Source organism: Hermetia illucens, chromosome 5, assembly GCF_905115235.1.
Source record: "Hermetia illucens chromosome 5, iHerIll2.2.curated.20191125, whole genome shotgun sequence".
Lineage (NCBI taxonomy): Eukaryota > Metazoa > Arthropoda > Insecta > Diptera > Stratiomyidae > Hermetia > Hermetia illucens.
Window position 1 is genome coordinate 45,379,365 of NC_051853.1, and position 288,358 is coordinate 45,667,722.

The window sequence follows — 288,358 nt, forward strand, 5'->3', positions numbered from 1 at the left end:
GTTTTTCGGTGGCTCCGTTCTTGATGCTCTTTAGTGTTGAGGATCTTTCTCAGGAAGATTTGTTCTCATTTTCTCGTGCAGACAGCAATTTTCATTTACGATAAGGAGCTTCTTCTGAGACTGTCCTGAAAGTATTGCACATCCTTAGCGTCACTAAGCGATAGATTATGTTTATCTTAAGAAAAAGTTGACTGACGGTTTCGTCCAGTGCAGAGACAACTCATCACACGCTGCCTCACCTCTGCCCTGGGAGTCCCGAGCCCGCACCCCCATGATGAAGGACCGGACCACTTGGAGAGCCACTTACTTCCTCTCTTATAAGTTTTCCAAAAAAGTTGACTGACAGTGAGGCAGCGCCTGATGAGTGTATATCAAAAGGCGAATCACTTCAACCATAAATAATCAGAGGCTGTATCCCGGAGCTTCAATGGCCCCCAGAAATTTACGGTCCCGGAGGAACCTGTCTTGAGTTCTACCCGGTACAGTGCAAGTATCTGTGTGAGTCAACAGACATTTCTGTGTCCTCATGATTGACAAATGTTAACTTCAGTGTCTCAAAAGTAATTTTATTACATACTAATAGCGAACCCATTAAAAAGTAAATAACTTTTCAAAAGATATTGTCAATTAAAAATTTCCAGTTAGTGTCATCCCCTCTCTGTGTGATATATGAGAAGAATTTTCAACTTAGGAGTAGTACTTTGTACTTCCACTAACACAGAAAGTGTAATTTCGCATAAAATCAAAACGCCAAATATTAACCGACAAAACAAAGAAATGCTACTGATACGAACCGCATTTGGATTATCGTAGAGTTTGTTAAAATATCATAAATTTAGGTGGTGACTTCAGTATTAACAGAATATATCACTTACTTACGTATCTGTAGACATAAAAAGCATATTTTCGAGTCGGTTTTGTCATGGAAAAATATTAGACGTAGTTCGCTCCGAACAATGGAAATCTTTCTATATTACAGGTAATACTTTCATAGCACAGAAATAGATACATGATGCTGGCGCCACTCTTTGATTTATATTTTTGCAAAAGATACTTTTAAGATGAACTCGGGGGGTTTCTGTACATTTTCAAAATGCATTTTCGAGAATCGGGATGGGTATATTCTGAGGACTAGATGTCATATAGAGGTATGGTCATTACTTTTTTTCAAGCTTTTGTAGTTGGATGGAATCTAAAAGCGAGTCCTTGATTTAAATGTGCAATCCAACCCCCCTTTTTTTACAACAACTAGTACTAATGGAAATCTCTCATTTGTTAATTGTATTATAATTATGCATACAGTGAGCCCTCTTACGATAAAATCATATCATCAATAAAAAATCTATATAAACGTATTATGCCGCAATAAACAAACCATGCTCTAAAAAATTGCTAGCAGATGTGACATAGCTCTTCGACCTACTATCTCCAATATCCGTTCATAGTTCAGGTGAAAGTGAACGCTGGAGGCATCTCCTAACTGGTCTCCTACATAATATTTCTCTGTATTCTGCTACACGAGCTACCTCCTACTTTAACCCCGCTCTCCCGACGTCAGTGTAGAGAACAGGTACTCATACTTTGGTCATTTCCTTATTTGTGGTGATCCTTGAAACCATTTAATCCTGACTATCTCCAGAAGGCTAGAGAAAGAGACACCCTTGACAGTACTCCTGGTTGAAAATTGAGGCCCCCTATATCGATCCCTAGAAGGTTTCTCTCCATGCAAAACCTGAAAAAATGAATGGCCCCTATAAATATTGTTTCGATACCCCATCACTTTAGGTTCCGAAGTCGAAAACCATGTTAGTAGTAACACTATCCCAGAATTCGCAAACGGAGCATAACCTTTTAATTCTGAAAACCATCATTTTGCTCGGAATTAATGGCAACCTTCCCATCATAGCCTCTACGCTAACGACCATCCTCAATTTCCTATCGTTCCAATCCCAATAGAAAATTCAGCAATATATACCACCCAACAAGGGAATCTCAAGGCTCCTCCAAGTTTGCCACGATGTTTGCACTATTCACACCAATCTTCCCTAATATATATTTTCGCAATCAAAATCTTGCAGTGCTACATCGATCTCATCACGTGCAATTCCACGACGTATTCTTCCATCAAGTGGAAATTTATTCTTAAGTCAACCAAAAATTCAAAACTTTGATCGTGACGATCCCGCCCTAAGTAATGTGGCATCCCTAAGATCATCGATGGAAAACCTGATTGAAAGATTGTCCACATATTCGATTGTGGACCAATCCAACCGGGACTCAATCCTTAATAAACCAGCTGCAGCAGACCCTTCCTATCAATACTCCAAACAGTAGTCTAGGATGTGTGGTGGAGTTTGACTTGTTCGATAGAACTAAAAGAAGCAATGAACATATAAAAATTGTATTCATTTTTAAGGTTTTGTGTAAACACAAAACCTTATTAAAATCGGTTTACTGTCTGTCTGTCCGTCTGTCTGTCTGTCTGTCTGTCTGTCCGTCACACGCATTTTTCTCGGAGACGGTTGTAGCGATTGACACCCAATTTGGTAGAAAGGTGGGAACTGTGAACGCTCACGCATACAGTGAATTACATCCTTTTACGTCGAATTTAAGGGGGGGTCCCCATGCATGCAAAAGGGGGGTGTAAAATTTTTTTTCATCAAATATAGTCATGTGGGGTATCAAATTAAAGGTCACGATTAGTACTTTCCGAAACCGATCTTAGTTTTGACATTCGTTGGAAGGGTGGGGAGCGCGGGGGGTTGAAAGTGATCACTTCTTTAAGGGGGCCATTCTCAGAAACTACCAAACCGAAAAATCTGAAAAAAATCAGAAGGCTGCCACTATATGGTGCCTGGGGCTCCGAAATACCTTCCATGCCGATATCTGTTTAAATAAAGTAAATAATAGTATATTACTACAATTTTTTGTAATTGGTTAGAAACCCCCCTTAAGTTCATCCTAGTCCCATGAAATTTTGCATTGATATAGGCTATAATATAGAGCATGATCTTACCAAGTTTGGTGGAAATCGCACTATTACTAACAAACTTATAATACCTCAAATTTGTTGCTTCTTTGAAAATTGAAGACTATGAATGTCAATATCACCCGAGTGGATACTCTCACATAATATATGGATATATTACGTGCTATGTACTAAGAAATACACAAAACCTTTCGTACCTGAAGCGTCCAGCTTCCGGTTTCCCGATTTGTTACATAACAACAAGGAAATTAAACTGAAGTATTCATTGTACAACATGTCCGCTCGCGCCAAGCGTTGATCCCTACATTACTCCCCCTTGAATCACGTTGTCACGTGAAAGTGGAGGTATGTTCGTCGAATTCGTGCTGGTGGTGGATTGAGTGGGTTCCAACTAATTCTGGTGCTGGGTCCGGACGACAATGGAGGCGTCGGTATTCGATGAACTGGCTCAGTGGGTGACGCTGGCTGAGCTGTCGATTTGCTAAACGGCTCAGTTATATTGTTTGATGTGGTTGTAACATTGGCGAGACACGTCGGTGGTATCTCGTTCTCGCTAATGGTGCCCCGCTCATCAGGAACTTGAGACTGGAACGAAGGAATATCGCTGCAACTAAATTCAGGCTTGAGCCTCTCTGTTGACGTCAATCGTGTAGAGCACACTAGATATGCGGCGGATTACACTGTAGGGTCCGGTGTATGGTTGCGAAAGTGATTTCTTTACTGAGGGCACTCGCATGAAAACAGGAGCGCACGCTTTGCGATGAACCACGGGCGTTGGTCGAATTTCTCACATTTGTTGACGAAATTGGTCGATAAACAACTTGGGACCGTTGTCGGTGTTATCGTTGACGAACAATTCTCCGGGAAGTCGCAGAATGGTTCCAAAAAGGAGTTCAGCGAAGCTGGCGCCTAAGTCCTCCTTGAACGAATTTCACAGACCCAAAAGGACACTGGGCAAAATTCCAACCCAATTGGCGTTGTCCTCGTGGCATATAACAGCTGCCTTTAAGGACCTATGGAAACGTTCGACTAATCCCTTGGATGCCAGATGGTATGGAGAGATACGCGCACGTACGTTTGCATCCCAGGAGTTTCGTAAGCAACGTGAAGAACGCGGATTCAAATTGAGTTCCCTGGTCGGACGTGACGATGCTAGGAGCTCCATAGCGGGAAATCCATGTAGCATATAAGGCGTCGGCGATGGACTCAGCATTTTGATCTGGCAAAGGCACTGCTTCGGGCCAGCGTGAAAATCTGTCCACCATTGTTAAGCAATAACGATAACCAGGTGAAGGCATCAGTGATCCGACGATATCGATGTGGGCCTGTTGAAACGGTTTATCGGGCGTTCGAAATGGTTGGAATTCGTTCTTTTTGGCAGGGAAGGCACGTTCGAGCGAAACAATGCATGTATTTCCGCATGCTTGGCCAACCAAACATTTTTGTTGCTAATGGCTCGAAGCGTAGCGCGTTCGCTGGGATGGTGCATGTCGATGATTCGCTTACGTAGTGTCGCTAGTTCGAAAGACCTGTTGTGACTCGTAGAAGTGTCGCAATATAGCTTGCTGCTGTTACCGATACTGAACGGCTGCAACCGAAGGGAACTAGAGTTGTCTTCCAACAGCGTACGAGCTCTATGTCGGCTTGTTGTTCGCTGGCTAACTCGTCGGTGCTAATTAGCGCTGTCAGATTAATAGCTTCAACCCGAAAAAGTGAAGCGGCAACAATGTTGCCTTCGCCTTTAATATAACGAATATCCGTAGGAAATTGCGAAATATAGTGTAGGTGCCTGAGCTGACGTGGCGATGCCTTGTCCACCTTCTGTGAAATGGCGAAGGTAATCGGCTTGTGGTCCGTTCTGATTACAAGCTGGGAACCATCTAGCAGATGTCTAAAATGACGAACGCTGCTGAGGATTGCAAGCAATTCGCGATCGTAGGCACTCTATTTTGCTAGGTGAAGGTGAGTTTCCTCTGGTAAAAAGCGATAACTAGCCATTGGTGATCACTCTGCAATTGCTTGAGCACTGCGACTACTGCAACAACGGTTGCGTCGGTGATCAGAGCCATGCTGCTCGTATTAGTGTCGCCTTCAGGTAGGAGGTACAAAATGAGGTGCCAGTTCTGCATTGTACGCTCTGTGTCGTGTCTGTTGCGCAGTAACGGTTCCCAGATGCGTGATGTCGATGAGTTCGAAACAACGCTATGGCGGCCATGCGATGCGGTGAGCGTGCTGTTGCACGTCAAAGGGTCGCCGTATGTGGGAAAAACGTCGCGGTCGCTAATATGTAGAAGCCAAGTGGTGCAGCGAGCGTGTTATTGTACGTCGGAAGGTGGCCAATATGTAAGATGTGGAGGTTGACTTGATCGATAGAAATAAAAGAAGCAATCTACACTGAACATATAAAAACTTTATTTATTTTTAAAGAATAACAAGGAAATTAAACTGAAGTATTCATTGTACAACACGTCCGCTCGCGCCAAGCGTTGATGGTCATGTGAGTAGTGTGACGCATCAATGGGGGGAAGTTGACCACGCATCTCTATAATTACATGCAGTTGGTAGTGGATTCCTACAGTAGGTTCCAATCAGATCCATCTGCTGAGACCAAATTCTTACCTTACCTACGTAAAGTATTTATCCGCGGATAAAAAACCGACGAAACAACGCCTCCGGGCAAAGTATATTTGTGCGAACCCCCTCCGGGCAAATCACATCTCGAGGGTTGTAGTAAGTCAATGCCGTAAAATTTTACACGTTGCCGACGATAGTATACCCGCCCCTTAACGATTTGTGGGACATTGTGCGACAAATCCTGTACAAGGAGCTACCTCGTCCAACAAGTGCTTTTTCTGTCTTCCAGGTGAGGATTGAAAAGGCGGTGAGGTTCTGGAACAACTTGGTGTTTAGAACAATCTCAACTCCACGGAATCCTCATCTAATAATCAGTCGTGGAATCAATTATTGCACGACATTTATATACCTCATATACGAACCATAGGTAACGTCTTATGTAGTGTATCTTATGTGCACCAGTCAAATTAACCATTAAAAGTAAACAAGAAGATAATGGGATTCTTTCGTACTCCGGGAAGTCCCCGGTGGAGCAATTGTAAGAGATAAAATGAGGGTAACAGGAGGTTGCGATGTTAAGTTCAACAATGTTTGTTGGGAAAGTTCTAATATCATCACAAGGGAATCGAGACTATTAGAATATCTAGTACGAACCCAACTGTACGTCCTTGACTTGAATAATGAAACCACTTTCTTCAATATGGTTAGACCAGATATCATAGACATCACCGTGGCATCGCATCCCTTAGCATGGCAGTTCTCATCAGGGACTGGTAGGTTCAAGACATAATCACACTCCCAGATTATATGTACATTGACTCCGTAATAGAAATGGGAAAGTGATGTATATAAAATCACCTTAAAATATAATATCACATCACCGCGATCCAAACATTACAATATCGCCAAACATTATAACATTACCTAACATCACTTCATCACTAAAGGCAATGTTTTGTATTGTGAGATCACATTACAAGCGGTAGTGGCAGCTGTCGAGTACGGGTGTCGACTATGGATTGCGATTATGTTGGTGCTATGACTCCCTGATCTCTTGGCTCGCTTTTCCGTGGCAAAAGGATTTCGAGTTTGTGCCCGATCGATGATGAAACTTTTAACTACGGGCAATCAACGTCGAGCAATGCAGTCGAAAATCGATGTATATGTACTTCTTAGTGAAATAACAATTGTTCGTAAAAATCATGATTCCCTGTTCTTTGCTTGGAAATATCTTACTATAGTATAATGTATGGGAGTTTTTGCTTTTTCATGTTTTGTGTAAAACAAAACATTTCTAAACTCGGTGTACGGTCTGTCTGTTACACGCACTTTTCTCAGAAACGGCTACACCTATTGATACATAAAGGAATCCCTTTGCATGCAGTGAGTAACATAGTTTCACTTTGAGCTTAATGGGGGGAGGGTGTCCATATACGTGTAACAGAGGGATGTCATTTTTTTCACCGAATATGCATAGCTAAATGGAGAATCAAATCAAAGGTCGCGATTAGTACTTTCCAAAGTTGGTCTTGCTTTTGACATTTCATGCAGAAGGGGGAGTGGGGGAAAATCGTTTTGAGTCGATTGAAGAGATCCAACGTGAATTGACGGGCACTCTGGAGGCTATAGGTGGAAGCAGTTATCTGGCATGCATCGAAGACTAGAAAAACCGCTGGCATAAGTGTGAATTATCTGGAGGCGAATACTTTGAAGGGGACGAAATCGATTTGGAGGGAAAATGAGAAAAATTTAAGTTGGTTTTACTTTTTGGACATAATAGTATGTTACGAGCTAGGTACAGTAGAGAAGGAGTGCAGGCATCTCGGGAAATCGTGAGGGGGGCTCAAGCACATTTCAGGTAACCGCGAACAATGGCGTGTAGGTGTGATTGACGCCCTATAAACCACCAAATGGCAACCCCATATATATATATATATATATATGTATATAGATGGGACAAATGTTCATTCAAATATATTAGAAATATACAAAACATTTCATACCTAAAGCGACGGGCTTCTGATTTTCGACTTGTTTTTTGTTCTCTTGCATGGGTTCATTCTTCATTCATACCTACTTGGTGCTGCCGTATATTTTATGCTATAAATGTAATAAACCAAGGCAAATATCACTCTAGTGATAAGCAATATTTGGAAATATCAACTGCCGAGTGTTAATATTTGATGTTGATAATATAACATCATACTTACGGTGAGGGCAATATAAGGTGATGTTTGTCGGCAATTACCTATTATGGTGATGTTTCGCTCAGCATGGAACCATCTTTAGTCACTTTATTTCGGAATCCGCGGGCGACAGTAGGCATGATAGATGGGATGATTTCAATTGAAGGATAACGTCTTTGTAGCTAAGCGTATGCTTCGGAAAATTTTGATTACGCCGATGGCGGTTTGCACGGCGAAAAGCTATCGCTACAAGGCAGGAAAGGTAGATTGAACCAGAAAAGGGCCACTAGACTCATAGATAATTTGAGATGAAATGAATGGTGCCTTGGTAAAGTAAGTGTCGATCTAACGCAGTTTTTAGCAAAATGAGCCAATCGACCATAACTCTACCGATTTGGACATTACAAATCACCATATTTCTCAACGTGCCCCATATTGCAGACGATACAGAACGCGTTTTATATCAATGCTTGAGGTTAGCAGTACAATGGGTCGAATTGGAAGTTACGAGGAGCAGCTAAGAACCGAAGTACACACCATATATTGAACTCGGACTGAATTCGAAAAGGAGAAAGGAGAAGAACAACCTCCATAAGAAGCTTAGGCAGGAAGAAACCAGTGTGTTAAGTCAGATGGGGGAGTGGAAGGAGAAAGAGATGATTTTAGTGGGTAAACGTCCCACATGGCTTATCTGGTAGGAGTTAACATTTTGCTTTACATATAACTTTAACACGTATGTCAGCTCTTCATTTTGCGGCTTCACTCCCTATGAGAGGCAAAATCTAAAAAAAATCTGACTTACCTTTCCGAGGTTCCAAGAAGAAATATCAATAGATATGACATCCTGCAGTTTAAACACCCGGCAGGAATTCTGATGCCATGCCCCGAAGTATCAAAACCGGCATAAACACATAAGCTGTAGGTATATAAGCTTGAAGAGTTTTTTCAATCCCCTCTGGCAGCTTTGCACTCTGGTAATAGCCTACGTTTCCAGTGAATGAAGAAGTAAAAAAGTATTGGGTTCATGCGTTTTTAAGTTATTTATTATAAACACAAAATTATTTGTTTTGTGAAAACATTTATAATCTCGTATTGCTAATGCACATGATAGACCTAATCATAAAGTTACGTAGAAACAAGTACACTGGGAACAACGGCGTGAAGTATATTGAATCCTTGATGCAACACACATACTCTGCTTACACCACAATCGATAAGAAATTTGGAGAACTGTAATGAAAAAAAAACAACAATCTTAATATCGAAGAAAAATGACTTCTTTTCATAGCACTTACTAGAACTGCATTTTCGTGAACCACACTCACGATAACTACAATTTTATCTGCCAATATACTCTCTAAGTTCGGAACGCCAAGAGATTCTAACCTTGTATCGCCTAACAATACAGTTGTGAAAGGGATATTGATGCTACCCGCTACACGCATTCGACTAAACTCCAAACTCCCACGAAGATCCAATATAACAACCGCGTCCTTTCCATTGAATATCAGATCTATTAAGTCATTTGCACTTATTCGCGGACTGACTTCTCCTTGCAACTCAGATAATGAAATATCGGAAATATCCTGTGAAAGAAACAAACTTATAATTTCGACAAGTTAATCAATGTTAATCAATGTTAATATATTACAAATTCGCCAGGATCCACTTCATGCAAAACATTCTTTCGATAGCAAATGCTTTTCGGTGTAACTGAGTACATTTTTTGAGATTCAACCACACAAGTTTCCATGACGATGTCCGGAAGGTCCGAAAACAACAAGATGCATTCATTAAATCCAGACGACATCAAAGTTGATTTAAGTTGCTTCAGTACAGAAATTCCAATAAACAAGGGATAGGAGTTATCGCCAAGCATTAATTTATCCCACAGATGAATGATTTTGTGAAGCGGGAAAACATCTGTTGTGCAAAGTGTTCAATTATGTTTAGGCTCAGATACATATATCAAGTTATTACTTACGTGAAAACATTGTTAGAAACCAAGGAATCGCGAAGAGTTCGGGGATAAAACTGATGCTGTTCAAATGTTTAGCGAGTACCGGCTCATGATAGGCTGTTAGTTGGGAGAATTTACACAAGTATTCCTTTATCACAGCTGAGTTGTCCTTCAGGAAAAACCAATGTAAATATTTTGGAATGAATTTGTAGAGGCTGAGAAATGCGCGCTCTGCAAAAAAAAAACGGTTTGAATTACATTTACATTGTTGAATTTCCTAGATACTGTGTAGAGTCTTCATAATCCGAGTTCACGATAATTGGAGTCTTCTAAGAAACCAGATGTCCCACACATTCCATTAAATGAAAACTGCATTTTCCCCATTTTTAAGAAGGCGGCATATGGACAATCGGTTTCCAGTCTGGAAACAACTTTCTTCAAACTTAGCGTAACCAGAATCACCCATAATACCCTTACCTCCCAAGCCATCGACGTCAGAAGTCCCTCAAATAACAAAGATAGACAAGAATGTTAGCTACCGGTATCCAGCAAAGAAGCGGAAGTCTGCTAGAATCCTGCTCTTGTTACCTCATAAAGAGGCTGGTACTGCCGACAATCGGGATGAAAACCACTTTTTCCACACCTAGAAAACCAGCAGAAGGCGAAACCTATCATTTTTATGCGCAATCGATTTCAGGATGGAGTCAAGCAAGAAAACATGAGAAGCAAAGCGCACAAGCGTTCGAATGCCAATCAACCTTTACGAACAGTGAGACAACAATGCCGGGCCGACGAAGCACGCACTGCTAGACCCTCTAGCAGCGTGGCCAAAAGTCACTTACGAGTGCCGTCGGCGGATGATAATTTCACACCGGAGCTATGGACCAGCGTTGAAGCCAGTCTGTCGGAGATGATCATCTCCTGGACGGCAGGCCATCTAAGCCCTGCTTAGAGTCTTCCCTGGTGGTGCGTGAGACTTTCTTGGTTCGTGAGTCGCTAAGATCAGCGACGCCTGAAAAGGTGTGAAGTTCAAAAATGTCCATTAAATGAGATTCCAACTCTTCCAATCCTTGTTTCTTCAAAACCTCTGAATCCCGATGGACGGCGCCCAGTCTCTTCTACTACTAATACTTGAAGAGTGCCTGGAAGCAAAAAATGAATTACAAAGTGCACTTCGAGGTCAGAAGCTCAAAGGTGAAAGTATTAGTTCGGAGGAGGCTGAACCGTCAAAGGGCTCCAAAGTAAATTTTAGAATTTACTCCATAGCATTGTGGGGAGGGCACTAATCAGAACAGACCTAGGATATGTTTTGTTTCCATGCCAGAAAGAACCTGTATGTTTTTCTGTGTGGGGAACTAAAGAGTGTCTGATCAAAAATTCTCCTCTGATCATAACTGGATTATTTCGGACTAAATCTCGCCCTTTCGGAGACTACAACTGGAGGAAGTTTGGTGAAGTTATCAGGAACAAACTTAAGTTGGTAACAATCGTGGCATTGGAAAAGGAATTTGAAAACGCTTTTAAAGTCTCGTCTCACAAAATGCAGTAAAAAGTATCGTCACAATGATGGAATGAAGATCTGACCAATTTCATGAAACGTCAGAACGCTCCTGGACCGAGCGTTTCGTGAAATCCTAGAGCTACTAGTCTCTACGCACTTCCCCAATAGCGAAGAGGACTTTTAGTCAGAACCCCGCTTGAGAATATGCAACAGTATCAAATCGGTAATTACCGAGAAAAAAATCAGCTTGGTCACAAACAGCATCTCTGCATATAAATTTCGGGGCCCAGACCCCACAATGTCAGTAATGCTCCAAAAACTGCTGCTGGATGCTGCTGTGGCCTGCAGAGATTTACCGGAGCTGTATTCCATACGTGTTTTTCAGGCATCATGACTTAACTTCCTTTCTAGAATAGGATAATCCAATCTGACCTGGGAGGTAACCACTTGACCACAGCTGTAAGCAGCATCCCGTGCTCTAGTTGATAGTGATGAATAAAATTCTAAAGTGGTGGCGTATACCGGAAACTTGGTGATATTGGTATCAGGGATGTTTCCTTTCGTTATGAGTGAAATTATGAACAGCGCGGTGGGAGAGGTGTGTGACAGTGGGCTGCAAGATTCAGACCCGACATGAGTCTAATCAAAATAGAACTGATGCTTTTAACTATCAAAGCATAAGTTCGGATTTCAACTCAAGCAGCTAAATTGGCGCTTTCCTCCAATGTAAAGTATTTGGGTGTGATCCTGGATTCAACGTTAAGTTGGAGTCTAAACACAGTGCTGAGAGTTAATAAGGCCTGTAAAGCCTCACACGCGTGCAAGAGGACTTTTCTAAAGAAATGAGGGCGAGCACAATTTTCTGGATGTACCCAGCCGTAGTTCATACCATCCTAAATTACGATTCTATTACGTGATGGCCGGGGTTGAGCAAAAAATACAATGGAAGCAAGATTTAAAGGACGACGTACGACCCGGCAGATACCCTCGTTCTACTCCTGAGCCTCCTACCTCTGGACCCCCACATTAAATATTATGCAACGTGCAGTTCTGTCAGGCTGCGTAACCCTGGATGTTGGGCAGTAAAGTCCTATGGTCATAGTAACATCCTAGACGAAGTATCTTGAGAACTCTGGGCATTCCCAATAAATCACACCACATGCAAGCCCAGCTTCAAGGGAAATTTTGCTGTGGGCTTTCCAAACACACCAGAGTGAAAAACCGGCGACGTATTGAAAGGTTATGACACAGTATTCTTCACTGGCGGGGTCGAAGGTCTATGGAGTCGGTGTGGGAGTTTGCTTGAATAGTGTAGCCGAGTCGTACCGTCTTCCGGAATTCACCAAGTAGAGCAACTGCCAATGCTAGAAGTCTATCGATGGTTGAGCATAATCCAAGTCCCAACATAGTCATTCTGATCGACAGCACGTCGGCCATGAAGTTTTTGTATTCAACGGGGAGATTCTCTAGGTTGGGGCAGTCCAGTGACGCGCTGAACAATCTGGCCGCCAGCTTAAAGCAATCTTCTGCTAACTGGGCTCGTAGGAACTGCCACTGATACCTTTCTACCTACGCTGATTTTTTTATAATTCCAATAATACGAGTTTTTCATAATCCGAGATGGTTTCGGTTCCATCTAACTCAGTTTATCGAGACTCTATTGTAAACTGAAGGATTGAAAGCTTTATCCTGCTGTCTTTAATCTTATCTAGATTAAGAATATATAGGGTACTTCCAGATTTTCATAAGTTTTGGAAATACCAGACCATTAACTGCTTCCGTATATTTTTCATTTTATACAAACCAGAAAGCCGTCTTTCAACAAATAGTCTACATTTTATTATTATATGTATATCAAACAGCGCTGTCGTGTAATTCTACTGCACTGTAATTATCAGCTAATTTATTAATTGACGGTGTTGAAAGAAAAGATAGATACACATATGACTGGAGTTATCTTGGTCACAAATACCAAATAAACTCAACTTTCAGAATGTTTGTAATAACGTGAATAGATAGCTTTCGGCTAAGTTCGTAGTCACCAGATTTATCACTAGAATAGCAAATATTAAATGTATATATACAGTAGTTCAGCAGTATGCGAATACAATATAGAATGGATGGCTTACAATGGTTAAATTCTTAGTTATTACTTTCCTTACCTTCATTGTTGAAATTCAAATATAAGAATGGAGCTGTAAGAGAATCCAGTCCTTGCCAGTAGACATACTGCGGATGAGACGCTACCCATGCTTTCAGTAGTCGCTTCAGCTTCCGGTGTCCCTCAGGCGACGAAAGCAACTCATCGTATTGATGACATCTTGGGATATCAACTTCAATCTAAATAGGACACAAAGATAAAAAAATAATCCCCCCCAATCAACTATGCCCAAATTACCTGCCTATCAGTCGAAGTAGGAGTAACTTTATCGATCCTCTCATAACTTCCATCCTCAATTACATCCAGCAAGCATGCCCAGACTGCACCACGAAGCAAAGGAGGAATGTCAATCTGGGCCTCTTTTATAATCATATCTCTCGTGAATGGATATCCTTTCAGCATTCTCGAAAATAACATAACTCTATAAAATTGATATTCAGTATCACGTTCTCGTATCACCAGCGGGAGTTGCTCCATTCCCGCTCCATAATGCACAGCGAATTTTGGTGAATGAATCAGCGGAAAATATGCCATGCTAGGTACTTTCCTCAATCGTTCAACCAAATTATTCAAGCGAAGTATAACTATTCGGTTGTCAGCTAAGTGACTTTGACTCCTTTTCGATCCGCCGATCTTTCCATTCAAACAGACAATTTTCGGCATAGATAAAATTGGAGCTTCACTACGAATGAGCCCCTCTTTTTTCAGTTCGGTTTGAACATCTCCACCCGCCAGTTGCCATAAATAGTAAACTTGTTTCAAAGGACAGCGGAGCAACAACTGTTCTGGTTTTGGTGGAGCCTTATATGCATAGGTTTCAATGTTTTCTTGAAACAATTTGTTGTTGATTATATCATTGGGCATAGGACGCGATGAAATACTTGTCGACAAACATCGTTCAATTAGCTCACGTACGTCACTGTTTAAATTGTCGTATTTTTCGAAGCAGTTGTGCTCACGAGCAATCTTTTCAAAAACTTTAGATACATTCGATAGAGATAGGATCTTTCGAATGATATTTGAGATCTTTAAAGATGACCAGAACTGACATTCAAGAAAGAGTTCTGCGATTATCATTCCAAGGCTCCAAACATCACTTTTGATGTTATTCTGTGAACCTAGCAATCTTTCTGGTGGTAAATACCGGATGTTTCTATTAAAAGATTGAACAGCAAATAGATCAGCAAATTTAACTAAAATTCATTCAATCATACCCGATAGGAAACGATACATATTCGCCTTGCTTGGTCATATAGAAAAGACCATAATTAAAAAGTTTCACGTTATTCTGACTGTCCAGGAGAATATTGCTCGGCTCTAAGTTGTGGCAAGCAAATCCATGATCATTTATTTCATTTAACCCCTCGGCGACTTGGTAGAATATTCTCAAAATCGTCTTGACGTCATTGCATATTTTGATCTTTTCATCCAGTGGTGCTCCAGCATATTCCGAAACGATAATGGTTCGTTCTGGAAATTTTAAGTGGATGTCTTCATTGTAGATATTTTATTGCCATTTTAAATGCTTGTCAAAATAGATTTATATCTTCAAGATCTATTTCAATCTGTTTTGTCGGACTTTAATTCAAACAAATGATATAATGAAGACTAAGAAAGTGGAAATAAAATAATAATTTCATTATATTGTTAAGGAAATATCATATATACCTAAATTGTACGTATTTATCGTCAATGTCTTATTTTTTTTTTTTATTCATTTCACTAGATTATTTAACTTCTTCAAACTTTTATTTACAATTCTTTTCATTAATATATATAATTTTAATTTACAAGATCCTATATTACGACAAGTCTCATTTGAGTATCTCAGAAGGACAGAAATAAAGCGTTACTTATTTGTAATGCAATTTACATCTATATTAACCAGCCTACATTTACCACGAAGTCCTACATTATTCCTCGATGTCTCTGTATTTTGCTTTTGAGGACCATCTGCACCTAACAATTGCTACAAAACCGCCATAACTGATGTGTAATTATTTCTTTCTTCAATTATCTCCATCCCTTGTCACGCCTTCCAACGATTTGGAGTAGGAATGTTTTTGTATCAGGGTTCAAAAATGCTAAACGACGTCGTGTGGATAACAGACTCTTTCTTGATTCTTTTTAAGATTTTGTATAAGAACATGTCCCTCTGAATAAACAAACAGTGAAAACAAATGCACAAAAGCGAGGGAATATAATATCGTCGTGTACTCTTCGAGACAGATCTTAGCGCATCAACCACATCCGTGTCAATACCTGACAATGCCCTTCGGCATCTCTCATTCTCCCTCAGCTGTTCTACGCCATATAGGTCTAGAGCGTCCCACTTATTGGTCACCCTTTGATTGTGGATTCCTTTCCTTAGAAGGATGGGTAGATTAGATGGATGGATAGAAATCTGTGTGCTAGCAATATGCAAATTTCGAAGCTATACTGCAACCGAAACATCAACAATGCCTCGGATAGGGGCTGACCTCACGCCGAAGAGCTATCGAAAACGGAATATGACTGGTTTCTCGAATATGCACATCCTCCTCGACAACGGTAGCGAGGGTCCTCAGAATGCTCACTCGCCCTCGCAGCACTGTTCTTTTGAACTCTGAGAAACTAAGTGCTAGCAGACGCGAATACGGTGTCGGATTGTTACTGACGACTACCGTAAGGCACACTCTCTTGACTTGGAAGCCGGTTTCTGACAAGTTTTGATTGCAAGATGCCGGTCCAGGTTAAGGAGCATCACAATTGGGCAATGCTATTCACCAACGGAGATATAGCGAAGAAGGATGTTTTCTATAAGCAATTACACGCAGTTCAAAAGAGGCTTGTGACAACAGTTTGCTTGAACATCTGATGGAAAAGTCACAGTCTCAGTGAATGTAGTGGGAGGTTTGTCGATTTCTGCAGCTTCTACCGCCTCATCTTGGTGGCACATTACCGACCAAGTAGTTGCGCCGGGTCAAGGGGTCGTAGATTGTGAGGATACGTGGTGTTGCATTTCAGGTAGCAGTCGCCAGAACCCCCGGCAAGTCTAGTTTTTCGGCACCCGTACGGCCACGGTGGTTACCGAGGGACTTGTCTCTATTCCGGTGGAAATTGTAAGGGGAAGCGAATAACACACAAGAGAAAATACACGCAAGTGGAAAATACACGCAAGTCAAGAAACGAGCCGAAAGAAAGAGCGAAGAAGAAAATTGTCCTGCACCGCCTCTTGCGACGTTCTTCTCTTTTTTTTATGTTTTTGCTAATGAGAAACATGTAGCGTCGACTCTTACGGCCTGACAAGTTTTAGTTTGATCTAATTAATAAGCAACTTTTAATTACAATAATTAATTAAACAACTTTAAAATATGCTTAAATTAATTCTTGATCCGGACAATTTTCCGTGGAATGTTGGCTAGCCTACGAAAACCACGGTGATGTCAACGTTACTGATGGATGCTGCTTTTCTGGCTTATTGCTCTTTGAGTAGTTTAGCGACATCCTTTGCCGAGCTGCCTTCATTTTGCTTTTCTGAAACTTCAATCTATGACTGAATCTCTGATATTCTTTCACTAGCAAAATCACCCACATCGTCTGGTTAATTCCAACTGATTTTGGAAACGTGGTCCCGCGATATACCGCTCTTTTTCGCTGACGACGTCGACAAGTTATGTAATGGCGATCAGAGAGGACGAAAACGAAATGAGCCTATCAAATAGATAGGCAATTCATTATACGTTTACGGAATTTTATTATTTTGCTTCTTTTGCGAGGTCACCATTTTAGTTACTCAGCACTTTATTTCATATTTTGTAGCAGGACAACTTTCTGCTCTGCCATGACTCCTTTCTCACACTGACTCCAAAAAACAATCTTCACTGGCAAAAATTGTTTTTCGATGTCATGGCTACCACGAATCACACTTGCGTGCGTACGATATGCAAGACGCTCGCTCCGCCGCACATTTCCCCCTGAAACTAGGTATTTTGATTTGACTTGGCTCAGACGGATCTAAACATAATTCCCTAAATTTGTCATTGAAAACACTATAATACTCTAACAAGTCGGGAAACCGGAAGCTGAACGCTTTAGGTACGAAAGGTTTTGTGTATTTCTTAGTACGTAGCACGTAAATATATGCATATATATTGTGAAAGTATCCATTTTTGGGTGATATTGACATTTATAGTCTTGAATTTTCAAAGAAACAACAACTTTGACGTATTATAACTTTGTTAGTAATAGTACAATTTCAACCAAACTTGGTAAGATCGTGCTCTATATTACAGTCTACATTTCTGCAATTTCGTGGTGCTAGGGTGAATCTAAGGGGGTTTTGCAGCCAATTACTAAAAATTATGGCAATATACTATTATTAACTTTATTTGAAGGGATATCGGTATTGAAGGTATTTCGGAGCTCTGATTTTTTTCATATTTTTCGGTTGGGTAGTTTTTGAGAATGGCCCCCTTAAACAAATGATCAGTTTAAAACCCCCGCACTTCCCACCCTTTCTGAAAAAAATCACAAAACTAAGACCGGCTTGGAAAGTACTTATCGAGACCTTTCATTCAATACCCCATATTGATGGAACAAAATTTACACCGCTCTTTTGCATGTATGGGGACCTCCCCTTAAATTCGACGTAAAAGGATGTTACTCACTGTATGCGTGAGCATTCATAGTTTCCACCTTTCTACAAAATTTGGTTTCAATCGCTGTAACCGTCTTCGGAAAAAATGCGTGTGGCGGACAGACAGACAGTAAACCGATTTTAATAAGGTTTTGTTTTACACAAAACCTTAAAAAGGGCTGCGAAGAAGTAGATTCTTTATTAATGAAATTTTAATATTTCACTCGAATGTCAATTATTCTCGTTAATTATGACATCAGCATCTTATTTCTATGGCATAGGATGCGGTAAATTAGCACAAAATTGATAAGTTTAAACTGCTATAACTTTGACACCAATAGCCGGATTTTCATGAAACTTAGCATGCGTATGCACAATACTATCCTCTATGCCGATACGCTAGCACTCCTGGGATAAACTTCAGGGGGTTTTCCAGTCAATTTCTAAAAGTCGGTAATATACTGTTAGTAAGTTTATTTTTCTGCAGATATCGGAATGGGCCATATTTTGAGGCCTAGATTTCATCTAAGCGCACATTCCTGATTTTTTCGGATTTTTAAGTGAGTACATTTTGACTCCTTACATGTATGGGAAGCCCCCCTCTAAGGTACACTATCATTAAATATATATATTATTATTAAATTTATGTCACTCACTGTATGCATGGGATCTCATAGTTCCCATGTGTCCACCAAATTTCGTTCGGATCGGTTCAGCCGTTTTGGAGTAAAGTACGTGTGACAGACAGATAGACAGGCAGACAATGAATCAATTTTTATACAAAACCTTAAACATTAGGTCGCTAAAAGCAGTTGGTCACTTAAACCGAGGTCGTACAATGCGGATATGTTTTCATAATACGTTTATTTGAAGCCTAACTTGAGTTTGCATTTATGTCGCAAAAAGCGGTTGGCTGTTGCATGCGTAATAAACGGATTCTACTATATTTGCGTAATTGATTAAATGACTAACTGAACCTAGCAGCCGACCTACAACATATATACAGCGCCCGACAAAAAAATGTTCGCACTGCGAGTATGAAAGAAAATCTAAGTTCAAAAGGGGTTTTTCAGGTTTATCATGGAGCTGGAGAATAAAGTTGTGCTTCATGTGATTGTATGTGAAGTTCTTATTATTTACACCAGCAGTTCTATTCAAAGAATATGGTGGAAAGGAAAGTTGAAGTTTTGAGGGTAAAGGTACGTTCGTCGAAGATTTTTGTGTCAATAGTAGAGTACAAAAAAACGTCGAAAATAAACACATACACAAACAATTTGTAAGACGATTTTTTTTTAATGAAAGTAGATAAATGAAGGTATCTATCATATAAATGTCAAATTAAAAGAAATTAATTTCCGCTTTTTTTTTATTTTCGGTCTTTAGTATTTCATGTGGCCACGTTTCACCCTAATCACCGCTACAACTCGTGCGGATATTATAAAATTTCTATAAATTTATCCGAAATTACATTAAACCATATCTTTTCAAATTGTTTTCTACATTTGTCTTGTTCCCAATCAATCTTTGTTGCAGTCACCACTTCATGAACGCCAATAAGTTCTCTATGGGATTCAAATCTGGAATGATTCCTGCCCATGGCAACGACTGTATGCCAAGCTCATCTTTCTAAGATGTTAATTGTGAATAAGAACCGTAGGAACCGTGAGGATAAAACAGATAAAAAATTTGACGCGGGAAAAATTTCGTTTACTTACAGTACGAGCTCTATGACACGGAGCCGAATCGTCCTGAAACATTACTTCATCAAAGTGCTCATAAAGTACATCTACCGTCTGAACAACGCAATCTTCGATAACTTTTTTATACTTTTCTGCGATGACCGCGCCGCCCCACATTATTACTGAGGGAGAATGGCGTGCACTTCGTACAACAATGGGGGTCAAATCTCTCACCTTTTCCTTCTTCGCACTAGGGATGGACTGTCGAATCTCAGCAAATTGAATTTTGACTCACCAGAGAACGCAACTCGCCTCCAATCGTCCACAGTCCAGTCACGTCGTTCCAATGTCCAATTGAGCCTCTTTTCGAGCGTAGCCTTGGTTAAAATTGGCTTTTTTGCTGGTTTCGAGTTCTGAGTCCTAATTTATTCAACCGTCGCTGCACCGTTCTCACACTGACACATTTTCCTCTTCTAGCAATTCAGTACGTGATTGAGGAGCAATTGCAAATCTATCTCGCAAGAATGCTTGCTCTAATGACCGCTTGGCTCGGGGAGTAATCACCTGCTTCCTCCAGCTCCTTGTTTTCGTCCCAGAATGCCATCTCTGGCATACTTTTTTAAAAAAAATTCTAATACTTGCCTGAGAACAATGGATTTTTCTGCCTAGTTCCCTATTACTATCGCCCCGTTCCCGCAAAAGCAGAATGCGGGCCTTTTCCTCAACACTTACCTTTTTCCTTCCTAAGACATTTTAGGGGTTTCACTCTTTCTCCTTCCTCCAAGCAAACTGATACCGAACTAAATTTAAATATGACAATCCTTTTATAACACCAATATTTAACTTTAAATCCCAAAACAGACATCATCAGGGGGACTAAATGTTGTCTAGGCATAATTAAAAGGGTGGAATCATAAAAGTGTTGAGTGCGAACATTTTTTTGTCGGGAACTGTATATTACATTTTGAAAATTTACTGGGAACTACCCTTAAGTTCATCCTAGGTTCGAAATTGTAGTAACGTAGGCTTTAATATGAAGCATCATACTGGAAAATTTGGTGGAAATCCTGCCATTATTAACAAAGTTATTATAGATGAAATCGCCTCTTTCGTGTCAAATTACTACTCCCTAACAGATAAAAGTCAGTTCCACATTGAATTGATTATCGATATATTCAACGTGTGTACGCTACGTCTTATACATAAATGGAACCATCGTTAACCCAAATATTCCTACGAAAGATCAACAAAACTTTTGAAACTTGAGATTCCGGTTTCCAACATGTTATGGTTTGGGGATACCAAGGAAGGGTGGAAACACCAAAGACCGTTTTGATACAGGTTCTGCTGCGATTCCACGCACCGATTTAAGGGCGAGAGAAATTTTGTCAATGAGGAGCTTGGCTGGTATAGTGGTGTGCACTCGCGTGTTAACCGGACACTTCAATGAAGCTTCAGCATTTGCTTGCTTTGGGATAGCTCTGCCCCTCGAATTCGGCCAATCCTGATGATTCCTCGCCATTGCTCAATCTTATAAATCATTACATATAATCGCTGTCTATCGTCAAATTAATACACCCATCACTACGGGAAACTCAATTTAGACCCTCCTGGTACCTCTTGAACACAATCCTTTATCTAGACGCAGTAAGCCAACTCCAAATTACAACAAGAAAATGCGAAATCCAAACTTCCCTAAATACTGAACATTTTATAGAACATCTGCAATATACATTCTAACTACATACCATGCTTCCCTCGTATAATATCCAAATATTCACACAAATTCGGATGTTCTATCGTTTTCAAGTATTGCGCTCGCCCCAAAATCGCAATGGAATTAGGAGTAAGCGGAAGCCCATTGCTGCCGCAAACATCACCAGCGTGAGTTTTAGCGAAAAAAGTGACGGCCGCCAAGTTTGAGTTCACTTTCGTAACGCACGGTGACATTCTCCTTGCCAATTATATTCACAAAAATAGCATATTTTACAAATTCAGTGAATTGTTTACGTCCCCACTTGTGGGCGTAATGACAGTTTATGATAACAGCTGCTATCTGACAGGGATTCCTTTGCAGAATTTCATCAAAACATACGTGCAGACGTGCAGATGTGCATCAATCTATGGTGAGGTTGCACTTGGGGGTTTCTTTTTTGCATTTTGGTAATATATTACTGCAACGTCTTTTCATTTCCGATTTGTCCTAATTAACTTCTAATGTTCAAACTACATTGCATTTAAAGTAAAACCAATAACCTTTAAACATTTCCCCAAAAATTGAATTATCACGAAGAACCTATTAATGCTCGTTTCCAATTCGAAGACCATCCACTGAACTGACTTAAAGCATTGAAGAAGCTGCGCGAAAATCGAAATGTCTTGAAAATTTGCGTTTCTCGGCCATTCGGTTTTTACTGTTCACCGAGTTAAGTTGATTTGACTACAGGTGAGTGATATCATTGACGTTTGTTCCTGATTTTTATTGCTGGTGTTGGATACAAGTGGCTAGTGAATAATAAATACTTAAAAGGGGTCAACATGTCAAGAATTGCCGCGAAAAAATGTTTTCTTGGCAGCAAACAGAACACGTGTCCTGACCCCTGTTTTCGCTTTGGTTGTTTTCCAATGATGAAGAACGTACTTCTCCCTTTTGCGGTTTCCACCAGAAGGACTTGTCCTAAGGATGGCATGGACGTCTGAGTAGAACAACCAAAGTAATAAAGGAATCTTTTCTAAGCCACGTGTATCGCAACCTGCAAACGTCTGAATTTAGGTTATGACACGCAATACTGACTGAATAATTATTACAGAATGGCGGACGCAGCTCCAGCCCGTGGTGGTTTCCGTGGAGGATTTGGTTCTCGAGGAGGTAGAGGTGGTCGCGGACGTGGCCGAGGTCGTGGACGCGGTCGCGGCCGTGGCGGCAAGGAGGACCAAAAGGAATGGGTGCCAGTGACGAAACTCGGACGATTGGTCCGTGACGGAAAAATTCGCAGCTTGGAGGAGATCTACTTGTACTCATTGCCCATCAAAGAGTTCGAGATCATCGATTTCTTCTTGGGATCGGCTCTCCGTGATGAGGTGTTGAAGATCATGCCTGTCCAGAAACAGACACGTGCCGGTCAACGTACGCGTTTCAAGGCTTTCGTCGCCATCGGCGATAGCAATGGACACATTGGATTGGGAGTTAAGTGCAGCAAGGAAGTAGCAACCGCTATTCGTGGCGCTATCATCCTGGCTAAGTTGTCAGTTGTTCCAGTCCGCCGAGGCTACTGGGGTAACAAGATCGGCAAGCCCCACACCGTACCTTGCAAGGTAAGTCTCGAACAATCACGCACTCTATTTCCGTCTTCATAATTCAAATGATGAAGGACTTTTTCCCTTTTGCGGTTTCCACCAGAAGCTCGCTTATGATGGTGCAGAAGAGTCTGATTAATTCAACAAGTCGAATTTCGAGAAGGTTCTTTGCGCATTTCTCACGTTACTTTTTCTTCTACTTCACAGGTTACCGGCAAGTGCGGTTCCGTAACTGTACGATTGATCCCAGCTCCCCGTGGTACTGGTATTGTATCGGCTCCAGTCCCCAAGAAGCTTCTCATGATGGCTGGTATCGAGGATTGCTACACTTCAGCTCGTGGCTCAACTGGAACCTTGGGAAATTTCGCCAAGGCAACATACGCTGCCATCGCCAAGACCTACGCATACCTTACCCCAGATTTGTGGAAGGAGATGCCTCTTGGCAAGACCCCATACCAAGAGTATGCTCAGTTCTTGTCTGAGAATCACAAACCAGGCGGTACTCGCTTAGTTGAAAGCTAAAGTGGGAAATTTTTCCAAATAAACGGACTTGATTAAAACTAAAAATTTGGTCATTTTATTTCAAATGAGATGAGTAATATCTTGATTGAGGTATTTGGTTGGTTGTTTTAGCTGAAATAATAAAAAACTTGTTTCTTTTTCGTTGGTGTGGATATTTATTCTTGCAAATACCGATATTTCGGGAACCACTTGTTCCCTTCATCAGTGCTAAAGTTGATGAAGGGAACAAGTGGTTCCCGAGATATCGGTATTTGCGAGAATAAATGTCCACACCAACGAGAAAGAACAAGTTTTTTATTATTTCAGATAATTAATCGTTGGAAACACCGCATAATTACACTTAGGTGGTTATTTTAGATTTTTCCTGGATGTCAAGAAATCCTGCCAGGCCAGCATAGCGCGGTCAGATTTATGTGATTTAACTTGAAGCTATATATAGGGGGAGTTGATTTTATTTGAACGCTTTGATGTAAATATATCATGACGAGTCAGTTTGTCTTTCGACAAAAGATGAGGCCAAAGCACTTCGTCAATATGCAATCATCATCAACGGCGCAACAACCGGTATCCTGTCTAGGCCTGCCTTAATAAGGAACTCCGGACATCTTGGTTTTGCTCCGATTTCCACCAATTCGATATCCCTAAAAGCTCTCTGGCATCCTGACCTACGCCATCGCTCCATCTTAGGTAGGGTTTGCCTCATCTTCTTTTTCTACCATAGATGTTGCCCTTATAGACTTTCCGGGCTGGATCATCCTCATCACAATATGCAATAGCCTTGTAAAGTAAAAAAAAAAATCAGTATTGTGGGGAATGTCGCAGTACGTATAAGAAAAACAACGAAATATGTGGTTTTATTCCTTTTTATTTTAACAACTTTTTACGCTATAAATACACTAATGCTTCGTTTGGAAGAGCAGATGATACTTTTGTAGCGGGCTTCCGATGTTTTTTCGTGTTTTGTGGTCATTTATATTTCTGGAGCGAGCTTGGGCTTCATCCAAGTTCCTCTGTTCAACTGTGGAAGATTCCTAGAAATATAATATGACGAAATCAGAATGTACGAGACAGGAGAGCCTATTACATTTGGGTCGACAGAGTGGAGTAAATGCAACATAGGGGGCCCAAAGTTCTTCGAAAGATTCTTCTCTAGAACGCGACTATGAGTTTGCAAATTTTCTTGCTAAGAACACAAGCTTCCGAGGAGTAAATGAAGCCTGACAAGATTTTTGGTTTGCACGGTAAAAACTTTGATCCTATGGTGAGATGTTCCAAGCGGAACAGTTCTTGTAAACTGAAATAGGCTCTATTCGCTATCAACAAACTATGCGCCGTCATAGCTGTTATCGGTTATGATTTTCGACCCTAGATAAGGAGAAATTATCAACGGTTTCAAAGTTGTTTTTGTCTATCTTTTTTGTTCTCAGTTGGCCAATGATATTTGCTGTTGTTTCTTTGTTTGTTGTTTCTTTTCATTGCCACCATGTACAGTGGTTCAAACGAATATTTTTTGTACTAAATTATCAATCTTTTTTTTCAAAATTTATATGCAACTTTTAGGCGATGAACAGACCTTTCAACAGCATATAACTTAATAGATTTTTATTAAATATCCCTATAAAAAAAACCTGATAACAAAACAAGCAAAAATTCAAGTTAAACAAATAATCGGACGAACACTTCGAAAACAAGATTTCAGTATTTTGAAGCATTTTCGCCTCCGAGATTTGCGCAAAATCCTAGGAAAATATTATCCTCCTCCTGCTTAATAGTCTCTTTGAACTACTCTACATTTTTAAATCTAAATTTCTTTGATTTTCGTGTCAATTCTTCCCAAAAGTGTTCAATAAGGTTCAGATCTGGTGACTGCGAATCTGTTTTCAGAAATTTCGGTTAAGCCACATTTCAGCAACATATGAAATGTGCTTGGGATCATCGTCTTGATAGAAGGAAAATTCATTCTATATATTCAGCTCAACACTACCTCACATTTTGCTTTAAGATATGCAAATATTGGAATCTATCCATTTTACCGTTTATAAAATAAATATTCCATATTACTCATCATCATCATCAACGGCGCAACAACCGGTATCCGGTCTAGCCCTGCCTTAATAAGGAAGTCCAGACATCCCGATTTTGTAAAGAGGTCCACCAATTCGATATTCCTAAAAGCTGTCTGGCGTCTTGACCTACGCCATCGCTCCATCTTAGGCAGGGTCTGCCTCGTCTTCTTTTTCTACCATAGATATTGCCCTTATAGACTTTCCGGGCTGGATCATCCTCATCCATTCGGATTAAACGACCCGCCCACCGTAACCTATTCAGCCAGATTTTATCCGCAACTTGTCGGTCATGGTATCGCTCATAGATTTCGTCGTTATGTAGGCTACAGAATCGTCCATCCTCATGTAGGGGACCAAAAATTCTGCGGAGGATTCTTCCCTCGAACGCGACCAAGAATTGGCAATTTTTCTTGCAAGAACCCAAGTCTCCAAGGAATGCATAAGGACTGGCAAGATCGTTGTCTTGTACAGTAAAAGCTTTGATGATGATACGTTTCGAGCGGAACAGTTTTTGTAGCTCAAATAGGCTCTGTTGGCTGCCAACAATCATGCGCGGATTTCATCATCGTAGCTGTTATCGACCCTAGATAGGAGAAATTATCAACGGTCTCAAAGTTGTATTCTCCTATCCTTATTCTTCCTGTTTGACCAGTGCGGTTTGATGTTGTTGGTTGGTTGGTTTTCGGTGCTGACATTGCCACGATATATTTTGTCTTGCCTTCATTGATGTGCAGCCCAAGATCTCGCGCCGATTACCGCCTGCTCGATCTGGATGAAGGCAGTTTGTACGTCTCGGGTCGTCCTTCCCATGATGTCGATATCGTCAGCATAGACCAGTAGTTGGGTGGACTTAAAGAGGATCGTACCTCTTGCATTTACCTCATCATCACGGATCACTTTCTCGAAGGCCAGGTTAAAGAGGACGCATGATAGGACATCCCCTTTTCGTAGACCGCTGTTGATGTCAAATGGTCTCGAGAGTGATTCTGCTGCTTTTATCCGGCCTCGCACATTGGTCAGGATCAGACTAGTCAGTCTTATCAATTCCGTCCTGTTCATCATCATAGCTGTTATCGGTTCTGATTTTCGATCCTAGATAGGAGAAATTTTCAACGGTCTCAAAGTTGTAGTCTCCTATCTTCATTGTTTTCGTTTGACCATTGTGATTTGATGTTGTTCGTTCTTCCGGTTTTGGCGCTGACGTTGCCACCATATACTTCGTCTTGCCTTCATTAATGTGCAGCCCGAGATCTCGCGCCACCTGCTCGATCTGGATGAAGGTAGACTGAACATCTCGGGTTGTCCTTCCCATAATGTCAATATCGTCAGCGTAGGCCAGTAGGTGGGTGGGCTGGATGAAAATGGTGCCTCTCGCATTTACATTTGTATCGCGAAACACTTTCTCTAGGGTCAGATTGAAGAGGACGCATGAAAGGGCATCCCCTTTTCTTAGACCGTTGTTGATGTTGAATGGTTTCGAAATTGATCCTGCTGTTTTTATCTGGTCTCGGACATTGGTTGGAATCAGCCCAGTCAGTCTTATTAATTTCGTCGGTATACCGAATTCTCTAATGGCCGTGTACAGTTTTACCCTAGCTATACTGTCATAGGCGGCTTTAAAGTCGATGAAAAGATGGTGCAACTGATGTCTATATTCCAACTGCTACTGATTTGCCTGGAATGAAGCCTCTTTGGTATGGGCCAATGATGTTCTGGGCGTATGGGGCTATCCGGTCAAGCAAGATAGAGGAGAATATCTTATAGATGGTACTCAGCAACGTGATACCTCTATAATTGCTGCACTGCGTGATATCCCCCTTTTGCCAGTCGTCAGGCATTGTTTCGCTGACCGATACTTTAAGCATCAGTTGATGAACCACTTGGTGTAATTGGTCGGCTCCATATTTAACCAATTCGATCTCGAGCTCTTTGCCTAATGGTATTGCAAACGCGAAACTTGGTCGGCGCGTTGTGTCTGGAAGGCGAAAGCGGAAGTGGATAGGTCACACATTAACGAGGAGTAACAATTGTACTGGCTACACCATGCAATGGAACCCACTCTCCCAAGATGGCCGACGAGTGGATCACCCTAAGAGCACTTGGCACAGAACAGAAGTGGAGGAGTATGGGAATCTCGGGAAGTCCTGTGGGTTTTGAGGTTTTAAGGTTTTGTTGCCTGTCCGTCGGTCTGTCTGTCATACCTTTTCCCTCAGAAACGTTGCAGCAATTATCGCGACGATAGAAAATGTTGGAGGCGAACAACTCGAGCTAGAATTTAGTAATCAACTAGAAAGCTTTGTTCGGGATACCGTCCAATCTTGACGCCTTGCTACCCCTAATACGTTTGCACATTTGCCGTAATTTTTTTCTCGGTAACTTAAGGAATCGAGAAGACATCATATTGAACCGTTAACTGACCTCCAGCTTTTTTCCACTGCTTAGAAAGTAGAACTTTTCAGCTACGTTCCATTGGTTCGTATAAGTCTCAATGCACAGCAATTTGGTTTGCTTTTTCATATGGTTTCTTATGACTACTTAAAAGATACCCGTATTCTTCTTCGAGCCCCTGGAATTCCAGGTTTTCTTGCTGATCTCAAAGTAGTAGTTTAGTTTCCTGATGTAGTGCAAACGCCGTCGGGGCCGTTGTAATGTAATGTTACACTCTGATGCAGCTCACTTATCTTTCCCAATGCCATTTTCTTTGGGTCATGATCTCCTTTCTAGAGCCGCCAAAAATGTTTCCTCTTCAACGACCCCAATGAACCTGCCTATCATTCCAGTTTTTTTAAATTCAGGAATATCTTCGATTGTCGATTTCTCCGTTTCTAATATTGAGGAAGGTGGCCTGATGGTGGCTGTGGATGTGGTGCTCACTCACCCGCCAGACTATCACCCTCATCAACGAGGAGCTGAAATATGCCAGGTCGATAATCAAACCTAATATTCCACTTCGTAAGGTGGGCACGCATTCTACGTTGCTCAGTACGATTTCCAGCATCGCAAAAGTTACGAGTAGGTTTTGGACTGAATTGTTCTTTTAGTGCAACAAAGATAATCCTCCGTGAAGTAAACTCGCGTAGGTTTTCGCATTTGATTTTTACTTCTTGCGTTCGAGCTCTACCCCCAGCTATTTTCCTTAATGTTTTTTTCACTTTCCTGCGAAAATTGTGCACCGACATTTCACAAATGAAATGACAAATGAAATATATTCATCATTTTGGCATCAGATCCCCTTTCTGTATTTCCGTGATACCTCCCTTATTATCGCCAAGTTCGTAAATTTCGGGTTCGGTATTGCCTTTTGAAGGATTTTGGTGCGTCCACGACCAGAGGAACCGAGCACAGTTAATGAAGTACCGAGTTCAAGGAATTTTCTCCAGAAATCGAGCAATATTACTGAGGAATGGGAAAACATGAAATTGCAAAACCGCAACTGTGTTGTGCCCGCAAATTATGTCCGCTCTTACGTATCCAGAGTCTAAATTATTCCATCTTATCATGCAACATTTGTTGTTAATGTATTTGAGCCTGGGCAGAATATCGAATAAAGTGATGACCCCACATGCTTGCAGTTGATCTAACTGTTAGAATTTGAGGAATATAAACACGATATTGGCATATTTCATCTTTTTATTTCAATAATATTTGTATGTTGGAATCTTACAACGTATAAATATAAGAAACAACAAATACGAGGACAGTACATAATAATATCTATTACTTTCAAAACCGAAGTGCTACCTAAAAAAATCTAAACATTTTCCACTATTCCACTTACAATGACAATGAGACAAACGACTAAATGGGGAGAGTATCTTTTACAAATATGATCGATCGTTGTATGCTTTATATCTTTAAAAATATATTACGTTTATATGCGATAGGATATGAGGTTTGCTAATGCAGATATTTTCTTTGAATTTGTGGGTTCTCGCTTGTGGGTAAAATTTACATGACGGGATTCATGTTCAATGTACATTTTCGATTTGGTGCTGTACAATATTGCGTTGCTGAAATCACTACTAACAAATTAAACGACAGAAACAAATGAAACAATTTCAGATAATTTAAATAAACAGTTTTAATTACATAATCATTCGAGTCAAATATATAATATACATGAAATTAAAATATACAGCGGCTGCTCAACCCAAAATAAGTAATAATCATAAAATATAGACAAATAAAAATAATAATTACCGTTAAGGTGTGAATTTTAAAAAAGTGTGATCAATCATAATAAAAAATCCTTAATTTATCAGAAGCTATTGCATAAGCATTCTCGTCATTCATACATTCCGATTGCTCTGTAATCTCTTACATTCCGGACTCTGCGATTCCTTCGTCGTCTAAAAAAGAGATGGAGATGGTTAATTTGCTAAAATTAGATGCTGTTTTTTGGTGATGCACAGGAAAAAAATGAAATGTCGATAGTACCACAATACTTCTATCTGTTCTAATAGAAAAGTAAGAAACACTAAACATGGAGTGATCAAAATTCAAGGCGCATGGAGATGATTATTCGAGAAAGATTGCAGTAATCATCCCAGACCTAAACATGTCAGAGCCAATATAAGGCTCCTATATTTTAACCACTCCATGTGATGTGGGGAAAATTTTCAATCATTGATTATAATTTAATTTAGGAAAACAAGAAAGTGTCAGCTTATTAACTACATGTAGATCGTTTTGAATATTCAGAGCTACTGTAAGAGAACAAAATCGTAAGCTTTGAAAGTTAATATCTAAATAATCTAGTTTGCACAAGCTAGCAAGCAAGCCCATTAAGAGGGGTCCAATACTCGCCGGTTATGCCTAAATAGGCCCTAGGTGAACTTAAACCAGACGTGAAAATGGCTGACATTCAGCAGAAAACGAGGAGAACATCGAACAAAATGATGTTATATGTAATATTAACCTGGACGTCGACGAAACGGGATGCGATCGAATATCAAAGTCCAGAAGTTAGAAATGTGATCACGGTAAAGTAGGCAATAAAGGCGAATAAATTGGGGCTAGTTTATGATTCTAGTATAGCTGGGTAACTTTTTTATCGAATGACCGCCCTATTTAATCCTCTAACAGTATTTGAAGTGGTTAAGGCGTTTCCCGACTTTCTTGCGTCGGGTAAGTGTCTGAAAGTAATTATCGCCACAATTTATTTTTTTATTTCTTGGGAAGGAAGAGGTTAATGATCATCAAGTTGTGGAATCAATTGGAGCCTCAAGTCTGGACGCATTCTCGATTTTGAATCTAAAGATCATGAGGCTTATAGAGCATGGCATTTTTTCCCGGGCCGAATAAAAGTGTCCTTTAAAACAAATAATGAAACGAAATAATGGGCTTTTCAGACTTTTTCAAAAAGTTGTTTTGAATTTGAAATAAAAAATTGGTTTGGAAAATTTGATTTGCAAAATATGCATATGTAGGGGTCATAAGAAATCGTGTTTAAAGAAGTGACAATAAATTGTACGAAGGGAACAATATATTTCGCCCGAAGCTTCAACCTTTCGCGATTATCTGCCCAGACAGACTGAGGATGATATGTTTATTGTGTACTCTGGAAAGCCAAGTGATAGCAGATGTGAATGCGCCAGATGCACCCCCACGACGGAGAACACGAATCTGACTGAGATTTCGGTCCAGACTAAAGAACATCACCATTTTGTTAAATTTCTGATAAAGAGTTTAAAGGAGGCTTCTTAAAGGTGACATTGTGATTGTAATGAGTGATCTGGATACCAAAGCCGACTCTGATGACACCTTGCTCAGGCATGTGATGGAGGAAGCATGGTCTTGGTAACCGTAAGAACAACGGTAAAAGGTTTGTGAATTCTAGAACTGTGACCATCTGATCATCGGGGCCACACTGTTCACACTTTTCGTTACTGCGTCTGCTCACATGGGAACAAAGCGCCGCCCCTCAAATTCAACTCATGGACTTACGAGACTGAGAGTTTTGTCGATCGTTGCGACTGAACGCGACGTTTTAGAGTTCCGTCATTGTAAAGAGCGCCGTGGAGTAAGTCATGATAAAAGAAATTTTACCATTGCATTAGTAAAAGAGGACGAACTTGCCGTTTACAGTAACGTACGAGGGGCGGTTGATAAGTTTGCGGCCTAAGGTAATTAGCGATGACTCATCATCTCGTTACTGATAATACTAATTACATGACTCATTATTAGTATAAATACCACTCTTTTTCCTTTATTTGGTTCATTTGTAAGTATTCCTGGTACAAGCAAACTCACGATGTCAACGGAAACTCTGAATTCTCGCAAATTGGAGCATCGCATTTTTACCAAATCCCTTGTTAAGATAGAAAATATGCCGAAACAAATTTTGCTTTTGCTCCGTCGCATATAATGGCAGGCTCGACTATTTCAACAAGGAAAGAAGTCCTATGAAGACAACTCCCATCTGGGTCGTGCAGTGACAGTAGTCACCGAAAACAATGTTAAAAAGTCGAACAATTAGTACTGGCCGATTGAAGAATTAAATTGTAGCAGATAATGGAAGATCTGCAGATTAGCAAGGAACGAGTTGGAAAAATTTTGCATGAAAATTGGCACATGAAAAAAATTAGTGCACGTTGGGTACCGCGAATGCTCACATCATTCGACAAGCAACGACGACTGGAGAGATGTAAAGATTTTCTGGAATTGTGTCAGAGTAATTTGGACAAAATTTACAACTGTGTGACTGGTGTATTTCCTTTATAAAGAGATTTGAGTGTGCATTTGCCCCATTAGTATGTAGCACGTAATATATGCATACATTATGTGAAAATATCCACTTTCACGTAATATTGACATTCAAAGTCTTGAATTTGCAAAGAAGCGACAACTTTAACATATTATAACTTTGTTAGTAATCATCATGCTCTATTCTCTAGCCTACGATGCTGCAAAATTTCGTGATTCTAGAATGAACTTAGGTGGGTTTTTCTGCCAATTACAAAAAATAATAGTAATGTACTATTATTAACTTTATTTGAACAGATATCAGTATGAAGGGTATTTCGGGGCCTAGGCAACACCTAGTGGCAGCCTCTTGATTTTTTTCAGATTTTTCGATTGGGTAGTTTATGACAATCGGTCCGTTAAAGAATAGATCACTTTCAACACTCGGTACTTCCCACCTTTCCGACAAATGTCAAAACTAAGACCGACCTCGGAAATTACTAACCCAAGACCTTTCACTTGATACCCCACATCAAGTCATTTGATGAAAAAAAAATTACACCCCCTTTTGCATGTATGCCCACCCCCCCTTAAATTTGACGTAAAAGGATGTATCACACTTCACTCCGAGAAAAATGCATGTGACGGACAGACAAACAGTAAATCGATTTTAATAAGGTTTCGTTTTACACAAAACCTTAAAAAGGGAGAAAGCCCACCAAAGAAATTCAAAATGGAAAACTCGGCGTCGAAGCTTATGGCTACCATTTTCTGGGACAACGAGGGAATTTTACTAATTGATTACTTGTCTAAAGGAACTACAATGAACGGCAAGTACTACGCTAATTTACTCGGTAGGGCACGTGAGAAGAAAGAAGAGACGTGGCAAGTTGGCGCGGGGAGTGTTTTTTTCTGCAAGACAACGCGCCCGTTCACACCGTTCAGGTTGCGAGGGCTACTCTAAAAGCTACGGGATTCACTGAACTCGACCACCCATCCTAGCGACTTTTCCCTTTTTTCCAATTCAAAGGATCTACGAGGACGAACAATTTTCCAACGACAGTGCCATAAAGTCATTATATTCACGATGTGAAAAGTGTATTTCACTTGACGGGGATTACATTCAAAAATAAAAAGTATAACACCATCCTCTTCTTTCATTAAGTCCTTAGGCCGCAAACTTATCAGCCGGCCCTCGCAGTTACTGTATGCGTACTTTAAGGTGATAAGCCTTTCGATGATCCCGTGGGGGATGTTAAGAGTAGGCTTCTCATTCACAATGATGAGTAGCAGAAGAGATGGAAGGACCATTTTACCACGATTCTTAATTATATAACATTCGGTGAAGTTCCACCTCTTATCGCAGGTCATTTTAACATACGCATACGGACTGACACCGAATCTACTTCCGCTTCGTTAATGCTGAGTGTCTGAGATCCTGCTTCAGTGCGAAAATTGCAGGGGTTTCTGCATGCTTCATGTCGTCGCAGAAATTAGAGATAAAATAATCGTGGAACGCACTAAAAAAACACTTTTAGAGCCTAGAGCCTAATAGACAGAGATCAGGCTGGCTTCCGTTCTGGATCCTCCTTTACCAGTATCCGGAATTTAGATCTTCGCTTCACTTGGTCTTAATCCCCCGCACTCCCCACCTTTCCAACAAATGTCAAAACTAATACCCGAAGAGTACTAACCGAGACCTTTAATTCGATACCGCACATGACTATATTTGATGAAAAAAAAAATGTACACCTCCCTTTTGCATGTATGGAGACCCCCCTTAATTTCGACGTAAGAAGATGTAACTCATTGTATGCGCGAACGTTCACAGATTTCACCTTTCTACCAAATTTGATGTCAATCGCTATAACCATCACCGAGGAAAATGCGTGTGAGGGACAGACAAACTGTGTGAGAAAGCTGACACGAACACCTGGGGCGGCGCTTATAAAACAGTAATATAGAAAGTCAAAGGCAAACGCTCCTCTCCGATTTGTTGCCCTACTCTGCTTAATGAAATAGTAACGGATCTTTTTCCACGCTAACCTTCCCACTGTCGAGATAGACGAGAATTGCCGAAAAGGATGGCGGTCTCTCCGAAAATCAGTTCGGTTTTCAAAAGAGTAGGTCTACAACGGATGCACTTGTCCTAGTAGCTAACACAGCTAAGACCGTACTTGACGAGGGCAAATGTTGCAAATGCCTTCAATTCCGCGAGATGGAGCAAGATACTTGAGTTCCTAATCAACTTAGGCGTGGCGAAGTACCTGGTGTGCATCGTTGCCGACTTTCTAATCGATAGGATTCTGTGCTGCGAATCAGATAAAGGAATGAAATCATACCAAACGACATGCGGAGTTCCACAAGGGTCTGTCCTGGGGCCACTCTTGTGGATTATTATGTATAACGATGTATAAAGAAGTCGAGCTTTATGCAAATGAAGCAGTCTATGAGTTTAAATCCTGGTTAGAGAATGTTGGTCTACAGCTCGCAAAGCATAACACGGAAGTAGCACTTATTACCAAGCGGAGAAAATGAACTTCCATGAAGATCAAAGTTGGAACGCAAACAATTCATTCCAAGCCTGCAACTTAAGTACTTAGGTGGAATGATTGACCAGAGGTTAAATTTCAGGTTGCATGTGGAGGGTGCAGCAACCAAGGCATATAACATCGGAGCGCTGGTTGCGAGAATGCTACCAAATATAGGTGCCCAAAGCCGAGCCGTCGACTCCTTATTTCGAAGGTGGTCAGTTCGATCCTACTGTATACAGCTCCAGTACGAGCAGATGCACTGAAAAATATAGTAAATAAGAAAATCGCATAAGTGTATTCCGAACATGTTGCGCTTACAGAACAATATTCAATGAAGCAGCTCGCGTGATAGCAGGAATTGTCCCGATTGAGATTCTGGCGAAAGAAATACAACGATTTTACGATCGAACGTATCTCACCGCAGAATCTCCTGCCCGTCGGCGACAGTTCGCACGAGCTGAAACTGTCGCGGAATGGCAAGAGAAGTGGGACGAGTCAGAAAAAGGCCGCTGGACTCACAAAATTATATGGGATATCCGGAAACGGATCGAGTGACCCCATGGCGAAGTAGGTTTTGACCTAACTCAATTCTTGAGCGGCGTGATGATTCGCCATATTGCCCAAATATTGCAGAGGACGCAGAACACGTCTTTTTTCCTTGCCCCAGATTCGAAGCCCAAAGGGGTACATTCTTATGTAGCTACAGCCGGGGAGCACTTTACACCCGAAAATATAATGGAAGTTATGATGAAAGCAAAGGGGATATGGACCGAAGTCGAAAAGGTGAGTGCAGCCGTCGGAAACAAGCTTAGGAAGGAAGAAGTCATCCGGAAGAATGAATGCGAGAGAAAGATGAATATTAACATGAGCGTAGAATAAATTCTGATCCATCCCACGATGTAATACCAAATGGGAGTCTCGTGGGGAGAGTGGAAGGAGAAGGAGGTGGTTTTAGTGGGTAAGAGTCACACATAACCGTGTGGCAGGAGCCTGCGGTAGCTTTTGAAGCTTGCCACTTTCCATCGGCAAAAAAACAGACAGTTTTGTGTTTACACAAAACTTTAAAAAGGAGTTAAAGTTAAAAACAGAAACTTTTTAGAGGTGAGAACAAAATGATTCGCCCATCACACAATTATTTTAATTGCATGTTAATAACAACTAAAGAAGGATAGCTGGCCTTTACTATTGCCGACAGTTCACAATTTTGTAGTGAATTGCCATTTTTGTCTGAGTTTAGTATTTAGTTTATCCTTCAAATCTCTGTTGCTAGTAACAAAATGTTAATAAAATAGAAGAGATATTTAAGCTCTTGATGATATTTTCGATACACCTTTAACCAACAAATATATAGGTACATATAAGACCCTAATATTTGGTAGGCGTTTATTTAGATCATAAATAATAGCGCCCATTGTTTCTACCCTGGAGCTGACACTTTTTTTTAAAAATTGAACGTAATTCATTCAAACCGTAAATAAATAAAATGAAAACAACTTTAGTCATAAAATATATAAATGTTAGGATTGAATCTACATAACTACTAGAATAAAATATACATATCTACCAACCAACAAAGGGATTAGTGTAGATCCCGTCACCATTGTTAATTTTGAAAAGATCATCGGCAATTACAATTATTCCTTCATCCGCATGACGGTTATTGATCATCACTTGGTCGTAACAACTAACATCTGTACTAATTACGTCGATTTCGTCTTCTTCATCGTCATAGTCGTCTTTTTCCAAGCTATTCCTTTGGCTACCTTGCATTGGATTCGAGTCCTCATAGCTTCCACCACCACTATCATCAGCATTTATAGCCTCCAAATTTGAGTTTGTGTCGAAGTCATCGTCGTAGTTCACATCGTTATTATCGATGATAACGACACCGTTGTGGTCATCACAGGCATTATTACTACTATCGTAATTAAAGCTAGTGGAGTATACTAAATCACGACTACAACTATTTCTCATATCACATTTAGAAGAACTATGACTAATATTATTTGGCTGTTGATCTTCGTTCTCTGATAGTTGTTGTTCGTCAAATATTTGTTGCGATTGCTGTAGCGTTTGTGATTCATTTTGGCAGTGATCATGTTGAGGATTATTCGTATTTTCCTGAGATTCATCTAGTTCTTGCTCTTCTCCCCCTGAACTCTTGTTGCATTCTTGCTTATCGCCAACGAGAACAATAACGATGTTGTTGTTATCGATCTCGTTGAGTTCGGGTCATCTTTCATCCCTCCACTGATTTAATTGATCTTCATCAATAATCGGCTGATATTCATCGTCTACACCAATCACATCACCATTCATTGTGATTGATTGTCTCTCTGTTAATCATTTGGATAAGGAAACCATCACCAGAAAGTTGTATTAGTTGTGCAATTGCGGCAATAGTTAATTAATTCAAGTTGGTCAGAACAGAGACATTATATTGTATAAATTTCGTGGATGTTTTTCATTTTGTAAGCGCCGTATTTTCCATCGAAAATGTTAGCAAGTGATTTATATGTGTGTGCACAAAATGAAAGAGAAAATATATTTTTGATTATTAGAGAAATTTCAAAAGATTGGAATGTCGAAATCGCACTAGATCTAACCCATTTCTGGACGTGAGGATCGGTTGAACTTTAATGACGGTTCTCTGTAAAAAATATCGCTTTATTGTTATTAATAAATATTTCGCATTTCAATGATTTCACTTCCAGAAAAGGCCAAAGCTATTACTTTTAGAAAGCAACCGAAGCCGTGAAAATTAGTTTTAGATAACCCAAGCAATATCTAAGTTTCATTGTTAGAATTTTCTGTTATTTGTTAGCAACTAGAATAGGGAACAATCAAACATATTAGATACGCCCAAACAGCGACCTTTTTTGGGATTAGTCTAAGTCAAAACCATACGATCAACGACTACTAAGCCTTCGATTACAAGCCGTAATGATTATTCTTGGGAAGGAAAATTTAATCGTTTCAGAAAATTTTGCATTCTAAATGACATCGATTATTCTCTATCCTAGCAATCATTTCACCGAACTATCATGTCCAGCTATCTCATTGGTTAACTACTGATTGTAATAAAACAGTTATCAACATGTTGAATTCAAGACTGGATACCCACCTTCATATCCTTGGTTATCGTGAATTTCCCTCGGAGGACCGACTACATTCTCCTTTCCTTCCAGGACGGCTAATAAGCATTGATGTATGCAAATATATTGTTGTTCTGTTTGCACCATCCAAACACGTTCTGCGAAGCAAGATCCAAGTTATAAACTGATGAAATTTTCAATACTCAACCCTTACCTTTCCTCATAGCCCAAACAATACCAAATATGTCGACGTAATCGGCTACTTGTATCTGTTGCAGAATTCTGTCTAATGTGATGAATGTGCCAGAACGTCCTACTCCAGCGCTACAATGAACCACTATTGGCCGTTGATCAGGCCCCACTCGCTCCCTGAAGGCACGTACGAAACGTGCTAATGTTTGTGGAGGGTTTGGCACACCGAAATCCGGCCATGTTGTGAAGTGGAAGTGTCGAATGACACGTTGTTCGTTACCCTGAAAAAAAAAAAACAGAAATGGCAGATCCCCGATTGAAAAAATCTTTGTGAATCACTTACTCTGCACATCATGAATTCAGTTATCACCCAATCCGGATAATGACTATCATTGAGTATTTGAACTTTAATATCACCATAAAATACGGGCACTGTATCGTGCGGCCAATAGTGATCGCACTTTTCTCGTCCCTTTTCAAAGCATCTTGTTAGCATGACAATAGCTCGCGAATTACTTTCCCAACACATCCGCCAGAAATCATCGCGGGTTGAATGTAAAGGACCCTGAGTAACGATGAATTCTCGCGGAGAATTGTGTCCGGGAACGTAATTGGCATTTATATAATCTGATCCTTCGTCGTCATCCACAGGTTGTAGCTTAAACCTCGAATGATCGTACGGTAGAATGTTGGTGAAACGATTTTTCGGTCGATTACATGGTAAATCAGCAAATGTACATGGTTGATCTCGGCCGACATGTTTCAACTCTTCGAATTCTTCACTGAATCTAAAGTCGGAATCGGCCGACATCATCCTGTAATGATCCGCGAAAAGTTTGATTTGTATCGGCCGATTCGTCTCGATCACACTATCCGGCAGTGACATGTTATCATTCGTTCGAGATTCTTTTGCAGTTTTTCGGCCACTATTTCGCCGTCGTCTTAGTAGTATTATTGTCACAAATAGAACAAGTATGAGCAGCAGCGGGACCGTGATGGCCACTATCAATGATGTATTGTCTTGATCTGGAAATGAAATTCATTTAGCGGCATGGATTAGATTTAGTCAATAGAAAATGTATTCGTGGGCAGCTATGAAAAGGCACTGGTACTCACCAACCGAAAGCAGACCAACTATTGCAAGACATAAATTTTAAGAAAACATGCTTATAATAAACTTACATTCAAGTGGATTAATGCTTTGTTCCTATTGAATTGAATAATGAGCAAAATCACTGAGCTTGGAGGAAATTTGAAACGCTGCAAACCGTAGAAAATTATCAGCCCTCAAGGACCATTCTGAATATGTACATGCAATCAATCGGAATTTGGCTAGAAACTTGGGATGCCAGGAAAATTTAAGTGTTCTGAATACTCCGTGTTAATGAATGATGTGGTGCATGCTGCCGTAATCGCCAATTCTTTCTCTTTTTCACAATGTACATGATGTTGTTTTGTCGTGTCTAGGGGTTATATTTTTCGGATTATGACTGAACACAAAAGAAACAAAATACATATTCAACCTCCATCATCATTTTTAACTACTACATGCTTGTATTAATATTTTTCTGAACTGTAGTATAGGTTCATGCGGGAACTATTCATTGGTGGGTGAAACATGTCCACTCTGCCTTATCAATAAATAATGATTAAGGGAAGCGGCGCTGCTTCCTAGAAGACCTATTGTGCCCCGTAATGGTTACAGTGTTATACATATTTATAGCTTGTCCAAGTCGTAATTTAGCTTACAATGACCAACTAGTACTCTCACTATGATTTTAAGGCTCTTCTTGATTAGGTTTAAAAAAACTACGGTAGTCCGTCGGACTGAGAACCCTGATTTTGTTGATGTTTATCTTCAGTTCAGACTCTCCTTCTTTCCCAACTTCCTCAGAGACTTTACTTTAATGTAACACATGACATTTTGTGTCGTCATTTGTTGGTCTGATTATAGCTATTAATTTCTCTGGAGTGTCCCTTCTACTTAGCAAACGGCAGGGAAACCGATCAGCCCAACGGCCTTACTCCAGTTGGGTCCATTGATTGCCAAGATGATTTCACTTTTGTCTGGAGGAGAGACGTTGTATCCGCATATTCCAGTGACTAGCCATTTCATCCTTTATAGGTGGAACTTCAACAGATGTTATACGGTTGAGAACGGGGTGAAATATTCTCCATCTCTTAAGTCGCTTGGCATAGTAGAGGAGGAGTCGTCCGTTAACATCCTCTATAGGACCATCGAAAGATTTCCGACCACCTAACAAATATGGTAGCGAAATCATTACCGTTCATGGCAGATTATGCCTCCTTGCCCAACATAAAAACAAGTTGTATTTTGTTACTGTGCATACTGCGTTAAACTTCCCAAGATTTACCCCGGTGCCAGAGCTCAAGTGCATCACGTTCGTCCCTACTTGCAGCGGCAGTAAGGACCTTTAGTACTCTGCGCTCCTCTATCTGCTCCCAAGTTTCCGCAGTCAACCACGTTCCGTAGGGGCGCTGAACAACCAGATACAGACGCAATACGCAAGCGAAGGCAGGCGACCATCTGATCTTGCTCGAGGCTGATGTCAGCATCTTTCTTGCAGTAGTCTCTTAATCAGAAGATGAACTAAAGCGCAAAAGACCAACAAACTGCTCCTTCGGCACCTCACCTCCAAAAACACATTTACTTCAGACATTCAACATGCGTCCGGTAAAAGCAATTTGGTTGCCGACACTTTGTCTCTGATTTCAGAGATCAGCATCCCAGCTTCAATCAATTTTTTGACAATCGCTGTGGGACAGAAGGGTAGAGAGCCAACAGTCGGACTCCAAATACACGTTCAAGTAGTTTTCTATCTTCTTTTCATCTTCCTCTATTTGCTGCGCGATCTCCGAAAAGGGATCTAGGCCATATATTACGGTCGCTTTTCGTATGGGAGTATTTTGCTCACTACCTTGCACACCCTCGTATTCGGACAACGAACCGTCTAGTCGCTTACAGATTTTGCTAGCCATCCATAAACAAGGACTTTAATTTTTGGGCTAGAGTCTTAATCGCATGCTAGAAGTTTAAAGTCACTAATCATGTAAAGAAGGAAGTAGGTGCATTTCATAGGTTAACAAAGCGCTTCAACACTATTCATTTCGACATTGTGGGCCCTCTGCGAGACTCCTACGTCTGCCTCACGATCATTGATTTGTCTACGCGATAGTTTGAGGCAATACGTCTGAAGGACATAACAATACAGTCAGGTGCTGGTGCCTTCTGCCGAGAATGGATTACGCGCTTTGGTGTCATGCAATTCGAATCTACTCTCTTCTCGGAGCTCGGAAAGCTGCTCGGTTCCAAACGCAACAACCGCATGCCATCCGCAGTCCAATGGAATGCTTGAGCGTGATTATTGAACGTTGAAGGCCGATAATATGGCTCGTGACGATCAGTCCTAATCGCAGGTCTTGCCTTTGGTTTTGCTTGGCCTCCCTACTGCCAACGGAGAGGAGTTTGCTGCCAGCTCTGCTGATCTGGTGTACAAGAAGAAAATACAACTCAATCGCGATCTGATCCTTGACAAGAGGAGTTTATAATTTTGTTATTCGCACTTTTTAAGGTTTTAAGGTTTTGTTGAAAACTGTCCGTCTGTCTGTCACACGCACTTTTCTCAGAAACGACTGTACCGGTTCACACGGAATTCAACAGGAAGTTGGGAACTGTAGAGAGGTGCTAAATTTTCTTTCACCGAATATAGCCAAATTTATCAAGCCTTCTCATTGCTTTCAATCCTTATTTCAAATTTCCTCTTGAGTTCAGTGGAGCAAGATAATATGCATAATGGAATTGTAATCTTTTAGATGTTTAATGAACGAACGACCCATGGTCGTTCTAGTTTTCTACTAAAAAGCTACATAATTTCCTTAGTGTAAATAGAGATTTAGAGTCGAAAAATTCACTTACCGGTTTGAATTGGAAAACTATATGCAGTGTCAGTAAATTTATCTGGTGCTGTAAACGCTCGCACTTTCACTCTATATGTGGTTCCAGATTTCAGCGCCCCGTTGCAATATCCAGTTTGCCGTGTATCACAATTTTCCGCTCCGATCGTGAAGTCCTCAACTGAACTGTTCTTGAATGGATAGTACGGCTCAATAACTTGATACGGAGGCCATACACTATATGCTTGAACATCGCGCCAACTAGGCATTTCCAATCCAGATGCATTCTTCGTGTCGTCTTCGGCAACAATGATAGTATACATAATGACCTGCAAAAATATAGAAAGAAGATAAGTGTTAGATTCGCATACATAAATGGTAACTTTTAGATAAAGATGGACATTGATTATATGGTCTGAGTGCTCAGAGGCCATGTCTCTCCCCCACCTCAAATACACAAGATGAACCAAAAAACTTACCGCTCCATTTTGATCTGTGAAATAATTCTTCCGGAATCGAATTTGAATTGTTGACGAGCTTCGGTAAACTTCTGTTGGCACTACTTGGGTGGCTGGTTTTGGTGGGGCTAAAATTGGCATCTTTTGTTTCCATATTGTTTCAGGACCAAAACCAATCACTGTCTTTGCTTGTATTCGGAAAATGTAAGTTTTTCCTGGTAATAAGTTTTTAATAATGCCGCGGGATTCACTGGCCTTGAAATCTCTAACTTGTGTATGAGATGATCCTTCTAATCCATAAGTAATCGAGAACTGACGGATAATTCCATTTTGTTCGCTTGGTGGGAGCGCCCATTCGAATGTAATTTCGCTAGGCTGAATATCGACGGGTTCGAAACGATCAACACGACCGGGAACTGATTCTTTGGTAGTGAAACTAGCAGACACAGGTGAACTACTTCGGAGTACGCTCGATTCTGTTCCGGAACGAACGACCACAGTGAATGTATAATTTCTATGTGGTTTTAAATCTGTGATTGTTATGTTATCGTAAACTGTTAGGTTTTGAACGTAATATGAGTCAGTTTTTAGGTACTGCACTTCAAAAGCATTATATTCTCCTTTGGGTATATCCCATTTTAAAGTGATTTCTTCATCGGTGATTCGGGTTGCATTGAGTTGAGTAATTGGTTCTGGATACAATCTGTCTTGCCTTTGTATAGGAAGGCTGGCCACACCACCACTCACTGTCCATACTGTAATGTTGTATAGTCGTCCGGGAATTAGTCCTGTGAAGGTTACTTTTCTATCGGTATCGTTGGCGAATTTTTCTTTATCTGGAATGTCTGGATCTCCCAGAGAGAACCTGTAGATGTCAAATTTCGAAACTGTTTGAGGAGTTGGTGTATAGCTCAATGTGACGGTGTCACGTTCATGGAGACTATTCACCACAAGGACTTCTGATTGTATCAAGGGCATTGTTCTGGTTGATAAATGTGTTGTATCACTAGCCAGTCCATATGATATTGTGTGAATATCGAATTTATACTGAACGCCCGGCATGAGTTCTCCGATTAGTACCCTCACTGTCTGAGGCTCATCACCTGTTTTACTGTTTCCATCTGAAGATATGATAGGCGGTATGTGTAGCTCTGATACGTTCTTCATATGTATCTTTGAAGGGTTATCGGTCGGCCACCATCTAAGCACATAAGTTTCAACACGACCTTCTGGTCGAGGCCATTCCAGAGTAATATTCGTCGAATCAACAAGTAAAAATATATTTGAAACTGGATTTGGACGGACGGTTTGATTCACTTGCTGGGGAGTAACACTTTCAACTCCATAACTGACTGTATTGACTTGAATCGTGTATTTCTCTCCGGGAGTCATATCGGTAACATCGGCTTCGTTCGAACGAACAGATGGAAGACGAATCCACTGATTTTCACTTTCAGTTCGATACCGAATTGAATATTCAGAGAATTCGCTACGATGTGGAGGCATCCAATGAACTGTTACTGAATTACTGGTAACTTTTTCAATAGTCATACCACGTGGCGGATTGGGAACTGAAATTATAGGAGGTTTTTTATTACAACTGTGAGTTTAAAAGAATCAAAATTGAGCACTTACAAACTGCTTGGAAATATGCATGTGGTTCACTTCTTAGCCCATGACTTACAGCAAACACTTTTACTTCATAGCCAGCTCCGGGAAATAGATTTTTCAAAACCAGTCTGGATTCCGTTGTTAAAATTGTCTTGACTTCATCTGTACCGTTTCTCGAGTACAAGATCTCATATTTTTCCTGCCTGGAGTTAACATCACTTTTCCAGCTAATATTCAACCCTTCTTTGATTGACTTCAGGTCTTCAATGATAGGAGACGAAGGGCGAGTAACGACAGAGATAGTCGTTTCATTTGATTCCATCGTTTTGGAAATTGCCTGAACAGTCAAAGAATAATTCCGACCAGGTAATAAGCTCTCCATGATATAACGTGTAAATTCGGTGTTCATCGTACTTGAGTCTCCATTATATGTTTCCACCTCATGATAGCTGATTTTGTATTCCTCTTGGGTGCTGGCCGGATCCGGTTCCCAACTAATTGTCATAATACCAGATTTATCGTCCGTCGTTGATCGAAGATTTATGACCGGCAATGGCTTTAATGTGACATCACCAGTTGCTGGCCAAGATGTTACCTTCCCGGAAACTGTTTTAACAACTACTTGATATGTTTTTCCCGGCTCTAAGCCTTCTTTGAATTCGAGCCATTCTATGGGTTCACCCGTCCTCTGAACAGTCTGTTGCCGGCGAGACGTCGACAAGGATATTTGATATTTATCAAATTCACTTATTCCTTTAGGTGCTTCCCACATGACTTTAAATGAATTTGATGTTATAGAATCCTTGTCGAAAGTAACATTCATAGGACGTAGAGGGACCGTTCGATATGTTGCTGTCGTTGGTAAGGATATTTCATCCTCCGACATTGTTTGTACTGATATGTTGTACGCTCGACCGGGGACCAACCCTTTAAATGCTGCTTGTGCTGGACCAGGCGGCTCACCCTCTTTCTCAACGTAAAGGACACTTTCTAAAGCATCGGGTGGTTCAATAGATACTTTGTAATGAGTGTATATCCCAGCCGGATATGGCGGTTGCCATAATACGAGCAATGTTGTCTCGTTTCGGAACCATACGATGAATTTTCCGGGGGTATTAGGCTCTGTGAAATGCAGGTGAAGACAAATAAGTGACAAATATTGAATGATAAAATTTGCTTTTAGTGTTATTAAGGTGCACTATGAAATTTTATAAACAATATATGATTATTATAGATACTCTCAAATTATATTGAGATGTTTGATGATAAGATGAAAAATGTACGAAGCAATACGTTTGAACGGAAGTACATGCACAAAAAGGAAACAATATTGTTAGCTGTCTACGAAACACAAACCGCATTACTGTCGACACATGCATAACAAGAAAATATCGTAAAATTTATTTTTTTCAACCTAATTTTTTTTAGGAAACGAGGATCAACAGATGATTTGCTTTTTATCTCGCTGTATATAATATGAAAGCCTCGTGCAAATTGGTTGATTTTTATGAGAGGTTTTTATGTCAGTTTTTATAGAATATCTAGATTTAAGAGTGAGCCTGTGTAGTATCCTTTTCCATTTAGGGTGTTGTTCATTTTCAGATGGATAGACGACTGAATCTACTTAATGCTTGCCTTTTCCAGTCATCCACATTATTTAGTTTCGACACTTACTCACAGACCTGTTTAGTAGTCTCATGAATTCGCTGGACACAAACTGCTGAGATGGAAAATTTTTCTCTTTTTGAATTAAATAGTGCTGTTATCTAGGCTTGAAGGACATGAAAGTATGAATGGGAGATCTCAACATTAAAGAATCCTGCTTACTCGAGTGCACTGGACCACCTCAGAGGCTTTGCATCTCCCCCACCTGAAACACACATCCTATTTATTATTATTTCCCCCCTTTCGAAAGTTTCGGTTTCATTATCATAACAGCAGCGGGACAACACAAAAATGAATACAGACATACGTTAATTCCAACCCAGAGAATGTAGAATGAAATGGTAATTCGGCCACTTTGAATGTATGGAAAAATAGTGGAAGTTAGCAAGGATCCTGTCTACAACTGATCACTCATCAAGCCAGTACGCTGCAATCTTAGTTTTCACAAGTTGAGTTTTTCAATGAATCGAATGAATTCAGTGAATTGTAAATTGAATCCTCTAGCAAAACATCACGATTGATTCACCAACCGTGTGAAGACTAAAATGAATGAATAAATAGACGAGGTAATGTTTATAGACATGATGATGGACGAAACCTTAATTTTTACGGCCTTGACGATAGGTCCAGATTCGCGAGCTATTACGAACATAACGACAGATTCGCACTGGACTATATGTAGGATTCTGACGAATCGGACGATGACTGCTTAATACATACCATGTCAGCGGATCATGTCTATACAATTATGGCATCCTGGGAGCTGGTATTTAAAAGCATAACAACATCTTTGTCCATCAATCAACAAACTGCGGAATAAGAGCATGAAGGCCTTGACACATTCAACCCTACATGGAGATTTCGGTCTGCTGTGTACTTACATGTGACTAGTCCTAAGATCATGAACGCTATGGAAAGAGCAAGCGACGCAGAATACAGCCGCTAGTATTTACAAAGTATACCAGCTCCCTTACCCTGCACGCATGGACCACTTTGATTTCCCCAAAGAAGCGTTTCGATAATGAAAATATTATGGTATGCTGGGTCTACCGTGCAAACCGCTGTCATCTCGTACGCATTTCCATCCATCTGACTCAACAGCTCATGCGATCAGTTCTTGTTACAGAAGAGCCAAATTCTCCTCGACTTGGCGCAGGTGGTGAGTCTGCGCCATCTGAAATCAACGGCTATTAAGTAGTACAAGTAGATTCCCTCTACACAGTTATCGAGAGGCTGTCAATCAGAAAGCCTTACCTGGCCAGCCACGGAGAAAAGTTACTGCACAGCTCCATCAGCCTGGAGGATGTTGCCATTGAGTCCAAACCTTAAATGGCTACCAGGCTGCCGGAGAGGAAGACTCATCATGCAGAAGATACACGAAGCCTTTATTAATTAATTACTCTTTCAACTGTATGTATATCTAGGAAGCGTCGTTTCTGCCGGCGGTGTCATCGAATTTGATATCGCTTGACGCGCTAGATCCGCCCTCCCTGCCTTGTCTAAAATATGGAAATGCAGTTATCTCAACACCAAGATCAAGTTAAGACTGTTCACCGATAATGTCAGACAAGTCTGTTGAACGAATTGAGTGGACTTCTTTTCGTGAGTCTTTTTGCCAGCCGTTAAGGACTCACTACAGGACAATATCCTTCAACTGAAACGAGTCCGCTCGCAAGATCCATCGAAAGATTTTGAGAGGTACTATAAATCTGTGCCTTCGCTAGCCGATAGGTCAAAAAATTTCTTAATGGAAGATAAATTGGTAGGGTGCTACGTCGTGGGCTGAGACCCGATGTTTAGAGGTAACTTCTCTATTTTCCGGTTGGCACGGTTCGCGAGCTGCATTAATTAGTACAGCACAGTTAAGCTTTCAAGCAGGTTCTCAAGCCAATTGCATAGCATAGAATCTGGAGAGGAGGTGATCATGAAGCGCATCTCAGGAAATCCTCAGTCTAAGAACCAAGTTTTGGATTTAGATTTGGTCTGCTGGAATTGTCGGCAGATTGGACATATGTTTAAACACTGCTAAAAGCATCCCAAAGCTTTGCTGTGGTTGTGGGCTCCCGAATAGGTGAGGAATCGAAGTGCTCAAAGGACCCCCTACATTTCCAGAGACATGCAAGCACGGACTTCACGGCCAATTTCACCATCTTTTTATATTTCCGGGATAACTTTTCTCTTTTAGTCGTCTTCGACCACTCTGGATGCTCCTTATAACCTCATCTCCTTCTTCATTAGAAAGTAAGATATGAATCGATAAAAGACACGTTACTCAATGCGGTGAAAAACCTGTTGCTAGGTATTTCGGTGAAGCATTGTTGTTGGGTTTCAAATCACCGACGACTTACGAGGAATCAGACCGACCACTACACGATCAGCAGTAGATGTAAGAGTTATCGTCTTGATGTGCGTAACAAAAGAAGCACTGACATCGGCCTCGAAAGGGTCCACCATCTGATGGTCACTTACGTTCGTTTGCGTGTTGCATCCGCCACTTCTCGCCCTAGCTGTCGCTCGACAATGGGAGAGCTATATTGTTGATCGAACGGCAGATCTACTGAGAAGCGCGCTTGAGAATATCGATGAGCATTGGGCCACCATCAAAAATGCTCTTTTCTCGGGTGCTGCACAGGTCGTCGGCCACCTCCCGAAAGGGCATCATAATATCTGGATGACTGCAGAGTCGTGAAATCGGATCGATGAACGGAAGGGATTGAAGGCTCTACTGACCGCAGTGAGTGATGGCGGGGGTGACGTGCTCGAACTACGATACCGAGCGAAATCCCGAGAAGTTCAGTGTAGCGTACGCCGTGCTATTGCGCTGGTCATGGAAGTGGAAGATGTCGCAGGTCGCAATGATTTCAGAGCTCGCAAATAATTCAATGACCCTATCAAGGACGTTAACGGTCGATTTCTCATCCACGATAATGAACAACTGAAGAGGTGGAAAGAAAACTTCACCACAGTCCTTAACCGTATCACATTCGGTGATGTTCCTCCTCTGGTGGATGAAATGGCTAGTCACCGTAATATGCGGATACGAACTGTTCCTCTAAGCAGAGGAAAAATCATTTCGGCCATCAATGCACTCAACCGAAGCAAAGCCGTTGGGCTTGACGGTCTTCCCGCAGAATTATTTATCGTTTCACCTGCAGTTACTGCAGATCTGGACGATGACATCTCCTCAAACACCTCGAATACGTTGATGACATCTGTTTCCTCCCTCACTGGGTGATGGACCTTGACCAAATGGCTTTCGATTTCCAAAGAGAAGCAAGTTGAGTCGGACTGAAGATAAACGCCAACAAAACTAAGGTTCTCAGTCTGATCACCCTCTCTGTATTAATGGGCAGAGTATCGAAAGCGACGATCAATTTGTATATCTAGGAAGGGTGGTTTCTGCCGACGGCAGCACCGAAGTAGATATTGCACGACGCATAAGCAGTGCTAGATTGACTTTCGCTGCACTACCTAAAATCTGGAAATGCGTACAGACTTGGCACTCGTATGCGATGTGATAGGAAAATGGAAATGGCAGTGGATACGCCCCACATTAAGGAGGGGCGACAATTGAATTGCGGCTATGCTACGCAGTGGAATTCACTCTTCCAACATGTCCGACGAGTGGGCACTTGGCGCAGAACAATAGAGGGGTAAATACCATATATTGTTGACTTCACCCACGAAAGTCACACAATGACTGTAGCCCTTTTGGCCTCATGAAATGACTTATTTGATGTCAGGAAGCAAGAATCTTTTGATCATCATGATCACAGTTCCTATCAGTGAAGAATGCAAATGTCCTAGAATCTGGGACAGGGGTTAATATTTTGCGGGCCCACCCCTCATTCTTTTATTTCAATGAAATCTTTATAACATGCTGCAGAAAATTCCGGACCAGGGAGTGAGTTTTATATAAAAATAAAACTAGGTAGCTTTCTCCTACTACAATATATTTTAATAGTTAGTAAATACGTATTACGAGAGCTACTTACTCTTTTCCTCAGTACTTAAGCTAGCTGAGGAAGAGAGTAAGTAGTTCTCGAAATACGTATTTACTAACTATAAAATATATTGTAGTAGGAGAAAGCCACCTAGTTCTATTTTTATTTAGAAGAACTACAAGCATCGGAACGATAACTATGATATTTTAAGATAGTTTTATGTTTTTTGTGGGATGAGCTTGGATTTCTAAAAAAATAAAGTTTGAAATAGAGAAGGGCTCTGTTAGAAGACATTTCGAAAAGTGAGCCTTCAACTGGACTCTGGTGATACTGAAGCACATCCTGAACCGAAGTAACGCACCAATTTTTCTACGGTCTGGGTACGAGGTAACTGTTTTTAATCTAATCTTTATACCAAAGATTTTATTCACAGACACGTGACGGCATATTTTTTACCAGAATAGCTAGTAACTGTCATATATATACTACTTTCCTGAGCAAATAAAAACTATTTCCAGCACTCAAATGTAAGGAGTGTATCTGAAAAATGGGAAAGGTTCGTCGGGGTATGTTTTAAAACCCGGACGCAGAGCTGTTGTTAAAGGAGGAATTACATCCAGCCCCAGATTTTCTCACGAGGCTTGGGGGTAGAAATAAAGTATAATAAAATTTGGCTGAATTTCCACCCCGTTCCACCCTAGATTATGACTAACTTCGTTATGCACCAATTCCCAAAATAAATAAAATTGAGTTAGATGAATATGGAGATCTATACCGCGTAATCGATTAATACAAAGAACTGTGTTGGCATAAGCTAATTGTTATACCAATAAGACTCCATAGATACTCAAAAATAAACTGTTCACCCAGACGCTTCAATGGAAGGAATAATAACAGAGGGGATAATCGAACACTTCCCCCGCTCACTGGGCTTCCGAGCCCGGGGGAATCGCCCTCTTTTTCTCCCTCCCTCGTAAGGTCTGGTTGCAATCATCCGACTAGACCATTCTTGTGCTAGATCGGTAGAGTCGTTACACCCACAAATCAATAAAAAGTGGATCGCTTCTATTATCATTATTACGATTACCTTTTACCTCAACTTGAACTCCAAGTATTCGCTCCTGAACCATCGGTTTTTAGTATTGAACTGTTAGAAGGGAAATTTAAGTGTGTCGCCAGGAAGGCCTTTATAATAACACGTAAGCAGGCACATATAGAACAGCTGTTGTTGAACCAGCAGCAGACTTCTGACTTTTTTCATTGTAATTGCTGATTTTCATCACCAGCGCTCAACTGTAAAGTATCACTTTTTTCTGGGAGAAATTAAATTGGCCCCGAAGTTCTTGAAATGACGTTCTACGCTCTGTAAGATGCTAGAAGGACAATGAGACTACTGACAAGACTCAAAAGTTTCCGTAGTTATCCCGTTTCAAAATAATGAAATGTTAATGATAAAGCTCACTCTGAGGGTTCTTGAATAGCCCGAACCAATAAGCATACCGAAAAAATTCGTCAAATTATTCTAAAAGGTTAATGAGTGGACATTGATGACCTGCATACAGCATTACGCAGTTGTTTGAAGTGTCCTAGAGTTCAGTTCACCGAATTTTAATGGAAGAATTGGTGTGGACAAGAGTGACTGACAAATTCGTGCCTTATCTGCTGTAAAGCGGAAGGAATACAACCTGCAACAAATTCAAACGTGCAATCTTGATTTAATTCTTCTCATATGGGAGGAGTAAGAGAAGAATTGACATCTTCGAGTCAGACAGCTAACCAGGCGTTCTATCTAAAAGTTACGAAAGAATTGCGCAAGATACTTTTCGACAAAATGTATAGTTTGAGCTCCACGTGCCAGAGTTCGTAGAATGCCCTCTTTTAGAAATAGAATGCTTCGAAAATGGGCAACGCAAGTTAAATCAAGAAGGACGCCTGCGGCAGAGACGGGGAAAGAGGATGATTTCCCCCGGGCCACGAAGTTTGTTCAGGGGTAGGAAATATTGACTTTTGTCTTCCAAAATCAACGGATGTATGGCATTTATTTCAATATTGCTCACAACCGGATGATCATCTTTTATCTCCAGCTACACATTTTTTTGTCTGGAAGACAGCTCAGATTTCTTAAAAATACAAGTGGATTAGGGGCTCACTATTGCTGTTTCCACATCCATTTCTTGTAGAAGCAGGCCTAATAGGAGGGCACAGAAAGTTCTTGGGGATCTGGAATATAGAGAATTTAACAATTAATGTTTACCCCGGGCCTGCACGTTGGTTCTTGGTGGTCAATGTCTTGATTACACTATGACTGAATTTTGGATCCTACTGTCTTTATTTGTGCTAACAAGGCCAAGTAAACCTTAGAATTGAACCTACTAAATTCTCTCAGAATATTTGCAATGGCTTTACTCTGATGTGGCCCATCACAGACAAAGGGAATGTTTTACTGACCGTAACAGTGACTCAAGCTTTACTATCGGAACCATATTAGATGAAGATCCTTTATGTTTATTGACCGCTTTATCGCTCTAATCTTCCTTTGTCAGAGTTATCTTTTCTCTCTTATCCTAGATCCAGTCTCACAGAGCCACTGCGCTCTGACTACCCGGGATGAAGGGATAATAGAATGTATGCATCACACAGCAGATACAGATACTCCTAATAAATATAAACTTCATTCTTTACTGAAAGTAACCTTTAAGGGCATCGCCAGTTGCTGCCAAAGTTTTTCGGCAAATTTGACAGAAAGACCATTTGTGGTAATGGTACATGAGAAACTATGTGAGAGTTTAGAAAAGTTTCCCTCATGGTATTCAAACCAATGACTAGGTTTAACCTGCCTTTTCACATAGGTTTGTTGTTGATATCTTTCTTGAAACTTTTTGTCCCCTAATCGGATAATATTGGCTCAATTGACCTGGAGAGGCAATTTTACTTCAGTAAATTTCTCTCAAGCTATCGTCTACTTGAAACAATTAAGAATTTGACTTCTCTTTGTGGTTATACAAACTAGACGCGGTTAGTATGAGAAGACCTCAGCATCTTTGTGAAACGAAACCTCGAAGTTGGACTTTTAACAACAAAGGTAATATGGCCAGGCCCATTAGTCTATTAGTAGTCCCTTGAAACAACCATTCCGAGGTGGACCAACATATCAAATTATTTATTCACGTTTAGACAGGTGGTGTGATTCAATGTTTGGTACCTGATCAGAGTCTCGATCTGACAGCACGTCAAATGACAATTTAGTGTTGACCTCTTTGCAAAGGTTTTATCCTGATTATGTTTCACATCCCAAATCGCCGCAAAGAGCTTTTCGAGTTTGACGTCGCATTATGTTTTCTTCGAATCAAGCGCAATTAATGAAAGAAGGCACAGGTTTTAGGAAGGAATGACATCGACTGGCAAGAATATCAAGTTGGTTCGAAGCATAGATCGAGGGCGCTCTTTTTTCGCCTCTTTCGTGGGCAGTGAAAAAAGACTGTTGACATTGATTAGAGCGTGGTTCTAGTTTTTGTTGTTGAGAGCAAGCATTCATATAAGCAAAGAATGACAGAGAAGTGCAAAGAAATCCGCATTGAAGAGTTCAGGAAGGTGGACGAGGTTCTTCAAATTTTTGCGCCTCACTTTCTAAATTGAGCCTCAACATCATTCAAATTTGGTAGTTTTTTCGATACACATGATTGCCCTAATGCGACACCCACCTGTATTACTATGGAAAATTGTCATAATGTTAACGTGCCGTAACATGAATGTTCTTCTGGCCCTATAGTTGGGCTCCTGAATGCAAAAGTTTGGATGTTGAGACTTGCATGTGTTGTACCTCCGGAAAATTCGGTAAAATACCGCGTGTTTATTCAAGTCGTCTTCATGCCACACCCACTCTGTTGACAATTCCAGCTAGTCAAATCAGACTTAAAAATTCCATCTAAAATATGCGGTCATCGCATGTCTTTTGCCGTTATCGAGCAACAGACGTGTACTGAAGCTACCACGAATTCGTCGGATGAATCCAATAGTTTCATTAGGGGAGACTCTTCATGATGGCTGATTATTTGTAAGCGCGTAGGTTACTCAGCCAGGTTTCCATCTATTAAAGGGTTATACAAAAGAATCCAATTTAAAAGAAAAACTATGTTCTGATCGAATTGGAAATACAACAAAAAAACTATGTTCTGATCGATTGAGAAATACAATTAAAGTGAGAGATACCGAGATTATTGTGGTATAACCACTGGTCCGTTTAACACTATCTACACAATTGAAATGTTTCTATTATTCTGTGGAGAAATGCCCCTGCTTACTTTTATCTGGATTTATGTTAACGACACTATCCCCAACCTTTCTTCTGGTTATCTTAGACATTTGAAAAAAAAACTTTGTTTCTATGATATTATCTGAAATTATAGTCCTTTTGCCCTGGTATCAACTAGATAATGAAAGGACGTTTGATGCAATCTATAAATCTTCAAGATCGCGGCAAAATAGAAAACTTTTCTAGTGTGGAATGACAAATGTGTCAAACTTTGTGATGGAATTAAAAATTACTTCTTGAATAACCACACAACAAAAGGTAGAAACTTCATAATACAAGTGCCAAAAACGAAGCGGACGATTCCAATCGTGAATAATTTTCAAACCAACGTGATACTAGCGTGAAGCAGGAATTGAAAACGAACAATTTTTATGTAAGCGATAGATATTTATATATTGAAATAAAAATAAGACCAATTTGGACATAGACCGTGAAGTGTGTTAGACCACTTCAATTCTAGATTGCAACGGTGAACTACGAGGTAATGTGCTCGGTACTGCACTTGTCCGCCATTATTATCTGGTTTCGAATCAGGTCCTCACATTCATGACTAACTCAACTGATGCCCGGCATATAGTCCACGATGAACATGCCTCTATCATTAGCGAGATTTGAACCGTGGGCGTCCATTGCCAGAGCCTAGTATTCTAAGTTCTAAGCCATATGAACATTATATTTATATTAAAATGTCAGCAAAAAGCACTAAAAACTGTAATTTTCAATTAAATCAAATCATTGTCACTAAAAATACAAAAAACTACATCAAAAAAAAATCCATGCCAAACTCAATTCACCTTAGTATTTCTAACGTTAAAAACCATTTACCTCTGAGAATTTTAATGTCCAATAAATCCTTGTGACGTGCCCTTTTCACTAATTCACGTGATAACAAGGAAGGTTAGAAAAAATTATATAAATTATGTTAAATTTAATGACTTTTATGAACCGATAGAGGAAAGTAAATGATGCTAAGATATTTATAGATTCCCATCACCTTTTACTAAACAAAATTATATAATTTCCACTTACTTGTTGTAAAGTTTCGACTAGTGTAAGCCACAGATTCTTTGCCATCGTAAACTGTGTAAGCTTGGACCTGATATGTAGCTCCTGGCGTTAATTCACGCACATGATATTGTAATGAGTTATCCTCGATAGTGATTGTCCTGTTTGTTTCATAGGCATCTGAGAGTCCAAGAATTTTTATTTTGAAGGATGTATAATTTCCTTGAGTCGGTGAGCTCCATCCTATCACAGCTGTTTTGCCGCTACGTACTGCTACGGAGAGGTTTGATGGAGGATCAGGAGCTGGAAGTAGTGCAAAAAAAAAAAAGAATTTAGTTACAAATATACATAATATTTGTTAAAATAATTGCAATGGATTAGAAGGCTTTTTTTGACATGCACAATAAAGTCAGTGAACGTATAAAGACAATTGTCCTGACATTTTGAGTAGAGGACACGAACAGTTGGAACGGCCGGGTTTGTATCAAAGTTTTCAATTATTTCGTCTATAAAAAAATTGAGCTAGTGGAAAATTATGGGAAAACCCCTATTTCGACTTGGTTTTTTGGATAATGATTTTGATCGAACACTTGTTAACTTCAGCCTTTGTCAGTACCAGTGCGGGAATCTGTTTCAAATGTATGGTTGCCCACAGTCTAGTTTTGACCACAGATGTTTGCTTTTAGCTCTTACTTGTACCGCTTTAGTAGGTTTACCTATTGTACAGTATTAAGTATAATACAATAGTAAGATAGGCAGGCAATAGACCGGTGAAAAATATAGTGTAGAAGATTTACCAGGATTACGCCAATCTTAGTTTAGAAGACAGGATACGCAAGGAGTAGACGGAAATTTTTAGATCACTTCACATATCCCAATAGGGCACTCTCTTCTCAGAAGAAAAGAGTCGATCAACCATAAACAACTCGGACGACATACTAGATAACTAAACGTTGAAGGTGACCCTTTGGAAATCTGCAATAAAAAGTCTTCCAGAAGGAGAGAGGAGCGAAGCGCAATAATGAATTGACTTTTAGCTAATGGTCCGTTTGGTTTGTAAAGTGCCCAGGCTTTCATCAACCTGAAGTATATATATGCTGTAGAAATTTCCCCACGTGCCTTCATTTAGAAGAACTTTGGCTGTTTCTTTTCGGGCTGATGAAACTGGTAAGTAAGACAACGTTCAAAGGTCCGTTTATGCCGGGATGCCCTAGAGGCTAGTGAGTTGCTTTCTCTTGGAGCTCTGTGAATTTTCTACTAGGAAATATTCTACAAGTGTGACTTTTAACATGAGGTTGTCGGTATAACAGCAGATCCAACCTAGACAAAACAAAGGAGTTTTGACTAATAACAGAGTGACGCCTGTGTATCTGTTTAAGTTGGGGGAGAAGCATAGCCTCTGAGAACACATACCGTGGTGGCCCATTGTACTCGACTCCCATGCCTATGGGAATATTCCGGATTCGTTTCATTGTTGTAGGATTTCCGTTAGTGGATGTGATGCAGTCCGTTACAACTGGAGTCCATCAGCACCAAATGTCTGATGCACCACATAATCGAAGAGAATGATCCGTGAATTCCGCTTCCCCATTAATATACACGAGGGCCACGTACTATTTTGCACAATTCCTATTCTGAACATATGTCCAGTTAGTGAATTGTGGCCAGAATGCCCACAATACCTTCGCAAGTCTTCCTGCTTTTCAACAAGATAAACTATGCAATGCGTGCTAGGTTCCGACAGGAAAAGTTTGGTGTGTTTAGCAGCATTTAAACTCTTCCACTTGTCATTTTGGGAAGTTTTTGAAGACAGCCTTAACTAATGCTCGGCTGTTTTCGATCCCGGCATGAGAGAGATTGAACTCTCTAGTGCTAAGACATCTAATATTTCATTTCCCTTTATACCCACAGTGACCAGGTACACAAAGTATTTTCGCTGTATTGAATCTAGAAATAGAGTTCCATTGGTTTCTACATTCGTGGACGATTTTCCAACTGATCAAAGGGCTACTCAACGCTCTCGCTGCAGATTGCAATGCGCCTGCCCTTCAACCGCATGCCAATCACCTAGGTTGTGACGTTTCATATGTAATTGATGTAACCCATAAATTGAGACTACTTTGATATTTAATGTTCTTCAAGAAAGTAAAATGTTACGAGGCTTATTTATGCTAAACAGGAACTGAACCTGGGAAACGCCTGCTGATTCAAAATTAATAGCTCCACTACCAACTCCTATCTCCACCTATACCTGGTGATCGCTGGGATCGCTTTCTTAATGAAAAACTGTGGATGGAGAAGGATCAAAACGAGTCTACCCCGCCTAAAATCAGGATCAATTGTACCACCTGGTCCTCCAGGTTAGCGATGGGATAGAGTTGACAACTTTAGACGGAAAACTACATATTACAGCCTCGGGCTGGGTGGATTTCATAACGACGGACACGACGAAAAAAATGGACGAACGGGCGAACGATTGGCGCATTTCCTCATGGAGCGTGCGTTTACTGTGCAGAACAGGAACTGCTAAGTAGCTAGCTAAAACTTTGCCCCTATATAAGACCGATGCCCCAGCATTAAACAAGTCGGAATACCGGAAGCTCGTGCTTCGGGTATAAAGGTTTTGTGTTCATCTTATCTAAGAAATTTCAACGCACATTTTTCTCCCCGTATACAGCTACAAAACTACGAGACATACGTACATATTACAGCCGTAGATGTTACGCTCACCCTTAACCAGCAAACTACCTATTTTCGAATACTGTACACATATAGGCACGTATATAAATTGATCGTAGCCATATTTCCGATTTACTTCTTATATTTATCTGAAATAAGCTCTACCCCCAAAGTTCATTAGCACGCATATACTATATACCTACATATACACATGTCTCGTTGGAATAATTGATATTCATATACAAATGATTAAAGAACTAAAACAAAATAATTCTTTTCCACCCAATTCATACGAACTTACTTCGTTGTGGTATTGACGAATTGATATGTGATGATGACATCATCAGGTTGTAGAGTGCACGAAATTCACAAAAAATTGTAAAGTTTGACCTCCTATAACTTTGTTAATAATAGTTGGATTTTCCTCAAACTTGACCAAATTATGCATTATATTCTTCATTATACTCATGCCAAATTTTGTACTTCTGGGACGAACATAAGGGGGGTGCCGGGTAAATTTCTAAAATATGGAAATATACTATTATTAACTTTATTTGTGCAGATATCGGAACCGGATATATTTTGAGGCCTAGATTTCATAGAGATGCACTATTGAGATTTTTTTCAGATTTTTCGGTTGGATAGGTTCTGAGAACGAGACCTGTTACACTTTTTGGGGGTCATATTTTGAGCCCTCACTCCCCTATGTTTCACCCAATATCTAATATTGAACCAGTTTCAAAAAGTACTAATTGAGACCTTTCATTTGATACCCCACATGGCCACATTTTATGAAAAAAAAATTTGCACCCTCCTTTCACATGTATGGGGAGCCCCCCTTAAACTTAACACAAAATGGCGGCAGTTGCTGCATGTAAAGGGAACAGCAGATCACATACTTCCACCAATTTTCGTGACAATCGGTTCTGCCGTTTCCGAATAAATCGGCTGTGACAGACAGACAGACAGACAGACAGACAGACAGACAGACGGACAGACAGACAGACAGACAGACAGACAGACAGACAGACAGACAGACAGACAGACAGACAGACAGACAGACAGACAGACAGACAGACAGACGGACAGACAGACATCGAATCGATTCTAATAAGGTTTTGTTTCACACAAAACCTTAAAAAGGCGCCTTGGACAGAGACTAGTTTTCTGGAGAAGAGCCACTACAGCATATATTATAGCGGTCATCCAGTAAACCATGTGCCACGAATAGGATTCCTAGCTTGCCAAAAACCGGAACTTATGGATATCGAGTTCAAAAACATAAGTGAATAGCTATTCACTCTGCGCTTGCGAGGCAAATTCCGAAACATAAGCCTGATTTACGTTCACGTCCCTACTTAGGATATTGCAGAATCAGATAAGGTTATCTTTTACGTGGAAAAACTCTGGAAGCCTCACCTAGGTATGATATCAAAATCAGTCGAATAAGGACGGCGATACGATATGTCGGTCCTATAGCCTATAGCACAAAATTACAGTTGACAACAGACCTTAGCCCCGATAAAGAAGAAGGGTTTGAAGTAACCTACTTGGTACTATCCTCAGCGAAACAAAAATATTTGGAGTTACTTCGCTATGTTAAATCCTACCTGATCCCTTCTGGTGACAGGTCCCGCGACAGGCTAACCAAGAAAATGTATTCAATGTCGTTGAAAACAAAAATGATCTTGCTAAATTTAAAATCTCGAAGAAATGTTGAAATGTGTTCACTGGAAACACGGACGAAGTCGTAAGAACCCTTCGGAAAAAGTGCATGGATATTTGCGCTCTACAAAAAACTCGATGGTGTGATGTCAAAAGCTGCGACTTCAGTCATTAAAGAAGTCGAGCAATTGGACGACTATTATATCAGCTGATTGCACGATTCACGTCTTTACCGCATAAGCACCACAGACAGGTCAACCTGATGCCGAGAAAGATGCCTTTTGGCAACTTCCCAACACAAAGGCCTGTAACGTGTCTGCTCATGACTTTATCGTAATTGCGAGCAATTTTAATTGTCATGTGGGTAAAAAGGTAGACGGTAACATATTTCATGGGGAAAAGAATTTGTAGCACGCAGTGAGGGTGGCAAACATATTGTCAATTACTACTACTTATTAAAACATGGCTAATCAGACGATTGTTCCACTTTCTAAATTTTATAGTGGGAACAATAAAATATAAATCTTCATAAGATGTCAACATTTTATCACCGTCACCAACTGTAAAGCCGTTCGTATGATGGCATCGCACTTCAACATCGGCTATTGATGGAGGAACGCATTGGTGGCGATTTCATGAGAAAAAAGAATGTCAAAGAATCATGGAATTACGTTAAAAACACGGCATTTATAAGAATGCCAATCGGGAAGCTTAGAAAGCGATCGCTACTACACGATCGGCCCATTACAAAAATAAACTCGACCCTCGTTACGACGAGAGAGATTTGTATCGACTTATCAAAAGCCGATACCATGAACAACCTATTCAAAAATGGACTGATCCCCTCATGCAACACGGTCTCAGACTGAATCTAAATAAAACAGAATTTTTGCCGACCGACCCCAACGAAGCAGGCACCATCACTGCTAGTGGCAGTGACCTGTTCAGAACTGAGGGATTTAAATATCCTGGATCAATGCTGCAGCCAATGGTGAAATGCGTTATGACATTCTTCCCCACATCAGGGCAACTTGGATAAAGTTGCATTCCGCAACGTTCTTTGTGATCGTTGTATCAACGAACGTCTTAAATCGAAAATTTACTGCAGTGTCGTCCGCCCTGTCGTCCTCTAGGACTCTAAGTGTTGGGCGAATCTAAAAGAAAATGAATGGCGGGTCGCGGTAATGGAGACGAAGATGTTGCATTGGACTATTGTTGTAACACACCATGATCATTCGAAGTGAAGATATCCGCGATCGATATTAGTTCGAGAATTCACTTGCTAAGATTGATCTGAACATCGAAATCCATGGGAAGCGACCAAAGACCTGTCGAAGTAACGTTGGCTTGGTACGCTGGATGGTAATTTGAGAGCTTCACGACTCCATTCAGATCAGGCCTTTAACCGAGAAAACACTCCGCTTCTCAAAGTGACAAAGGCGGAAGAAGAAGAAAGGAAGCATAGAATAGGATCCCCACCTACATCCATAACAAAGTCGTTCGTAACTCCTATAAGGAGCAAATGGATGCTGCAATAATAATAATAATCGTTGGCGCGACAATCCAATTGGATCAGGACCTTGAAGTGTGTTAGAGCACTTCATTCAAGACAGAAATGGTATACTATAGTATTACAGTACCCTATAGGAGGCAATGTGGCCAGCATTGTGCTCGCCCGAGATTATTACTCTGATTTGACTCAGGTACTTATTCACAGCTGAGCCGACCGGTATCCGACCTCAAATTACGATACAAATTCCACTACAATAACCGCAGCTAATACAGGTTATGGAGATGGAGCATAGATAAATAAGACGACGGACAAATGCTACCATTACCAACCATGGAGGAGAGGATTCGATATCCCGACGAAGCGAATACGGGTAATCCTGACCAAAGTGTGAGCTCAGATAAAAGTAGCAGAATCACTCTCGAGACTTTTCATCATTAAAAACGAGTTAACACAAAGGGATGTTCTATTGTGCACAAGAGATCCGTGACACTGATGTAAATGCCTGATGAAACTATCCTCTTCAAGTCCATCATTCAGATGCTGGTCAATCCTAAGGATATGGACATAATGCGAATAGTACTGGTCAACTGAGAACAATAAAGATAGGAGAATACTACTTTGAAGCTGCTAATAATTTCCCCTATTTAGGGTCGAAAATCACAATCGTAGCCTATATAATGATGAAATTTATGAGCAATGCCACCACCGTCTTACTCCGCATGGGTGAGGATGGTTTAATCGGAAAGTCTATAATTGCAATATCTATGATAGGAAAAGAAAACGTGGTAGACCCTCTCTCAGATAGAGTGATGGCGTAAGCTGGGACAATAGACGATTTTTGGCGATATTGAATTGGTGGAGCTGGGGATGTTTGATGTTCACTAAGGCAAGCCCATATAAGATATTGTTGCGCCGTTGATAATGATGAGAAACAGAAGATTCAAATGTTCCAAATCCTTGTTTAGTAGTATACCACATAGCTTCATAAGTACCTGGAGTTTTAATCAAAATATGATTTTTTTGGAAAAACAAGATTCCTTGACGCTGATTCTACAGGGATATGACCTTTTAGTTTTGGTACGACTTTATATAAACATACATATTTTACAGAACGAGTATGTTGAAACTTTAGTAATTCATTTTAAAATAAACGTAGAAATCATAGCTTAAATAATTTTATTGATATAAAGGAAAGGTATAATTGGCGAGACTTTCTCAGTAGAAAAATTTCACAACTTCAATAATCAGTTTAGCTTATTTGGAATTTTTGTGTTAACTCATTTTTTAACTTTCAATTATTTTTTTTACATTTTATTTTAAAGCCTACTGCGCCACGGAGAACACCGGTGGTGGCATCTATCATTCGAATTAACATTCGAAATAAATTTCGAATGCTGTTAACCTTGCTGCGCCACATCACTCCGCCCCAGGTGAAACCTAGGGGTTCCAGCGACTGAACCCGGAAGTGCGTTCTCCATTATTCTTGCGAAGCGAACGCGACGTTGATTTGGGGCGTACACGGGCTTTAACCTGGATAAGGAAACAGCCTTTTTATGTCCCCGATCTAGAGCTGGAAGAAATGCTCTTCTCGCTCGTATACTAGCTCCGCGGGGCTGGCAGCAAATTCCTCTCGGCGGGTTGTTTGGAGGCCAAGTAGGACGAGAGGCAAGACCTGAGTCTAGGACGGATGCCGAACGAGCCATAATGGCGGCTTTCAGCGTCCGGTGCCAACCCTGTAGCATCCCATTGGATTGCGGCTGATATGTAGTCCGCTGGCGTTTGAATCCCAGGAGTTTGCCTAACTCCGAGAAAATAGTGGACTCAAATTGCATTCCCTGGTCAGTGATGATCATTGCAGGGACACCAAAGCGCGGGATCCACTCTCGACAGAGGGCTTCGGCACAAGATTGCGCCGTAATGTCCTTCAGAGGTATTGCCTCAGGCCACTGCGTAAACCTGTTGATGATTGTGAGGCAATACCTGAAACCGTGCGAGTCTCGCACGGGTTACAATGTCAAGGTGTAAGGTATGGAACCATTTGGTAGTGCGGGGAAATGAGCCCACTTCTTTTCTTACATGCCACTTCCTTGCGAAAGGTGGACGGGGCCCCTTTTCTGAGTATTCGCAGTAGAGAGAGAGGTTCGAGCTGAAGATGGGCAACTCCCGAAATTTGTATTTGGGGTTGGATTTGAGGCTCTGAAATACTGCGTCGTCTTGCTGTGCCTTGGCGATAGCCGAGAAGTCGAGTGAGGCGGGGATGTTAATCTCGGAGACATGTGACAAAGCGCCAGCAACTATATTGTCCTTGCCGGGCACGTGCTGTATGTCGGACGTGAACTGGCTTATAAAACTCAGGTGTCAAAGCTGACGAGGGGACGCTTTATCAGGCTTTTGTTTCAAAGCATACGTAAGAGGCTTATGGTCCGTGAACACTGTGAACGGCCTGTCTTCTAGGGAGAAACGGAAATACTTACTGCTCAAGTATGCGCTGCGTTCTGGGTGGCCGTCGCCAGGATCCCCCGCGGACCTAGTTTTTTGAGGTTTGATATCTTTCAAATAATGCTCTCAGGAATTCGCCCAAAATAGACATTGGTATCAAGGCAAAAGACATCTTTGCCTGCCTTTACGGGATTGTAATTATTCAATTGGCTTGGTGGATAGCAGGGGATTGACAATTCATCCAGTATTTGAAATCAATACAAAAGCTCCATTCTGTAGGTAGACATTTTCAATTATGGGCTTATTTTGAGCAAGTACTTTACTTAATGCAGGCAACATTTTTTTGTAGAAAAGTGATTTCGAGTTTTTTCGCATATCTTTATGGTTTTAGTCCACTCCTCTCGGATTTTTTCGGGCAATCATTTCATTAATTATCTCAAACGGTTAGCGGCTTCTATGCTTTCCGGGCACATTTGAAATCCGCAAACAAACGAAAAATTGTTGTTCTAGGAAGTAATTTGAACCGTCCTTTCGGCACAATATTAACCACACAACACCCCATTCATCTCGACGTGTAGAGTGTATATCCTGCAGAAAATCTAATTTTATCCAGAGAATTATCATCCGCTCCAGTAAGGCGTCAAGTTGAATTGTTATGCCTACAATTTAAAGCATCTGCTACCAAATTCCCAGTGTAAGATTGTAATTTCGATAAGAAATAATAAACACATGTTGCCTACTGTTACCATTGTGATAACGAGGATTCTGAATGTACGTGAAATATGCTCCTTATCAGAATTTCTGGTCGAGATACATGGAAGAGACCAAAAGGTGCCGTGACGAGTTGTAGAAACGAAAATTACATTAACTGCCAATTGTGTGTTGCTTATTATGAACAAAATTATCTCAAAAGTTCGATATGAAGGAAAATATGTGAGAAGATCCTAATTTTGAGGAAAATTTAATTATTCCTCCTTTTTGAGCCCGAAAACTTTTAAAGATGTTGGACCGGTCCCAATATTTGAAGTTGAAATTCAAGCTCAAGTAGATTGCTCACAATAACAGCTTTTCGTCCCTCCTCCTTGAGTATATGTATTGTAGCCAAGACTTGCATATACCCGTATATATGTATATGGGTAGAACAAAATAGACATCGTTTCCAGGGTAGCACTTCCGACAAGAATTCGCCTAGAGACTATTTTTCTCATCCTATTTTCTATTACCTTCAGGGAAAAAAGATTTTTATATGGTGACTATCTTACCTGTTGTTATCGTAACAGTCCACGTCAACCAATCTTGATGTGTTGCATTTGTATAGTATAGCCAAAAGTTGTATGTTGTTCCAGGAAGGCCATTTGAAAATTGGATTTCATCCCCGACATCTCGTGATGCTAATGTTTTGTTGGGCGGAGGATCTCCATATGGTGGACTGTAGTCTAATCGATAATAGGAATCTTCTTGTCCAAGATTCCCGGGAATTTCTATAACTAAATCAGCGCTGAAAGCAATCTGAAAATACGAAAATAGAAAAGATTTTTTTAGTATTGGAAATTTGTGTACGATTTGAATGAAGATTAATGCTATAAGAGAAAAATGCAGCCAATTGGAAAAATAGAGTAAAGGCTGTCAATGGGCAGAGAATGTCAAAAACGATTGGAAGAATCAGGACTTTTACAGACCGATGGCATTTGAAGAATATTTTTTCGGGATATTATTTTAATGGATGTCAAGGCTGACTTTTTTTTTTTGAAGACTGACCATAAGGGACACATGAGTTACGAATTATAGTAACAATCGGACAGGCTCATTTACTAAAAGGAAAAGGTTCTAGATTTTTGTTTGTAGCCAAGATGCACATCAATATTTTGTATAATACTAATGGAAGCCGAAAGTATGAAACTACGATTACCCAGTACCTGCCCCATAAACGGCTGAAAAAATAAAACCGATCTAAACACGGAAGATCTTAAACATCAAGCAGAGCACGTTCATATAGATACAGAGAATTTTTCAACATAATCTGTACTTTGTACCCCTGAGCGTTCATAAATATAAATATTATAAATACATGGGTATCCCAGTATCTCCGTTTTTTTAAGTATGTGCATAACGCTCTTACAATCACTTAACTCTAATGGAATGTCTTAATAGAAAATGTAAATAAAATAGCTTACAGCATATTATTACGAGCAAATTTACAAAGAGCCAGATACAACCACAAGATACATGACGTTCATAACATTTTGTCACGAATTCATCTAACTTTTCATTAGAGGATATTTTGCAGATGATGACAGAGCAGATTATCCTTTTTAATGGTACAGACAACGATGCCGATGACGATAATTCCTTGAAATGCAAACCATTTGAGTTTATGGTAATTTCGTATCAAGAGGAATGTTGGCAAAGCATAAATATTATGTTTGCTGAAATGCTTTCTGAGCATTTTAATGGCAACTAAGGGAGTTTTCCATAAGAGGAAGTTGTAATGGAAAGGATTGTAATTGTTTTCGCATCAGATCTTTGTTGAGCATGGAATTGATAAATATTGATTTGGGTTCAGGGACTGGCTTTTGAGATTTATTGAATAGTCTGGATTGAGACGGGTTACTAGTTAGTCACTGTGGCACTAAATTTAGGCAATTGTGTACACATTTATCTTTTTAAGGTTTTGTTTGCAAAACAAAACCTTATTAAAATCGATTCAATGTCTGTCTGTTTGTCTTTTTTTTCAGGAAGTGGAAATCTTCAAAAGACACTGGATACACCAGCGTGTGGGATTTTTACCCACTAAAGCCACCCCCGACTCCCTCCCTGCCCCGCGGAACCACCATAAGGTATTACATCACGGAGTGGAGTCAGCTCACTCTAGCTTAATTCCATTTCTTCTGAACGTGGCGCATGTGACCGCGCTTTTCTCTTTTCCTCTGCCTTTCGCAGTTTATCTTGAATGAGTTGACCGCATCCCAATCCTCTTGATGTGCTAGCATTTTCGGCAGCAGATTTTCTGGTACCAGCACCTCTCCTAGAGTCTCCTCTAGATTCTCCTACTAGATAGAAGAATACATGCTCTGGGTCCTCTGGGACTCCATCACAATTTGGGCAGTCGGGTGAGGTCTCCAGTTTAAACCTGTGAAGATATTGGAGATATCCTCCATGTCCCGTGAGAAACTGGGTGAGATTATAGTTAATCTCACCGTGTCGTCTCTCTAACCACTCCTTGATTGCAGGAATGAGCCTGTGAGTCCACCGACCCTTTCCCGAGCGTTCCCACCGCTCTTGCCATCTATTTATGGATCTCTCCCTCTCAGCGTTCTTCGCCTGCAATAAGGGAGAGATTGACTTCGCATGGTATATATTCGCCATCTCATCTGCCAAGATGTCAATCGGCGTCATTCCAGAGATGACGAATGCTGCATCATCTCAGACAGTCTTGAAGGCATAGCATACCCTCACAGCTGTCCTCCTGTAGACTGCATTCAGTTTGCTAGTATTAACTGACATTCGCAACGCCTCGCTCCAAACTGGGGTCGCATAGAGCATGATTGAGGTCACCATCCTGGCTATAGGCAACCTAGAGGTATGCCGTGGCGCTCCCACGTTCGGCACCATCCTCGCCAGGGCCATACTATCAGTGGATGATTTATCACAAACATACTGTATGTGTTGCTTATAGCTGAGCTTCCTGTCTATCACCACCCCCAAGTATTTGATGGCTTGGAAGTGATGATATGATTCCCGATTCTAACACAGGCGTAATTTCTCTTCCGGCGCTTCGTGATGAGGACCGCTGGCCGAATTGAATGCATTTTTCATGTCCAGGGTTACTACCACGCAATATTTGTTGGTGCTACCCTTTCCGTGGATTGCATCTTCGGCCAAGCCAGTAACCAATTTGATGACATCAATGATTGATCTGGCTTTTCGGAACCCATACTGCCGATTTGAAAGGCCGCCTTGGCTCTCAACAACCGGAAGTAATCTATTATAGATTATCCGCTCTAAAATGTTCCCCACCGTGTCCAAAAGACATATGGGTCGGTATGACGATGGTTCACCTGGAGGTTTACCAGGCTTAGGCAGAAGAACCAACTTCTGTTGCTTCCATGCTGCTGGAAATATTCCCTCGGACATGCACGCTTCGAACAACTCGGCGAACATGTCCGGCCTGGATTTCACGGCAAGCTTAAGGGCCTTATTCGGTACTGCCTTCAGGCCCGGCGCTTTATTGTCTCCTATTCTACCGCAGATTTCCAGCAGTGACTCTGGTGACTGGCAAGATTATCGTCGCATTCAGAGGTGGTTGGAATGTGTCTGTCTGTCTGCCGCAGCCACTTTTCTCAGAAACAGCTATACCGATTGGCACCAAACTTGGTGAGAAGGTCGGACCTGTAGACCCCCAGACATGCAGTGAGTGATTTCCTTCGACGTTGACATTTAGGGGGGGTTCACATACATGTAAAAGGGGGGTGTAAACATTTTTTCCACCAAATATAGTCATGTGGGATATCAAATGAAACGTCTTAATTAGTACTTTTCGAAGCCGCCTTAGTTTTGAGATTTGTTAAAAAGGCGGGGAGTGGGAGGGGTGGAAAGTGATGATTTCTTTAACGGACCCATTCTCAGAAACTACCCAACCGAAAAATCTGAAAAAAATCGTGAAGCTGCCTCTATATGGTGCCCAGGCCTCAAAATACTCTCCATATCGATATCTGTTTAAATTAAGTTAATAATAGTATATTACCGTATTTTAGGGAAAATTGAGTAAAACCCCCCTCAAGTTTATCTCAGAGTTATAAAAGTTGGTTGTATTAAAAAATAGAATATGGAGCATATTATCTCCAAGTTTGATCAAAATCATACTATTAATAACAAAGTTACACTAGCTCAAAGTTGTCTTTACCGTGCAAATTTACAACCCGAAGTACTAAATCTGACATGCTAAATGCACATTCTTAACGGGCTACGTACAAATGGGATAGTTCTACACTCAAATATATACACACACGAAGCAAACAAAACCTTTCATACCTGAAGCGCCCAGCTTCCGGTTTCCCGACTTGTTTTAGAATAAATCTAAACGCAAGAATTCTGAATTCCAAATACTTGACTAACATTTAAGGACCTTTCAAAATTGTTGCAATGATAATGTCTTGAAGCTGGCAGTGAAGACTAACCCTTGTGGTCAACACTCTCGAGGTGTGCCCAGTGGAATAAGTAAAAATTGATTTTGGTTTCCAAATCCAACACGCCACCCTGAGAAGATGAGAGCACCAAAGAGTACGTTGCCGCAGCGGGGATACCACAGGGCTCAATACTGGGTCTCTTGCTGTGGAATGTTATGTACCCTATGATCAAAAAGTACCCGGATCGACATCATTTTCGGGCCAATTATTTGATCTCCATCAAAACAACATCCATCTGAAGCAGCACACGTGAGCCAGCGTTTCACGCAGTTATCCATGCGCCGCTGGTAGGCCACCAAAGGGGTAGCCTTCATCTCTCTCGCTGCATTCTATTGTTTCGGCTTCGGCTCGTTTTCGAAACTGGTAGATCCACGTCTTATCATCACTGATTACGTGTTTCATGAAGGTCAGGTCATTATTCGTTCGATCGGCTTCAGCAATCGTTTTTCGATATTGTTTTTGCACCAAATTCAGGTCTGCTAGGACAAGTTAGGACGACACATTTCTTACACAAAATGTCCAGCATAATATGCTAAACGGTCCGGTATGCAATTTCACAAGCAATCTCTCTTAGATTGGTATATTGATTTTTGAGCACTATTTTTTTTGCTTTTTAAGGTTTTGTGTGAAGAAAAAAACTTAATAAGGATTCAACGTCTGTCTGTCTGCCTGTGACACCCGATTTACTCGGAATCGGCTGAACCAATTGTCATGAAATTTAGTGAGAGGGTGTGGTTTGTGAATCCCTTTCCATGCAGTAAATGGCGCCATTTTGTGTTCAGTTTGGAGGGGGGGGGAGGGAGGAGGGAGCTCCCCATACATGCATGCATGGTCAACTGAGAACAATAAAGATAGGAGAGTATAACTTTGAAACTGTTGGTAATTTCTCCTATTGCGGTCCTAGCCTATATAATGATGAAATTTATGAGCGATGCCATGATAGTCTGTTTGCGATGGGTGGTTTACTTACTCCGCATGAGTGAGGATGGTCTAGCCCGGAAAGTATAAGTGCAATATCTATGATAGAGAAAGAAAACGTGGTAGACACTCTCTCAGATAGAACGATGGCGTAGGTCAGGACATCAGACCGTTTTTAGGGATATTGAACTAGTGGATCTTGGAGCAAAACCGGGATGTCTGCAGTTCCTCACTAAGGCAAGCCTAGATCAGATACCTGCTGTTACGCCGCGGAAAATGATGAGAAATAGAAGATGCAAATGTTGTAAATTCTTGTATAGCAGTGAACCACATAACAAGTTCCCGGACTTTTATTTCAAATATGATTTTTTGGAGAAACAAGATTTCTCGGACACTGATTCCTTCTAGAGGGATATGATCTTCTTTCTTGTTAGCACTGATGAAGGGAACAAGTGGTTTCCGAGAAATCGATATTTGCAAGACAAATAAATCAACACTAGCGAATAGGAAAAACAAGTTTTTATAATTTCAAGTGATCTCTTAATCAATCTTTTAACAACGGCTTTGAGAATTTGCAGTGTCTTCAAGATGAGGTAGTATAGGTGGTGACAAGCATGATGCAGTCGAAATCCTGGCGAATGAATAGAGTGTGCTTTTACCATGCAAGACACTGGAGGGGCACACGGAACGTTATGTTAGAATGCGGCAAAGTCAGAGTCGCATAATCTCTAAAAAAACATTGTCCTAACATACATGCAAAGGCAAATCGAAGGATGCAAAGCATGTGATTTTCATTGCACAAGGTACATGATAGCGAAAAGGAAACTGCATCAAATGCTGCTGGGAAGGAGAACTGGGTTACGTTTTCCTCCGCAATAGTAAAAATACAGAAACTGGTGAAGGAAGTAAAGCCCGAAGGACGAGAAGCACGAATACCTAAAGGCAAACCTACCCCATAAAAGGTGGTCTCGCAGGGCCGGAGCTGGAGAGACTGGTTTTTAATGGGTGCGAATCCTACACGCGCCTGATCTAACTCAGATACTAGGGCGGACTGGCTTTCTGCTGTGCAAGCGCACAAAAAAAATCCTTGAATAATTTTCAAACTTATGCCTGAAGATTTTGAGAGCTCAATCAACAGTCTTGCTTCTTCCTAAAAGTTCCCATCGGCAACCGAAAACAACAAAGTCCTGTGAAGAAAACTGTGTAGAAGTGTCTTTTCAAGATACTCTTAACTATGTCTGGTAAATTTTAACGAGATTTGGGGTTCAGTGTGTGTGCTTGTATAAGATGGGGAAAGGCTCCGCAGTTAAACACTTAGACCTTAGTGGTCCATTGTACTCGGTTCCGACATCTAATGGAATATCAAGGATTCGTTTAGGTATCGCAGAATTACCGTTAGCGGATGTGATGTAATTTTTTGCAACTGAAGTACATCAGCACCAAAAATGTGGAGTTTGGTGCGCCACATAGGAAATGTTACTTTGCTGTACAGATCAGATACTTGTTGAAGAATTGATGTGGAAGTCAGAAAGTTAGTAGTTTCTATTTCCTGGAATTTTATGCGATTCTGGTAAGTATGTTGACGTTTGCCAGGACAAAAGCACCCCGAAAACATACCAGCCACCCAATTCTCAACCGGGGTTCGCTTGCTCCAACCCCAGCGAGAATTTTAGTGGGACATTCTGGGGTTAAGCGATGTGAAACTGTGAACAGCACTGCATTCCTTTTTGTGGCGTTGTGCTTTTGTTTTTGTTTGCTTTGGCGAGGTTGCCCAAGGTAAGCGTGAATCCAATGTATGAATAATGGTTACCGCATCCACATAATGCGCTCTCATATCGTGGGTACCGGAATATGAGAGATATCTAAATAGAATCGTGTTACGCATCAACGGAGATACCGAGATTCTGATGAAGAGAGGAAAGGGGCTTTCTATCCCGAGCTTAACGCAATCCAGGAGCGAAATGGTAACGAAACGGTAACGGTGATCTGACTACCAAAGTGGGCTTTGAACATGATCGAATATGTAAAGGGGAAACACAGTCTTGGGAATCGTAATGACAATGATGAGAGGTTTGTGGTTTTCTGCAGGTTTTAACTGAGCGGCAACGTATATATAATCAGATAAACTATATGGCGATTATCAGTAAATTTAGGAGTTGCCTTTTGGATGTATGAAACAGGCGTCGACGTCGGCCTCAAGCGAAATCATTACTTGAAATCAGGTTGCCTTCACTAGTATATTTCATCTACATTCACTCGCAGGAGTGGGAAGCCTCGAGTTCCTAAGTTTATAAGCCGGGATCCGGATGCCATTCGGCAGTTCTGGTTGATCCATGAAACTTGGAAGGAGATCCATCGGGTTCGGGAAGCATAGCGTAGCATGGGAGTTGACAAAAGGGAATACATTATTGAGCTGATCAGAAAGGCAGAAAATGCTGCAAATAATAATATTTCGCTACCGTATACAGCATCTCAAATGAACTTGCAAATCAACTCCATGAAGAGGAGCAGCTTGAGTGATGGAGGGAGCATTTCACTACGATTTGATTCGTCTACTCATCCGTGAATTCATAAATAGAAAGATGATCGTCAAGATTCTAGAGAAAGGAACTCCTCTTGAGTGTGACAATGAAAAGGGTATTTGCGTGCTTCTTATACTCCCATTATTCTGGAACATATTAAACAGTATCTCGAAGGATTAATCGACGGAGAGTAGGTTGATTCCTGTTTTGGATTCTGCTGCACAGACCACATCAACACTCTGTGGATAATTTTGGAACAATGTGGGAAGTTCAGATTTCCGCTTCACCTGTCCTTGATCGATTTCGAGAAGACTTTTGACAGCAGTGAAGGAGTGGATCTGGAATGCTTTACCCTTAGGGTTATTCCGGAGAAAGTAATAGTTATCATAAGAGCAACATCTGATGGCGTAAAATGACTACGCTCACGATCTATGTTTGCTCTTTCACCGAGTCATGGACCGTGATCAAATGGCTCTGGATTCGGCAGACAAGTAGAGTGGCACTCAAGGTAAGCATCAATAAAACCACTGACTGATTATCACACTTTTCAATTTGCATCAATTTTTCTAGCGTTGTTTCTGAGGACGGTCGCACAGGGCATGGTATCATTCGATGCATTGACATTGCTAGAGCCGTCTTTGCTGTTTTTCCTAAAATTTGGAAATTTAGATACCTCAACATCAATATAAAGGCAACACTTTTAGCATCAATGTTTTTTTTGAGGGGGAAGCACATGGAAAGTGACTACCACTGTTACTCAAAAGTTCCAATTCTTCGTTAATACCTGTTTTCGACGTGTAATTATTTTACACTGGCCTAAGGAAATCTCGAAGGATGACCTGAGACAATGTACGGGCCAGCTACCGGTAGATGTGTTGATTAGAGAGCGAAAATGGTAGTGGATAGGTCAAACTTTAAGAAAGGGCGACAAATGAATTGATAGCTATGCCATGCTATGGAACCTACTGGGTTTGAACTCCCGGTTAATATCGGTGAAAGCAATTATGTGGGTATCAAGACTGTGCTACAGGCAGTATCTACGTTTTGTGGCCGGTCCTGTACATTTTTTCGTTGTGCTTCAGTGAGAATTTTCAGGATCAGTAGTCTCGACTTTTATAGTGACATAAATTGATCTATTTATAAACGCTCACAATTCAATTTTTCAATCAATGTTTTATTAACAATCATTTAAACAGTAACATTACGATGCTACGCTGATTTCTGCATAGTTGAGAATTTACAAGTCTGAAACCACCATTGAATAGGTGCCTTACTTAATGAAATTTTCAGATATTATTCCCACTATTCGCGTTTAGTGAATTGCTAACTCTTCAAGAGTGCCTTTCGTGTTCCGATGTGTAAATTGATTTTTTCATGGTTTTGCAATTTAATCACCGCCACTTTTCCATGCGCCTAGGTAACGTTTTTCTATTTGATCTGCTTTTCGACAAACAAATACCTGGAATCTTTCCAACTGTTAAAGTTGGACTAGTTTCTAGTTTCTGTGAAATCCAGTTTTATTATATTTTAATGTACATAAAAATTGCGGTTGTGATGAACAAACAGAAAGGCAATATCAAAATTAGTTTTGCCTTTCAATTTGTGTTTCCATTTATTTTGTGCATGCAAGCCTCTATCACCAGTAATAAAGTCATCAAGACGTTGTGATGGAACTTATGTCTACAGCATTCGCGGTAACTGAATAAGATATACCAATTTTCCTATAGTTTATCTATCAGGTGAACTCAACCTGACAATACTTTTCGATCGAATGCTATCAGAAATCTGCTTTTAGAGACGTGAGATTATCAATTACTTGTGCATCTGTGTAGATGAAACTTTCATTTTTTAACCACCACATCTTTGATGTGGAGACTTCTAAAGGTTCAAGGTTTTAATGATGATTCACCTACCAACAAGAAAAACATTAATAAAACAAGATATGGGAAATGCCAGATTGGCTCGTGAATCAATTCCAGGAATTAGCGTATGGAAATATTTTTGTGGTCATGTAAGCCTGTTTTATGGGGATGCCCCTTGGCACTCACAAAGTTCTCAATCATCTCAATCTCATAATCATTCCTAATTGTTCATATCCAACTTTTCTAAATCTTTACATTCTTTTTAACTTTTCTCCATCTTCTAGTAAAAATTTAGAGCAAACACCCCATACTATTTATTACGAATATTCAGGCAAACAGTTTAGATTAGCAAGGATGGAGATCTTGTAAGGATAATTAGACGAAAAGTATCTATCAACCGAATTCCAAGAATAAAGAATGATACACGGATTAGATTAGGACTTCAATTAGCAAAGTGAAAGCTGCACCTCACATTTTGTTTCTCAAGTAAACAAAAACCTGGGCAACCTTATTCCTTGCATCGCTAATCTGTAATCTCTGAATCTATTCTGCTATCTTCTATGTAGTGTGGATTTCTTGTGGTTTCTAAGACATATTCTTATCATCTTATATTGGAATATGGCCATAACCGGGTCTGGAAAAGGTGATCTATGATTGCTGACGTAAATGTGAGAGTCATTATCCTTTCCAAGTCCATCCAACTGTTGGCAAATGCTGACATATTAGGAAGAACCATCCGAAGTGTACAAAACAGGTGACAATAAGCGCGTGAACTGGGGCTGCACATTAACGAAGAGGGGGCGGACTAGAATACGATCGACGTTCTCTTCAAGAAATGAGCGATCAGATAGTCGCACGCCGCGGTTCGCATTGAATTCCGGTGTGTGCTGCTACTATCACCGGTTCGCAGATCCGGCTACTAGAAGTATCGGCCCATGCACCCCAAAAGTGAGTTCGCTGGGAGACGCGACGACATCTACCCAAAGCAACAGCAACACGTAGTCCAACAGTGTGCGACCCTCTTAGCAGGTGCAATTTTCTGGTGAACATAGGCACAGAAGTCTTGGTCTTCCCCGTCCCCAGACTAAACGGCTACAGGCAAGTAGACGCGAGTCTTGGCTTGCGTCGGACTTTTCGGTGGCGCTTCATTTTGGCTGACATCAGTGTCCCCATATTAAAAACAGACTTCCACTGTCACTATGGGCTCCTGGTGGATATGCTGCATAGGGCCTTAATAGACTCTACAACTTCTCTGGTCGTTAGAAAAAACTTCGACCTGCGCAAACAACAACACTATTTTCATCATTTTGGAGTGCACGCATTCCTCCAAAGTATATCCCAAACCGGAGAGACCGAATTGTTATGCCTGCTACGTGAGGCCGTAACCACCTCCGCCATCTCGTCACGGATAGCCAGCGGTCTACACTGCAAGGGAATTTAAAGTCTGCACCCATGTCCTGGTGAGGGCTGATATCATCCGGGAGGTGCTGCATCCACCATACCAGGGTCCCTATAAGGACCTCGAAGGTGAAGAGCACCTTGGACAGGCTGAATTTTTCTTTTCCAGGAGGCAGACGGCAGTGGAAAGAAGCGTGAGCACTGCGTTCGCTTTCAGTTAGCTGCGGCCACGACTTTTCTCGCCAAAACCGCTCGGTTTTAGCGGAGCTATACTTACCACCCGCTTTACAGCACTGTCCATAACGAGCGATGAGCGTGCTCGCCGGCGTCCTCGTCGGACGCGGTTTTCATTCTCGTCATTTTCTATCTGTATAGTTTAGACAACGTGATGCATTAATTAAAAGCGTCTGGTAGAAATTCTCTCCCAAAAATTATTCTACACACCAAAAGCGTTTTGTTTGAAGTTTCATTATTTGCTTTATGCAAAATTTTCAAGTTCGAGTAAAAAAAGTGAGTTCCACACCGGATACCAGTTAATACCCCGGAAGAAGAGGGCAAGCATTTCGGAAAGTTCGGGCGGAGGAGGGAAAAGGGGAAATCGAAGCACATTGCAAGGAACCGCAAACAATGCCGCGTAGGTGTGGTTGACGCCCAACAAAATCAAGAGTTTCGAAGGAGATTCATTCGATGTTTGTACTAGATGTCGTTAATTTGGTCAATGCTTTTCTTTTGAAGGTAATCAGTTCCACAGTACTCGACTAGACTTCGACTAGAGCCAAAATGCCCCTCAGTTCGAAAACGAAGAAAAATTATCGATGTCTCCAAAGGCGCGGCGAAAAAGAAGGACACAAGAGCAAGTGGTGCAGCAAAGTAGGAACATTTTGCTTATGTGAGAATGTTAAGGGTCAGACCACGGAGCACGTGCTAAGGTCCTACACGTGCGTTGTCAACGAGTAGAGGTAAAAATCGATGAAAGTTCCCTCAGTGCATTTAACAGAATTGAAGATGCGTTAATTGAGTAGCTTGCTGCAGGAAGAAAGTACAGGGTATACCAACTACAATGGGAGCAATTTCAAGCGACCACCATTTTGAAATCCATTGGACAATAACGCAAAATTTTTGACAGATGATAGAAACTTCCATTGAAAGTGGAACGCTTGTTTTTTGACAATCGATGTATGCATCGAGAGGTTATTGATTTTAGAACGACATTACGATGTGCGACTGTCATTTCACTTTATCAAAGTAGAAAAAATCGATTCCAAATCTTCAAGAGATGAACCTTCTGGTTGCGGCAGTTGATTTATCATACTTGTTGCAGAGAAAAGGATAGAAAAAACAAGAGAAAAATTAGATCAAAAACACTTGTTTGTACGTCAGAGAACGTCAAAAAGTTGAAGCAAACGCTGCTGCGAAATCCTTGTAAAAATCGATAGATCTTTCACAGATATAAGCCTGTTAAGGATTTTCAAAAATACAAAAACTGCCAGATGTAAAGGCTCGGAAAAAAGTTAGGCTTAAAAAAGCGGAAGGCTCGGCGCACACGTTCTAAAATGTTGTTCAATTTGTAATTGTACGAGGAAGTTTTTATCATACAGCAAGCTTTGAAGAAGTAAAACGATCAGGTTTATCTCTCTGATCGAAAAAACCTCTTAAAGAAGCATTTGTTTCCATGCGTGAAGCAAAGACCGTATTCAGGGATGCTTTGAGCAAATGGATGTTGCCCACTCTTTTGCGTGCCTGAGGAATGCAAAGTGAACGCCGCGATTCATCGAAAAACGATTCTCGAGGGCGCTTTAGTATCGTGGACATACAATAAAATCGGGGCGATATCCTCCAGCAGCAATCTGCGCCAGTTCAGAAGGCGAAAGGTGGCTTTAAAGTCAAATAAAGGCTCTAAAGTCAAGTAAAAAAATCAAACCGAACTTCATTTCATCAAAAATATGGTCACTGTTCGCTGACTGCGCGGTTTTGGAGGAGACAGTGAAAGGATTGAAGAAGGCTATTTTTTGACAATGACAAGAAATTTCATTAATTGTTCTGAGTTCTGCGAACGAACAAAAAATGTTAAAAAGTACTTCAATTTACTCATTTCCCACTTTCCTACTCTGCAGATGTAGTAATAATCAGCGAATAATAAAGTACTAAGGCTAGTGGAACTTGGCTGGAGAGCTGGACCGACACCGCAACCTGAAATTGCCACCCAGTGATACCATTGAATAATGCCGAAGAAAACTTGGTTTCATCGAAGACGAAGCAATAAAATCCATCTACACTTCGTCTCTACCAATCGTTGTAACCACGAAGCAAAAAGACGGGTCAAAATAAAATGGAACTCTTTAGAGCTGAAACTCCCAGCAACAGATAGAAACCAACGTTCATTTGAAGTAGGACGTTAGGGCTTTGGCCAGTGGGATTGCTCAAAATGGCGTTGAAGTGTAGGATTATTTACCTTTAGGGTGGTTTAGAGGCGCAATAGCTCATATTTTATAAGCCAAGAAGAACTTTTAGTTCGTTATACTCATAACTAAAAACTCGAAAAACTTCACAATGATGTAAGCAGCAGTCCTTGAGGATGAGGCAACAAGATCGCAATACAGAAGCTAGAAAACGAATCTGCTGACATACTGATGATGGTAAAACTTCGATACATATTATTTTGTTGTTTTCTTACGCAGATAATAAAAATTCTAGCAACTGAATGTCTACGGATATTTGATATCTATAACGCCTGTTTATTCGATAAAATATTTCCCAGAAATATAGAAAAGGCAACAGTTGGTCCTATTTAGTAAAAGCAAAGAGAACCCTATTCCGTAATCTGATCAGACCTCTTGACTGACTGACTGACAAATAGCTAGAAAAACTTTCAAAGCTGCAAGTGGCAAAAATTGTTCGAAATTAAGTTGGATTCTTCAAGAGCAAGATTGTTCAGACCCGGTAGATCAATTCTGGAAGCAATTGAAAATATAGTGGCCGGCCGAGAATGTGGAAACCACACGATAGTCCTATTTGCAACACTGCACATCCCTAACGCTTGCAACAGCTTATAATGAAGTGATATCACAGAGGTGGTAAGACACATGTTTGAAGTTCCCAGGATATTTGTTGAAAGCGTGAGCTAATATTTTAGATAAGTGATTATAGGCAAAGGAAACAAAGAGCGTCTGGTGCAACTTAGTAGTCCATTGGATCAATCCGGATCGCCAGAACATAAAGACTCGTGGAAATGCCGGGTGATATTCATTTTGGATGGTATACCGATGACATTTCATCGGTAATATCTGTGGGCAGTGTGAAAGGCGACTCGCGATTGCAATCTTGCCATAGGAAAAAACTACCTAGCGGTTGACTAAACGACACATACAGCTCAAAGTAGACATGTAGATCCTTGATAGCATCTTGTTAACAAAATAGGAATTGAAACATTTAGCAAATCATTAAAAAATGAACACGAAAAAGTGGTGCAATGACGAGCAGGCTGGTAACAGGTATCGGAGCTCCCAAGCAAAGCGAAAGGTAAACTTCCAATTTGGTACAGTTTTTGGCAATGAAATATGGAACTAATCATTCCAGGCGCAAAGTGAACGGGGAAACCTTACTGTCTGTGCATGCATACTTATAGTAGCTCCAGGATATCCTACATTATCCGAGTCAACAGTTTGGTTATCAGCGCCGTCATTCCCATTTATTTGCTTGTCCAAAAGAGAAGATTTGGTCTAGGATCACAAAAGAACCTCTAAGAATTGGGGGAACTGAGGCAAGAAGTAGGGTTTTCTTGAGGTAATACGCGGATAGTACTCATAAAAGCAGATGAGATGATGGGTCGGGAGAAAGTTTGGCAAGGTAAACTACTATTTATTGCAATCTTTTTCCGGACGTGGATATTTCTGAAGTACTTTCATCGCATGCACCAAACAAAACGTTCGAGCTGTATTTTTGGTGATGCAGAAGTAGACGTTGCTGAACAGGGGAGAATAGCACTTGAGAAAACTATTGGCGAGTTAAATGTTAATAACAGACGAACCACGGACGACTGCTGGGTTTTTTTTGTGGCCGCGGATTATATGCAAGTGAAAACTGTTGAACAAAGGGACATAAACTTGACCAAAGTGAATTTTTGTTAAGGAATTGAGGGAGTCCTGAGCCTGTGTCCACTTGATGATAAGCCACAATTTTTTTTTAATAAAAAAAAGATATCCCAATGAAAATTTATGAAGACTAAGCCAACTAAGTCAGAAGCAGTGAAGCCCTAAAAGCAAAGACGTTAAGTGAAGGTCCAGACATGAGTTAGACTAAAACGCAAAGGCACGATTGGCCACCCTCAAGTAATGGGAATGTGAATTCCAAGTAAAGAGTCCAGATTATGTTTTATCATAGTTGGCAACCGGGGTGATGGCAATGATCCAACCGTTCCGAACTTTTTACAACCGAGATTTCCACCCCAACAAAACGTTTCATATTTCTTCTGGGTCTAATACATAATATGGCAGAATAACATATCGTGAGTCTTTATACATTTATTGACGATGATTCGCCAGGCTATAGTAAGGATTAAAGGAAAATCTACTGAAACTTCTATGGACTATGAATGTGAAAGAATCAGCCGACTTAAGGACTTGAACCTGAACATTTAGTTTTTAAAATAAAAGAGGGATTTTTTTTTGATAATAAAACATCAGGCTGTGATCTAACTTATCTTCTTTTTGAAAAGAATTTGATCAATGCAGCACTCAAATAAGAAATAAAAGGTTGAATTCATAATCTTCGACATACATACATATATTCAAAAGCGACCAAACAAAACTCTCCAAATGTGCCCTTAGACTAGTCTAATACTTAAACTACGCCTCTTCAGACTTTTATCTTCTTCATTTAACCTTTCTGTCCGTTTAGTCCGTGGATTGTATGTAAGTGTACCTTAAGTAGCAAAATGCTTACATCATTACCCTAAGAGGATTATTGCATGCTCTGGGTGTGAGCTTTCGACTAGAATGCGAATAATCCCAATTGACATGTATGTGCTCGTACTTCAGGCCCAAGAACATTCTAAGCAGCTTATTATTCATCGCTACGGTAAAAGTGTTCATTGTTTGAGCCGTACTTAGTCGTAGTATCTGCGAAAAAATTAATTGTTCGCCCTTTAGGTAGATTCCCGCCAGGGTGATTGAATGGATTTGGTGCGAAAAAATTATTGCCGGGAAAACGTTTTCCAAGCTTGCAGTTTTTGTTCGAGAAAAATAATTTGGCTTCACTTAATGTTCGGAAAGTTGAGTGTTTTCAGAAAGAAGTCTATCTATTGTAGGAACCATAATTATCGAGCAGCATGGATGACAGATAATTATTCGATAGAGCCAAATGGCGAAGCCGATCACGACGAGCCGACCCCGCTTGTGAACGGGACAAAGGCTGAAGAAAAAGAAGATGGATGACAGATAATTATCAGCCCAGGTCTTCCCTCATTACAGTCTGTTCCAACGCGTAATAGCGGTGGTACAGGTTCTTAAAATCAAGACTTTCAAACATGAAAATGTTTCCCGCTGAACCTCCACGCAACGCCATTGTTTCCGCATGCATGACCTCTTTGTCGATAGCAGTATATTTTCGTTTTTTTATTAAATACCCATCTCAAGCCATAACACCACCACCCTATTTGTGAAATATGGACAATTTCCCTGTTTTATGGACTTACGTACCATGTCCTCAAGTCCTTCATAAGTACGTATCTACTATTTTCAAAAACATACAATTTCTCACCTGGCATCAAGAGCCTCAACAAATATTCCTCTCGCTTTATGGTACAATAATCGATAGAAGGCAAACTCCACATCAAATGACAATAACTTGGCGCAGATCCAAATCTTAAAGGAGCTACTTCTCAGCCGATGCGAAAAAGAGGATATCGTCTCGATGGTATTAGCTCCAGAGGAGGCACTTCGCTACGAGTGTGTATAAATCAAGGAATTGAAAGTTCTCGTTTAATCTCTTTTTGATAATGTGCTGACGATGGTTTTAGGTCGGGTTGAATATTTCAGATTGGAGAGAAATCTGGAGGAATTTCCGATAAACAGCTCAGTTGCCATTAATTTTAGGAGTGACTTTAGCAGGGCACTTATCCCGATCAAGATAAACATTGTATCAACATTTTCTGGGGGAGGATTTATAGCTGTCATTATTGATTCAGAACAGTGAAGAGGAGTTAGTTATTGAAATTGGACATTTTAATTTCATACGATTCAGTTGATGGGAGGACATTTGAGAAATCGATTATTGCATCTTATTGGATGTTTTTGAAATATTCGATTGTTATAGTTGTGCTATGTTGGCTTTTTCACTATCGATGGGCAAGTCTGCTTAGAATTACAATTTCGAACTTTTCGAACAGGTATTAGTTTTGACATTGGCCGCAAAAGGGAGGAGTGAGGGGATCCGAAAGGGATAATTATTTCAAGGGTCTATCCTGAGAAAATTAAAATGGTCCGTGCATATGGAATCTAGGTCTCAAAATACTCCCAGTAATAGTACATAATTATATTTTTAAAATTTACTGAGAACCCCCCTTAGACTTTATAACGAAGCATTATTCTGAAAAGTTTAGTGGAAACCCTACTAGTTATGAAAGCTCAAACTTGCTCCTTTTGCTGCAAATTATTACTCCCGACGAGATAAAATGTCAGCACCACGTCGAATTGAATATCGAATTGAATATCGGATGCCGTCAGGAGAGAAGTTACTTCATCTCTGTTCCATGAAATAGCGTCACCGAAAGTAGCTACAGGTGATGTTGACTCCTCTAACATTATAAGCAGGTGGGTAGTTGTCCTTAAAAAAAGTGCAGGCAGGCAGGAGAAAGGCAGCAATTGGTTCCCGAAATGATTTTTCATTTTTAACATTTTTTACACTGACTTTTCTTTGTATTTGAATCTATTGCCAAGGTTTCCACCAACCCTTATATGAGGTATAGTACGTCAAGTATAGCTAGTTGTTGCTGGTTCTTGGCAATGCGTTTCGCCCCACTTCCAATATCACTTTCCGAGAAGCTTGCATTCTTCTTTCACTGTTCTGCGTTGATTAGCTCTAGAATGACTCAATAGTTGGTTTAATTACATAGCAATGCAGTTGTCGTCCTTTCATAATATGTGGTCTACCCACTGTCGCTTCCACTACTCCATATAGAAAAGAAACATTGAATTTACTAATGTAGCTTATTGATTTACCAGTATTTTTTGGCATTGGTTCACCCAAACCAACGCATACCTTCTTTTCCGTCTGTTCCCACAGCATACTTGTAATGGAAGTTCTTGTATACCGTTATATTCGGACTTTCCGGACAGAGACTTCATGGGAGCTAGGCCCGATTGACGGTGGTAGAAGGAGACTGCGAATACCATATAGGCCGAGAGTGAATATATAGTGACGACAGAGTGAATTGTTTCCAGTGAAATTGGAATATTTCCACCATCCCGAGATTAGGGACACGCCTGGTCTCAAAAAGACGATAAATGAAAGCCATTTAATTTATGGCATTTTTCATCTAATTCAGGCAGGACCAGACCGAACACTGGTTGTTGCGCCACTAATGGTGGAGTGATTCGATTTTAGGATGAATTTAAAAGGTCCCCCGTAAACATACGAAAAAAAATTAACATTTATTCTTAGAATTTGTACTCGTGCGGATCTGTAGAAGGCATAGTTTCCGACTATGTGAAAAGCTTGCATTTAGTGCCCATGGTGAAGTTAGTCAGAAAGGAAAGTACGGTAACTGTCAACTTGGGAAAAATTGGAAATCCGACTACGACAAGAGTAGAGCGGAGAGAACTCAGAGAGAGGATTGAGTCTCTGGCGGTACGGTGTGGGGGGAAACCCCGTCACATGCGGACTGCGGCATACAGTTCTAACTGTTTTCCATAACACATTAGACTAGGTTTATGCCGAAAAACACAAAGATTTGTCAAATCAACCTGCAGTATGCCAAAGCCTCCTCCTATTTGTTGGCAGCGAGACTGACAAAGCTGCAGGACTTCCCTTACACTTTTCTGGTGCAAGAGCCGTGGGTTCGATTTAACAGAATCTGTGGCATTGGATCAGTAAAGGGATCTTCTACATTGAAAGATCCATAAGACCGAGAGCTTGCGCCCTGATGTCAAGACGGTTAGAGGCAACCATGCTGAGACAGTTCTGTTTCAAGGACTTAGTTACGGTTATCTAACAATATCAGATAAATGGCGAGAGGAAATAGTTGCCTCCGCTTATTTACGATATGATTCTTTGTTTCCTCCACCGACGCAAGAGCTTAGGGATCTGGTGGCGTATGCAGAATCAAGTGGTCTCGAACTCTTAATAGGTTGCGATGCGAATGCTCAACATGTTTGCTGGGGCAGTAGCAAATGCAATCCAAGAGGAGAGAAACTATTTGATTTCATCACTTCAGCTGGTCTTATGACTGCAAACGTAGGGTGCGCCCCTACGTTCGTCAGACCGAGAAGAAGCGAAGTAATTGATTTAACAATCTGTACCTCAAAAGTGTTAGAATTGATTACATACTGGCGAGTGCTAGACGAGGTCTCACTGTCAGATCACCGATACCTAGAATTCAATCTGACTATTGCGGCGAAAAGTCTGCAGTATACAGACGGAACCCTAGAAAAACGGATTGGGAAAAGTTCCAATGAACTTCTAGGCAATAAAGTACAGTTCCCTAGGCAACTGGCGCTGGAAGATGGATTGAAAACTATGAACTGCACACCTTTAGAGTGCTGTATAGGTGAACGGTTCCTTGGTGGAACTAGGAAGTGCAAAAACTCTGGAATTTAACCAGGCGACTTCTGAACATTGCTTGCAAAAGTAATAAGAACGAAAACTGGTTAAATTTCAGGAACTCACAGCGTGAATATAAGAGCCTCCTTAGGTGTTCGAAACGAGACTCCTTTAGAACACACTGTGAGGAACTGGAAGGCGAAAGAGAGACTTCAAGGCTGTGCAGAATCATGATAGCTACCCGTAATTAGGTTCCCTTCAGCTGGAACTAAGAACAGATTTTGCAAGGGTGGTCTAAAAATGTGATATGCCCTATAGGCTAAAAAGGTGACAATTGCAAAAGTAAAATCGTCACAAAAAATATAGATAAGACGATTGGTGCTAAAAAAATTCTGGGCATTCAAAACCGACGTCTATTAAATATTCGTGGAATTCAAGCAGCCATATGACAATATAAAGTAATGTTTGACTTGGGAATTCCACCGAAATTGGTACGCCTGAATAACAGATGCGTTTGATACAAATACCAATTAGTGCAAGAAGATGGGCTGGCACCTCTACTGTTTATATTGGCACTGGAACAGAGAAAGTCATTGAAAAGACAGCCATAACGACACCATTTGGCCTGTTCGAGTCACCGTTCATGAGTTCCAGATTGCGCAATCCAGGGTAGACATAACACCTGGTTGACGAGGTTAACTGGGGACTCGATTTTTGCCATCCATATATGGACAACATCCTCGTCTCATCCATAGATGAAGAGGAGCATCTGAAGCACATATGCATCCTGTTTCACACCTCAATGAAAACGGGATCGAAATATATTTTCGGCGTGCCAGATATTCGCCTACCACCCGAGAAGGTCGAAGTCGTTCGCAACTATCCGAAACTGAATACCAACAAGGAATTACGTCAGCTCCTTGGCGTCATTAACTTTGACAGGAGCTGCATGACGAACTGTGTTGAAGCACAAGCACCATTCAACAGTCTTCTCGTTGGTAACAACAAAGGGAAGCCGGAACTTCATTCTAAGACGGCTGGATATGTCGTTATGGAACGCCTCTTCGAGTGACAACTGATCAGAAAAGCCAGTTCGAATCGCAGTTGTTCAAATCACTCAATCAATTGACAGGTACGACTTATCTCCGTATAATGCCATATCACGCTCAAGCCAACGGGCTTGTAGAACGTTTACATCGGCAGCTTAAAGCTTCTATCCGATGCCACGAGAATGCGCAATGGACGCGGGTATTACCAACGGTTCTTCTCGGTGTGACGCGAGCATTTAGAAGCCACTGCCGCTGAGCTTGCTTCCTGGCGAATCAAATCTGAACAACCAGGATTTGGCTTTGTTTATCAATGAGCTACGTCAATATTTCTAGCAGCTCAGGCCGACGACATGGTGAACACAAAACGTTAATCTTCAAGGATCTTGCTCCTACGAAGCATATCTTTGTAAAACACGACGCCGTCAAAGGAACAATGCAAATGCCATACGATGGTCCTTTCCCGATCATCCGCCGCTCAGAGAAGACTTTCATTGTCAACATTCACGGCAGGCAGGCAAATATCTCTATCGATCGTTTGAAGCCTGCCTACATGCTTAGGGAGAAAGCAGATGATGAACGACGAGCCATTCCCACCGATGACACACGAATATCCGACGACACATCCGAGAAGATCATGTCTTGCAGATCCGATTCCGCGCCACACTTCGAAGCCTCGGAACACTTCTCTCCGCCAGCGGTTTTTTCATCACCATCGGGCAACCCTCGACGCGTCCTCCGAGTGGAGTGTGGCCCACCCGTCCTTCCTTCTTCTTGGACGTACAACGAACGAGCACGGCCATTGACAACGACCTTTATGTGCAAATCACAGGAGAACCGCCCAGAATATCGACGCTCTGGTGCTGGGATCAGCGACATATCTTCAGACGGAGCGCACGGACATGGTCACCGAGAATCGCTCCGAACATTAACTAGTTAGTAAGTCCCTTTTCCTAAATATCAGAAATACACCCATGTTATATTAAAAGTTGAACGCGACGTTTGTATTGCCCGTGCGTTCGTGGGGAAGCGAACTTAATCCCTAGACAACCGTGAGTTGCATCAAATATTTGACGCCCTAGAGTCTTCAAAATAACCAGACCATGTTCAAGGTATGAACTAGACTGGAATACGGCAAAAGAGTATTCGAAGAGAGATCAGAAGGACAAAGCCCGAAGGGAAAACTCTCTCTGCTGAAAACAGCTACCATTCCATAAAATTTTATTTTATCCACATCTTTTCATCTGATCATGAGTTGCTGCTTTTATGATTGCTATTTGTCATCCTCACAGGTAGTATAATTATCCTTATTCCCTCCCAAGAGCAGGCAAATTACCATATGTTTACAAAAGGACATCTAATATCTCCAATTTTCCTCTAATAAAAAAATTGAACGAAAACCTGTCAAGATTATAGCTCCTCCGGGTACCAATAAAATGTCTCCTCCGCTTATTTAAATGTTTCCTTTTCCGTGTCCCATTTTCACACCGCCTCCACCCACTTGCTTCCTTCACATACAATTCCATCTTGGGATAAATTTTCTCCGCGAATCATTACGTTTGTTCCTGTTCCTGTCGTCCTCATATTAAAATAATACCCATGAGCTAAATTCAAGTTGTTTTGGAGTTCCATCTAATTTGACTTTATGAAACCATGAATATGAGAGCACCTTCTTGCTTTCCCAGTTGAAATTGGTTTCGAATATTATTTAGTGTCAACTTTTCGCTTAGGTCTTTCAGTGAGTATTCTCCTCACGTCGGTCCCGAGTGTTTTTGGGAGAGCATGCGTTCTATCAGGGATGCTGTGGATAGTTGTGGGCTTGATATCATAGAAGTCGCTTTAGATTGTCCCATTAATGCTCACTACTGCGCTCTAGATTTTCCGGGTTTTGTTCCTTTTATTTGTTTAAATTTTTCTTTTTCTGCTTTTTCATATTCAAGCACTAAATTTCGCTATTGTTCCCGTGTTCTATGTCTATCTCCATTTATTTATGGTTGGCACTCAGCCCAATTTATTTAGAAAATTGAGATCCAGTTGGAAGCGACCCAAGAGGACCACGTCATTGGTATAAGCATAAATGAAATGAAAGTAAAATTTCAGCCAAATTTTTGATTTATTTCCGGTTGGTAAATAAGAAAGTGATAATTTAGAAATGGACGTGGGAAACTATTTTACACTTGGACGCTATGATAGACACTTTTTGTAGTAAACATTCAAACGTATGCCTTGTGTTTTATAGTTTTATCAGTAGTTTGTAGTACTGTATCTGAAATTAATTGTAAAGCTATTTTCGTCTAAGTGGAAATCTTACATTTGTAACTTGAACTTAGACACATTGTCCTCAAATTAGATTCCCCTTTACGGATTTTTTCTAATCCCCAAACATTATAGCTGGGAGGTATGAAACTGCTGTTAGTAAACACATATCTCAACACAAAAACGTTCCTTAATTTACTTTCAAACTACGCTTTTATGTAAATGCAATTATGACTAAGATTTCAGTCTCTCATTTGCAGTAATTAGAAGCTATTTTTATTAATAACTGGATTGTTCGTACTATGATTATATTTCTCATCAGCGGATATTTTTTCAGAATAATTTCATAATAATGGGGTGAATTTTTCAATGTATTATCCTCAATTAGTTTTGAATATCATTTCAGGTGCAATTATAGTTTCAACTCAACGTGAACCCACACCACTCGAATTGAAATGCCATGCAATTAATATTCTAAATTGTTCTGTACACAGTTTCCGTTTTAAACGATCAGAATTTCAAATTAAGATTGGATTACTCGGGATTATTGCGTATCTGTTATTGGAAGAAGGTGAGTTGCATCTATTATAACATGGATTTATTGGGTGTACAAATAAGTTATGGAAGAGGTTAGAGTTATCAAGTGGCAACAAGCATATATGTTATGAAGGAAAATAATTGTCAGATATTTCCATGAAAAGATTTTTCGGATTTCAAAGAGTAAATTTCTCTTATTTAAAAAAGTAAGATTTTTAGTTGTTTTTTTTTCCATCTCATTATTCCATGTTCAATTCCCTGTATCACATCCTGACTCCACATTCAACGAAAAGTTAACATTATTTAAATATCAACTTCAAATGACCAAATTGATTTCACTTTGAAAATTTTATCGAAAATCCCATAATTCCGACAACCTGTAAGATCACATTAAAAAAATTGCAAGCTAAGATGATCATTCACCTTGTATTTTTCCCCTGATTGCATGCCATCGGATGCATTTTGCCTAACGAAAATAGAGAAATTTTTGACAACCAAGTTAGAAGGTCACTTGACCTATATTGGGGGAAAAAAGTTTTGTGGGGTTAAGTTTGTTTACGTTGCAACCATCGGAGTGTAATTTGAGGAGTTTTTGAAATTTGAGGGTTCTGGATTACGAAGGATACATCGAAGTTTTCTGTAAGGAAGTGTCGCCTAAATTCGGGCTTTTTTTTCTCGACGTACGTTTAGTGGGTTTTTCGAAACTGGAGTATTCGAAATCGAAGGAAGTGTCTTAGAAAGTTTATAATTGCAGCTCCATTTTTGGTTCAGAAATGGGTGAAGAAGACGAAGTTACCGATATTTGGGCTCAAAATTTGCACGCCGTTTCAGACGAATTTTCGTGTTTTTTCCGAAATTTTAGTGTTTTTAGAACTTTAGACCAAAATGAATAAACAGAAGTAAATTTTGTGATACTGATCGCAGCTTGGTGCGAAGACAGCGGGGAGCTGAATAATGGGGAACACGTTGTCATCAAATCGAATATGTTAATGTAAAACTTTTACATATAACAGTTATATAAGTTTTATATATAACATATTCGATTTGATGACAACGTATTTCCCATTATTCATTCATCACACCGAGCTGCGGTCAGTGTGACAAAATTTCGTAGTTTGGCTGCGCCTATTTAAATTCTGGGAGGAGAGACATCGATTGAGGTTGCTCTCGATTTCGCGGTTAACCAGATAGCTTGTTTATTTTACATTTTCAGGTTCGCACCCGTTTCCGCTTCAATTTTACAGGTTATTCTTATTTTGTATTTGAAATCTGGCCTGGTTCCACAAATCGGCTAAAGGACAGATGGCCAAATTTGCTAATGATCCTACTAATCCTCCTCCCTCTGCACATTCTTGGCTGGCCCAGAGGCAAGAAAACGCATATCATAAGGCTGGTTGACGGGAGAGAGGTCCAATTTGAAAACGCTATTTTTGAACAAAATTGTTCTGCAGGCAGTCATCATTCCTAATCCCTAGTGTTCCGTGTTACCTATGTGCGAAGAAGATTTAAACTATCGAAAATCGGCAAGACTCTCAAAGTTTGGTTCTAATCCATTACTTGCACCATATGATTGAACATAAATGGGAAAACGGGGGCTAAGATAACAGTAAACAGTGGATTGGGTAAAAAAAAATTTCGCGAATAATAATAAATGAAGGAGTTAGAGTCCATAATTTTTCAGATCGGTGACATTTTATTTCTTCAAATCTCTCTTTAAAAGAAGAGAATTGAAATAAAGCAAATTTCTCGGGTACCAAACGGGATCATCCAATAGTCCCACGATCTGAGGCGACTCTTCTAAAACAGTCAATAATGCTAAGACCAAAAACGGGTGGGCACAAAGTGGTCACTACCTTATGGGCTGATAATATTTGTTTGAACTTTCGGGGATTTAGGGAATTCGAATTTCGCTATTAATGAAAGTTTTCTCTAGTTACCGATGTTTCGTAGTGCGCCCAAATTTCGCTACCAGTAACAATTGATTCGGAAAATTGTTAACTCTGTTTTGTGTAGCACTTAAGGCATTCGTGGGCCGTTTCAACACCGGTCATTATGGGCTTTGGTAGAATTTTGGGGACACTTCGCAAACATTTTGTTGAAATTTTGTCAGTTACATTAGAGATTTATTTCATTAGCTTCATCACATGCTGATACTCAAGTATTTCTTTTACAACTGTTTCATCCGAAATGGAAGGCTGTGTGAAACGCTATGGAGTCTACATCTACTCTTAAATTCTCGTCCGATTTTGACGCCAAAAAATTGCGGTTCATAAGCTTCACATAACTTCCATTTGGTCCGATCCGGCATTAAGTTGATGCGGACTTAGGACCCCACAATTCTCAAAAAATATTTACATAACTGTCAATGAATGTGAGTGGAGGTAGAGTGCCCTTCACAAAAAAGAATCACTACCTATAATTCACATCTCGCAAGTGAAGCAAGCGGAAGCTTTATCGTGACCGATTGCTCAGCAAGGGACTCATCGGAAGTGGCTCTTTCCACGAAGCCTTATCAGAGAATATTTAGTACCATGGTAATCGGAATGCTCTTTTGAGAGCATATTCTTCAGGAGAATCGTTGGAGGACGTGTTTTCGGCCTGATTATTTGCAGCTGGCCCATTTGTGGAAGTTTGATGGTGGTTGTGTCCATATCGCGGATAAGCATTCAGTCGCACTGAACAACCTGGGCATCGTGCCTCTTAATTGCAGTAGAGGTGTTATGTCTCGCAACCACTAAAAATAATGCTGAGCCTGCATTAAGTGTAAACCATTACCGTGGTACTAGTCACGACAGGGGTCCGATTGTGGTCTCCAAACCAATCTGTATTGCAAAAGCACCATGGAGTTATGCCTACATAGCAGGCACTCACGTTAAACCGTCATTACCATATAATCAATTACTAAAAATTATAGTAATATACTGCTGTTAATCTTATTTGAATAGATATTGACATGGAGGATATTTCGGAGCCCAGGCACCATATAGTTGCAACTTCATGGTTTTTTTCAGATTTTTCGGCTGGGTGGGTCCTGAGAATGGGTCTGTGAAAGTGACTATGCCACTAGCATAACAATTCTCCTGCCTAAAAAAGTGATTACACCCTGCTTTATTGTTATCAAATCTCGAGTTATTAGTGTTCAATTTTCAACAGAATGACAGAATAGTACAATGAATGTCAACTTGCCTGGGTATCTATGAGTCAGGAGACCATAGAATCATACAAAAGAGCGATAGTGGGATTTGCCTATCATTACTATGCATCCTTAACTATGTCTTTTATAGATAAGAGCTCATTCAATTTTTATTCTGCAATCTTGATTACTTGGCTCATCCTAAGTCCAATTCGTTAAATTATAATATAAACAAAGAGATCTTTGGAGTAATGTAAGTGAACTTCATTGGTATAAGTGAGTCTACTAGGAGCGGGTAGTCACCACTGTTATTTTGGCAAAACACTCCCTGGTTGAAATTTATTTAACTCATTGTCGCAAAATAAATACATTTTTTCGCTAACAATCTTTCAGAACTTATTTGTACACCCAGCGGTTCACTTCACTTATTATTTCATAGCTAAGGGTATGGTGGTAGGTGTCATGACTATAACATTCGAATTCATGAATTTTAATGACCCGAACCTATCAGAAATGCAGCTGATTGAACGTCTCTAATAGAACAATTGATAATGCGGCCCGCTTTTATCTACCATTTTATTCACTGGAGATACTTCTAGCTTCCAGTCAACTAATACATTTTTAAACTCATTTATACCATTCGTTCAGAATTGGCGCGAACACCCAATATCCCTTGATTAAAATAGATATTGCTGGCCGAATCCCGTTCAGGAAAAAATGCTATCTCCATTTCAGATTGCTTTGGTTTGATAGAATAGAGAGCGGAAGTGTTTTGAAACCTAGAATACTGATACTGAATAATCCGTTAAGAATATCTTTACCAAGCGGCCACAATCGATTTACCTCTCCACATACAACTAACAAACGACAAAATTATCGGTACCATGAAATTATCATTGCACATTATTACCACAACGGCAAAAAGCAAATATCATCGATTTGAAATGGCATTCCGCGCTGATTGAAGTGAAAGTGTTTATTGAATTGAATATAATTTGTAACACGTCCTCATTTTACTGATTTAATTAACACATTAAGTGTTAAGACTATGTCAACGAAAAACGTGATTGGCTGTTGTTATTAGTTTGAGTGCCACTTCCTGATATGATTTCATGTGGTTACGAGGTCTGATAAAATAGACGGATCAATAGACGATTTAAGGCCTATTCAGTGTGTAATGGGAGAATCTTTCCTCTACCATTTGAAAGGGATGCTTGTAACGAAAAGGGAAAACTAGCAAGCAGGTGGCGATACATCATATTATCGTCAAGATATGGTGAAAAAAATCAACCGCAACCGCTTACAAAATTCACAGTTCCCACCTTTTCACCAAATTTCGTATCAACCGTTTCTGAGAAAAGTGCGTGTGACAGACAGACAGATTGTAAACCGATTTTATTCAGATTTTATTTAACACAAAACCTTGAAAAGTCAAGTCTTTTTCTACCGAAGACTTGAACAGAATTATTAAAGGGAGGGTCGTAGTTACATTGAAGAGAAGCAGAGTTTGTAAAGAACGACAAAGGTAAAAACTTAAAATATAAATAAAATCTTAAAAAAGTTCCAAACAGGAACATCGGCGCTTCAGGTATTATGGGTCATTTGTATTTCTTAGGTAAAAATTATTGGATGAACGACTACTAGGGAAATATCAGCTTAGTAGGTAATATTATCACATAAGACTTTTTGAAAAAATGGTATTACAAAGTATAATCCTAAATCCCACCTTTCATTACGCTAACGGCACATATATTCCTTCTTTTTTCCCCCACCATTTTCGGTGAGATTGAACTTTAGTTTTATTACCATCACGCGTAATGCAGTGCAAGTGATAAGCTCACAGCAGCGAAGCAAATACAAGACGAATATAAACATCCATGGAGACTGGGATTCAAAACTAAAGCAACAAAATTGAAAGCTTAAGACTTTACTTTCTCAATCATTGCATTCGTCGCATCACATGAGGAATAAAAATTCCCATATACCGTTGTAAGATATTTTCACAGGCAAAAAACAGGGAATCATGATCCTTACGAACGAGCAGTTGCCTGAATTTGTGATATTAAAAAACATTACTTATCACAATGGTAATATATCCAACACTTCCTTACTGGATGGTGATGCGGAGATGTCGTGATATATGTTTAAAGTGACTTTGCGATGTTGGGTGATATTTGAATTGCACTGGGTGATAATAATACACTTTATGATGATATCACTTTTGTGATAATACATACCTCACCTACCTCTCTCTACTTTTTGCATATAATGTCGCAGCCTCTGGAGGAGAGGTATTGGGTTTAGCTGAAATATGGTAAGAATACAGCGAAGAGTGATCCTGACGATCATCGTCGATGATCATTAGAAAGAAAAAGAATAAACAGAGAATTGACACAAGTAAGGTTCCTCTATTGGCTCCTATTCCCCGCAGCATGTTCCTGAATTCATTGGGATGTAATTATTGTTGTAGGAGGAGAACATTAGAAACAATGACTCTTTCTGGGCAGATTATCTTATAGGTTTCACTTTTTCCTTTTTTCTCTAAGGGCGTTTTATGGTTGTATTTGTGTCCTTATTAGGTATTGCTAATTCCAATACTCGTTTCCTTAATTTCAAAAATGTTGAACGAGATGCCCCTAAGAAAGTACAACAATCTTCTGAAGTATGGGAGTCCCATATTAGTTTGGATATTAGATTTCTGAAATGATGCATCAAGTTGAAAGTGGCTCCGAGGAGCCACACAATAAATATGCAATAAATTGGCTTTCTTGCCGAGCATAGTGCAAAGGAATTTCATCAACGGCCCCTTGACCGATTTTGTAGATGCATAAGTAGTGACAAACGGTAGATACATTCGCGTTACCCTGTTTTGCCAAAGTAGCCTTAAGAGTATGAAACGACTAAAAGCCGTCGAAATCAGTTACAGCAGTGACCCAAGGACAAATGTAACTGCTGGTAAGGCTTAAATCATATACGGGAGTGTACGGAAGACTTTGGCTGATAAACTTCATGATCGGATTTATGGAATCGGACTTACGTATTGAACAGCGGGTGGATACACTTCTACTCGTTTAGGAGTAAATGACAGTTGAAAACTATAAGGTTCGCTCTAGTCGACACTCAGATATTATCTTTACTTAAGGAGTAATTTTGAGGAAACCGGGAATGGTATAGAATTCTTGATGTAGGATTAGCTTCTTGCGATTTGTTCTTTGATGAGTTCAAGGATCACTTTAGCAACTATTTTTCGAATTTTAACGATCATATCGTTTTTCCACTCACTCAAAAATTATATATTGCAGGATTTCGCATATGTGGAAGTAGTAACTCCACAGAAATTGTTAGGGTTGTGATGAACATTTCCCCGGCGAGAATGTCAAGCCCAGCAGCTTTATCGCCTTGAGCGCATCGATGGCTGGGATTCATTATCTGTTGAAAGACTTGCGATAATCTTCTTGGTGCGGTAGGTTCTGCATCTCTGACCGGAGTAATAATAAATTCCCTTTTTTTGTGGCCCACGCTACGCTAGAATCTCGAGGACGTGACTTTCACCCGACTCACTGTACCAATAAATGCCTTCAGTTCCCTACCACCAGATCGGAGAACTGTGACGGTTGGCAGGAGAGATACAGAACTGCAGAGTGTCTTTCTCAGTTCACAGTTGGATTCTTTTCAGTTTACATCTCGCAGTAGAAATCTCCAACCCTTTCAGATAACTCAGGGGGATCTACTGAAGGAGCTTTAGTTAAGTTATCAAGAGCAAATTGTCCGATGCGCAAATTGGCAACATGGGCACGGCAGACGAAGTAGAATCGAAGATCGGGGCTCTGGAAAAGGCCTTCGAAACCGAATTCACAGTCCCATGCCTTGCAAAATGCAATAAGAAAATATTGCCACCGTGGTAGAATGGCCAAGGGACACATGAGCCCATCCTTTATTAAGTTGGAAGATTTCTGGACGGAATCTTCTGGTGAGACCGTGAAGCTTCTAGTCGCCAGCTAGGAGAGCTGTGAGTCAGAGCGGAATGGTCACGGCACATGTTGATGACTTGGTGATATTGGTGTCAAGGATGTTTCCCTGCGGTATAAGAGAAATCATGGAGGATGCGTTGGGAAAGATGCGAGTGTGGACTGAAAGGCATAAATCTAACCAAAACGGAGCTGAAGCTGCACCAAGCCAAATGTAGCCGGATTCTACCTTCTGTGGCTAAATGAACCAAGATTCATCCTTTCCTCCAAGGTAAAGCATCTGACTGTTATCCTCGATCCTAAGTTAAATTGGAGAATGAACATGAAACTGAGGGTTAAGGAGGTCTGTATATCCTGTTTTGCCTGCAAGATAACGTTTGTAAGAAAATGCGGTCTTGGACCGGATCTCTGAGTGTACACAGCCATTGTTTGCCTCATCCAAACAAACAGACTATGTGAGTCCAGATGTTGGTTAGCGCCCATAGTAACATCCTAAACGAAGTACCTTGGGGTATTGCAAGGTTATGACACGAGAGTCCAGGCTTTATACTCAGTGACAACCTTCTCCAAATTGGTGAAGCAGCGCAGGGACGCGTTCAAATGTCTGGACGGCATGCTAGAAGTCATCTTCCTCTAGGTTCCCGGTCTTAGGCGCAAAGATGGAATCAGCGGACAGACGGACTGGCCAGACGGGGCTCTGCTCGATGGGCACATTCTGTGTCTCGACGGATACTCTCAGGCAGGGAATATATTGGTATTTCTTAACAGCCGTTGGTTTCAGGTGGCGAAAAGTAAAGGAAGATTCGGCGCTCCTATTACAAGATACCATGGCAAGGGCTTTTTGCCGAAACGCAGACAAGATTACGGTACCCTGCACGGGGGACCATGACACCAGGCACATATCATACAATTCGTATTGCCGAAGCCGTGGAGAGGAAGTAGAAACTTTAAGGTAGTTCCTTTGCGATTATGCAGCTCTAGTTAGAGCTCAGCTGCGGACACTAGATAAACGATGCTTTGAGAGTTTCAAAGGGTTCACTAATGGCAGAGTGGGTATTTCGTCAATGATACAGACTGACCCTGAAGATCTTAGCAGGCTGGACTCTATAACCCCTTGTTTTTATCACAGCAGTCATGATCTCATTAGTTTGTGGCATCATAACGGCGCAACATTGCGCTCCTCGGAGCGACAGCAGATACTTGCCTTCCTCTTTAGACTCACGGAGCTCTTTGGGTAAGTGGTCATCTACTTGACTTGCGTCAGAGGAGAAAACAATTTTGATGGCGACCTAGTGCTTATCAATATTCTCAGGCGAAATCATCAAGATGTTTGTCGTTTGGTCAGAAAGGCTCTTTTCATATTGGCGGGCGACAATTAGATGACGAAAATGCTTGGTCTGACCTCTCCGCTGCAAGTAAATGCGGTTGCATTACGGACGCAAAGACAAGCATGATGACCTCAATGGAGGCCAACGTCGGGGCGTTTATTGTTGCGCATATCCAGAAGACAGCTTCTAACTTTACTGCGACTTGGACTGCGATGTAGTCGATCTGATTAGATGTACGTTGCCGGTCAGTTGAAACCCAACTGACTCTCGAATAATATGCCGCAAATGATGAGGTAGTGGAAGTCATAAATCTCTCACCATTGTTATCACGATCTCCAAGATTATTTTTCCTCATCACTTGCGAGAACAAGATCTTGTCATTTGGGTCACATATAAAGGCCGCAATGTCATCTTTAGAAATCCTCTCTGGAACTGCATTCAGTTGCTCAGTGCAGTGACGCTGTGCTCTTTCCTGGATGCCTTGTTCATGTTCATGGAATCATGTATATATTTGATGGGCCGCTATTTTTTTCGTTTCGGCTACACAGTTTTACCTACAAGCATAACTGAAATTAGAGTAGAATGGCTGAAGTGGATCAAGACACCTCCCACTACCAATTTGAACATCATGTTGACCACTCTTATTTTTATAAATCTTTACCAAGGAAAAGTTTGCATCTTTTTAAGGTTTTGTGTGAAACAAAACCTTATTAGAATCGATTCGATGTCTGTCTGTCCGTCTGTCTGTCTGTCTGTCTGTCTGTCACAGCCGATTTATTCGGAAACGGCTGAACCGATTGTCATGAAAATTGGTAGGAGTATGTGATCTGCCGTTCCCTTTACATGCAGCAACTGACGCCATTTTGTGTTAAGTTTAAGGGGGGCTCCCCATACATGTGAAAGGAGGGTGCAAAATTTTTTTTATAAAATGTGGCCATGTGGGGTATCAAATGAAAGGTCTCAATTAGTACTTTTCGAAACTGGTTCAATATTTGATATTGGGTGAAACATAGGGGAGTGAGGGCTCAAAATATGACCCACAAAAAGTGTAACAGGTCTCGTTCTCAGAACCTATCCAACCGAAAAATCTGAAAAAAATCTCAATAGTGCATCTCTACGAAATCTAGGCCTCAAAATATATCCGGTTCCGATATCTGCACAAATAAAGTTAATAATAGTATATTTCCACATTTTAGAAATTTACCTGGCACCCCCCTTATGTTCATCCCAGAAGTACAAAATTTGGCATGTGTATAACGAAGAACATAATGCACAGTTTGGTCAAGTTTGAAGAAAATCCTACTATTATTAACAAAGTTATATGGGGTAAAACTTTACAATTTTTTGTGAATTTCGTGCACTCTACAACCTGCATGACGTCATCATCACATATCAATTCCTCAATACCACAACGAAGTAAGTTCGTATGAATTGAGTGGAAAGAATTATTTTGTTTTAGTTCTTTAATCATTTGTATATGAATATCAATTATTCCAACGAGACATGTGTGTATGTAGGTATATAGTATATGCGTGCTAATTAACTATGCGGGTAGAGCCTAATTTAAATAGATATAAGAAGTAAATCGGAAATATGTACAGTATTCGAAAATAGGCGGTTTGTTTGTTTAGGGTGAGCGTAACATCTACGGCTGTAATATGTACGTATGTCTCGTAGTTTTGTAGCTGTATACGGGTAGAAAAATGTGCGTTGAAATTTCTTAGATAAGATGAACACAAAACCTTTATACCCGAAGCACGAGCTTCCGGTATTCCGACTTGTTTGTTTTAATTTGTTTACCTCAGGAATGTTCCATTTTTCCTGCTCTTGCCTCCTTTTTATCCAGTGGACTTTACACTTCCGTGCAAATTTCATTTTATCCTAAAAAAACAAAGGAAGTCGATGGGTAGTTCATATTCTCCCATTTCCACGCTAACTGAACTTTCACCAGAAGATTTCGTGGTTCTTATGTTTAGGTACAGTAGAAAGGTGGGCAGTTTTTATTCCCATTTTCGTGCGAACTTAAAACAGATGGATACTTTGTAAACTAGGAATAGATCTATATTTGGCGTTTACAGTATTTCGTCCTCATATGCACTACCATAAGATTTGGACGTTCTGTAGATACAAGGCTAGGCCTATGGTAATAATAAAGTCAAAGTTGCTACTTTTCTGTGAATATTCCTTTAGCTGGAGACGTCTGCAATAAACTGACCATTATGATAATACTCAACTAAACGCGCTACCCCTACATGGACGACGATGGGACATAAATGCCACCAATGGTGGGTTGCAAGAATGCCAACAAATCACCTATCCATAAAGGACGAACCTCATCCTATTTCTGAAGAACTTCTTAGGAAGAAAGTCCCATGTGAACGCCAGCTGCATCACTTCCGTCCATCACTTCGAATAACTGTGTGCAAACACAACAAACAACCCCCAACAAAAAGTGAAAAGAAAACATTGAAAGGAAGGAAGAAAGTACAGACAGTATTCGATTCATCCGGCCTTTATAAAGGTCAACCACCCTCGATGCTTTAGGCAAAAAAAGTAAAATCCTTTAAAGTTTGATTTTCTCTTCTAAACACGCTTTCAACAACAGTAAAAGGACATAGCGCACGTTCAATGAATGGGATATGGGAGAGAGATAGAAATACACTGAAATGAATTCAACTTTCCTAAGCTTTAGGATATATTTAGAAGGATCTTTGTAAATGTTACAGAATACAACAAACTTCTGCTTGGGCGTCCGCCAAGATATTACCATGGTTCTGTCAATGTATCCGCATTCTGTGCAGTTAACCGCGTATTTTTGTATATGAAAATTTTCTTTCTTCTTGTGTGAGAGTCTAAAGCCCCATAGGGAAGAGGAAATAGCGAGTTTTGGTATTAGAATTTACTCTTATATGTCCGCATATATGATGGAAGTAAAGTCTAAAACTAGGAGTGAAATGAGTGGATAGGATCCGGATAAACTTTTGTTTGTTTAATGATCTTGAAGGAGCAGAAGCAATGTATGATATTCCGCTTCATTCCTAACAGCATAGCGTAAGCTCATTCGACATTCCTTTCTATCATGTACGCTGGCTTCCCTTCGCTTTGTAACTACTAAACTCTTGCTGTTACTAAGGATTATGCCTCCCTGGAATACAAGTGTGGTTGAAATAGCTCCTACGGAGTTCAAAGCCACCGACGGTGGTGCTGAAGTGGAAGTGAAAGGAGTCTCATTCCTCAGTCAAGGTTTAAGTAAACATTTGAACCTCGTAGAACTGTTTATTTCCCGTCGGTTTTGTTTCTCAGCAAGCAATTTCGGAGTTGAAAGAGGGAGGAAGTAAGTATTCATTCTATCTCTGATTGTTCAAATGATTTCGCTATTACCATTAATAATTCAAAGCGTCGTGATTATGTACAGTAATAAAAGCGGGAATTTCAATGAATTTCAAAGGAAATTTAATAAAAGGCTTAATTTTAAACCTACAGCTTGTCCTGGCGATAAGTTTGATGCTAAAATAGAAACTTTTTCAAAAGGGATTGAAGGAAAATTGGGAGGCGCTGGTGTTTTGCTCATCACATAAAAAACTGTCGAAAATGTTATTACTCAATTCTCATTTTATTTAGCATTCGCCGATTCATTGAAAACTTGAGAAGACTATCTGGTATCCCACGGTATCCTATATCTACCAGTTAGGGAGTGCTCAGACCCGAGTTTGCAGCTGAAGTGGCTTTTGGCACAAAGTCTCACCGGAGGCTATCTGGTACCACGGAGACCAGGATGGCCTTTTGCGGGCATATGCCTCAGGAGAATTCCTTGAATATGTGCTCTCGCCCTTGTGATTTGCGGTTCGTCCCCATTGCCCATAATGAGGTGATAGGTCTCGCATCCTCTGGTATGAATGAATCAATCGGTGTTCGAAAAGGACCGTGGGATTATGCCTACATGGCAGGTACTCCATGTTAGAAATTGGCCTAAAGAGTACAAGTACCGCATCTGCTACCATTGAATCTAAGAAGATCCTCTTGCGTATCTGCACCTAAGTGAAGGTGCTCAAAGGTGGCGGTGAGGAAGACGGGGCGGCAACCCTGTCGGCCAAACCAAAACCTTGCTTGTCTCAGCGGCGCTCTGATTGTGGTCACAAAATCAATCCATGTCTTAAGAAGACCGTGGGATTAAGTCGTCCAGACAGGTGCTCACGTTAAACCCTCAAGGACTTAACTGCACCTAAGAGAAATTCCAAAGAAATCACCATGATATAAATGTAAAAATGGAAATGTTACCTATCCACCGGCGAGGTAAGTGAACTTCATCGCCTTTTGTGGATCCAAATTCAACAGAGTTTTTTTTGTTTTCTTCGCGTTTTCTACAAATTTGGATGATCCGTTTTGGGGCAAGCGAGTAAAGGAAGGATATTTCCTTTGGATTGCAGGCTACAACAGAGAACAAACTACTGATTGGGCTTGACTGAGAGTGCGAGTGTTTGAGGTGGGGAAGAGGCAAAGCCTCTGAGTGCGCAGAAGCAAGGGGTCTATTGTATTCGATTCCTCTGTCTAACAGAATATCCCGTATTCGTTTATGTATCGTAGAATTTTCGGTAGTAGATGTGATGCTACCCGTTGCAGTTGGAGCACATGAACACTAAAAATCTGAAAAAGAAAATGTTCCGTGCATTCCGCTTCCTCTTCGCAGGATGAACACGTATCATCTTGTGCAATTCCTATTCTGAACATACGAAGTTAGACAATTAAGTAGTGAGACTGACTTTATTTCCGCGTTTATGGTAAACCTGCAACCTTCAAATTCCCTTCCCCTTCCCCGGCATCCTTTCCCTCTCCAGTGATATATTCATCATTGCTCTACCTTTTTTAGTTCGCCTGTTGTGTCGTCTTGAGTAGACATGTGTTGGTGGTGCTCGTCACGAAAATGGAGAAACGGAATCTAGAGCAAAGCATCGCGATAAAATTTTGCGCCAGATTGGGCGAAACAGCTTCGGAAACGTACGCTAAAATTATAAAAGTCCATGGTGATAGTACTCTGAGTCGTGCCCAGGTGTTTCGATGGCATAAAGAGTTTAAGGAGGGGCGTGAAAGCGTGGAAGACCAGTCGAGGTGGGGATTGACGCGAATGCGCGCCCTAATCCGTGAAGATCAGCGCTGTTAGCTGTTCGAATGTTGGCCTCAGAACTGGGTATGAACCGTGAAACAGTCACACAAATTTTAACAGGCGGTTTCGGAATGAAGAAGTTGTGCGCGAAGATGGTTCCAAAGAACCTTTCTGAACAGCAAAAGCAGCATCGAATGACCGTCATAGAAGTCTGTTTGGAACAAATGGAAAACGATCCCACGCTGCTTGATCGAGTTATTACAGGCGATGGGAGCTGGTTTTTCCAATACGACCCGGAAACCAAACGCCAAAGCTCATAACGGTTGTCTTCGCACGCCCCCCGCATGAGCAAGTCGAAGGTGCAAACGAAGATTATTACCTTTTCTAACAACCATCGAATCGTCCATAAAGAATTTGTTCCACCAAAGCAAACCGTAAATCAAGTCTACTATCGCCAAGTACTCGAAAAATTGCGAAAACCAGTTAACAGGATGCGCCCAGACATAGCTCGTAACAGGATCCTTCATTACGACAACGCGCCGTAGCACATCGTCCTTAGCATGTCCCAGTATTTAGCCTCTAAAGGGATCGTCGTGTTGCAACAGCCGCCTTATTCGCCCGATATGTCACCCTGTGACTTTTGTTTTTGCTCCCTAGAACAAAATCGGTGGTCAAAGGAACCAATTTTGAGTCAATTACGGACATCCAAGCCGCCGTGTCGAGGGTACTCGCGGACATCCCAGTGGAAACGTTCCAGAAATGTTACGAAGAGTGAAAAACACGCTGAATAACTGCCCAAGGGGACTTTTTAAATATACGGTTTTTATGGAATCAGTCTCATTATTTAATTGTCTAACCTCGTATACCCAGCTATTGAATTATGGGCTGTCAGAATGCCCACAATACTTCTACAAATTTTCCTGCTTTTCGACAGGATAAACCTTCCGAAACAAAAATTTGTTTAGTTCTGACAGGCAACGTTTGGTGTGTTTAGCAGCATTAAAGCTCAGCTACTTGTCATTATGGGAAGTTTGTTCCCAGTTTTTAATAGCAGCATTTTCCAATTACTGGTTCCAGTCCCGGATTCGAGATTTCATTTCCCTCTACCCCACAATGACCGGGTACCCAGAGTAGTTCCACCGTATTTAATCTAGAAACAGAATTCAATTGATTTCTACATTCCTAAACGATTTTTGAAGTGATGAATGCCTAACGCCTTCAACACAGCTTGACTATCGCTGCCATATTATGATGCGCTTGCCCTTCAGGCCTTAGGATCGCATTCACTTCAGCCTGAAAGACCGCTGCACTTCTCGTTTTTATTCAATAGGTGGACTTCTGCTTCAAAACCTTGTACTGTTTCTGAGCCATCGGTGTAGAAGACGTTAGTATATTCTGACACGTATTTTTCTGGTTCGTCTCAGTTTTCTTCTCGTTTCAAGACAACTTCATGTCGTCTGTCAAATCGAAATCTGAGAATCAGAAGGTATTGTGAAAACTAGATTCACTTCTCCCAATGACTTTTCCAGTGCTCCCCATGTCCATTGGTTCCGCATATATCTAATGGAATTAGTCTATGAGCTGCTGTCATTGTAGTGCACTGGATAAGCAAATTCAAGGGCTACAAATCGAGTAATGTATTTGGAGCTGCGCCGGATGTCGTGCACATGGCACCGGCAATACCCAGCCACACAGTTCTTTACAGGGTGGATAGTTTACAGCGAAAACTCTTTTGTTTCACCTTAATCCACCACAGCATGGATGCATAAGCGAACATTAGCCTAATGATGGCAACATATATCCACATTACTACCTAAGGCCTAAGTCTTCATGTCGAGGCAAAGTCAGCCCATAGAGCTCATAAGCTGTGAGAGTTCATTTCATCTTTACCGCTACATGTTTGTTCCAAAAAGTTACTTGTTTGAAATAACTCTCAGATATTTCACTTCTTCGGAGAGTTGAAGGGTTGTACTCCTCATGTCTGGAAGGGAAAAACCATTCCGTTGTGTATTTCTGCAAATCATTCCAAGATCTCGACTAACAACTAGTACAGCCACGTCATGTGCATGTATTGACAGCTTTTGTAGTAGTAGTGGGTCGATCAACATACTTCACAGAAATGGCGATGGCACACCTCCCTGAGGGCAGTCTTTCAGCGCTTCGATTGTTAGGTAGCGATCAACACCAACACAGCAATCTCTGCGTTAGCATAGATCGACTTAATTAAAGTTTCATCAACACCATGCTCTCTGGCGGCGTCACACAGCATTTTGAAGCACAGTCAAACCCACCTTCAATGCCCGCGAACACATGCACTGCGTACTCACCTTTCAGAGTTGTGTCCTCTATCTTTGAGCCAAAGAGTGAAGAGTAACTGGTTGGACTTAAAAAAACTCAAGGTTCTACAATTCCAAATTAATCATAAACAAAATGTTGGGTTGTTTCAGGGTAAATTGGGAAGCGTTTTTATGACCCAAATTGGGTCCATTGTCGCATGCTGTGATACTCATTATGCTCTAGTGCTGATCCTTATCACAAGATCTTAACTGAGTTTATCCGATTTTGTCAAGACAGCAATTCTAGTAGTCTTTTCATGCTGAGACCTACTTACTACCTACTCCTTACAAGCAGGGCTGCAGAAAGAACACTCGGACCCGAGGTGAAAATTATGAGGGCCCACCTTATCTCTATTCCGGATTCTCGAGAAAATTCCGTACCAAGAAGGAACCACTTCTTTTCCTCTCCCTTTTCATCAAACCTACTTTTGTAAGGAAGCACTTTAGAAATGAAAATTGCCTTATAAATTGCGCGCAAGTCCGCTCAGGAGCCTGAACCAGATAGCGAACGATACAGAAAGGGAAAGAATGTGGTATGAATCATTGTTAAAAATGAACGGTGTCAATCTGGACAGCAGTAAGGTGCATTCAAGGAAATGAATATAATACCAGCCGACAAATTCATCAGAGAGTGCATTAAGTTCATGTCTACAATTGCTAGCGCCAACCAAATGTGACAAGCGTGGAGGGCGAAGAATCCTCCAATGTCATCTAAGGAGATTTCCTGGTCAACTGAGTATGAAGGGAAAATGTTAGATAGGAAGGGCTTAATATTGCTGCGAGTTTTTCATAGTTCGATACTATGCTTGCTGTCATGGAGAGTACCAATCAATGCATATAAATGCAATGAGCTGTGGGTCATGAGCATATAGGAGACTGAATTTTCAGCGGGATAAATGCAGAGTTGCATGAATTGTCAAGTAGATCCTCTACACTTAGGATAGATAGGAGCTCCGAGTCGTGGTAACTGCAATTGCTTTCCCAGAGGACGATGGCCCAGTGTTGTGGTTTCCAATAGGATAACTAGTATATGTGTTGAGGTTTAGGTAGGATAAAAAAAGAAAAATTTGGCGGCCCACAGCCGTCATAGACTGTCTATTTAGCAGTTCTTTGTTGGGCTCAGCTTTCATCCGAATAAGTCGGGAAACCGGAAGCTGGACGCTTAAGGTGTGATAGGTTTTGTGTATTTCTTTTATAAAAACAGTTGAGTGGACATTTGTCTCATTAGAACCTTGCAGGTAATGTATGCATATATTATGTGAGAATATCTACTTCCGTGCGATACTGACATTCAAAGTCTTGAATGTGGACAGAATCGACAACTTTGACCTATTTTAACTTTGTTAGCAACTTGATAGGATGATGATCTATGCTATAGCCTATATTATTGCATTTTCGTAGTTTTAGGATGAATTTAAGGGGGTTTTGCAGTCAATTACTAAGAAATATTGTAATATATGATGCTATTAACTTTGTTTGAACTGATATCGATATGGAGGGTATTTCAGAGCCTCAGCACCATATTTTCGGTTGGGTAGTTTCTGCGAATGGGTCCATGAAGAAAATTATTACTTTCAAGCCTCTGTACTCCCCACCTTTTCAACAAGTGTCAAAACTAAGACCGACTTCGGAAAGTACTAACCGAGACCTTTCATTTGATACACATTTACACCTTCTTTTGCGTGTATGGAGACCCCCCTTAAAGTAAAGTAGAATGAGAACTTACTGTATGCGTGAGCGTTCACAATTTCCACCTTTTCATCATTATTAGGTGTCAATCGTTAAAACTGTTTCCGAAAAAATGTGTGTGACAGACAGACAGTAAACCGATTTTAATAAGGTTTTGCTTTACACAACCCTTTAAAAATGACTACGCTCTAGGGTTATAAAGGGCGATTGGAAAATTCGGTGGGAGAGCCTAATAAAAATCCTGGTGCATGAGTATCTTGGAGACGAAGAGTGGATTTGGCCTATTGTTGCATTGAAGCAGAGAGTGCTGACAATGACTGTCACTTGACAGGGAACCTGTTACACTTCCGATAAGCTACCGAGTTATCCGCTTCTTTTTATGCAGTGTCGGTAAGGACCGTGTTTACTAAAGAAGCAAAAGAGATGTCATAGTATGACGTTTACAGAATGGTCATAGGTCAGGCAAAGAATCTAGAGGCTCCAGGAATCGAAAGAATTCTGAACGAGAAAACTTAAATTGGATCAGAGATTATGGATAATAATGAAACCTTTGAAAAACTCCGCAGGACTCTAATCTCATTCAAGTATCATGTGATTTCATTGTGACTGGCGTCAAACGGATAAAAAATAATTTACCATTTGTATAATCCCCACATGCTTTGCAATGTGATGTAGCTGAGCTGCTTTTGTAAGTTCGCACACCCTTTTCCGAAACAGGTCCTTGAAAACCATTTCTATTAAATAAAGGCTCTGATTGCCAAGTGCAATTTCACTACCACGACTCTCTCAGCCGGCATAGAGATCTAAAAATTTTTCTTTGTGGAAATGCTACAATTTCCACTCATGGAGGGTGGTTATAGTGAAATTGCTCTTAACCTTCCGTGCCCTTGACGCTTTCAGTCTCACTCGGGGAGTTTTCTATTTAGTGTAAAACACTAAAAAGTGAAATGCATCTGATTGAAACGATGCGGGAATGTCATTCTATCTTAGTTTGTCGCATTTCAAATTAATATTACGATGTATGAAATGAGAAAGCATGTGAAATTTGCAGACACAAAAAAAGGCTGTATGACTTGAGGGTTTTTGTACTTGACATATAGCTTTTGGGCGAAGGATGCCGGATACAGTATGCAGATGCGCTTTGAATAAAGTATAGGAATTTGTCGGGTATTTTTCCGTGGAGGATTTCAACAGGAGTACGGATTAGATTTTTTTTATGAAAGGCAATTTTCTGGGTTTCACTACAATTTTAATGTTGGAATATGAATACATTTCTGCCGGAATAATGAGAGTTGTATACAGAAAAGCACGTATTTTTCTGCTCTCCTAGTTTTAATAAGTGAGGGTTTCCAGCACCTGGCCTGATATTTTTAATCTGCCATTCTTCCACTAGATGCAAAATTACAAAACTGAAACCCCCTTAAGTACAGCCATAATCTCCATGACTACATCATTCGAAATTTTTGTCGCGCAATAGAGGACGTATGCAAGTCTGCACATTTGGATTAAAGCATTGGATAATTAAAAAGATAATGATGTCGTTCATTATTTCTTCTCTGCATACAATGTAGTGGATACAATTCAGCACCGCATAGTTCAAGGAACTTTATGCTTAGTGAAAAGAATTGCGTTAATGTAGCTCGTGTATTGAATAATTTGAGGGAAAAGACGCAAAGCTCAGAGGGCCTCTGAAACCCACCCCCACTCCGGCATTTTTTAAAAGTTTACCCATACTCAGGGCTTGCAACTTCAGGAAAAATGTCAGCTACATCAATTGATCTCAGAAGTGAAGAAATTGAATGGGAAAACTTCAGATAAGTTTCTATGACAGATTAAAAGGCTGCCGAGTTTGGGGTTCAAACTGTAGTCTTAAAAGGATTGTCTGTATTAGTGCTTCTAATGGCACTGGAAGTCTTGGTTTTTGATGTACTATCCGAGATGGTCTCAAGCATTCTTTTTTTGGAAACTTATAACCGGAGATGGTCTCCAGCTTCACTAAGTATCATAGAACGTCAAATTCATCGAACAATTTGTCTGTTTAAGTAAGAAAGAAGAATAATAAGTGACGTTATTCAAATGTCAACCCAACACATTTGTATTAAGGGCAGCATATTGAAACATCGGCTATCAGGTAGTAGATCCTTACTTATTATACAGACATGGCTGACCTTCTCAAGGCTTGGGAGCGGGATTATTGGTAAATTTCTATTGGGAAGCACAAACAACAAACATCAGCCTACCGGCCGGGAACACAGTCGATGAAAACCTAACAGGAAAGATGGAAATAGCCAGAATTCAGGAGATTTATAAATATAAATGGCAGATGAGGTTAGGACAATTTAACTTCCAATCTACCACTAGATTCGCATACTATGGAAAGACTAAAGAGGATCTACCCAATTGAGAATTAAGGGGTCACTGAGAATTTGCTGTTTCTGGGAATTTGATGGAATTGTTTGAAATTATTTTCCAAGAGGAATCTTGGGCATTACACGGTAAACAATCCCAGTAAGTGCAATCTTGTGGTTTTTCTAGCGATTACTTGTTTTTGCTTTTACGTTAGTGTTATTTATTTTATTTGCAAATACCGATACTTCGGGAACCACTTGTTCTTTTCATCAGTGCTACACGTCTACTAGACAGACGGCAACAAGTGGTTCTCGAAATATCGGTATATGCAATTAAAACAAATAACGCTAGCAAAATATGAAAAACAGTACTATTTCAAAAAACTCTAGTAAATATACTGTTACAGACAGGAGTCGAATTGCACAGCACTGAAATCACTGATGTGGAAAGTGGTGTAAAATAGATCCAGTTACTGAACCGTTGTAGACGTTCACATAGATGACCATGTGCAACGTCTGTATGACATCCAGAGTCCTATAAGGGTGAAAGTAGACGTTTCAATAAGGGACGAAGTCAAATTCAGTACATTGTTCCGCGAACCGATAAACTACAAAGTGCAGCCCAGAAATCGATACAATTGGAAGAACATTATGGTGATATCGATGGTCCGCAGATGTAGGTTTTTTGCTAAGGGTCCATATACTTTTAATTCAAATCGATAGTACGATTACGTCCCCCAAACGAATGACAAGAGACCGGAGCAAATTGACGTAAATATTCATTCCAATGCCAGAGAGATGAAATGTGTTCGATGGCACTGATCAAAGTAACCCGCCATAGAACGGGATAAATGACCGAAGAAGAAAAAGGATGAGAAAGAATAAATATATATATATAAATAAAATTTAGTTACCTTAAACTTGGGAAAAAATACCACAGAATAATTCAAAGCAAGGGGAATCTGTTGAACAACTTATTCTCGAAATATCGGTCAACAACGGTGAAAAAAATGAAAACGAGGTAAAAGTATGAGAAAAGTAGGTTGAATATGGCAAACTTTTTGGTAACATACTAAAGAAACATGTTGTTAATGAGGTTTTCCATTCGACGGGTAATATCGACGGTACAACACAACAAAGTACCGTTGCGTGAAATGATTAATGCAGTTTATGTGAGATTGTTACCCAAGTGGCCGCGTAAAATAACAAAAGGTGAAAGATGTCGCTAGATCCCGTGATACTATTATACATTTGAAAAGCGCCAGTTGGTGATTTTTAATTCGGAAAAAGGTTTATCGAGTTTCAAAATTGCAGAATTATTGCATATGAGACCACGCAATACTCCGGGCTTACAAAAACGAGGATAGGATTGCCAATAAACGGTGCTCTGGTCGTCCTGAAAAACTGTCATTGTAAAACAAGCGAGTTATCCTTCGAAAAGTTCAGTATAACCCTAAAGTAAGTACTGAACAGGTTAGCCGAGAGTTCACCGGAATGTATTGTAAATAAATTTCGGGTCAAGTAATTAGAAACTCCAGGATTCCCAGCATCTTCAACAAAAATTGGAAACCTGTTGAAAAGTATCGGTTCTCGCTCGCAATAAACCGTACAACTCTTTAGTGAATAAGAAAAGGCGCCTCCAGTTTGCAGAAAAGCATATCTCGAAGGATGAAACTTTTTGAAGAACGGTTATCTTCTGTGACGAGTCCAAATTCAATTTGTTCGGTAACGGCTTGAAGGTAAAAGTCTGGCGAAAATCAAACACTGAATTTAGTGAGAAAAATGTGAATGTGAACTTTAAACATGATGGCGGAAATGTCATGGTTTGGGTTGTTTTGCGGCGTCAGGGGTAGGCGCACTGCAGTTTATTGAAGGAATAAATTTTAAAAGAAAATCTGCGAAACTAAGCATCTTAGACTCGTTCCAGCTTTACCAGGAAAACCATCCGAAACATAAAGCGTATGCAACCCGGGCATGACTCTTTTACAACTGTCCTAAAGTATTAGGTACGCCTCCCCCATCACCGAATCTCTGAAAACCTATGGGACCAATTGTATGACAATATTTGTCAGTGTCTACCCGTCACAAATAAATAAAGCAGAAATAAGAACACGACTCCTTGAAGAATGGTATAATCTTCCCACATATTACCTTCGAACCCTGGTGGAATCGATGCCTTGTCGGTTGTTAGCCGTAATTATAGCCAACGGTGGATACACGAAGTATTAAAAACTGTTTTCATTCTGTTTTTTGAGCGCAATTGATCTCATTATTTGTAGTGTTGACATACTTTTTCTGACTGTGAAGTTGGATTTTCTTAATTTTCCTATGGCTGTGCTAATTTGATTGATTTTTCTCCATTTTTTTTTCGTACATGCGTATTGAATAATGTTTCTTTTGATGTTACAACCCAGTCTATTATGGCAGACGAATTGGTTTCCTACATTTCCCTTTAATTATTGTTGACAAACTTTTTTGAAATTCTGCCCAACCAAGCTCTGAAATTTGACAAATTGATTCATGAATTCCGATCAATATCTTCAAAGAAGCAGACGCCGCTTGCCATTTACTGCGTATAATTCTCCCAGAATACGGCACGTCCTTATTGGTCTTTAAACTCTGTCGATAAATGATCTAACGAAACTAGGAGGAAGAACGGTGGAACGAGGGAAAGCAACAAGGCGGAGACGGGGCTATCATCAATGACGACGTTTTCAGCAGTATGCAGGATGTGGTTCACCACGGAATAAGCTAATCCCTTTTCACTTTACCTATCATCCTTGCGTCGAACATAATTGCAAAGAATACAAAAAGCAAGGCAGCCTATCAACAGGCTTTGTTTCGCAGTTAAAATAGAAGAATATTATGGAGATGTTACTTATAAATAGCCAAGAGAGGTGATTTGAAAGTCCTGAGCAAAATCAAGGGAAAGGTAATCATTTTACGAGCTCAGAATGTGTTTTCTGTGCTAGGACTAGAGTACAATGTTCTTTCAGAAGGAAGACAGGAAACAAGAGGGTTCGATATTATCTGCAAGGCTAAAAAAGCAGACATACGTAAATATGGTAAAACTGTAGTTATAACATCTCGAAGTGACTCTAAATTCTACTTCTTGAATTTTAAAAGTCCAGACTTACTTGGCTGCACAGGATATCGACATGAAAGCGTATAGACGCTTCAAAGAATGAAGCTAGAAATGGCAAAACTGACCACGAAATACTGCATCATGTGTATTGAGGGTATACCGGCCTACAGAAATGCGACTGATCCAACTGGTTCAGAGTAACTTGTTTGGTCCGATTACACTGGCGTTATATCATGGAAGGAAATACGTTCTTCACTGAAGCTTAAACAAGAAGTTTTCTATTTTTCCAAAGTCCCCAAGACAATGACAAACACTCAATTTTATGTGGAATTGAGCCATATCAACCGCAGAGAATATATTTTTTGGAAATACTCAAATCATTTTGGAAATAAAAAGGAATTCAATTCGAATCTTCCATTAAATATACGTTCCAGCAGCATTGCAGGAGACAGAAGAAAACAGAGGAACTCATCTAAAAGATGCACTCCAGTGAAACCTTGGAAAAGCAGAAGGCTGAGAAGATTACCGAGTAACTGGAGAATTATGCTACTAGTACTAGTACACAGTGCAGAAATATTGGTAGAGAAGAACGCGGAAGTCTGCAATTAAAGAGGAGATATGTCAGATCCTTGGACTAAGAGCGGGATGTCGGAATGAATGTATTTAACATTATCCTTATAATTGAAGTTCACGGAAACATTGAGTTCGAGGGCTGGCCGAGAAAAGCATCTAATGGAAATTCCTCCAGAACTTAATATATGTAATGAGGAGAGACCAATCGAAGCGTCCAAACTGATGTGAATGAAGAGGTTTTATGATGCGATTCAAGGTTCCATGTTTTAAGCCATCGTGTTTGATGACAACCATTTCTGTATTCGCTTATTGAATAGATTGAAACACATTGACATCAAATACAACTTCGCGGGTGGTCAAAGGGTAGTATAGGCTCCAGGGCGAAACGTGGATTGGTATGATGGTGGATGGAGCATAAAATCTGGGAAACGCCTGCTGAACCAACACCAACAGCTCTACTACCAAACCCTATCTCTACCTTCGTGGTGATCGCTGGAAGTTATTTTTTAAAGAAAAGCTGCAGACGGAGAAGTAGGAAGGCGCCTAAAACGCCTAAAAACGGGACAAATTGTGCCAACTTGTCCTCCAGGTTGCGAGTTCTTACTTGTTACGAAGCCAGAAAAGGAGCCTACGATTCCATTGACAACACAACGACGAAACCGGCAACGACAACGGAATAAGGATTTGCGCATTTTTTCATGGAACGTGCGCTCTCTGTACAGGGCAGAACCTGCCAAGTAGATAGCCGATAGCCTGTCCCAATATAGGGGTGATGTACCAGCGTTGGAGGAGATGCGTTTGACAGGGACCGGCTTTCTGGAAAAGATCTATTACACCATATATTATAGTGGCCATCCAGTAAATCATGTGTTCGGAGCAGGTTTCATAGTCAGCCAAAAAATGAAACCTGCTGTTATCGGCTTTGAAAACATAAGTGAACTCTGCACTTGCGAGGCAAATTTAGAAATATACCCCTCATTAACGTTCATGTTCCTATAGAGGAGACTGCAGAGTCGGAGAAGGATATCTTCTACGAGGCGGTAGAATGAACGCTCGAAGCCTGTCCCAGGGATCATATCAAAATCATATTTGGGGATTTTAACAGCAAGTAGGGACGGAGCCCGTATTCAGGCGATACGTTGGCTCCCGTGGCTTCCATAAGGATACCAACGATAACGAACTGCGGATTAATCAAGTAGCAGTGTTACATGAAATGGTTGTTGCAAGTACCTGGTTTGCGCGGAAAGCCGTTTACAAACAAACGTGGGTCTTTCCAGACGGGGCTACTTTCATCCAAATTGACCACGTGTTGGTTGAACGCCGCCACCTTTCAGCCTTGATGAATGTCAGAAAATATAGGGGGGCCAATATAGACTCCGATCACTGTCTCGTTGACATGGCGCTCCAGGCTCGAATAACAACACCACCTAGAATCCCCTTTGACAATCAGCTGAGGGTTAACACTGAACCCATCCACAGCACAGTCGTCCGTAACACCTATAAGGCGGAAATGGATGCCGCAATAACCGCAACTAACAGATGTCCTGGAGATGAAGCATCAACAAATGATCTTCACAATCACCTGAAGAACGTTATCATTGATATGGTCATAAACATACTTGGCCCCAGTCGGAAAGAAAGTCGGAACGGTTGGTTCGACGATGAATGTAAGCTAGCAACGCAACGAAAGAATGCTGCATATCAAGAATGAAAGAAGACTTATCACGAAAATGTTGGGCGGGTAATTTACATACAATAAATTACTCCTGAACATCGAAAGCCAGGGAGGCCTTTCACATCGACAGTATGGGTTCTGTAAAGCCAGATCAACCATTGATGCCATCAAAATGCTTACTGGCTTGGCCGAAAATGCAATTCACGGCAAGGACAGTACAGTGAACAATGCATTTAATTCGGCCAACTGGAACCGTATGAAAAAGTATCTAGCCACGATTGGTGTTCCCACCTATCTCGCTATTATTGTCGATAGCTACCTGCGAGAACGCGAGACGCCCTGGTATGACACCGACGATGAACCCAAGGAGTACGTTGTTTCCGCGGGTATCCCACAGGGCTACGTAATGGGCCCACTGCTGTGGAACATTATGTATTATGATGTATTTAACATTGCGGTTCTAGAGGAGGCCATGGTGGCGGGTTATGCCGATAATGTTGCATCGGTTGTAGTGCCCAAACAAGATGCTGAGCTATATTTTTGCGGCGGACACACAGGTTGATCTCTACCATCAAGGAGTGGCTGGGAAAACAACATGCGAAGATTAATTATAATCTCACCTAGTTTCTGACGGGGCCCGGGGGATATCACCAGTACCTCTACAGGTTAAAATTGCAAAATTCGCTCAATCGTCCAAACTGTGAGGGTGTTCCCGAGGGCCCAGAGCACATATTCTTCCACTGTCCGAGATTCGGGGACGAAAGGAGAAACTAGAGGAAAATTTAGCACTGATACCGGACAATATGGTGAGGAGAATGCTAACATCGCAGGAGGATTGGGGTACGATCAATACAATGATCGCATCAATCCAGGGCAAACTGCGAAAAGCGGAAAAGGTGAGGAAGGCGCGGTTATGAACGTCACTCATAGAAAAATGGAGAAAGAATTAAAGTAAGCTAAGTCCGCCCCGTGATGTAATATCTTATGGTGGTTCCACGGGGCACACAAAACCTTAAAAACGTGAGGAATATCGACGGGGAATTTATATGTAGATAAGCTTATCAACAGTTAATCTTTCTTTGATTATACATTTTGTACTTACAACTTACATATATGGTGAAAACAATCAGTAATGTCGTATGTATATATAAGCGGCATAGAGCTCCTTACCTGAAATGACAATAAGATTAGGTTGAATTTCGTTGCTCCAAGTGTATAATGATTTATCAAAATATAACGAAATATAAATTTGAAAACCCATTATAGTCTAAGATATATCTCAATCTTAAAAGCAATGTGCGATGCAGGTCATAAAAGAATATCATTACTTTGCTCTACTTACTTAAAAGTATCATCTACTTTCTTTCTATCTTTTCGGAAGTTCCATCTAAAGTACGTAAACTGTCGACTAGCCATGTGTTTCCGTCATTTTTGCTGAGATGTGACATCGACGACGTTGCTACTTATAAATGATTCGCCACGAGGCCTCTCTTGTGCCTCGTGAATGCATGACAAAAAAACTTATGCTCAAAAACTTAACAACAAGGAAAAAGTGGGCTAATGGATTTCGTCTAGTCTTCTTTTTTAATTTCGCTAGTCATTCCATGCAAACGGAAACATAATACCTCCAGTAAACAGTTTCGAGAGACATCTTAGTAGCCATTGTTCATATAACGAATAGTGCAGTGCACTTGATAGTGCAATAAAAATTGTGACTGAAAAAATCTCTCCGTAATTTGAAATTATGAAAAAAATGAGGACGAGAATGTAGTAGCAGTTCAGAATGGAAGCAGTCATTTGCCAGTACAAAAACGGAAAAGGCAGGCAAGAGGACAAGGACCTCGGCTGGATTGATGTGATTTTTACATTATACGAAATATTTCATATTAACTTTGTAACTGGGAGTCGGAGCCGTCTGTGAACGAGGACTTCTGGGACGGAGAGGACATGAACAATCATTAACCATAACACAAGCAGGATGGCCTATGGCATTGCAGGGGCATGCTATGTTGACATGTTCTACTATTGAGAGTTCATTTCCTCCATTTTTTGTCGTACAATGTGCTCAAGTGTTCTGTATGGAGATTCAGGTCAAAAATATGCAGTCGTCATGATTCCTGTTCTGAACTGTTTGGCAGATGAGGGAAGAACTGCACAGGATCAAAGTAAAGCCCAGTTCAAATTGCTAGCAGTGAAGGAGCACATGGATCCGTACGGGCCTCTTAGGCTTTTTGAGTATGTACAATATAACATCAGTCGAACCCATTGCAGCGATAATTGTTTTACCGGGACGCAAAATTGTTCATTGTTGCGATATAGTGCTATTGCTTCCAGGAACATGAGCTGGGAAGTTCCTGATTTGATATCAGAAGGCATAAAGCGTGTCTTTCATTACCAGTTTATGGTTTACAGGTATACATTTCTATAATATTTTTCTTGTCAGGGAAATGTGCGATTTTTCATGACATCATTCAAAATAAAAGATAATTGCCTGCAATCGATCTGACTAATATGGCAAATGCTAAACAACTTCGCACCAAGAACCGGAAACGTATATCCAGGCGCGTTATTTTTATGCATTGCATTATAAATTACACAAATAGAGAAAAGGGATTCAGCGATGTTACAATCTATGATCCTAATTCCAGCATTCAAGTAGGCATCATGGACTCAGACCGGGGCGCCCTGGTGACTGGTTAAAGAAGAGCATCAAAGTCCAGCTTATAAATGATTCTCCCCGAAAGTTTAAGGTAATGCCAAGATAACGCAATAAGTTGACTTCAGTTGTAGACTCTAGGTTTCAATGAGAATTCAATTGCAGGGCATCCATGGTAAAAGTCTAAACAAATCAACCACAACCTTCCGTAATTACGGATAAGGATGTTATTGGTAGCAAAAATAGTGCTTGACGAGAAAGAAGTCAAATATGACAGATACGTACATCGTTCCCTGTATCGATTTGAAATCTCAAATCAGTTGACTGTCTTTGATGATGATATATGTAGATCTCGCTAAGATCCTCTTCTGTGTTGTTGTTGTTGACTTGGGAAACATTTCGATTTTTCCGAAATCTTAGATCAACGGACTCGGGCAACACTAGACCAACATATCCATGTTAAGAAGGACAATATCCAGCCCAGTCCAATTTCAAATCAAGTGGATTCACATTTCCTAGTCTCGGTAGTCTCGGGTAGCAACCAGCTAACCTTGTGACGAACTAACGTGAGCAGCATACAGGCAGCATAAAATCTTATGAAAATGACACTCAGCCAAATTTTCTGCGTAGCGAAATTACCCTTGAAAATATGTCCATAGGGATGACAGTATTAAGTTGGTGGCGCAGTTTCAGTTTAGGCGGGTTCACGACTAGCACCTGGTTTTGGTTCTAAACACAATCTTCATAAGGATTTGCTACAACCTATGCATGACGTCCCTGCTTGCATAGATAATCACGAGGATCATCTAAGGCGACTCTACCTTGTAGCGGAAATAGCGGGTCGCAGCTGGGACCTATAAAACAATGTTGACAGCTACCGCAACAATATCTACATCAGAAGCAACAATTACAACGACATAACCGCTACTAGTGACATTTTTACGAAAAGCGGCAATATACATATACCGCGCTCACCGCTTCTCATTATTCCATTTGCAAGAATAAGTCACCTACCCGGGCCTGTTCTGGAAAGGCGGCGAGACTTATTGTCCTAGTGGAGAAGGGAGCAGAAAATAATCGAACTAGTAGTGAAAGAGAGAATGAAAGAAGGGGATGATCGTTAAGATTCCAAGGAAGCGCACCCGTTTTTAATGTGCAAATTGGAGGGGTTTCTGCTGCTCTCTTCCATCGCTAGATAATGGTTAAAATAATTGTGGAACGCATCAACGAACATCCCGAAAACCCGATTGACAGAAAGCGTTCCGGTTCCTTCTGCATTGATCACACTCAGCACCCATCGTCTTAGAGCAATGCTCGGGGTTTAGATCTTCGCTCCACTTACTCTTCATCGATTTCGAGAAAGCTTTCGTCAGCATGAACAGGGAGTGTATCAGGTGTGTTTTACGCAGAAGGGGCATTCCGGAGAAACTAGTAGCTATTATCAGTGCGACATTTGATGGCGCAAAATGTCACGTGCTGTATCCTGATAAAATCTCCAAGCAATTTGAGGTCCAAAGCAGAGTTCATCAGAGTTGCATGTTGCCACCAATATTATTTCTTCTTGTTATCGGTGGTATTTTTCATGCGTGGAGGAGTTAAATGGGCTTGGACATCTTTCCCCAAATACAATGGCTACGCTGATGACATTGGTTTGCACTCCCACCAAGTCATGGATTTTGGCCAAATGGCTTTGGATTTGGAAAGTGTGGCCAGTAGGTTCGGACTGAAGATAAACACCAACAAAACCAAGGTTGTCAGTCTGACGGGTCATTGCAGAGCATCGAAGGCGTCGACCAATTTGTATATCTTGGGAGTATGGTATCTCCCGATCGAGTGGATATCACCCGACGCATTAACAGCGCTAGATCCGCTGTCACTACCTTGCCTAAAATCTGGAAACTCAGGTATTCAGATCAAGTTGAAACCATTCTGCGCTGGTGCTCTTTCTGTATGGGAGTAGCTCATGGAAAGTGACCACCATTTTCACTCGAAGGCTCCAAGACTTCATAAACGGCTCTCCGCGACGTACCGTCGGAGTACGCTGGCCTAATACTATTTCAAAGGAAGAACTTTGGCTATGTGATCGAGTAGCAGAAGTGGCAGTGAATAGGTCACTTAATAAGGAAGGGCGACAATTGCATTGCGGGCTACGCCAAGCAGTGGAGCCCACTCTCCTAAGATTGTCCAGCCATAAGCGCTTGGCGCAGAACAGTAGACGAGTGCCAATATCCCCGACGAAATTGAAGCGCAGTTTACCGAACAGCGAACGATGGTGCTTAGGTGCCATTGGCGTGCTATTCCCCACAAAGCGCGAATAGGAACCATATATAGTAGTGAGGGAGTTCCGCGGAAGGTACTAGTTTACCAAGGTTTCAAGGTTGAAAAGTTATTTCACCGAAGATGATGGATTTCATTCGGAAGACATGGGCAAAGGAAGGTGCTAAAAAATACGGAGTCAATTCAATAGAAAATGAAGGCTACTCCCACTTTCCAGTAAAATATCTTCATAGACATTAAAATAGGGATGTGGAAACTCTAGCCTGAAGAAATACAATAGTGAGCTACTAGCGCAACCCCCAGCTCCGTAAAAAGCTTGCATTGAGCCCACCGGGAAGGGACAGGTAAACTCATAAGAAGAGATGAGAAGAAAATGATGGAACTTCTCCTCCAGTAATTGCAGCAAGAGGCATTTCGCGCGAAAATAGATGAAAATACAGCAACAGTAGTGGAATTTATCATTATTTTTATCTTTGAAGCTCATACAAAAAAAGAAAAAGTGAATGACGAGAGGCTTGCAGAAGTCCTTGGAGAAATCGAGAAAAGCGGTATGGTAGTAAACGTTGCAGTAGATGTCAAATCTATACGGCGGTATGATTTTCAAACTTGGGTCGAAGGATTAGCAGAAGGGAATACGTTCTGAGCACGAGAGCAATTGTTTCTCGCTTCGAATCAAGGAACATCTGTGGAATAAGGGAGTGCTTCGCAGATAAGAAAGAAGGAAAGAAACTATTTAAACGGGATTCTCCACATCAATCTCAAGCTCGGCGTCAGATTTGTAAACCCAACAGGGCTGTATTCTGTTTACCGAAAAGACAGTGAATCAATTTTTTGATGACTGTAAAGTGCAGATTGGTTGTGCTATCTGCAGAAGACGAAGTGGAGTAATTTTCATCTGGTGTTTCAAGTAAAGGAGCACACCCCAGGGTAGAAAGACTAGGAGAGCAGCACTTTCTGTCACAAGTAAGGCGAGCCTGGACATAAAACCAAAACTTCCATGTGTGAAATATTTTTTTCTGAAACGATCACAACATGGGTAAGAGGACACAGACCACTTCTTCGGTTCGGAGTGAAATTTAGTGAGGTAGTGGTTAACTTCCGTGGTATTCCTTTACATTTGGGACTGCTGCTATCTGGGTTTGAAATTTCTTAACTTATGGGTGCAGGGTCATCAATGGGGATGCCTGGTACCGGAATAACATTTTTCAGCATTTGCTTATGCTTGCTTTTCTGGATAAGTTTAACGTCTCTGAAGATGTAATCCGAAATATGGAAAAGAGAGAACTTTAAGTCTAGAGCTCTCCAGTGGAGCAAGGCTCGATCTAACTTTCATCTTTCCACTCCTTTCAATATTTTAACGTTCGACGCATACCTGACAAGTAGAACTGTGGGAAATTCGTTTTCTGAATCACTAGTGGACTCAACGATGGATTTTATCACAGAAGCGTCTGATAGCCTAGCATGCAAATGGTCAACCCCTCAGTGGAAGTCACCAAAAACTAGGAGCTCCGTGAAGTCCCAGGGAAGCAGTTAAGATGGAAAGATCATGCAGACATTTTTTCTTATCCATCCTATCTGAGCCATTCGTTAATGCGCAACAGCAAGAGGGGCCCTGAGTTGTGTCAGCGCATGGAGAAGCTTATTATATGATTAGTACGATGTGTGGGGGTGTAGGGCGATTTACAATTCATGCGATCAGCTTTTATTTGATTGAGATTTGATATCGACAAGGAGAGACATTTTATGACAGCACTTCATACTAGCTAGTTTTACGCGGGTACCTGTCGGACAGGTCAGCTTTTCAAGTTAAAAAAAAAGAATTCAGTGATCTGGTTGTTATCCAGCAACAGGGCAATAATCTTGCTTTGTGGATGATAGAAGACTTCAACATCCAATCAGCGAATAACGAAGAAAAACTTCAAATGCAACCAAAAAGGGAGTTTTATCTGTTATATGGGCAAAATTACCGAAAACATTCTGAAGCCTAGATGACTGGGAGAGCCTAATTCATTTTGTCTCATTTGTCACAAAATGGGGAACTTGAACGACAATGACATTCTCGTCAACGAGTTCAACATATTCTACAAATGAGTTTGTTGCATACAGAAATTACGTATTCTCTTAGAAATTACAGCCGTTAACAGTCCTCTGTTCTCTTTTCTCTCTTTACTGCAGCAGTAATTTTAGTGTACCAAATGAGAGAAATTCAAACCAATAAAACGACGAGAGCAAACGTTTGAACTGGGTTACTTTGATGCGTCTTGGCTTTAAAGGAAGCTGGCTACAATTAAAATATTTTATTTTTGCCAACTTGTATGCCTTATCCCTTTCTTTATCGAGTTACGAAAGGAGCGACGGGAATCGCAATATTGGACAATTTTAAAGATGAAGGTGTTCCTTCATTATTGAAATGAACCAAAAGGTTCAGCGCGTTTGGATACACATCTTCTTTTCCTTTAGCATTTGTCCCGTTCACAAGCTCGTCGTGATCGGTTGCGCCATTTTATTTGATTAAAGACCTGATCTGGATGCCGTCGCGAGGATTTCAAACCGCCATCCAGCGCATCAAGTCACCGTTGTTTCTGGCGGCCTTTTCGCCGCTTACGCTCCTCGTCTGCATTACCGCAAGATAACGTTCATTGTTTTTTATAGTCGGCCAACACTCAAAACCATAGAGGGCGACAGGTCGGTCGACATTGTGGCAAATATTAGATTTGAGTCGTTTGTTGATACGTCTATCACAAAAAGCACCAGTTTTGGAACGCTGCTTCATCCAGGTTGCGCTAATGCGTGAGGCAATTTTATAACGCACTTCTCCACTGGCTGATAGCATTGACTCGTGGCATTTAAATCGCTCAGTTCTGGGCAGTCCATTGCCAATGACAGTGATATTGTCTGTTTCATGGGAATCGCTCCCCAAAAATTCAGTTATATTCAGATTCGATCTGAGACCGTGTTGCACGAGGCGATCGAGATAATTTTTGATATTAGACGCTAGAAAAACATCATTTGCATAAAGTAGTGTATAGGGCGCTAGACGTTGGATGTTCCGTGTGACAGTGTCCCTGATGAAGACCGATAGAGACACGAATCGGTTTCAATACATCCACCATACTTCGAAATTTACTTTTCAGATCGTGGTAGAGCAATTTAAAGCAACACATGAGTTCTTCTGGCACTACGTGTTGTCGTAGAGCATACCAGGTGAGTTTGTGTAGCAATCGGTCAAACGTCTTCTCTAGATCCAGAAATGCAATGTAAAGAGGGGATGCTTTCACGGTGTTTCTTCATGAGTAAGTCATATTGCTGCATACTATAGTTAATGTTAGTTATGGAATAGTAGTATTGCTTGGGTTCACATCCTATACAGAATCAGAACGACCGAGTAGATCATCCAAGAGCGAAAATGACAACTCATCAAAAGAGTGAACTTATGATCTTGATTGGTAAATAGGGTTGGTTTGTTTCAGTGGTAGCAGAAAGTACATAAGCAATCCCATGCCAATCTGCATGAACTACTGCTATCTCTCCGATAAATAGAAGATTCTCAGCGACGATGACTCCCCACTCGACCCTAACACTTGATGTCATATTATCATACAAAATATTTTCTCGGTTATCTAGTGGCTCTCAAGGGACAATAGTGAGTAAATACAAACAAGTAACGTAATAACTATCCCCACAAAGCTCTCGGATACTTTGCAATAATCAGCGTACTTAAAATTTTGCATAATGTACATATGCAAAACAAAGCCCATTTGCATAAAAAGGGGCTTTACAGAATGACAAGGACAATAAAGTGCCGCAAGAGCTCAAACATCTACCACCGAATACGTCCTACGTAAGAGCGTTTTCTGGTAGTTCACAAGAATGCACATCTTCAAGATGGAATTTGTTGCAAGCAAGTTGGTGCCATTGAAGCAAAGACAATTCAATGCCAACTCTGAATAGAGAGCACAGTGAAGAGCAGACTTATCTCGTGGATAAGACTTGAATTTCGCCCCTAGAAACACATTGTTGAAGTGTACCTTGAAGTGGTTTTCTACTTTGAGCAACATATTCCGTCTGTCTGGAAGATGTGCCTGCTGGGATAAGCAATAAAGTCTGACTACATTACAAGTTCAGAAAATGAGGAAAAAAGATATTCTGCATGAGACAAAATAATATATTCAAATTTACAGGAGCTACGTGTTTTATGTGGAGGAGCCAGGTTAGGGAAGATTGAGTGTTAAAGACAAAGTGTCAGTTGAGAGATTTTTTGGGGAGGTATGTCTGCAGCGTTTTTCGGATTATGATTTTCGCATTCATAGTTTGATGGATGTTGTAACAAAACAGTTATGGGAAATGTCATTTTCGAATATAGCTTTCCGTCAGTTTTGTGTTTCACATGTGTAGGATTCAGCATAAAAAAAACGAAAAGAAGAAAAATGACTCGAACTTTGACGGTAGTTTGCTAAGAGGAAAACTGAGTAGTACATAGATCTGGATGGGTGATGGGAAACCTTGAGATTTTGATGTAGTTTGTCTTGATTATGATATTGATAATAATAACCATTGGCGCAACAATCCATATTGGATCAGGGCCTTGAAGTGTGTTAGAGCACTCCATTCAAGACCGTAACAGTACATTACAGTATACTCTAGGAGACAATGTGGTCAGCATTGCGCTCGCCCAAGATTACTAAACATGATTCAGGTACTCATTCGCAGCTGGGTCGACTGGTATCCGACATCCAGTCATGATAACAAATCCCTCTGCCACCGCGACTTTCCGCTACGACAGCTTAGCGCTCTTGCTACTTGAGCCAGCCAGACACACATCGGATTATGATATTGATACGTGGAATAAAGAGCACTTTTAAAACAACTGTTTAATGAAATTGACCTGCATCATCTTTTCCCTGGAATATTTTCTACATTTGGACACACATTAACCAGGTGTATTTTTTTCGATAACCAATTGGTGGACCTCGGCACAAAACCGGGGTGTCCGGAGTTCCGTATTAAGGCAGGCCTAGACCGGATACCGATTGTTGCGCCGTTGATCATGAAGGTAATTTTTTCCTAGTGACTGGCTCCAATGACAGAAGTGTATTTTAGTCCAATAAAAATAAAATCCTCGTCGACGAAACATGGATATTTGTGGCTCTCTCATGAAATTAAGGACCACCGAAAATTCTTAGGGAGTAGATAATGAATATACAGAAAATTTTAAAGGTAGCTCCAATCATCCATCAGTTGTTAGGTGAAGACGGAAAACCAAGAGTTCAGAAGTTTAAAACTTAATCCTAGATTTTTCTATTGGTAATTGGTAGGGCTAATTTGATTTAATGAAGTTCAGCTTTGTAAACCTTTAGGGCATACCTAACTTTCACACTAGAAATTGGCAAAGAGTGGGGATATAGGTTTGTTCCCTCTTAAATATATCTATGAAGAAACGTCCGTCGGCAACTGTATGCATTTTATCCTACTACCAAGTTCGAGAATGTGGATGATCTTTTTAATTCTTCTGTTTCTGACCTTGTTTTTTTTTTAAATTCGCGAATTTTAACACCTAAGATACGCGATACGAGTCTTCTTTAACTTCAAAACTATCGAAATTTCGATTATGATCTTGGTGTGTGATTCCATAAATAACAAAATTAATCTGGAAACGAGGACGTCGTTACCGATACCTGCAGACATTGACGAAAAATCGCACTCTTCTTTGTTTCACCTTTAGCCTGGGATGCAATAAGGCGCAACTTCGTGGTGCTCTCTCATTTGCGCATTCGTCTACTTGCCTCTTTGAGACGCCATCTTTCCAAAATGGCATGTAGGAAAGTAACGCTCCCTTTCTAGAAAACGTTGCAACGAAATTTTGTGTACATATGCAAACAGTGAAATATAATGCTATGGTATGCTATGGTAAATGGTATGATTTTGGCAGCATTTAAGGAGGAATTCACCATGAATGTAAAGGGGGTACAACTTCTTCTTTCAAAATAGTATTGGTTGAGGTATGAAATGAAAGATTTTGGTTAGGCTTAGTTTTGACATTTGTCACAAAATAGGCAAAAAAAATACAAACTTACCGGAGACTAAATTCATTTTCTCTCTTATTTTTGGTGAACGAAAATTCTGACAAAATAGTTATGACCAAACATCCGGCAGGATTTGAACCCGGAGCAACGCGATCGAGAGGCCGATGCTTAGCCAGTTCAGCCATCGCACCGAAATATCGAAATTAGTGCTGAGCTGATTAGTAAAACTCTTTTGGGGAACCTAGAAGTTTGTACACATAACCAGCCGAATAACTGTGCCTGAGTTAAGTAATATGTAGTGTCCGCGTCTGTGCGGCAGGGGCAGTTTTTTCTCCACCTTCTTCAGAGACAGTCAAAAAGGGAATGAATCCATAAACAGGCAATATTCTTCCTTTTTCTCCCACTTTTAATACCCTTTACCTTTCCAATATGCTTCTCTCAATGTCCTTTTTCAAATCCCCAACATTCATTTACATAAAACATTTTAAATTTTAAAAAAGTAATCATTTCATTTCAATTATCTATAAAACCTACCACTTGTTACCTCTGACTTGGGGTCAAGCAGTGTACTGCAGGATAGACTGATGCGGAACATAGCTCCCTGAGGCCAACCTATCTTTGTCTAAGGATGAGTTGTCTCTCCTCTGGGACGGTGTGTGCCTTTTCAGGGGCCAAGCCTCTCGTCTACCAAGACCGTTAGTGAGTGGTGATAGCCACACCCTGTACGAGGTGACCCTACTATTAACAAAACGCTACGGATCTAGACTGGGGAGTCGAAAAACACCTCCCCCAATCCAGGGTGTCATGCGAACCGTGCCCATTGGATAGTTTGCAGTCGGGGGTAACTGACTGTATTCGAACGGAGCCTCACTGATACCTGGTCGCCTCAGTGAGTAAGTTAGATCTTACCGTGCTACGGGGGGCTATGGCACGGCGGACCTCTTAACCCCCATACTCGTGGGAATCAAATGAGTACTAAATTGGAAAAAAAAAAACAAAAACCAAAAAAGCGGGGCCCCGTACCGCACCAAAACTGGTTAATCAGGTGGAGGCACGTCTCCGAATTACTGAAAGCCAGGTGACTACACCCAAGAAGGGAGAAGTTGGGACGTCAAGCAGTGGATCCAAGGTGAGCATTGGTATACTGCATGGACTACAGCCAACGAACACCACTGCTCAAAGAGCAGGGACCAGCAAAGGCACGTCTGAGATAAACATAACAGACGTCAGGAAGGAGACAGGTCTCAGTGGCGCCGGGGTTAAATGGTACCTGCGCTATCTGAAGGAAGGCCTGAAACCAGAAGAGGCCCTTAAGAAGGCTCAGGACAGACCTAAGCCATCTCTACCGGAGCCGAGAAAGCGGGGAGCAGCAGAGATCAGCCCGCATGAAGGGAATGCCCCCAAAAAACCCAGACCTGAACCCACGGGAGGAGAAAACCCGGGCAGGTCAGGAGTGAAGGCAGGACCCAGGAAGCCCGGCATTAGCTATGCTAGTGCGGTCAAGGGCATTCGGCTGGCCATACTGCCAAAAAGGTTTCCCGAGCAAATACTCACTCGGGAGGAACAGGAAACCATTGAAGAACTGGTCGTCAAGCAGATGATCAAGGGATGGACGTCGAAACTGGTGTTCACCGGGATACGCTTTCGACCAGGCCTTATACTGGTGGACTGCGCGACGGAAGGTACCGCAGAATGGGTCAGAACCATAATTCCTAGATTGCCAGGCTGGGAAGGGGTGGAACTGTCAACATGTGCTGGAGATGATATACCAGGAGCCCACATGGTGACAGTTTTTCTCCCAAAGGCCGCGGCAATAGTAACAGAAGACCTCATGAGACTCCTAATTGCTCAGAACGAAGATCTCCATACTCGACTATGGAGAGTCTTCAGAAGCAAGGTGGAGGGAAAGGGTAAACTCCTCACGATCGGGGTAGATGACCGATCCCTAGAGGCAATTAAACGTCGGAGTTGTCATATCAACTACCGATTTGGCAACATACCCGTGCATGTGCACAAGGAAAAGCCAAGGAAAGAAACCTCGGAGGAGGCATCGGGTGGAAAACTTACCGAGGTCCCTGAAGAAGTCGCGGAAGCCATAGAGGCGGAAAGAACGGGATCAACCAGGGAAATAGACCTGCTGCCCAGTGAAGAGCAGAAGCTGGACGACCTAGACCTAGGACTGCTAGGGCTCGGGGTGGACAGCGACGCGCAGGAAAGCGCCATGTCGGAGGAGGAGGGTGACACTCCGACAGTGGAGAAGAGCTCCAAACAATAACGGAGCCAATGGCCAGCACTAGGATAGCCCAGATAAACCTCCACCATGCGAGAGCTGCATCTGCAGTGATTGCAAGGGCAAATTCCAAGGAGAACATTGGAATAGTGCTGGCTCAGGAGCCCTGGGTGTACCGGGGGCAGATTCGCGGTCTGCAAGGAGGAGACATGCAGGTAATTTGGGACTCGTCTTGTGAAAAACCAAGAGCTTGCATAATTCTCAAACGTAATCTAAAATACATATGTCTTTCAGAGTTCTTAACCGGGGACCTTGTGGCTATCCAAGTCTCATTGGAAGCCGGGAGGAGCACTCGAAAGGTAGTGGTAGCATCGGGATACTTCCCAGGAGACGAGAGCCGGGCTCCACCGGAACAAGTCGCAAAGCTGACGGAGTATTGCGAGGAGAGGGCGTTACCACTTCTTCTCGGCTGCGATGCCAACGCCCACCACGTAGTGTGGGGAAGCAGTGACACTAATCGTAGAGGTGAGTACCTTCTCGAATTTATTCTTAGTAATAAGTTAGAAATATACAACGTAGGGAACACTCCAACATTTGTGACCAGCACCAGACAAGAGGTACTAGATATAACTCTAGGAAATACCCTAATGAACGGGATGGTCAGGAATTGGAGGGTGTCGGATGAACCCTCAATGTCTGATCACAGGATAATCAGATTCGACATTGAGGGTAACTCCGAAATAAAAAGAATAATAAGGAATCCCAAGAGAACGGATTGGGAATCCTACACAATGCACCTGAGCAACAACATTGCCCACCTTCAAGGGAGCGGTGACATCAGGAGTGAATTAGAATTAGAAACGGTGGTGGAAGACCTCAACACAATCGTCATTGACGCATATGAGGCCAGCTGTCCGGCCAAGACAGTCAAGTCATCAAGGGATGTACCATGGTGGAACAGAAACTTAGCCAGAATGAGAACGGAGGTACGAAAGCTCTTTAACCGGGCAAAACGAACCGGGGACTGGCGGAGGTATAAAAATGCACTGACTGCGTATAGCAACGCCATCAGGGAAGCGAAACGGAACAGCTTTAGGGAATTCTGTGAAGGGATTGAACAGATCACAGAAGCAACTAGGCTGTACAAGGCTGTAGCCAAAGACGGGAGAATATCCTCTGTCTGCTTGAAAAAGGAAGATGGGACATTCACCGAGAATGAGGAGGACAGGGTACACCTGCTTCTCAGAACTCATTTCCCGGGGTCCTACCCCTCGGCGGCAGGCGACAATAATCTGCCTGACACCCCAACAACGAATAAAAGGGGAAGGAAAGAGAGCTGGAAACTAGCAAAAGAGGTATGCTCAGAAGCTAGGCTAAGATGGGCAGTGGGAACCTTTCAACCAATGAAATCTCCCGGAGCAGATGGCATTTTCCCTGCACTTATCCAGAGGGGCCTAGGAATTATCCTAGAGTCTCTTCTGAGGGTGGTAAGGGGGAGCATAGCACTGGGTTACATACCAAGGGCATGGAGACGGGCAAAAGTGGTCTTTATTCCGAAGGCGGGTAAAAAGGATCCTTTTCACCCTAAATCTTTCAGACCAATCTGCCTAACATCGTTCGTACTCAAAACGGTGGAGAAGGTCATAGACAACTATATTAGAACTAATGTTCTAAAGCGTAATCCCTTACATCACTGTCAACACGCTTACCGGGCAGGAAGGTCAACTGAAACTGCTCTGTATCAGTTGACAGAGGTACTACGGGACGCCATTGAAACAAAAGAAATTGCACTGTGCGCGTTTTTGGATATCGAAGGAGCATTCGACAACACATCGCACACAGAGATACAGGATGCCCTGAGCCGCAAAGGAGTGGGAAACACCCTGGCACTCTGGATGGGCAAAATGCTAGAAAGCAGACAAATAGAGGTACAAACAGGTACAAATTCTATTATCATGAACACCACTCAAGGCTGTCCACAGGGCGGAGTACTATCGCCGCTGATGTGGAGTATGGTAGTGGATGAACTCCTGGACGTGTTAACTAATACTGGATTACAAGTCCAGGGCTACGCGGACGACATTGTTCTAATCTGTAGGGGCAAATATGAAGATACCCTATGTGATAGAATCCAAACTGGATTAAGGGTTACTAGTGCCTGGTGCAGGAAGGTGGGACTGCGGATCAACCCAACCAAAACCACCATAGTACCATTCACTAGGAGGCGTAAGCTGGATCACCTGAAAGCCATAACATTACATGATATGGAGGTGAAACGAGAAACAGAGGTCAAATACTTGGGAATCACGCTAGACCAAAAATTACTCTGGAAGACACATGTCGGAAACACTTGTCGGAAAGCCACGAGGGCTCTGATGACTTGCAGATCCATAGCAGGAAAAAAATGGGGTTGTAGCCCGAAGATACTACTTTGGATATATACTGCAATAGTAAGACCAATGATTACCTATGGAGCGGTAATCTGGGCAGAAAGAACCCAACTCAGCACACAAGCCAGGGAATTACATAAGCTCCAAAGGCTGGCTTGCGTGTGTATCAGTGGGGCAATGAGGACATGCCCAACGGCATCCCTGGAGGTCCTTCTGGGATTAACCCCTCTCCATCTGCACATACAGATGCAGGCAAGGAGATCAATATTCAGGATGGCCGGTAGCATGAGTGAGGCGGGGAGCTGCCTAAATCGAAGGAAGATTGATATCCTTTCTAGGCGGTATCCCGAATTACTGATACCGAGGGACAACATGACAACGAGGTTTCACTTCGATAAGAAGTTTGAAACACGTTGGAGTAACAAGACAAACTGGGAAAGCGTGGCTGTTACATACGGCTTAAACCAGCAACTGATTACTTGGTACACTGACGGATCCCTCACAGCAGAGGGAGCGGGTGCCGGTGTCATTGGTCCAAGGAAAATGTACTTTGAGCCAATGGGCAGGTACACTAGCATATTCCAGGCGGAAATTTACGCCATAGACAAATGTGCCTCCTTTAATCTGCAAAGGAACTATAGGGGGCAGAACATAGCTATTCTCACCGATAGCCAAGCAGCGATCAAGGCACTTAGGTCCAACCAGGTGAACTCTAAACTGGTATGGGAATGCCTTGAGAGACTGAATACACTCGGCTCGTCCAACAAGGTCTGGATACTTTGGGTTCCAGGCCATGCTGGGCTGGAAGGCAATGAGGCAGCGGATGAACTAGCCAAGAAGGGAGCTGGGATGCCTTTATACGGGCCAGAACCCTTCTGTGGAATCGGAAACGGTTTCATGGCTATGAATCTAAGAAACGAAGAAAAACGGTTGAGGGAACTATATTGGGCGGGCCTACCAGGGATGGAGCAGTCCAGGGTGCTTATTGGGGGATACGAACCCATGCGCACAAAGGATTGCTTAAACCTCACCAAAAAGAACCTCCGAATCATAGTGGGAATTCTCACTGGTCATTGTCGGCTGAACTACCACCTAGGGAAGCTAGGGATATCTACGGACACTGCCTGCAGGTTCTGTGAGGAGGAGGACGAAACCTCTATGCACGTCCTGGGACAGTGTCCAGCACTTGTGCAAAGTAGGTCGATACATCTGGGAGAACACTTAATACCAGATGCAAAGCTGAAACTTCTGGAAGTGGGGAACATACTAAAGTTCCTAACGGTTACTGGCCTGCTTGAGATACTATGATCAACAGGTACACTATAACCAGTAAAAGGGGCACAATAGTTCTTCAAGGACGCGGTGCGACTTTCCCTTAACAAAATAATACCTCTGACTTTGTTCTTACTTTTCCTGTTGGTGGAAGGAGCTCCCCCATGCAGCGGTGTTACTACCGGGGTTGCTTCGCGTCCACAAAAATTCGAGATTCAAGTGGTAGAATTAATTAAGGGTTTGTATGGTAGTTTATTGTAATGAACAAGAAAGGTGAAGATAATCCCCCGAAAAGTCGGTAGAGCATTGGGGGCTCCAGCCTTTCCGGGGGCTCAGTGCTTGGTCTTGGATCAGGCAACATAAAACGCCTTATCTGGGTCTAAATTTTAGCCATTTTTCGTATTTGCGATTTGGTTATTAAAATCGGTTCAATGTCTGTCTGTCTGTCCGTCTGTTTGTCTGTCTGTCTGTCACAGGCACTTTTCTCAAAAACGGCTATACCGATTGACACGAAATTAGGTGAGAAGGTGGGAACTGTGGACCCCCAGATATGCAGTGAGTAGTATCCTCCTACGTTGAGATTTAGGGGGGGTCCCCATACATATAAAAGGGGGGTGTAAAATTTTTTTTCACCAAATATAGTCATGTGGGGTATCAAATGAAAGGTCTCGATTAGTGCTTTTCGAAGCCGGTATTAGTTTTGAGATTTGTAAAAAAGGCGGAAGGGTCGAAAGCGCTGATTTCTTTAACGGAGCCATTCTCAGAAACTACCAAACCGAAAATTTTGAAAAAAATCATGAAGCTGCCTCTATACGGTACCCTGGCCTCAAAATACTCTCCATATCGATATCTGTTCAAATTAAGTTAATAATAGTATATTACCATATTTTTGGGAAAATTGAGTAAAGCCCCCCTTAAGTTTATGTCAGAGGTATAAAAATTGGTAGTAGTATAAAATATAATATGATGCATATTATCTCAGTTTGATCAAAATGATACTATTAGTAACAAAGTTACAATAGCTCAAAGTTGCCTTACCGTGTAAATTTACAACCCGAAGTACTAAATCTGATATGCTAAATGCATATTCTTAACGGGCTACGTACAAATGGGGTAGTTCTACACTCAAATATACTCACACAAGAAACAAACAAAACCTTTCATACCTGAAGCGCCCAGCTTCCGTTTTCCCGACTTGTTTTATATCAAATTGTATGAACTCTTAAAAACGTCCTGATTGTTTGCGTCTTGATCGTTCTGAAGATATGAATATCTTAACGATAAATTGATCAACAAAACTAGCACCGCATCGATCTAAACCGTGATTCAAGTATGTTTTTAGCGAAGGATTCTTAGAATAAATTCATATCATTGACAAGAGTAATGTACACAGATTTGCAATAGAGCTTAGCAAACTGTTGGAAAGTCGGATAATTAGAATATCACCTGGATGATTGGTTAATAATCAATTGAGGATGCTTGATGATGTAAAAAAAATTGTAATCCCCAGAACTCTGGGGGAAATAATATTTTTACTTGTTTATATTTTTTTTCTTACTACTGTCTATTTTCTTTCTTCATTTTTCATCAGCATGGTTTGTTTTACTTTCTATAAAATTCGATTGTATTTATTTATGCGTTTAGTTTTCTTTTCTACTTTTATTTATTAAAAAAATGTGCATGTTTGTTCATTGGTTTGAAGATATATCATAAAAGCAGTTTCGACTTACATAGAACAGTCAGCATGACAGTTGGTCTGTAGGTACCAACCACGTCTTAGTATGGGAAGCACAATTTTCCTGGCATCTTCTCAGCTTATGCGCCCCTAAGATCAGCAACGTTTGAAAAAGCGTAAACCGCAAATCATCCTATATGCGGGGATTTTGGATTTTGCCCGGATACGGAGGTCGAATAGTATACGGATTAATAAGACCGTTAAAAGGATAGTCTGTCTTTTTGACTATTTATTAAGGGGACAATCCGGTACATTTTTAAAAAATGTTAAGAATTTCTTTTCCCTAGAAACGGGAATATACTAAAAATATTTGTTGGCCCCGATATGACAACCCAAAAAATTACTTTTTCGAGTGGTTAACGCAATATGACAGTTCTCGAATCTCTGAAAAAAGAAAACAAACAAATGCTCCTGCCAAAATTGAAAGTTTTGAGTGGAAACTTAAAAAAATAAACGACTTTGAGATCCAGTGCTAATTAATCTGCAAAACTGAAGTTTTCCAAAAGAAGACATCGATGTCCCTTTAATGCTGGAGTTTTGTACTGGAGTTGATATGACAAAAAAAAAGCTCTATAACAAACGATAACTTATATGTATCCTGATCTAGCTCTAGCAATTTGGCCGCGGTTAAATTAGAATCAGGGCGACAGAGGATTCTTTTCTCGGCTTACATTGTTCATTACCAATCAGCATTACCAGAGGAAGTTTTAACTTATCAAATCGAAGCAAGGCAAGCAGTTAACAGACTTTGATGCTAACACAATGAGAATATTTTGGTATCACTGGGAAATTGACGAACGAGATGAATCCCTTTTTGTTTTCATCATTAGTAATAAAATGCAGGGGCAGTATACTAACGCACTGCTTCGCCTTTTTCGGCACAAAACTAACCGTCGTGGTGGAATGGAAATTTGTATATTCTCTAACTAGCGATGTGTTCAATATTTACTGTAAGCATAAATACTGCTAACCATGCAAGCACTTCTGAACTTGTATGGGAGTGCAATCAGGAACGCTTAGAGAGATTCCTGGCTCCATTAGGGTAAAAACAAAATTTAGGACATAAATCATAGGAACCCATTCTTTTTTAAAAAATCAGACAGTTTCTAGGCTGAATCTTTTAGCTAGACTTCGGAGCTACTAGTCGAGACGCCTTTTTCCGCAAATGAGAACGACTATGGGCCAAATCCCTGTTTTGAGATTATACAGTTTTAGTTGCCAGAAAACATCTGATTGATTCTCTTCAAGGAAGGAATCAGCTGGATTATAAACAGGCTCTCAGTATATATGTACATCTCTTTTGCCAGGTGAGATAATACGTTATGCTGCAGAAGCAATAGGATAAAATTTTCCCATGCTTGGTGATACCAACACTGCGTTCTCCTAAGGTACGTTTCATATTGAAGACGGGCAAAGACAACTATGAATTTGCGAATGTTGTTAGGCCTCCTTTGAGTTGAAAACCTTAGAGTAGGTCCTAAGCCTCCACTTATTATTATGGAAAGATTGCCCCTTTCCAACTCACAACAAGCCAAAACCAAAAGCACATCTAAGGAGATGATTAGAATGGTTCCAAAGAACCATAAGTGCGGGTATTACTAAGGCTTTGGGTATTCTACAGCACACGCATCTTCCTCCACTCCATCTCCGTATCAAATACATTGCATTATGCAGTCCTACAAAGCTTCGGGAATCTGGATACAGCACAGCGAGGTCCTACAGTAGTTACAAGTTGAAACTGCATTGAATTTAAGTTTAATTTTTTTTTCCAAGTTTTCTATTTTTCCTTGCAGAAAACAAATAAGTTTATTAAAGTTAAAAAACTGAAATATTCGAATTTTAAGTTCATTTTTACTACTTTACTGAAATTCTCGTTATAGGTTTTGTTGAAAGAATGATTACATATAAGACTATTTCTGAGGGTTTTCCGAACACAGAAATATAGAGAGGAAGAGCGGACCGGGCCGAAAAACTGACTAGAAAGGACTCTCTCTTAGCTACCTCCGGGGAACGAAATCTACATCTCCCTTGTTGCGATTGGTGTACGCTCGCCACTTATGCTAAATCGAGGAAGAGTCGGTTCTTCTGTACAAAATCCAAATGCACGAATTTAAGAGCCAAGCATGTTTGAATGTTTGTAGCGATCAACATCCCCAATACCGGACCATGCCGCTAGATGCGGCATACCGACTGAAGTTGCGGTGATGAAGGCGTAACCTTTACGTATTTACTTGCGGTTGTCCAGCACTAGTCAGGCAAGGGATACTAGACGAAAAATTGTTTGGCGACTTGGAAAGCAGCTCTAAATTCATGATATATGAGATGATATCTTCCGTGAGTTCCACGACCATGTTCATGGGTTTCAGGGGATGGCATTGTAACGACAGATTACAGCACTAATTGTGCTCCATTCCGCATAGTATGGCAACCTAGGTTTCATTAGATGAGGTCAACGTTTGCAGGTGAATTTATCAATTTAGGAACCAGTTAGGTCATTAATAAGTTTTTTCGCATACGAAGTTGCATATTAGTAGTTTCCTTGGTGAATGTTGTATTTTCTAGTAGTTTTCCAGCAGTGGTCAATGGCAACCATATGTATAATAATATTGATGATTTTAGTTCGTTATTGTGAGATGAGACACGATTTGCATTATTCAATGTCGAATAGTTATAAACTATCTGAGGGTGGGTGAATGTTATTTACTACTTTTAGCTCCGAACGCTTAAAGTGCTTTTATATGCTACAATTCGGAAGAGTCATTTCCCTTCAAAATGCAGGCTCTAGGCAATAACAATAGAATACTTCGATAATTTTTAGAATTTCCTTCCATTATCTAAAAGGATTTATGAATAATATGTTATTGCACCAAAGTGAAAGTAAACATGAATGGAAGCTAACACGATAATGCACCTATCTCCCCTACTTGGCATAGAGCATTTAATTATACTAAGGTATTGCATTGTTGGAGCCCATTGAAGACAACTGAAAGAATTTACTTCATATATGCGTCGCCATTGAGGAGGATGATGCAAATTTCAGTTCTTTATGGTTGTTACGTTGTTAGTAACTGGTGGTTGCCCTGCTGCACAGAATAAAAGGTGAATGTACGCGTAGTTTAGCACTGCTCAGAACAAAAGAAACATTTATTCACTACCCAATACCATTTGCGTGAATATAATCAATATAAATGTTTCAGATTGATTAGTTTTATTTCAAGGGGGAGATAGTTATAAGAATGTTGAATATGAGATACATTTTTGTTAGGCTAGACGATTTCCCGTTGATAAGGGGAGAGTGCATTACTGGGCTGTTTGTGTTTCTCATATTTATGCAAATGAGAGTGTATCCTTGCTGTAAAAACAATGGGGAGAATAAAATATCTTATTCTTGATTTATTATATTTATGGGACCTTTTGATAAGTCAACGGATTCAATACATTACTATTAGAAAAAGGAAAGAAAAGTCACAATTAATAGGGAGCGGAAAATATAACAAGCTTTCCCCGGGAATGAAGTATCAAGATATGTTTCACTAGCAAACGAATCGAACTGAAAATGAGACTGAAATAATGTGCGAAATGTGCGAACCGAAGCAAATTGGAAGAAACGCTGTTATCAAGAACATAACAAATAGGGAAAAGGCTACAGGCGGCGACACACATTGAACATTTCAGGATCATACGTTCATACGCTTCAGAACATCACAGGCAAGGCCTGATTTGTTTCAAATTTCGAAACAACTCAAGAGAATAAGTGAACAACTGCTTCCCGAAATACAATACTTACGAATATATTCAATCTTGAAGCAATATTGTTATCAGTGCCCATAGGCTCTCTGCTAGCACCATCCGCACCTGGAAAAGACAACAGATCTTGCCTTGGAAGGAACATATATAAAATAGTGGAAGAGACCCTGCTTGTGAATGGGGCAAAGGCTGAAGAAAAAAAGAAAGGATGTTATTGAAGGAAACTCATTTAAGATAACATCCATAATCTAAAGGTAAAACGTTAGAAAATAATAAGATATAATACAGAGAATCCAATAGTAATTGAAATAATTTAGTAAACATATATATATATTGAATTGTGCAACCTAGTCATATTTTAAGGCCTTTTACTCTTCATATCGATAAACTCGGGTTGACCAGTAAGACTCAAGTGGCAACCTCAACATCAAAATTAATACAAACTTATACAAGCGAAACATTGCCTAAAATGCATTTCTGAAACCAAAAATACATCAAGCGAGCTTTTGAAAAGAAATCGGGAAAATCATCGTCATCAACGGCGCAACAACCAGTATCCAGTCTAGGCCTGCCTTAATAAAGAACTCCAGACATCCGGTTTTGCACCGAGGTCCACCAATTCGATATCCCTAAAAGCTGTCTGGCGTCCTGACCTACGCCATCGCTTCATCTTAAGCAGGGTCTGCTTCGTCTTCTTTTTCTGCCATAAATATTGCCCTTATAGACTTTCCGGGCTGGATCATTCAAGGATTTCATCGTCATAGCTGTTATCGGTTGTGATTTTCGACCCTAGATAGGAGAAATTTTCAACGGTCTCAAAGTTGTAGTCTCCTATCTTCATTGTTTTCGTTTGACGAGTGCGATTCGATGTTGTTCGTTCTTTTGGTTTTGGCGCTGACGTTGCCACCATGTACTTCATCTTGCTTCATTAATGTGCAATCCAAGGTCTCACGCACCTGCTCGATATGGATGAAGGCAGACTAGACATCTCGGGTTGTTCTTCCCATGATGTCGATATCGTCAGCGTAGACCAGTAGTTGGGTGAACTTGAAGAAGAGGTGCCCGTTACATTTACATCGGCATCGCGAATCACTTTCTCGAGGGCCAGGTTAAAAAGGACGCATGACAGAGCATCCCCTTGTCGTAGACAGTTGATGTTGAATGGTCTCGAGAGTGATCCTGCTGCTTTTATCTGGCCTCGCTCATTGGTCAGGGTCAGCCTAGTCAGTCTTATCAATTTCGTTGGGATACCGAATTTCTTCATGACCGTGTACACTTTTATCCTGGCTATGCTGTAATAGGCGGCTTTAAAGCCGATGCAAAGATGGTGCAATTGATGTCCATATTCCAACAGTTTTCCCATCCCTTGCCGAAGAGAAAAAAATCTGACCTGCAACTGTATATAGCCCCTCAATAATAGTAGGATTTTCATCAAACTTTCCAGTATAATCTACACATTAAAATCTATATTACCGCAAGAACAAATTAAACGATGTTGCCAATAAATTTTCGAAATATAATAATATAATTTATTTTATTTTATGAATTTGAGCAGGTATTGTAGCGGAGAGTATTTTGAGACCTATGCAGATACCACCCCCATCACCATCATCTTTTTCAGATTTATCGATTGAGTAGTTCCTGAGAATGGATCCTTAAAGCAACTGACACTTTTGGTCCGCTCACTGCTTCACATACATACAGTTCCAATCTTTCTACCGAATTTCATGCCAATAGGTGTAACCGCTTCGGAGAAAATTGCGCGTGACAGACAGGCAGACAAATAGTGAACCGATTTTAATAAGATGTTATTGGAAACCGCAAAAAGCGGGCTAGCATGGAACAAGTCGAAAACCGCAAGCTTTTTTATGTAATAATATCCGAGTACACGATGGTTCCATTTATGTATAACCCGTAGTGTATATAGGTTCAATATAAATTCCTGAGGATAGTACCTGGAAGTAATTGACATTTTTCACGCACCAGCACTCCTCCCATTTGCAACGAATGCTTCGGAAAGTTATAGTCGAGATTTTTCATGTGTGTAAGTTCAACTTGCAGCAATGTAATTCACGAACGCGGGGGTTCACAGTTCCAAAATTTCTACCGAATTGCGTGTCAATATTTGTAACCGTTTCTGGAAAAAGTGCATACATGCGAGTACCGCTACTCTTCCCACTGTCTAAATAGACATCGTCAAAGTTCTCTTGGCAAGTGAGGAAGAGGTCCTAGACAAATTTTTGGGTGAAACTTCGTCCTACAAGCCGAAATGCCTTCTATGCTAAGTAATACTGGTAAACTATTCGAACGATTAATACCAACTGCCCAAAAGGAAGGCGGTCTCTCTGAGAATCAGTTCGGTTTTCAAAAGGTGAGATTTATCATTGATGCAATTAGCCTGGTGGCTAACACAGCTAAGGCCACGGTTGACGAGGATAAATTATGTGCAGTGATCATACTTGATGTTAAAAATGTGTGAGTGCCTGGTTTGTACCGTTGTCAAGTTCTTATGTCATAAGCTTTTGCGCTGAGAATCAGATGAAGGAATGACATCATATCGAAGGACACGCGGGGTCCCACAAAGGTCCGTGCTAGGCCCACTGTTGTGAATTATTATGTATAATGTAGCCTCGATCCGAACTACATTGAAGTGACAGTTGTGGCACGCCTCCTAGAAGAAGTCGAACTTTATGCGAATGAAGCTATTTATAACATTAAGTTCTGATTGGAGAATGCTGGTCTATCGCTCATAGAACATAAAACGGAGGTAGTATTTATTACCAAGCGAAGAAAGTACACGTTCATGAACATCAAAATTAGAACATACACAATACATTCTAAGCTTACACTTGATTGACCAGAGGCTGAATTTCAAATCACATGTGGAGTGTGCAGGAACTAAGGCATATAACAGTTCCCTCCTATTATATGCAGCCCCCGGTGTAGGCAGATGTACTAAAAAGTACAACAAATAATAGAAATGTGGGAGCTGCGTATCGCATCAGTGCACTTCGAACATGTGGCGCTTACAGAACAACATCCGATGAAGTAGCCTACATGATAGCAGAAATGATCGCGATTGATATTCTGGCGATGAAAGGACGTCTTTACGATCAATGGTTTCTCATCGGAGAATCAGCTGGCCGTCGGTGGCAGTTCGCATCAACTGACAATATCGACAACGGCAGGAGAAGTGGAACGATTCACAAAAAGGCGGCTAGATCCACAGAATCATATTGTATATTCGGAGATGGATCGAGGGACCACCGGCCAAGTAGGTTTCGACCTAACAGAGCTTTTGAGCGGATACTCGCATTTGGGCGTGACGATTCGCCATATTGTCCGAATATAGCAGAGAATGCAGAACACATTTTATTCCATGTCCTAGATTCGCAACTCAGAGAGCTGCATTGAAAACTACAACCGGGGCGCACTTAAAAGCCGAAAACATCATGCACTATATGTTGAAGTCGAAGATGACATGAACTGAAGTCGAATGCGATTAGACTAAACTCGAAAAGGTGATAGCAGCCATCCATGAGAAACGTAGACAGAAAGAAGTTAGCCGGAGGAATGACCGAGATCCAGCCGTGCGAGAGAATGGAAAGAGAAAGAGGTGGTTTCACTGAGTAAGAGTCTGACATAACCGTCTAGCAGGAGTTAGCGATAACTTTTGTTCCATCAACAAAACAAGACAAACAGACAGACAGACAGTAAACCGATCTTTGTTTATTTTCAACAAAATCTTAAAAATACCGCTCCATCGCGGGGAAAGCCCGAACACTTGCTCCCCGAAAGTCTCGACCAAGAGATAGAGATTTTGGACAAACCATATCCTCACCTAATGCTTGAAATAGTTTCAGATAGTGATAGTAGTGAAGTCTAATCTATCTATTTATTTATTCCTTCTTTTTCCGGCATCTCAGAATGAAGTTTATGCAGCCTGGACTTTCGAGTGAAATGCTAGATGTATGACTATATACAGACCTCTTTGAATCATTTCCGGAACCCAGGAGTGAAAAACTACAACTTACTAACTACATAGTGTCAGCTAATCAATGAGTAGATTTGATATTTTAGGATAGCAATGAAAATTGGAAAGTGAAGCCATTTTTGTGATTAAATATGAACTTAGAAGTTCTTTAATCTACATCTTTCGAGCTCTTTTAAATGAGGCCAAAGCACAATCGATGCGTTTCCTATGGAGACGAGAAACTATCTGAGGTTTTTTTCATACCATTCATTCTTTTTCTCCATTTTTTCCCAAAATAGTCTGGCTATACATACACGAAATATTTGCTTGCCGATACACAATGTCATTTCATGAAGATTGAAGATGAGATAGCTCTTGGATATGAACGCGAAAGGTTCCTTTGACGTCTAACTTCCATTATTAAAAGGTCACCATTAGTGCTCAAATTTCCTGCTCCACCAATATCCGTTCTATATATATTGCTCGTCCTCCACTCGATGTGTTTGACAAGCCCATCTGCTTATTCACACTACTTTGATTCGTTCACACCTAAATCTATGTTCTATTCATTTTTAACTAAAAGCCAAAATAAATATTTGAAACTCATTTGCACTCCCTCTGCCTAATCCCAGTCCCGAAATAGACATAAAGTGAACGTTAGAAGCCAGAAACAGGAACTGGTTAATCTCCTGGCCACAAAGTGCTGTAGACTGACATTCGATGATGATGCTATGGCCGAAAGCACCCAAGGGTCTTTGTTGACTCTGTTGTCTTTTTCCATGTGAACTGACACCCACCAGCAAGTTTCTGGCCCGGCACCCTTGATTACAGGCTGAAGATAAGCATCAAAAATTGTGTTCACCACGCTTGATATGGTGTATCCTTGTGCGATGTGTACATATGCATATGTAGCTATTTTCGCTCTGGAAATTAGTTGTTCATGTCCCAAGGGTATGTTGAAAGGGACAATAGGTGTTTGTAAATTAACTGGAGTGCTAATTTACAGGATGAGCTCTTGACTTGACCTTATTTTAGGGAGTAGTTGAATGTAGTGAGGATGCAATCAGGAGAATTTTCCTCGAAGCCGAAAGTTTCTAGTGGATAATATTCCTAAGCTGAGAGTGCAATTATGCGTATGGCTTGTAAAATTTGAGTAGTTCAGAAGATGGAAGGGAAAACCATGAACAAAATTTTTTTTTCCAATCAGAAAGGCAACTGTGAAATAGAGTTGAAGGAGCTGGGACAGGGTTTATTAGAAACGAAATTTCGAATGACCTCATCCTTTAACAAAAGGGACGTCGATTTGAAGAAGTTGTATTTTTCATACTGAAACTACTGGAGTGACAATTGACATACATTGGATTGTTAGGATCCACCCTGGGTGGGGTAAATTTTCTTCTCCTGTTTCTATAACGCTGCAATCCAAAGTCGGTACTTGTCCTTCCGAAGTCTAAGTTCCGATAGGTCGAGCGACCTCTAATTTTGGAAGCATGTAACTTACATTATTTACAGGGTCCTGCTATCTGTTTCCGGGTTTTCCAAGTGGCCATTTAGCTTCCACCTTGCCTTTGAGTAGTCGCCTGGGAATTATTTGCAGTGCATCTGTCCTATAAAACCTGCCTATTGGAGTTTTTGAATCTTAATATGGATGGTAGTTTCAGATTCGTGGTATAATAGGTGCAGTTTACTGTTGTATCTCATTCGCTATCCGGCGTACACCCTCATTGAAATTCTCTTTAGGGCTCGACGTTCAGAAGGATTTATTTTCTGCTCTTTGTTTGGTTTATTGTCCATGTTTCGTTGCTGCCACACAAGACCGGCCAAATCAAAGTTTTATACATTATTATTATTTTTTTGGGAATTGACAGCGCTAGGTAGATTGCTTTCTTGGCAAATATGAGCCGCCTGTTGATTTAATCTATTTCGTTGCTGTCCTTTGTGAGAGTTGCGCCTAAGTACATGAAAAATATCGACTTCTGATTGACCTTTTTTATTTAGTTTATAGTATGGTTTAGGTCTTCTCTTCCGTTATTTTTAGGGTAACTTCCTTCGCTACTTCACCGAGCTTCATCAAGGTTTTCTTCGAACGTTCCAGAATGTTTACATCACCCGCGAGCCCATCGCCTTGTTTTAATACCGAGTCGGCTTCAGAGCATTTTATTAGCTGATTTGTAGCTTTATTTGAGCGCTGGACAGTGAGTCATGTCATTGTGATGAACAAAAATTTGATTGACATCAACTGGTACTCGTCAACAATATTTTTTGAGAAGGGTTCGAGCTTTTTTCGATTATTTTGACAGCACTTTATAATATGTACACAATAGCGATATCTTTCTACAGTTCTCATAACAGAGTTTATTACTTTTTTCATAAATGGGGCAAATGGCACTTTTGCGTCAATCTTTCGGCATAGTTTCGACAGACCAAGTAGTGCTTAAGAGCTCATAAAGCTTCGTCAAAATCCCAATACTGTTTTTAATAACTCCATCCACAACCTAAGTCGACTCCTCCTCACATCAATGCTATCGGCTTTATTGTGTCGATTCGACATTTGCAGGATTCTTTTCTTCTAACGTTTCGACGTATTTCGATAAGCTGATAACCGGTATGGGCCTATCACACCTATTATTTGCTATCTGATATCGATGTCCAAGTCTGACGAGAAACTGATCACTGTTGCAATTTGCCGCGTGATATGAACGCAGGTCACGGATGGTATATCCAGCTCATTGCTTACTGAGGACGTGATTAATCTGGTTGGATATTGTCCTATCTGGTGAGGTCTATGTTTTCTTGTGAAACCTGTGGTGAGGGAGACTGCTTCCGTTCTCGATAGTTATATCGTGGAGGTCATGGCAGTCAGCAGTTCCACAGTTGACCAGCTCTTTTTCGATACTTCCCACTTCGTTTAAGGACAATGAATCAAATACTGATTCGAGATGATTAAAGAGTTCGTCTTTTACTGAGTCGTCCTTTGTCTTCCGTTGAACGTTTTGTGGAAATCCGACTGTTAATAACAAGGTTTTAGTATGTTAGTAGTATCTCTTTCGCATAAATTAACTGAATCTTGACGAAGCAGTATCAGAAAGTAAATATACTGGAGCTAATAAGGCCGCGGTGAATGATTTTTGACATGTTAGCGATACTGTCGCGTAGCCTTAACTCTTTCGTTCAAAATGAGATTAGTTCGTTAATTCGTTGTGGAAAAACTTCAATTAAGATTCAAACTGAGGTTAAAATTGTTTCTGAGATTTGCCAACTACACTCCTGAAACCAACAGGTCTCAACATTAGCATCAAACTTTTTCAGCTTCCATGAAAACCATTATACCAGCCATATTTGATTGGATATCTGGCTCAAGGGAGACCATCAACGCGGTAACATACTGTCAGACCGTAAAAAAATTGAAAAAGGCAAGGCAAAAAACACAACAATTCCAGACCTCATATGGTCAACGCCACGAAACATCTCCTGGATAAAATTTTGATGCAGCGTTTTAAACCATCCCCGTATTCCGCTGACTTGGCACCTTCAGGTTACCATCTGTTCACTTCCCTGTAGGTATATATAGGAAGAACGAAGAAGCGAAGGAGGAGGCTGGAGACTTTTTCGAGCAGGTATCAAAAAATTGATCACCAACCTCACCAATTACATCGACATGATGGCGATTATCTTGAAAAATAACTAATATATTCACAAATGCAAACATTTTATGTCCTTTTTGAGGTTTTGTTTGTAAAATCTAATTAAAATTGGTTTAATGTCTGTCTGTCACACGCACTTTTCTCAGAAACGGCAACGCTGATTGACACGAAATTCGGTGAGAAGTTGAGAACTGTGAACGCCCACACATGCAGTAAGTATATTCTTTCTACATTGAGTTGAAGGGAGGGGCGCTGTTCTGCGAGAGGTCGAAAATGGTGATTTCTTTAACGAACCCATTCTCAGAAACTACAAAACTGAAAAATCTGAAAAAATGATGGAGCTGCCGCTATACAGTGCCCAGGCCTCAAAATACTCTCCATATTATATAATTAATAATAGCATATTACCATGTTTTTGGGGAAATGGACTAGAAACCTCCCTTAAGTTATCCTAGAGTTGCAGTAATATAAACTGTGGTATGGAGCACGATATCCCCAAGTTTGATCAAAATCGAACTATTACTCATAAAGTTACAGTAGCTTAAAGTTGTCTTTTCGGTGTAAATTTGCTGCAACCCAAAATACTAAATATCAATAGCACACTAAAATGGGTAGTGTGACATGTTAAATATACACATACATTACGGGCTACGTAAAAACGGGATATTTCCGCATCCAAATGTACCTACAAAGGAAAAAATCAAAACCTTCCATACCTGAAGCGTATAGCTTGAGTCTTGGACATTAGCCAAATGGTTGTAAATTTGGAGAAGGGCAAAGAGAGTGGAATTGAAGAATAACAAAACCACAAAATCAAGCTTGTTAATTTGACCGGTTTTCGCAATCTTCTCATCTGAATTGGTAGACACAATATTGAAGCAATTTGTCTATCTCGATAGTGTTGTTGATACTCGGTGTTACTCAATGCATTAATAGCGGTAGATCTACTCTCGCTGTTCTGTCCAGAATCTGAAAATGCACCTATCCTAGCACCTACATTAAATTGAGGCTGTTTTGTGCCTTTCGTGTTCCCTCAGTGGGTAGTTCACGGAAAGTGGCCACCACTGTTTCTTAAAAGCTCCAAGTATTCACTAACACCTGTCTCCAACATTGGAGTAGACTAGAGTGGTGCCTCCTCGAAATATAATACTTAGTCTTGAGTAATAGAGAAGAAGTGTAGGCTTCTCGGGGGGTCCTGAAGGGAGCTGAACTACATATTCGGAACTGAAGTACATCTTCGGAACTGATAGCGACAGGTGGACTTGATGTCCTATGACATCAAAGATTTCTAGTGAAGGCCGTTTTGGGAAGCTATACTACCTCAGAACCAAGTGTTTATTTGTAGCACACAATTTAAGGACGGTCGAGAAAGTAGGGGAAAATGAAACTCATCATAGTCGGCCAAGGTCAAGACTCACTGTTGACTACATCTGTATCATTCTTGAGCTTATTGCAGTTGATCGCCCAATAACTTTTGACAAAATTGCGTCATAAGCGCATATCAGGATCGGAAATGTTCACACCGGGTGAAGTGAGCATCTTGGCTTTCGGAAAGGTCTATGGGTTGCGAGGCTGTTAATAGAAAATCAAACAGATCTATGAGGGAATTCAGAATTGATTCCAACAAAAACGGGTTCATAGATTTTTTTTCATGTTCAACATACGGTGAATGTGACTTATTACTGCCAGACGATAGAGACAATGAAAGACCTCGTGATGTTATTCTTTTTCATGATAGCGCTAGACTACATACTGTCAATTTAGTAAAGGATCGACGCAAACTCTCATCGAATTTGACCTCATAGAAGAGTCACTTTAAATAGAAGCAATAATGCAGTGTTCGGATAGCTCAGTGGTTAGAGCACTAGGCTGTCAAACGGAAGGTCGCGGTGCAAATCTCATTGGTGGCAGTGGAATTTGCATCATGATTTGACGGCGGATACCAGTCGACTCAGCTGTGAATGAGTACCTAAGTCAAATCAGGGTAATAATCTCGGGCGAGCGCAATGCTGACCACATTGCCTCCTAGTGTACCGTTACGGTCTTGAATGAAGTGCTCTAACACACTTCAAGGCCCTGATCCAATATGGATTGTTGCGCCAACGATTATTATTATTATTAATAATGCAGTCGAGGAGCGTGTAGGCAACCGATTGAGGACGCTTTCTTCGATTTTCTTTTAAACTAGAGACTGTGTTTTTTGGCGATACTATGCTGATTGTTGCTTTTAAACCTTCCAAACAAGCTTGAGTGCTACCGTTGATAGGAGTTCCCACTATATGTTGCCGTCAATTATCATGTGTGTGCAGTTGGTCGGTTTTTAAACAACAAGGTATTAAATCGACCATTGCCCTAACATCAGCATATTATTCTGGATGACCTTTACATTTTGCTTTCCAAGAAAATCCCCAAAACCGTTCGAAGGAATTTAGCGCAAAGGTAGCACTTTCAGGTTGGCCTAAGTGGGTACCCTAAATGTTGAAGAAAGTTTATCAGCGAGAATTAGTTGATTTTTCCCGCAAGCTTTTCCATAACTATCCATACAAACAGGATAACTTTTTCTTCCCGATTAGTACTAATTGACAAAATCTGAACGTTTTAATTTACTCTCGTAGCCAAACAACAATCACGTCTCTGTCGGTAAATTCGAGGCGAAGGAGCTAGGCTCCAGGTAATGTGAAATCTTTTCAATAATTACAACCAGGGAAGAAGAATGTTGTGGCGCTTAGGCGTAAGTATTCCCTTCGAAAAAGGTTGTCCACAAGTCTTTCTTCGAAGTATCGCTCTTCTGTGGGGGTTTGAATGGAATATTATCACATACTCCTTCTACAGTTCGACAATCGCAACTATTTGTTTCCCAAGTTAAAAGAATACAGTGTTTCGTCTGTATTTGGCTTTCCGACCACGAAATGAAAGACGTCTGGTATGGCTTGGACATTTAAAGGTTGTCACAGCGCCTACAATCCATGCATTTACTGAAATGTCGTTTCAGTAGAAAAATAGATCAAATCTGAGAAAAAAAAGTTTTTTTGTATTGTTTTTAAATAGAAGCCCTTATTTTTGGTATCACCCTCGTATCAAAAAAGAAGTATATAATTTTTTAAAAAAAGTACGAAGAAGACTACAGTTTCGTAAGAGGACAGAGACAACTCATCAGACGCTACCTCACCTCTGCCCTGGGAGCCGCGTGACCGAAGCGCGCTCGCAGGTGTTATACACTCCCTTTTATAATTCGCAAAACACGACAAGGGTGAAAATGACATACAACATAAATGTGCCAACACTTCGGACCAAAATTTAGCTGGCGCTCGACAATTTTTCCAGGGGTTGAGGGGTCCCTAAGTCCACATCTACTTGATGCCGGACCGGACCAAATGGAGAGTAACTTGCTCCCAATCAGGTCAGGCAGCGTCTGATGAGTTGCCTCTGCCCTCTGCCTTATTAATTTTTGAAGTTTGGGTGATAAACCCAGAAGGAGGAGTCCGTGGACCATAAAGAGTGGGAGCAAGTTGCTCTCCATTTGGTCTGGTCCGAAATCAAGTAGATGCGAAACTCAACCCTTAAACAGAAATTGTCAATTATTTAATAATTCTTTGAGCGTGAACAGTTAGAACCTATATTTAGTTTTAGGTTCAAGATTAATTAGATCAGACAAAGGGATATCTAGTGTCATTTTCTGTTATCCCTTTTTTTGGATAAACAAATGAGGACTTATTATTCCTTTAATATATTGGTTCACCCGCCAAATAATGGTATAAAGTAAGAACCACGTGCTCGACATCTATTTCACTGTTGCATATAAGGGGGCTATTTTATACACTTCTAAGGTGGTAATGCCGAATGGAAATTATAGATTTACATATTCAATTTATAGATTTATACCTTCGTTACTCACATGCGCCGATGTAAAATTGTTTCCTACCGTCGTACAAATCTGCCATAAAGGAAAGCATTGTAAAGGGGAACCTTTTTGTAATGGGTCATAAAAAGCAATACTGCACTTCCTCGGATTCACACTTCGCAAAATTTCCGGTATTTACTTACCTATTGAATTTCCAATACGCATTTGGGAATTCATAGAATAATTAACTACTCAACCCGCTGTTAAATTCAATTTGCTACGTAACAATTCACTTCTTTCACCTTATCCTAAACGAAGGGCTGAAATCTCTTTTAGACTCTCCATTGAGCATCATTCACCTCCTGTCACTTCCTCAAAAGTTCCTTTTGAAGGTACACTGAACCAAGGGAAATTAGTCTCAATTCCACACCCTACCTTCCGTTTCCCAGACAATGCCATTTCATCGATATTACTTAGTGGCACCCTCGTGAATATTTTCTTCGCATTTCTTTTTGAATATCCTACACCCCGTCTTATTTCCCTTTGCAACGTAGGATTTCATTATACCTGAACTGGATTCATAAACTATTAATAAATCCCTCGAATTCGTTTGGGGCGTTTTCCCTGGACTGAAGGGGATTCAAAAGCCCCAGTCATTTTACTCGCTATAGATGCAACTTTGTGTAATCTTCTGTAGACTTGTTGGCCATTGTGTTGTTGTGAAAAGACCCACCGTTTGTCGATAGCAGGCCGGCCCAAGGATTATTTCCTTTGGGGAAGCGAGCTGCGAAAACTTACAATTGAAAAACAGTCCCAGACAGGAATAACACATCGCCGTTGTATTAACAAGTGGGTTGCATTGCAGCCGGGGGCAGTCAGACGTTCGCGTAGGAATCCCCTAGATTTTTATCAGAAAGCATATACAGTAGGCGTGTGTGTTTGATGTTTATATCTGTTCACACTGAGATTGGTAAATGTTTGAACAGTTTTCAGGGAATATGTGGATAGCTAGCATTACAAACTATATATATTTCTCTTTCCTATAACTATTTTACGTTGCTTCAAAGGACTTATCAACTATAATTGTTTTGCCTTTGTTAGTACTCAACGTTAAGACCACAAATGAAGCAATTTTTACGGCTAGTCAAATACATATAGCAAATGAAAGTTATAATAGATCATTACCTCTACTTATGATTGAGGTAGACAACTTAATTTTATTTGATTCGTCCAGCCTTTTGAAAAGCAGACAATTTCCACTCAGAGTGAAGTTGATGCACTTGGTATGCATCTCTTCTGGTGAAATTTGCATTAACGTTTTATCATTTTAGATATTGACGGACTGGCGGATGTAAGCTTCACAATATAAACTCTATTCCTCTCCTATATCTGGTTCGGTCGGTATCATTAGCCGTATCGTGGGCAGAGGTTTGTTTTTCTTATATGAGCAACTTTGGCAGTAGTACCGAATCCGCGATTAGCTCGTGAGTCTTGTGGAATTACTGGATGAAGCCGACACTTAGTCAAAGCATCCTAAGCCAGCCACAGTGGCAGTGGGGCAATCCGACGAATACACTCAGAATCAAATAGAATAAAACCGGACTTATTAATTCCGCCACCATTTTTCTACACATACCTCACTGCCTATTTGTGGTTTGTTGATGGGAATCTTGGTTTTCCCTCAGCCATCGACCTGGCTTTCTTTTGTTCCCGGTGTTGAAAAAAAAAAAACATGAAAGGATACGGTTTTTCCCTCATTGAGGAGATAAAAACAGAATTGCTAAAATGAATGACTGTAACACCTAAAAGCTCCACAAGTGTCCAGAGGACTGGAAAAATTCAATTTTGAAAGGGACTAACTTGATGTTAATTAATAAGTAAAGATTCTTTAAAAAAACGTGAAAAATCGGTTTTTGTTACGGCATTTCGTATATGTATAAATTCTTCGATTGAATTATTTGGAATAATCAACAGGAAATGTCATAAGGGCGAAGACTTCTCTAGCAAAATTCGAAAACGAGAGAAAATTGGAAGAATTTGCAGCCATTATAACATCAAATCGAATTCAAATAAATTCCGAAGAGAGAAAGGATCATGAAAGTTATTGAGCGCGGAGACGAAACCAGCACAGTGTATAGTCTGCTGACATATTGGTTCAATACGCATTATACTATCCCAACTGCTTCTTCTTCTTTTTCTTCGGTCTTTGCCCCGTTCACAAGCGGGGTCGGCCTTTTGGTTGTTTACCATCGACTTCGATGTTCAGACCAATCTTGGCAAGTGAATTCTCGTTAGCACGAATTGCGTGGCCATACCATCGAAGACGCCTCTCGCGCAACTTTTCCACGATCGGTGCAACCTCATAACGATCGCGGATATCCTCATTTCGGATGTGATCTAAACGTGTGACGCCACTAGTCCAACGTAACATCTTAGCCTCCATTACCGCAAGACGCCGTTCATTGTCTTTTATATTCGGCCAACACTCAGAACCATAGAGAGCGACAGAACGGACGACATTGCGGTAGATTTTAGATTTCGTTGATACGTCGATCAAAAAGACTGCAACTTCCTCCAGGTTGCGTTAATGCGTGAAGAAATTTCATAACGCAGTTCTCCATTGGCTGATAGCGTTGATCCGAGGTATTTAAGTCGCTCAGTTCTGGGCAGATCACTGCCGCTGACAGTGATTGTGCCTGTTTCATGGGATCGGTCGTCAAAAATTCAGTTTTGTTTAAATTCAATCTGAGACCGTGTTGCATGAGACGATCATTCCATTTTTGGACAAGTTGCTCGAGATCATTTTTGCTATCAAATGCTAGGGAAAGATCATCTGCATAAAGCAGTGTGTAGGGCGTTGGACGTTGGATATCCCGTGTGATGGTGTCCATAACAAGAACAAAGAGAAGTGGTGAGAGGGCGCTTCCTTGATGAACACCAACAGAGACACGAAGCGGTTTTGATACACCCACCATACTTCGAACTTTACTTTTCGGATCGTGGTAGAGTAATTGAACCCAGCGCACGAGTTCTTCTGGCACTAAGTGTTGTCGTAAAGCATATCAGATGAGTTCGTGTGGTACACGGTCAAACGCTTTCTCTAGATCCAGAAATGCAATGTAAAGAGGGCGATGCTTCTCACGGTGTTTCTCCATGAGTGACCGCGCAGCGTGTATTGCGTCAGTAGTTCCGCAGTTCTTGACAAATCCGGCTTGATTTACGGTTATTTCAACGATTTCGCGAATATGGTTGTGAAGAAAATCAATCAATCAATCAAACTACAAAATATACGTACATATTACAGATGTAGATATTATGCTCACGATAAGCAAACAAACAAGGCCTATTACCGAATATTATACTTATACCTGCACGTATGTAAATTGATCATACACATATTTTCGATTTAGTTCGTGCATAAAAGCGTACATATGAACATATACAGTACGTATATTGAATACCGCTGGTTTAATGTACGGCCCCCCATTCATATGAGCTCACTTTGTTGTGGTATCGAAGAATTGAAATGTTATACACATTTTAGAATGCACAAAAATTCACATGAAATGTAATTTTCACTTTCTATGACTTTGTTAATAATAGCAGGATAGTAGTCCTTCAAACATTCAAAAGTTATACCTTGTATTATGCCTTATGCTCATGCCAAATTTTGCACTTCTAGCGTGCACTTAAGGGGGGTTTCCGGCCAAATTTCTAAAATATGCTAATACGGGGTTAGACAATTAAGTGATGAAACTGATTTTATTGCCGTGCTTGTGGTAAACCTGCAACCTTCAAATTCCGGCGTCCTTCCCCTCTCCATTGATATATTCACCAGCGCTCTAGCTTGTTTAGTTCGCCTGCTGTGTTGTGTTGGTGGTGCTCGTCACGAAAATGGAAAAACGAAATCTAGAGCAATGCGTCGTGATAAAATTTTGCGCCAGATTTGGCGAAACAGCTTCGGAAGCGTACGTTAAAACTAAGTCCATGGTGATAGTGCTCTTAGTCGGGCCCAGGTGTTTCCATGACATAAAGAGTTCAAGGAGGCGTGGAGTGCGCGCCCTAATCCGTGAAGATCAGCCTTTAGCAGTTCAAATGTTGGCCTCGGAACTGGGTATGAATCGTGAAACAGTCAGACAAATTTTAACAGGCGATTTCGGGATGAAAAAGTTGTGTGCGCAGATAGTTCCAAATAACCTTTCTGAGCAGCAAAAGTAGCATCGAATGACCGTCGCAGAATACTGTTTGGAACAAGTGAAAACGATCCCGCACTGCTTGATCGAGTTGTTACAGGCGATGAGAGCTGATTTTTCCAATACGACCCGGAAATCAAACGCTAAAGCTCACAATGGTTGTCTCCGCACGCCCTCGCTCGAAAAAAGCTCGCATGAGCAAGTCGAAGGTGGAAACGATGATTATTACCTTTTTTGATAGCCGTGGAATTGTCCACAAAGAATTTGTTTCACCGCGGCAAACCGTAAATCAAGTCTATTATCGCCAAGTACTCGAAAGATTGCGAAAACGAGTCAACAGGGGGCGTCCGGACATCTCTCGTAACTGGAACCTTCATCACGACAACGCGCCGTGCCACACCGCCTTCAGCGTGTCTCAGTATTTAGCCTCTAAAGGGATCGTCGTGTTGCAACAGCCGCCTTATTCGCCCGATATGTCATCTTAAGACTTTTTTTTTGTTTTTTAGAACAAAATTGGTAGTCAAAGGAACCCATTTTGAGTCCATTACGGACATCCAAGCGGCTGTGACGAGGGTACTCGAGGAGATCCCAGTCGAAGCGTTCCAGAAATGTTACGAAATGTGAAAACGCGCTTGAATCGCTGTATAGCTGCCCACTACTTTGAAGGAGATGGCAAAGTTGTAGAATAATTTTTAAATATACGGTTTTTATGGAATCAGTCTAAATACTTAATTATCTAACCTCGTACACTATTATTGACTTTATTTGTACAGATATCGGTACGGAGTGTATGGTTTTTCTCAGATTTTCCGGTTGGATAGGTTCTGAGAATGAGATCTGTTACACTTTTTGAGGGTCATATTTTGAGCCTCACTTCCCACGATTTCACACCATATCAAATATGGGACCAGTTTCGAAAGTATTAATTGAGTCCTTTCATTTGATACTCCAGATAGCCGAATTCTCTGAAAAAAAAATTTGCACCTCCCTTGTGAATGGATGGCAAGTCGTACCCCTTAGTTGCGGTACAGGTGTTAGGTAAGCGGCCTCGTCTGCACTCAGTGGAAACCAATACCGTGGTGCTAGTCGTGGCGGGGCTTTGATTGTGGGCACCAAAACAATCACAGTATACTTCTGAGTAAAAATCCATTCTCCTCTTGAACGCGGCTAGGAATTCTAAAATTTTCTTGCTAAGATACCAAGTCTTCTACATGAAGACAGACGGTTTGGTTTTTTGGTGAGAGGTTTCGAGCGATACCGTTTTTGTAGACAGAGCCTCATGTTGGCTACTAACAACCGTGAGTGAATTTTGTCGTCAAAACTGCTATCCGTTGCGATTTTTGACCCTAGATAGAATACTTACTGTGCTAATACATCTTCGAATGATGTTTGTAATGAAACACTTGGCTCACCTGGAAATGAAAATGGAAATATTTTGTAGTATCAAAAAAAAATCTATTAAAATCATTTTAATTAAATCAAAAGTTCATGTTTAATCAGTGATTCTTGATGTCGGATACCAGGCGACTCAGCTGTGAATGAGCACCTGAGTCAAATCAGGGGAACAATCACGGACGAACGCAATGCTGACCACATTTGCGTACCATCATTGGTGGTTCTTAGGTAAGTGCTTTAATTTTTGTTAAAATTTTGGAAGAAACTGATACTTAACTACTGAGTTTCAAATAATCTTAAGAGCCACCTGTCGGTTGAACTGATTTATTTAAATCCATTCGCACCCAAGAGTAACTCCATTAAACTGTCTTCTGAAACACGCCAGTACACTACTTTGTTGGTCAGTTCAAAAAGTGGACGAGTACTTTGGTATTCGTCAATGCAGGGATTCAATGTCCCCTGATTATCTATGCTGCTGGCAGTTGCTTAACAACAATAATAAGCGAAATGAAGTGTAAAGATTTGTTAGAGTAAGGTGAGGATTAATGTGTCTAGACAATATTCCAGTTTTCTAATTATTAATTAGATTTCTTAAAATATACTTTTAAACAGAAACATCCCAACGTTATTTTTTGTTCATGACGAAAGAGCGGAGGTTCTGTTTAGGGAGTAAACCAAATGGATTCGTTAGTAGAGGTGCGCAAAGCATTGCCTTATTAGGTAATGTGATATCATATCACTTTTTGAAAAAGGTGATATTTCAAAGTAATATCATAACATCTTTCATTGCCTTAACTGTACATATGGCATAATTAAACTTCCCCTGTCACACACAAAATCAAAATCAGCTTTTCACATCAAAGTTGACCGAGGAAACAGAGAACAATTGATAGTCGATATCAATACTTGATAGTCGCCTCGGCCGCTTGTACTAGGAAATATTAAGTAGACCACCGCATACAGTAGCCGACATTTATTCTAAATCGTAATATTACATTCTATAACTTAAAAGTAAAAAATCTGCATTCCCATATGCACATGCACTCGAAATCATTCCTTAACTCAAAGCCAGCCTAAGGCTAGTCCAAAAGCCGGGCCGAAGTCAACCTCAAACAAGCCCAACGCCAACCCGAAAACAGTCCGAAAACCAGCCGAAGCCAGTCCGAAAGTTCAAAAATCAGCTCGAAGCCAACCTAAACCAAACCCAAAACCAGCCCGAAATTAGTCCAAAAGCCAGCCTGAAGCCAACCTAAAACGGCATCGACAACTGCCCTGCGACTTGTATTACGAAGAGCGCTAATGTTAGGTGAGGCTACATTACAACATCACTTTTGTAATACGATGATGTTTGGTAATGGAATGATGCTAGATAATAGAATGATGCTTGATAATGGGATGGTGCTAGGTAATGCGATGATGCTTGGTAATGCGGTGATACCTGGTGATGCGCTGGGCGATGGTAATGTAATATCATATTTTAAGGTGATATCACTTTTGTGGCGCGAGATCTTGGGCTGCATATCAATGAAGGCAAGACAAAATATATGGTGGCAACGTCAGCACCGAAGACGAATCAACCAACAACAACATCAAATCGCACTGGTTAAACAGGAAGAATAAGGATAGGAGAATTTCTAGGTCACTTAATCCGTATGGATTAGGATGATCCCACCCGGAAAGTCTATAAGGGCAATATCTATGGTAGAAAGAGAAGACGAGGCAGACCCTGCCTAAGATGGAGCGATGGCGTAGGTCAGGACGCCAGACAGCTTTTAGGGATATCGAATTGGTGGACCTCGGCACAAAACCGGAGTGTCTGGAGTTCCTTATTAAGGTAGGCCTAGACCGGATACCGGTTGTTGCGCCGTTGATGATGATGATGATCACTTTTGTAATATTATATACAACACCTACACATCTCTATTCTGTTGTTGGGAGTGAATTTCATGAGAGGATAAGAGATGCAGTTCTAAGATTCTGAAAATAAAAAAAAGTCGAAAGAAGTTCTACTAATATTTATATAACGTTTTGTACATTGCATTATGGATATGATTGAAAAATTGCGTAATTATCTTTAGGAATTGCCTACTTTAGACTTGCCCAATAATCAGAACAGATGTAAACTTTTATCTACGAAATTTTCTGGTGTTTTTATTTTGTTTTAGTGGAATTCCAGCGAAAAACAGGCAAAACAAAATGAAAATTAAATAGAAGTCGAACAAGTACAATCCAATTAACAAATGTTACTACATACAGTGACTCACAAAATTGATCACGCTCGGATTAGTTATGCTTTTTACTTAATGTACAAATCTACAAATAACATTTCACATTTTTGTTGATTAGTGTTCCATTATCAACAAATTCCTGAGTTAAGCTAGGACCAATGGTATATTAATTTGGGATTGTGTGACAAATTATCGCGTGATCATAGGCGTGTGATTAACTACTGTGTTCGCTTTGTAAAAAATGCCAAATTAAAAATATTAAACAAATATAAAGGTAAGACGTACAAATAAATCCAAAATGAACTGAGGATATGCTGGATAGTGGAGTGATATGGTAGGCCAGATTCAACAAAAAATGTCTGATTAGCCTGTCAAAAATTAGGCAAATCACAAGCGGATTCATAGCCAAATGCTAGAGCAGGAGCTTGTAAGGGGTCTAAGAAGCCATAAATACCGAAATTCTGTAGAAATACGCCACAGCCTCCAACACAGTCAAATGCCAACTGCTGAAAATATTCTCAGAAAATGTTTAACGAACATTCAGAAATGCTGGTCTTAGAGGGCGGGGAAAACTTAAGAAATCCTTGCTAACAGAAGAGACACCATTATAGGTTTGGGGGCGACTTTTCCCGATCTATACTGGGCTTCGTCTCATGGCCGCACTCGCTGGTCAGTGAACTGGCTGGAGTTTTGATTATGTGTTTTGATGAGAGGTTGCTGTGTAAGCAAAGGGTTATTGATATGGGAGGCTAGGAGCTTTTTTGAGCAAAATACCATTTTTGGGATATGGTGTATGGGGTTTTATCTATTCTATATATTGTTTGGAGTATGGGCAAGTTAGAGGTTAGATGAGAAGAATATGTGTATTCAAGTCATGAGTGTCGATGGCAGGGGATAGAAGAGGGTGATCATGACTTGTGCATGGTTGCTCTGGTGTTTGGAGTAATCAGGAAACAATAATTTGCAATGTTTGGCCGTGTAGGCTATTTTTGGGATAGGCTGGATAAGGTTTTAAACCTTAATGTACCAGTACAGCGTTCCTTTCCTAGCGGAATACTGTATACGCTTAACTAGTCCTTCAAGGACCTCATCAAGCGCCCCTAAAGAGGGTGTGTGTCGCAATTTGCTGAAAAATTGTAGATAGAGCAATAATGAAAGGAGGAAAGGCATCGAGTATGTGCCTTTGTTTAGTTTTTAGGGTAGTTTGCTATCTTATCAGGTTTTTGTAAAAGATGGAAAACATATTCAAAAATGAATAAACTTTTGGCTGAGACTCATTTACTCTGTTGTTCTTCCGGTTTGTTGAAGGACAGGGAGAGGATGTGAGTTCATCACAGAATATTTTGGGTTTTTGGGTTGTCCAATTGTTGGGTATTAAACGTTATACACCAAATTATAGGAGCATACCTACACTGTATCTGATGATAATAGCAGGAACCCACATGTAGAGATTAATTAAGGAAAAAATGTATGTGCAAATTGCAAGTTCTTGGGTGAGCAACAATTGTTGGGTAAATTTGGGGTTGTTTTTAGAAGACATTGAGATATGCAGATTTTTGGTAGAAGATATATTTGTTGCTTCATGATTATACGTTCAGTATTATGGGGTGAACGTTTGTCCAAGTTTTATTAATGGTACTGGTTTTTCCAGAGTATGTCTGGTGTGCTTTTGTTTATTTATTCACTGGATAATGGGTTTTTTGATCAGGGTAGGTGGCAGTTTTTTGCTTGCGTAGTGATTCGCGGTATCTGTTTTGGAATTTGAAGAGATCCAGAAGTTGCGATTGACGTTTGCAGAAAAATATAAAATCTGGGTGGAAAATGACTGGGCGAAAGCTATATGATCAAATTGGACCAAAATAAAGTGTTTTGGACTGGCCGGAACTCAGTGTAGAGGATCTATGTATGGGACTGTAAGAAAAGAAAAGGAACTGTGATATTGGAGAATATGGAAGGAAGAATGGCAGGGGACCCTTATATTAAGGTTCTCTGGAATCATTTGTTTGACGCCACGGACGATTTGAGGGTTAATGCTTCGGACATTGTCTGCCAACAGGACAATAATCCGCAGAACACATTAAAATCGGCCACTGAATGGTTCCAGGGGTGCGGGACAAAACCGTTAGACTGGTCTCACCAATATCCAGACCTATCTCCATCGAACATCTCTAAACTGTTTTAAAACAGGGGCTAAATGTGCAGGATGCATCGAACGCAATACTATAGGAAATTTGTCAAAACCTAGTTTGTAGTATGACTATGAAAAACCAGAACGTACCAGACGTCAGCGGAGTGTTTACTGAAAATTAGCTTTAATTTTTCTACATGTCTACATGTTAGATAATTATTCGTTTTTTTATTGTATTGATGAAATTTATTTAAATTACTTTCTTGCTTTTGTTCCTTTCCTATTTATAGTTTGAAAAAAATAAATATTTTAGGAAAATATAAGGACATTTTTGAATTCTTCCCATTTGTGCATTGCCCTGCAATGAGGGCACCTCATAAACTAATTTGTTTAGATCTACGTGAGCGGTATTGGTACTGAATCGAGCTCTGTTTGGTAGGGGATGTAAAGCTAATGCTACGCTGGGACCGGCCAACAAATGGGTGAGAGGGTTCAGGGTACATTGATGGATCAAAGGTAGACTAAAAAACGGTCTTGCATAAATTTTGATACGCAAGAAAATTGCACAATGATTACTAAATGAATTCACGAGAATGGGGATGCCTAGCGAGCATTCAATTATCAACAGAAGGGAACTAATAAAAAAAAGGACAAGTCGCAAATGATCGAAAACCAAGAACTATTTGCTTATTTCGACGTAAAGACTACCCCACGTTCTAAGCAACAGCAAGACTAATGCTGGTTGCGAAAATATCTAGTTCAGCTCTTCATTTGATAAAATAACTGACCTGGTCCCAGATTATGAAAACAGCTTCAATATTTTATCACTCTCAAACCTTCTGCTTCTACCAAATTTATTGATAATAGATATACCAGCAATTTATGTGTGACAGATAGACAGTCATACAACGAAACGATTTTGATGAGAGTCATTTTCATCCAAACTCCCAAAATTAAAACGCACTTGATCAACAAATTTCGAAAGATACTGTGCATGTCATTCAAAGTTTACAGCAGAAATGCATAAAATGTGATTGGAACACGTCCGTTGCATACATGCCCTTTGCTATTTTGTCAACAAAGAGAGGAATTCCATCTGGGGAAGTATTTGATTACTTTCATTTTGTCGAGTGCAACTTTATCTGCTCACATTGAAGCGTAAGGTGACGTGTTGGATGTGCAAAATGTCACGTTAATTTGCAATAAAATGCAAAATGTGTGGAAAAATGGCAACAAAGAGACTGAAATGGAATGTGAATGAATACGACAGCCGAAAAGTGTAACATTCTGTGTTTCCAAAAAACTGAATTTCCATTTGAGGAAGAAGCGACTACCGAGTTTTTTCCACCAAATTGAGAGGGCGGACTGTGGGTGGATGGATGATGTGTGAACTCGGATGTGTTGCATAAATTGATACCTAAAGAGGTAGTTCTTTGGTGTTCCGAAAAAAGTATTTACCAGATGGAGAGGGTGAACTGTGGCCCATGGATGGTTAGTATTGCAGGCATTCACTTTTGCAGGACCGTCGAAAATATTTATCTATCGAAAAAGCGTAAAAGATGGGCAAAGCATTCCACAGACTCGATACATTCGTTCAAAAATCTTTCCTCTATCGAAAGTCCCGATGCGAAAGCGCCGTGATGTATCTTTTTCATGGTTCGCTCCTTTATGGTGGTTTCACTTTGCCGTAACAAACTTTCCATCCCATTACAAACTTAAAGGCAAAGAGAACTATTATTTGGTAGTTTGTTGTTTGGGGCAGATAAGCAAATGCTTTGTAGTAACCCCTTTGAATGTTTTCGACATGATGGCTGGGAAAGTTTGGGCAGAGGTTCTTTGAAAAATCGAAAAGAGTTAGATTAAGTGCAAAGCAGGGAAAGGAATTTTCTATTGATGAACAAATAAGTAACTTCCTATGAGAATTGTGAATTTTGTTGATAATACAATTAGGTCGCATTGCGTCAATATGTACAGTTGAATTAGGTCAGACCCATAATAATGAAGGGCTTTAACGCATTTCATATTGTAGGCTCAAATGGGATTGTTCCGCGAGTGATTATAATAATTACTAGAAATTGGCAGTTTTCAGTCATTTTCTTTGTTTTTATTTAGAAAAGGTCCCTTCGCCGACTGGGAACAAAGAGACTACATACAGGAGGAGCAAATCGAGTTTCTAGGCAGCACGAAATGCCATTGCAAATACGCAGGTTAGATAACAGGTAGCCAATGCGTATGTCGATGACGCCTACCTAGTTTTCTTGTGTTCTTCATCACATCACATATGTTATACGGCACTAACACCGGGCGAAATTTTTCACGAGCAAGTGACTCAATAACGTCGGACGTATGCAATGCTTTTCTTCCACCATACAAATTTAAACTTCTATCTTTTGTATGTAGTCTTTTTAGCTGGGGATAATGACGAGACCTACCCGGTAAGATACGAATATGACAAGTTAATCTAGTAAATATCTAGCCGCGGCCAAGCAAAATGTTTCTTTGAGTTAGCTTTTCACTGTTAAAAGAGTAAATCTCCATAAAAAGTCTGTAACCTTGGGTAAAGGAATGGACGCGCTTATCAGAGGAACTGCAACGCCGTTACACTGTATATTAGTAGCTTCCCTGCATTGCTCTTGAGCAAGGCTGTTTTTCCATTGTTCGTGGCAAGCAGATTGTGGAAGTTATCAATGGAACCCCAGAGACAAAAAGGTTGTACCCGACCCGGTTGAAAGTCGCTCAGCAACATTAGGACGATTCTTTGCCTTAGATAATTTGGTGGTGATGCTAGTTGGGTTGAACATCCAAAGATCACCACGTTCGCCCATTAACGTCCTACACAGAAGTCAAACAAAAAATCGATGTCCTGATTAAAGTTGATCGAAAAATGGTAGTTGAGGTGAATGAAATAACACTCCCATATTGGGTACCGAGAATGTTAACCAACGGATATTGTATGTCTCCTGTTCACTCCGTTGCAGAATATAGGGAATGCATACAGATTCAGTTTCTTTCTGTTGTGTCCCCCAGTTCCTTTTTAATAAAACTATATTTCAATTTCATTATTGTCATCCCTAATGCCGTGCAAGTGGTCGGCCTATAGTACAAAAACGAAGACAAACATCCATGACGGACAGGGTTCGTCGGTGCAATGAGATCAAGAGCCTGGCGCTCAATGATTAAACTTATTGAACTTCTCCGCGGATCGACTTATCGTGTACAAATATGGTCATTTTTGAAACAACAAAAATTTTATTTTTCCTCCCGTGACATATATCGATTGAAGGGTACAGCCTGGTACTACCAGAAAATCAAGAGGCAACGAAGACGGCTTATGGTTTCGTAAAGCTCGCCATTCACGTTTAGTTCGGCCCATAAGTTACGTGTGAAGAGTCCGCATTTGACTCGCGGCCGTAACGTGGATGGGATGCATTTGGTCTGTCAGTTTTGACTGATCAGCCGATCGAATAACAATTTATTCGGCCAACTGGCCAGACATGTTTGTTTAAGATGTGAGCCAGGATTTCATGTTTGTTTAGGCTGTAAGCGGGCATCTTTGCCACCAATGAACATTTTTAATAAATGCTCACACACAAAAATATCCTAAATTATCATCTCGAGGTCTTCCGCGTCTAGAGTTGAGCTAATGATGTTGCGGGTGGTGGCCGTGTACATTGCGGGCTCTTCCGGCGTAATTGACAGATCGAACTGAACGTAGCTGGCGAGCTTAATATCTGGAGAATAACAAACTCTTATCCTCGCTTGACTAACGGCACTTGATTGTATATTTCCTGAGCCTAGCAAATAAGGCGCTATCCATCGTTAAATAGGTGATGCGATAATGAAAAATATATAAATTCTTCTTCTGTTTTTTCTTCAGCCTCTGTCCCGTTCACAAGAGGAGTCAGCTCGTCGTGATCGATTTCGCCATTTGGTTTTATCAAATGCCTGCTCTAGGTGCAATTGCGAGGCTTTTAAATCTTCATCTAGTGTATCAAGCCACCGTTTTTTCGGCTGGCTTTTTGGTCGTTTCCCATCGATTTCGATGTTCAGACAAATCTTGACAAGTAGGTTCTCGTTAGCGCGAATTACGTGGTCATACCATGGAAGGCGCTTCTCTCGCAATGTTTTTCAAAGATCGGTGCAACCCCATATCGATAGCGGATATCCTCATTTCGGATATGATAAAATGTGTCACGACACTAGTCCAACGTATAGAGTGCGGCAGGACGGACGACATTACGGTAAATTTTAGATACGTCGATCGTAAAGAAGACCAGTTGTGAAACGCCACTTCACCCACGTTGCGTTAATGCGGTCATATTCTGTATCTCGAATTTGCGTTAGCGATAAGATTGTCCTCGGAGTCAAGGTTAATAAGGAGATTTAATGTCACGACATTCTCAAACCGTCACACTTCCAAAGTCACAATAACCCTTAGGCTATGCCAATTGGACATTTGAAAAGGAACTCGCGGTGGCCAATAGAGCGAAAATTACTCGAGTTTTGCTGTAGTCTCGCGAGCGATTTGCGAATTTGAATGTGCTGGTGGTGATGGCTCCAGCTTCCGTACTGTATCCTTGAACAGACACAACAACCTAGGAGTATCAACGCGGTTTCAGTTTCCGCTAGTAGACTGGGACTTCCCAGTCCTCTTTGTTCCAGGGTAAGTTCACATCTTCTACTAAATAGAGTTATGGGAAGCTTAGAATCAGAAGGCATTGTAAGAACTATATTCAGTTCTGCCAGTAACTCTTCCAATGCGCTGATCCCTAAAGGGAAAGACGATCCAGAACTGCCGTCTTCATACCGCCCACTATGTATGCTTGATACTGCTGGGAAATTGCTCGAAAAGCTCATCAGAAATAGACTCGCTGAAGTGATACGCGCTGCCGGAGATTTATCTCCCCGGCAGTTTGGTTTTAGGGCAGGGAGATCGAGAATTGATGCTGTCATGCAGGTCGTGGACGCCGTTCGACGAGCAGAGGCACATAGCCGACGGGTGGTGCTCCTCGTAACGTTTGACGTCAGAAACGCCTTCAATTCCGTAAGATGGAAAGACATTATAGGCACACTAGACAATACCTTTAACGTGCCGAACTATCTCTTACGGATTTTGAGGGACTATCTGAGGAACTGCTCCCTGCTCTATGAAACACTAGAGGGTCAAAGGTGGATGGAGGTCACGTCGGGGGTAGCACAGGGATCCATCCTAGGGCCGGATCTCTGGAACGCTACCTATGACAGTCTGCTTTAACTCGACATGCCAGAAGAGTCGCGTCTGATCGGCTACGCAGATGATGTCGCAGCGCTTGTTGCTGGACGCACTGTCGAAGCAAAGCAGACTCGGCATATTGATGCGACGGGTAAGCGGATGGATGACTACTCATGGTTTCAACCTTGCACTGGAAAAAACCGAAGTAGTCATCCTGATTAAGAAGAGAATTCCGACCCTGCGTCCCATATCGTTCGGCGAGTCGATAATCGAGTCAAAATCAGCGGTAAAGTACCTCGGGTTGACTCTTGACTCAAAGATGAGCTTTTCTGAGCAAATTCAAGCAGCAGCAAACAAGGCTGCGGCTGGAGTTTGGGCGTTAAGTAGGCTAATGGCAAACATTGGGGGTCCTACGTCTAGTAGGCGACGTCTCCTGATGAGCTCAACGCAGTCTGCCCTGCTCTACGGTGCAGAGGTATGGGCTGGCGTTCTTAACAAGGAGGTATATCGTAGACGCCTCGCGCAAGTACAGAGACGGGGAGCTTTACGGGTGGCGTCTGCGTACCGCACAGTCTCTGAACCGGCCGTGATGGTGATCGCAGGAGTTATCCTCGTTGCCCTTCTTGCTAGGGAGCGTCAGGCCATATACAAGCGCAAGGGAGATGAGCCAAGGGAGGTGGTTGCTCGCGAAGAACGGCAACACACTCTAGACCAGTGGCAGCTCTCTTGGCAAAATGAAACTAGAAGCAGATGGACTGCGCGGCTCATCGGCAACTTAGGTGCGTGGCTGAATCGGAAGCATGGTGAGACTGACTATTTCCTTACCCAATTTTTAAGTGGGCATGGAAATTTTCAGTCTTACCTGCACAAGATTGGAAAGGCGCGTTCTCCGCATTGTGTGTTCTGCAATGGAGTTGTGGACGATGCCCACCACACTTTTTTTTCTTGTGGAAGGTGAGATGGGGTTCGTCAGCAGCTCTATTTAAACACAGGGAAAAAAAAATGCTATCGGCCCCAACGTCCGTTGTTTCCCCATAGATCTAAGCGAATTAGTCTACGAGATGCTTTCATTACAGTGCTTCGAGACTGTGGCTACTACAGCACGTAATAAATGCTGTTGAGGCATCAAGAACGACTTATTGAAGTTGGAGAAACTGCGTCGGTATCGTAAAAAAAAAATTGAAATGCAAATGGCAGTGGATAGGTCATTCTTTAAGAATATGTAATTTATGATGATTTTGATGAAATTTCGATGGTTGAGTTACTGGCCATATAAAATGAGTGCATATTTCTGAGTCAGGGGAGAATTATTTATTTATTTATTTAATGAGGACAATACACAAAAAACAAATTCCTCATTACATATTGTCCTCAAAGGGAGGAGCAAGTGAATGGCTTATTTTACGCTTAAAATTAGAAAAGGAAATAGAGTCGAAGGACCCAAACTGTAGAGCGTTGTAGGACCTGCATAGCCTCGGGATCGGAAAGTGGAAGTAGATCTCGAGCTCCACGAAGGGTATATAAAAAATGTACACACTACGTGCGTTATGAGACGAAGCGATAAGGACAGTAATATCTGAGTTGGCGGAGCAGTCCATCAGACAACTGCAGAGTTTGGAAAGAGTACACATATCAAGGAAGATACGGCGTTGCTGTAGGGAGGGGAGATTGAGGGTGCGAAGTCGTGACGGATAATCAATCCGTGGAAGGTTCTTCTTCTAAAAGAGGATCCGGATGAATTTGCGTTGTACAGCTTCAAGAGCGCGGCAGTCCCGAATGCGCAAGGGGGACCAGACTACATAGCAACATTCAAGGATGTTTCTGACTAGGGAATTGAAGAGTATTAAGGAGGAACGTAGGATAAAACCAGACATTTTGGAAGCTCTATTGATGATGTCAACGAAGTGGAAATCGAAACGAAGTTTGTCATCGAATATTACACCCAGGTCTGTGAAGGTCAGTAGTGAAAGGGGTTGTCCACTGAGAGAATAGGAAAAGGATGTTGGGGAGGGTTTAAGCGAATAACACATCCAGTGGCATTTGTTGACATTCAATGTTAACTTGTTGACCGAACACCAACGGACTAAATTATCAAAGTTGGACTGTAAGAGAGGCAAACAATTTAAAGTCGTCTGCGTAAAGCAGATACGGACAGGTGAGGATGGAGGCGAGGTCATTGATAAAAAACAGGAAGAGTAGCGGGCCAAGTATAGGAACGAGATGAGTAATCATGAAAAGAAACTTTGCAGGAACGGTATGAGAGATAGGAGGAAAGCCAGAGATGACTGAGGGAGGGAAGTCTAGTAATGAAAGTTTAGAGAGGAGAATGTTATGGCCAACGGTATCAAAGGCTTTTGGGAAATCGGTATAAATAGCATTTAGCAACAAAGTTGGTAAAGACCAGAAGGTGTGAAGCCGTAGATTTATGTTTCACGAAACCATGCTGCTCTTTGACAATGAGGTGTAAGAAGTGCGCGTCATGAATCAGCAGTGATACTGAATAAGTGTGAGTGATACTACAGTTATCAGTTTAAAGATACTTTCAAGGAGACTTGCAAATGTTCTCCAATATTAAGTTTATGAGGCTGAAACTTTTGAACTAAGTCTACACATCATTTGATTATTAGACTTTCATCTTATCTCAACATTATTCTTGCTGTATATGATACAATCGCGTAATTGTTTTAATGGAAGAAATGAAAACTACGTTATTGTCAAGGATTCTAGAGACATTGGATTACACAATCAAACTGTTCCATTAAACACACATTTCCAGCACAGTTCATTGAATCGCTAGACACAATTTTCATTAAGTGGTTGATTGAATTTAAAATGAATGGCACAAGTGATCGTCTGGGATTAAACATCTCAGTGATGACCCACAGGAAATCTTACTGGGCTGAATCACTCAACTTTCTCTACAATGAAGATTATAAAGCGTTTCTGCCGTTCAATTAAGTTTTAATTCAATTCTGCTTAGGTGCGTATCGCTTAACCTTCAATGTGTGTATGTGCATTGGAGCGAGTGAAGATTCTTCAAACATTGAAGCAGTTTTGACCTTAGAAATATGAGCCGTGAACTGTTAACTGGTGTTAACTGATTTATAAGCTTTTAGTTGGGTGTTATTTTAGATTGACTTAGGGCGCGAGACTTGTAATTGGGGCCACTTGAAAGTGAAAGTTTTAAGCCAATTTAGAAACTTATGAAGTTTTTTTATACACACCATATGTACTTTACTATGCTATGGTGGGCGCATCCCATCTCATCAAACTCCATACTTTTTAGCGTGAACAGTATCCGAATATTTGTGACGTAGTAAGAAATCTACAAATGGTGCAAGTTCATTATTCAAAAAGGATTAAAAGTCCATTTTTAAAGGTGAATGGCACTAGAAATCTAACTTAATTTTCTTTATCTATACTGTCTTAATTAGACAAATTGCAAGGCATTATGGCCGGATCAATCCGTTCTACCCAAATTCTTTGTCATAGTTTGAAATTGAAGAAGAATGAATAAACATTTTTGAGAATGTTCAATTAAATTTATTTTTTCTGGCTTGGTGCCTCTTTTCTCCATGTGTTTCGGAAAACTTAAAAGTTTCTCAATTCAAATTCAAAATTTAAAAACTCCACAATCGTTTGGATCACAAAACAAAACCCCCGCTTGCATCGTGTTAAATCCAACATATTTTGTATCTGAGTCGCTTATTTGGATTAATGAATTCATTCGATTTCCATCGATTACGATTGTTCAGCTCAAGTAAATATGCAACCTGATTACCAAACGATATTCAATAAAGTCCAAAGGAAAGTGTGTGCCGACGCTTGTCTGTTTGCCTTTGAAGGTATAAGTATCGATTAAAATCCGTCTACAAATAGAAAGGAACCCTCTTCCAGGTCGGGTTTAATCTTTTTGAGTAAACAAGAAAACACCGACGTGACTGCAGTTTCAGATATCCATCTGTTTGCAGACTCTTTTATGTTGCATTAAATTTTTGTCTGGATTTCGGAGCGTTCTCATTCCCGGTACGCATTTCACATGCTCGTATATATCCGAGTGAAGCAAGCCGCCATGGACGTAATATCACCGAGGGAACAGCAGTTTTGCAAAATTAGCACTTTTGTATTTTATGCCTTGCGTTTGTGTGCTTGTCCATATTAGTCTGCAGTAATTATGTAAGCGAGTAAAAGCCATTGGTGCAAATTTAACGGTGGGGTCACATTGTTAAGTCAGCGGAAAATTTCCCTTCCAGATCGAGTATTGTTTTGTATAGTAATTAGCATGTGCTGAAGGTATCCCTGTGAGCTCGTTGTTTGGAAGATTGACTCTGGAAGATTAAACTGTTTTACGTATTTGATATAGAGTTCAATACTTGACAATGTCTCCCTGATATGAATACAGATGTTCGAGATCATAATATCCATATAGTGAAAAAGGGGCAAATAAAGATACAATTTTTAAATGTTTTTTGGTGGCATGCCATGTGATATTTCAAGAAGAAGCCCACTAGTTCCTGCAGTACCTGAAGGTGTAAACTGTAAAATTCTGCATCAATAAACGAATGTTGTGTCCTGATGATGAAATATGCATTAGGTTGTTGTACATGAAATGGCCGATTTGGCAATCAAGTGAAGTTAGTTGCGATTTTCCTGTACCAAACCACCACCAGTTGGCACTGTTCGTGTCGGATAATAAAGTATAAAGACTCCTACATTTAATCAAGGAGTCATTTCAGTTTTGACCATCGTTGTGATAACAGTGAACAAGTCGGAATACCGGAAGCTCGCGCTTCGGGTATAAAGGTTTTGTGTTTATCTTATCTAAGAAATTTCAACGTATATTTTTCTATCCGTATACAGCTACAAAACTACGAGACATACGTACATATTACAGCCGTAGATGGTACGCTTAGCCTAAACAAACAAACTGCCTATTTCCGAATATTGTACACATATATGCACGTATATCAATTGATCGTACCCATATTTCCGATTTACTTCTTATATCTATCTGAATTAGGCACTACCCGCAAAGTCCATTAGCACGCATATACATACTATACCTACATACACACATGTCTCGTTGGAATAATTGATATTCATATACAAATGATTAAAAAACTAAAACAAAATAATTCTTTTCCACCCAATTCATACGAACTTACTTCGGTGTGGTATTGATGAATTGATATGTGATGATGACGTCATGCAGGTTGTAGAGTGCACGAAATTCACAAAAAATTGTAAAGTTTTACCCCCTATAACTTTGTTAATAATGGTTTGATTTTCTTCAAACTTGATCAAATTGTGCATTATACTCTTCGTTATACGCATGCCAAATTTTGTACTTCTGGGATGAACATAAGGGGGTTGCCGGGTAAATTTCTAAAATGTGGAAATATACTATTATTAACTTTATTTGTGCAGATATCGGAACCGGATATATTTTGAGGTCTAGATTTCGTAGAGTTGCACTACTGTGATTTTTTTCAGATTTTTCGGCTGGATAGATTCTGAGAACGAGACCTGTTACACTTTTTGATGGTCATATTTGGAGCCCTCACTCCCCTATATTTCACCCAATATCATATATTGAACCAGTTTCGAAAAGTACTAATTGAGACCTTTCATTTGATACCCCACATGGCTACATTCTGTGAAAAAAAATTTTGCAGCCTCCTTTCACATGTATGGGGAGCCCCCCCCTAAACTTAACACAAAATGGCGCCAGTTGCTGCATGTAGAGGGAACGGCAGATCTCATACTCCTACCAATTTTCGTGACAATCGGTCCAGCCGTTTCTGAATAAATCGGCTGTGACAGACAGACAGACAGACAGACAGACAGACGGACAGACAGACAGACAGACAGACAGACAGACAGACAGACAGACAGACAGACAGACAGACAGACGGACAGACAGACATCGAATCGATTCTAATAAGGTTTTGTTTCACACAAAACCTTAATAAAAAGGAAACAAGTCGGGAAACCGGAAGCTGGGTACTTCAGGTATGAAAGGTTTTGTTTGCTTCTTCTGTAAGTATATTTGAATGTAGAATTATCCCATTTGTACGCAGCCCGTTATGTATATGCATTTAGCATGCCAGAATTAGTACTTCGGGTTGTAAATTTACACGGTAGAGACAACTTTGAGCTACTGTAACTTTGTTACTAATAGCATCATTTTGATCAAACTTGGGGATAATATGCTTCATATTATAATTTATAGCACTACCACTAGTTCTATAACTCTGGGATAAACCTAAGGGGGGGGGGGGGAGAGGTTTTACTCGATTTTCCCAAAAATATTGCAATATATTATTATTAATTTAATTTGAACAAATATCGATATGGAGCGTATTTTGAGGCTTGCGCACCATATAGAGGCAGCTTCATGAATTTTTTCAGTTTTTTCGGTTGGGTAGTTTCTGAGAATGGGTCCGTTAAAGAAATCATCACCTTCCACCCCTCCCACTGCCTGCTTTTCTAAAAAATCTCAAAGCTAAGTTCGGCTCCAAAAAGTACTAATCGAGATCTTTCATTTGATACCCCACATGACTACATTCTGTGAAAAAAAATTGTACACCCCCCTTTTACATGTATGCCTCCCCCTAAATACAACCTAGAAGGATATCACTCACTGCATGTCTGGGGGTCCACAGTTCCCACCTTCCCACCAAATTTCGTGTCAATCGGTATAGCCGTTTCTGAGAAAAGTGCCTGTGACAGACAGACAGACAGACGGACAGACAGACAGACATTGAACCGATTTTTAAAACAAGACCGTAAAAAGGATGAAAAAGAGCCAAGAACGTATACTTTTTCTGTATGAGTTCAAACTCGGCCATAAAGCAGCGGAGGCGATCAGGAACATTAACAGCGCATTTGGAGCTGATACGGTACGCGAACGAACCACACGGCGGTGGTTCGAAAAATCTCGGTCAACCGACGTAAACCTTTAAAGTGAGGCACGTGGACATCCAGGACCATCGATTGATAACGACGAGCTGCGTTTGCTAGTGAAATCCGACACACGACAGTCTGTGAGGGACATTGCAGAGAAACTGGGCGTACACTATTCGACAGTTTCTCGGCATTTGCAACAACTTCAAAAGGTGAAAAAGCTCGACAAATGGGTTCCGCATGCCCTTGCGGAGCAAAACATGGCGTTTCGAATGGAAATTTGCAGTTCTTTACTCTCCCAACAACAGAAGCGATCCTTTTTTGCATAGAATAGTGACATTTGATGAAAGTCCTGGGGGTTTAACGTGAGACACGGGTTGATATTGTGAGCACAATCAGAGCCCCGCCATGACTAGCACAGCAGTACTGGTTTATACTGAGTGCAGGCTCAGCATTCATACCAGTGGATGTGAGGCCTATCTAACACCTCTGCCGCAACTAAGGGGAACGGCACCCGAGTTGTACAGCGCTTTAGCTCCGAGGAGCTCTGCCCGCGATGTGGGCATAACCACAACCACCATGAAACTCCCACTAGGGGGCCAACCGCAAATAACCGGGCCGAGAACATATCCTCCAGGAATTTTCCTGGAGCATATGCGCTCAGAGGGCCATCCCGGTTCCCATGGTACCAGATAACCTCTGGTGAGGCTCCGTGGTAGAGCCACTTCAGATGAGTCCCTTGCAGACTCGGGTCTGCTTGCCCTCCTCGAGAACGTGGGGACGGAACTCCCCAACGGGTTAACTGGAATCAGCCCGAAGCGCAGAATCGCAACGGAACCTTTCACCAGCTAACTACCGCTCTGCGTACAATACAATACAAAGGAAATCACAACACAATACTAACACCAAACACGCAAGACTGGTGGCTGACCACCGCGGCCACTAGGCCAATCGCCCATCAACTGCAGACGAAGCAGCGTCGAGGAGCTCCCTCCTTCGTCGGAAGGCAGCACGCGCGAACTCATTAGCGCATCTAAGTGCCCCACTGCTAGCAAGGCACTGGCTAACATCGAAGATACCGTTCACCACAAGAACGCCCATGTCGTCTAGATTGCGGATGTCACGGTACGCTGGACAGCCACAGAGAACATGTAACCAGTCCTCCGAGTCTGCCCCACACACACTGGAGGCAAGGTTGCGCTTGAAGAGGAACTCATTCAGGCTACCATGCCCCGTCAGGAGGAGCCCATCTCGAGTCTGAAGTCCACGGCGGAACTTCCTCTGGCAGACACGTTTCTAACGTACTCATACGTGACCCGACCTTTCCTACATTCATCCCATCTAAGCTGCCACTTAGATGTTAAAATCTCACTTAACAGCCTTTTGACCGCAATCGGTCCTAACCCCTCCACCTGTGCATCACTAACTAAATCCGTTTGCAGCAAAGGTACGCCCCTTCTGATCCTGCAGGCCGTGGCACGCCGGACTACCTTCAGACCAAGAGGAGGAACACCCAACAAGACCTGCATGGCGTCGGTCGAGACCTTATGATACACAGGAAGACACACTAACAATGCCACTCGCTGACAAGAGTAGAGCAGCTGCCTACCCTTCACCGTCAGTGCTAAATCATACAACATAGGGGACCCGTACGTACAAGATGCAAGAAAAAGTCCCATATAAATGGATCTAGCAGCTCTCCTGCTTAGACCTCATTCACACCTCATAACACGCCTCAATATACACATCAATTTAATCAAGCGTGGCTCGAGCTCGCGCAGGTGCGGACACAAGCACATGCGTTCCGCGATCGTGGCTCCCAAATATGTCAACTTCTTCCGGTATTTCAATGGAACTCCATTAAGTTTTACACACTGCGTACGACGTAGGTAGCCTTTCATTATCGCGACGGTTTTTTCCGTTGAGACCGCGACACCGACTTTTAAAGACCACGAGTTAACGATGCGCATGTACTCAGTACCCCGCTATTCGGCCCCACACCGAGTGTTCCCCTCAACAAGAATGAAGAGATCATCCGAGTAGGCAACAAGTGACATGTGAGGAATAGTGGATATGATACGACAATTGTCGCCGATCAGCACAATGGCTAGATGCTGATGAACCACCGAAGTATATGCCGAAATCGAGCCTCCATCCGAAGAAGGTAATGATGACTGTTTGGTGGTCTACAGCTGGAGTTATCCACCATTCTTTTTTGGCACCTGGAGAAACGATAAATGCACAGACATACTGTGTCCAACTTGAGGAAATGCACCAAAAATTGAGTATTCAACGGCCGAGATTGGTCAACAGAGATGGTGCGATATTCCTTCACGACAATGCATGATCTCATGTTTCCAGGACAATGGTTCAAAAGTTGAACGAATTGCAGTATGAGACTCTGCCTCATCCACAATATTCACCGGACCTTTCGTCAACCGACTACCACTTTTTTAAGTATTTGGGTTCATTTTTTGGCGGAAAAACAATTTTGGAATGATGCGGCTACCAACTCCTGAAAATAAGATTTCTACGAAACTGGCACACATGCTCTTGTATCTCGCTGGGAGAAGTGTTCTGAATCGACTGGCACTTATTTTGATTAATTAAATAAATTTTCGTAAGCTTTACAGTCGTTTCAAATTTTAGTATCAAATCGGCCATTTCATGTGCAACAACCTAATATATACCATTAGTTCATAGCATTATGATTCCTTCTCTCGAATTAGCCCTTTCATTTTCATTTTCATTGAATATTATTATTACGACAATCTATGGAGCTTACGAGTGGGCCTTGTGGTTTATATCGAACATAATGGAGCCATATTTGATTTTGGTAAGCCACCCCCACATTGCACGTTCATAGTGTAGCCAAGATTGAAACTACTCGCATCTAAACATATTTTTTGTTCGATTTTCTTCAGTTGCTCTTTCACAACAGATTTCTATAAATATGATACAGCGGACAACTACGTAGTCCTGGATAGAAATAGAAATAAGTGCTGAGTCAGCTAACTCAACGTGACAATGTCAATTTAGCGCCTACGTTCGTTGTGAGATTCATTCATTTGGTCAAATGCAGATATTGAAGGATGCATTTCGAATTTGGTTTAATATATGATGTCGATTTCACGTTTAGATGGTTGGTTGTTTACGCACTTAACGCATATGCCAGTGAAAGGATTTTGAATATATTAAATATTATTATTTGATTCTCTTTGAGCTCGAACCTTGCAATTAATATATAGAAATTAAACAAACAGCTTCTCCTGTTACAGGTAACTTCTATTTAGCATAAATATAGTACTGAGCAAAAAAAACTGATCAGTTAAGTACGCCCTACTTAATCTCGGGTAAGTCCGTCAAAGGGTAGTATAGGTCCCAGGGCGAAACGTGGATTGGTACCCACGATGGAGCATAAAACCTGGAAAACGCCTGCTGAACCAACACCAACAGCTCTATTACCAAACCCTATCTCCACCTCTACGTGGTGATCGCTGGGAGTTTTTACTTCATGAAAAACCGCAGATGGAGAAGGATGAAGGTGAGTCACCCGCGCCTAAAAACGGGTCAAAATGTACAGTTAGTTGGGGATTGGGTAGGGCTGACAATCCTACACGGAAAGCAACTTGTTACAAAGCCACAACAGGAGCCTCGCACTGGACAGATTACACAACGACGAACCCGGCAACGGCAAAGGAAGAACGATTTGTCCATTTTCTCATGGAACGTGCGCTCCCTGTACAGAGATGAAGCTGCTGAGCAGCTAGCCGATACCCTGTCCCAATATAGGGCTGATGCAACAGCTTTTCAGGAGATGCGTTGGACAGGGATCGGTTTCCTGGAGAAGAGCCGCTACACCATATATTATAGTGGCCATCCACTAAACCATGTGCTCGGAGTAGGTTTCTTAGTCAGCCAAAAAATGAAACCTGGTGATATTGGCTTTGAGACCGTTGATAATTTCTCTTATCTAGGGTCGAAAATCACAACCGATAACAGCTCAGAGCCTAGGGACCGTATAGTGGCGCTTCATCATTTTTTTCAGAATTTTCGGTTGTGAGAATGAGGTCATGAAAGAAATCACCACTTTTCAGTCACCGTCCTCCTCCCTGGTGCATTAAATACTGATAACTGAGGCTAGTTTTAAAAAGTATCTTTCATTTGATGCCCCACATAACTACCCTTTTAGGCACAAATAACCGCTCGCCTGTATATATTATTCGTGTCCTGTTGTTTACGTTAACTATGGCTTATCAACTGTTTTATTTTTTGGTCATTAATATCGTTATTTGTTTTCCTAAATTCGTGCCACCGGTTGGTTTTTGGAGTTTAGTCGTTGTTTGACATTGTTGCAGTTGTGTTACTTTATTAACTTTTCCCGTTATAGTGTACGAATATTGTTTAATTTGAGTTTGTAGTGTTCGCTAATTGTTTCGGACTGTAAAAAATGTAGCTGTTGCAGCTGTTGAAATGGCTTTAGTTGACGCTGGGTACAGGCAATGTTGCATCGCTCGTACTATGGTATGAGATGTCCTTAGATGATTTCGATCGATATACGTCAACTCGAGATAACCACTTCGTTGTCAGCAACGTGTTGATAAATTACTGTTGCACTGCTACTTCAGCTCGTACGCGTCCTTAATTAAAAAGGCTGGCAGAAAGAAGCTGGTAGCCTGGTCTGATTATGCTTCAGGTGAAAGTTGCATAATTCGCAAGTTTTCACACGACCCCCTCGCGGTGGCCGCTGGAAATCATTTTCGGACGGGCCAAGAGTGTGTAGGGTCGGGCTCAGAGTAGGCTCATCCAAATGACCCACAAAACCGTAGAGCTAGACTTGCTTTTGCGCGAGTGTATACTGATTGGACTGTGGATGAAAGGAGAATAGCGTTAAAATGAACGTCAGCGTGCCTACAGGCGCCAAAATGAAATTTTTGATTCACGCGCTATACAGTAGGTTATTAGTATAATGGTTTGGGGAGGTATCTCTTACGAGGCTCGTACTGATTTTGTTGTGTTCGATAGAGGCAGTGTGCAAGATGTTCGTCAAGACCATATCAAACCTTTCGTACCATTCATTGGTGACAACTTTAGATTTATGCATGACAACACACGTTTCCATACCGAAAGATCCTTCCCTGAGTACCTTAATGAGGCAGGATTCAAGTTTTACCATGGCTGGCAAGCAGTCCCGATCCAAAGTCAATTGAATACATTTGGGACAACCTCAAAAGACTTGTATTTACAAGCAAGAGTGCCAGCTCCTACGACTCTAGGAGAGCTCAAGACTGCTGTGGTAGAAGAGTGGTCTAATTTCGCCAAATCTGGTATCCAACATATCATGAAAGGATTGCTAAACCAGCTCCAAGGAGTTATAATGGCCAGAGTCGGCAAGGCCCATTATTAATTTTAATTTTTTTTATAACTGGAACACTATTTCAAAATTTCTTTTGTGTTTAATTTTCATCGAAAATACCCACAAAATCGATTTTTGATAAGCATGCTTTAATTAACCATTTTTTTTTAAAAACTTATTTTTTTATTACCTCAAAGGTAATTTTGAATCTACCTCTCATAAATTATTCTCTACATTTGACGACTTCTGCAAATTGAAAGAAAGAAGAAGGAAGAAAGATGGGCGGTTAATTGTGCCCAAAAAAATATTTATTTTCAGAGAAGATCATATCATATATAGTTTATAAAGCGCGTCAACCACACCTGCGCGCCATCAACCGCGGTTACCAGAAATGCGCTTCAGCTTTCCCGACGATTTTCCAAGATGCCTGCACTCCTTCTCGACTATTCTGCGCTAAGTGCGCTTGGGGCGACCCACCCGTCGATCATGTTGCGAGAGTGGATTCCCCTGCATGGGGTAGCCAGCATGAAAGTTAGAAAATTGTTCAAAATCAGTATTACAAGTTCATATGTTTGATAGTGCTGAGCTTTTGATGATTGCAGTGAAAATTGGTTCAAAACATACTTTAAACTAAAACATAAAATACTGTATACTCAACACGATCTAAAATCCGCCAAATTTTAGCTGATCCTATATTCACAGGTGTAACAGAATTGTTCGAGAACAGAAAAGGGTGAAAAATTGAAGAAAGTCAGCCAAGAGGATTCACACACCATTCCTGAAAAAGCAATTCAAATATATTATAAGCTAAAGACTTTGAGCGGGGAGACTTTTTGAAGCTTGCTTTCCTAAAGTCGACGAACTCGAAGCGAAGGAGCATAAATGTGGTTAACGGGCTACGCTCCATAGAAGGGATTATAGCAACCTCATTTTCTGAGGTAAAATAATTACTTTACTTTTCATATTTGTGGTTACTTTATTCGTTTTCTATCATAATCGCTTTACAAAAGTTATTGACAAAAGTAACTAAAAATTTTCTAACTTGTAACGAATTAACCCAATTCCAATTCCATAACGCAGTTCTCCATTGGCTGATTACACTGACCCGAGCTATTTAAATTGTTCGGTTGTATATAAATATTAATTTCATCAAAAAAAGATTGAATCTAATTTAAGAAGTTGGGTTCCCATAATAGTTACCTCACATATTGTTCGTCATGAACCGCCAAAGTAGCGAACTTCAGACGTTATGCCTTATTTTTAGCTGACATTGAGAGAAGTCTTGGGCGAGGATGGAATCCCTCCTATATCCCTCATTGTAAAATCCGAGATGTGAAAGTCATGATTTCCGCCGTGCACTCAGGCATAAGACACGTGAATTTTTGTAAAATGATGTGGCAAGGAGCGAAGTGTTTAAGACCTGACATCTACCACTTTTCAGAAGTAGTTAGAGCTTTGATGTATAAACGCTGCACAGACGGACATATTTAAGAAGGTGCACTTAGATGAACAATGGGCAACATCAGGTCGCCGTTTAATTGTCGTCAAACAGTGGAAAAAGGATGCATGAAAGAATTATGACTGCTTCGAACTATCTTATACATACCTTATTAAAATCGGTGTGTCTGTATGTCTGTCACACGCACTTTTTTCAGAAACGGCTTACCGATTGACAAAATTTGGTGAGCGGGTGGGAACTGTGAATGCCCATTTCTACGTTCAGCTTAACATACATGCAAAAGGGACGTGTACAATTTTTTTTCACCGAATGTAGTCATGTTGGGTATCAAATGAAAGGTCTTGAGCAGTACTTTTCGAAACCAGTCTTAGTTTCGACAATTGTTGGAAAAGGAGGGAGTAGAAATTGATGATTTCTCTACTCTCTCTACTGACATAAGAAAGAAACAAAACCTTTCAGACCTGAAGCGTTTGGCTTCCGGTTTCCCGACTTATTTTTAACCAGAATTACTTTCCTGAAGAAGCTAAATCCTAAATACAAACGCTCAACATATTTGTTGCGGTAGTAGCAAATGTAATCCTAGAGGAGAGAGTCTGTTTGATCATCACTTTAGCTGGTCTGATGACCGCGATCGTAGGGTTCGCCCCTAGAAGAAGAAAAAGTGAAGTAATTGACCTAAAAATCTGCACTTCAAAGTTATTAGAGTTGATTAAAAACTGGCGAGTGCTAGATGAAGTCTCACTCTCAGATCACCGTTACTTAGAATTTAGTCTGATTATTGCAGACGAACAGCACGGATCTCTGGTTCGACATGGGGACTCAGGTAGTAATATGGATATATGTTCCTATCATTAGACCGATGTTTGCTATGCATCCGTAGTGTTGGGGGTTGAGGTGAAACAAAAGAGTTTTTGCTGTAAACTCGCCACACCGCAAAGAACTGTGTGTCTGGGTATTACCGGTGTCATGAGTACCACATTCCTCGCAGCTATACTGACGTCTTCCACATCGATGGCTCAAAAACAGAAAATGGTTTTGGAGCAGGAGTCTACCTCTCGAATAAAAACGGGAACTGGGCTTTCCCTTTGGGACAATACACAACTGTCTTTCAGGCTGAAGTGTATGTGATCCTAACGGGGGCAACCTGGATGATTGACGAGTGGTTGAAGGGCAGGCGCATCGCGTAGCGACAATCAAGCTTCATTGAGGGCGTTAAGTAGTACTATGATCACTTGAACGGCCAGGAATGCAGAAACCGATTGAAATCTGTTTCTAGATTCAATACGGTGGATTTACTCTGGGTACTCGGAAATGAAATCTCGGACGCCTTAGCAAAGCAGGGTTCAACTTTCCCCATGCCCGGATCGGAACCAGCAATTGGGGTGTCAGTAGCATTGGCTGATGCTGCTATCAAATGCTGGGAACAAGCTTCCCATAATGACAGGTGGCGCAACTTTAATGCTGCTACACAGACCAAATTTTTCCTGTCAGAACCAAACAAACATACTGCAAAGTTCATCCCGGCGAAGTATTGTAAACATTCTGACTAGCCATATTTCACTAGCTGGGCATATGTTCAGAATAGGAATTACCGAAGATGATACGTGTCCCTCCTGTAATGAGGAAGCGGAATCCACAGGGCATTTCCTATGTGAATGCCCCGCCTATGGACGCATCAGACATAAGATTTTTGGTGTTGCAGCGGATAGCAGCACATCCACTGACGGAAATCCTGCGATATTATGTATCGGGGATTTTCGTTAGACGGGGGAATCGAGTACAATGAACCACTAAAGTCTGAGTGCTCAGAGGCTCTGCCTCCCCCATCTCAAACACACACACAATAGAGTCAGGGAATATACATAATATATTTGAACAACTCGAAAAAAGAAAGGAAACAACGTCTGTGTGGAAGAACGAGAGAATATGCGTACCCATATGTAACGAGGAGGCAAATTAATAATTTAGAAAATTTTTGAGGTATTCTCGTCAAGGTGCCTATGTTCGCTATGCTTTTCGTTGAAGAAATTTCTGCAGAAAAGCCAACATGGTTGACAGTAGCTTCACAAGTTCAATAGAATTTTCCAAAATTATAGCTGCCTAGATTGTTATTGATTGATAATGAATCCTAGTATAATACGAAGTTCATCACGATAATAGAAGTAATTTGGTTTGGAGGGTTTAAATGAGTATTGTTGTACTTTCGCCTGCGCCGCTTCTTAAGTTTATATAGCAACAATTTCGATAAAGAATCTGAAGCTTTCTAGTCTAGGTTTTTCAACTGCGATATGAAGTGTCTCCCGGATGGATCTCCTAAAATACTTAATATGGTCATTTTGAATTAAGATCTAGGTCAAGTCTAAGAAACTAAATTATTAGTCATTTTCACTGAATGTTGACATTTGTTCAAAATATCACAAGAACCCGTGGAAAAGAGTGAAATACAATTTATTTCCAAGAATGCAGCCGTTATTTGCTTCGACGATTACTTTATATCATTTCAGATCACAATTGTACACGAATTACGTTAATTCACATCATTCATAAGCACCTGAATTTGTAACAACTAATCAACTTCTATATCCAAACATTGCTTTCATATCGTATAACAATATTCAAATCAACAATGCAAACAAGAGAATGTCTGTGATAAAAAAATCCTTTCATAAACTCATTTATTATCTCCATTAATGATAACGAAATAACGAAAATATTTGTAGAGCTTGAGTGTTTACGTTCTGGACCATAAAGTGCTGTTACTTGCCTTGTTATCAACGAATATCTAAATCATATCTTATTAACATCATTTTTGGAGAATAATCTTTGCTTTGTGGGGAAGCTTTGCTGCTTCAACATGTTTATATGATGATGTCATTGCGCTAATTTCTAGTAATTGATTTGCGATGTTTGCTAACAATAAATATGTGTGACAAGAGCTTTCGGTAGTAAAATGTAAGAGTTGGATTTATCATCAATATTATTCTTGTTTAACATTGTGGCTATAATTCACAATTTGTTTGGTTAAGTGAAAATAATTCCGATGTTAGGGTCACAAAAATAGGGGCAGAGAGTCATGTAAGTTCTGTATTGTGCTTGCTCTAATGACCATTCTGTTTCTTATATGTATGTTTGAAATAATAATTGGATAATTTTAAACCCATTTTGATGATTGGAAATACATTCATATATAATTTTGGCGCATGGAACTGGTGACTGCCCATCACGCCACTATGACCATTCGTCCATCGAACTGCAAACGAAGTAGCGTCAAGAAACTCCAGGCGCAAACAACAATGATATCGTTCGTTACGAAATTCCCATGTTGTCTAGGTCCCGAGTGTCAGAGCAAGCCCGACAGATACAGCAGACATGTACCAGTCCTCGGTCTGTCCCCTATCAGACACAATCCGGACTTACTCAAGTTACAATGAACAGTTAAGAGTGAGCCTGTCTCCAGCTCAAGGTCCAAGTTCCGCGATGGTAATCCCTAAGTACTTTACTTTTTCCCGGTATTTTGGATACGCTCCGTTCAACTTCGGCATAAACCTGCGGTGTTGATCGTCTTTCAGTAATATCATTGGAGTTTTATCGGTTGAACTAACACACTGACTTTCTCTTTGGGTTTTCCGTTAATAAAATAGCTCTATCACAGAACTGATTCCTGACAGAAACACTCACCAAATTTCGGTAGCACAGAAAACCAACTTACGTAGTTGAGTAGATGAAGATCGATGGTCCGACAGGGACTGATAAATCCCATACGCAAGCAGATCATGTTGAGGATAGCTTAGATTAATCTGTGGCGCTCGAAGTGTTCCTCAGCTAATATGCTGGTTTTCCTCCATGAGAAACACATCGACGTCATATTAATACAGAAGTCCTGGAGCGGAGAACGAAGCATCAAAGGGCTTCGAAGCAAGCACAAAGGACACTGATCGAGACAGAATTCCAGCGAACTTACCGTGCCCAAACTGGAGCAGGCGAGAGCGGAGAACGTGTATAGCTCCCTCAGGAGAACCACAACATTCGATGTACATCAACGCAGCAAATAAGGCCAACCCATTGATAGGATGCGACGACGCCCATGCGAGCCATACATACTGGGGCAGCTCGGAAATCGACGAAAGAGGTAACTCTCTTTTCGACTTCCACCTTTCCATTTTCCAGCTTGGAGAACTGTGACGGTTGGACCGAGATCCTTGGTATCACGCTCCTAACCGATAATGAGACCTTTCAGGAGGGATTACAGTCTCTGATCATATATCCTCCTTATACCACAGTCGAATACGAAGGTTTCCAACTCTTTCAGTCGATCCGATTAGAGGAAGTTTGGTCATGTTATCAAGAACAAATTCTCTGGTGTACACCTTGGTAACATTGGCACGACAGACAAGCTAGAGTTAAAGGTCGAAGCTCCGCCATCAAGTTCTCGTGCCTGTTCTAAATACAGCAGAGACATTGCCATCGTGATAGAATGAAAATTTGTGCAGTCTAAGGAAGTTGAGCAAAGAGGTGTTCAACACCTGCTGTAGGTACAAATAATACAATACAAGGACTGCCTGAAGAGGTAAAAGTCGGCCATCAAAACCACAAAGTCAAATCCATAGAAACCGTTCCTCACTAGGTAATAAGCCCGGTTGAGCGATCGCTTTGCCCTCCTGGAGGGAGCATTCAACAACGTTAATACTAGAGCCTTCGAGTAGCCATTTCGGATTGAAATGGTGCCTTACGCATTGGATAGTATTCAAGCTAAGAACTAGAATAATGATAATAATCGTTGGCGCAACAATCCATATTGGATCAAGGCCTTGAAGTGTGTTAGAGCACTTCATTTCAAGACCGCAACGGTAAACTACAGTACACTGAAGGAGCATTGCGCTCGCCCTGATTTGACTCAGGTATTCATTCATAGCTGGGTTGACTGGTACCTGACATCTAGTCACGATAACAAATCCCTTTGCCACCAGTGAGATTTGAACCGCAACCTTTCGCTATGACAACCTAGCGCTATAACCACTTAAGCCATCCGGACTCCTAGAATAATCCAGTCTTATCTAGGAGGTAGCAAATCACAGTTGTGAGCAGAGGTACGCAACAGGGTGTTCTGGTTGATAATCATCGACCAAATTGGTGTAGCCGGATGACTTGGTGATATTGATGTCAGGAGAATTTTCGTTATGAGCGTCGGGAAAAGTTTGCCCGTTGGTTGCTCGATGCAGACTCGACATGAATCAAACTAAAACGGAGCTGATACTATTCACCGCCAAAACAAGGGTATTCCGAATTCTACCTTCCGCGTTATCTGAACAAAAATTGGTTCTTTTCTCCGATGTAAAGAGTGCGATCCTCACTTCCAACGTTTAACTGCAGATTAAACATAGAACTGAGAGTTAAGAAATTCTGTATAGTCTTCCATGTTTGCAAGAGGACCTTTGTAAGAAAATGAAGCGTCCGGGCGAGGATTTTTCTATGGATGTTTAGCGCGCTAGCTGTAGTTTGTCCCATCCTAACGTAGAGTTCTGTTGTATGGCGACAGGCGCTGAGAAAGAAGTACAATAGAATTAAGCTTAATAGGATTTAAAGAACCGCGTCGGCAGATGCTACTAGAGCTCTAAAGTACTGCCCGGCAGATGCCCTCAATGTAATCCTGCATTTCCTCCCATGGATCTTAACATTAAATAGGCTGTAGCGTGTGTAGTGCTGTCAGAATATGTGAGTCCGGATTTTGGACATTGCACGCCTATGGCAATAGTAACATCCTAGTTGAGATGTTGCACGGTTACGATGGTATGACACAGTATTCGTCACCAGCGGATCAAAGTTCCCTTGTGTGGTCGATGCGGAGGTTTTCTCGAATGCACACAGTGTAGCCGAGTCATATGCTCTGCCAGGAATCGTCAGTGTATTCCAAGCCAGTCAATGGCTGGGGCACGATTTGAGTCCCAAGCGTACATACCCCAGGCATAGAAACACAGAGGGGAATAAGTGGGCTAATGGACTGCCACGCGGATCACTGTTGGCAGTTTGTATCTTACCCTGCCCTGATAAGAAACCGTAAAGTTGTCACCGCCTAATATTTTTTAAAGTTTGGTTGCTACGCCCTAAATTGAAGAGTCCGGGGACTAAAAAAAGAGGGAGTAAGTTGCTTCCCATTTGATCCGGTCCGGTATCAAGTGGATGCGGAGTTAGGACTCCGTAATTCTCAAAACAATAGAAAAACATTTTTTTGATAAAGTTTCATTTTATTATTCAATATAGTTGCCTTCGAGGGCAATACAACGATTATAGTCGTCATACAATTTTTCAATACCATTTTTATTGTACGATTTATCTTTAGTCTCGAAGTAGGCCTCAGTTTCGGCGATTACCTCTTCATCGACGCTAAATTTCTTTCCAGCGAGCATTCTCATGAGGTCTGATAACAGGAAAAAGTCGCTGCGGGCTAGATCTGGGGAATACAGTGGATGCGGAAGCATTTCGAGGATCAGTTCATGCAATTTTGCCATCTATTTCTGATACGATGCATTGTCTTTATGAAACACCACTTTCTTTTTCTTCAAATGGTGATGGTTTTTCCCTTCTCAAGATAGTCGACATATTACGCCAGTTGTTTGAAACTTGGTCGATTGAACGAACTATTTCTGATGGGGGTGCCAGACTGGATCGCCAAAGTTAAATAATACTAGGGCCAATCTGAAGGGGAAATTGCAAGCATTCACGCAGCCGAATGGAGAAATTTGGATTTTTACTTTCAGGCGGCAATTTTTGAAGTGTGACATGGAAAAAATTGGGAGCGGTGGTTTCGGCTATAGGCAGCCAATGTGAGGAAGATGAAGAGACGGCCCTGCACTTCGCATACAGCTGCCCGACCTCTTCAGACCTCAGACGAAGATAGCTTGGTGAGGTTTTTTCAACGAAGAATCTGCGCTGTTTCTGAAGACTTGCAATCTATGAACGCCATAGACGAGAGGCTATTGAATAGGCGATCTACGGGAATGGGTCTAACAAAGACCTGAGGGTTTGCAGCTGTGACTCCCCCTACTAAACTATCACATCAACCTTTTGGTCAAATAGAGTCTTGAATATGCCGCCTCGGGTGCCAAATTTTATAATAGTAGTGGCATAGCCGCATTTTGAGCAAGAAAATCGTTGATTATAGAAAATTTCAGCGTTTTTGCTTGATGAAATGCAAACCCTGTCTTCTAGTGAATCCACTCTGGTGTACTTGACGTTTGCGAATGACACTTTGATTTCTTTTCAAAGATAGTTTTTGGCCTGGTCTGGAAGTCGAAAGAATCGGAACGATATTCGTAGGTTCAGAGGATTCCTCCCTGGGGATCTTTGATATTTCATGCGCAGGTTACTATTTTTATTAAGAAGTTGGTTCGCATTCCTGAACTACAATATTGGAATTTTTTTTAACTTTGATGTGTTCCTGCTCTTGACTTTTGTGTCAGTGCCCCTCGATTTTATTCGATGGTCTCCGTGACCACAACCAACAGAATGTTTCCAATCGGCAGTATTGCCGACATTTTCAACTTGTACGAAAGAAATCGTGCAGAGAATTCCAACTCATTGATAATAAGGCAATAGTAGCCCAGAAATATTTGCCAGTATTTTACTACGTATACAATGGCCGCGTTCGAGAGAAGAATCCTCCGAAGAATTTTTGACCCTCTACATGAGGATGAACGATTCCGTAGCCTACACAATGACGAAATCTATGAGCGATACCATGACCTTCCGGTTGTGGATAAAATCCGGCTCAATAAGTTACGGCGGGCGGGTCACTTAATCCGTATGGATGAGGATGATCCCACCCGGAAAGTCTATAAGGGCAACATGTATGGTAGAAAAAGAAAACGAAGCAGACCCTGCTTAAGATGAAGCGATGGCGTAGGTCAGGACGCCAGACAGCTTTTAGGGATATCGAATTGGTGGACCTCGGCGCAAAACCGGGATGTCTGGAGTTCCTTATTAAGGCAGGCCTAGACCGGATACCGGTTGTTGCGCCGTTGATGATGACAGACAGATAGACGGACATACAGACACCGCCTCGATTCTAATAAGGTTTTGTTTCACACAAAACCTTAAAAATGACTAACTTACTCAAAAAACACTTTGTGGACAATTGAGAAATTAGCTGAAAAGTTAAATGAAGCCAATGGTTTTAGAGTGAATCAAGTACCCAATCAATTTTACCTTCATCAATTACATTCCTGATCCAGAATCGAATCTCATATTACCTGAAATTGAAAGGAAAAAGAACATACATCAGTGAACAATGAAAGTCTATGTAGTGAAATTCATTACAAATTCACTTTCATAAAATAATTTCAACATTATTTTCTTGTAATCTTTAACTAATGAGTAAAAAATAAAAGCAATTACTGAAATGATTTCGCTTATTCAACAAATAATTGACTTTTATCGCCTTAATTTCAGAGCATAAGAAATATAACTAATTCGCGGAGTTATGTGGTCTCATGATTACATTTAATGTATACAATGATTCAACTTTTGCCGGAAGCCATGATTAATAGTTGTTCAGCAATTAATTGACTGAGGAATTCAGCACATGTGGTCTAGTAGTTCCCTAGTTAGTGAGTCAAATGCTTGGAATCTCCTTTATAGACGAATTCAGGAGCTAATTAAGCCAAGCCAAGTTTTTCGAAAACTTTTCAAAGTATCTTTTCCAGGGACAGGCAATCTTTAGTCGTGTATGCGGAATGGTATTTTATTGTGAAAACTTAGATTATTTTGCGCATTGCAAATTGATAATTATATGGTTTGGAGCTCTCACCAGCCTCGCGCCCAAATAGCGTTGAAAAATTGGCAAATATCAAAGCTAGCAAATTTTATTTTGATATATGTGTGAGTATTAACAGAGCACCATTCACTATATATTTTTTAGATAAATATCCAGACAAAACTTCAGATTATGCAATCAGAATAGGCAGATCTGAAACAAATTGTTCAGAGTCGGAGCCGATTAAAAACAATTTTCTCAATGTCAAAGCGAACCAATGACCTTCCGCCGGCTCGTCCGACACATCTCTTACAAATAGAAATGTATTGGCTGAACACTACCCCCGGGTGGACATTCCTAATAAATTTTCCCAAATGTAATTTAGCTGAGTTAGAGCGACAGTTGATGCTTTTTTTCTTGTGGGTCCTCCGTCGTTTAGTCATGCATTTGGCGTACACTAATAGACAATTTCCCACGTTTCATTTCCGTTCAACTTGCTTACTGGCAGGCTCCGTACTGTGAGTGCACCGGAACGGATGTAGAACGCACTTTGATGAATTGAATTGAAGTGAAGTGATGGAACATGTGTCGGTGATGGGAGACTATGGGATATCTGGTTTCAAGAAATTCACTGCCAACGAAAATTGAGTAGTTTAAGAAATGTGGATGGCAGCCGAAAGAAAAGTGGGTGCTATTTTAAGAAAAATCTGACATGGAAAACTACTCAAGTTGTTCGGAAAGCAGTGCATGTTGTGGGAAAGATGAAAATCTCGTTAGTTACAGGGAAACAATTTGGCTGGAAACATAAAACTTACAAAAGATTTTTAAAATTTTGATATTATCCTTGGCGATCCTTCCCCAGAAAGAAAATTTCCAAGGACTATCAACTTGGCAATTATGAGTAATTGAGGTTCGAACTGCGCTCTTTTAATAGATGACGAAGGCGCAGTTTGTATGCTCCTTTTCATTTCAGTGCTAGGACAAAGTAGTGTGAAAACGTTTTTTTTTGACAATTACCCCTGAAAAGCTGAGGGCAGGATATTCGTCACAAAAAAGGAAGCCGATGAAATAAACAGTTTCAGTTGGACGAAAGTTCAAATAGAATGCTATATCGGCAAGGGAGCATACGACGACTTAGTACGTAAAAAATTAGAAGAAGGTAAGTTTTGCGTCATCCGGAAGGACTCTCTGCCAGACTCCGTTAAGAGAGTGGAAAACGCTCTGGCCGAATGCAAACCCATTATTAAGAAAGCAGCCGAATTGAAAATGCCTAGCCCATCTCTGCCCAGAATCAAATGCTTCCCCAAAATACATAAAGAAGGCAACGAGGTCAAAGAGATAATCGCAGCAACAAATTGATTGACTCAAAATATTGCGAAGTGGCTCCTGGAAGAAGTCGAGGAAAACGAGCAGTGGAAAACGGCAGAGAAGTCATTGCCAGACTCAACGAGACCGGGGGATACAGGAAATATTAGTATCATTCGACGTAAAAACGCTGTTCCCAAGCGTATCGATGAAGGGAGCTCTACGCTTGCTCGAGGAATGGATCACGACACACGAAAACTCATCCTCATGGAAGAAGGCTAAACTGTATAAGAAACTGGCCTTCACGTGCATGAGTGAATCCTATTTCACATTCAGGAATAAATTTTATAAAACAACCTCCGGAGCAGATATGGACAACCCCCTCTCACATCGGCTATGGAGTATAAACTCGAGGAAGCTGGGGCACTCCCGAGATTCTGGATCAGATACGTGAATGATGTAATAGCAATTATAAAATGGGAAGAAGCAGTAACAATCCTCGAGGAACTCAACCGGGCACACATGAACATCAATTTCACCATGGAGATATAATCCGGGAAAGATGGGATTTTGAATTCGACATCTACAGGAAACCGACCCAGACACAACGAACCATCACATACACCTCAAACCACGATTTCCATCATAAGATGGCGGCATATAACTTTATGATTCACAGGATGATTACAACACCGCTCAATGAGGAGAAAAGAAATAAAGAAATAAACTACATACTGGACACAGCCAAGAAAAATGGATACAACAGGAACCTCATCCTCAATCGGGTTAAAAAGAAATTACGCCAGGTCTCAAGACAGCAACTTTCAACACTCTTCCTAGGCAATGGATAACATTAACCTATTCGAATCAGACGCAGAACATTAAAAGACGGAATATCCACATTCAGGTGATATTGACATTCAAAGTCTTGGATTTGCAAGGAAGCGACAATTTTGTCCTATTATAACTTTGTTAGTAATAGTACGATTTCCGCCAAACTTGGTATCATCATGCTTTATTTTATATCCTATATTGTTGCTGGAATGAACATAAGGGTGGTTTTGAAGTGAATTATTAAAAATTATAGTACTATTTTTAACTTTATTTGAACAGATATCGTTATGGAAGGTAGTGGTAGTGGCCTAGGTATCATATAGTGGCAGCTTCGTAATTTTTTTCAGATATTTCGGTTAGGTACCCACCCTTTAAAGAAATGATCACTTTCGACCCCCTGCACTCCCCACCTTTCCAACAAATGGCTTCAAAAAGTACTAGTCGAGACCTTTCATTTGATACCCCACATGACTATATTTGATGAAAAAAAATTTGCACCCTTCTTCGGCATGCATGGGACCCCCCCCCCTCTTAAATTCGATGTAGAATTATATAACTCGCGTGCATGCGAAAGGGGTTGTATATTTTTTTCACAGAATATGCTCATGTGGGGTATGAAAGGGCCCAATTAGTAGTTGAACGCCATCGAGATTTCGCTCTGTCGCCGCATTGAACGGCCGTGGAATCAGATGACGGCCTGGCAGAAGACTGGGGTGAGAAATGTCAAGAATGAGGGAATGATAGGGACTCCACTCTTGTCGGCCAGCCCGTCGGCAGCTTCAACAAATAAAACACAAACTGAATTCTTACCGCTTACAATTAAAACATGTCTAATTTGTGTTTTCTATAACTAACCTGAAAGTTCAGATAACGAGGAATAAATTATTTAAATTAATAAAGGCAGATTTTTTTATTTATTGGGGAAAGTGATCCCAAAAGTGGTGACTTCGAACTGGTCTCGCTACAGAACCTTTTCATCTGGAGTCTGATTGGTTCGGAGTTGTCCCTCTGGCTGCAAGGATTCCCGGAGAGTACCTTAGCCTGTGCGGAATTGGGATTGCTGGAGGTATTGTCCGCCATGGCCGGAGGTTTCTCGTGGTCGGAGGTTTCTCGAGACACGACTCGGAAGGTCGACGAGCTCAAGGCAATGGTAACGATCCTGGCCGACGCGGTTACAAAGCTCGCAGCGACGATTGGTACTTTGCGTTCAGTGCCTTCGAGGGCATTTGGATAGTCGCACGCCGGTACCCTCGTCGGCCTCGACGATTTTCTGGTACCATTGTAAATACGAAGATCAAGTGACTAAATGTATCACAAAATGCAAGTTTAACGCAACAAAAAACTAAGCTCACTGGGCACCACTGTACCGTCTTACAATATTCAATGCCCTGAGCTGGCGTTGCTTCCTGGTCGACACGGGCGCTGAAGTGTCGGTTCTCCCTGTACCGCATTCGCGCACTCCTCAGGAAGTACCGCAACATTTTTACGGAAAGTAGTTTCTCCCAGCCGGTTAAGCGCACTGCTGGCATTTCTTCCGCCAAATGCACCCCTAGCTGTGTTCGTCGATGCCTCAGATGCATCGGTAGGCGCCACTCTTCACCAACGGGTGAATCAAACCTGGCAACCGTTGAGCTTCTGTTCGAAGCAGCTCAACTCAGCTCAACGTAACTACAGCGGCTACGATCGTAAGCTACTCGCCGCGTACCTGGCTATAAAATATTTCTGATTTTCCCTGGAGGGCAGACCGGTCACCGTTTTCACGGACCACATGCTTCTTATTTTCGCGCTTAGACAAAAGCCCGACAAAGCGTCCCCTCGCCAACTTCGGCACTTGAGTTAATCAGCCAGTTTACTTCTGATATCCAACACATTTCTGGAAAAAACAAGGTTGTTGCAAACACTTTATCTCGAATCTCCGAGGCATAAAAAGACGATGCAGAGCTTCAGAGCCTGAAGGCAAACTCCAAATACAAGTTGAAGATGTTTCCTATTTTCGGCTTAAACTCTTATCTACTATGCGAGACCTCAAATAAGGGACGCAATACACGATCTTGCACCCAGCGGTTAGTTACTAGAAAATACTTCTGGCCGTCCATGAACAAGGATATAAACTCTTCTGGGGCAGACAGTATATCGCGTGACAGAAGTGCAAGGTCAATAAGCACGTACGAAAGGAAGTAAACGTATTTCCTAGGTCGACCAAGCGCTTTCACACCATCAATCTCGACATCATTGGCCCTTTGCGAGACTTGCACGGTTACAGGCATTGCCTCACAATCATCGACAGGTTTAGGCGATGGCCTGAAGGAATACCTCTGACTGACATCAATCAATCATGTGCCGAGGTCCCCTGCCGAGAATGGATCCTGCGCTTTAGAATACCAGCCGTAATCATCACGGACCACAAAACCTTTATACCCGATGCGCGCAGCTTCCGGTATTCCGACTTGCTCCGTTTTTGATCGTGCCTTGCTGGATTCTGAAAGTGAGACCTTGCGCCTGTGATCAGGTTTTGTAGTTATAAAGCATTTATGCAGTTCATCTAGTTTCTGCAGATGATTGTTTGGTTGGTATGTTTTGTTAGATTTCACTCATCTGGTTTCGAGAAAATTTAAAACTTAGATAATACTCGCACGTAAGCAGTCGTGATATTGCTAAGGAACTCTAGATCGACTATAAGGCAGTTTTAAATCATCTGAGACTATACGATCCACTAAGGATCGGATTTGCATATTAGAACCTCTGGTGAAAGGTGATGTCGTATGTTTGATCGGAATGGAAGGGTATCATCCATCATGAGCTCATGGCTTTCCCGTGTTTCAACGCATCTACCACATCGTCCTGATATTGTAACGTTGGATTATATTTCGTTGTTATATTTGCAACATTTTCTTACTGTTGCTTTGTGAAGTTGATATTAATTACGTGATCTACAAGTGTAAATCTTGACCTTAGGCTTCTTGATATGTTCACTGTAATTCCTTCAAATGTACCTTTGATAGGAAAGACCGGTAATGCGGGAAGGACAACTAATCACCGTGATCGGAAATACCATTTGGACTGACGCACATCGGCTTCAGTTTCAAATGCGGGAAGACTGCCTATGCCAACACTGATGGGGCTATCACCAATTTTACTAACGTGAACGCGTTAATTTTCCTTCCATTGCGTATTTAGTGTTTAGGTTGACGTTTCGTTTTAACTTCATCGTGGCGGAAATTTTAGAGGTTGTGATCGATTTCCCACGCCATGGGGTCCTCACAACGAGAATGGGAAATCGTTGACAGCCGCGCAATTGGTACCGTAAGAAGGGTTACCACTACCTCTTCATTCCTAATCATCGACATCAGGCCTTCCCTACCATTTGGCCATGTGATATAGGCTATGCGTTCATGGCGGTTAAACTTTACTTTGGCAGCATGCTCACACATTATTTGGAGTTGATGAACTGGGAATACCAATTTAGTCCAGGGGAGGTAGCAGTTGGTTAGATTTTCAGGAGGCTTTCGATCGATTCGGAAATTGGTTGCAGACCTTTGGAAGTATATCCGGAGTCGCTCATAATAATAGACCGAATCATTCGAAGTGTATTATGGAGGGATTAAAAATACACGTTGACGTCTACAGTAGCCTTCGCGGGAAATGAAGCTTGTCGAAACTTTTAGAACAGGTTCCCGCCTCGAATTGATGCAGTTTTTGCTCCTATTAGCAATACTCACCATCAGGATAATGCACGGTTGCTTTTGAGTGGGTATTTCAATAAGTTACTCGAAAAATTCTACAAATCTGAAATAGACACAAAGCTGTATTCTGCCATGGATAGTTTACCTTATTTGTGGGATGACATTTTCAATTCTGTCTTGTTTGGGGGATCCAATCCTCCAAACTTTCTCAGCCAAAACTTCTGATGGAATTCTCAAAGAGTAGTTCCGGCAATTTATACTGCTTGATGGACTTTGTTAAAGATTTTTAGTCATATTAGGCGAAGATCTACGAATATGCGAATCCAAAACCCTTTGCAGACGTACAAATCATTTTCGTAACAGGGTTTCCTTTCCTTTATGCAGTTCCATTATCTTCTCAGTTCTTGTTAAGAATGGTTGACTTTTAGGCTTTAATTTCCTGTTTGCAAACATTTGTATAAAAGTACTAAATGCCTAAATCTAGCCAAAGATCAAAAACAACATGGACGTTTTTATTTTGAGCCACACAATGACTTACTGCTGGGGGCTAATTTCTAGTTCATTCCATTCAACTTTTCAACTCAGGTTTACAAAAAGCGTCGTTCCATCCAAATAAATCGACTACACATAATACATCTGCAAACCTTAGATAAACTCTGTATCGAATTTCGTATGGATAAGATATGTTGTTTGTGTTTTACCTACGTCCAAAAGTGAACGGAGTTTGGTAACAGAAACCGGTCCTCAACAACCAGTTGACCTATTCAGCCGTACCAGTACCCCCTCTGGGCTTATTAGTATTTGTTGCATATAGTCAACATTACAAGTCGCATTAGCGTAATGCTAAATTTCTACTCACGGTTGTGAGCTTTCATGGCGTTGCTTCGAATGTATAGTGTGTGGCGGATCACTTAGATATTCTGAAAGAGTTCAACGCAGATACAGATAGTCAGGTAGGGTAAAGGGAACATCTTGAGGGCCAGGCGACCGTTGTTGCAGTTAGGTAGTGCCGTCTCTTTAACAAAGATTATTGCCGAATAAAAGATACTCTCCGCATTCAACACATTTAATCTGTATTAACAAATACCCCAAAAAGAGCTCCATTCTTAAAGTGAATTCATTATTGTTTCCACAACGGTCTGTACCACTTTACACACCTAAATATCAATAAAGCGCTGTGCCACCTCTAAAAATACCATGACTTCATTTGTACGGCGTTTCGTCATCGTACAATGTTTCATTCAATTTAACACGAATCGTGAAGGTGCGAGTACTTTGCGCTCTCAGTATTTACTTTAGCCGATTTTATTGCCACTAATGCGGAGAGGTCATCGCCTAATCTTGGGGGTATTTTCGGAATCCGCGAAGCAATTACAACAATGTGATATGTGGGCACTACTCGATTTGTGGTGTTTAATTCAACTGGTCCACTGTTTACGCTCGGGTATGACCCTGAAGGTGTATTTTTGCCAGCTTGCACGATCAGACAGAATAAAATGCACACAATAAAATCGACGCGAAAATGGAATGTGGGTCTAGTTAAAGCGCCGTAGGAAGTTGAAAAGTTGTTGCGTGGAGATGGAAGAAAAATTCAAGTCGATGGGGCTGAAATATATCATTCCTCGTTTGTGGTTATACAATTCGCTACCGCTTCAAGCTATCTTGTTACTCACATTTCCAGTTTTCATAGAATTGATACCATCTAAGTTGCAAGACTTTTATAGCAAGGAAGTTTCAAAAGAGCTGGAAAACTTCTGGAAAACATCTTAACGTTTTATTCCATTTCGTGAGCATTTTGCTATAGAAATATTGAGGAAGTAGGTAAAGAACAAATTCGATTCGATACCAGGAAGGAAGAATTACGGGTATTTAAGACATTTCCTGCCGGTCCTTCTTAAACTACGCCTTGTTACCTTGTGAACGATAATAAAAGCAAAAGTCTAAACTCTCGTCATTTTTCTTTAGTCATCAAAGCTTTACTCATTGATTCTCAATGGTGATCCCTGAATGTTGCCAGCTAGAAAGACGAGACCTGAAAGGAATCCTGTAACTGTGACGTTTTTCGCCTTCATACACTTCCTGATTTCTGGTTTCATCAAAATCTAGTTTCTCAGTGCAAGCATTATTTCGTCGTCTTTGCTGGTCCATGCCGTACGATGTGCAAATTTATAAGGAGACGGACCACTTTAAGCCAAATTGACCACGTGTTGATCGAACGCCGCCATCTCTCAGCCTTAATGAATGTCAGAACATATAGGAGAGCCAACATAGACTCGGATCACTATCTCGTTGGCATGGTGCTCCGAGCTCGAATAACAACACCATCCAGATTCCCCTCTGACAATCAGATGAGAGTTAACACTGAAGCCATCCACCACAGCCCTCCGCAACACCTATAAGAGGGAAATGGATGCCGCAATAACCGCAGTCAACAGAGATTCTGGAGATGAAGCATCAACAAATGATCTTCACAATCACTTGAAGAACGTTTTCATAAATACGGCCACAAACATACTTGACCCCAGCCGTAAAAAGAGCCGGAACGGCTGGTTTGACGATGAATGTAAGCTAGCAACGGAACGGAAGAATGTTGCATACCGAGTAATGTTGCATTCTCAACGAACGCGGGCATGCGCAGATACTTATCACGAACTCCGTCGAGCGGGGAAGCGACTTCGCAGGCGGAAAAAGGAAGCCCGGGAGAACCAACAGGTCTGTGAATTCGAAAAGTACAGGGAGCAACGGCACCAAGAGCGGAAGTTTTACCAATAAGTCAGCAGGAAGAAGCCTTTCACACCTCAATGTTCATCCTGCCGAGACAAAGAGGGAAATTTGATTTCCGATAGAATGGGCATCTTGGAACGATGGGTTGAGTACTTTGATGAACTACTGAACAACCAGAACATCGGCGAGTTGGAGGTCCCGCCAACTGAAGACGACGGACAAATACTGCCACCACCAAGTATAGGAGAAACAGTCCGTGCAATTCATCGGCTTAAAAATCATAAGTCGCCAGGAGCCGATGGAATTACAGCCAAATTGGTTAAATATGGAGGCGACCAATTACACCAAGTGGTTCATCAATTTGTGCTCAAGGTGTGGGACAGCGAATCAATGCCTCATCATTGCCCCATACCAAAGAGGCTTCACTCCAGGCAAATCAGCAACAGATCAGATTTTCTCTCTGCAGCAAGCGATGGAAAAACTGTTGGAATATGGACATCAGTTGCACCATCTCTTCATCGACTTTAAAATCGCCAAAGATAGGATAGCCACGCTAAAACTGTACATGGCTATGAGAAAATTCGGTATCCCGACGAAATTGATAAGACTGACTAAGTTGACCCTGACCAATGGGCGAGGCCAGATAAAAGCGGCAAGATCATTCTCAAGACCATTCGACATCAACAGCGGTCTAAGAGAAGTGTATGTCCTATCATGTGTCCTCTTTAACCTGACCCTGGAAAAAGTAATCCGTGATGATGAGGTAAATGCGAGAAGTACGATCCTCTTTAAGTCCACCCAACTACTGGCCTATACTGATGATATCGACATCATGGAAAAAAACACCCGAGACGTACAAACTGCCTTCATCCAGATCGAGCAGGCGGCGCGAGATCTTGGGCTGCACACCAATGAAGCCAAGACAAAATATATGGTATCAACGTTAGGACCAAAAAACCAACCAACCAACAACATCAAACCGTACTGGTCAAACGGAAAGAATAAAGATAGGAGACTACAACTTTGAGACCGTTGACAATTTCTCCTATCTAGGGTCGAAAATCTCAACCGATAACAGATACGACGATGAAATTCGCGCAAGATTGTTGGCAGTCAACAGAGCCTATTTCAGCTTACAAAAACTGTTCCGCTCGAAACGTTTCACTAAAGGGTCAAAGCTCTTATTATACAAGACAATGATCTTGCCAATCCTCATGTATTCCTCGGAGACTTGGGTTCTTAGCAAGAAAAATTGGGAACTCTTGGCCGCGTTCGGGGGAAGAATTTTTGGCCCCCTTCATGCGGAGGGACGATTCCGTAGCTTACATAACGATGAAATCTTTGAGCGATACCATGACCGTTAAGTTGTGGATAAAATCCGGCTCTAAAGGTTGTGGTGGGCGGTCATCTAATTCATATGGTTGAGGATGATCCCACCCAAAAGTCTACAAGGGTAATATGTATATATGGTAGAAAAAGAAGACGAGAGAGACCCTTCCTGGGATGAAACGATGTCGTAGGTCAGGACGCCAGCAGTTTTCAGGGAAATCGAATTGGTGGACCTCGGCGCAAAAAAGGGATGTTTGGAGTTCCTTATCAAGGCAGGCCTAGAGCGGATACCGGTTGTTACGCCGTTGATAATGATGGAATCAACCTACTCTTAATACTACTACTCCTTGCCACTTTTCTTGATATTCGCGCCAAGTTTTCGTCAAATATCACCTACCGCTGCAACGCTTGCTGCGGCACTACTCGCTCGCTGAGGTAAATCAGCTGTCATATATAACACACTCTGGTGTTAGTGGCGCACTAGCAGCTAATTGACATAGTCCTTTCTATTCTGCAGCCACTGGGAGCCTACTTCGCTGGCTGTCAGCATTCTAAGCTACTATAAGACACTTTATTATCAAAGTAACTTTTCATAAGGCTGGCTTATTTTACCTTTTTTTACATTAGAGCTAAAGCAACTTATTTCTGGCGCCTCTTTCGTGTGTGAAGCTGGTCAAGGTTGGCACTCCCGGGCGTGTAATAGCTTTTCTCAAGGTGGCGTATCCCCAGGCCCTGGACGCCGTCGACCAACATTCCTTTTCGCCACAGCAGGGTTTCATCAATCTTTACAAAAGAAACTATGAGAAAATTTCCATCCCGCCTGCCTACTTCGCAGATCAACATAAAAAAAGTTCTTAGAACCAAGTTATTGCGTTTCAATCTACCTTTCCTTAGTATCCAGCACCACATTATCCGCATTTCTGATACCTGAGTAGATTATACGGTTTTGAATTCTAAGTTCCACGAAGGGTGCTCTGCCTTGCGCTGTTACAGGAGACCACGCGGCTTTAGGCAGGGTAACCGGCATAGGCGTCCTGATTGCTGTAAAGCCTTTTCTTCCTTCTCTTCCCCTAACTATATTACTCTACGCATTTCTCCCCTCAATACAAGTAAATTTACTATTTCCTTTGTATATTTCAAATGTTTAGCTCCTTTTACTTGCATCGACAGATTAACGAAAATCCTAGCTGTAAGTGTCTCCCTTCTATCCGTCATTGTTTCTGGTGACTTTAATCTTCCTGCTTTTCCAAATACCAATATGCTCCTCCTTACGTCGTTCCTGGTGCTCATCATCCTGCTTCTGAGTTCAATGCGCAAATCTGTCGTCTCAATACCCATGTTGCGTACAAGGCTACTAAGTTCTACTTTTGAAAATCCAATTTGGAAGGTCTGAGTCCAGCCCTGGAGACAAAAAACTAGAATCTCATCATCACTTCCTTAACTTACGACCAAGCTCTCACCTCTTTTTATTATTCTATCTAACCTACTTCCTTGTTATGTTCTTCCTCCCCCAGGTCCCTGTAGTCTCACCAATTCTGCTTCATCACAGATATTCATAAAAAGCTACGCACGAAACTGGCAGTAAGGAAAAAATAGACCACACTGGTTTCGTTCACTTTAAAGCTCTGCGAACTTTAGCTAAGTCACCGATAACGAAGTTCAGGAGGGAGTATTTGGCCAGTGTCGAGGTCTAATTAGTATACAGAAACTTTAAGTCCTTCTGGATTGCTCTGCTTCTCTCCTCCGATCTGTTGACATCTTCCTACCTTGTATAAAGAGGCTCTTATTATCTCTATACACAAAAGGATCAATTACATTCTCGCTGAGATGTACCGTCCTCTTTCGCTTCTCTCGTCCTTTTGCAGGGATATGTCAACGAATGGCTGACCGCTTAGTTTAGCTAGCTTATAGCTAAAGAGCATAAAAGGCGGTCCATTGCTATCAACTCACTAGACCAACTTCATAGCCAAATGTCTAAATTCTTGGTATCTGCAGGGATTTCTCTAAGGTTTTGGCTCTGTTAATCACACGCCTACTTACCTACATAACGGTTGGTTGTAGCGTTTCGTTAGTTGATTACATATTCCGTTCCTTTTATTTTTCCTCAGTTGTACGACAAGGGTCCATTCTGGGTCCTCTACTATTTCGTTCTTTATCAATAGCCTTCTCTCACTTACCCTCAGTTACTTTGCCTTGATGGCCTTAATCTCTTTTCTTCTTCATCTTCTGCAATAAGTGGTGTATTGCACATCATTGACACCATTATAAGTAATAATTTAATAAACAATTTTGGAAAGTTTGAAGGAAATCCAACAAAATTATAGAAGGTCCAAATTTTATCTTTCACAGTAATTTATTGCACTCTAAGACGTTTATGACGTCATCATGATATAAAGTGAATTTATATGTACGTCGCGGTTGGAGTTTGGAAATATGCAGGAATATTTTCAATCTTTAGCTATGTACGAATGGAGAAACGTGAATAGTAAATTTCTCACGAAACAGGCATCCAGCTTCCAGTATTCCGACTTGTTTCGGTTAAGGGCTCTGGCTCCGGTTAAACTTTGGTTTTAAGTATGGCGGATTTACGGTCGGTATCATTGCTTCCAGGGCAGAGGTGAGGCAGCGTCTGATGAGTTGCTACGGCTCTGGTACGAATCCTCGTTAAGGAATCTCGAGTCCTATCAGAGATCAGCTCCCAGGTGATCAAATCGTGTCTTGTGGAAGCTCTCAGCAACAGTGCGACACTGGATTCAGATCTGTTAGACCTAGGATTTCGCCCAGGCTATACCGTTCAACTTGAAGAAAGGGAACATTCTGGAGATCCTCGATACTGTTGCTGAGCAGCGTGCGCATATTTAACAAACAGTTTTCAATAGCCAAAGGTCGTAGTGGTGAGATGAGTCTTTTAGTCGCCTTTCAAAACTGCTTTTGTATTCTGAAAAGCCAGGTGGTAGCAGACGCGAATCCGGTGTCCCTGCGATCCCTAAGTTCAACATCGACCACTTCTACGACTCAGTTTTCGCTCGTCCCGAAGGGGCATCATAAGATCTGGCTGACTTCGGAACAGTGGAAGCATATCGATGAGCGCGAGGGGTTGAAGGCTCCATTGACTGCTGCCAGCAATATCGGGCTTGCCGCGATCGAACCCCAACACCGAGCGAAATCCCGAGAAGTTTGGCGTAGTGTTCGCCGTAACAAAAGAGAATTTGCTTTTGCGCTGGTGAGTGAAGCGGAAGATGCCGCAGATAGCAATGATTTCAGAACTGTATTCCGCATCACGACTCTCGATGGTCTTCTGAAAGACATCAACGGTCGACCTTTCATCCACGATTATGAACAACTGAAGAGGTGTGAGGTTGCTTTCTTTGTGGATGAAATGGCTAGTCACCGTAGCTTGCCGATACGGATTTACTCTTCAAGTATTAGAGAAATCATATCGACAATCAATGCAATTCAAACGGAGGAAAGGCGCTAGGCTTGACGGCCTCCCCGCAGAGTTATTTCTCGCTGCACCTGTAGTTACTGCTGATCTGTTGTTTGCACTCGTACGGAAATTTTGGGAAGTAGAAGAAGGGGATGATCGGTAAGATTCCAAAAAAACACACGAGTGTGAAAATTGGGGGGGAATCTTTGTGCTCCCTGCCGCCGCAAAGATAATAGCTAAAATAATTGATCGACAGAGAACAGGCTGGTTTCCGCTCCGGATCCTCCTGCATTCACCACATCAATACCCATTGGATCATTTTACACCAGTGTACCGAATTTAGGACTTCGCTGCATTTCGATTTCGAGAAAGCTTTGGATAGCGTGAACAGAGAGTGTATCTGGAGTGCTCAACGCAGAAGGGAGAAAAAAATAGTTATTATCAGATCGACATATGATGACACAGAATGTCACGTGCGGCACCGAGGTAAAATCTCGTTGGATTTCGAGGTTCAAGGCGGACTCCGCCAGGGCTGCATCCTGTCACCGAAATTATTTCTTCTAGTTATTGTTGATGTTTTTCTTGCTCCGCTGTCCGGAGGACGTGCAGGAGTTCAACGGACGATGACATTTTTCATCAAACATCTCGACTACGCTGCTGACATCTGTTTACTCGCGGGTCATGGACCTTGGTCAAATGAGTCTAGATTTGGCAGGAGAGGCAAGTAGAGTTGGACTAAAGGTAAGCATCGAAAGTGTCGATCAATTTGTACATCTAGAAGGCGTGGCTTCTGCCGACGGCGCATCGAATAAGAATTTGCTCGTTATCTCAACACTAATTTGCAGTTATCTCAACAATAAGATCAACTTGAGACTGTTCTGTGGAAGTGTTCTTTCGGTGTTGCTATATGGAAGTAATATATGGAAAGTGAACTGCATTGTTACCAAAAAGCTTCAAACTGACGTCAACATCTGTCTGCGTCGTATCATCGGAGTACGCTGGCCTGTTTCAAACGTACAACTTGGTCGGCGTACAGGCTTGGTACTCGTATGCGATGTGATCGGAAGACGGAAGTGGCAGTGGATAGGTCACACATTAAGGAGGAGCGATAATTGCATTGCAAGTTATGCCATGCAGTGGAATCCACTCTAGTAGAGTCCAGTGCGAGTGTTTCGGGAAGTCATGGGGGAAATTGAAGCGCATTTCAGATAACCGCGAGCAATAGCGCGTAGGTGTAGTTGACGCGCTATATCTCACCAAGGAGTGAAGGGCAGATATATATATATTTCGTGATCATGAAGATAGCTTTGCAATTAGAGCTTGTGTTGGTTTATATTGTTTGAACGTCTTGAATCAAATAAAAGTACGGAAATTGTTGACTGACAATTATCGTGGGGTAAGTGAGGCATGTACTACTAGAAAAAGGAAGACTTTTTTTGTTCGGGATGAATGGGAAAGGTAATATAGAGGCTTTTATTTAAAAAGATATTTAGAGATCGGTCGTTTTGAGTCAACAAACGGCTTAGCAGAATATCCGAAGAGAGATTTTTATTTTTTTCAATGAGATTTGAGATGATTGTTGCGCCACACATATGTGCGCCACAATTAAACGTTCATCTTTCAAATGAAGCAGGACATGTTTTTATTGTAGACTGTTCGTATCGTCAGATGTTGAGAACTAGACGTCCAACTTTTGGCCTTTTTCCATAGTTTTCAGCGACTAAACAAACTCTGACAATACAAATGACGTATTGTGATGAATGGGGCTGAAAAAGATTTCAGAAATAAAAACAATATTTATTGAAATTAATACAAAAACTTTCATTTTACGAGCAATAGTAACGAGAATTTTGCAAAGCAAACATATTTTTAGATATGGGCTATGCTGACAGTGAGAATATATTTTTATGACCCCTTGAACGGGTGGTTTGTGTCACTTTCAGGAAACACAACTAGTCAACCATGTGGCATAAAACAAGCAATTGATGGCCCTGTCACGTTTTTGACTAGTTTTCCCCGTAAACAACAATCGTAAACAATGAAAAAAGAAAATTTCATTTCAAACCTACGAAAAACATTCCATTCAAACCGGCATGGGGATAATAAATGCCGCAATTACAATTCAAATTTTAAATTACTTTTGCATTCGGTTACGTATGACTTCGCTACGACCGAATATATCAACTGCTTCTATCTGCGGTTGCAAGTGTTTTGTTTAACATCTCTCGGTACAACAAAATAACGATAATTGTAATTGTTTGGGACTCATAAAATAGGAAAGCAACTGCCAGCATCGCAATGGAAATAATTGTGCTCCCCATACGAGTCCGAACGGAGAAATGGCCAAGTACCCGTAGAACTGCTTGTTGCTGACTGTCTGGAGTTACGTAACGACACACGCTGGCTGTGAGGTAAACAGAAAATTAATTCAACCAGTGCAGAGTGTTTTCGAAAGGAGATCGCTCAACCATGGCAGGCGAAGTGTTGGTTTTTATACTTTTTAATCCTCGAAATACTTCCAGATCTATCTCAGCTAGAATTGACTGCGACTCACGAAAAATGGAAACAAGTGGCTCGCAAGCTTACTCTCTAATTTTGGTGAATAATTACGCAACAAATACAAAATTGAGTTTCCTTTTTAGTCCAGAAGTTTGGTTCAAATTTGGAGACGAAACTCTGTGAAGACGTCAACTGACCAGCTGCAGAAACTATTCTTGTACCTGACCAAAGATGGGATAGTTGTACCGACGATTTTGGCTAGCACAGTCCAAAATCTCTGGGTCGTCGCGGCCTGTGTAGGTTCAATCCCGGGACCATTAAACCGAAAACGGATAATAACTCGCTAATTGCGACTATGTGTATAATCAAATGCGGTATTGGGATAAGTTTTCTCGTTTGCTGGCATTTACTAAACAAAATCTTCGTCTCAATCTAGCGTTTATAACCGGCGTTAATTTGCCAACGCAGGCAGACAAGGCTCTAAAAGCGAGTTAGCGCTTAATCCAATCATTGCCTCTTTTATCTCCACGAAATTTCATAATTTTTTCACCCTGGGACCGTAAATTGCGAATTAGCCTCGGATACACATGTTTAGTGCCAACAAAGATCTGTGGAGGTTTCTAAACCGACCAAACACTTTATTATTGAAGTGTTAAACAAACGCTTTTTTTCGCACTAAATCGAGGTTAAACCGGCACAACAGTTTGCTGTGAAATAAATCAGTTACAAGGGCATCCGTATATTGCCAGCACAATGAGGAAACCTCACACACGATTACAGCGAATGGTGTTCAATCGCTTTCTAGTCACCCTCGTGGTTATCTGCTAATCATGCAAATTTCAATGATAATAAGATGCGGCAGGTTACAACGTTCTATAATTTTCCATTAGCGATTTTTATGGGTTGTCACGTTTCATCGTCGCCAAAGACAGTACCACACTTGATTGAAAAAGGAGGGAAGGGGGACCTCAGGCGGTAACTGGGATGGAAATCAGGTGCGGCTGTGAAATTGACGTTACGAGCTCAGCGGCAATGGCAAGATGCAATGCGGGCATTATTTCATCGCTATGAAGTCACTTTCAATATTTTGTTCCTATCGTAAAATTTAATGCAAAAGGATGAACATTCATAAGCCAATTTGGATATTTCGAACATTTTCATCCTAGTATCAATCGGCGATGGTTAGAGTAAATGCAATGAACTCACTACAAAGTGAAACAGATGCGTCTGGAAATTACTCTTTCTTTTATTCCACAATTGCCCCCTCGACGATTACCTACCTTGTCGTGGTGAGGGAGCTCAGTAAGGAAGATGCTCCAGGAAACGGGAGGTGACACCTGAAGTCAAGCGGTAATCAAAAGCCCAAGCCAAGGTGTGACTACCGTGCCGAGGGCTCACAGGTCACAGGGGATAAGATGTGGCCGTAAACGGTGAACTCTGGGTACCCCCCAGTTGCAACTAGCCTTGTCTCGGCAAAAAGGGGCTCTTCCGAGATCGCCCTACTTTGCCCAATAAAACTGAGGCCATGGCAACCAATTATGAAAAAACAAAAACATAGACCTGTTAAACAAACATAATTAAACCTCGATCGTGACGATCCAAACCCGAGTGAAGGGGCAACTCTAAGCTCATCGATGAAGAACCTGAATCTAGACTCGGATCCTCCACTTACTCAGGTGAGAACCAATCTAATTAGGACCCAGTCCTTAACAGACGAGTCGAAGCAGGCCCCTTCTGTCAGCACTCCTAACCCCAGGCTCTAATCGGCCCCACTTGCTGAGGCTAAAGTTCACCTGTCCACGGACAGCAAACCACCTCCGGGCAACGCACAACCCAAGAGCTGTGCCAAGGTTGAGGGGAAAAGATCGTTTGAAGCGTCAGCGGTTCTCAGACGATCCTAACTCTTCGACACAGAGCTGTGCCAAGGTTGAGGGGAAAAGATCGTTCGAAGCGTCAGCGGTTCTCAGACGATCCTAACTCTTCGACACAAAAGGCAGCAAAGAGGGCTTGGCCGCAACGGCTAGGCATTTGTAACCAAGGCTATCGAGGCCAATGGATGGGTCCTGTATGTTAACTCCAATCCATCCGATTAAGATACTGAGCAGTGCGAACAGCTTAGGAGGACACTCCTTCTAGCTGCAAGGAGTGCATCCTCGCAAGGCATTGAGCTTTGCTTTGAGTCGGTAGGTGTATACCGTAAAATGTTACGGCTAAACTTGGCGGCGAAGACACGAACGAGTGGCTCAAGCGGAACTGCTCCTCCCTCAACGTTGTGTGGGAGGGTGCGCGACTAACCTTGAAAAGGGTATCTCAGCTACCATCGTTAAAAAAGTGCTTTCTCTGGCTTCCAGAAGAAGAGCGGAATGGTGCTGGGGTTCTGGAACAACTTGGTGTGCAGAATAACTTCAACACTTCCACCTGGATGCTGCTAGGCAGCAAAACAGAAGAGAGAGCCGATAGGACGGGAACTTTTCACACTATTGGCGTTCCCAAAACCGATGTTAAGAAGGTTCGGGAAAAATCGGGCTGCCGGCTCTACTACGGGCTAGAGACCGTCACGTTACAAGTGTCGGCTTCTAAAACCATTGAAGGGGAGGTGCAGCCCTCGGCATCTTCATCTGAAATGTAGATAAGGTGCTACATTTCCCAAATAAATTTGCAGCATTGTAAAGCGACGACTGCACTTATCAGTCGTCGGATCAATAGCTGCAAGACATTTATATACCTCCTACAAGAACCGTGGGTTGTTGGTGGGGTAAGTCAGGGGCCTAAACTTCCAACAGGCTGACCTGTTGTATGCCAATGGAAGCGATCGACCCCGCTCCTGCATGGTAGTCTCAAAAGACGGTTAACGGCCTATATGATAGCGACACCATATCGGTTAAACTAACCATTAAAAGTCAACAGGGAGATAAAGAGATACTATGGTGCTCTGCATATTTCCCTTATGACGCAGAAGACCTCCCCAGTGGAACATTCACCAGAGCTATCCAATATGCCAAAAGTAGAGGCATGAGGGTAATAGCAGAATGTGATGTCAATGCTCACCACATATGCTGGGGAAGTTCCAACATTAATGTAAGAGGATCGAGACTACTGGAGTATCGAGTAGGAACCGATTTGCAGATCCTTAATTTGGGTAATGAAGCCAGTTTCTTCAACGTATTCAGGCGAGGGCTCATCGACATTACGGTGGAATCTCCGGACAATGCGGCTCTGATTTGAATTTCGACAAGCCCACTCAACGATCGAGGTCCTGGACGTTGTTTTGAAGCTGGCTCGAGACGCGATGTCGTCTAATAAATGTTGTGCCGTGGTGACGTTGGACGTCAAAAATACATTCAATTCCGCTAGCTGGGAGTGGATAAAAATCTCATTGGCTAAAACGGGTGTCCTAGTTATTTGACTAAGCTCCTCGACAGTTACCTTTCGGAGAGGATACTTTGGTACGACAAGAATGAAGGATCCAAGCAGTACACCGTCACCGCAAGAGTACCACAGGGCTTCGTATTGGGTCCTATCTTGTAGAACGTGATGTACAATGGAGTCCTTATCCTTCCCGTGCCAAAGGAAGCTACGATAATCGGTTTCGCAAATGATCTAGATGTGGTTGTCGTCGCGAAACAACCTGAAGACGTTGAAGTGTATGCTAACGAAACCATTAACGCCATAAAATCGTGGCTGGGGATGGTTCAGTTTGACCTTGCGGAACCAAAGACGCAGGCAGTGTTGATTAGCAACCGTAAGAAGAGGAATGCGGTTAATAATTGTGTTGGTGGTCACGTCATCACTTCGTAACCGATTATCAAATACCTTGGGGTGATGATTGACGCTAAAGTCAATTTCAAGGGACACTTGGACTATATATAATAATCGTTGGCGCAACAATCCATATTGGATCAGGGCTTTGAAGTGTGTTAGAGCACTTCATTCAATACCGTAACGGTACACTACAGGATTATAGTACCCTATAGGAGGCAATGTGGTCAGCATTGCGCTCGACCGAGATTATTACCCTGATTTGACTCAGGTACTCATTCACAGCTGAGTCGACTGGTATCCGACGTCAATTCACGATACAAATCCCACTGCCACCAGTGAGGTTTGAGTCGCGATCTTCCGTATTGCAGCCTTGTGCTCTAACTACTCAGCTATCCGGAACACCTGGACTATGCCTGTGAGAAAACGGCAAATACCAACGTATCATTAGCACGGATGATGCCTAACATTGGAGGCCCAAGATACAGTCTTGATTACTTGTGGCCGGAGTAGTTCGCTCCACACTATTATACGCGGCACCAGTGTGGGAGGAAGTACTAGCGTGTGAGAGTAATCGAAAGAGGTTAAATATGACTTACCGCTTAGTGACGCTAACGGTGTGTAAGGCCTCAGAACACAAGGCAAGAGTCGCTGGAGAAGTGGCAGCAACGGTGGGATGACTCGCACAGGGGTCGCTGAACCTACACTTTGATTCCCCGTATTGAGGAGTGAATCTAACGACGACACGGTGAGATTAACTACCATCTGACGCAATTCCTGTCAGATCATGGTGGTTACAGGAAGTATCTGCACCAATTCAGGCTGGATGATTCTCTCTTTTGTCCTGAATATGGTTGCACACCTTTTCCACTGTGCACGATTTTACTCAGGGGGGGAGCCTGGAAGACTCCCTGAAAATCAACTTAAGCCTGCAGAACATCGTCGGGAAAATGCTGAAGTTGGAAGGAAACTGGTGTACGGTGAACGCTGCAATGGAAAGGATACACTCGCAACTTGAAAAAGCAGAGCTCCCAAGGAGGATGCGAAGAAGGGAAGGTTTGATCGCTTAAAGCGTAATCCTCTCCGCGAAGTAATGCTTTGCGCCGGTTCCGCGGGGAAGAAGGAAGGAAAAGTGTGGGGTGGTTTTAGCGGGTGAGAATCCAAACAGTAAATCCATTCAAATGTTTTGTTTTACAAAACACATCACACAAATAACATCGGTTACAAGATGCAACCCTGGTAGGCCCGAAATTCCCCCGAGATTTTACCTCGATGCAATTCGTGAAGAGTATGTGGAACTCTAAACCCAGAGAGTTACCTTTTTGAGAAGACCATTGTTGTGAGCGATGAAGCCTGAATGCTGGAGCTGCGAGGGCGAATGATGTGACTGATTTCAATGAATTGGATGTTTAGCAGAAAGGAATTGTTCGACAAATGCTAGAGGAAATGATTTGGAATTCAGCTATTGAGTCCGAAAGTACATTTGGGCTGAGGCCGTCACTAGGCTTCACCTTGTGAAGAAAATATTCCGCAGTCATTACTTGCGCCTGCTATTCCCAGGCTAATCACTTTTTTGCTTAATTTCTTCGCCTGTTCTTTTCGGAGGTTTTAATTAGATGCATATCTTTACTCTCGTCTGAACAGTTCAGCAGGCCCAATTGGGAGCCAGCAAGTCTGGTCTGTTTGGTTTGACAGCTCTTCAAGCTGGTTTGTATCTGCCTCGAAGTAAAATTCATTCAACTGCCCGAGGGCAATGAGTTCACTTTGATATTTGATGAAAAAAATTGAACCGGAAGCGATGATGGCACCGCAAACAAATCAAAGCAAATTTAGCAACCGCCAAAGTGAAAGCAGCAGCAGCCAAATAACTGCTGCCATTTGGCCGTGCCACGGATCGCGCGCTGATCACCAGCACTCGCGCTTCCCAACCAACTTGACAGCGCCCACCCCCACGTACGAGCCCTCGTGCGTACACAACTCACCTGTGAATGGAGAGACACCAGCAGCAGCAGGCAGACACCTGTAGTGGTGCTGGTTGTTGACATGTTGGTGACGTTTGATGAGATGAGATAATCCTTGAACGGCGACTTGTGCGAATGCTGGCGGGCGAACTAAATCCTGCGGGAGTCTGGCAGGCGCGGCGTTAATCCGGGGGACTCGGTCCGCGCTGAACGAAGAAACCACAACACGACTGCGAGTAAACTTTCAACTCAGCTTCTTTCACTTCTTCTGCTTTTTCAAAACAAAACCAACACACACAAACGCGCACGCAAATCAACTGTCATTCATTCAAGGTAGCGGAGGGCGGGGGACGATCGCGATGCGGACACAGAGCGAGTAAGTGCGGGGAGTCGAGCGGAATGTCGTCCCAGGAGCGATGCAACTTGCACGGTTTGAGGCATTTTGCGGCCACCAGGATGCACGCCCGCGACTAAAGCATCTCACGGCAGTCTCGCGGTGAGCTCGGCGGAGTTACACAAACAATGGGCGCACAGCAGGCCAGAGTCGCGGTCAACATCACTTCTTGGCGCTAATTCTTGCAGGAGGGGTTCTACCGCCCAAACAGCCACATAGCCCACTCCTGCTCCACGGGCGCACTTGCCACCAGGAAGCGGTTGCGCTTTCCTTGGAACTTTTCCCTTCTGGCGGACGATTTCACTTTTGCTCGAGTGGACCGAAATCAAAACAACTCACGCCACGGGAGGAAGTTCTTCTCAATGGACCACTGCACGGATTCACCGTACCATCCGTACGCACACACTCACAGCGCCACTGGCAGACACCTCCACACTCGGTGCTTCTTTACGACTCGGGAGAAAATTTCTTCAGACACGGGTGAAATTTTCGCGACAATTCGAATCCAATTCGATCGCTGCACTGGCGAAATGCGTCGCTCACGGACTGGACGCTGTTTCACGCGATCGTGGCGGGTCGAACGAGGGCACAGTCGATTGATTTGCTGGGGAAAAACTAGTGGAAAAAGCGCCACCGAGACGCGCGGCACACGTCCTACTCGACTCAATGATTTTCTCGGAATGAACACAAGCAGAGACGACAGGTTTGTGTTTCTTTTCTTCGCAATTGGAATAGGTGTTAACACAAATACAGGCGAAGTAAACAAATCTTCCGTCGGTTCGCGCCCCGGATGAATGGTCTAATAAGGTGTTACCGATAACGCTTTCACTAAGCTTCCAACCGGATTGGGCATATACTAAGTTGTCCATGGACTTCGATAAGAATACTTTACTTCCGAGGTCGACGGATAGATGCTGCAGCTGAAAAAATGTCCAGAAAGTAACAATTTAGATGCGTTACTTATTGTTTTGTTTGCAATTTTATTATTAGTATGTTACTGAGAGATCAGATTACAATCTTAATCTGAATAGTTCCTGCGGGACGTAGTCGGTCAATTTTAAAAATCATTGAAATTGTACTAAATTTTACTTCTGCTTAGTGTTTCTTTGTGGAGTTGCTTCAGGTTTTATGTAAAACCCAGTATGGCATCGCGGCTTCAGATTGTATGTGAAACTACTCACCAAAATCGCTTCCACATCTATTTCTTTTTCTCATGGAACACCCACCCCCCCAGACACTGCTAGCATGGAAGCCCGATCAAAACCGATGAGGTTTTTTTGCTCTTCAAACCTCTCCTGCCTGTAAAGAGAGATTGTGCATGTTCAAAGAGGCTGGGGGACATGGTGCATCTGCTTCTTAAAACTGATTTTCCGGAGTCCTATTCCCCGGCAGAGGATAATAACATTTCGTCTGATGCTACAATAGCAAAGGAAGGAAAAAGGAAAAATAGAGAATAACAAAAGAGCAGTGGGAAATAAATGGTTTGATTGAAATAACCCGGAGAGAATGGTATCCTTCCAGCACTACTCCAAAGGGGCCTGGAAATCATTTGATTATTACTTCTTAGGTTAGGAGGGGGGTCAAGCAGTGCACTGCAAGATGGAATGACGTTGAATATAGCTCCCTGGGGCCAGCATATCTCTCTTTAAGGGTGACCTGTCTCTCCTCTAAGGTGATGTGTGGCTTTCCAGGGGCCAAGCTTCTCGTCCTTTTTTTTTATACGTTGGAAGGTGGAAAGGTTCAAAACCTACCGCTGGTTCCTGCCATACGGTTATGAGAGACTTTTACTCATTAAAACCACCTCCTTCTCCTTCGGTATTACGTCGCGGGGCAGGATCAGTTAGTAGCTGCGGCTCCTGCCGTTTTTTGTAACTTTCCTCCGAAGCTCCTCCCTCCTCAGCAGATTGTGGATCACCTTCATTATTTTTTCCACCGCCCTCCAAGATGTTTCAGAGTACCCCTATGTCAATTTCCGCCTCTGCTCTGTGTGCGGCGAACCGCGGGCAGTTAAAAACAACATGCTCCGCATCCTCCGGAATGATGCCGGGCAATACAGGAAGTAGTCACGCCTGAAGCGATAAAGGTATGCTGTCCGCTTAGGAATTGAGTTAGGTGGTAACTAACCTCACCGTGCCTTCGTTTGATCCATTTTGAGACAGCTGGAATAATCCTTTGTGTCCAGACGGTGTCCAGACTGGAGCTGCATAAAGCAAGATGGAGCCGACAACTCTCGAGATCAGGAGTCGACGGCTTTGCCTAGAACCACCTATATTTGGTAACATTCTTGCCAACAAAGTACGTACTCCGGAAACTTTCGTTGCTAAATTTTCAAAATAGGACTTAAATTGGTCAACCATGACTCCTAGGTATTTAAGCGTTGGCTGCGACTGTATGAGGTGTTCACCAATGCTGATCTTTATCGACGTTTGCTTCCTTCGCTTGGTAATCAAAACTACCTCGGTTTTATGCTCCGCGAGTGTCAGACGAGCTTCCTCTAGCCAAGACCTAGTTTCAAAAATTGCCTCGTTTGTGAGTACCTCGATTTCATCAATATCTTATATCACGATAGTCGCCCCAATATCATCTGCCAATGATTGTCACTCCTTTGGGTAGTTGCAACTTTAAACTTCCATCATACATTATTATCCACGAGGACTGATCCTTGTGGATCCCCGCAGGTTGTTATATACGTCTTAGGTCCATCGTCCGAATCATAACACAATATCCTCTCCCGGAGAAATTCCATGACTATGTGCACCAGGTGTTTAGGAGCGCCCAATCTGGCTAAAGCCGCAATTATTTTGCCCCATTTTGCCTTATTAAAGGCATTCTTCACGTCGGGAGTAACTACCGTGCAAGATTTATTGGCCTCCATTGTTTTGTCTGCAATTTCCGTCACCGTGCTGATGCATTGCAGTAGATCTTGCCTTTCGGGATCCGAACTGCCTGTCTGAGAGATCACCCTCTTATTGAAGATGGCACGTTCGAAAAGTTTACCGATGCCGTTTAGCAGGCATATAGGTCTATAAGACGTAGGGTCACCCAAAGGTTTATTTGGCTTCGGGATTAGCACAAGCTTCTGTTTCCTCCACTGTTCCACTCTGTCAGTGCTGGGGCTTTATTTTCGGTTATCTTCTTCGCGGCTTCCAGGACTTCTTCAGTAGTTACCTTGGGAATTTCATCGGGATTTATCTGGACAGTGGGGAGGTTTAGTTCACTTGAAACTTATGGGAAGAGAGTGCTAATGATATCCCGCTACAAATCAGGGTTGGTGATCGGCGGTGAGCGCTTACCCTTGATTGATGCCATAACTGCCTGTATGCACCTCCCCATGGGTCGAAGTTCGCTTTCTTGCATAAACTTTTGAAGTGTTCAGTTTTACTTCTAGAGATGGCTGCTTCCAATTATTTCCTCGCTTTCTTATATCGGTTGTGCAACTCTTCAGACTCAGGCCTGTGTCTTCTGTCTTTAAGGTAAATTTTACGAAGTTCTTCGATTCGAAGTTGGGTATTCGTTTCTTGAGTCCCGTGCGGCGAGGCATGAGAGCACGCTTTTTGTATCTTTTCAAGAACCTGCACCACCTTTCTCGCCGTCGTTGCTTCCTGCAGAAGTATTTCCGCGAACATTTCTGTCTGTCTGTCACACGCATTTTTCTCGGAGACGATTACAGCGATTGACACCAAATTTGGTGGGAAGGTGGGAATTGTGAACGCTCACGCATACCGTGGGTAACATAATTCTAGGTCAAATTTAAGGAGGGTTGGTCCCATACATGCAAATAGTCATGTGGGGTATCAAATGAAAGGCCTCGATTAATACTTTCGGAAGCTTGTCCTAATTTTGATATTTATTGGAAAGGTGGTGAGTGAGGGGAGTTGAAAGTGATAATTTCTTTAACGGCGCCGTTCTCAGAAACTACTCAACCGGAAAATTTGAAAAAATCAAGAGGCTGCCACTATATGCTGCCTAGGCTCCGAAATACCCTCCATACCGATATCTTTTCAAATAATGTTAATCATAGCATATTACTTTAATTTTATGAAAATTCATCTTAGCACTATGGCAATGTAGGCTAGACATTTAATTAGTTTTTTTAGATCCGTCCTCCATGATTGACCCTTCGAAGATTATTAAATCTATAATCTGTAATTTGATGATTACGACAGTGTATGTCTTTTGAAAGACGAATCTGGAAACCATATGATCGGTCGGCATCAGAACTACCGAATATTTGTCAAGGAACTTCCAGATAGACGCATGACCGTGTGATTGGCCGCCTTTCCACGCTCCAGTGATATCGAATCTACATGCGTTATTGGTTGCTTTCCATTTCACGTCCAAGTGAATGGGGGATAGATTTAGGATAGCTTCAAGTGCTGCAGTCGGCGTAGTACTCATTGCTCCAGTAATACTTAGGCAACCAAGCCTTTGAATCTGCGTTAGCAGCTTCCTGCTGTTAGCAAAGTTCAGTCTCGGCCACCAGACGTTGCATCATCATCATCATCAACGGCGCAATAACCGATATCCGGTCTAGGCCTGGATTAAGTGAGCCACCCGAATTCGATCCACAACCAGACGGTCATGGTATCACTCATAGTTTTCGTCGTTATGTAGGAGGCCAAAAATTCTTCGGAGGATTCTTCACTCGAACGCGGTCAAAAGTTCGCAATTCTTCTTGCTAAGAACCCAAGTCTCAGAGGAATACATGTGGACTGGCAAGATCATTGTCTTGTACAGTAAGAGCTTTGATCCTTTGACGGGACGTTTCAAGGGGAACAATTTTTGTAAGTTGAAATAGGCTCTGTTGGCAGCCAACAACCGTGCGCGGATGTCAACATCGTAGCTGTTATCGGTTGTGATTTTCGACCCTAGATAGGAGAAATTATCAACGGTCTCAAAGTTGTAGTCTCCTATCTTCATTCTTCCCGTTTGATCAGTGCGGTTTGATGTTGTTGGTTGGTTGGTTTTTGGTGCTGGCGTTACCGCGAAATATTTTGTTGTGCCTTCATTGATGTGCAGCCCAAGAACTCGCGTCGCCTGCTCGATCTGGATAAAGGGAGACTGTATATCTCGGGTTATATAGGCCAGTAGTTGGGTGGACTTGAAGAGGATGGTGCCTCTCGCATTTACATTTGCATCGCGAATCACTTCCTCCAGGGCCAGGTTAAAGAGGACGCATGATAACGCATCCCCTTGGCTTAGAACGTTCTTGATGTTGAATGGTCTCGAGAATGATCCCGCTGCTTTTATTTAGCCTCGCACATTGGTCAGGGCTAGCCTAGTCAGTCTTATCAATTTTGTTGGGATACCGAATTCTTTCATCGTCGTGTAAAGTTTTACCCTGGCTATGTTGTTATAGGCGGCTGTAAAGTCGATGAAAAGATGGTGCAACTGATGACCATATTCCAACAGTTTTTCCATCGCGTGATGCACAAAGAAAATCTGATCTGTTGCTGATTTGCCTGGAGTGAAATCTCTTTGGTATGGGCCAATGATGTTCTGGGCCCATGGGGCTATCCGGTCTAACAAGATAGCTGCGAATATCTTACAGATGGTACTCCGTAACGTATAATTACTGCACTGCGTGCTATCTCTATTTTTATGTTTGGGACACGAGAGAACTAGGGGTTTAATGTGCGTACCTGTCTTGTAGACTTAATCCCACGGTCTTCTTAAGACACGGATTGATTTTGTGACCACAATCAGAGCCCCGCCGCAGCAAGCTACGACGGTACCAGTCGGTAACGAGTGCATGGCTCAGCATTCATACTGGTGGATGCAAGACCTACCAAAACCTCTACCGAACTAAGGAGTACGGCACCCGTGTTGTAACGCAACACCACACTGAGACCCGAAATTATCTGCTCGCTTGAATGCAACCACAACCCCCATGAGGCTCCCACTAGGGGGCGAACCGCAAACAACCGAGCTGAACGCATATACAGCAGGAATTCCCCTGAAGTATGTCCAGGGGCTATCCCGGTTCCCATGGTACCAGTATACCCCCGGTAAGGTTTCGTGACTATTGCCACTGCAGATGAGTCCCCGTGCAGGCTCGGGTTTGATCGCCCTAATTAGGCCTTTGGAGAATTCGCCTACTATCACGGCCGGCAAGTCAATGCAATACAGCGTTTCCCGGTGCCACCACTATGGAGGTTCTCCTCGGCCACTTGGTTTTGGTTCAGCCGACAGAGTTGCCGCCCCGTCTTCCTCCCCGCCACCTCTGATCACCTATGTTTGGGACAGATAATGCCTCGTTGCTAGTCATCAGGCATTGGTTCGCTGTCTCACAATTTGAGCATCAGTTGATCTACCAATTGGTGTATCTGACCGCCTCCATATTTAACCAATTCGGTTATAATTCCATCGGCTTCTGGTGACTTATGGTTTTTAAGCCGGTGGATTGCCGGGACTGTTTCGTCTATGTTTGGTTGTGACAGTATTTGCCCGACGTCTTCAGTTGGCGGGACCTCCAACTCGCCGATATTTTGGTTGTTGAGCAGTTCCTCAAAACACTCAACCCATCGCTCCAATATGCCCATTTTGTCGGAAATCAGATTTCCCTTTTTGTCTCGGCTGAATGAGCATCGAGGTGTATAAGGCTGCATCCTGCTGACTTGTTGGTAAACTTCCGCACCTGATGCGGTTACTCCCTGTACTTTTCGAGTTTACAAACCTGCTGGTTCTCCCAGACTTCCCTTTTCCATCTATGAAGTCGCTTCTCCGCTCGCCGGAGTTCGTGATAAGCCTCTGCGCGTGCTCCCGTCCTTTGAGAATGCAACATTACTGCGTATGCAGCATTCTTCCGTTCCGTTGCTAGCTTACATTCATCGTCGAATCAGTCGTTTTGACTTTTTTTGCGACTGGGACCAAATATATTTGTGGCCGAATCAATGATACCGTTCTTCAGACGGTTGTGAAGATCATTTGTTGCTGCTTCATCTCTTGGCCATCTGTTAGCTGCGGCTATTGCGGCATCCATTCTGGGTGGTATTGTTATTCAAGCTCGGAGCACTATGCCAACCAGATAGTGGTTCGAGTCTATATTGGCCTCCCTATATGTTCTGACATTCATCAAGGCTGAGAGGTGGCGGCGTTCGATCAACACGTTGTCAATTTGGTTGAAAGTCGTCCCGTCTGGAGAGGCCCACGTTTGTTTGTGGACCGCTTTCCTCACAAACCAGGTACTTCCAACAACCATTTCGTGTGACACTGCTAATTGAATAATCCGCTTTCCGTTATCATTTGTATGTAAGCTATGAGAGCCAACGTATCGCTTGAATATGGACTCCGTCCTTACTTGGCTGTTAAAATTCCAAAGGATGATTTTGATATCATATCTGGGGCAGGCTTGCAGGGTTCGTTCTACTGCCTCGTAGAAGGTATCCTTCTCCGACTCTGCAGTCTCCTCTGTAGGGGCGTTTATGAGGCTTATATTTCTAAATTTGCCTCGCAAACGCAGAGTGCATAGCCTTTCGCTGGTATTTTCAAAGCCTAACAGCAGGTTTCATTTTTTGGCTGACTAAGAAAGCTACTCCAATCACATGGTTTACTGGATGGCCGCTATAATATATGGTGTAGTTGCTCTTATCCAGGAAACCAGCCTCTGCCCAGCGCATTTCCTTCAAGGCTGTTACATCATCTTTATGTTGGGGCAGGATATCGGCTAGCTGCTGAACAGAATTCGGTCTGTATAGGAAGCGCACGTTCTATGAGAAAATGCGCAAATCGTTATTCCGGTGTTGTTGCCGGTTTCGTCGATGTAAAGTTCATCCTATCCGAGGCTCCTTTTGTGGCTTCGTAACATCGGTTTTCCGTGAAGGGTTATCAGCCCTACCTAATTTACCCAGTTTTTAGGCGCGGCAGACTCATCCTCATTCTTCTCCTTCAGTTTTTGATTAAGAGCAAACTCTCAGGGATGACCACGTAGAGGTGGAGATAGGGTTTGGTAGTAGAGTTGTTGGTGATGGTACAGTAGGCGTTTCCCTGGTTTATGCTCCATCGTGGGTACCAATTCACGTTTTTTTGAATTAACTTCCAAACATCCTTGCATTCGTACATCGTGTTAAATAGGTGAAGTCATGGCCGCCATTAATTTGCTAATCTAAACGACATTCCTTCTTGTGACATTCCGTGACCACAAGCCAAATGCAAATCTGAATTGGTTCTTCTAAGAAAAAGACCTTTATTTATCCTTTATTTGCTCTCGTAATATGAGAACCATTTTCACCTCGCGAACAATGTGACTTTGCCAACATTTCAATATGTTGCAGATTCCAATAGCGAAATCGAAAGAGTTTTGCCGGTTGTTGGCTAATTCTATTCTATCTGTTGCGTTTGTTTGCATAATAGCTGACCGTAAATTTCAGCAATGCAAATTTGGGTGCTCAACGTTTAACTTTAGCGCGAATGAAAACTCTCCTTCGAATGCTATCGAATAGATTGTGTAAGCCGGGGAAAATGCGGAATAAGTTAAAAAGTGAATGCAGCCAAGCCCAAGCGTTAATAATAACAAATATCCTCACTTTGTGGAAAAGGAGAACATTAAGCTGGGAAATCTGGGGTGTGTGATTGTATGATTGCATATCTTTGGATCTAAGGATGCACAGAATAAAGAATCCTTCCGGCCTTACTATGCATTATACTCCAAAAGTGCTGAGGTCTGGCAGTAAATATCGTAATTATTTGTATTTTATTCACAATATTGTAGGGATTCTGGTTCAAATTTAGGAAATTCCAATCTTCTTTTCAGGCGAGGGATCCAGTTAATTTGTATATTTTAAATTTAATTGCAATATTCAATATTGTGATATTAGTGTTTCCGGATTACTTCTTAGTGGAGTTTGGGCCGCCTACCCAGTCAGACTGTCTTTCAGTTTCACTATCATCACGCCCAACACTGCGCAAGTGATAAGCTCACAGCAGCGAGACAAACACAAGATAAACACAGACACCCATGACGACTGGGGTTCGAACCCAGAGCAGTTTGAGAGGCTGACGCTCTACCCGCCGCAACCATCGCACCGTCATTTATCTCCAAATTATCAAATTATAATGAGGTGCGAAATTGCATGAAGTGTGTTTTCTATTCGAAGTTTTGTTCTACTATATATCATGGGTGTTCGTTTTTAAGAAGGACGCCTAGAGGATGTTATGAAGGTGCTTGTTCTTTTCTAGGCTCTGACAAAACTGCATAAAAGGACCGTAATTGCATTCATATATGCACACATGGAGCTAGGTTTTATGCAAGCAACTATAAAATCGAAAGTTAGATTGGTCTGAGGGGAATTGTTTGTTTTTCTTGTTCACAAAATCATTTCAATAGGGTTAGATTGTGCAACCAGGAAGTATTGACTTTTAGATCTCATTTTTCACATTCTTATAAAATTACTGAGCATGCAACGACTTAATTGTATTCGCAGATTTTGATTGGTGATAAAATGCGTCATTCATTCTACATATGCTCATTTCTATCAAGTTCCTTCAACTTTTTTTATGTACTGCCGAAACGCTTGCACTCGTCTACAACTATTTAGTGCCAAACTGTGTATTCGATACCATGTCAGTCCTTTCCACCATTGGGCTTTTGCGCTTGCTCCGGGACACCGTGGCCAAGCTAAAATCACCCCCGCCATTCCGTCATTCTTCAAGGAAGGCTAACACCACTGGACCTGGACGTCTGCACATAAGTCTTAGTTTCATCATCATCATCATCAACGGCGCAACAACCGGTATCCGGTCTAGGCCTGCCTTAATAAGGAACTCCAGACATCCCCGTTTTGCGCCGAGGTCCACCAATTCGATATCCCTAAAAGCTGTCTGGCGTCCTGGCCCACGCAATCGCTCCATCTTAGGCAGGGTCTGCCTCGTCTTCTTTTCCTACCATAGATATTGCCCTTATAGACTTTCCGGGTGGGATCATCTTCATCCATACGGATTAAGTGACCCGCCCACCGTAACCTATTGAGCCGGATTTTATCCACAACCGGACGGTCATGGTATCGCTCATAGATTTCGTCATTGTGTAGGCTACGGAATCGTCCATCCTCATGCAGGGGGCCAAAAATTCTTCGGAGGATTCTTCTCTCGAACGCGACCAAGAGTTCACAATTTTTCTTGTTAAGAACCCAAGTCTCCCAGGAATACATGAGGACTGGCAAGATCATTGTTTTGTACAGTAAGAGCTTTGACCCTATGGTGAGACGTTTCGAGCGGAACAGTTTTTGTAAGTTGAAATAGGCTCTGTTGGCTGACAACAACCGTGTGCGAATTTCATCGTCGTAGTTGTTATCGGTTGTGATTTTCGACCCGAGATAGGAGAAAGAGAAAGATTCTTAGTTTGCAACCACCATATGAAGTTCCATATGAAGTAATAAACAAACGGGAGCAGTTGTTTAGAAAGTATCCGCGTCCAGACTAAAGCCTTTTGTCCTCGTTATTGAGGTCTCGGAGAAGAGTGGTGCATTGCGAGTGGGATTCGATCTGCGTTCCTAGAGCTAGCGGGTCATGAGTCGAGTTTTGCCGCTGAAACCCAGTATCACCTGGGTGTGGGGTAGTGTGGCGGCGCTGCAATGTGGAGCCGCTTAGCAGACATTCACCCGAGCACAACTCCAAATAGGGCAACACAACTCACCACCATTGAGCAACTCGAAACTCGAGGCTGGCGTAGGAACCGGGCTACCGGCAGTCTACAGCCAGCTACAGACCCAGCTGGTCAAAATTAATTTTATTTAATTAATAAATTGACAGTTATGACATCATCGGTATCGTAGAAAAGTTGAGAGCACTCCTCACATCGATGGTGATGATAGTACCGCATTTTTTCTCACCGCTCTGCCACCTTATACCTTCTGCCAGATTGACGTTGTGTTGATAGCATCCAGCATTGATAGGCCAGCGCGCAACTCATACAGTTGCGTGGACATGTCTCCTGCTTCTAAGATTGTCAGCAGCCTGTTACATATAATGCCCTCCAATAGCTTTCCCATGATATCCAATAAACAAGTTGGACGATAGGACGCTCACCGGGTGGTTTGCCATTCTTTGGTGGCAGCACTGGCATTTGCTTCTTTCACTTTGTCGGAAGATCTTGCTTTAATCACTGCTATCAAAGCCACGTTCGGTATTCTTCAGCCCGGTTGCTTCTTTAGCTCCCAATTAATTTTTGCAGGCTGATCCTTTCTTATAGCTGGAATATCCTTTGGGGGATGCTCTCTTTCGATCGCAATAATGCAGTTGCTTTGTTTTTTTCGCAACAAAAATGGGGACTTGAACTGCAGGGCACTGCTTTCTTCCAGCTTAGCTATTACCGCTCTATAGGTAGGCTCCCCCCCCCCACAAGTTGATATCGGCCTCTTTGTATAGTTCCTCAAAGGAATTTCGTTGGCTCCCATGACCTGTCTTCTGCACGTCTCAGCGGCAAGCTTTCTACCTAACTTTTATCTGTGCAGTTTTCTGCTCATCATTCACGGGTTGGCAATTTCTTCTTTTTCGAAGGCATTCGGCATGCAGTTGCTCAGTTTCAACATTCCACAAGCTTTCGGTAATCTGTGGGCGTTATTTTTGCATTATGGCGTAGAGGCATCATAGACTGCAACCACATTTCTAACAAACCGTTCAGACTTTTCATTCGTTGTTGGCATGGAACCAAGAAAACTATACACAAGAAATTCAACTCTCAGCACATCCCATGAAATTTTATGGAGATGGAAAAGTCTTGCACATGATCGACTGCTACAGGAGATGCGCGAGCAAAATTAGATGTAGTGCATTGGTATGCGCCCACGTGGTGATGAGCGCATGGCTCCAAGTTTCTGCGAGCACGTGGCAGCATATATGATAACAACATACATTGCATAGCTGTTTATGGTTTGCAACATATCAGCGGGAACCAAAGGCATAGCTTCTTTAAAGATTCGTATCGGATAATGGTAATGGATCTTAATAGAATCAGTGAGCGAATCGGGCTTCAAAATTCTTCTATCAGAAGGTTGGTGGAAGCAAACACGCGAAACATTCTCGGCAATGGATCCATGTTTGTTCATGTCCTAGGCGTGAGGAGGAAATAAATAGATGCATCGTTTGTTGAATTATTATCTGGGACGCCGTGTCTGATGCATGGATATATGCCTGGGACGTTGTTATTGCCAACTATACTTCACATACCAACGACTTTTCGTTTTGGTCCTTCCCATAGCCATTTTTCTTCACGGATAGACATTTTCCTCCCACCTACCCGACTTGCGCAAGAACACGTACATCCACGCTCACCTCGAAATGCGTGCAAGCGTATGTTCGGGCACCAACTCGTGTGCGCCGAGCACCATAACTTTCAAAGACTTAAAAAGGGGGTCAGAAGCAAGGGCATGTATTTTGTCCACTAGGTGATGCAGTGGCATAGTTTGTTGGTTAATTTACAAGTGTGGAGAGAGTCTGTAATGATAGCGACCTTTTCCTCACCTATCCTGAAAGCCACCTTGATGGCAAAGCACGGCAAAAAGTTCAGCCGCAAAAACCGAACTCACATACAAGGAAAAACGTGAGACTAGCGCCCCATCTGGACCAACCGCCCTACAGGCAGACCCACCACGCATGAACCCAGCATCAGACGCCAGGATCAGGAATCTCCTTGATTTTAGGCCCTCCACCACGCCCTGTAACACGCAGCCGCACCTGGGCTCTGCTACAGGTGCTCTCCAAATCATACGACAGGATAACCTGAATCTCATAATAATAATAAGCTGCGAAACGACTTGTAGATCGAGGAGAGGTCATTTTCAGCATCCGTATTCTGAACCACCAAAAGATAAGTTTTGGGATTTCTTTCTTTTAATTTAAGAAGTTCTTTGACTGAATAAAATGGAGTGGCGGCTCGTTGGCGAAAGTAAAAATCTGATGCATTGGGGTGGTTCTGAGCTTGTTTTTAAAGTATTTTGGTGGATTTTTAGTGGATATATAATATACAATATAATGGGGCTTACCAAAGATGTATAGAAATTGATGGTCTTACGGGGTGTGAGGCCATAAGGAAAATCAGTTGAAAAATGAATCAACCTGCCTGCCTTCACGGTTTTAGGAATAATGGAGTTTAAGTGGTCTCTGACCGAACACGTCCTCATTATCTCCCTACATAAAATGTGATGGATTTGACATGGGCAAGGGTAAGATTATTAATTTTAATGAGCAGGGGTGTTACCCTGCTTCTCTTGAAGATATAGATTGGGATTTGGTTATGTTGATTGAATCTTCGGGATTCATCAACAAATGCATTTACCTGCCTTTGCAACCATTTGGAAGTGGGCTTTCGTCTCCGGTGGAGTATATTGGAAGATTTCAATGCCATCATAGCATTTATTATGCAGCGATGTAGTATAGATATTAAACATCATTGGACTTACAACGGATCCTTGAAAAATGCCATTTCCAACTTAAACTCTGTCCAACCCTAGTTGTAGGTGTCGATTGGACATTATCCTTGACACCCATAAAACAATCAACAGGAAAGCGGAAATGTCACATTACGTCGCTAGGGGTAGATCAATCTTCTCATAGATGTTCTTTACATCCAGCACCACAGCCAACACCTGCTGACCTTTACCTTTTGCAATCGAAATGTATAAAAGGATATCATTGATGCAAGCAGACGTAGATTTGCCTGGCGAATAGGCAGTTAGCAGGCGGGACCCTGTAGTAGCGCAGGGAATGTTTCCGGCGCAAACCAGTGTACATGCTGATAAGTGATATTATCCGTACCAGGGGCGGAAGCACGCTTGTGTCTTAGCAAAGCAGCTCTTCTAGAGAGAAGGGCTGAAGAACAGTGGGATATCTAAGGATATTCAGAAGAGAGGGGGAAGGGGGGCTGTACTGCCCAGCTAGAAAATCAAGATATTTAAGGTTTTTTTAGGACTCCAGCATGGGGACTAGTCGTTGAAGTAACCACGAAAACCCTTCATGGATCTTCAGAAGGACTTGACATCTCACAGATAAGTCAGAGGAAATTTCACGCCAGCGCTTTCGTTTTCCGTCAGCAATACCCATCTTCAAAAGACGTTTGGCTTCTTCATATAGGAGAAGATTTGCGGTGCTGGACTAGTCCTGAATCACCTACGCACGATTTCTTTCCTTTTAACGTACAATTTAAGCTCCGGGGCCCACTACGTCTTTGGCTGGCCTATGGGATTAGTGCAAGGTCTAGTTGTATCAGCAATTTCCCTTTTCAAAGTGTTAGCAAGAGAGGCGCTAAGGTGCTGATCTCTGCCTTCAACCTATTTGAATCAATCTGAATTTTAGGAGAAATATTTAGCACCTGCGTAGAGATGGAAATGGGAGTGTGGTGGCTATTACTCGTGGAATTAGCAAGAGCTATGTCTAGAATCGAACCTGATTGATTAGGGATAGACCGTGGGTTGAAAAAATTGGACATCCCATCATTCATCATCATCATCAACGGCGCAACAACCGGTATCGGGTCTAGGCCTGCCTTAATAAGGAACTCCAGACATCCCCGTTTTGCGCCGAGGTCCACCAATTCGATATCCCTAAAAGCTGTCTGGCGTCTTGACCTACGCCATCGCTCCATCTTAGACAGGGTCTGCCTCGTCTTCTTTTTCTACCATAGATATTGCCCTTATAGACTTTCCGGGTGGGATCATCCTCATCCATACGGATTAAGTGACCTGCCCACCGCAACCTATTGAGCCGGATTTTATCCACATCCGGACGGTTATGGTATCGCTCATAGATTTCGTCATTGTGTAGGCTACGGAATCTTCCATCCTCATGTAGGGGGCCAAAAATTCTTCGGAGGATTCTTCTCTCGAACGCGGTCAAGAGTTCGCAATTTTTCTTGCTAAGAACCCAAGTTTCCGAGGAATACATGAGGACTGGCAAGATCATAGTCTTGTACAGTAAGAGCTTTGACCCTATGGTGAGACCTTTCGAGCGAAACAGTCTTTGTAAGCTGAAATAGGCTCTGTTGGCTGACAACAACCGTGCGCGGATTTCATCATCGTAGTTGTAATCGGTTGTGATTTTCGACCCTAGATAGGAGAAATTGTCAACGATCTCAAAGTTGTACTCTCCTATCCTTATTCTTATTCTTCGTGTTTGTGTTTGACCAGTGTGGTTTGATGTTGTTGGTTGATTCGTCTTCGGTGCTGACGCTGCCACCATATATTTTGTCTTGCCTTCATTGATGTGCAGTCCAAAATCTAGCGGCGCCTGGCTCGATCTGGATGAAGGCAGTTTGTACATCTCGGGTCGTTCTTCCCATGATGTCGATATCGTCAGCATAGGCCAGTAGTTGGGTGGACTTGAAGAGGATCGTACCTCTTGCATTTACCTCGGCATCACGGATCACTTTCTCGAGGGCCAGGTTAAAGAGGACGCATGATAGGGCATCCCCTTTTCGTAGACCGTTGTTGATGTCGAATGGTCTTGAGAGTAATCCTGCTGCTTTTATCTGGCCTCGCACATTGGTCAGGGTCAGCCTAGTCAGTCTTATTAATTTCGTCGGGATACCGAATTCTCTCATGACCGTGTTCAGTTTTACCCTGGCTATGCTATCATAGGCGGTTTTAAAGTCGATGAACAGATGGTGCAACTGTTGTCCATATTCCAACAGTTTTTCCATCGCCTGCCGCAGAGAGAAAATCTGATCTGTTGCTGATTTGCCTGGAGTGAAGCCTCTTTGGTATGGGCCAATGATGTTCTGGGCGTATGGGGCTATCCGGCCTAGTAAGATAGTGGAGAATATCTTATAGATGGTACTCAGCAACGTGATACCTCTATAATTGCTGCACTGTGTAATATCTCCCTTTTTATACCACCATAACAGTCTTCCTTAAACTTTGCCATTAGATTACAACCCGAAATAAAGTTTCTTGCAGGGCAAGAATATCGAAGTTGTCACTATTAGCATAATATTCGATGTTTGATTTATTTACCGTTAAGCTTTGAATATTATGCTGAAGTATTTTTACCAATGGTACCAAGGGAAATTAAGTGATCACATTCCAAGTCAGTTTGCTTAAGTGGGTTGACGATGTCAGAGACCTTACTCTTAAGTTCCTGATCATCTGATCTTATAACAGATTATTTGAGCATTAGCAATATTTCGCTAATTTCTCTCTGGCATGGGTTCACGTTATTTCAACGTACAAAGCATTTTCATAGAACGGGGGCATTGGTGTGAAAAAATTGGGAAGTGTTGTTGCTGGGGCTTTCGGCTGGGTCAATCCCGGACTGCTCCTCTTTACAACATTACTATACTTGGTTCAGCCTCTGACAACCCTATTAAAGTTCAAAGCGGTCCTTTTGCTACTAGAGCTTCCTTTACTGGGAAAAGAGGGGAAAACCTATCATAGCTATCCGAACCTTGAATATTTGATTTTGTAAGTTATTTAATGCCTTGAGTAAGGTTTAAATTGGAATCAAAATTTAGGACTCGCGGCTTCGTAAAGGGCAGAGGCAAAGACGCTAACGTGCGATCGAAGTGGTTACGAAGTGGGATTTGCTCCCTAATATGTATACATAAACGACACAAGAGGATGAATTATAACCAGGCCAAAGTCCGTCTAGTAAAGTTTAGGCCTACTGTGGCCGAAGTTAATATAAATGCTTTTTGTTCGAAATTGCGGGAGTCCTGAGTCAGCCATCGGAGTGGTGGATTCATTGTGAAAAGGCATTTATCATAGCTTTCAGAGCATCTGCGTATGATAAGGACGGTCGAATATTAAATGACGTTCGATTCAATAGTCCAAAATGGAATGGTCATGGGGATCTTCACTGAGGTGCAAATCTTTGATTTGCCCTTGTGTATACCGGACAACTATGGTTCAATACCGTTTACTGTCGTAATGTCTGCAGGTCTTGGCGAAGGAATCCTTATTATCCAATGAGTGGGGATCACCAAACATCAGCAAGCTTGACCTATGCCTGAACTCTTGGTGATTCAGGTGTTAAACAGAATCTTCCTGGGATAGTTCCGGAGGCAGAATAAGAACAGATAATATTGATAACAGAAATAAATAAAAGCACATATTGGCGTGCCCAGATTCGATGTACTGCTTTGCTGTAGGGTATTGCTCCTTTGTACAAAGTCTGGAGTTAGTTTCTTACTCCAGCATCCGTACGTGGTAGTATCTCAAACAATTTTCTGCATTTTAATAGTAATTGTTTAATAGCGGAATTTGTATCTATTATCTCAATCTCATATAGTTTCAGATCGTTCCTAGTGCAGCGACCGAAAATTAAATTTGGCTCCCACAATTGAAAAGGTGCTGCTGCGGACGTATCCCGTAGATAAAAGCATCGCTTTTGGCCAGATAATAGCTGGGAGCTGAAATTACTGATACAAATGCACGAACTTCCGCCTGCGAAGTACAATGACTCCGAGCAATGTTCGGCAATCTCGGAACACATAATTTATAGTTTCCAGCATCGGAAATTACATTAGTTACCAATTTCGTTTGTTTATTTATGGTTTCTTGGAGATTAGGTGCAAGACACGTGCTGTAATTTATCGTAGTCAATGAACCAATTGAATGTTTACGCTCCGCATAACGGCCGTGACTTTGAAATAATTTTCCTTGGAAATCTGGAAGTGAACTCGCGGAAGAATGGAAAACGATTAGCGAAGTTGGTGGAGGAGAGTATCTTGGATAATTGAAATATTTTTTATCCAAAATAAGGTAATGTCTGGGCAGCCGCCAGATCTGCGTAATTAAGTACTCCACTGGTGTATGAGTTTTATGAGTAATTACTTTATTCCCACCGTAGAAGATACCCAGAAGAAGTACCAAGCAACAGGTGAAACTACTCTTCAATTTGTTGGCTTAACCACATTTAGCCATTTTGGTGTATGCCGGTGGAACGCAGATAGCTCTGAACCCGAACAACTACAATATACATACGAGATGAAATCATAGATTCTGCCACCAAACAGTTTTCAAGAGCAGATATCTAAAAACGTGGTAATTATAATTATAAAGACATTATACGAATCTTAGCGCAGGCCCGTAAATCGCTTCTTAACGACATCGCCTTTGAAGCTTCCACAAAGAAACCATTGGACGATGACATATTTGTCGTCTTAAGGCTACCAAAATGCACAGAGTGAGGCCAGTTCTTTCTTTTGTCAGGTGGATCGAAAATATTTCAGAATTTATCCATGGACTTGTGTGAGATAGTGGAGAATTCCATGCAAGCCTAATGAGGTCGGAGATATTCAAATGAGCTAAATTTTCTTTTGTGCTGAAATATGATGAAGGGTCGCTGAATGAAGTATCAAAAATTGTTATTTTTGGAATTTGTACATAAACAGCATAAACAGGATTCATAGAAAAAGCATGTGTAATCGCTAATAGATTTATGGTTATTTATATATTTCAGATAACGGCGTTTTACTATAAGAAATATCTTTTCTGGATATTGTGCCGAGTAGAAGTGATTTCGTTTTGAATGTATTTAGTGAGGCAATAGACATTCTAGATGAAATAGATTCAAATGTTTTGAACGCCATTGATTTATATTCAAAATAATGTGCTTGCGTCATATTTCCAGCATAACATATGCACATAGAGCAAGGGTCATAAATTTGGACAATGGCCATTCGTTAGCGCTTAGAGTACTATAACAAATGTATGGCTGAATATGAGTTTTTGGTTCTCCTCAGTGTTCGAATGAAAGGAAAAGATTGTTTTTTATTAGGGACAACCCAATTGTATTTATTCGCAGATATCGATATTTCGGGAGCCAGTCTTTCCCTTCCTCAGTACTTTCAATCAGTGTTCTCTAAATTTGTTAACATGAGCATTGTCGAGATTTGCTACGACAGAATTATCGAGATTCGCTAAGAGAGTTATTGAGATTCATCATAACGAGGATTGCTAACATTCTTCAGGATCATCCAGATTTACGACTACAAGGTAGATAGGTAGGTATCAGTGGCCACTCCCAGGAGTCTAATTAGCCCTGTGGTGGGTCGTTTCGATGCCACGAACTCCTAAGGCCGCGTTTGCTGTTATGGGAGGAGGGAGACAGAGTATAGCCGGCTCGGATCTTCAGAGCCAGCCTGTAGCATTCACGAAGGAAAGCAGTTCTCTCTCTGAGGTCCCAAAGAATGGTTTACCCAGTGTCCATAGCCTGACTCTAGCTAGAGCTGCGCAATCGCAGAGAAAGTGCATGTGGGTTTCCCCCCTTCTCCACAGCGTCGGCAATCTGAATTGTAGGGTATATTGAGCCTGGCGACATGGCAGGCATGCAGACTGCCACAATGTTGAATGCATTTGCAGGCGTCTTGCACAGAAGGTTTCGTGAACGGGCTATGTTATAAGCGGGCCAAACCCTCCTTGACTTGGCACAGCTGGTAAGCCTTCGCCATCTAAGGCCCACGACTGCTAGTATAGTTTGGTTTAGTTTACTGGGGGGAGCCGCAGTTTCGAGCACTCAAGCCATTGTTAGGTCCATTGTACTATCCCCGTAAATCACCTATTCATGGCTTCCCGCCAACGGTGTTCGCAGGCTTTAGCGAATGTAAGAACATTCTCCAGAGGCGAGAGTGTGCAGATTCTTCATTGATGAACACCTTGCCAAGGTGTTTTCGTCTGAGATCTGGGGATGCCGGCAAGCTGCATAAAAAGTGGAGGGCCGTCTTTTCCTCTTCCTCACATTGGCTGCACATAGCCGAGACCACTACCAGAATCTTTTCCATATGATAGTTTAAAGAGAAGTGTCCCGTTAAAAGTCCTACTAGGGTTTTCATGTCCCACTTCTTAAGGGACAACAAAAATGCGCTCTAGTGGCCCTAGGCTCCTTCACAAGGATTTTCGCCTGCCGGCAAGAGTACAAATTTCTCCACTCGGCTGCGTGAATCCTTGCAATTTCACTCTTCAGAGTAGACTTGACAGTAGATGGTCGGATTCCAAGAGCTGGTTCTGGCCCCACCATTGTGGATCCAGACCCTCGGCGAGCCAGTCTTTCAGCCTCCTCATTACCGGCGATGTTAGAGTGCCCCTGCACCCACATCAGAAATGTTTCGTTCAATCGGCCAAGTTTCAGCAGCACCTGATGACAACTCCACACCAACTGGCTTGATATGTCGTTGCCATTTATTGCTGATAATGCCGCCTGACTGTCGGAACAGACTGGTGCTCTGAGGTGGCGGGGAGGAAGACGGGGCGGCTGTCGGCTGAACCAAAACCAAGTGGCCCAGGAGAATCTCCACGTGGTGGCACCGGGAAACGCTGTATCGCACTGGCTTGCCGGCCGTGATGCAGTAGGCGAATGCTCCGAGGCCTAGCAAGGGCGATCAGACCCGAGTCTGCACGGGGACTCATCTGAAGTGGCTTCGGTCACGAAACCTTACCAGGGGTATACTGGTACCATGGGAACCGAGGTCGCCCCTAAACTCCTATACTTCAGGAAAATTCCTGTCGTATCTGAGTACAGCTCGGTTAGTTGCGGTTGGCCCTTTAGTGGGAGTTTCATGGGGGCTGTGGTGATGCTCAAGCGAGAAGAGACCTTCGGGCCTCGACGTGGTGTTGCGTGCCAACACGGGTACCGTACTCCATAGTTCGGTAGAGATTTAGGTGATGCTCGCATTGCGCCAAGCCATGCACTTGACATAGACTGGTACCATTCTGCTTGTCTAACGGGGCTCTGATTGGGGTCACAAAATCAATCCGCATCTTAAGAAGACCGTAGGATTAATCCTACGTTAAACCATGCTATCCCCTCAGGGGGGGATGGCTTGGCCGCAAGGCTCAGGCACCTCTAAGGCAACGTTGAGTAGAGTTCAAATGGCGCGACTCCTCCACTTTTGTTGCAGACATTCTTCTGCTGCCAATGAAATGACATATATCTTCGGTCGGGCCAGTTCAATAATCGGATTCCCCGAGAACACCCCTGCGCCTGATCCGCCTTCCATGTCTGATCCATCGGTGAAGATTATTAAATCTGTAATCTGAAAAAACTCATGCCAGTTGTCGACCACTCTTCTCTTTCGGTTATTACGACAGTGTATGTCTTTTCAAAGACGAATTTGGATACGATCGGGCGATGCGCGATATATATTCCGAATATGCAGACCCAGGACATCCATTCCCTCTATTACTAGCGCAGGAATGATGCCATCTGGGCCTGCAGACTTGTATCTATGGAACGAGTTTAATGTCCATTTTACTCGCTTCAGTGATAGTACTTTGCATGCCAAATTCCATTCTCTCGGTTGAGGGCTATATGCACTTGTTGGCCCCGAGATTAGATTGCTGCCTGGGAAGTGCACTTCAAGCAAATGGTTTCTTCATCGCTTTCTGTGTACCTCCCGTTCTGTAAACGTAAATAACTCAGTTTCTTACTACGTTCTTTGACCAGAATCCGCTTCAGCTTTGAGGTTGCCTCAAGAGAGTTAGTCTCTTGATAAAAGCGTCTGCATGATGATCGTTCAGTCAATCTTATCCTCTTCTTTAGAGCCTTCTTTGCCTCTTTATGGCGACTCCAGCTAGCGCTTGAATCACCCTTCAGAGCACGATTGAGGAGCATCCTTGTCGTTCTCCTCGGTTTTGCCAAATCCGAGTTCCACCATGGTGTTTTATCCTTCTTTGGCATCTTGAGCAGACAGTTTTCTTCGAAAGTTTTACTCATGCTAGTTTTGATCATCTCAATTCCAGCAATGGATTTGATGCGCTTCCCAGGGATCGTGACTCGGTCGCTCAATTCCATTTTATACATCATCCAATCTGTCTTCCTCGGATTCCGAAATGGATTGAGTGGAGGTGGATCCATGCCCATCACGAAATCAACGCGTATGTGGTCCTAGAGTCTGATATTGTTTGATACTCTCCGATCAGAGCCGCGATGTCAGGAGATTCCACCGTGATGTCGATGGCCTCCCGCCTGACCACGTTGAAGAAAGTGAGTTCATTACCCAAATTAAGGATCTGCAAATCGGTCGCTACTAGATACTCCAGTAGTCTCGATCCTCTTGCATTGATGTTCGAACTTCCCCAGCATATGTGGTGAGCATTGACATCACATCCTGCTATTACCCCCATGCCTCTACTTTTGGCATATTGGATAGCTCTGATGAATATTCCACTGGGAACGTCTTCTGCGTCATAGGGGAAATGTGCTATGCTTTTGAAATCCGCCAGCGGAACACCAACTGTACCCGTCGAAGGGCTGCCAAGAACAGAGCCCCGCGTGGCCAATCCGTCAGCCTGTTCATTCCCCTCTACGTTCCTATGGCCGGGAAGCCAGAGAAGGGTGACCCTGCGCATGGCGCCCACACTGTTCAGTGCGTCTGGCTATGTTACGCTTAGGGTCCGGATCATGCCCAGCCATCGACAGACTTCCAGTATCGCGAGTACTTCCGCTTAGAATACATTGGCGAAACCTGAGAGACCATATGACTCGGAAACACTGTGAATATTCGAGAAAACCCTCGTGCCGACTCCACAGACCATTTTTGATCCATCGGTAAAGAATACTATGTCAAATCCTTGCAACACGCCGCCGGTCTTCCACTTTGCCCTGCTTGGAAAGTCCACAGCAAAGTTTCTCGTGAAGTCCAGTTTGCGCGTGGCATAGTCCGTGGTTAATGCCCAGATTTCCCGAGGTACTTCGTCTACGTTGTTACTGCGACCGTAGGACTTCACTGCTCAGCATCCGGACTCACGTAGTCTAATGTGGAGATCTTTTGGGAGGAGATGCAAGAGTACATTGAGAGCATCAGGCAGGACTGCAAAGCCTCAGTAGCACCTACACACGTGGTACTTTGAATCCTATTAAGCTACGTTCTAGTGTATTTTTCGCTCAAAGCCATGCTCCGCCGGAGACCCCATTTCTTTGCGAAGGTTCTCGTGCAGGCATAGAAGGCCCTCACTTCTATGTTCAATATCCAATTTAGTTTTGGATCCAGGATTACAGCCAGATACTTTACATTGGAGGAAATGTTTGTTCTTTCAGTCATGGTAGGTGGAATTCAGGTAACCTTGTCTTGGTGGTAAATAGCATCAGTTCCTTTTTGGTTGGGTTTATGCCGCCTAGCACTACGAGAGTCATTACAAATGTCACGAAAGGGGCAACAAACAACAACAGGTCAAGTAAGCAAGAAATAAGTAAACTCTCCACAATTGCGTACCGTATTGCATTTAGGGACTCACTAAGAAAGATCCTCTGGGGAACTAGAGGAGAAACTTAAGCTACACAGTAAACGGAATTATGCTAAGGTCTCCAAGGCTGAGCGGTCATAGAGATTAATCCTAACTATATGAGCTGGAAATTCTGGGCCCGAACGAAGCAAGATTGGGACACTGGTGAGTACTCCCCTCCTTCTTGCGGCAATAAGCTTTTGTACTCTGGAAAGTCAAGTGGTAGCAGGTGTCGGGTTGCTTTTGATGGCTACCGCAAGGTGCGTTTGACTGACAGACTTCTAACTGGAAGATTCCAGCCCATCAACAACGACTAGAAGCAATTACACGTTCGAGGCAAGCTTCCTAAAAGTAACATTGATCGTGTTGGGCTATTTGAACGCACTATAAAAACACCTTGCTCCATGATGTAATGGGTAAACATGAACTTTACGACGAAAAGGGTAATGGTGGGAGGTTTGTGGATTTCTGCATTTCCAAAGCCTCATCATTGGTGGCACATTCTTCGAGTAGAGAATGGGCCATGTCAAGTGCTGCATCAAGGTAAAATCACGGAAGATTGTTACGTCCAAAGCGGAGTTCGCCAGGGTTGCATCTTGTCACCGATATTATTTTTTCTTGTTGACCATGGTCTGCTCAGCTGCTGAGCAGACTTGTTGGCACTGATGAAGGGAACAAGTGGTTCCCGAAATATCGGTATTTGTAAGACCAATAAATGAACACTAGCGAATAGGAAAAACAAGTTTCCATTATTTGAAATAATTTAATTGCTGAAAATACCGCGTAATTACACTCAGACAGAAAATATAGTTATCTCAACACTAAGATCATGTTGAGACTGTACTGGACAAGTATTCTTTCTGTGTTGCTACATGGGATAGCACATGGAAGAATTCCACTGTTACTCGAAAGCGCCAAGCCTTTGTCAATACTAGCATGAGTCGTATCATCGGAGTACACTGGATTCCCCCTATCTCAAACGAAGAACTTGGTCGGCGCACAGGCTTGGCATTCGTGCACACTGTGACCGGAAGTGGCAGTGGATAGGTCACATATTAAAGAGGAGCTACCATTACATTGCGGGCTACACTATGCAGTGGAATTCACTCTCCCAAGAATGCCGATGGGTGGGTCGCCCTAATAGCTCTTGGCATATAATTTTGCGTTTACAGAGATACCTTTATTAAAAAGTCTTGTGTAAAACAAAACCTTATTAAAATCGGTTTACTGTCTGTCTGTCTATTTACCCATCACACGCATTATTCTCGGAAACGGTTATAGCGATTGAAACCAAATTTGGTGGAAGGGTGGGAACTGTGAATGCTCACGCATACAGTGAGTTACATGATGCTAAATATGAAGCTACCCTATGTGATAGAATCCAAACTGGATTAAGGGTTACTAGTGCCTGGTGCAGGAAGGTGGGACTGCGGATCAACCCAACCAAAACCACCATAGTACCACTCACTAGCAGGCGTAAGCTGGATCACCTGAAAGCCATAACATTACATGATATGGAGGTGAAACGAGAAACAGAGGTCAAATATTTGGGAATCACGCTAGACCAAAAATTACTCTGGAAGACACATGTCGGAAAGCCACGAGGGCTCTGAAGACTTGCAGATCCATAGCAGGAAAAAAATGGGGTTGCAGCCCGAAGATACTACTTTGGATATATACTGCAATAGTAAGGCCAATGATTACCTATGGAGCGGTAATCTGGGCAGAAAGAACCCAACTTAGCACACAAACCAGGGAATTACACAAGCTCCAAAGGCTGGCTTGCGTGTGTATCAGTGGGGCGATGAGGACATGCCCAACGGCATCCCTGGAGGTCCTTCTGGGATTAACCCCTCTCCATCTGCACATACAGATGCAGGCAAGGAGATCAATATTCAGGATGGCCGGGAATATGAGTGAGGCGGGGAGCTGCCTAAATCGAAGGAAGATTGATATCCTTTCTAGGTGGTATCCCGAATTACTGATACCAAGGGATAACATGACAACGAGGTTTCACTTCGATAAGAAGTTTGAAACACGTTGGAGTAACAAGGCAAACTGGGAGAGCGTGGCTGCGACATACGGCTTAAACCAGCAACTGATTACTTGGTACACTGACGGATCCCTCACAGCAGAGGGAGCGGGTGCCGGTGTCATTGGTCCAAGGAAAATGTACTTTGAGCCAATGGGTAGGTACACTAGCATATTCCAGGCGGAAATTTACGCCATAGACAAATGTACCTCCTTTAATCTGCAAAGGAACTACAGGGGGCAGAACATTGCTATTCTCACCGATAGCCAAGCAGCGATCAAGGCACTTAGGTCCAACCAGGTGAACTCTAAACTGGTATGGGAATGCCTTGAGAGACTGAATACACTCGGCTCGTCCAACAAGGTCTGGATACTTTGGGTTCCAGGCCATGCTGTGTTGGAAGGCAACGAGGCAGCGGATGAACTAGCCAAGAAGGGAGCAGGGACGCCTTTACACGAGCCAGAACCCTTCTGTGGAATCGAAAACGGTTTCATGGCTATGAATCTAAGAAACGAAGAGAAACGGTTGAGGGAAGTTTATTGGGCGGGCCTACCAGGGATGGAACAGTCCACGGTGCTTATTGGGAGATACGAACCCATGCGTACAAAGGATTGCTTAAACCTCATCAAAAAGAACCTCCGAATCATAGTGGGAATTCTCACTGGTCATTGTCGGCTGAACTATCACCTAGGGAAGCTAGGGATATCTACGGACACTGCCTGCAAGTTGTGTGAGGAGGAGGACGAAACCTCTATGTACGTCCTGGGACAGTGCCCGGCACTTGTGCAAAGTAGGTCGATACATCTGGAAGAACACTTAATACCAGATGCAAAGCTGAAACATCTGGAAGTGGGGAACATACTAAAGTTCCTAACGGATACAGGCCTGCTTGAGATACTATGATCAATAGCTACATTATAACCAGTAAAAGGGGCACAATAGTTCTTCAAGGACGCGGTGCGACTTTCCCTTAACAGAGTAATAATAATACATGATGCTACGTGGAATTGAATAGGGGGGGGGGAGGAGGTAATTTTTTTTTCACAAACTACATTCATGTGGTGTAACATATGGTTAGTATTTTTCGAAGTCGGTCTTATTGTCGACTTTTATTGGAAAGGTGGGAGGTGGAAGGTGGAAAGCTCACTATTACTAACAAAGTTATAATAGGTCAAAGTTGTCGGTTGCTTGGCATGTTACATTTTTGAGTTATTTTCTAAACTAATATTAATGGAAGTTCCTATTGAAATTTCAACACTCCTAGAATGTTCCCGCACATGCAATAACATCTTCAACGCTTCAGTAATGCCTTTTTGGATGCAAATCGAAGAATAGAAAAAAAGACAACCATTGTGGTAGTTTCTCACTTGAACGTTGTTTTGAAGAGTATGAGAAGAAGATGTTAAGCCTGGATTGAGATAGAAGACAGCAAAGTCCTGGGGGTTTAACGAGAGTACCTGCCGCGAAAGCATAATGCCACGGTCCTCTTCGGACACGGATTGATTTGGGACCACAATCAGAGCCCCGCCATGCAAGCACAGCGGTCCTGGTTTATACTGAGTGCAGGCTAAGCATTCATACCAGTGGATGCGAGACCTATCTAACACCTCTGCCGCAACTAAGGAGTACGGCACCCGAGTTGTAGAGCGCAACTCCACGCTCGAGCTACGAGGCGCTCTGCCCGCGATGTAGGCATAACCAGAACCACCATGAAACTCCCACTAGGGGGCCAACCGCAAATAACCGGGCCGAGAACACATCCTCCAGGAATTCTCCTGGAGCATATGCTCTCAGAGGGCCATCCCGGTTCCCATGGTACCAGATAACCTCCGGTGAGGCTTCGTGACAGAGCCACTTCAGATGAGTTCCTTGCAGACTCGGGTCTGATCGCTCTCTTCGAGTACGAGGGAGAGATAGAAGACAACAAAAAAAAACAAAAGAAGAAAACTGAAGGAAAACAGAACTTCATTGTAACTTCCAGGAACGTCGCGGGACCTTTGCGATCCTTTGACAGGTATGGCCTGGTCTAAGTCCCTTGGGGGACCGGGGTAGTAAGGAACTAGACTTACATCTCAAAGTTTGGTTTTGACAATAAACGTAACTAAATTTAAGCGACTTAACTAAACTTGAGTAAACATTTAAGCTTCGTTGCAATTTACAAATTATTATCAGATGTCGGAAAAAGAAAGACAATTTTCGTTGGGAGCATTCAAAGGGGTAAATGTACTAACAAAGTGATTCTAGATAAATTTTTTTTTTTGTGTGAATTCATTGCACTCTTAGACTAAAATGAAAATGAGTATTCCGACATATTAAAGATGTATACAATTGACAAGCATATTCCCCTCAAGTAAAGTTCACCTATTAAAAGCTGTTAAAATTATCAATAACATACATATAACAAAGTATTACATTATATGATGTTAGATACCATTCCATTAATAACTACTGACGAATTCGCATAAGCTGAACTTCAAGAGTGGCAAAAACGATCATTCCATCCCTATTATTAAAGTTAAGCATTGTAGGGGATGGTAATAATGATATGGGGGACCAAATGGGACCATTTTATTTTTACCTTTTTGCATCTTCAATTAATTGCAAAGCAAATTCAGTTGTTGTATTGTATCTGTCTAGTTGCGAACTTTAGTATGCAAAAGCGGATATTAACGCAAGTGCGCTCTCGGTACGTTCAAATGGAAAAGGCATTACTTTTGACAATCTAAATGTTTGGTTTTAATAAGAAGTTGTAAAATTGAAACCAGTTATTCGTTATCGTTAATTGGGCGTTATTTACAGATAAAATGGAAAGACTTAATATCGAAATACCTTTATTGCAATATTCTTGGTTGATGAATATTCTAGAATATATCAACTTTGTAACTTCTTCCATATATTTACATCTTCTCCCAACTCAGGCGTTACTTGCTTTACTGTTATTTTAATTTAATGAAATATTTTTTGAATTTGGGCATCCGTGTGGAAATTCATTAACGCCAGCATAAATCAAGCAAATTTTCGATTTCCAGAAATTAAAACATAACTTAAGCTCGAATGTAGAAGGTGGTCCGTGAAATTTCCAAAACATTTATCACGTTAATTAAACAAAGCTGATAATTCGTTGCTTTGCTTGAGGAACCTCTTTACGTTCACGTTAATGAGATAACACTGGAGGAAGTTGGCAATGAATGCTCCAACCTGCATGGACTTCCCAGCTCCGAATTCGTGCCAAAAATTAAACTAAGCTTGTTAGCTTCGAAGCATACTTTTGTGATATATTATCATTCAACTGAAGAATCTGATGGATTCGCTGTGGTCACGTTAGCTACTGGAGGGGAAATAGGAACACAGAATTCATTAACTCCGTTACCTGCGCTATAAATTTGGTAAGGCAATTTGTTTTCGTCAACATTTGATGACTGTGGTGCTGAGGATATTCCATGCTTATATGGTTATAATTTAGTGGTATGAAGCTGTAGACGTTGCGGTTATCGAGGTTTCCTTTTCTTCCTTTCCTTTTTAATAAACACTTTATTAACATTTCTGATGATATTTAACCATAACAAGACCCAATCAAGCATATTTAAATGTTTCTCCAAAAAAGAGGATTTCTCTTATTGGTTGTAAGAAAGTAGATGCGTCCCAGAAATGAGTCCGAGAAAAAGCGAGCAAAACTGGGAAACTAAGAATAGGATCACCTTGTTTCCTCTATCAAAAGAGGTAACATTACAGTGACGGCTAGCTGATCTCTTTAATCGAGTGAAATAATAAATACTTAACGAATTGATTCCACTTTCAATTAGTCTTAACTGGGATTAAATAGAAGCCTTCATTCTGGAATTAATTGCCTTTAAATACGTATCGAAATTGATTCGATTTAGCTTTTCATTCAACTATGCGTAAATGTACTAACAGATTAGTAAGCGTGGCTCGAAAATAATTAGCGCATTGGAATTATAAACTAAGTGTTTTGGAATGATGATGGCAGAAGATCCGGTTTAGTGTTATTTCAAATGGAACTCAGGAACTTCGACATTTTACGACTACATGATTTTCTACATCGGTTATACATAGTCACATAGTTTGTGTTCGTAGGCTACATGGTAGTCATTAGCGAGCCACTTGGTTCATATATGTGTTTACTAGAAATCATTTCCGAGTTATCACAATCTCGGCAGATGCTAGATTTCACCTAATATTAGCACTAAGTGCCAAGAGATTCGGCTCGGACGATCCTACCTACGCTGGTGGTGGCGGCCGGTGGTAGGTTAATGAGAGAATCCGTCGAGAACTTCCCGCAACATCGAGTACATATCCAGAATGGTGTACTTCTGCATGGTTTGAACCAAACTGTGCGAAAGTCCCAGGACATCAAGGGAAGCCGTGAGGGATTTAGGTACAATACCTGCAGCTGGCAATATTATGGGAACTACAACCACCCGCCCGAGACGTCAGATTTCTTTGATTTTCCGATACAGTGGCTCATAATTCACCTTCTTCTCTACGTATTTCCGTTCGATGTTGCTATTATGGGGGATAGCAACATCAATTATATACGCGGAGCGACCTCTCTTGTCAACTAACAGTACATCAGGCTTGTTATGTAGAATATGGCGGTTAGTGAGAACTTGCCGGTCCCAATACAGAACTATCAAGTACTGCTTGCGGCTCCTATCGGTAAACCGGACATGTTCCCGTAATCAGCCCATGCTTGTATGCAAGATTTTGATGGATAACTTTACATACAGCATTATGCCTGGTGATGTATTGCACCGGTACAGCCAGAAATGAGATGGTCCAACGTCTCACGCCGAAACATATATTCTGCACTGGTCGTTCTCCATCCGTTCTTTCATGATGAGCTTTTTATAAGCTTGGGTGGCGTCCTGAATCGCACTCATGAACCCCTTCGTCTCAGCAAAAAGCTCCTCAGAATACAGCCATCTGTTCGACAAATGGCCGTCAAAGACAATTCACATATTTATCGTGCATAGTTGTCTGCATCCGCCACTGGACGGTTTCCAGATCGGTCTTCGTCCACGGAAATATTCCGAATGCATAAGCCAGTGAAGGGATGGCGAATACATTCAACGCGCTTATTTTATTCTTCCCCGAGAGATGCGATTTCAGCACCAGCTGTACACGTCGCAGGAATTCGGACATCTTTCAGATCACCAACTCGAGCATGGGTTCCTTGCAGAATTCCTAGGTACTTGTAGAAGTCTGTCTCGGTCATATTTTCGATGTGGAGGTCACCAATGCTATGTCCGGCATGTGCCTGGTGATGACCTTTGCGGATGGCTTGGTTTCGACATTTGTCTAATCCAAACTCCATCCGAATATCAAGGCTGAACATGTCTATTATTCGCAACAGACTTCTAAGATGGTTGTCAGTACCAGCATACAGCTTGATATCATCTAAGTACATCAAGTGTGTCAGTTCGCACTTAGCACGTAGGCCATATTGTATTGCAAAACCATGCCCTCTAGCATCATTCAGTAGCCATGAAAGGGGGTTCAGTGCTCTACAAAACCAAAGGTGACTCAACGAATCCCCCTGGAAGATGTCCCTCCGTATACGGATGTGCTCTGAGGTATTAGCACCCTCAGATGTACGGACAGATAAGGTGATATGCCACCCTTCCATAACTGTTGACGACTTATGACCTCATTTATACTGCGTGCCAATCGACTGTGTATGCTGGTAAATTTCTTATACCTGAAATTCTCCACCCGATCTAGACCTGGGCCTCTTCAGTTATTCGAGCTGTTTATGGCTCGTCGAACTTCCTCTTCGGTAGCATCCGCAAAATTCATGCCAGGCGTATTGTCAAGGCGGGTGCCTTCGGGGGTGATCCACTCAGCATGCACAGCATGCTGAGCGGGTAACCCCCAAAGTCCACCCCAATACTCTCTTGCTTCCGTCACCGAAAACTGTACTGTCTGGACGCTCTTTTGGGATTCGTTGAGAGATCTGAAAAAGCTCCGCTAGTTCCTCGCGTATATTGCATTTTGGACAAGTCTGGAATGACTTTCGCCATACCGTCGTAACCGTCTGCATATGACAGAAAGTTTCTGTTTTAGTGTGTCCAGAATTTCTCACTGGGGATGGCATAGTTCCGGTATACCTTCTGCACTTTATTTCTCACTCGTCTGCGGGCATTGCCAGTGCTGATCTGAATCAGTCTAGCAATGCCCTGTCTTAGTGAGTCCCGCCGACGTTCCAGACGAATTTTCCATGGTGGATCTCTTTGGTCACTCAAGCCAATAACACGAAAGCGAATCTTTTGACCGTGCAATCTGATAGCGGCAACTGCACCATAATACACAAGTGATTGTAGTTGCAGCAGCGACATATCAGCATACAGCCGAGATGCAATCTCATCATTGATTTAAGATAGAATTCCCGGAGTTTGTATAGATGCATAGAGCCTAGGAATACCTGGTCCATGCAAAGGATCCATATCCGAGGATTCTCTACACACTGTTTGGAATTCGTCCCGAGCTTCAGCGGAAACCTCAGCTGGACAGTGGAGAAGAGTGCTTCGGCGAGTACTGCAACTGTTGCCTGCAGTGCGGCGTGGTGTTGTTGATACCGCTGCCTCTCTTCGACTCTCGGTCACCAGTTTCCGAGATGACCTCAAGTCGAATACGCTCTCTAATGATGGCATTGTGTCGCTGCGAGTTATAAAGCTGTACTGGTCTGCAACTCGCTGCACAGCCACGTATGCGAATTGCGGCAAACGCTCGACGAATCTCTGGTGCAACAAGGAACGGTAAGATGTTGTACCCGCCGCCGCCGTTATTTCGTAGTAGGAGCGGAAAATGAAGAGGTTCATTTCCTCAGTCCACTTCATCCGCTGCCAACGCGAACCTGCTAAAATGGTCCTCACAGATTGTGGCAAAACAGCTGCAGCAAACGGAGCAATTCTCCTGGTCATCGTGGCACCTAGACTTAGAACCGCCCCACGACTAGCGGTTTCGACACCGTGCTGTCCATTATAAAAGCCCGATCCAGTCACCAAGTCAGACGACTCCCGCCGGTTATCCGTACCGGACCTCAAATTATTGGCGGTGCATTTTATCCCTAGCTGCCAGGTGTTGGGATAGCTTCCTTAGTGAGTAATCTGCAAGACTGCAAAGTTCCTACACTTTCCTGACCTACCCCCTGAGACGCTGCCGTGGCGTACAGCCATTCACAACCGGGCTTGGGACCGGCTTCGGCGGAGTTATTATTTATTATTTCATTTTTCATACAATAATTATCAAACCGCGCGGCATCGATACTCTTTTCTGCGTCGGTGGTGTCTCTTTTTCTTTCGAGCGGGGTATTTGTTGGTGCGGTCTGCCGTAGTCAGAGTAGGGCCTTTTTAGAATTCGGTAAAGCCGCGTCTTCGACAACACTCGCGTCGTAAACTTAGCTGTTGTGATGTCGATGGACGACAAAGACGCGGCACTTCCATCAGACCCTCACATAACCGCCCTCGATGTGCGCGGACGGAATCCGGAGCTGTGGTTCGTCCATCTGGAGGCACAATTCCAGAGGTCCGGGATCACGGCGGGCGCGACTAAATTTAACTACGCCATTGTGACCTGAATGAAGAGTCCATCCTCCTGGTGACCGACATAGTAAAATCGGTCTCCTACACGGTATTGAAAACAGAGTTGATCAAGCGCCTGTCGGTAAGTAAGTCAGCTAAGCCGGATTACTTGCTGGCAGGTTTGACGTTGGGCGATCGAACTCCCAGTCAATTGCTTCGCGAAATGCGGCAATTTGGTGAGAGCAAGATTGGCGACGATCTGTTGAAGTCGCTCTGGCTGCGACAACTTCCGGAGAGGACCCACGCGGTCCTCGCGTGCATCTTCGGTAGTTTGGAAGCGCTGGCAGCTGCGGCCGAAAAGGTGCATGAGGTGCAAGCGCGTCCAACTATAGCAGCCGGTTAGCAGCCTTCGGACGAAGTTGGCGAACTGAAGAGCGAGATGGCCGCGTTTGTGGCCAGTGTGGCTGAGATGAGGGCGACCTGGACGCTCAGCGTTCGGCCGCGAACACCGGTGGTGGCAACTGTCAATCGAGTTGACAACATTCGAAATAAATTTGTTAACCCCGCTGCAGCACAAAACTAACGAGTCCCTTCTCGATCAGACTTTCCTGCAGGCATCCCAGATAGATGAAATTATCAACGGTCTCAAAGTTGTAGTCTCCTGTCTTTATTTTTCCCGTTTGACCGGTGCGATTTGATGTTGTTGGTTTGTTGGTTTTTGGTACTGACGTTATCACCATATATTTCATTTTGCTTCATTGATGTGCAGCCCAAGATCTCGCGCCGAATGCCGCCTGCTCGATCTGGATGAAGGCAGTCGATATCGTCAGCATAGGCCAGTAGTTGGGTGGAATTAAAGAGGATCGTGCCTTTCGCATTTACCTCAGCATTAAGGATCACCTTTTCCTCTTCCTCCTCAGGGGAAATCTTAAATTCACATGTGGGCGCCTCGGATAAGTAGAAGCAGTGGAAGGAGGGGCTGCAAGGTATAGTTGAGGAGAAAACCGTCAAGTTAAGGGGCTTTACCTGTTCGAGAGCATTGATGGCGAGATAAATTCATTTTTATTTGGAGGAGCAGACCCAATTAGAAGCTTACTTTGACTAGCAATTTTAACTATTAGAGGTGGTGTTAATGATTTGGAATCCTGGTAAAGTGTGGTCTACCTTCTAAACTGCTGCTGTTTTTTGCTTGCGTAATTAAATAATAAAAGGGAAATTTTTGAATTTTCGGGCAATTAATACTATAAACATGTAGCGAACCTCTTTGATTCAGCTCTGAATTCTTTCTTTAAAAATATTTTCTTACTTTATGGACTACGCCGAATTCTCCTTTCAAATGGTATGAAGCCCCAAACTCGCGGCTGCTTGAGCATTTTAGCAAAGTCATTCATTCTGGCTTGAACTAAGAGTGAATAAGTCACGATATATAACGTAAATTTAATGTCCATTCTGATCAGATATAGAGATATTTTGCCCCTGATATGGACCACTTGCATGGATGAACAATTTGATTTCATTATTGTTTTTGCATCAACTCTGATTATATCGTACTTTGAAATTCCAATCGTATTGTTCCGAAAGAACCTCATATCCACCTAGCACAGTCGCAACATTGTCACATCATGACCAGTCAAATAAAAGCGTAGTAACTTCAAAAAAAGATAGAGTTCATTGTAGCTTACAGTTCTGATCTGGCAGAAAATTACAACCTAAGGTTCTGCTGGGTTTCACAATTGCGACTATCATAAGAACAGACAAAAACAACAATAATAATGATATAAAAAACATAATTTGAGCACTCACGGCAGTGTTGCAAAAAAATGGTTGGGAGTAATAAAAGCGAGTAGCCAAGAGAAGACTTCCAAGGCTCCGACTGTCATTTACTTCTAGACATTATTATTTTATGACTGACTGTCGAAAGCGAGCAGATCTTGCGCAATGATTTAAGTTGAGATTTGTGTACTTTTGGGGAATCAACGAACTCTGGTGTCACCATGTAATGAATTTCAAGAATTTTTGCAAATTTTGCTAATTGTACTGGTTTATGAGAAGTTCTCAGATATCGCTGAATGACTTGATTGCAAAGTACTATAGATACTCAACTTGTACTTATTTTTCTCAAATAATTGTCAACTCAAGAGGAAGTAATTTTCCAGAGGAAGCAAAGACCGAAATGCTAACCTTGAAGTGATAATAATAATCGTTTTAAATACATAGTAACTACGAACAAAATGAAAATGAGAATTTGACCGTGATTTTGAAAGCTTTTGTTTGACGCACAACCTTATTGAAATCGATTCGCAGTCTGTCTGTTCTTTCTATTTTTTTCTGATGGTGCGACCCTTCGAGGAGACATTAGTCCCTATATGACCGTCACAACTATCGCGCTGATAACCTCCCTGGCTTGCTCTATTTTCAAATAATTAAGACTAGCTTTTTTCTATTCGCTACTGATATCTTGGAAGTTCCTTTATTTCGGGAACCTCTTGTTCTCTTCATCGGTGCTAACAAGTTCTCTCACTAAAAGCAAGTCTTAATTATTTCAAATAATTTAATCGCTAGAAACACCGCGAAATTAAATTCGATGCCTCCTTTTCTGGAAGTTATTGAAGGACATTACTCTTGGCACGCATCTACTGTCTCCAGTTGGTTTTTCTCATCATTAATTGCCTTTCGGTTTCTTTCTTGCTTCTACGATTTATTGTTTAGCCCCATATAGCTCTCTACACTTTTCTTGTCTGGCTGTGCATTGTCCCTAAATGTCTATAAAGTAAACTCAGCCTGCTTAACTTTTTCGTATCAAGCAAAAGTAATCGAAAGTAGGACTCTGTAATGCATGTTTTGCGGATGACAGTTTTGTCTCCTTGAATATGCAGAATTTTGTTGAGAGCCAGAATAGCATCACATTTCAGAATAATTCTAAAATCCGACACTCCCCTCATCTATTCCTTGTTATAAAAAAGAGGAGCTTCTTGAACATTTTCTTCGACTTTCTGGCTTAGGCACTTTTGTCAATTCAAGATGATTTCACCAGTAAATGTAACGCATCATTTGCTTATGCTACAGAATGTGGGTTTTTACCAACCAAAACCACCAACATTTCACCTGGAGTTTCTGCTTGGGCCTTAGTTCTGTTCTTCTGAGGACCTCGCTCAGTTTATGTGCGTTACTCAAATCACGCAACGCTGCTCCCCAAACTGGGACTGCATACTATACGAAGGAATTCATCGCTGGCCCTCATGCATTCGGCATCATTCTTGTTAGAGCTGTACTTATGGTGGATGCTTTTTCGAAAGTATACTATGTGTTGCTTAAAATTGAGTTTTGCATCCATCATCACTCCCAAGTATTTGATGACCGGCTTAGAAGTGATGATATGATTCCTAATTCTAATGCCAACACTTGTGTCTTTTCCTTGGCCAGTGTCAGTCCAGCGTTCTCTAACCAAACCTTAACAGCACTGATTGCTTCGCTTGAGTACAACTTAGCATTTTCCAGATGCGTTGTGATCACAACTAGTACAATATCGCCAGCGTAACCCACTAATTGGCTTCCTCTGGAACCGCAGGGTTAAGTACATCGTTGTAGTACGGAGCCCTGAGGGAAACCCGCGGAGGCATCATACTCGTTGGGTTTATCATTCGTGGCATTCGTGCTCGGTCTTTACGGAACCCATACTGCCCATGTGAAAGGCCTTCTTGGTTTGTGACAACCGGGAGAAATCTATTGTAAATTACCTGCTCTAAGATTTTCCCAATAGTGTCTAGAAGATATACGGGTCTATTGAAAGATGGTTCATCTGGAGGTTTGCCAGCCTTAGGCAGCAGTATCAGCTTCTACCGTTTCCGTGATGCAGAGAAGATACTCTCGGACATGACGTTTCGAACAACTCAGCTTACATGTCCGGTCTGAATTTTCGAATAGCTTCAAGACCTTATTCGGTATGCCCTCTCGACCCGGGGTTCGCCTGTCTCCAGTAGTTCGCTGCGCTGGCTGCTGGAATTGGCGTCACATTCAGAGGTCACTTGAAGGTGTTAGTACCTCATATTGCTGGGGGAATAGCCCCTGAATGATTTTGAATAAGAAGGTGGCTACGCACGGGCTGCCTCCGAGCAGTCCTCATTAAATCATTCCTTCTTCTTCTGTTGGAAAGTTAGCTACCTATTGCCCTCCATCGAAGGCTGGCCAGTTCACTATAATAGGAGCTCTTCTAGGAGGGAACGAACATCTCGTAGGCATCGATGCGTTACTTGCTTTGGCGATGCATTATGTGGCATGGAGGGCTCTACCTGTGTAGGTTTCTTGCTTTATTAGGCAAGTTTAGTCACACCTTTATGCATATTTGTTTATTCATTGCTTCTACAAATCATCCTGGCAGTCGACTTTGGCTTTCGGCGGTCTGGTGTCCTGCCCTGTGGCTCCATCTGTAGATTAAAAGTATGATAATTGCCTGGTGGTCGCTGTACGTAAAGTGTTCGTTGACTTTGAAGGATATATAACGTGGCAACACAGGACTGACAAAAGTCATATTTTCACCGTCAGCCCCTCTTTCCGAAAGGTGTTTATATCACCTCCGTTGTCCAGGACTATATCTAACTAGGGGAATGCTTTTGGTAAGCTACTTTTCCTTGCTTGTAATCACACAAACCACCAGATGCCTGATCCATGGCATACTGTATGGCTGAATGACCGCATGCCCACAACGTCGTTACACCAGTCGAATCTGTGACCTATACACTACCGTCAAGGTTTCTGTAGGATTCACTAATGATGCAATCTTTATATCGGATTCATAAGTGGTTTATGTAAGCAAATCCTTGAGGTTCGTTTGTATTGAATTCTTTTTTATTGCAGTTAATACCTTCCTAATTCTGTACATTTAGCACTTCCGGCAATCCAGTCTCCCCTTTCCTTCGCACAAAATGCATTTGGGGTCCCTATTGCATTCCTTAGTAATATGTTTTTTCTTCCGACACCTTCAACATCGATCGCAATGGTCAATGCCGCTTCAGGAAATGTTCAAACATCAGACATTTGAAGCATCTCTTTGGTGAGATTTGTTCCCTTCGGCGGCAAAGATCCCATTCACTCCCAACTATTTCTACGGCCAACAACTTTGCATTACCTGTACTGGCAGTCGCATTGTGGCCGTTTGGGTTTAGCCACAGACTTTTCTCTAACTTAAATTGGTGTTTCAAGCCAGTGCAGATTTCTTATCTGGATTTCACCTCACCGAAAACCTTGAACTGTATATAGATTTCATGTTTTTGCGAACGTATCGCGACATTCTCTCCAATCGAGTTTGTAACTTGGTTACGAATGCCGTGAGTTTTTCTCATGGTGGATTTTTTTTTCATCTCAAACATGAGATCTTTTTTCTGGGTTCTTCGGATTTTGCTGAGATTGCCGTCTAGGTCCCTTAGGTTGGGATCCACTTTGACCTTTTCTAGTATCCCCGCATCCGATAGGTTTCCCTTGCTGAAGATTATAGTTGCCTGTGAGCGAATTCGCACCTATGGTTTCCTCTTTTTATTTACGACCTTAGTCCACCCACCATTTTTATCTCCCTTGAGTTTCACGTCATTAGCTGACATTCCCCCTTGGGGTACACGTATTTCCCTTCTGAACTTTTGGTTCAATTTGTTAGACTGGTCACAGTGCATTTTTTCCTTTTATGTGCCTATTGATTCACTAGCCGGGGGTTGATGACTTTGCCATTTGCGTCTTGGTCGGTTTGCCCCTTTTAAAGACACTTTTATCATTTGCTGAGGTTCCATTAGCTTTCTCTTTTGCCGTCTTTGGCATTGGAGGAGATCTTTTGAATGAGTTTATTGGCTGGTCCTCAAGTTCTCCTTGAACAGATGTGCACCTTTCAGTCCAGCCCCTACCCCATTTTTTGCCTTTGTTGTTGGCGTTCTTGGTAAATTGCAATTGTGAACGCCTAGACATGCGGCGAATTACATTGTTGCACTTTATATTTAAGGGCGTCCCCATACATGTAAAAGAGAGGTGCAAATTTTTTTTTACCGAACATAGCCATGTGGGCTATCAAATGAAAGGTCTCGACTTTTCGGTGCAGATTCTAGTTTTCACATTGGGTCCAAAGGAAAGGAGTAGGGAGGTCGGAAAAGCTTCAATTATTTTAAGGTTCTGGAACCCCAGAGGGGTTTGGCACTAGAAACAGGGATGGGTGGTAATGATGGGACGGTCTGCAAAAATTGGATTGGGAATTAAAAACTCGGTTTTGGTAAGGGAGAATAAGGAACAATTGACGGAACTGATGACTTTGCAGAAGGTTTTCTTAAACTATTTTGATCTGCATTGCATTAGTAATGAGTAGATTTGGATTAAGATTGGCACTTGGCGAGGAAGTTGAGGGCATGACCGTATAGGACGATATGGATGCTGGTGGTTTGACAGGAAGCGTATAGAATCTGGTTGGAAATGTATTTGGACCGGTGCCGTTTTTGAAGGTGTTAGAACAGTGGTGGTGGACCTTGCACTCGTGGCGTCGGAATCGTTCCATTTAGGATAGGGAAGTGTCGGATCAGAAAATAAAGCCAAAAATGAGGAGCGAACGAATAAGCTGTTTGTAGTAAAATAGCTTAAGTTGCAGGGCGTTGGGATTTTGTATTTGGTGATAGGACATTGGAATCTGGAACCACCGCTTGCATGGCCCAGTGCTTTGTTGATATGGCAGGACGCATTTCTAGAGATTTAGGTTTACATTTGAAGAAGCTCGTTTAACTAAGAGCTTCATCTACTGGGATGTTTTTGGGGTAGTTATCGAAGATTAGAGCGTCTTCGTATTGGAGGATTCGGATGAGGTTCGAATGTAAAGGTGGTTATGGGGAGGCGGCGGTGAGCAAGGAGAAGAGGGTGGCTGAAAGGATTGATCTTTGCGAGTTGCCAGCAGGACAGCCCTGTGAGGTGTGACTGTATGTGAACTTGGGACTTTTGCCTAAGGATTAGCTTGCAGAGCTGCGGATGGAAGTTTAAAATCCTGGAAAGCTTGAAGACGAGTCCGTACTGCGATACGGAGAGGAAAGCTTTCCTTAAATCCGAGGGACAGACGATTATCGGGGTTTTCCAGTTTAATCCTAGACGAACGTCCGATTTCACAATGAAGAGGGTGCGCTCAACTGAGTGTTTGGGTCCATTGACGAATTCGAAGTCAGTGATTGAGTTGTTGGCATCCCATTTTCGTTTATGTGAGATTTTATAGTCCTCTCGAAGATTTTGGCGGGAGAAGATAGGATCGAGATAGACCTGAAACTATCTGAATTAAAGGGATTTTGGATTTTCTTGATAATTGGGATAAGTCGAGCCCTTTTCCAAATGTCGGGAAACTGGGCGTTGTGGAGATAATAGTTAATGATTGAGGATTGGATGCATTTGAGGCGCATTACATGAGGACGGTGGCAGGAATTTGGTCGAGTCCGATCGATTTGTTATTTCTTAATGCGGTTATTGTTCGGACTGACGGATGGGTGGGGTGCTTTCCCAGAGTTGTGGGTCGTAGAGTGGTTGGGAGAAAGGGCTCGTGCTTGCTTGCCGCAAGAGGAAGGATGGGTGTGGGAAGAGTTTGGAAAGGGACTCATTGATCTTGTCTTCAAAACGCTGCTTATGGGGATGGAATGTGTATCGGTGTGCTTATAGGGAGTGGTCTGAGAAGGTGTTTACGTTTTCTGGCGGGTTGATATTTTGCAGAAGGATGCCACATTGTTGGGAAGTTTTTCCAAGGCGGAGGTATTTCTTTCTTAGCTCCTTCTATATGGCTTTAGGTTTTAGTTTTCGATTTCTTTCAGTTTGAACTTTACTTATTACTGTTACCGTTGTACTTTGCGAACTATCAGGTGAGATTGATGGTTGACACCAGAAATTCAATGAAATCCGTGTTTATATATAATTTGATTATATGATTGAAACACCGATCCTGTTCTCATTGTTGTGTTTACAATATGAGAGCTATAAGTAGACTCTCTCTTCTACCGACAGTGTTGTAATTAGATAACTTTTAGGGAGTAGAAGTTAAAAGTTATAATGCCCTGCCAGTCATTGAGTGCAAGGAAATTACCATAATTCAGCTGGCTGAAAATTTATGTTGGATTTCGTTGAGTTTGCTACTGTAGGTCATTGAACGGGAGGCTTTTGAGAGGTCTCTCTCGGAATTGTGTATTGTCAGGATGGTTTCCTGGTTTGGTTCGAGATTGGGTTTCGTCCGATATCGTCGGCATTGCGTGAGAAGATTCGTGTCGATCGATGTTATTAACAGATTTCCTGGTCATTGTCGCAGGAGCACTGTCAAGCAAACTCAAGACAACAGCGCTGTTTGTGGAATCGTTTTGCGACGTGCTTTGTTGAATCGGTTGCTGAGATATTACCGCCACTGCTTGCACATCTTGGTCACGTGATCGTTGCGGAATTTGCACCTGGTTGTCTTGCAACATCTCTTTTTATATACTTGTCACCTAATGCTAATATCGACGCCTGTCCCTGGAGGCAATCGCGTTTTTGTATTTCGGTTGGACATAAGCAGGCGTTGTAAAGGGTATGGAAGGTGGCCATTCGCCTTAAAGAAAGTCCATTAACATTACTTCGTGTATTTGATGGCTTCGGAATTGTACCTCCGTGCGCTGTGAACACGACCTCGATCGAGAACGTTGAGATATCCGTCTGGATAAATTCACGAAGTGGATCTGCTGTTTAACTGCATGGGGAGGGGGGTAGATCACTGTGGCAGAAGAAAAAGGTAATGACAAATTCGAATGCCTGGCAAGTGCTTGGAAGTAATTAGCACCATCAAGGAATATGCCATCTTTTCCCTAGTTGTAATCTCCCTTTACTCCCTTTACTTTTAAAATATATTGTTTAATTTAAATCACCAAAAAAGGAATCTACTTTTCGTCTGCCTGAGAGAGTAATCGATCTGTAATTGAAGGTCCAAGGTGGTTTCTTTTGCTTCAATTGGTTTCTGTTGGATATGCATATGTAACGACAATCCTAAGCTGTTTGTACAAGAGTATGACCATTATCTCTAATTATCAAAAGATTTCGGTGCTAATAAAATATTTGGTTCGACTTCATTCTGTAATGAAGGATTATAAAATGTTTTCTTAATCATATCGCATATCATTGGGGGCTTCTGATTATTTTATTGGTTTAATATATTCGCTTATATCTCTATATCTACCTACGAATGCACACATATATAAATGTATTATATAAAATTGCTAGCGGCACTGCATTCTTCACTAGCTTCAAGCCACTTCCGTTTAAATCAGTTGATTATTATGTCAAGGTGAACTCAAACGGTTTTATTCAGGTAACCCCCCATCATTCCTTCTAATTTACATATCATGCTAATGCAATGCAATGTTACATGTTAATATTCATGAAAGATGCACTTTCATGAAGTTCCATAACTGGAATTTTCAAGACAATATCTGCATAAAAGAATGACGTCCATAATTGTATGCAAAATCATTCCACCACTAGATTCTGGTGCCTTCTCAAGTTGCAATGCCCGAAATTGTTTATTCGTTTGGAATATCCCCGGATTATTTGAGATATTATATATAGAGCTTGTGAATAATTAATAAAAGTTTGGATATTAATATTAGGTTGTTGCAAATGGTCGTTTTGGTACTAAAATTTGAAACGACTGTAAAGCTTACAAAAATTTGTTTATTTAACCAAAATAAATGCCAGCCGATTCAAAACACTTCTCCCAGCGAGATTCAAGAGCATGTATGCAAGTTTTGTAGAAGGCAATTTTGACAGCCTCTTCGTTCCTAAATTGGTTTTCCGCCAAAAAATGATCCAAATGCTTAAAAAAGTCGTAGTCGGTTGGCGAAGTGTGATTGGATGAGTCAGAGTCTCATACTGCAATTCATTCAACTTTTGAACCGTTCTTCTGTATTCTTGAGGTCGTGCATTGTCGTGAAGGAGTATCACATCATCTCTGTTGACTAATCTCGGCCGTTGAATACTCAATTTTTGATGCATTCCCTCGAGTTTGGCACAGTATTTCGGTGCATTTATCGTTTCTCCAGGTGCCAAGAAAGAATAGTGAATAACTCCAGCTGTAGACCACCAAACAGTCACCATTACCTTCTTCGGATGGAGGCTCGGTTTCGGCATATGCTTCGGTGGTTCATCAGCATCTAGCCGGTGTGCTGATCGAAAACAATTGCCGTATAATATCCACTTTTCATCACATGTCACTATTCTGTGTAAAAAAGGATCGCTTCTGTTGCGGGAGAGTAAAGAGCTGCAAAATTTCATTCGAAGTGCCATGTTTTGCTCCGTAAAGGCATGCGGAATCCATTTGTCGAGGTTTTTCACCTTCCCAAGTTGTTGCAAGTGCCGGAAAACTGTCGAATAGTGTACGCCCTACAATGTCTCTCACAGACTGACGTGTATCGGATTCGACTAGCAAACGCAGCTCATCGATGTCAATCGATGGGCCTGTATGTCCACGTGATTCACTTTGAGGGTTTACGTCGCCTGACCGGAATTTTTCGAATCAACGCCGTGTGGTTCGTTCGCTTACCGTATCAGCTCAATACAAGACTACTGTCCACTTTCGGAAGCAATGTACTCAACATTCCGGTCGCCCGTGATTATCACCTTGATTTCACTCAGGTACTTATTGCCAGCTGAGTTCACTGATGTCCGAAATCCTATCATGTTACAAATCCCTCCGCCAACAGTGAGATTTGGATCGCCACGTTTTGCTGCAACAGACTCCAAACACTCGGTTTACTTAATGGCCAGAGGATGATTTCGCCTTGGGGTGGGCTTCTGCTTCCTTTTTCGTTAGTTGACTATCCCCTAACCTTGCCTTAATTATCCGGGTTTTAGGTTAGATACCCTAGACTGCTTGAGAAAGTTATCTGAACCGATAATTATTAGAATATGAAGTCTTGTTGAAATAAAATAGTGCTTTGACGAGCGTCTGAGGAAGGAGCGTCTGGACACATATGTACGTATACACACGTCCAGAGAAAAAAATTAGTGCGATCGCAGCAGCAAATAAATTATAAAATCTGCGTCAATTCGCAAAAGCTGTGCATGACAAAGTCACATAAATATCTCATAATCCATAGATACAAGCCCCAAACACAATAAAACTACTTTGCATATCTTAAGAGTGCCTCGTTCTCTATGCTATCCATTCCACCTGACCCAATTCCGACGAAAATAGCAAACAAGACAAAGTACATGCCCAAAAGACACTTCGAGAATGTATTCCAATCCAGACGATCATATCAAAGAATTTTTTTATTGAAATGGACGAGTGCGCTGATGGCTAATGTGATTAGAGCAGGTGAATATGAAAAGAAGTATTCAATGGACAAGCAGGAAACTATTACGGTTGCTATATGGGCACCCACCACGCAAGACCCGGGCCCAATCAAAAGAAATAAATAGGTGACAAGCTCATTAGCATTCTGTCAAGGGTACGGGAGAGTGATTTGAAAACGAAATATAGGCCTTTGGCGCAGTAGAGCCATTGCCTGGGGCGAATCAACTAAAACGATTTTGCCTTGCTTCCCAACGAGAACCAACTTAGAACAAATCAAAGAGGAAGAATAAAATTTTTGGTGTCCCACACGGTTCATGTATGGAACCTACACGAATGGAGGTGTAGTCACATTTGCGGTTTGATGGCTGAAGCGTGAAACCAAGTCCAACAAAGAAATTTTAATTAGCATGACAATAGGCTCGTAGGTATCTCAGAAGCGGCTGCAAATTTATGATTTTTTCTAATTATATAATTTTTGGTGCCAAGCAGCAGATACAACAGTATCTGCTACTGAGCAGATACTGTAGTATCTGCTGACTCTAGTTACAAAATTCGATTTCATTGTGTAGAGTTACATTCACTCCTATTCCAGCAGTAGTTCATATGCTTATGGAGAGGAAGCATTTCTAAGAAATTTTGATCTAATTCCAAACTTATATCTAGTAATTTCTAGATCACAAGACCGTATAGCACTCTAAAATATACACTTAGCAAGAACATTGGAAAGTTCAGTGCAAACCCTACTGCAATTTGAGAGTTATCTGCGTCATAAAATGTCAAAGAGCTTCCAATTCCAGAGTAAATTCTGAAGCAAAAAGCGGGTTCGCAAGGAGCTATAACGACGGTTTTTCAGAGAAAATAGCAGGGAGTAAAGTGGCCTCAACTCTTTAAAGCTTCACTTTGAAAGGCAGAGAATTCGGGTCGAATTCGCGGCAAGCGAAGATGGAAGATTCACGACCAATAGGTTACGAGTTTTCCGGTGTTTTACGTGGTCGAGTCGGAACGTTTTTCTTTTCTAAAATTATAATACCTTTGCGTGTATTTTCAGAACTTTTCGAAATATTCTCCGATTTAATAACTCAAATTTAGAACTGGTCCCAAAGTACCAGATTGCAGTGCCAAAAGGATCACGTTACATTCTTGAACTTGACTAGTGCCTAGGGGGAGTAAGCACGTGCGGACGGGTCACTTTAGTAACGCGATACTTGGGTGCCGGTGGACTTGCACAGTGAACTTTAGTCATTTTTTCTGTTTCTGAGATAGCTTCATTATCGTGATTGGCCAAAGCCAATCCAGATGGTCAGGATGATCACTATTCTACATTCATTATAAATGACTTTCCAGCAGGTAATCCTGTGGAAAATAGTTCCTTCCGGTTCCCAACTTCGTTTTGATGTGTCGAATAAAGACACATAAGCTTCTCATCTTTGTTCTCGGTAAGTTGCCATGTCCGCTTGACTCCGTCCTCCAAACTTTCAGTTACATGCTTTCCCCCATAAAGTAAGTGTTTCTGAACCTTACTAAAGTACTATTTACTAGGAGATTGAGGAGATTGGATTCTCGTGATTCTTTTTGTTTGATTTTGTTATCACATACTCTATGACGAGGAATTATTTGTTTCTTCTGAGAATGCATGGTGCAAAGCATTGCAAATAAATTTTAGGGTTGAGATGACACCTCACCATCAGTGAGATTTGTGGTTGTGGTATTGGGGAACTGAAAGTCCTTAGCAAACATGATTTCGTGTGTCTTCTTTTTATTTGACATTAATTTATTTGTGTGCCCAGATGGTTGAGTGGTAAGAGCACAAGGCTATCGAAACTGTAATCCTGAAAATCCTGAAATTTCCTAAAAAGAAACGAGCATTGAATCAGTGGCTGAAACTGACAAAATTTTCACGCAAGTTGTTCTTACATTCCATTCCCACCTTCTATGTACCAACTGGTCCTCCAGGGTGGGGATTGGGTAGGGCTGACAACCCTACACGGAAAACCAAAGTTATGAAACCACTGAAGGAGCTTCGGACAGGATGGATGTCAAAACGACGAACCCGGCAGCGACAACGGAATAACGATTTGCGCATTTTCTTATGGAAAGTGCGCTTCCTGTACAGACTGAATGCTGCTGAGCAGCCAGTCGATACCCTGCCCCAATATAAGGCTGATGTAATAGCATTGCAAGAGATGCGCTGGACAGCGACCGGTTTCCTGGAGAAAAGTCACTACACCATATATTATAGTGGCCACCCATATACTCGGAGTAGGTTTCGTAGTCAGCCAAAAAATGAAACCTGCTGTTATCGGCTTTGAAAATATAAGCGAACGGGTATGCACTCTGCGCTTCCGAGGCAAGTTTAGCCTCATTAACGTTCACGCCGCTACAGAGGAGACTGTAGAGTCGGAGGAGGATACCTTCTACGAGGCAGTAGAACGAACCCTCGAAGCCTGTCCCAGATATGATATCAAAATTATACTTGGGGATTTTAACAGCCAAGTAGGCACAGAGCCCGTATTCAGGCGATACGTTGGCTCCCATAGGTTACACGAAAATACAAATGATAACGGACTGCGGATTATTAAATTAGCAGTGTCACACGACATGGTTGTTGGAAGTACCTAGTTTGCATGGAAAACGGTCCACAAACATATATGGGCCTCTCCAGGCGGGATCACTTCCAAACAAATTGACCACGTGCTGATCGAACGCCGCTACCTTTCAGCCTTGATGAATGTAAGAATACATAGGGGGCCAATATAGACTCGGACCACTATATCGTTGGCATGGTGCTCCGAGCTCGAATTACGGCACTAGCAACCACCACCACACCATCCCCTCTGCAAATCAGGTAAGAGTGAATACCGAAGCCATTCACAACATAGCCCTCCGTAACACCTATAGGTGGGAAATGGATGCCGAAATAATCGCAAGTAGCAGATGTCCTGTAAATGAAGCATCACCAAATGATCTTCACAACCACCTAACAAACGTTATCATTGAAACGGCCATAAAGATACTTGGCCTCAGCCGCAAGAAAAGTCGGAACGGCTGGTTTGACGATGAATGTAAGCTAGCAACGGAACGGAAGAATGCCGCATACCGAGAAATGTTGCATTCTCAAAGAACGCGGGCATGCGCAGAGACTTATCACGAACTCCGTCGAGCGGAGAAGCGACATCACAGACGGAAAAACGAAGCCTGGGATAACAACAAGTCTGTGAACTCGAAAAGTACAAGGAGCAACCGCACCAGGCGCGGAATTTTTATCAACAAGTCAGTAGGATGAAGCCTTATACACCTCGATGTTCATCCTGCCGAGACAAAGAGGGAAATCTGATTTCGGACAGAATGGACATATTGGAGCGATGGATTGAGTATTTTGATGAACTGCTCAACAACCAAAATATCTGCGAGTTGGAGGTCCCACCAACTGAAGACGGCGGAGAAATGCTGCCACCACCAAGCATAGAAGAAACAGTCCGATCAATTCATCGGCTTGAAAACCATAAGCCGCCGGGAGCCGATGGATTACAGCCGAATTGGTTAAATATGGAGGCGACCAATTACGCCAAGTGGTTCATCAACTGATGCAGCAGATTTTCTCTCTAGGTGAAACGATGGAATAATTTTTAGAAGTTCTCATTCATTTACTTTATAGCCGCTATGATACAGGGTAAAACTGTACACGGTCATGAGAGAATTCGGTATCGCGACGAAATTGATAAGACTGACTACACTGACTGTGGCCAATCTGCGAGGCCAGATGAACATCAACAACGGTCTAAGACAAGGGGATGCCCTATCATGCGTCCTCTTTAACCTGGCTCTGAAGAAAGTGATTCGCGATGAAGATGTAAATGCTAGATGCACGATCCTCTTTAAGTCCATCCAACTACTGGCCTACGCTGACGATATTGACATCATGGGAAGAACAACCCGAGATGTACAGTTTACGTTCAGGGGGTATTCGGCGCGAGATTTTGGGCTGCACATTAATGAAAGCAAGACGAAGTATATGGTTGCAATGTCAGCGAAAACCAAAACCGAAAGAACGAACAACATCGAATCACACTTGTCAAACGAAAACAATGAATATAGGATACTACAAATTTGGGACCACTGAAAATTTTTCCTATCGAAGGTCAAAAATCACAACCGATAACAGTTATGACGATGAAATCCACGCACGGTTGTTGGCAACCAACAGAGCCTATTTCAGCTTACAAAAACTGTTTTGCTTAAAACGTCTCACCATAGGGTCAAAGCTCTTACTGTATAAGACTATGATCTTGCCAGTCCTTATGTATTCCTTGGAGACTTGGGTTCTTAGCAAAAAAAAATAGCAAACTCTTGGACGTGTTCGAGAGAAGAATTCTCCGAAGAATTTTTGGCCCCCTACATGAGGATGGATGATACCGAAGCCTACATGTCCAGTTTATGATGGTACAAATTTTAATTTGCTCTATATCAGGTACACGCACCGTACGCACTTATAGCTGCAGGCAAGTGGACGTAAGTCTGGCACTTCGACGGACGTTTTCATGACGTTTTGCTATAGCATCCCATTGCCGCCAGTGAGGTTCGAACCGGGACTTTCCATCCCATATTAAGATAGGCTTCCTAGGCCACTAGGGATTGCTGGTAGATCTGCACAACAGTCTCTTATAGACCCCGCAACCTTGCTCAGGTACTCAGGAAAACTTGCTACCTACTCAACCGTCAGTCTTCTTTCGCGCTCTTTGAAAAATATAGCAACATACCGAAATTAGTTTCTCGCAGCCAGCTAAGCATGATGTAAAGCATTACATCCATACCACGGGCTCTCATATCTTCTCGAAAGTGCGTCCATTACCACCCCAGGAGCTCGCTGTTACTAGGAAAGAATTTAACATCCTTTCAAAGCAGGGTATTTGCAGACCATCGAATAGTTGCTGGCCTTTTCCACTACACATGGTCCCAAAGCCCAATGGCCTCGCATGATGTCAGTAGTGATGCCCGGGAGCGCGAACTACGGCTCCAACTGGCGGAACTATAACCGGATTACGCCGCCAAAACGGTTGCGCCTGGACCGACGGACGACCATGTGCGGAGGTTCCGGAGGCGCCTGTAGCGTTGTTGTCGTATGACATTGGAAACATCACAACAGAAACATCGAACTTCCGTAAGCACATCTGTGGTTGAAGGCTCTAAGAATATAGCGTAACAAGGCGTGAGATGTGCGAGCGTTTTGAAATCCGCACCTCAAAGCCGAGAAAATACGAGCGCTCCAACCCACAATCTAGAACGGCTTCTCCTTACACCTAAACGATGAACTAAAACATGATGCGTAATGAGACCCAGATATTACAAGTGCTTCTCAAAAGCAATTGAACCAGCTCAAAATATGTCACTGGAATGCAAACGGTCAACATAAACTTGAAATACGATACTTCTTGTTAGACAATGAAGCCTACATAATGCTTATATCCAAAATGCATCCCACTTCCAAAAACAATTTCTAAATGGATGGGTATTGCCTCTACGACACTAAGCATCCAGAAGGAAAACCCTACCGCGGTAGGGGAATACTGATCAGATCTCGTATTAAGCATTATCCTCCAGGAAATTACTGCAAAGACTACCTCCAGCCCGACCTCTTGGCCTCCAAAGTTTAAACTCCCTTGAAAACCAGAGGTGAAATAGACAAAGCCCTGTTGAAATTTAGCGAAATAATGCTGTACAGCTCTCTACCCCACGCGCATGTGTCGCCAATATTCCAAAAAAATAGTACATCAACTAGTCTGAGGGAAGCGGAAGTTGGGAAAACAATAGTAGGCTTACAGATCTTCAGACCTAAAGAAACAATTGGCCAGACTAAGTCGATCGCTCCTTGAAGCTCTTAAGGATTAAAGTGAACAGGAGTTACAAAGTTACTTACGAGGTTTGTCGCCTGCTGCATCAATTGTTTTTCTTTTCCTCGGAAAGGCACAAGAAAATTGAAGGCACCTGGTCAATACGTATCGCCACTGAAATCAGCAGACGGCAGCTGGACAAGAAGTGATGCCCCCTTACCAGACATGCAGTCAACACTTCCAAAAATATCCATAACTACACCGAAGAAAAGCTTGTCATTTAGAGCCTAACAAGTTGCTCAAGTCTTTAGAGAACCAGTGGACCCAAAGGAAACTCCAGGATATGACCAATCACGAAAAAATGTGGAAGGAATTTCCAGGTAGCTCAATCACTATCGTGACTAGCATATTCAACGCAATTCTACGTTTCGCCCATTTCCCCAAGGTTCGTAAGTTTCCAGAAGTTACAATGATTCATGCATGCATCATTAAGGCCTATAAGCGTTCTATTCATCCTCCCAAAGTTGCTCGAAAAACTACTAACTACTTTCAAAAATATCACCACAGCTGGTGGAAAACAAAGTAATTATTACAGTGCCTTCTGTTTCTCGGGTCTCGATACATCTGTTTGGTAGAAGATATGCAGTTACCATAGAATGAAGGAGGATTGGGAAGTCCCAGAAGAATGCGTGACGAGATATACGGAAGTCTTCTACACCGAAGGTTTGAAAACAGAACAGGGCTCTGGAGCCACGGCATCTGGGCGATTAATGAGCGCTTGAAGGGCAGACGCATCCCAATCTGTAGTGATAGCCAGGCTGCATTGAGGGCGTTGAGTATTGCTTTGATCACCTTGAAAATCGTTTAGGAATGCAGAAACCGTTTGAACTCTATCTCTAGATTCAACACGTTGGAACTATTCTGGGTAATTGGTCACTGTGGTGTAGAGGGAAATAAATTCTCAAATGCTTTTGCAAAAGAGGGTTCAATCTCTCTCATGCCAGGGCTGGAACTAGCAACTAAGCTATCAATAGTAATGGCTAAAGCTGTCTTTTAAAACTGGGACCAAGCTTCCTACAATGACAGATGGTAGGTCCTAAGTGTTGCTACACACATGAAACTTTTCCTGTCAGAACCAAACATGCACACCACAAAGTTTATCCTGACGAAAACCAGGAGTATTGTAGGCATTCTAACAGGCCATAATTTACTAGCTGGACTATGTTCAGAATAGGAATTATTGAAGCTGATATGTATCCTTCCTGCAATGAGGAAGCGGAATCCACGGAGCATTTTTTATGTGAATGCTCCGCCTATGGACGCATCAGATATCAGATTTTTGGTGACGATGTTCTCCAGTTGCATCGAGTAGCATTACATTCACCAACGGAATTCCTGCGATACATTAACGCACCTGGGATATTACGTTAGTCGGGGGAATCGAGAGCAGTGGGCCACCACGCCCTGAGTGCTCAGAGGTACTAACGAGCAAGTTGACATGTGAGGTGAGGTAAAGTATCTCGGCGCAAGGCTTCGAAAAAGGGTGGCACGAAAGTTTGACTTTTAAAATAAAAAAGCTGCTTCCAGTACAGTTTCATTGAATTTTGGAATCTTTTCTCTTCGAGCGCAAATCTAGGGTGAAATACAAAAGCTTCACGACTCGCGAGTACAAGATTCAAGCTAGAGTCCCTCAAGGCAGTGTCCTTGGACAGAGACTCTAGCTTATCTACACCTTGGATCTACCAACGTTTGCATATGATACTGCCATTCTAAGTATCGACACCAATGTTCAGGTTGCATCAAAAAATTTACAAATCCACCTAAGATTAATTGCAAAGTGGGGTACAAAATGAAAAATTCGCGTAAACAAAACGAAGTGCTGTCATGTCACCTTCATCCTGAATTGGCAATACTGCGCTAAAGTCTCAATCAAAAATGAAACGATCCCTCAATAGAATGAGGTCAAGTACCTCGGTTTGCATCTGGAAATATAACTAACGTGGAAAGAATATATTGAGACGAAGGCAATGCAAATGAAGCTGAGAACAAAAAATATGAACTGGCTTTTAAACAAAAACTCTAAGCTGGGACCTGACTGCAAACAGCTACTCTACAAAGCGATCATAATGCCTATATGGACTTACGAAATTCAACTAATGCCAATATGGACTTACGAAATTCAGCTGTGGGTTTCAGCCTGCACATATAGCATTTAATTGCTACAGAGAGCCCAGTCCAGAATACTACGAATGACGACCGGTGCACCTTTATATGAGAAAGGAAGAGATCCATAGGGGCCTTTAAATTGCGACAGTGAGAGAGGAGATCTCATTCCAGGTGACAAAGTACATCTTCCCATCCTAACCCCTTAGCCAGGGGACTGCTGCAACAGCCCAGAATCAGTCGAATGAAAACAACTTGGTAGGATCGTGCACTATGTAATAGCCTGAATTGCAGGTGCCAGGATGAACTTAAGGGGGGTTGTTCAGCCAATTACTGAAAATTATAGTAATATACTATTATTAACTTTATTTGAACAGATGTCAGTATGGAGAGTTGCTTTCTCATACCATGAACATTTTTGAACGCATTTTTGACAACCGTATTCGTGAAATCGATGAAATAACAGTGAATCAAGATTCGTCAAGAACTTTGGAACTACTGATGCAATACTCGCGGTTACTCAAGGAGAAACACCGTGAGAAGCATCGCCCTCTTTACATTGCATTTCTGGATCTAGAGTAAACGTTCGACCGTGTGCCACATGAACTCATCATGTATGCTCTAAGACAACACGTAGTGCCTGAAGAACTCGTTCGCTGGGTTCAATTGCTCTTCCACGATCCGAAAAGTAAAGTTCGTGTGGCGGGGGTATAAAAACCGCTTTGTGTCTTTGTTGGTGTTCATCAAAGAAGCGTCCTCTCACCACTCCTCTCTATACTTCTTATGTATACTGTCACACGGGACATCCAACAGCCAGCACTGTTTTATGCAGATGATGTTTTCCTTGCGTCTAATAGCAAAAATGATCTCGAGCAACTTGTCCAAAAATGGAATGATCCTTTCATACAACACGGTCTCAGATTGAATCTGAATAAAGCTGAGTTTTTGATGACCGATCCCCATGACATGCCCAGAACTGAGCCTAAATACCTCGGATCACCGCTATCAGCCACTGGAGAACAGCGTTATGAAATTGCTTCACGCATTACCACAAGCTGGATGAAATGCCGTTCCATAACTGGTGTTCTTTGTGATCGAGGTATCAACGAACATCCCAAATCTAAAATTTACCGCTCTGTCGTCCGTCCTGTCGCTCCCTATGGTTCTGAGTATTGGCCGTAAAAGACATTGAACGGCGTCTTGCGGTAATGGAAACGAAGATGTTGCCTTGGACTAGTGGCGTGACACGTTTTGATCACATCCGGAACAATGATATCTACAATCGATATGGCGTTGCACCAATCGTGGAAAAATTGCGAGAGAGGCGTCTTCGATGGTATGGTCACGTAATACGCGTTTACGAGAATTCACTTGCCAAGGTTGGTCTAAACATCGGCGTCGATGATAAACGACCAAAGGGCTGGCCGAAACAACGGTGATACGCTCGATGGGGATTTAAAATCATCTTCATACAGATTAGGCATTTGATAGAATCAAATGGCGAAATCGATCACGACTAGCTGACCCCGCTTGTAAACGGGACAAAGGCTGAAGGAAAAGAAGAAGATAAGTATGGAGGGTATTTTGGAGACTAGACGCCATATAGTGGCAGATTCTTGATTTTTTCAGATTTTTCCGTTAAGTAGTTTTTGAGAATGGGTCCGTTAAAGAAATGATCACTCTCGACCCCCGTACTCCCCACCTTTTCAACCAATGTTAAATCTAAGACCGGCATTGAAAAGTACATATTTAATACGCTATATGACTATATTTGGTGAAAAAAAATTTACACCCCCCTTTTGCATGTATGGGGATCCCCCTTAAATTCGACGTAAACACTTCCCACCTTTCCACCAAATTCGGTGTCAATTGCTATAACCGTCTTCGAGAAAAAAAAGCATGTGACAGACAGAGGGACAGACATCCTGGCAGATGATATGGCGAATATATACAATGCGAAACCAATCTCTTCAATATCGCAGTCAAAGAACGCTGAGAGGGAGAGATCCATAAATAGATGGCAAGAGCGGTGGGAACGCTCGGGAAAGAGTCGGTGGATTCACAAGCTTATTCCTGCCATCAAGGAGTGGTTAGAGAGACGACATGGTGAGATTAATTATAATCTCACCCAGTTGCTCATGGAACATGGAAAATATCGCCAATACCTGCACAGGTTTAAATTGGAGACCTCACCCAACTGTCCAAATTGCGATGGACTCCCAGAGGACCCGGAGCACGTATTCTTCCACTGTCCGAGATTTGTGGAAGAAAGGAGTAATTTAGAGGAGACTCTAGGAGAGGTGCTGGTACCAGAAAATCTGGTGCCGAAAATGGTAGCACACCAAGAAAATTGGGATGCGGTCAACTCCATGATCGCATCTATCCAAAATAAACTGCGAAAGGCAGAGGAGAGGACAAAAGCGAGGTCACATGCGCCGTATATAGAAGAAAGGTGACTAAGCTAGGATGAGCTGACTCCGCCCCGTGATCTTGGTTCCGCGGGGCAGGGAGGGAGTCGGGGGTGGTTTTAGTAGGTAAAAATCCAACACGCTGGTGTGGCCAGACCAGTGTCTTTTAAAGATTTGCACCTCCTGCAAAAAAAAAGATAGACAGTAATAATCCAAATAATCCATTTCCTTGTAGTCTAACATAGGTTTCCCTTCCTCATCCATACTGATTTCTGGTTGTGCATGTGTTTCCTTCAAGCATATTTTGTAGGGCTGGGTCCCCCTTCCAGACAACTTATTTGGAAATGGTTACACATATTAACATAAAACTCTTTTAGGGATATTAGAACTGAGACCGCCTCACATATAGGCAATGACTGGTATTAGTTTTTTTAAATTTCTTCTTTCATCAAATATAGATTTGGGGTAATAAATGAAAAATCTCAATAAGATGTAAGTAAAAAGTGCATAATACCTGCGAACCGCTTCGGTCACGCTGCTCCTAGGGCTGGGGTGGAGCAGCGTCTGATGAATTGCCTCTGCCCTGGCACAACGCGGTAAGTCATCATCAACGCGAGTGTTAAGCCCAAAATGAGGAGTCCGTGGGCCAAAAAAGGGGGAGTAAGTTGCTCTCCATATGACCCGGTCCGACAGTAAGTGGATGCGGACTTAGGAGTTCTCACTCCCGAAACAGAGAAAAATGCAAGGATAAGTTTTAATCCAACCGAAAAATGTGTGATATCTAGATCTTAAAATACCCTTAATTAAGTAATTAAGCCCTTTTTTGGTTCATCCCAGAAGTACAAAGATTTACCGCGAGGCCTACATTTCCAAAGAGTACTGAAGGCACTATCTCAGGACGCATATCCACTTCACAAAAATTATAAACTCTTGTGGTATGCGATAAGAATGAGGAGAGAGAACAGACAGAAGACAGACCGGGGTAGGAAATGTCGCGCGTTTACTTTATAAAGTAAATAAGACGTAAAGTTCATACCTATGATGCAGCCTGCGAACCGTAACGTGGCTCTTCAACAATGGATGTTAGTTCGAATTACCCGCAAAGTACTACGCATATGCACTCTGTGTACTACATCAACTCATTATGAAATCTTTGGAAACTAAGATATTTTCTGGAGGAGTAGAATTAGGGTATGATTATTAAGATTCCAAAGAAGGACATTATGGGATAGAGCTTGGATTACTGATGTTGAACCTGGAAGAGGACTGTACTACTGTAACATATCAACGACAAGAAGCACAAACCGGAGTGACTATGATAACACTATTGTTGATGCCTAGGTATGACAAAATGATGATCAGGAAATAAACGATGCCTAATTATGAACTTAAGGACGTGTACCCTAAATTAGGTTGCTATTAATTCTAATCGAGATAAGTATGAATATAATAAATGAGTACAGCTTCATTAAATGCTGTCCACTAATTAGTACATCGCGGCAAGATGCTCTTTAGTATGTATTTTCTTCGAATTGCCCAAAAGTGTGGTCTTTTAATCTGTGAACGTTGGAAGTGATTAGTTCAGCGACAGCTACATTAACCCCAGGAATCCAATTGCTCGGAGGACAGAGAAATCTTGGCCTTGACCGGTGTCCATTACCCTGCCAAGGCATTGTCCAAGTTGGGTAATTTTGCCCGGGCCAATTGCCTCAACTTGGCATTCAAGTTTCATGACACGCGATCTATTGAATAGCAGCACATTCATCTTGGAAACAAGTATCTGAGATATGTGGTCGCATGTCGTTGGCATGTGGTTGGGTCGGTACGCTTAGCGTGAGTCTGCTGACTTCTAAGCGAAGCTTAGAATGGAAGCTTGTTGCGTAATTATATGTAGTAAACAGTGTATTATTGAATTTTCAAATTGTCAGTCTTACTATCTTCAATGGATGGAAATAATTGGGGGTTCTACACTTTTCGTATTAGCATGGATCGGAAAATTGTTTCAAGCTTGGGGTGCATGGGTGAATGTCTGAGAAATGGCACTATTACCGGAAAATCAAGGGAGATAATAAAGATATATGATACCTCGCAGAGTGCAAAGCAAATTTTGGTATTGATGATCAGTATATTTATATGGTAACATTCTAAGCATTCTAGAAACGTTATTTAGATATTCATGCTGAAACGCAGCCCCTCTCAATGTGTATCACATAATTGGCCTGCAAGTTTATTGAACCTTCAGCCATTACTATTTCCATTCTTGTTAACATTTTGCCATCAGCTCTAGGTGTGTGATCGTTGGACGCCACCAATCAATTCAGATTCTAAGGGAGGTGATACTGGAAGAAATCAGAATACCATGTAACTCATTAAAATGTCAGTCATGGAGAGTCTGGTGCTTACAATCGCCTTTGGAAGTGGCTTAAGGTGACTTTCTGCCTGTCTTCGGATGACCCACTTCTTGGCGTACCCACTCCAACGTTCACACATAACATATACCGAATGGTTGATCATTTTATTAACTCCATTCTAGTTGAGATACATATATGCACATTATCCACAAATATATGAGCAAATAACGTACGAGCAGAGTTGAATATTGAGTGATTGATGGGAAAATCACGAAGTGATTCACTCGTGTTGGAATGTAAAAAGCGTAATTATACAATATAACTTGCCGGTCTAACAGCTTAATAGAAAAATTATGTAAAATCTACTGTGAAAAGACTGGGAAATAAACTTCTTGTTCATATAAAGCTGTAAATAAAGCAATTTAAAAGTGGATATAATTCATTTTCTGCTTGTTTTCAGCAAGAACTTCAGAATCTATTTCATTTGCCAGCCATTTGGATTCGCCTCTAATTATGAAGACTGGTTTCGCTAAAACCTTAATTTGGTGAATGTTGACTGAAAGCTTTCGTTTTAAGCTAAAATGCAAAGATAATCAGATTCTGATACATAGGGAAAAGTTGCGCTAATCCTCTCCAAAACTATGCTTCTTTTGCTTAGGATTAAGATGCACCAAAGCTTCACGAATAAAACAATAATTAATACACTTTAAGTTTCGAGGTCGAGATTATTCGAATTTTCCGCTTGAATTCCCTTATTAGCCAGAAATTCGAATCTCTTGCCGCCTCTTTTGAGGTGAAAAACTCTCAGTGATGATCGGAATATTTGACCCAACTACTGATACCATTAAACATACAACAACGACATTCTTGAAAATCGGTCTTGTTTAGGTGCTGGTCTCGCTACTTGTCGGGATGCGGCCCCTGATTGTCTTCGTCTGGATTCCTGAAATCGACCAACTTTTCATCGCCTTTTTCTTCAAGTCATTAGGCATTTCTCGATCGCCTTTCTAATTTACTTACAAATAGGGGAACTCATCACATCGAAATCCAAAGTCGCTCCAGAGAGAATACAATTGATGAAGGACACTCTTAAGGTACAGGGTTAGAGTCACATCACACCCCATTACTAGACTGACTTCACAATCGTATTAAAGTGGATTCGGTACTAGGCAGCGAAGTGAAAGGTCCTCGGAGATATGCCAATGGAGACACGTAGGTAGCAGGACGCTCGGATCCGCACAAAATAGTGGGTCATCAATGGAACGATAGCAGGCAGTAAACAGAAAATGTATTTCGCCGTTTGCATATGCCTCTCAATAAAATTTATTCATTTGGAATTGGTGAGCGACCTTTTAGCAAAAAATGCTTCGCAGTAATTAGAAGGTTCATCGGGCGAAGAGGGATCTGTCAAACGTTCCTAAGCAACAACGGAACCTATGTTGTTGGAGTTGTTAAACTGCTAATAGAGGCTGCAAAACTGATGATCAAAGAGGCATAAGAGACGCTTGCGAATAGCAATATACAGTGGAAATTCATCCTACCACGAAGTCCACTTTTTGGAGGTATTTGGGAAGCAGTCGTGAGATCCATGAAACAACATTTACTAAAAATAATCGTAACGCAATTGTTGAAGTTGGAGGAGATGTACACTCTGTTAGCCCAGATTGAAACGTGTCGCAATTCCAGACCCCTGACACCCGTAAGCACAGACGTAAATGAATTTAACGCTCCAACACCAGGACATTTACTCATTGGGGAAAACCTATTTGAACTACCTGACGACATTGCGACATTGACAACTTGTTTTCACAGTCGTGCTGTCCGTTGTGCCGACAAAACGAGGAGGAGAATTTACGTGAGTTTTTATTGAGAGATAACTTCACGAAGAAGTGAAAGATTAGTGGAATTCGGTGAAAATTTCCCGGGCGGATCGAAACCGCTAAATTTCTGTAAAAGTAGATATTTATCTCCGACCTAAGAAGCAGTTAGGTCGTTATTCTTTGTGAAGTCGAGCTCTTCAATTTCTAGCGGTGTCATAATTGACGCAGGAAACGAACTCCAAATTTAGAAACGGTCGACTAGGCTAATGTTTAGTGGACGTTTTTGAAAAGCCATCGTTCGTCACGCGAAAGCATTCACTTGACTCTAATAGAAATCTCAAAAGAAAACTCAGTGATAAAATTCAAAGAAGATGTCCAGCAATATAGGAAGTGGGAAAAACGACAAAATGAGCGGAGGGGCTAGTGAAATGAAGGAAGAGTTGGCTGTAAATTCGTTGGGGTTTTGAAAGGAAGTGTGCTATACTCAGTAATCTTCCACTCAGTTCTTCAGTGCATATCAATCGATAAGTTTGTTTTTCTAAAGGTAATAAATTCCCTGAATCAGATTACAAATACAAATGGAAGGTTGAGTACATCTTCAGAATTGAGGAGGCCTAAGCTTAAGATCTCGCCTCCATTGGTCACCATTTATTGGACTAATTAATCTGTACTACATGGGAAACAGATAAATAGAATATAGCTAGAGTTATTCCACTATACTAAATCCTACCTGATCTCTCTTGGTGACAGGTTCTGCGACAGGCCGACCAAGAAAATGCATACAATGTCGTTACAAACATCATGATCGGATTGAGTCACAAGCCTCGGAGAAATGCTAGGGCGTCCACCTCAGTCGACGCGGCAGGACGGGCCCCGGTCCTGTCGAGAAATGGGCAAGGGTTTTTGACGCATGAATGGCGTCAGGAGGTAAGCAAATTAGTCCGAACAAAACGAACAAAACAAATACGTGTTTGCGCGCTAAATAATGGTACCCTAACTGGAAAGACCGAGGAACTTACAAGAGCCCTTCGGAAAAGGCGCATTGATATCTGCGCTCTGCAAGAAACCCAATGGTATGATGCCCAAAGCTACGACATTGAACGCGAACGCGGTAAAAATGGCTACAAACTTCTCGATTTTGGTAAACCACACATTCAATATGGTGTTGGCATTGCCATGTCAGAGGGTTTCTGTGATACCATTAAAGAAGTCGAACGATTGGATGATCGGCTGATGAAGCTCACCATTATATCAGCTGATCACACTATTCACTTCTTCATCGGGTACGCACCACAGGTAGGTCGATCTGATGCCGAGAAAGATAGCCTTCTGGCAACTTCTCGATGAAAAGACTTGTTACCTGCCTGCTGACGACTATATTATCATTGCCGGCGATCTTAATGGTCATGTGGGTGAAAAGGCAGACGGTAACAGGTGCCATGGGGGAAAAGAGTTCGGAGCGCGCAATGAGGGTGGCGAACGTATAATCGATTTTGCGGACACCCATGACCTTGTACTTATGAATACCTGGTTCATAAAACAATTGTCTCATCTTCCTACATTTTACAGTAGGAGCAGTAAAATGCAAATCGACTATATTCTCATAAGACGCCAACATTTTACCACTGTTACTGATTGCAAAGTCCTTCTCTATGAGACCATTGCACCTCAACATCGGTCGTTGATTGCCGTCCTCCGAATTAAGCCACCGATAAAGCAGCGTGAGGAACGCACTGGCCCGCGGCGTATTAAATGGTGGCGATTTGGTGAGAAAAAAGAAGAAACGATCTCACTCATACGATTGCCGACCTTTACGAATGTGGAAGAATCATGGAACCAAATAAAAGACACGATCCACAAACCGGCCTCTGCAACCCTCGAGGTCACCAAGCCGGGTAAGCGGTACATCAACCAAGACACTTCGCTTTGGAATTGATGATGTTGAAATGAAGGTCCGTGAAAAGAAACGCCTCTACTACAAATTTCTCGACGATAAAACACCTGCTAATTGGAAAATTTATAAGAATGCCAACCGGGAAGCAAAGAAAGCGGTCGCTGTTACCCGAGCGAACCATTACAAAATCTTTGCGATCAACTGGACACTCGGGATGGTGAGAGAGATCTTTATCGACTTGCTATGTAAAAGCCGCAACGAACGTGCACAGGATATCGAACACATCTGTTGCGATAACGACAAGAATGGTACTTTGCTTACCAACCGTCGAGCCGCAACGGATAGATGGCGAGAATACTTCGAGCAGATTTCAACTGAAGAAATTGCTCATCCTCCACTTCCACAGTCATTGCCGACATTTGGAGCAGTTCCACCAGTCAGCGCAACTGAAGTCGAGGAGGCAATAAAACAAATTAAATCGGGGAAAGCAACAGGACCTGACGACATCGCATCTGAGCTCTGGAAAGCGAAGAGCTGGGACCCAACACTGTGGCTCAGTGAATTCTTTAACCGGGTTATTCAGGAAGGAAGAACACCATCTGACTGGCAAGAAAGTACCACTGTTCCAATATTGAAAAAGAAAGGTAGCCCAGCAGAATGTTCAAATTACCGTCCGATCCGGTTACTTTCCCATACCATGAAGATTTTTGAACGCATTCTTGACAACCGTATTCACGAAATTGTTGAAATAACCGTGAATGAAGCCGGATTTGTCAAGAACTGCGGAACTACTGACGCAATACACACTGCGCGGTTACTCATGGAGAAACACCAGGAGAAGCATCGCCCACTGTACATTGAATTTCTGGATCTGGGGAAGGCGTTTGACCATGTGCCATAAGAACTCATCTGGTATGCTCTACGGCAATACCAAGTGCCAGAAGAACTCATGCGTTAGGTTAAATTACTTTACCACGATTCGAAAAGTAAAGTTCAAAGTGTGGCGATTGTATCAAACCTGTTTCGGCTCTCTGTTGGTGTTCATCAAGGGAGCGCCTTCTCACCACTCCTCTTTGTTCTTGTTAAGGACATTATCACACGGGACATCCAATATTCAACGCCTTATACAGTGCTTTATTCAGATGATGTTTTCCTAGCGACTAATAGCAGATGTCAAGCGACTTGTCCAAAAATGAAAACCATTTCACGGAATACGGTTTTAGATTGAATCTGAATAAAACTGAGTTTTTGACGACCGCTCCCCATTAAACAGGCACTACCATTGTCAGTGGCAATGACGGGCCCAGAACTGAGCAATTTCAATATCGCGGGTCAAGCTGGTGTTCTTTGTAATCAACGTATGTAGTAATAGAGGCGAAGATGTTGCATTGGACCAGTGCTGTAACACGCTTTGTTCACATCTGAACTAAGGATATCCGCAATCGAGTAGGGTTCCACAGATTGTGGAAAAATTGCGAGAGTGCCATTCTCGATGGTATGGTCACGTCATTTCCGCTAACGAAAATGCATTTGCCAAGATTGGTCTGAACATCGAAATCAATGGTGAGGGACCAAAAAACAACGGTGGCTTGATACACTGGATGAGGATTTGAAAGCCTCGCGGCTGCATCCAGACCAGGCCTTTGATAGAACAAAATGGCGCAGCCGATGAATAGGTCACATATTATGGAGGTCGCTATTGAAGCGGATACAAAATCGATGACAAGTTTAAAGGTGCACCTACGCAGCTGAGAATCATAGGAATCGTGAGTCAGTCTGCACTCGAAATCACCCGCATCTGCAAACAGTTTAGGCGGTAACCGCCGTTTTCAGATTGTGTTCTTATCTTTCCCTCACCAAGTAGTAAATGACAACTATAAAACAAGCATTAAGCCGTGTAAACGGCCCTATTAAGTCGCTTCAACTCATTAGCCTCTTCAATAAACTTACCCCCGCAAAAAGTTAAAATTTTCTGCTCCAGGTAATTATTTAGATCTTTGATCATTTGAGCCACAATGTGTGGAAGAACTTGCTACCAGGGTAGATTTTGTCGCACTGAATCGGGAAACTGAAACCCTAGCCCATTTTATCGCAATTCCTATACACTTTCCAGCATGAGTACCTCTTAGGGCTTCAATTTGGTATTCTCAGGAAAGAACATTTGTATCTTTTTCTCCCTTCGGGGTGTATGTGATATATAGACAGTTTCCTGAATAATATCTAGACTTCATAATACTAAACTGCAAAGTTTCATGCATTTTATTTGGATCTTCTCCGCGAAAAATTTGTATTGTTTCGAGGCATGATAAGTATCATATGTACCTTACTTTTCTGATCAACTTGTCTTGGAAACAGCCGCCAAAAAAATTAGGCTTTACGGAATAGATGCTGTAAAAAGATGAAATATTAAAAAAAAGGAATTCATTTGTCAGATGTTATCGCATGGAGCAAAATACGAGTATCATCCAAGTTAGGGTTGTGCTTTAACATATTAAAACTAAATACTAGAAGGGGTAGAATTGGCAGTGCGACTGAATTCTACATAAATGGTCCCTAACGAATGAATATCAAATTGGAATTAGTTGGATGGCAACTCATAATTCCTTGTCCTAATATGGAGTTGAATTATAATCTATTTCAAAGAATGGAGGTTCATCATAAGATATATTGCCTGACTACATCTTTTCTATGTATTTCATGCAAATCAAAGTTAATTATTGCTTTGGGAACTTCAGATTTCCATTGTTACAGAAACAAAGTAGCTTCCAACGCTTTCGTCGCGTGGGTTAAGATTAAGTCTGAATTATGTGCATTAAATCTGAGATACTAAACACTAAATAAGTATGTTAAGCCCACGAATATTCCTATTTCTTTGAAGGGGCTACAAAATTACATTTCGCCTGAAAGGTAGTACCTCATAATAATGGAACCAGATAGTATTCGACTGAATATCCCCGGTGCATTCCAGAATGCTGGAAAAACTCGTTGCAGGTTCTTTTAGAATTTTCCCTCATTTGTAGGTACAATTTATTAGACAAATATGATAGTTTCAGCCAATTTATATTCAAGATGAAAAATTAATTTTCCAGAAAGTAACTGAACATCTTCTATTATATGCGCCAAGATGGTGAGTTGTTTGGGCCATATCGTGGTAAAACGGAATACTATGTGTCTATGTACATATGTATGTTGGTGTGTACGTAAACATAGTGTAAGTTATTTTTACCATTTTCGTTTAGCTTAAGTCATTTTATTGCCGCCGACCGACCATGGAGTTGCACATTGGATTGCTTTCAGGCGATTATCGACTTAAGGCACATAAGCCGCCTATTTACCTGAAGCGAATTTATTATCCATGGAAAAGATAAAGTATTTATCGTAGTTTAACGACAACTTCGTTTTTCACACTGTTGCAGTTCAATTTGCATGACACTGGAATATGAGTTCAGAGTGAGGAGACCTTTTGTTGCTCACCTATAGAGAAATTGGAAGAAATATCAGCGAATGTTATGGTTATATCGATGATCCACTCTTTGAACCCACATGCAATCCTAGAGCGAATTTAAAAGCTCATTATGAAATTCACCAATTAATTTCAATTCCTTAACAGATCCAATGGACAAGCAAACCACCGTGGCATGCCGATACGGTATATGCATTTCGGGAACCATTTGATCTCGATACAAGTTAAAAAGTATGGTGGACCAAAGAAAAATCTCTTGCATTTTTTTTCATTTAAAAGGATGGTAAATATACTTCATATTCAATGATGTTGGCTAAGATTTTGATTTTACCTCTCAACGTCGAATTTAGTGTTAGTAACCCTTTAACCATTTATCGGGAGAAGCTTCAACGGTTTTTCTCATTTTGGTAATTTCAGACCTTTTTCGATCGTTACTGAGTGGATCTTATTAAAAAATATTTTAAAGTGAGATCCTAATCTTATACTAGCCTGTAATTTTTTTAAGAAGTGGAAATCTTCAAAGAACTAACCTCAGAGTTCACGATCCCTGATAGTGGGGATTTTTACCCACTAAAACCACTTCTTACAAAGCTACGACTGAGATTTCTCCATCCTTCCTTCCTTCTTATTGGGAGAAAATCCATCCCACCCCACCCCACCCAACTTTGGTTGGTTTCGCTGAGGAACTGGCTGTTCTTCAGTAGCTTATATCTTTAGGCATCCTTCATGTTAGAAAGTGATTTAGCTTTACACTTTCCAGTCGTCTCATTATATCAGCAATAACAGTCAATTTTCGGACTTCGTTATTCTCTCGGTGCAGTACTTTAGTTTGGAAAGTTTGTATGAGCTTCAGGTTTGATTCTTTAGCACAGCTCCGGAACTGTCGTTCGTCCATATGGGATCTGCTTATAAATTAGCAGCTTTTTGTCGATGATCAGCTGGGAGTTCCTCCCCATTAGCCAGTACATTTGTCTGCATCTGGCATTTAGCTCGTCGCTATTTTGGCTTCTTCATAGCAAGGTATATCATTGGTATATAGGAGAAACAGTTTTGGGCCCAAGACACTGTCCAGCGGAATTTTTTTCAGTTCAGAGTATATTCCTTCGTATTTCACTCTGAATAGGTGCTCAGTAACATATATGTGCATCTGTTGGATTGTGGAATGCGGAAACCGAATTAGTGGGGTGTATTAGATTATGATTCACAATGATTTCTTCAGTCTCTTAAGGAGAGGCCTTTCAAATAGCTTGACTGTAGTAGGGAGTAGTGATATTGGTCGATACGATTCGACTCTACTTGGCTCCTTCCCTGGGTTGGGGACCATTATAACTTCGGCCACTTTCCATTCTCGAGGGACATATTTTAATGTAAGAGCTGCTTTAATTATTTGTAATAATTTGACCAGACCCTTTTCTGGCAATTTTTTTAGTATTCGCCCGGTAATAAGTTCATAGCTAGGAGCTTTGTTTGGAGGCACATGCTTTAATTTTTGTCCTCAGTCCATTTAATTTTACACGGCGTATTGGGTAATAGTACACTTTTCTGACTGACAGGCACTTTCCGTATGCTTCACGAACAGACCTGCTTTATCCTGTGCAGAATGAACCAATTGTCCGTTTTCCTATTAAGGTATAATTTGTTTTCTGGGTCTTTTAGATCTTTCGCGGCCTTTCACAGAGAGTAGCCTGTGTCTTTCTGTGCTGTCAGATTTGAAACATATTTGCCGAAGGATTCGTTTCTGTATTTGTTAGTTAAGGCCTTTAGCTTGTTTGTCCGAAAGTTAAGGGATTTTTTCCGTTGTGCGGTATCTTTAACATATTTTGCGACCTCTACGTTTCTCTGCAATCAGTTCGCTAACCTCTGCAGGACAGTCAGTCTATGATGAGTAGAGTGCTTTCCCAAGCCAGCTGTTGTATCTTCATTGTTCGCAGATCGATCTCCTCCTCGATTTGACAAGCAGTGTTGATTTGATATTTATGCAAACGTTCTCTTGGCCTTGAATGTGTCTTTTGAATATTGCCCCCTTTGTTTGTCTATTAGTCAGCCTGGAAAGATAGTTCACTTTTTCGCTGACCAGCATCATAATAGGCGAGTGATCAGGCATTGTATTTTCATTATTGACAACATGGATATATTGGTCTGAGATCCCTTCAGTTACGAAGAAATCAATGACATCGGGTGTTTTTGTTATGTCAGTCGGGCAGTATGCAGTCTTACTGCTGAGGTGAAAATTGCACTTTTGTGCTCTTCCTGCTTCAAATAATGCTCTTCCTCTGGATGTTGTTAACCTATATGTTGTTGATTCTGATATCCTCTTTAACGAATATTGTAGTTCCCCTTCTGGTTTGTCGACTGAGATGTATTGCATGATATGAGCAAAAGCCTCGAATTTTAGCGTTCGTAGGCCTCGTGTAGTGGCTTTCTGAGATAAGGTATATGTCTATCCTTTCAGTATTAAGAAAGAGTTCCAACTCATGTAGGAGCTGTTGCAGCCCATTTGCATTCCACGTTATGATTTTCAGGACATTTGCCATTTGGTTTTCTTATTATATTTTTGTCTTCTTACGTTAAACCGCTTAAGTTTGTTAAAAATTTGTCAAGTCTTCTATTCAAAATGTCAAGTCTATCTAAAATAGTGTTCAGTATTTGCTTACCATCGACATTCTATTTTCTCGGATTTAAGAATAGGCATTCAATTGGTTTTGCGTGGCTCAGTTTGTCGTTTTTCGGGAGCAGCTAACTTTGACGCCAGCGGTCCTTTACGTCTTACCTTCTGTAATTTTTTCGCTATTTCGCAGCCTCTGTAATTGGCTGGGTGTTGGCCCTTACAATTTACACATGTTGCCGGGGGAGTTCTGTTGTTTGGGCGTTTTGAAGATTCATTGTCACCAGCAGATTTCATACAACTTGGATTTCAATTACGATACCTTTGAGTGTTATTGGAACCTAGGCACCTTTTGCACTGGGGTATTATGTCACTGACTTTTCTCTATGCTTCTATTTTTACATTCATATTAAGGACAGCTCTTAAGTTGTGAATTTTGTTTGGGTCTTCACTATTGCCGAACGTAAGCATGAACAGTGGGAATCCTTGCTTGCTGATTATTGTTTCTCCCTTTTCATTCATTCAATTTGTTTTCTTTTTGCAATATATTCACAGCGTCTAGGATCTTAAAACCCTTTTTCTTTGGGTCCTCTATAATGTTGTCTTTTTGACTTAGCCATAACATTGAGAGAATCTGCGTTTACAGTATGTACTTTCCAAACATTGTTGTTTAGAGCAACTATTGAGTACTCCGTTATCATGGCTGCCGATAAGAAACTTTTAACTGTCTGGTGCTTATCGATTCTATTAATATTAATCGGCGGAGGAAGTTTCACTTTTAATTTCGTCAGATTTTCATCGCTTTTTGTGATACTTTTTCTAATGATTTCCGGTGACGGGTCTGCCTTTCTTTTCTTAGACCATTTTCTTGTTTGCAAGATCCAGTCGGTTTCTATATTTTATAGTTTTAGGTTTTCCTTCCTTGATATATGATATCTTTTTTGCTAGTTAGGTTACGTTTTTGATCGACAGTGGCGATCTTGTAACCCTCGAATTCCTACTAAAAGGGTGAATCAAATGTAATAAAAGGTCCTCTTTGGAATCCGTAGGACCGACCTCTGGAGAGGGTCGATTTTCCAGTACAACTAGTCTGCCCCTGGGATATATACTCCATTGTTTTGCTCCATTGCATATATGTGCGTGCAATTTATACCTCTTGCCAGGCTCACCAGTTTCTGTGTTACAGTGTAAGCTGAGACGCACTCACGTTTGTTCACTACACGACGGTTGTCCAATGGTTACCTAGGGCTACCATTGGGAGGTGTGAGTCGGCTTGATCCAGACATGGACAATGATCATTACTGGCCTGTGCCGAGTTAAAGGCGGCCAGCAACTTTACCTTGTGTAACTGAACCCATTCAACACCTAGCCTAGTCTGTACTGCAGGAAGTATAAGCAAGTGTGGCTAGAACGTGACTGAAACGGTGGCTTTAGAATTGGGCCTACCTCAGAATAGACAACATGATAATAAACTTCACAGAGCTCATCGCTGAAGAATTCGCGTCTGAAGTGGTGCTTCAAGTATTCTGGTTTAGTTACCGTTTATGGTAGGGTTGAGCCATATGTAAGAGAGGAGGGGGATGTAAAGGCGTAGAAGTGTGATTTGCTACATTCTTGGAAACTCACAATATGAGTTTTATCAAATGACGGATTAGCATCATCGCCACCTTCCACCATTCCCGCTAAGTCATTTCCGTCATCTGACCAATTAGTATAGATTGTGAATTCTTGCTGATTTAACTTGAAAGCGGCGAAGAGGTTGCCCACGATTGATCGTTTCGTTATGTCGATAGCGGACTTCAAAATGAACTCTTCAAAGCAAGCTCGGGTTATGCCGCGATTTGCTTTTGGGATTACTAATAATGAGGAATAAAGTCCACAGCAGAATTCCTCGCCAAGCTGGGTTCGCATGTGGCCTAGCCCGTTGGTAACGACGAGGCGCTTCGTGAATTACTATGGCCATAGGGCTATGCTTAGTCGGAAAGCACTGTATACTACAAAATATTTAATGTGGAGGTTCAGGGAAAGGAGGTGGAGGGGCACATTGAGAGCATCTGCCGTCAAGACTGCAGAGGTCCAGCAGAACCTATATACACGGGTCTTTGAATTCTATTAAGCCTACGTTAGGATGGGACGGACTGCGGCAGCATACATCCAGTAAACTATCTTCGGCCGCAGAACCATCTCGTTACGAAGGCCCTCTTGTAGTCATAGAAGGTTACACAGGCCCTCTTAGCCCTCATATTTATGTTGATTCTCCAATTTTACTTAGGATTCACGAAAACATCGAGACACAATGCATTTTAGGAACGAACCAACTTCTGTACATTTAGCAGTGGCGGGTGAAATTCAGTAACCTTTTGGAGTTATGACGAGTCCGCGTCTTGTAACTCACAAGCACACCTTACCCAACGCTTCGTCCATGATTTCAGTCATAATCGAGGGAAACATCCCTATCGCCAATATCGCCAAGTCGTCGTCATACTCCACTTCACCCCACGAGAGCTTCTTTGATGGCTTTTATACTAACATTGTTCAATTCTTCCCCTAAATCTAGGAGGGCAGCTAGAGAATATTGATTGAATTTCTGTGGATTTGCCTTTGAGGTAGCTGTGCTGATATTTGGAGAAGGGCGTTTTCTCCACAATCGGTCTTAAGTGTATGTCCAAAATGGGCTCTAGGATCTTCAACACGACAAAGGTGAGAATAATTGGTTGTCTGCTTTCCTCGAAAGATCGATTGTCAGTTAGTAGCGTGAAATGAAGGACCTCCTCCCAACCGTCAAAGTTCTTTGGCCGTGGAGCAAATTGTAATATTTGCTTTGGAGTCCTTTGATATTTCGCCTCCTCTTTTCCAAGGCGCCTGTATTAATGCGACGTCAATGTGTGCAAACCGCACCTCTTCCAGTGCCTTCTGGCATTCTCCATTAATACGGGACAGAAAATGGTGATTGTTGCTCCTCCTTGATTGTGAAGACGCGGGGATTGGACGAACTTGTCCTTATCAATATGTGGTTTCCGCTATCAGATGCGATCGACCGGTCTTCTTGGAATCTCATTGTACGGGATGATTTCGTAGGTAGACTTTGCCTTCTGTTGGTTAGACCATATCAGGATCACAAAATAGTAAGTAGCGACACATTATCGATGATGCATATTTTCAGTCGTTTCGCTTTTAGTTTCACTGCAAGTCTAAGATATGAAGAATGTGTGTTGGCTAATACTGTTGGATGAGGCGTTTATGAATAGAGAGCTTTGACAGTTCCATTTCGATCGCTCTCTCTATTCAAGATTTCGAAAATGAAACTATCTTCCATTGCTACCTTGGGTCGTCTTGATTTCACCAAATCTTTCTGTGAAGCTAACATGACATTAGCGCGATTCTGATGCAAAACGCATGGACGAAGGTAGAAGTTCCGGCAACCAGTATGTCCAGAGAGCTTACTTAGGCGCAGCCGAGCTGCTAGGACGACTTACCGTGAGAACTCCAGCAAAGAGCATCTTAAGTGAATAAGGCGAAAACGGTCCAGAAGCAGATGGTCTGTAGAGGCAATCAATGCAACCAGAGTGAATTAATAGTAGTACTAGAAATTTTGCAAGGGTCAAAACTCTTACTATACAAGACAATGATCTTGCCAGTCCTAATATATTCTTAGTTTCTTAGCGGGAAAAATTTCGAACTCTTGGTCGCTTTCGAGAGAAGAATCCTGCAAAAATAGTTTGGCCTCCTACATGAGGATGGACGATTCTGTAGCCTACATAGTGACGAAATCTATGAGCGATACTATGACCATCTGGTTGCGGATAAAATCCGACTCAATGGATTGCGTTGGGCGGGTTACTTAATCCGTATGGATGAGGAAGATCCAATCTAGTAAGCCTATAAGGGTAATATTTATGTTAGACCAAGCCATAGGTCAGGACGCCAAACAGCTTTTAGAGGTATCGAATTGGTGGAGCTAGGCGCAACACCGGGATGTTTGGGGTTCCTTATTAAGTTAGGCCTATACGGGATACGCGTTGTTATTGATGATGATATATTCTTCCCTTGTGAAAGATTGATCTCACCTGATTACTTAATTGGCAAATATTGAACGGAGCTACCTATAAAATATTCGAAATCTCTGGTTGGAACTGTAACAGTCAACCTCATTATCTTCAATCTATAATAAATCTATTGTGGAATGGCAATAAGTAGATGTTTAAATTGGCCACTGCCAGTGTTGATGTATCTGATAATGAACTCTATGAAAATATAAATGCTTTAAAAGGACATAAGATGAAGTCCCAACAATTATCGTTTGCTTTACCTTCAGTATGTAATTATTGACTCTAAAATTTTCTGAAAAATGAGATTCACCCCATATTCGGATTTGTACTGGTCTACATAATGCACGGAAGAATCAACATCCAAATTTAAGGCCATAGTTTGCGTTCTTAAGCTTAACGGAAAGTAAAAGACCGTTTCCACACTTTGAAGCCTAAGTTATCGAGTTTTTCTTAATCAGCTCGGATCTTCCAGACTATGCAACTTATGGTGTCTTATGGTATCTTTTTTTGTACTAATTTTCGATTAAGAAGAATGGTTACGGTGCAAGTTACTTTGGCTTTTTCTTGCTGACTTTGTGGACCAAAAAAGATTTGGAAATGAATATTTCGAAGTAACTATTGAAAGCAACACTTTACCTTCCTAAGATGGATCATTAAATAGTTTGATTATCCTCTGGCGTTCTTTACATTCAAAACACCGGAAAAAATGGTAATTGCATGTTTAAGTGAAATTATCGTAAGAAATGGGTGTTGCAAGGTGAGCACAGGAAAATTGCTTCAATGGGTTCTGGTATTTTTGGAACATTTTGTTAGCAATATTAGAGAATGGTGTTGTTAGATTTGTTTTGTATTTGTTCATTTATTTGTAGGTATATTTCAGGCTAAGTGTAAATTTCAGATAATTAGAAAGTTTGCGCAGAGTATCACTTCTGAAATCAAATTCGGGATAGTTGAAGTGGCAAAAATCAATTTTATTCTTTCACCTACGAAACAGGAAAGTATTAGGTATTTTCTCAAAAATAATGTGGAAAAGTTTCTAAAGACTAGCGAAAAATTTAGCAGTTGCATGTCTACTGTTTTAAGTAAGCTGGTCAGTGATCGTTATGGGATTTGATATGTATATATGTATAATAAACCTAGATCTCTTAGCGAAGGTCTCCAACAGTGCCAACTAACCCCAGGTATAGGGCAGGTTGGCATGCTTTTTTTGTTGAGGATGCTGGGAGTCCTGAGTCCGGACCCACTTGGGAAGCAACTTACTTTCTCTCTTGTGGTCCGCGAGCTCCTCTTTTTTGGATTAAACACTGATGTTTTCAAAAAAAGTTGAATGACGGTTTCGTCCAGGGAAGAGCCCACTCATTAGACGCTGCCTCACCTCTGCCCTGGAGCTAGCGACGGCCTTGTTTAGGTCTGAATTGACAACGGATTTCACTTCAACATAATACGTACTCATGACGTATTTGCAATTATATATAAATGGAGCGATTCCTTTTTCTTCCACGATTAGACTCCTTTCTTGGCCGTGCTTTTAGTAATGGACATACTTCTTCAGGTCTTACAGAATGCGTAGACGTTGAAATTACTATAGGAAAAGGCTCATTTACTGATAGCAGAGGGGGGCGATCAGTAAAAGATGAAGGCAGAAATTCAGAATCATCGAAATTATCTGGGTTGAAAGGAGATATTCCACCAACACAAAATCCTGCAGTTATATTGGATGGAGGGAAAGCAAGTGGGAATGCAATGTTTACTATTGACGGAATATGATAAATAGTCATTATTTGTCCTGGATTGTTCGTTATCCAAGGGTCACAGGCAGAGTTAATATCCAAAGGCTGTAACTTATGGCTGTAGTGCGGAGGAAATGATAAAACCATAACTCCGTTCTCTTTGAGAAAATCAAGAGCTGTAGTTATCAAGGAGAAGAAGAACTTGTTTCTCTTTCGAAAATCTCGTAAAATGAATGGAATGTTTTACAATCTTCATACAATTAGTCTCCATCATTTAAGCTGATTTGTTAACATCTCCATTTGAGCCAGGTGGTGCACCTTGGGGAAAGTGTTCCTTGAATTTAATTCGTGGAAAAGCAAAGAAAGGGGGAATCGTAGCACCTCATGCTGAAATGCATGCTGCGAGCGTCATCAGCTGAGGTTATACGTCCTATGTGCTTGAATCCTTTCCGTACAACCACTCTGTCTGGTTTTCGCACTGTTGTGGTTCCTGTCTCGCCGACGTTGTATATATCTTGCTACGACAGCCCAGCACTCTAACTACTTGAGCCATCCGGACACAGCTATTATTTTGGTTTGCCCTTTTTAGCAGCTTCCAACTAGACACAAACTGCCTTTTCGGGACTTTTTTTCCAAATCCCAGGGCTACTCATGTGGCGCAATATGCAGGCGAAGGCAAGTGATTATCAAGTAATGGACTATTCCAGGTTAAATGTATTTTTCCACACATTCAAAAGATAGCACTTAGACTTACTGCTGACCCCAATGTGTTAGATTCGATTCAATGCCCGTTGGTGGCTCAGTTGATTTTATGGCAGGTCCATTAACCACACCTATGCGCCATTACTCCCGGTCCACTAAAAAGTAATTGAACTCCTTTCAGGACTTCCGTGACGCTTGCACTTTTTACTGTTTTGTGCCAAGTACTCTGGGGGCGGCTCATTCGTCGGCCACCTTGGAACAGTGGTTTCCCCTGCGCGGCGTAGTCTATAGTGCAACTATCGCCCCTCCTGAATGTATGACTTATCCACTGCCACTCCCTCCTACCGATCATATCGCGCCTGTGCGTGGAGCAAGTTCTTTCTTCGAAATAGTATGGGCCAGGGTACTTTGATGATACGTTGCAGCAAGTGTTCCCGAGCTTTTTTTCGATGTTCTGGCCATTGATGCAGAGAGGGAGGGTGTGATGACCCGTTAGACAGAACCTTGGTTTTTGTTGGTGTTTATCTTCAGTCCAACTTTACTTGCCTTTCTTCCGAAATCCAGACAATTTGGCCAAGATCAGATGTCATCAGCGTATTCGGACATATTTCTAATTAAACGCTAAAGTCCAAAACAGCATAAAAATCATCATCCCTAATAAAACGAAGGAAGGCCGGTGACACGATACATTCCTGATAGACGTCCCTTTCGACCTCAAATTCGTCTGAGATTTTACCTCAGTGCAGCACGTGACATTTTACGCTCCCATATGTCACTCTGATAGTAGCTATTATTTCCCTGGGAATGTTCATCCTTTGAAAAGCCTGCTAGATACATACACTGTTCAGAATATCGGAAGCGAAGATCAGGTGAAGCGAAGATCTACACTCCGCAGATTGTTTTTAAATGATCTGTAATCTGTTGATGTAGTCAATGGAGGCCGATCCGGAACGGGAACCAGCCTGCTCTCTGTTGATCAAGCTTTTTATTGCATGCCAGGATTCCTTTGCGACAGCAGGAAGCACGCAGATACCCCTCCAATGGTGACACTCGAAACAGGTACCTTGCTTCGTAATCTTGAAGATCAGTTTCAGATTTTTATATGCAACTTCTTTCGTGATGCGGTATACACTTCTGAAATCAATGCATTCTGCGGTGCCGTCCGCCTACTTGACCAGTGCAACAACAAATTTTCCTTTCGCACCATGTCGGAGTTCGAGCTCGTCATCACTCGCAGGGGTCAATTGAGCCTTCGATTCCTTCCGTTCATCGATTCCGATTCTACAGTCGGCTGGATTTTGAGCCGCTTCTTCGGTGCGTTAAAATTTTTTATGGTGGCTCAATGCTCATCGATATTCTCAGGCGGGTTACTCAGTTTATCTGCCTTTCCATCAGCAAGATAGCTCTTCATTGTTGAGCGACAGCTAGATCATACAAGCGGCCGATGTTGAACTTGGGAATTCGTAGTTCTCCAATTCTGTGAGCTGTGGTGGACGCAACATATAAGCGAAGGTAAACAACCCTCAGATGATGATTCCTTTCAAGGGCGATGTCAGTGCCTTTCTAGTTGCGTATATCTGGAAAATAACTCCTAGATCAGCTGCAGTTCGCAAAGTGGTCGATCTGATTGCATGTTCGGTCGCGGTCAGTTGAAGCACAACTAACCTTATGGCAAGTTCTGTGCTGAAACAAGCGATTGGCCACGTGCTCAAGCAGTTATCAGGGCTCTCGTTGATGTATCTCTTGGACAGCCTGTTGTTGCTCAAGGAAATCCTCTTCCTTATTAATATTCCTTAGAAGATAGCACTGTAATATTTGACTTAGTTTGGATTGGAGTCCTGCATTCAGTTCTGTCTGAAATAGGCTTCCAAATCATCTCATCAGCAACCCGACATGGAATTCCTGCATCTACTGCAAGGTTTACCAAGTACAAAAACGGTAGTATTGCTTTTTGAAGAGAAGCGTTCACTATAGTCCCACTATCTTAATATATCAGTAAATTGCCTTAAATTTGTTACATTTTCCTCATTAAATTATATTTTTAAATTTTATGGGGTAGACTAAGTTAGGCTTTTCGGGGTTTTAAGAGTTTGACAGCTTTTTATTACATTCTGTTATGCACCAAAACAATCTTCTTCCTCTGGATAATTCTGAAGAATTATTTTTATTAAAAAAATGAATCAGCCGAGCTTGACACAATCTATAAGGAGTGTTTGTTCCCCACTATAGAGCTGAACACACGGTTACCCATGCTATTTTTCTATGCAAAATAAATTACCTTCTTAAGGAGATAAAGATATAATGCTTAACAGTAAACTCATACTTGGTGCAACCATATTAACTAATGTAAGTTGCATTCTGCGCTTGCAGCCATACGGCGAAAAAATGGTTTGATTGTAGTTTACTTAATGAAGGTATAACCAGTACCTAGACCAGTGCTTCTTCCGCGGACTTGGTCGGATCTCGCGAGAGCCACGTTCATCCAAGAAGTAATTCCGCGAAGAAAAACTATGAAATTACGATTCACTCGAGTGCCTGGACAATTTCATCATTGTTGGGTTGTGACTGGATTCTTTGTATGGTATGATGACTTCGCCAGTGAAGAATACACGAAAGAAGTTTTACGTGTTCTTGGAGCTTCGTCTGAAAAACAAGCCTTCCCTGGTTGTGTTCTCTAATGTATTTTTTCCTATTCTACGTCCACGGTTAGTTAAAGTTAGAGATCATAATTTTCCACGGCAAGTGAACCTGTGGCAAGCCAAGTGGAAATATGAAGAAGTAGATGACGAATAGCAGAAGATTCGAAGTAATGGTATTAAGAGGAGCCAGGAGGTAGTTTACGGTCATCATCGTCGTTCTAGTCAATGATAATAATGTGAGAATAATGCGAAAGTACAGGCTTTGAATGAAACACAGAATTCCAGACAAGGGTCTTGAATTGATTCAGTAGAACACGATCGCAGCTAGACTCAGATTTCCTATAAATTTCATTCTGGATGCAGGCATTTGCCGTTTGCATTGGCATCGTAGTTAGGCCACCAGGGCACTGTGGCAGTAATTAAATATTCAACGTTGATATTTCTTTTGGGAGTTTCCAGTAATGTTTGCCAGCGGGTGGTTGGTTGAATTTAAATTGGCACTGCTTGCTGACGAAAGTAATTAGGCCACATATACATGCACATTTGTTTCAATTTTCTAGAAATATGAATCACCTCACAACCCAAACGAGGAATCAGATGGAGATTTCACCTGGCTTCATGGCATCTCTATTTAATTCGATACGGTACATGGAAATAAACGAAAGGTTGTTGTCCGCCTTTTGTAATCCCCTACATTATTCAGGTTAACAACAGCTTTTAAAGTAGCAAAATACAATATACTTTTTATATATATATGTACATCTTTGCAAAAGCTGAGTGAGGAAATGCAATTCAACTTGCTAAGACGAAATCAATCTATTGAATGGCATTCTCTAGTAGTTCCATAAAACCTCTCCCTTACATCCGAGCATCACCAAGGGTGGACCTCCGAACTTACGACATTCACGAGTTTTCTTATCGAACAGTTTACACGAGGGGGCTCACATAAATAAGGAACAAATGATGGCTGAATACCCAGAAATTAGGACGGAATAGGTTGTTTGAGTTGTGACTAGGACCTCTGAATTCAGGTGATTGTAAAACCTTTTGCTTATTTGCTTGATTGAAGGATAAGATTTTTGCACCTCATCTTGCTTCATACTCGTAACTGCCACTTTTGTGCGGCGGGGAATTATGTGTTTTGCTATGAATCTAGATACTCATATGCTTTCAGTTTTAGGACATCGTATGGCGGGTCCATTTGTAGAAATGAATCTTTTAGAAGCTATTCCAAAAACCACAAGATTTGTATTTCTTGTATAAAAATATTTGAGTGTGAGTTGTCCCATTAGAAGCTGGCACATAATATATGCATGTATTATGTGAGAATATGCACTTTGACGTGATACTGACACTGAAAGTCTGCTCTATCTTATACCCTACATTGTTGCAAAATTTGGCAATTGTAGGATGAACTTAAGGGGTTCTGTCCAGCGCGTCTCTTGCAGCGCTGTTACATAAGCCTTATATTGGGACAGGGTATCGGCTAGCTGCTAACCAGCATTCGGTCTGTAGAGGGAACACATGTTCCATGAGAAAATCCGCAAATCGTTATTCCGTTGTCGTTGCGGGTTCCTCCTTTCACATGACTATATTTGGTTTAAAAAAATATTCACCCCCCTTTTGCATATATATATAACTGACAGTATGCGTGAAGGTTCACAGTTCCCACCTTTTCACCAAATTTCGCTCACCGGTTCGGATAAAAATTCGTGTGACAGACAGATAGACAGACGGGCAGGAGTTGACAGATCTCCCATCTAGTTCGGCTCCGGTTAGCGCATTAGGGCACACATATTGATGGGTAAATATGTGTTTACGAACTTTTATTTTCTGACTGTGCATGGGTTAATTTTTGTGCATCTCTACCCTAAATGCAGCTTGGAGCAAAAATAGTTGAGCTGTCCCAGTGCATCAAGGACAAGCACAACGTGCACCAAGCTATTAAAAAGATAGTGAGAGCCATTAGGGTCCTCTATAATTAGTCGCAGGAAGAAGAAAGAGCACCTAAGCAAAAATTGAAACCGGCCGTCCAAACAGTGTCACAGGTGACCCAAGTGACACCTAACCGTAGTGCCACCGACCCGCCACCAAATAAAAAAACGCGGGAAAAAGATGGTAGTCCTCTGGGGAATCAGCAGGCGCCTTAGAGGAAGGGCGCACTAGTAATTTCGAAGGACGGAGCTAAAAGAAAGGAAAGGAGGATCCCTCAGCCTTAGCGCGATCGTTGGCAACCGAAGCTAAACCTAAGGGAACCGAAAGTGGTGGATGGGCCATGGTCACTCACGAAAAGGTAAAGAAGAAATCGAAAGTGCGAATTCGTCCAGAGGCAATTGTTGCCTCCAGCAAGAGCAGTCTGTCGTACGCGGAGATACTAAAAAAAAGTCAAAGTTGACCTCGACCTAAAAGATCTAGGCGGAAATGTCAGCAAAATCCAAAGGACTCTGATTTTTGAGATGAAAAAATCCAGCTTGGGTAAAATTGATGCTAAGAACTCACTTGAGGAGAATGTTACAGTGCTGGCCCAAAAGCATGAACTCTATCTGTGCATGGGTTAATTTCCAGAGGAGAAATTTGCACTACGTTGAAAGACCAATTTCAGTTGGAGGAATTGAATGAAGAATCCATTGTGAACCTGAGAAAAGCCCCTGGTAGTGTTCAAACGGCCACAATGCGACTACCGGTATTACCAAGGAATGCAATATAGACTCCAAATGCCTATTGGGCGAAGAAGATAGGGGACGGGATATAATAAAACCATGAGTCAGTCGGCTAGTAGCTTTGTGTGGGCAAAAATAATCGGGGTGTATATGTACACTTGCTACGCCCCATCCAGTTTCACATTGTCGTGTGTAACGCAAGGGGAAGAAATCCGAAGGTGATTGCTGGTGATGGGTGAAAATTTATTAGAGGCTTTTGCCCAGTTAGTTGTTGTTCTGACCAGGGAAGGTATTGTAAATACCTTCCGGAAAGAAGGATCTGCTTCAATCGTAGACTTAATCTTTGTTAGCCCTACACTGACGCGTTGTACGACCTGGCGAGTGAGCGAGGAATACACCCACAGCGATCACCAGAAGGTTATCTTCGGACGAAAGAGGCAGCCACACGCTCGGCAAATAACATACCCAAAATCGAGAGAAACATCAGGTTGTTCCGCAAAAGCACTCGATGAACAGACTTTCATGGAAGTGTGGCTCTCCATAACCCACAATGCTGAGAAAGTCCACATTCTCAAGTAGAAGGTGCAACTACTGGTATAATAGTGAACTGGCCAGCCTTCGAACAGTCTGCCACCAAGTCAGGTGAACGGTCTAGAAGACGGTAGGTAGGATCGATCACGTGCAACAAGAGTACGCATACAAGAAAGCTCCAAAAATCTTAAAGCTGGCTATCCAGCGAATCAAAAGCGAATATTTAAGGTGCTCTGCTCTGGGGCCGATGTAAACTCGTGAGAGAGCGCCTACAAAGTTGTGATGGATCGATTCAAAGACCGGTAATCTCCGCCGATCACGTGCCCTACACTCTTGTTGGAAATTATCCCGAGGGTTATTCCCCCAGCAAAACAAGAGCACTAACATCATTCAAGGAACTCTGAATGTGGCGGTAAGTCCGGCAGCAACCATAGACGAGCCGTTGGAGATCTGTAGCAGAGAAGCTCCGCGCCTGGACAGAATACCAAACCGGACCGAACATGGGAGGTTATTCCCTACGGCATGGGAGCGGCAGAAGTTGCTACTGTTACCTAAGGTTGGCATCCAAATGAGCTATCCTCTTATAGACTCATATGTCTTCTAGACATTATAGAAAAAATGCTGGAGTGGGTAATCTTCATTAGATTGCTCCCGGTCGTTGAGCGGTTGTCCCGCAGGGATCCGTAATGGGCCCACTGCTGTGGAACATTAGGTGCAGCGATGTTCTTAGTCTTTCGGTTCCGGAGGAGGCCACGCCGATGTGCTTCGCTGATGACATTGCACTGGTTGTGGTTGCAAAGCATCTCGAAGATGCTGAGTTGTACTCAAGCGAAATAATCAGTAGAGTTAAGTTGGTTGCTAGCGTTGAGCTGCCACTTGCGGAGGAAAAGACGGAAGTGGAAGTGGTTCTTATCACCAAGCGCGGGAAGAAAAATTTCGCTCGCATTAGAATTAGGAGTCGTCACTTCCAAGTCAACCATCCAATGCTTGGGAGCGATGATAGATGCAAAACTTAGTTTTAAGTAGCACGTGGAGTATATTTGCGGAAAGACATCGACCGTATGGCTCTGGCAAGCATGATGTCGAATGTAGGAGGACAGCGGCTTACTTGCAGACTGTTTGCAGCCAGGGTGGTGAATTCCACCTTGCTGTCTGCAGCATTTGCGATGATGAAAACCCAGCCCACGTATTCTTCCAATACGCGAGGTTCTTATAAGAAAGGAGGAAAAAACTCTTGCTCAAATGCTCTCACCGAAAAATTTTGTCTGGAGAATATTAGCTTGGATGATTGAAATGCGACCAACTCCATGATGCAACGATCCAAAGTAAACTGCAAAAAGCGGAAGATTTGAGGAAGGCGCGTTTGCGATTGCCGCGGGTAGACAGACCTAGCTAAATTAGGAATAGGAAGGAGTAAAAATCTCACACAGAGACGTGTCCAGGCCAGTGTCTTTTAAAATTTTCTACAACTTCAAAAAAAAAAGGACAGACAGGCTGACAATAAACCTAAAAGAAAATTGAGGAAAACCTTGAAAAGTTCTTAAAAACAAAATGACGTGGCACTTGGAATTACGAATAGAAAAATAAAGGACTGACGGCACTGGTAGACTGGCCCATTGAGGGAAAATTCTTACTGTACAAGACAATAATTTTGCTTCATTGCAAAGATTCTTATAGGGTTCAGTTGGGATATGGGCAAGAAATGCAAATCCTGGGCTATACGTCAGAGTTTCGTCGATTTAACTTTATTCTCCCATTCCAGTTCGTACCTATCACAGTTTTGGATGGCGCTGGTAGCAATTATATAAACCCCCTTTCCTTCCTTTCGACAACATGGATGAGCAATATGCCCTGTTCCCCAAATTCCTGGATCGAATGGACCGATCTCTTTGTTTACCTTCTCGAAATATTTACGTGAACAGGATTGTAGGGAAAAATTCTCCCCAGGGTGAATATCAGTTCCTTCATATTAATAAAATATGTGAATAGTTTTGTTAAAGTCTCTACCTCGGGCCCCTAAAAAAACTCCGGGACTGGAAGAAATCATTTCTTTCTTTCTCTACTCGTCAAGACTGCGTATACTTGTCGAAATTTTTGGTTTGGACTGGTTTTTCCTGAAAATTCTTCTCCTAGAAACATGTATGGATACTTATATAAAACTTCCTTGACATGATCATGGACCCTCGGTGACAGATTGCCAAGAAACGCTACCTTTCTCAGACTTTCATATCCTTTGTCAAGCTGACTGACCACCATAGCATCCTCCCTTGGTACCATGACTAATGGTTGGTGCTTTCGTGCAGGAAAGCTCCTACTACGAATCTGTGGAGCACGAACCTTGATCATCACCGAAAAAATGCCGAGATCTCACTCTAGCTTTACAATTATATATGTATTTTATAATAACGTATATTTTGCAATAGTTCCTTTTCTTAATGCATCCTTCCGAAAGACTTTGTTGACGATTTCATTTTTTAATTGAAATTGTAAGCTGAAATGATATTTGACTTAAGCTTCATATGCTGCTCCTTCATGGAAAACATATGAACATTTGAGATATACTTGGATAATTAGTCCACTCTTCTTTCATTATTACTTTTCTTTTGATTGATTTATTTTTATTAGTGGTAATTGGTATCTTTTTAATTATTCATATCCAATTTTCACCCAAAATTTATGTAGTTGTTTTGGAAATACAAGAAATATTGGCATCATATTAAGGATAACTGTCTTGAAAAGTTCAGTTCGCGGGCCTTATTTTTTCGGTATTTTTGCAATCAGAGCAAACATAGGTATGCGGACAAATACTTAAGTTTTCCCAGAATACTGCGGTGTTTTTTATTACAATAAGCGGTATTTTATTAATGATCGTTCCTGCTCATTTTAAATGGCTATGTGTGTATTTAAAACAATAAATTCCCAAACAAATGGTTTGTAACCATTTGATCTACCGAAGTTCAATAGCTACATTCAATGATTCCTGGCAATATTTATTAGGCCTGTTACCATAAAGTAATCGAAATATTATCAGTAACAGTTCTGTAAGCGCATTTCAATCCTGTAATTTACCTCATTATAAGAAAGCAGGAAATTATGCTCGCATTTTGAATGTTTTTCAGGCTTAATTGGAATGACTTTTATAGAAGAGTTAACGACAAGAACTGAACATT

At 41.7% G+C, this 288,358-nt stretch overlaps 3 protein-coding genes across 6 annotated transcripts; 1 reads left to right on the forward strand and 2 right to left on the reverse strand.

Annotated features, from left to right (window-relative positions):
* Window positions 1-8,770: 8,770 nt before the first annotated feature.
* LOC119656710 (TBC domain-containing protein kinase-like protein) lies at window positions 8,771-21,751 on the reverse strand. The gene is made up of 8 exons (XM_038063230.1): window positions 21,417-21,751; window positions 14,586-14,841; window positions 13,609-14,524; window positions 13,373-13,550; window positions 9,734-9,940; window positions 9,401-9,672; window positions 9,045-9,335; window positions 8,771-8,979 (listed from the first exon to the last, which is right to left on the reverse strand). Exons 1-8 carry the CDS (start codon window positions 21,616-21,618, stop codon window positions 8,875-8,877), a joined length of 2,427 nt encoding a protein of 808 aa, XP_037919158.1. The 5' UTR covers window positions 21,619-21,751; the 3' UTR covers window positions 8,771-8,874.
* Window positions 21,752-21,980: 229 nt separating this feature from the next.
* Window positions 21,981-23,532, forward strand: LOC119656711 (40S ribosomal protein S2). Its single transcript, XM_038063231.1, has 3 exons — window positions 21,981-22,114; window positions 22,479-22,983; window positions 23,173-23,532. Exons 2-3 carry the CDS (start codon window positions 22,480-22,482, stop codon window positions 23,485-23,487), a joined length of 819 nt encoding a protein of 272 aa, XP_037919159.1. The 5' UTR covers window positions 21,981-22,114; window position 22,479; the 3' UTR covers window positions 23,488-23,532.
* A 6,084-nt stretch (window positions 23,533-29,616) lies between these two features.
* LOC119656653 (tyrosine-protein phosphatase 10D) lies at window positions 29,617-206,980 on the reverse strand. 4 transcript variants are annotated; one of them, XM_038063120.1, is made up of 11 exons: window positions 205,939-206,980; window positions 64,527-64,773; window positions 54,993-55,271; window positions 54,789-54,836; window positions 44,067-45,164; window positions 42,453-44,002; window positions 41,996-42,302; window positions 38,402-39,084; window positions 38,081-38,339; window positions 37,896-38,024; window positions 29,617-29,902 (listed from the first exon to the last, which is right to left on the reverse strand). In XM_038063120.1, the coding sequence occupies exons 1-11, from the start codon at window positions 205,999-206,001 to the stop codon at window positions 29,871-29,873; spliced, it is 4,695 nt and encodes a 1,564-aa protein (XP_037919048.1). In that variant the 5' UTR covers window positions 206,002-206,980; the 3' UTR covers window positions 29,617-29,870. The 4 variants fall into 4 exon arrangements, with proteins under 4 accessions (XP_037919048.1, XP_037919049.1, XP_037919046.1 ...); XM_038063118.1 differs by lacking the exon at window positions 29,617-29,902 and adding an exon at window positions 36,752-37,107; XM_038063121.1 differs by lacking the exon at window positions 54,789-54,836.
* Between the last annotated feature and the right edge of the window lie 81,378 nt (window positions 206,981-288,358).

Excerpts from the sequence above, each read along its gene's own strand:
- LOC119656653 (XM_038063118.1), bottom strand. The coding sequence starts at position 206,001 with ATGTCAACAACCAGCACCACTACAGGTGTCTGCCTGCTGCTGCTGGTG. Across the intron at positions 64,774-205,938 it reads TGGTGTCTCTCCATTCACAG|ATTGCTTTCAGCGCTGATTT; the intron begins GTGAGTTGTGTA and ends TCGTATTTTCAG. Across the intron at positions 38,340-38,401 it reads CTGAATTCATGATGTGCAGA|GGTAACGAACAACGTGTCAT; the intron begins GTAAGTGATTCA and ends TTTTTTTTTCAG.
- LOC119656710 (XM_038063230.1), bottom strand. The coding sequence starts at position 21,618 with ATGTCACCGTGCGTTACGAAAGTGAACTCAAACTTGGCGGCCGTCACT. Across the intron at positions 13,551-13,608 it reads CTACTTCGACTGATAGGCAG|ATTGAAGTTGATATCCCAAG; the intron begins GTAATTTGGGCA and ends TGTCCTATTTAG. Across the intron at positions 9,941-13,372 it reads TTTGAATTTCAACAATGAAG|AGCGCGCATTTCTCAGCCTC; the intron begins GTAAGGAAAGTA and ends TTTTTTTTGCAG.
- LOC119656711 (XM_038063231.1), top strand. The coding sequence starts at position 22,480 with ATGGCGGACGCAGCTCCAGCCCGTGGTGGTTTCCGTGGAGGATTTGGT. Across the intron at positions 22,984-23,172 it reads CCCACACCGTACCTTGCAAG|GTTACCGGCAAGTGCGGTTC; the intron begins GTAAGTCTCGAA and ends TCTACTTCACAG.